Source organism: Channa argus, chromosome 1 (assembly GCF_033026475.1).
Source record: "Channa argus isolate prfri chromosome 1, Channa argus male v1.0, whole genome shotgun sequence".
Classification (NCBI taxonomy): domain Eukaryota; kingdom Metazoa; phylum Chordata; class Actinopteri; order Anabantiformes; family Channidae; genus Channa; species Channa argus.
The window spans coordinates 10,918,842-11,125,230 of record NC_090197.1 but is presented as its reverse complement, the minus strand read 5'-3'; the positions used below and the strand labels follow the sequence as shown (position 1 = coordinate 11,125,230).

General features: G+C 40.9%; 3 protein-coding genes across 4 annotated transcripts; all 3 read right to left on the bottom strand.

Moving 5' to 3' along the window:
- Positions 1-5,976: 5,976 nt before the first annotated feature.
- Positions 5,977-102,206, bottom strand: samd12 (sterile alpha motif domain containing 12). Of its 2 annotated transcripts, none has more exons than XM_067496545.1 (5): positions 92,204-92,255; positions 83,228-83,436; positions 75,944-76,073; positions 66,674-66,814; positions 5,977-6,957 (listed from the first exon to the last, which is right to left on the bottom strand). In XM_067496545.1, the coding sequence occupies exons 1-5, from the start codon at positions 92,241-92,243 to the stop codon at positions 6,776-6,778; spliced, it is 702 nt and encodes a 233-aa protein (XP_067352646.1). In that variant the 5' UTR covers positions 92,244-92,255; the 3' UTR covers positions 5,977-6,775. The 2 variants fall into 2 exon arrangements, with proteins under 2 accessions (XP_067352646.1, XP_067352645.1); XM_067496544.1 differs by lacking the exon at positions 92,204-92,255 and adding an exon at positions 101,757-102,206 and having other exon boundaries at positions 5,987-6,957.
- Positions 102,207-103,195: 989 nt separating this feature from the next.
- On the bottom strand, positions 103,196-111,426 carry abrab (actin binding Rho activating protein b). Its single transcript, XM_067496542.1, has 2 exons — positions 110,533-111,426; positions 103,196-105,970 (listed from the first exon to the last, which is right to left on the bottom strand). The coding sequence occupies exons 1-2, from the start codon at positions 111,276-111,278 to the stop codon at positions 105,487-105,489; spliced, it is 1,230 nt and encodes a 409-aa protein (XP_067352643.1). The 5' UTR covers positions 111,279-111,426; the 3' UTR covers positions 103,196-105,486.
- An 8,518-nt stretch (positions 111,427-119,944) lies between these two features.
- angpt1 (angiopoietin 1) lies at positions 119,945-169,123 on the bottom strand. Its single transcript, XM_067496541.1, has 9 exons — positions 168,223-169,123; positions 147,648-147,803; positions 146,849-146,970; positions 145,462-145,694; positions 139,933-140,060; positions 138,431-138,532; positions 135,188-135,354; positions 124,187-124,317; positions 119,945-120,804 (listed from the first exon to the last, which is right to left on the bottom strand). The coding sequence occupies exons 1-9, from the start codon at positions 168,619-168,621 to the stop codon at positions 120,641-120,643; spliced, it is 1,602 nt and encodes a 533-aa protein (XP_067352642.1). The 5' UTR covers positions 168,622-169,123; the 3' UTR covers positions 119,945-120,640.
- Between the last annotated feature and the right edge of the window lie 37,266 nt (positions 169,124-206,389).

Genomic DNA, 206,389 nt, shown 5'->3' with positions numbered 1-206,389 from the left:
CTGAAAAGACAACCCATGTTTTGCCTCCTGTCAAATCATGTGCGGCCTCCTGCTGTGTACATGTTTGTATGTGTGTCTCTCTGTGTGTGTGTGTTGACAAGCATGAGTTTGGTCTTGGTTGGCACCCAGGTCCCAGCTGTCACAGTACAGAGAACGTATGCACCCAAGGGCCACGCTGAGGCAGAGGCTGCCAGCTGGCCCAGCAATCTTACCACCTATTCCTGAATGACACACACACACACTCTTCCCCACATCAGAAAACTCATCTCTTGACCTCTCAAACTCCCCCTCCCCATCCTCATATACCAAGGGTGGGCACACGCCCAAGTCTTGGCATGTCAGAGCTGTAAAGGCGACAGGGGCGTCAACAACATCACACTGCTGCTACATAATCCTCTTCATCCCCCCTGTGCAGGCCAGCACAGACACACAGCTTCAATCAATAAATCAGTGCCCTCGCTCACCACGTCTTAAGATAAAAGAGGCAGGGTGGAGCATCGGAGTAATTGCTGCTAGGGCGGAAAGTGATGTCATCTATAATTTTGGTGGACTATTTGTTATAGTAATACAAGATTATAACGCCCGAAATTAAGAGGCTGATCTGGAGATAAATGTGAGAGTTTCATGTTGGAGAGAGAATGTAGGCCAATGTGAAAATCAAGACATTGAGCTGTGGCTGGGGGATAAAAGCTGAAAGTGACTTTTGTTCCTTGAATTGTTTATTCACTGTTGAAATTGATCCTAAACTGTCCATTCATATTGAAACGGTTATTGTTCAGCAGCGTTATTTCAGCCCATGCATTATGCAAATCTCACCCAAGCCAATCAGCTGCAAATGCTCCACACTGCTGGTTCTTGGAAACAGAAGAATACTTGTCAACATGGCTTACTGTGCTGGATGGTGCTGAGAAAACCCGATGTGTCTCACTATTTGTTTGGTGTGAGTTCTTCCTTGAAGGTGTGGACAGGATGTCATCTGCCTTTGTTGCCCTGACTGATGCCAGTTTCTGCCAATGTATGACTGGAAGTGGCCACAGTATTATGCTCACACACACACACACACACACACACACACAAATCGTGTACCAAATCTTCTTGCACAATCTCAAGTATGTGCCCACGATGGAAAGACAGATACTCGTACCTCACCCACACACATGAGTAAAAGAACACTAACAACATCAGTGGGAATGTCACAGTGTTTTTACTGGCTCCAACAAGTCGTTCACCTGAAACAAGAAAACAGGTAACATGTCACTGCCTTCAAAAAACATCTCATCTCAAGTTTTCTGCACCTCTAAACTAGCAAACAGCGAGGCTTAGTTCAAAGTGAACTAATCAACTACAACTTGGTCAAAGTTACAATGTGAAAGACATTTCACATATTTGTTAATATAAAATATCCTGAAGTCTCCTGTCATGTGGCCATCTTTTCATTCTACAAATAAAGGTAATTCTACAGTATTACAGGTACATACTGCAATACTGCATTGACAATTTTTCAATCAATTGGTAAAATGTGTTCAATCAAGCTGGGATCTACGTGATCTTCATCATCACTTTCTTAGCACAGCAGAAGTCTTCCCCTCCTCCTCCGTTTTCTGTGTTCGAACCATATGGAAAACAATGAAATCTTTTCTTCAAAGAAGGGATACAGTACAAATGCTGTGCTATACTGAGTGCCTGAATTGGTCTAATCTAGATGTTCACTGTAGCTCTTGCATGTCAAAGACAGATGCAGCCAGATTTGCACACGGGAATGAATCGACTAGAAATGGGGTTGTTTGAGTGATACATTTGCTGTGGTTACATGTTTTAATGTTTTTATTTTTTATTTTTTGAATTTTGCAAACATGTGTCATTGAATTAATTGTATCAAACAAAAGAATAACACAGATCCCCAGCTGACAGAAATTAGAAATCCCTAATGTCTGTGTGCAGCCCCCTATGCAGAATTCTTCAACCAACCAATTAGTCATTTTCCTTCTGTTACAGTTGCTTTTAGTGAAAACTTTATTGTCATCTTCTCAGCACAGCAGAACTTTTCTCTTGCAAATGTGTTAACACTTATCCGTTGGTTTCACACATTTTGTGCACAATCTCTCCAAATAGTTAAAGACACATGGCATCCAGTGACCCAAACTTTTATTGAATTAACTGTCAGACAAAAGGAAAACACACATTACCAGCTGATAGAAATGACAAAATGTAAAATGATGTACCTAATGGACACTGAATCAGAAAACTGGGTCTGACTAGGTGAATATTGTTGGAGGTTTTGCAAAAAAAAAGTGACTCACTGGATAAATCAATTTTGGCAGTTGACAGTTTTATTCTGAGAATGGAGTCATGGCACAGCTCCACTCCAGTGTGGTGCCAATATGACAATGTCGCTCTACTTCCCCCTTTGCTTCTTAGACAGAACAATTGTTATTCACATGACTACAAGTGGTCAAATGTACAGTCATGAAGTCTAGTGGTTATTCTAGTAGTCATGTGAAAATGAGCACATAAGATGTTTTTCGTAGAGAGAACAGTCATTGATCTTTGTAAAAAGACTGAGGTAAGAAAGGGTTAAAGAGGGTCCATCGGTGTTTACAAGGATGCAAGGACCCCCATAGTTACATTGATGCTTTTGCTGTACATGTTACCAGTCATAGAATGAAATTACATAGTTTGGTTCTGAGTTTAAAGGCACACAAATTTGAAAAACATGATGTCTGATGATGATGTATGTCCAGCATTAGACTGACAAGTGAAAACAAACCCCAAACAACTGGCCCATGGATATTCAGGTTTAATACTGTGAAAATGATTTGTCTAACAACTGAGAGCTCTGGTAAAGCTGAACTCACAGGCAATCTAGGAGGAGGGTTTCTATTTGTTGCAAACGGGCATTTTTACCTGAACCTGTCATGAATTGGCATAAATATATTGCGGACGGGTCCGGTTTTCTGAGAATAGAATGCAGTTATACAGCAGCAAACAGAGAAGAACAAAACACAATGGATGGATGAGACAGTGGATTAAAACCTTCCTCAAAGTTGGGTTGAGAGGTTGCTGACCACAGATGTCCTTTAGATATTGATCCTCAACACGCAAATCAAATATAACCTATGACAACATACAGCTTCTGTCAATAACATTTCCAGTAAGGGAACGATTTTGGAAACGGATGTGAATCATTAACCGGTAGAAATATCCTGGCATCAAGTATCTTCCAGCCAGGTGGGTAAAATGGAGAATGAAAAGCCTCTAAATGATTACTGACTCATACACACAGTGGATGAAAGTGAGGAGGCCATCAAACAGGCCTGTGCTTTAAACCCCCGAGGGTACGAGCAGCAGCACCACCACCATCACACGTTTCACTGTCCCAGTTTTGTGCAACATTGAAAACAAGAATAGCGATTTCTCACCAAAGGCTTCATGTTACATCATTTCTTCTGTTCTCTGTTTTTGTTCTTTTTTTTGTTTTCCTTTTTCTTTTTTTTTCTTTTTTGCAACATGGTATCATTCCGCAGTGAAGCCATCAAGCAACCCGACAGATCAAGGTCGAGCAGTGTGAAATGTGTCGGCCATTTTGGCTCTGTCAGAGCTGGTGGCACGCAGAGCAACTGCTCATTAGAAGGCAAGTGTGACAGAGCCTCTTTCCCTTCAACCAGACGGGTTCGACTTCCTCACCCAAACAGAGGGGGAGTGCGGAGAGGAAGTGGGGGTGGGGGTGGGAGAGAGAGGCAGATGGTGGTGGAGAAAGAGAGAGGGAGCGGGAGGCAGGCTGGAGGGAGAGAGAAAGTGAAAAACAGGGGAGAGGTGGAGGGGAAAGAGGGCATGGGAGTGAGGGCTGGACAGAGGACATGTGCTAGTGGCTGTCATTAGGGTCAGGTGTAGGGCTGTTTCACGAGCGAGCTCACAGCGCCCCTACATCCTCAGTGGCGCCTGCTGGCTGGAGGCCCCTAGGTTCCGGCTTCTCAGCAGGGGCTCCGACCTGTTCCTTTACAGGAGAACATAGGGGGGGCGAGATTTATTTTCTCTCACTACCTCTGGAGCACATTTGCACACGTGCACACACAGGCTTTTAAAAAAGCAGAAAAGCATTCACAGAGGATCTCATTCACATACACACACCAGCCTCCGGGTGAAAAGGTTTACAGCTCGCACTCTCTTTTTTCCTCTCCTCCGTCAGACGTATAATTGACTCTTCCTGACACATAAACATAGTGGTAATAACCCCGGCTTCCCCTTGATGTTGAGAAGCAGAGCACACAGCTGTGCGGGGTGCTGGGAAAAGTCACCGGGCAGCAGGCGTCTGCAGCCTTGTATCATCCCTGACGTCACCTTTTTTGACTCTGTGACTGTGCCACTGCCACGGGAGGCTTATTTGAATCTGATCAGTAGAAGGAAGGAAGAAGGCTGAGAAATACAAAAAGAAGGAATTATAGAAGAGAAAAGCTGTTAAGATGAATAAAAGCCCCTCCTGGCTTTGCTCTGGGGTGGGACCAAACATTTGATATGTGGATACCTTTGCGGTTTTTCCATTTGTGAGACATAATCAATAGGCTGCCACCAACTATCAAACTTTTCCTAAGCATACAACTGATTTAAAGTGAAAAAAAGGCCCGTTCAGCATTTTGGCTGACCAATATATGAAACACCCATTTAGAAATATTTCACAGAAACTGCTGCTGCAGCTTTGTACAGGGATGAGAGACAAAAAAAAAAAGGTGGTAGAATTGGCTGTGAAAGCTGCGACAGGTTGAATTTAGGGCCTTAACGTAACAGGACAATCGTGGCTTATCTGTTGATGAGAGAGGGAAAAAAACTGGTGCAGTGTATGAGAACACTTGTGCTCGTGTCAGTCATCAATCGTAACTTTTTTAATTTGGGAGCTATGTTTTAAAAGGCTGTATTTCATCTAAATATATTCAAGCTTAAGATGAGACTTGTGTATATCTACAGAAAAGAAGTCAAATGTACCATTAAAGATGTGCCCATGTCCTCTTATTTTAGTCAAACTGTCCTTTCTGGCAAAATAGTTTTTTCAGGTTTAGGCTGTCTGACCACCGTCTGAGCTTATCGTGCACTCACTTTTTTAAACAGTTGTACTGTTGAGTAGTGGGGCTACATGACCTACATGCACATTAACTGACCACTTTATGGTTTATGGTTGATTAATTTTTGCAATATATAACAGAATTGCTACTGTTATTAAATATTAAATATTGTGATCGTATCTTGAGCCGACCTACGACCTCCAGCTGACCCGTGCACCACAGAAATGTCCTAAATTGATAAAGCTTTACAACAAATTTCTAATAAGATGCTCTGTGCTATTATACGATATAAAATGTGATCCTAAAGAAAAAAATACCTTTAGCAGGCTGCTCTGTTGAAAGGCAATAGCAGAAGATGATGATGATGATGATGATGTTCCACCCAGCAGAGAAAACCCCACCACTGACTATTAAAAGTACTATATGGGAAGCAGTTACAGAGTGTAAATAATGGCATATATAAACATGTCATACATATTGGTTTCTGGCTATACTGTGGCAGTACAACAAGCTGTAAACAAACACAGACACACACACACACACACACACACACACACACACACACACACACACACACAGACACATACACACACACACATACACACACAGAGACACATACACACACACACACACAATAGAGAAATTAAATAAAGGTGGTGCAGCAAATGTGTTCATTGTCTACTTCCAAATCCAGCAAACATACTGTAGAGAAACATCAGCATTCATTAGATGTGTTGCTGGCCACCTGCTGAATATAAAATCAATATTCTCTCTACCTTTAGTTTTTAATCTGAGCAAGCAAAGCAAAATGGAGTGATGGGAGTTAACCAAACACATTAAAGCTGTTGGCTGTAAAACCAAAATAAAGACACAAAGGAAGCACTTTAATTGACACAATGGTGGTTAATCTGTTCACGTGACATGTCAGTTTAACAGCTTAGTTAGAACAATTGAACTGAATGCAAAATGGTTTTAGAGCAATTACATTTTTCCCCCCCAGTTTAACCACCTGGTTGTCCACTAGAAAAGATTTGACCTGAAAAGACCCTTTAAACTTTGAAATGATGAATCCACATTATCCTCTGCAGTGCTGACGCTGGCCGTGGCAAAGCTGGCAAGATAAAGCCTGATGGAAAGTGGCCGTTGGAGATGAGAGCACAGCCAGGCGCCAGGGAACGGGGACGGGGAGTTCACGACCGGGTGGATGTCAGCCTGATCTGCACTGAATCAACACACAGCAAAGGTGGATAAGACGGCTTAACCTCCTCGGCTGGTGAGGAGACTCTCTGGGTGCTCACTTTCATGCGTGCACACTTTGGAAAAGATATGTACATAATAGACACGCTCGTGTTGTTCTTTTGCAGACACTGACACACGTAAAGATAATGATACAAAAATAGACACTAGCACACATAGCCCAGTGAGATCAGGGATGATTCTCGTCAAAATAAGCAACATCAGTCGCCGTGAAGTGTTTTTATATCAGCCATATTGACAGCAGCAGTGAGAAGAGGGTAAAATGGGAGCAAGAGAGGAGATGTTGGGGGAAGAGATGGTAGAATATACATGAAAGACAACAGAAGGCAAAAAAAAAAAAAAAGCGAGAGATCAAAAACGAAAGAAGCAAAGCCCTGAATAAAAGTTGAAAAATGAAAGCGAAAAAATATAATAGGGGGAACAAAGGGCAGGGGCAAAGCAAAAAGTTGTTTTCACACAAACCACTATTTGAAAACAACATTTACTGAGAAATCAAATGCGATAAGAGAAGGGGAGAGATAAGACACAGGGAGAGACAAGGAAAGCATGAGAAAGAGAGTGAGAAAAGAGAACAGAGTGTGAAACTTTTCTCTGTCAAAGGGATGAAGCTTTACCACTAAAGACGACTTGTTGCTCCTCCTCTCGCCTGTGACAAGGAAACATGAAGCAAAACAGATGTGATATCGTTCAATGCTCAATACGATACAGAGTCAAATATTGAGTAGTCAGACACACACACACAGACACACACACACACACTCACGGTGTGTGGCCAGTGCCCCCTATCTGAGTACCAGTGCTCATCCTGACACTCCAAAGGGGCTCAGTGTGTGCACTGTGTAAGATGTTTAATTCATAGAGCCGCCAGCTTCTGCCTGACATGAATGTGTGACGGAGGAAGATGGGAATGCAAAGCATTATGTGCAACAGCCAGGCAGAGGATGATGCAGAGACACAAGAGAGGAAGGCTACATAAATAGAGCGAGAGAATATCAATGTATAAAGAAGACGACAGAAATAAAAAGGAAGTGATGTATGAGTATCCACAGTGAAACGGAAAACAAGGATATAGAAATAGACACAGCTGTAAAATGTGAGACCCAGTAAAATGATACCAGAGCGAGAAAACGGGAGAGAAAGTGCAAAGATGAGAGGGCACATGTCTGAGACACATTCTCAGAAGCTGACAAACACAATGAGTGATGGATGGAATTAGAGCATCAAAAACTAAAAGAGAGAGAAGAGGGAGAGGGCAAAGTGAGAAAACAGTGGAAATTTCACACACACACACACTGACAAAAGAAAACTGCAGAGATCTCATCCAGGCAGGTGGTGAGAGCCCAGAGTGCTGAGGTGGTGTGTTGCGGGTCTCAGGAGAGGCAGGCGGGGGACTGAGTGCTAGCGATTTTCTGTCATATCTCTCTTTGTCTTCATCCCTCATGCCTGTCATCCGACTCCTTCTCCCTCACTCCACACCCACCGCCGCGGCATGGCCCAGCTTGAAACGTACCACAGCATGTGTAACGTTCGTAGGGCATCGCTTTCAATTCATTCAAACACCGTAGGGATCGTTGGTTTAATTCCTTAAAACCGAGGACACAGTTTTTAAGCAACATGTTTTCGGCGGTGCACACGTGCACAACAGTGGCTCCCCAAATAACCTCTGCAAGTTTACAGTAAATGCATAAATACGCTCTAAAGTAAAAGGTTTATGTCTTAATCTTCTGATCCTCTTGTTCATGCCTTGATAATAATTCATAAAGTGCTGATATTGAATATTTTATTCACAACATTTCACTTGACTTTAAGACATTTTTGCCTTGCAGTCATTAAAAGGCATGATGGAAAACATACATGTATAAAATATATACCAGTAATGTTATCCTTCTTTAAACATTTATTCAAGAAAGGAATTCAATAATCATCAATAATCAACCCTCATAAGAAGGTAAATAATTAAAAATGTGCATTTCACTGCTGAATGTAAATACTTTACTGATCATCATGGGAAAATTCAAGACACACCAGCGATAGTGTAGCTGCCACGCGAGGCACTGAGCAACTTGCCCAAACACAGTTCACCGTGAGTCCAAGAGACGCTGGGGATCGAACCATCCACCCCGTGGTTACCAAGCGACCCGTTGTAGCGCCGTGTGTGCAAATTAGAAAAGACCTGCCCGACCTGCTACGTCACACCACCGCAGCCACAACCCTGCACGGTGTGACGATTTTAGAAAGGCCGGTTGATTACACAGAGAACACGACACACGTGAAGATTAAACAGTTTATTGTATATTTGTGCATATATTCATTATATCAACATCATCATTAATGTCCATCATTAGGCACCTTATATGTAGATAGACTCGGTCTGCATGCCTGTTGGTTACACTCAGAACAGAATCAAAACATGCTGCCAGCATGGCAGAAAAAAAGTGTGTCTCTTACATTTTGGCCTCTACATTTATGCACACCTACTGTAAAAAGAGTGAGCGCCTGTGTTTGCTGTTAACATGTTGAGAAGTGTCACCGTGTGTGTGTTTGTGTGTGCGCGTGTGTGTACGCGTGCTTATTTTTACTCACGGAGTCCAGATTTGTGTGCATTTCTTCGTGTGTGCCAGACTGTGAGAAAGTTCCTGTGCGATGACGTTGCGTGAGGTTTAGCCCGTGCACTGTGTGTGTCTGTGTCTGTGAGTGCGTGCCAAACAGGTACTGGGAGACTATGGGCTGAGCCAGTTCAGGCAAGTCCTTGGACCCCTTTTGCAGAGTTGCCAGATATGGAGCTGGTTATACCTGGATATGTGAGTCAGAAATTTTCCCTCATGCCTCTGGAGGGAGATCTATTCTCCCGCTCCTCTCCTTGCAAATAGAGAACACACACGCTGGAGAGGTACAATAAACAATTGTTCATTCTACTATGTTTCATATATTTTACAGCCAGTGCTGCACCGTATAGATCATGGACCCAAAGTTTAGACTGCTTGCACTAAATCTGAACAAAATATTCCAAAGATTGTTTGAGGGCAAAGGGATCCATTTAGATACAAAGTTTTACAACACTTTTTAAAGCCACATTGAAGAGCAGAACAGTAATTGACCTAAAATACGGAGTACGTTCTTTACAACATCAAGAATATGATGAAACTCAACGCAAGTGGATCGCAAGACGTCATCCTCGTGCTGTTTCCCCCACTGCATTTAGTGAATGTGTGGCACGTTCGAATGCTTCAATCCATCACTGAAAGAAGGGGTTTGGCACTTTGTAAAAAATACACTCTTTTTCTTGCTTGCTGAAAGTTGGATTAGAAGATTTACAGCAACCTCATGTCTGCTGACTAAACACGGGGCTACGCAAGCGGCTGGGCTTAGATGGAAGCACGAGGACTGAAAAGGGGGAAATAGCTAGTTTGGCTCTGAGGGGAAAAACAGCCACCCACAACCATTAAAGCTCACTGACGATACTACAGAACGCGTTTGCTTGTTATTGTTGGGCAGCGTACATTAAAAAGGCTTTAGCCGATTTTGCTGCAGTTGCTGCAGATTCGTCGTTTGAGACGATTTTAGCTTTGCAAACAAGGTGCGTTATCCTGCTGGAAGTTCGTAAAGGCCACGCACATGGTCTGGGCGTGGTATTTAAACGATGATCAGTTGGCACTAAAGGGCCCAGCGTGTGGTGAAAATGTACATCAACATGCTTTCATGTTGTTCATGCCAAATTCTGACCCTGCCATCTGAATGTTGAAACAGAAATTGGGGCTGATGGGAACAGGTAACATTTTTCCAATTTTCCACCGTCCCAATTTTGGTGCACTCCTGTGTGGCCTCGGTTTTCTGTTCGCTGCTGACAGGACTGGCATCCGGTGTGGTCTTCGGCTGCTGTAGCCCATCTGCTTCAAGGCTTAATGTGTTATGTGCTCAGAGATGTTCCTCTGCATACATCAGTCGTAACAAGTGGGTATTAGAGTTACTGTTGTTTTTTTTGTCAACTCAAACCAATCTGACCTCTTTCCTCATAACGCCGGAATCAACACAGCATTTTCTAACAGAGCATTGCTGCTCACTGGATATGTCCTGCTTTGCAGATGATTTGCTGCCCTGTGATTGGCAGATTAGATATTGAGCATTAACAAGCAATTAAACAGTTGTACCTAACAAAGTGGCCCGTGAGTGTAGAAAGCAGAGCTTGAGATTTGGTTACATTTGAAGCTGTTTCCTCATGTTAGCCTGAGCTAAATAGATGAGGCTCCATATTCATAGCACAGAAAGAGGTTTAGCAATCTTCTCATCCAACTATTGGCAACAAAGTGAATACAAGTATTTCCCAAAATGATTTTATTTATTGAACGTGCTTACTACAGCTTTGGGGACATTTCTAACAGTAGCCTACATTACTGAAACGATCTATGATGAAAATGATTCTATTTTAATGTGGACAGCTGTTTGAATACATTGAAATGGCTCTCAAACCATTGCTTCCTTATTGACATTTTCCAAACTGAAATGGAGGAGAAGAGAAATTCCAAACTTAGCGGAAGCTTCAGCCCTCCCCTTCCTCCTGTGGCCTTGACAGACATGGACACAGCATCTCCACCAGACCGTGAAATAGCCACTTGTGTTTTAGCCTGAACAACTTCATTCCTATGTGACTGTCAGCATACAGGCGCACACTCACACACATACACAAATGCACTCTACTTGAGGCTTTTGTAATCCTGGAGGACTCACTACATGTCCCGGAGAACTGATCAATACGATTCAATCTGCTCGTAGGGCTCTGCCGCATTAGGCCACGGCTGCTATCCAAACAAAGAATGACTGGACACACAGCGACCTGTATACAAAGGGAATCCCATTAAACTGCAATAGCTCTCAGGGGCCAACAATGACCCCCTTTCTCCCTCTCCTCCAACTACAGCATTTATTTTATACTCCTCTGACTGACAGCTCCCATCCAGGGAAGAAAAGATGTTGTTACCGTGACAACAGCTCATGCTACCCCAGTGTGGATATGAGCTTTTGATATATATATATATACACACACACACACACACACACACACACTCCAGTACAGTCAAATCAGCAGCTCATGTTAGGAGGTCATGATACTGGCTACAGGATTTTGTAATGTATTTACACTTTGTAACATAATGGAGATGATGACAATGATTCAGCTGCTTTGTTTCATGACAGACACATGTGCTTATAAGTGCAGATAAAATACCCATAATATCAACAGTGAGTGGCCATTATTCACATTGACTGAGATTTGAGGTTCTCATTGGAGATAAATAGGATAGTGTATCTTACTAATAGACTGACGTGCGACATTTCCATGTTGAGCTTTTCTGTCTCCCGTCTACGCTGTTTTCAATATATCTCCTCTAAAAATAGTTTCAAGCAGTGAGATGGAAAGAATACAAAGCAATAAAGAGTTGCGGAGGAAATGAAAAAGGCTCCTCTTCTCTTATCTCCGATGTCTTTTCTTCTTTTTCTCTCCTCATTAGCAGTGAAGAATTTCAAGTCAAAGCAACTCTTGGTTCACAGAGGCCTTTTGCTTTTGGCTGCTCCCTTTTTTCCTCCTTCAGAGACCCCCTTTTTTGGGGGGTTGCCAAATCAGTTTACCTGCTAGCACAGTGCTTTTGTGGAAACAAGGGAATTTCTTTCTCGCAGTTCATCCCTTTTTTTTCTCCCTTCCAGGTTCTGCTTCATCTCCTTCAGATTGCCTTTCACAATGACGCTATTCATTTTAAGGAGCCAGCTTAACTGTACCTAATGTGTTGCCAGGTTCAGTGCTTATTCCCCTACTAACTGTTTTCTCATACTCACTGTCTATGAGAGAGTGGTCCACAGTATGGATACCTTACCTGGCGATGTCAGACACTGTTTACAGGATTATTGCACAGAATGAGAGACAGAAAAAGCACAAACACACACATAGTTGTGTAAAATGTGTTACCCTAAGTGGAAGAGTAAGGAAAGGAGAGGTGTATAGTAACAGTCTCGTGGGCAGTCTTAGAAGCTGCCACTACTGAAAGTTGTCAGTGCGACAGGCTCGGACTCAGCAGTGCACCACAAGAGTGCTCAAGGAAGAAAATACACATTTAAGTGCTACAATGAAGGAGCTAACATGCCACAAACAGACCAAGCGATGGTGTTTGAGTGCCAGAATAAAGAGGTGGCTTTTTACTGTAGGTGTCAGGCTTCATTGTAATAGCATTGTTTTTCAGGGATAACTCCCCTAAAGGCAATGGAATCTTTGTGTTTAAATGCTTTAAGGAAACCAAGCCAAGCCATTGTTGAATGCTGGGAGAGGGAGAGAAGGGATGTCTGAGACAAGTGTAGGAGTTATAGCATGAGAGGACTGGTGGAGGAATGGCTGCGAAGGTCAAAAATGCTTAGAGTAATGGAAAATACTGGTCAGACTCCAGGAAGCTGTGAGAAATTGTTTGGACTACGGGGAAACGGCGAGTCACAACTTGTGGGAGCTTCTGAGGAGTGGCTGGAAAAGAAGGCATGGGTTTTTTTTTTTTTTTTCCAGATCTGTCTTCAGAGAAGTCGAGGACAGAGGCCAAAAGGTGTGAGACGGAAAGCCGCATTTGGTCCAGGGAAAAGTCTGGGGATCATATTCTGGGTGGATGTTTGCAAGGTGGTGGGCAACTTGAGTTCTTTTGTGATTGGGTAGTCCTGCTCCAGCGGGCTATGGTGAAGACGGAGTGCACTCCAGAGAGGCTAAAGAGAAAGAACAGACAGAAGAAAGGAGAGGTTAAAAAATGTTCACAGGAGATAACAACTTAAGAGATTTGGGGTGTGAAATGGATAGAAAAACACTCCTGCTTTAGAGAAAAAGAGGCTGAGAAAAATCAGAAGTGGGAAGAAGAAATAAAAAATAGGATGAAAACAGAAGAGCAAAATGAGAAACAATGACAACCGTCACAGGGAAAGTGGGGGGGGGGGAACCAAGCAGAGTGACGTAGATGAGAGAGGAAATTAAGAAGTTGAGATCAAACAGGGAAAAAAGAGAAAGGGCCGAGATAACAAGCATGGGCACAGTGAGGCATAAAAATGGATCAGGGGGATGGAATTAGAAAAACAGAAGAGAGAGGGGGGAGATAAGAGAGACAGGATAAAAGAGCAAAAGCGGAGGAGAGAGAGGACGAATAAAAAGAAAGGAGACATAATTATAAAATGGCACGAGAAAAAATCAATGCAGCGGGCATCATTGTGCTTGCAGGCGGCGTACAAAGGGAGGTGGGGAGCAGCGGTGCGTCCATCAAGCGCACCCACCCCAGCACATGTCAGTGTCACAAACACACACAGAAGCATTTCAAATGCAGAGTGAAGACAAGGAGGATGAGACAGACAGATGAAGCGGAGAGAGACAAATGACATTTAGAGCTCAGTCAGAGCATGTGATGACAAGGCACAAAGATACATGGCAGCCTCGAGTCTGACAACAGTGTGTGTGTGTGTGTGTGTGTGTGTGTGTGTGTGTGGATGCAGAGCTCAGTGCAAGGAACCAAATCTGTGCTTTTAATACAATATTCTTTTCAACTGGGGGAATTTCAGGCCACGACAGAGCTCAGATTTGAGGTTAACATCTTAAAACTGCAAGCTATAGCACAAATACTGAAGTAAGACAAAGTCTGTTGATACAGTTTGTTCATATCCTTCATTTATGTGAAAACAGTAAAATGATGTAAAAGTATTTCGTAAACAAATAAAGGGCCTGCTTTTTAAGTTCTACCAAAGTAAAAGTAAAACTAACAGTACTTGATCCTTAGTAACTACTATATAGTAATACATAATGATGCAATGTTTTTGGATACAACATTTTGAGCTGGTTGAGGTGTAGGCAGTTTAAACACTTCATTTACTTCTTCTTCTTCTTCTCCTTTCAGCTGTTCCCTTTCAGGAGTCGTCACAGCGAATCATCTGTCTCCATCTAACCCTGTCCTCTGCATCCTCTTCTCTCACACCAACTAACTTCATGTCCTCTCTCACTACATCCATAAATCTCCTCTTTGGTCTTCCTCTAAACCTCCTGCGTGGCAGCTCCAACATCAGCATCCTTCTACAGATATATTCACAGTTTCTCCTCTGAACATGTCCAAACCACCTCAATCTGTCCTCTCTGACTTTATCTCCGAAACATCTAACATGAGCTGTCCCTCTGATGTCCTCATTCCTGACCCTGTCCATCCTCGTCACTCCCAAAGAGAACCTCAACATCTTAAGCTCTGCTACCTCCAGCTCTGCCTCCTGTCTTTTCTTCAGTGCCACTGTCTCTAAGCCGAACAACATCGCTGGTCTCACCACCGTCTTGAACACCTTTCCTTTCATTCTCTCTGATACTCTTTTATCACACAACATAAACACTTCATTTACTATAAAATAGTTTAGTCCAGTGAGTCTTTTGGGTCCCTCCACAAGGTCATAAGAAACATTTGTCGATGATTAATGGGATAGGAAACAAAATCAACAAAGCTCTGCTAATGAAATAAATTCCTTTTGTATTTTGCTCTAACCCTATTTGCTTTTAATGTAATTTGAGCAGGCTTCGGTGTTATGAAGTGACAGCACGATGGTTAAAGCCTGGTTAGGTCTAGAGTGGTTTGCATTAAAGGGAAGTCATGGTTTGAGGTAAAACAAGTACTTTCTCAAAGTAATGGAAACAGCACACTTTCAGTAGAAATTAACTCCGGTAATGCTAGAGGAGCTCCGCTGCCATGGCTACAGAAACAAACACGGCTAAGCACGGTTGGGTCATGCTTAAAAACGTTAGTTGTAAATGTTAAAAATACAGCAGCTGCAAAAAAAAAAAAAAAAGTTGGTAAAGGTCACTTTTTGTCCTGTCTTTGCACATTTTTAGAAATGACAGATACAGGTTTTCTTCCATGATTTTTTTTTTTTTTTTTTATCCCTGCAATTTGTTTTGTTGAGGTTTTCTGATTCAAGGTTCTAAGGACAGATGGCGTGTAGATTGCAAAGCCCTTTAGGGCAAATCTGTGATTTGCAAAACTGAGTTATTTTAATGAATCATAGTTTGATTAGTACAATTTAGGAGCCACAGCTGTCTGATAAATGTACACTACTAAATCTAACCCTCTGAGATATAGAAGGTGAACTCAGCTAGAGCACATGAACATTGTACTAGAGTAGGCTGCCTTAATAAATCCATGTTTTTAAGTCATATTCCATATTGGATGGCCATTATTCCACACACACCTCATACATTAACAGCTATATAATATCCATCATCATTACTAACAAACGCTGCAATGCATCAAGATATTTTTTGCTCAAAAGCATGTAAACATCATGTCATTCAAACCAATACACACACACACTCTCCTTGTTAACCGTATTACTGCCAAGTCTTATCAGCACGGTGAGAACACACACCAGAAAAGGCTGAAATTCATTACAGTCGTAGGAGGGCCGTGACAAGCTGTCAGCGTGTTCGAAAGATTCTTCAAATCCATGCTGTCCTCTGTCTTCAGAGAATGGGGAGAATAATGTTCCTCACACACACACACACACACACACACACACACACACAAACGCGCGCGCGCACAGGAATGTCTCCTCGTCTATATCTCAATTTCAAAGATAGTCTGCATTTTGCAGATGCTAAAATTCTGCATTTACACCATCATCAAACAACAACAAATTCTACCCGGAATATTAATTTCATCTGTAGTTTACAACCCGAATTCCCAAAAAGTTGGGATGATGTGTAAAGCATTAAAAAAAAAACCACAATGCAAAGATTTGCAACCTCATCAAACCATATTGTATTTACAATAGGACACAAACAACATATCAGATGCTGAAACTGAGACATTTTACCATTTCATGGAAAATATTAACTCATTCTTTGGAATTGGGGTTGTATAAAGTCTCTCTCAATCACACACGCGCACACACACACACACTTGCAGTGATACATTTACGCACATTATTCTGAGGTAGCGGTGAATAGAGAGCAGGCCCAGAGGTGCAGTTCAGCGACATACTCTGTAATTCCAATTTACGCCAACGTCACTACGCTTCTCTTGGCTGCCAGTTTACACACACAAACCCTTTCTATCTCACACACACACACACACACACACACACATTTAAACACAAACACTTACTACGCTATGTCTGCGTCTTTATATAAAGCATAGTTTACTGTTATGGCTGTAGTCACATCGATAGGAAAATGTTTTCCTATCGAATTTAAGAGATTGTTGCCATAAAAACATGGGAAACAATATCACACTGGAGGCTTTTCACAGGCTTCATGTGAACATGTTTTCCAATCCAGTTGAACAGTTGAATAGCAGTTTGGAAAGAGTATGATCAACCTTCAGCAAACACTGGCACTTTTCAAGGACAGAAAAGGGCAAATTACTCTGGAAAGTCTTTTCTTTAACATAATTACTGTAATCTGCCAAACCTAAATTAAACAGAGCAGCATGTGAATACCTCCCTGACATGTGTGTGTGTGTGAATTACCATTTCTGCATCTCTCTATAGAGTGTAACTACGTGTGTGTGTGTGTGTGTTTGTGCGTAAGAAAACACTCTTGGTCTCCAGTTATTAAACTAACTAATGACAAAGCCACTCATCATGCTTATGTCCCAAACAATGGGAGAGTTCAGCTATTATCAGTACAAGTCAAACACGAATTCTGTCCCACACCCATGTGTTCACACATGGAGACACACACACACACAGTACTCTTGCGGTAGCTGCAGTAGCTGTGTCACTGGTATAAATGGTTGAATGTGATTCAAGGAGCTTTTCAGAGACCGACAGTCAGCTCTCTCTTTTTCTCTCTCTTTCTCTATGACTCTCACCCACTCATTGGTAATCAGACCTGTCTTGCTTGTTTAATCTGAGCACACCTCAGCCACATCTTCCATCTTTCTGTGCACCATGTGTTGTGAATAGTTATTCGGATTTCTTTGAAGTGGTTGAATTCAGGTTTCACCTGCTTCCCCCCTTTGACAAATCATATGAAAAGACCTAAACCAATGTGCTGCTCTAAAGAATTGTCTCTATAGCCAAAGCCTCATTATAGCTATTTCTTCTGTGCCATTGACCTACATCTTTGTCCAGAAATGATTAAAAGCACATTTCAGCCACACTATTGCACTGGGCGCTACATTTCAATGAACATGGTTACTGCATGGGTCATTTATACTCTCACATTTACTGTTTTACCGTCAAAATGTTTGACTATAGCACCAATATGTATTAAATCACAGTTAATAATAACCCAAGAAATTGACAAATGGGCCAGCAAATACCCTCTTTCTTCCAGTTTGGCTAGTTCTTGTAAAATGTGTGCCAGGACACTGAATGTAAAAACCTTTAGAAACATGGAAGATGAGACCTGATCTGATAATCATTATCTGTGTTATCTCAAGCCAATTAATGAATACGAGATCAGAAACATTTTTGAAAACAGAGGATCAGAACAAAAAGCAATTCGACCGACACTCCTACTTTAGAAAGCGGTGCCCACACTTTCCAGCTTGTACGTCCTGAAAATAAAGCCAGCGGCCGCTGATCACAGGTTACGGCCTCAGTGTGGAAATGAGTTGTGAGCAGTTCAAAGGAAGATTGATTTTTTTTCCCCTCAGAGATTGTTTCATTCGCTGGATATTCGGAAAGTAACACAGTGACAAGCAGTTCACAAGCAAAAACTCTTTGATGTCTCGTGATATGTTCGAGGATGTAACATTTCTAAGTATGGTGAAGGCTTGGTACACACTCTTCAGACATGGTTAGGGTTAGGTAACTTGATCATTGCAGTCATTCCTTTAGAATGTACGTACCTTTACCTACAAAATGGATGTAAGTACATACAGGTAAAGTCATCAATTAAAAAATGGAGTCACTGGTTGATGATCACCTTGGTTTCCGATGATTAATTTAACAATAACATAATTCGATAATTCATTTTCCCTGAGCTTTTTCCCCGAGCACAGTGAACATGGCTGTGGTCTGGCCGATGACGGCTTTACAAACAAGAGGCCACAAGATAAACTCATTGCACTTACAGGAGAAAGCTTGTTATTGATTTATATATAGATTTATGTTAAGTCCACTGTATGATTGTTGGAACGGATACGTCACCGAGTCCAGCCTCATCACTTCGCTGACAGACTCAGATAATAAATTTAAGTGAATGTTCACACAGGTTATGAAGAATATATATGTGTGTGTGTGTGTGTGTGTGTGTGTATATATATATATATATATATACATACATACACACACATGTATGGATGAAGAGCTCTGAGCCTCTGTGGTGCTTAGATTAGGTTTAGGGAGCCTTGTCTCACAACGTGTGTTCAAAATAGGTCAACTTACTCTGCGACTCTGAGCAAGCATGCCTGCTTCTTTTCCTGCCCTAATTTCAACAACATAAACAACTGACAGAAAGTCCCCCCCCCCCCCACCCCCCACCCCTCCATCTATCCCTTTAAAGCAGAGCTCCTCATCAGCGTAACCCACTGAGGTTAAGTAAATAAGTCTATTTTATGCAGCGAGAGACAGAGGACTGGTAGTTCTCAAAGTGCTTGTATTTTGGTATTCTAACTCGTGACAAGTCGGATTTGTTTGCTGCTGCGCCTCATCCAGTGCCACCTGCCAATGCATTTACTGACGTACACATTTCTCCCTCCTAAACACACGTACAATACACACTTTTCCTGCATGCTTCAGCTTGCTTTAGTTGCTCAGCAGGGGGCCATCAAACTGAGCCCCCTGCCATTTCCTTACTGTGCTGCTCTATCATGCAGGATATCTCTCTTGACACAGAGCTGTCATGGCCTTCAGGGTCTAAAGATGGCGACGGAAAGAAGCAAAAAGTAGAACAGCGAATACAAGGCGCTCGTTTGTTTCCGCACATGTATGCTGATGTCTGCATGTACGGATCTATATTTATATGCATGTCTATGTGGGTGAAAGCATAGTTGTATGTGTGCAAATCTATGAAGTTCCTTTAGATGATTCATGGAGAGCACGGCCCCCTAGTTTTGCTGTGATGACGTTAGTGGTGCGATTTTCCCTGAGGCTTAAGCATCATCTTGGGTGGTTATCCCCCCCCCTCCGCCCAAAAGAAACTAATATCATTAGAATTTAAGCATTTGATCACAATAAATCACTGAGAATAGCTATATTCGAAAACAGAATGTGAGAACAGAGCAAATCTGACGCTGAATTAAATCATTATTTTAAATAGGTAGATGATACATTTTTACCTCTTCAACTTTTGTGTTTATGACCATTTGAGTTTAGATCCTTTTAAAATCATTTTCCAAAACGTATGTGACTGTTTTCGATATTCTCACGATCTAAATCTCCACAAGAAAACAAACAAGGATATTTCCCAAAATGTGAGATAAGTTAATGCCAGTGCAGAAAGTAATGTAGAATTAATCTCTTTATTACTTTTAGTTGTAGCGAAGTTGTACCTGGCATCTTGCATTGTGCAACTCTATAACAATCTGTACTCTCTTATTAAAGTCCATACAAGTTTACAGAGTTACTTGGATTTGGTGGATATTTAATTTACTCAAGCATCTCAAAAGCATTTCCAGCTGGTTATTTTATTTGTACAAGCTTGGCTTGGCAGTCCTTTACTGACCTTGCAACAGTGCAGCGGTGGTTTGACAAAACAATCTCAGCACAGGCTCTGCTCACTGTATATGTCTGAAGCTTTCAGCCACATGTTGCAAGTTGAACAGCATAAACACTTTCTTGTTTTAAGTTTTATAATGTGACGATGAACCAGTTTTCTCTGTTTTGTGTAACTGCAAGGTAAAAGTCGTTTTGTCTGTAAAAATAAAGAAACATTAAAGAAACATTTGACACACCGAATGGAAGCGCTGACAGTATCATCGGCAGACATATTGTTAACATAAGTGAATGTACGCAGCAGCACTAAGATATCACAGCGTTACATGACTTATCAGATTGAAGATGTTTCCCATATTGTCAAGCCCTGGGCTACACTTCAGATCTGTATGCTTTTGTTTGGGAAAAGGAGTGGACTGTAATAAGACAGAGACAAACAGAAGAAAGGGTAAAGACGTGGACACTCGGACTGAAAGGACTACGAACTACCCTCAGCTCCTGAGTTTTTTTTTTTTTTTTGCTGAGACTGATAAATACCTGAGGAAGAGGACACAGATGAGAGCTCGGCTACGCCGTCATTAACCTTGTAACACCTCAGCCTGCGCTGGTGATTAATGACACCCCATTATGTTCTATTAAACAGCTGCAGGGTTTCCTCTACTATCCCAAAACAGCACAATATTACCAAGGAACTGCAGAGAAACTTTTCCTTGGTCTGACAGCATCCTTCCACAGAGAGGAGAGGATGAATTTACACCATTGTGCATCAACTAAGAAAGATCTGTTTGCAAGCAGCAGAATGACCCACTATGGCCTAATATCCTGTGACTGCTGCTTCCTTGCACGTCACTTACATGTTTCCCCTCCCTGCCTTGTTCAAAGGTCTGTTATTGTTTATTACAATAGGACACAGTGAAGTCCCCATAGGCCTCAGTGATAAGCAAAATACCCCAACACAGAATGGAGGCTTTTACCATATGAAAGAAAGAGGGAAAAAAATGAAGAGAGGAATGGGAAATGGATAAAGCGAGAACAGATAGAGGTGTGGTGGGGTGGAGGATGAATGTGTGTGTGAGAAAGAGAGAGAGGAAAGAGAGAGCTGGGCGGGTGGGAGGGGAAGATAAAGGCAGAGCTGAATTCCCTGATGTGTGTTGGCTCTTCGCAGCTCCTGCTCCAAGGATTACTGCATTTACACTTCAGCTTAAAAATAGCCCCCCGTGATAATTTATTTAGCTGGAGCACGCCATCCAGCATTGTGTTCCCAGAGAATAGTTCTTTAATGTGTCTCTATGAGACTCTCCCTCTCTCACTTTCTCCTTCTAAAGTTTAGATTTGATATTCCCTTCCTCTCCTGGTTTCTCTGTCTCTTAATCTCCAATTCCCTTAGAAACTCACTGCTTCTTTGAAAAAAAAAATAAAATACATATCTCAACTATACATAGTGGCTATCTTTATCTGTACAAACCTGGCTGCTGTTAAAATGTGTTACTTGTGCTGCTGAGATGGCTATACATGAACCAATTTCCATCCAGCCAATGTCTATACTGCCTATCCTGTTAGGATGCTGGAGCCCATCCCAGCTGTCACTGGGTTAGAGGCAGCGTACACCCTGAACAGCTCACCAGTCTGTCACAGGGTTACACACAGAGAAAGACAATAAGTTGCACTCACAAACACAATTTAAAGTCACCATCTAACCTAACTGCATGTCTTTAGCCTGTGGGTGGAAACACGTATGGAGAAAACCTACGCAAGCAGAACATGAGAGAACGTGCAAACCAGGAACCTTCTACCTGTGAGGTGGCCGCTCCGTGAGTTTAGGTCTGGCCAGACGGCAATGGCAGCAGTGCAAAGCGCGGGACACTGGCATGCAATATTAATCTGCTTAGGAGAGTAAACCAGTCATCGTAATCTGAACCCAGAATACATCTCTGTGTGTGGGTTTGTGATAGACAGAGACAGAAATGTGCATCTGCACACTTTTTGTCATTTTTTTATAATCCTGTTTGAAAGCACGGTTCTCTTACAAATATAAATATTTGTTCAATTGGAATCAACCATTAAATTATAATAAATTGTGCTAAACGGCGTTACTTTTAGCTGGAGATGAGGTGTACATGCATCATTGAAGGTTGTTATTCAAAAGGCTGATCAAGTATTGATCAGCCTTTATCTTCTTTATCTTCTGCTGATCCTGTCTGAACACGTATTTGCAATGGACATGGCCACTGTCTGTTTGCTTATCAATACCTATTTCTGCAAATCTTTAGCGTTGTCCATAACAAGAAAGGCACAAATGTTACAAAATTTTACAAATCTATCCTGTTTCAGCCAAGTCCTCAGAATAAACGCTACATAAATAAAAACAAAATAACATTATTATTATGAATGTACTGAATATATGTAAAGCACCGGGGGAGGTGAGAGTAGTCGCATATTTGTTTTTTTTATGCAATTCAGGATTTATAAATTTGCAAATTGGTTTCCCTGCTCATTTCAACCATGTTATGACATATAGATGTGAAGCTGCTTGGAATTTCTCCATGCAGTGTGTCACTGAATACACCAGATGTGAGTAAAATTAGCATCGCCACAACACTCCCGATTCTAGGACGAGCTCCAAAGCCCATGATATACCACTGAAGTGAGGAAAGCAAGTCTATTACCACAGTGCCATCCAATTTGCCCTTAGGATACGCCTGTTGAGTGTACTTTGAGCGTACTTGAAGGAAACGATCCCTCTCAAGTCGCTCAGCTGATACGCCAGCCTATCAAGACTCAAACAGGGCATGTTCAAAGTCAACTGCGCTTAAATATAAGATATGAGAGGCCTTCAAAGAGAAGAGACAAAAAGGGCTGGATGCTATTTTGAAACAGGAAAAGTGCTTCAGTAGCTGAGGTTAAAAGGGGATCATCAGTCTTCGTGGCACAGCAAATCTTATTTTCCGCAGAAATGTGATGACTCGACAACAGGGAGGACGGCCGTGATGTAACAGGGCTCACAATAAGTAAAGCCTCTCAGTGTATTCCATTCAACTTTTTTATTTCAGCGTCTCGCTCTCATTTTCGGGCTTTCTCATTAGAAAAACCCTGCAAGCTGCGGGTAAAAAATGATGACCTCACAAGGCACCGTGTGTCAGAAACACAGACGACTATTATTTCCCTTTGTGAGTTTAGTAATGGTATCGTATTTCTCTGTATAATGCTTCTGCTCTTCTTCCCACTGTGAGCAGTTCTCTGGTCTGGTCTGGTCTGTTCAACTCACGAAGGAGTTACTGCAAATTAAGAGGCAGAGAAACACAGGACATGCTTCCCAGAGCAGACAGGCCAAAAAAAAAAAAAAAAAAAATCAAATCTTCATATGTTAGAAATACACTCCAAATGACATTTCTATGCATATTTGTGCCATCGAGCTTTTCATTCCTGCATTGCACTTTGCAATGCTAAGATGGAAGATTACTGTATTCCCCTTTAAAGTCTTCCTACCTTTGAAACAATGGGTCCTTGATGTATGATTGGAGGGACAAAGTCCTCTTCTCATTTCTTGCTAAAATGACCCTTGTTTCTCTGAAGAGATGAAGTGAAACTAAACCATCCAAGATTTGTTCCACAGATAAGAAAACCTCATGCATTGTGACACTGTGAACCACACAATAGATTCTTTCTTAACAGCATGCCTTTTTGTTTGTTTTGTCACTTCAGACGAGGCAAAATCGTCTTATATTAATGCTACAACATTTAACTTTTAAAATATTGCAGAGGTAGAAATATGCTTAAAAACAAACACTTCGAGCGGAGGGGGTGCTGATCCAGACTCACAGAATAGCATTGACTGTAGTGCATACATGTTCACTTTACAGGGTGAGTTTCAGTGAGGCTCACCCTTCTGACCAATCAGAGGAGGCCAATTATTATTAACTTTCATTCCTGATTGAAGGGCTGGGTGGAGTGAATTGATTTATAGTGAGATGCTACTGCTCACTCGATCACCAAAAGCTGCATAATGTAGCTTTAATATTACTGTTTTCGTGACCTAAATGTCTGTGGACCGTATTCTAACTGTTGTTTTACTTTCTAGCAAATGCAGTAGTGCATATTGCTTTTAAGATTTAAGATTTTTTTTTTTACAGAAAAATGGATGAAAGAAATGCTAAGTGAGAGATTGCATTGCATTACATAAGCTAGTGGAACAGCTTGGACACGGCACCGTGACTCCGTCTCTCTCTTGTAGTTAATTAATCCTATGTTCCTTGGCCTTAGAAGTGTCAACTAATTACTACTGTTGGCGGACAGTTAGCTGGACATGCTAAGAATCGCAGCTTACGTAACATTTATGCCTCACACTTCGGTTCTTTATGTATGTGGTTTTGAGGCAGTAAAAAAAAAGCTGGCACATGGAGAAATGCAAAGCTTGACAAGCCATAATATGAAGTCATTTATTCATCCTAGTGCAGCACACCCTGTCATGAAGGCCAGTCAGACCAGATATAAGCTGTAGAGGCTGAAAACTTTTGGAGAAGTCAAAATTTGGAAACTGCAGGGGGTGAAAATGAGGGCGGGTGTTAGCACTTCCTCCTCACGAGGAGAAGCTCTAAAAATAGAGAAAGCAATTCCGAGGCCACTTCACTTCTGTTGGACATGTAAGTAAATAAATGGATAAATCTAAATAAATGAACTAAAAAAATCTTTATCGCTATCAGTCAGTGCAGTCGGAAGAGGTAGAGTACGTGGCGCAGGGTGGGTTCAATCCCGGTTCTGTCACAAAATGATAAAGTTCACACACCCGGATTCAAAGAGTTTTTCCATTCATCCATCCAGTATCTTTATAGCCTATCCTGTTTAGAGCCGCAGGGGGCTGGAGCCTATCCCAGCTGTCATAGGGTGAGAGGTGGGGTACACCCTGGACAGGCCGTAAGGCTATCTCAGGAAGACACACACACACACACAGTCAGACCACTATTCACAATCACATTCACCCTTACATACACCAATTAACCTATCATGCATGCTTTTGGACAGGGAGAACGTGCAAACTCCCCAAACAAGGTCTGGGCTACAGCTATTTACTTGGGTGGCCCACAGGGGGCAAGTGGATTTCTTAAAATGACCACAATAAATGACTGTGTGTACATTCACTTAAGTAACCAGGTTACTCAGAGTAACGAGCTTTGTCTGGGAATCAGGGAACAGGGGTCGCATCCACTTAAGAGAGCTGGTTACTGAGGATCCACCTATACACCAACCAGTAATCTGCAATTTGATTTCTGCGTAATCTGTGTAATCTGACAACTCAAACTTGTTTTAGAAGCATCGCTCACCGAACTGAACTGTATAGTATACACACTGTCTGAGTGGGAAACATGTATTAGAAAGTACAGATATCTTAATAATGACATTAGAAAAATTCTAAAACTTGGTGGAGCCAGATGACAGCAAACAGATTTGGCACTAGGGCAATAGAGGGAATGTATGTATTTATATTTTAATCATTTTTAATGGCATTGTAAACCTTTACAGTTGTAAGCATGGTTCCATTTGTATAAAATAATGAAATGATGTGCGGAACTATCATAAGCAAACTGCTAAAAACAACCCAAGACACTTTCTTTGTGTTTTTTTTTTTCTTTTTCCATTTAATCTGACTCATGCATCCGCGCTGTCCCTGAAGGCACCATTGCCACTGATGGCATCATTATCCTCTTTCACACAGTGACAACTTAAAGAAACAGCTTTCAGCATCTGGATGCTGTTACCAAAGGTGCACTACTGAAAACACATATTCCCTTCTCGGTCGAACCAGTGTAAGAGATGCATTAAAAAAGTGACAAAGCTCCCACAGTTCGCTTTGGGGAGATGCTATGTACGCGCAGTAGATAAATCTGGGTGGAAGTGCAATAAAGCCTTCCTCTCAGCAACATAACCAATCACCATGAAAAGAAAATTTCATTTTCCTCTCTGCTGAAAACTTTGGAAACACCATAATTCCCCCTGAGTGGCTCAGGGAATTCAAGTTTAAACTAATTTGCTTGTCTGGTAATTAAATAAGAAATCAATTCTACAAGCAATTAGTTCCGCTGGTGCATGCAAGCTAGTAGTACTCGTTTAAGTGTTTATGAGTGTGCTCCTGTGTATGCAGTATGTGCATGTGTTCAGGCACATTTCAGAGTATGTTTGTTATGTGGGTGTTGTGAGAAGGATTTGTTTCTGTTTTGTTGTCTTACTTCATTCTGGTCCATGTTAGAACCATTGCAATGCATGACTACGAGACATTTCTTACGTAAGCTTGATGATTATAAATATAATCTGAATACACATTACTCACACTGTCTGCTCACTGTTGAAATCCATTGGATGTGAAATTCTAAATATTTGGGGTCCGAGACTTTGATTAAATGCATGATTTGTGATATTCTCTGGTTTCCGTGAGTTATTATTGTGTAAAGGGCAGTTTGACATACCCACATTCCCTCAGAGCACCTTATCTACTGCCTGTTCTGCTTTTCCGTAGATTTCCCACAATGCATTTAATCAACCCACAGAGAACAGAAGAGAACTTGTTGCTTCCAGTTTGTGTGGGAGGAGAGCACAATACAGACCATGATAGCAACAGCATAGTAACTGCATTAGACCGTCTATCTCTAGCCAAAAGGGGAGCATTAATTCCCTTACTCAACAGACATCGTGTCTCATGGCTCCACTGCCACAAGTCATTTCTTGTCAGTGAGGGAATTAGTAACTATGCTTCCTTGTAGGGGTCTCGCAGTACAGCTGTTGAACGTCAGCACAAAATGCTGAGCTTACAAGTACGGCTTTGCCTTTAAAGCTGCTCTAATCAATAATTAGTAAGATTGATGTGAAAAGTGTTGTTTCAAAACTCTACTGCTTTGTTTCACTTCCACCGTCCTCCTGAGCATCATTTTCAGCAGCAGCAGCAGCAGCAGCAGTCGCAGCAGCAGCAGACAGTTGTTTTCTATAACCTTTAAAAACACAGTTAAATTCTACTTTCTGGCCCCACAGAGCAGATAGATACAGGTAAAAAACTGGCTGCTTCACACAGTGGAGCAGGTATCAGTTAATTAGCCACTAGAGAGCAAAACAGAGCTAAAAGGAAGGTTTACACAGCCATTAGCTCAAATCTAAGTAACTGTAATAGGCAACTGTTCACCAACACCAGCTAGTGATATGTTTTCAGCTTGTTGCACTGCTCCCATGTGAGCAAGACTGAATAACAGGTCAATAAAAACTAGGGTTTAAAAACATAAGATCAATAATTTATTATGACACCATGATAATGATATTGTGCTTTTTTAAAAAATTGTACAACATTCTGCTCCAAATAATCCACATTATTTTTTTTAAACCAATGTTTAATGAAAAAATGTTTCCATTTTTCAAAGTTTTGCCATACAAAAAAAAAAACTTATATACCTTATATACATTTAATCTACATTTAAACTCACAAAATGTACTTAACAAATTTGAAATAAACGTGGCAAGCAATGACAAATACATCATTCTGCAAATCTTCTATGTAATCTATATTTCTAATATCTGTCCAAAAAAAAAAGCCACAGCAAAACTGGGTCTTAACTCAACAGGTCATCAGTATCAGCTTTCATATTATTTGAGGCGGTGGAACGTCTCATTTGCTGACACTGAAACTCTGTCCACCCGTGTCACAGTAAATCACCTCAAGTTATTGAGTGTGCTATGTGCACCGCCTGGCCCTGCTGACTCGATAGCATTAAACGGGTTTTTAGCAGCTGGGGTGTGTGAATACATGAGGAGGCTCGTACTTTCCCAGTGGGACCGTACCTGCCACCCTTGAGCTAGACACCTTCACCTTAGCCCAGCACACGGGTCGAAGGTGCAGCGCGTCAATTCCGCTGTGTGTAAACCGATATAATGTTAATGTCAGGGTGTGTAGGTCCCAGAGGATACAGAGGGGGCATCTGCAGGCAATAGAGGAGCCGTATGATTAATATTAATCATCATATGGGCTGAGAACTCGGGGGGGGGGGGATCTACTATGGTATAAACTTACATTAACCGTCATTACGGCCACATCTAGTGCCGCAACAGGGCGCTGTGCTGCAGCAAGCCCCGCAGCCAGTAGTTAGAGCTGTGTGCGTGTGTGCATGTGTGTTCAAATTATATGCACATTACACTGTGTGTGGCAACAGCGTTCCCACTGTGCGACAGGATAGCGCAGCTCTCTGGTGTGCGGCACAGTTGTCTCTTGATAACCCTCCGCAGTGCCTACCTGTAGGTTTGTAATACGTCTGGGTCAACAGACATTGGGAACACTGTGGGAGGTTAATGTGAGGCAGATAGTGTATCTGTCTCACTGCTGGCAAGCATCAGCGCCGTTTGCCAAATGCATTAGACACACAGTCGGCGAACGGAGCTCGCTGAGGGAACGGCAGAAACGTATCCATTTGGAGATGGTTCTCAGACATTTGACACACTCGAGATATAATCTGTTTGGACTGCCTGATACCCGAACAACCTCAATGTTGAGAATGCCTCTTGTAATCAATCGCTTTTCTTTCTTTTCAAAAAAAAAATAACAAATCCGTGATGTCTGACGCTCATGCCTCTTTTCTCAGATGGAACAAGGTAGGTCAGAGAAAGCACTTGGATCAGTGAAACCTCAACAGAAACTTTTAGCCTGGTTCTGATTTTTTTTTTTTTTTAATTCATTCAAATGGGTGTGGTGTTAAAGGAACGAGTCCCAATTTTTCGAAGTGTCTCTTAAAAATAATTCCTTTTGACAACGAAGAGATGCCGTTCAGCAGAGGTTATGGAGCATAAAATCCACAGTCCTTGTTCTGTGAAAAGGAAACATCAGGCTTTACCTGTTTGAGTGGCCTCTGTGCTGAATTAAGCAGAATAGAAACAGAATGAGTAACTTTGAAACATAAACCAGCTTACACTTTTGATGTAACTAATTTAGAAAGTTGCAGCCTTATATTTTAATTTTTTAAACTAAGCACAACTTTGGCTCTGTGTACAAAGGCCTCCTGGCCGGAGACATAAAAAGTTCTGAGCTCATTCTTCAAACCTGATCAGCTGATCAGTTGCTGAAAAACAACTAACCGGTCAGAGCTTTGACGAAGGAGTTAAAGAAAATGGTGAATGGATGAGACAACACGTGAATACAGGCTGGTTTAAGGCAGCTAACAGAAGTGACAACTCACTTTTCGTCAATATAGATATGGACTGATAAGTTGCTCACTAATGATTCATTAGGGCCAGATACCAACCTCTACCAAAACAAGAAAAACTGAATGAAAAAATCCAAAACTGAACACAGACAAACGAAATGAAAAGAATTAAGTGAGTCAAAAAGGCGATTTATCCCGTGTAATGCTCTAATTTTAATTATATTATCATTTTAAGCCATTTTGTTAAGAGTTATTTGTTTATGCAATTGATTACATATTTGCCAATAATTACCGTGTCACTTCTTTTGTCTACACACTGCAAACAATGTGGAAAATTGCCACAATTACACAATATCTCACATCCCAAAGTGTAATTTTTAGATTTCAAAAAAACTTTTTTTTGTTAGACTGCAACTGTGTTACTGTCATGTACGTTATACAGACACAGTCTTGAGATGTTTATTACTGGGACAGAAATCAAAGTACAGTTCAGCTGCAATGCATTTAACCACATCCTCTTCCGAATTTTGCAGCTTTACGTTCCCATATTTTGCATCAACCAATGACCTAAAGCGGAAATTTGACCTATTAAATGCAGACAGATTCCATTTTAAATGGGATTAGTGGAATACTGCAGGAGTTGTCCTCTACACATGAAACCAGAGGAAAGTAGAACAAATTACTGTAGGTAGTAGAACAGTAAGTGCAGTAAGTTATTCTTACTACTGTGGCAGCGAAGGAGCAGCACAATTTAAATGACATACTGTTTGTCCATCTGTCCTCCATGGGACATGTAGGCTTTTATGAAAATGGACAACTGGAGTCACACAAAATGGTGCCATCCACCAATGTAGGAGTAAAGCGGACTGCTTATGGCAATGTAACGTGGCCACTGCTTTTATTTTAAACCAAGACCGGTCTCCTCGGGAAGCAAAAGTGAAGACAGGGAACATTTGCAGAAATGATGACTAATCGTCAAAAACCTTCTTTGCGCGCGCCCCGCAAATAAACGTGTCACCTGTTTTCACCGCCTACTTGACACTGAGTAATCACACAGTGAGAGACATTTGCCATGTTAACTGGATGGCAGTGTTGCCTCCTACATTCATCCAAGCCAACTGGGTGGGAGAAAATGAGAGGGAATACTGAGGGGATTAGGACTGACCCCTTTAACAGCACGGGAGCCATCTAGAAAGCTTAGGGTGAACAGTTGACACTGAGATGATACTGAGATATCAAATGATCCATCCTCCTCATGTCAGGTATAAACCTGTGCAGCCAGTCTGGAAAACACCTGCTCTATGAGTACAATTAATATATTATAATAATATAAGTAGAAACAGAAGAAAGGAATAAGAAGAAGAAGAAGAAGAAGAAGAAGAGAGGGGGCTTTGGAGAGAAAAACAACATCAGGAACAGTGCAAAACATTGCTACAGATGGAAGCGAGGGAAGAGCAAGGCACCTAGAGACACGCAGAGGGTAGGAATGTGAAACAAAGTATGGATGGAACAAAGTGTTAAAGGACTGAGGCAAAGTGGGAGGCCCACAAAGCATGAGAGAAAGACGGCAGACAATTAGTTTATTTACTGTGTGTGGCAGATGGTTGGGGTAAAATGAAACCACTTTAAAAGAAGTATTGTTCAAAAAGCGTTTCAGAGCTATGTTGCTCCAGTAAAACCACACCCATCCAACGCTCCATGTAGTTTCAAATAAACACTGAATCATTTACAAGTGCTGCTTGACCCAAGTTTGTGGGAGTGTTGCTTATATCAATCAGGTCGGATGGAATTTAGGTACGCAGGATTATCATGAAGGGCTAATGTATATATCCTTCTCTTAACGAACCCTTTTTGTGCGAGGGCGAGTCTGGGGAAAAGCCAACTGGATAACTGACAGAAATCAATTTCTTCCTCAAGCACCTGCTATATGATAATCACTTTCTCCAAAGGAAATGAGATGATTTGCGAAAACCTGGGGATTCCTAATTGCAAACCTGAGGAGAAAGACAACTGAATCACAGTGGCCAGGAGAGCGTAAGGAAATAGCGTTTCCTTACATAAAGTTGCTCCTCAGTTTATTGAACTAAAACAGTAAAGGTGCTGTAAGACTAAAACAATGAGCTAAAAGACATTAAAATATTCAGTAGACCCCCAGGGGGAAATTCTGGGAAATCATTGCTAGTCATTTGCCCGATTGTTAAAATATAAATATCAACATAGTGTTGCTTTAATTACTGTGTATTATGTTAAGATGAAAATATGTAATGCCTAGAGGCGAAGCTGTTTGAAATTCAAAACATCTTGGTGAACATATCTAAAATACAAAAGGGGGAGTGAGTCGCTAGAATGAATTAACCTGTGAATTTTAATTGTGGGTTGAGGAATTATGATTTTAACAGAGTAGATAAACAAGTAAAATTAATTAGAATGTTTTGAAAGGTGGTACAGAATTGCTGGACACCTTGTGATTCGCATTGGTAATTACAACAAAACAGATAAATATAAGTCATTTGCATTTAAGCAGTGGCTGTATGCACATTCATGCAGCTACACACACACACACATGCACCAAGCATGTGTGCGTCAGTTTGCGTGTTTTCATTAATAGGCCCTTGAAAACATCACAGCGAATCGAGGCACTGTATCAAAGGCAGCAAGCTAACAACATATGCTTGAATGCCTCTTTAAATGAATCATCTATCTTACTGAGAGAGCACGAGGCACTTTAGCAAAATCTACTTGACCCGCTCTAAGTGCAGACAGAAGTAAAGACAATTGTGCGCTAAACCCAGCGCGGTTAAACGAAAGGATTTCATTCTTCATTACCGGTGAGGGAGAAAATGAGTTTGTCTTCATGGATCAGTGGCCGTGAGACAAACAAGTAGCGCGCCAAGCGCCTCTACCTAACTCTGACAACGAAATAACCAGAAACTTCAGAAATCCAAACAAAACACACGGATCCTACACAAGCGCCGGGGCACTGTGGCAAGCTGAGTGTGATTCAGCCTGTTAGTCAGTTAGAGGGAGTTGATGGACTAATAAGCATTACAGCCCGCGTCTCTTTATCTCCTTGTTCTGTTTAAGACTGCACTGGTGTGATTGATGGCTGAATGCAGGGCCTTAATTTGTAGGAGGGGGAAAGATGGGAGTTACAATGCCTGACTAAACAGGAACAGAGGAAAGAGGAGATATAGATAAAAGACAGGAGGAACATGGTGATGCGAGGATCCATTGTGAGTCCTCTGTAGAGATAGGCTGACATTTTGTCGGTGCGGCAGAACACTGACGTCTGGCTGAATGCTCGACCGCATACACCGTGCGGCGTTTCCACCGCGAACTCAGTGGCATTCTTTCAACGCAAAGTTACTCGTTTTTTTTACCATTTCACATTTTGTCGGGAGCAGCTGATATGTAAAATGAATGCAGCTTAATTTAGGGATGACCCAAATGCCCGGATGCTTTGAGGCTTCCTGCGTTGCCATAGTAATTGCTGCTTAAATCTGCATTTAAATGCTTCCTTTTATCATCCAACCCTTGTGTCTGAGCTGCTGGACATCTTTGTCTTTGCGGCAAGAGTCTCACAGTCACGCGTTCAGATATGATGCAGGAGTTGAAATATTGATTGACGGATGTGAATGTTCATGTATGCGTAGTGTGCGGGAGCAGAATGAGAGAAGAATAATCTGTATTTGCAGGAGCCTCCGGTGAAGTTTTGTGCATTTTCTGTTTTTCTTTTGAGGTATTTTAAGGCTTTTCCCTACCGCGGATGAAACGAGTGTCACTGCTCAAAGAGATAAAGGTCCTGTAACTCGAACTAAAATGGAGAAATAAACTTGTTAGAAAAGATGGCCGGTTTGCAGCTTCCTGTTCAGTGTCATCAGGTGTCATTTTCCTGCACAGCCCTCTTGCCCTGTCCCCTCTGAAGTTCCCCCAAATTCTGTTCGCTTCGGTTTTTAAAATCACCTCACTCAAACTGCTATGTCATCAACTTACTTCCTTCCAAACTCTTTCCCTCAGGGTCTGGCAGATAATCACTGTCAAAGCCTGAAGCTCTTAATCAATGTGTAGATGTGATGGTCCCACGACTAGGTGACTGTTTAAGGATAATTTACAGCGCACTTCCCGCTATGCCACTGCAGAATCCACTGTGAACACTTGTAGGATTATGTACACAAATTTATGGGTTTTTTTATTTCCCCCTTTTTTTTGCAGAGACAAGCACAGTCTTCATGTGCACTTTGCTCCAACCCGCAATTACAGAAGCAGCCACTTCAGGCAATTTGGAAGCAGCCATGATAAACTAAAGGTGTTTACACCGTCAAAACGCTGCTGCACTTGCGAAAGAAAAGAAGAGAGGAAATTAGTGTCGTTCATCACATGTCAAGATTATGGAGCGCTGCCTTGGATAAACTGTCTTTTGATTTGATGCGGTCGGAGCCCTTCGTCAGGTTTGTTTAGGGCGAGTTATCATGTTGAAACAAGTAAAGCTGGGGGAATACTCAGCAAGAGGATGCTGAGGAAAAACTGTGCGGTTTGTTTTGTTTTACATGACAGCTAAGGGAAGACAGGATAACAGGAAATGCAAGTTTGCAACTTCTTCACTGTGCATGAGTGTGGAAAACTAGACCGGACAAACTGTGAGTTGTTGTATGTTCAGCTGTAGTTCACCCAAAATTGGCTAACAAACAACACTGTGGAAAACATCCCAGATGTGCTGTAAAATGTTTTCTGCTTAGCTGCAAAGTATGAGGCTACTAAACTGCACCTGACTGAACAAGGCTTTGAAAATTTCTCGCTTTTCACTTCTCGCGGCAGTGAAAACATGATCCACCAAACTGTTTTTTTTACAGCTTTGGTCCTAAAAGTAATTTTAAAGTTAAAGCTCAGTGTCGTATATACACATGAGTCTTCTTCTCCGTGGTCCGTAGCAGACGACGATGTCAGTGTCGCCTTGAGGTTCGCTCCGAGGCTTTTAATCATATCACCTCTGTAGCGGACTTGGAGATTTTTCTTCTAAATTAATTCATTGTACCTGCAACTAAGCCGACGAGGGGTCCAGAAAATCCTTAATGAAAGCAGCCAGCTTTTTAGTCAACTTTCGATCCTATTTTTCACTGTCGTCAGGTCAAATCAGACCCGTGCGTTTAAAAAGAATTGATATATGGGAACACGACCACATCGTTTCAAAATTGGTTTCAACGCATTTAACTCAACGGCAATAAGTGAGTGTTAATGCGAATATGCTGCTTTTGAACTGACAAGCATTTTGGAGATATAATCTAAAGTGAAGTAGTAAAGTAAAGTAAAGTAAAGTGTCCCACAGTCTAAATACAAAGTACATGCATGGTAGTTTAATTGGTGACTGACGACCTGTCCAGTGTGGACCCTGTCTCTCGAGGATAAGCGGTTACAGATAATGGACGGATGGACGTATAAACAGTTTTTTTTCTTTTTCATCTTTTAACTTCTTGCTACTGTTTGGCCCCTGTTGAAGGTAAGAACTGAATTTTTAGGCTTTGATTCCACATTACATTGCGTGAGTAAAAAAAAAAAAAAAAAAAAGCACAAGAGATCAAGTCTGAGTGCAGTCTCCCTGCTTCAAATTATCATGAGTTCAAGGGCAGCTAGCACAAATCTGATGACGGTTGAAGTGCTTCTTCATTTGACACGTGGGGCAGTGGAAACAAGCTTTTAAAACATAATAACTTGGATTTAGACTTCCAGTATTCAGACTCAAATTTCTACTCTATATTCACTTTCTGAAAACCACCGAGAGAAATATCTGACACTTTGGCTGCGGGAAGGCTCCACGGTGTTCACCAGCTTGTTGTTAACTTTGTCTGACTTGCATTGGGTGTTGAGCAAGTACTGCACTCTGGGTTATTAGAGCTTTTATTGATGAAAGCAGCTACATAATGCTACCTGGAAACCATGAGAAGGGTGAAAGTGCTGAAGACCGAAACAATAAGCTGAAAGTCACGGCACAGCTGTACTGCATATTACCTTGTGTAAAATGGTAATGTATATACATTAAACAATTACTTTCATAAATCCTAATAATAGCTGGCGTTTATGGTCCCTTCAAAGAAAACCCTCAAACCCTGGATGAAACCTGCAGCCTACTGAGACTTGCTTCCACTTGACTCTGTGCATGACTGTAAACATTTAGATTTAGTTTATGACTTCAGGTGAGGAATGGTCCCTGCTATCATGCCATGCAAGAGTCACGCACGCTCTCAGCTTAAGTAAATTTATTCCCCGGGAGGCGATGAGCTGATGTTGCACGACAGCAACATTCTGTACACTCTGAGGAATAAGCCGGTAAAAATGAAATGCCACTATGATTAATAACCATAAAAATATATGCGCACAATCGACTTGAGGTGGCAACAATATGGACGCCATGAAGCGCACAATGACAAAGTTTAGCCATTTCTGTTCCGAAGGTGCAGTCATTCACATCATGGGGTAACCATTTGCTAGAAAATGTAATTTTCAGCAGGAGCATATATAGGAATTCCTAGAATCCCAGCAATCACGCAGACCTTCTTCCAAAACAGAGCTGCAATCAGAGTGGAGTCAGAAATGTGTGCGAGTGAGACACTGTTCAAAGTGTGTGGGGAGGGGGTCTTTTTGCAGGCCTGTGAGTGTGTGTGTGCGTCTGTGTGTTTGTGTGATGCTTGCATGCCTCCTTCACTATTTTCCATCAGGCTGTGTGCTGTCAAGCAGTGCTGTATAGCGTGGAACCATTCGATCAGTCTCAGGGAACAGAGCGTGTGTCTGCACTACAGCGGATAGCCACCACTCCTCTCCCAGGAGCCAGTTCCCTTTAATTGAAGCTCCACTGAAACACAAGCCGGGGCCACTACAGTAGCTCGCACAACACTGCAATCTCCAGCATCTCCCTCTCTCCATAGAAATGGAATTAGACTGACAGCCACTGGGCCGCAGAGCTGCAGTGTGACAAACACACACAAAGAAATAAATGCACACTCACATACACTTAGAAAAATGTTCTTGGTCCCATCCAAACAAATAAATACACATAAGATGGTGAAAACACAGTAGCAGAGACAAGAGTGCCAGCACTACACACACACACACACGCACACATTCACACTTGTGATAGTGTGGCTGTGACTTCCCATCAGCCAAGACATGTCATACTAGTTTCCGTTATTCTGGACAGAAAGGGAGGAAGAGAAGGACATGATGGAAAATTTGAGGATCAACGGAAGCGGAATGAGTGATGAGAATAAGCCAGAAATTTGAAGAGAGGTGGAAAAAAAAAAATTGATTTTGCTTTAGACACAGAGACGCATGCTGAGGAAGGTTAAGATGAAGAGGACCGGAGCAGAGGCCGGATGTGTGGACAGAAAATTAATAGTTATCCTGTTTGCAGTTTTTTATTTCACGTCCTTGTTCAAACTGAGTTAGGGCTGAAGGTTAAGAGCTAATCATGGTTTAAGATCAACCATGAAAGCATGAAGATTCCTTAAACCTTATAAATAACCGAATAAATAAACCAGCCCACCGTCAGGAATGTGCTTAAACCTGTCCAATCATTTCCTGTATGCAGTAGGTCTGAGTTTTATTCCACACACTGGTAGCCCATTTGACCCTGGGAAATTGTGATGAGCATTTTTACCAACCATTCTTACCAAATTTTGAACAAACAAAAAAAAAGGAAATAAATGTTAGTTGCGACCCTGGATTACACTCAAATCTGCTGAGTTGATGAAGACAATATTGACAGATAAGGTATTTTCATGCAGCTGAGCCCGCTGCATTGCTATCCACTCTTTATCAACAATATCTGGAATCGTGTCAGAAGGTCTAACAATGCGGGAAGATTCTGGCTCATCGTACAGCAACTCAAGTTAATTTGTAATGCCTTTTGATTTCACGCTACCAAATGAATACAAAGAAGCACTGAATGATCAATTATTAATTAGACTGCAAACCCTCTAGCATTTCCCTTGTTCCATTGCATGATCTCAGCCAAGGTCAGATGGTGCCATCAGTAGTAACATTTCAATAGTGTCCTTCTACATAAGCCCCCCCCCCCCCACACACACACACACACACATCACCACCTCCAACTAATTTGAAATTTCACACTGTTTGCTAATTCCAACCATTATGGCCTGCATAATGAGCAGCAGGACCCTGTTTAGCATGCTGTAAACACCTGCCTGGACACAAATAATATTTCACTCTTCTTCGTTGTCAGCAACTCCTACAGCGGATGGCGTGGGAGTAGTGATGTAGAGGACAGGGGTGGGGGTGGTGGGGGGGTGAGGCAAGAAGGATTATTTGTATTCTACTAAAACCTCCGGTACAGTGCTGCAGAGGGTAATGGGGGTTAACAGGACTTTCACTTAAACATGCGCCGAGCTCCCTGCTCTCAGTGAGTTTCTTACAAGCCATAGAAAGGTGGGTCTCCACTGCTAACCTGACACCGCCTTGGTTCTGTGATGGGGGTGGATTGGGAGGGTGGAGATGGTGAGCGAAGAAAGAGTGGTGGGGAAAGGATCATGTTAGCCATACAGCAGCTATGTGTGCCATGTGCGTGGCACTTTTGTAAAAGAAACTACAGGTCATACATGTTTACAGATCTAAGCAGAGTCACATTCTATTGCATTGATGGGCGTATTTACTCAAACATATAATGCAATTATACATTATTCTATTACTAAATACAAATACTAGTCAGACTGTCTACTGGAAACAACAGCATCCGGAATTTCAGCAAATGCCACCAAAGTGAAAAGACATCCTTCACCACTGGAAAGTCCTGTGACAACGACACATAATAGGGTTGTGGGAGCTGATATACAGGCCAACCCCTGGTGCCCACCACATAAGAAATATTTACTATGTACACATGAGGTGCTTTAATATTAATTATGAAATATTGTACACCAGATTTTTGTAGGGATGGAGGTTTATGTCTCCCCATCTCTTTATTTCTCTTTGTTTCTAACAATAATGATGATGATGATATTTGATGTCAAACACTATAGTTATCATTTTAAGAGAGACACATTTCATTTGGCATTTCTCAACGAGGAGATCCGAAAGCTTTTACCTCACCACAGAGTCTGATGGGTCCAGGTGGTTTTCATGGAACCGTAAAAGTTGCTTTTCTCTCAGTTTAACCTGAATGTAACTTCAACAAAAACCATTTTGCCTTAATGTAAGCAAATAGTTTTTGTGCCCATTTGGACCAAACATGAACATTATTTTTTTTATAGAGGACTGCAAAGAATTCCATCTATTAGTTCGGGGGACTCGGTGGCTTGAGAAACATCATAAAGTATTTAAATTTTTCTGTGCGTCATACAAATAAGTCTTTGCAAGATTCACGGGTATATGTTGTACTTGCATCATGTTATGAGGTGATGAATATAATGCACATCATAGTGTTAAAATAATCATAAAGTTAAAAAAAAAGCTTCACCTCCACCAGCTATTGTATCAAATTTCTGCTTACATGGGTTAAAGATAATGATCCAGCAGTAATTATATTCATTAATATTACTGCTTCCTTTTGTTGCTGATAATTTTTTGTCTCACTTACTCCGAAGTAAAGCAAGTAAAAAAAAAACAAAAACCTAATGAAATCTTTATCCATCTGCATTTATTGTAGTAATTAGCACAGAGCAAACATGCATAAAGTATAAATATGCTAAATCAAAAATAACACCACACCATTTTTCTAATATAAATATACTAAATGTGGAAACAGTGTCTTGGCAGTGAGAAAAAACAAGATGTTTTCAAACTAAGCATATTCCAACTGCTTCAATTTGTAAATTATTGACTCTGAATGTGCAGAAAAATTACATATTAGTTTTACATTTGCACATTTCATTTACTAAATGTGCAGCTTTACATCATGAATTTAATTAATAGGAAACGATGTGACCTGAGGCTTGCAGTGCATACATAAGTACAGGAAATATTATCTCCAAGAGAATACGATATTCCAGTGGCGTCACTGAGGCCACTGCCCTAAAACCCGTTATTATTTTTTAAGATAGTGTGTTCACAGTTTTGTATTCTCACAGCCACTTAAAAATAGTTGGGAGGATTGTAAAACATCACTGTAATATGTTAGTAAAGTGGATCAGCTTAAATGTTACTGCCCTGTTTAACAGAAGGGAAGATAAAAGCAAATAAAATATTAAGTTAACAGTTTCTGTCACTCTTTGATGTTACACATTTTTATGCGTCCTGGCTGTTATTCAAACTATTTTTTTTACGGCTATTAGGTAACATATTCACGCTGTACCATAAATAGATTCACAGCAATTCAGAGATTTACATTCTAAACTGTGTGTGCTCTCATCCTTTTATAAAAAAAAATCCAGTTTTTTTAATACTTTCATTTACTGTAAGCTCTCAATGGAGTCAAGAAAGGCGGAGAAGAAGGGGGAGATGTCACAAATCACTTTGGCATCTGCTGTGTCCAAGGCACGTGGGAAGAACGTGGTGCACTGAACATGAATACTGCTCTTTTATTTGAGCACAAGGGTCCAAACTACATGTTTGCACATATCCAAGCTGCTAAAGTACCCTTGAGCAACACTGTGGGTTCTTACAGTTGCTTTTTTTCCGTGACCGTGCACCATCACCTCCTTGTGGACGTTAAAGAGAAATTGTCCCTTCTCCTTTGGAGCAAGCCCTCAACACCACAGACACTTCAGTCAGTGTGTTATTAAGCCATAGTTCACGCACTTTTTCATGTTCAGGCTTGCGAAGCCTTGGGTGTCTCGCGATGCACAATATGGCGTTTAAAAAGTGTGCCGTATGTTGCGATTTTAGCCTTTTAAAACCAAAAACACGAGAACCAAACTGCAGTCATGAAACAATGTATTTACTGGTCTTGTAGACTGTAATCAGGCCTCCAGCTAATTAGCTTACTACTGAACAATCCAGTGTTGCTTCCAAGGCCAACGAGTGCATCATTAACTAATCTAATTAGATCAGAAACAAAAAGCCCTGCTCACAACCAGCTACTGTTTCCTCACATAGTGGAAGCCAATCATTGAACCTATTGTCAGTGTTACCGAAAAGGGTTTTTACTTTCAATTCCAAAACATTCCTGGGTTAAAGTCACCTAGTGCTGGGTTACTATAGCACCTACACAATACTTGGGTTACATACCAGCGAGTTGTTATGACCCATGTTGGAGGTAATTATACATCATGACTCAAAGAAAACCCCCTTCCCATGGGTAATTTCTACCCATGGTAGTGGGAAACTACCAGGAAACACGAGGGAAGAGAAACACAGCAAAGGTGCTCATTCAAAATTTAACCCATTTTCATGCAGGTGCGACCTAACATTATTCTGTTACTATGGTTGTGGTCAAATTTTAAGCCAGTGAGTATTAAAGATGAAAGCTAAGACGTAACAAAATAACAAGCTCCTGGCAAAGTCATTTCACTTAAGTGCGAATTTGTTTAAACACTGAAGACCCCATAAAGTGCTCATTGTAAGAAATCAGTGAACCGTCGTTTAAAAAGTCCCAACATATTTTGGGCATGTCCCTTATGCTTTAGTATGTTGGGCACATTGCACTGTGAGAGGTCTGAGAGACTGTGAAAATGTCCTTTGACATGTCATGGTTCTCATTTGGAAACAGTAAGAAAGAAAATTGAACCTGAAAAATGAGAGATTCACTCTCTTGCCAATGTCCACTGGTGCTTGATTACATAGGCTGTGAAAAGCTAAAGTGATGACTAATAGTGGACTACACATATTCAAGGAGCCCTTAGGAGAATATGAGATAATAGTAAGACTCTTTAATTTAACATGGACTGTGGAGAGTCAAAATGAGAGCAATGCCAATAGAACGAGGTAATTGATACGACTCGCAGGCAGGAACGGTTGTTTTTAAAGCATCAGGTTGGATTCAAAATGGGATTTTTTTTTTTTTTTTTTGTCCTTTCAGCTTATCCTGTGAGTTCAGGGTCGCCACAGCGGATCATTGTCTGCATGCTGATTTGGCAGAGTTTTTACACCGGATGCCCTTCCTGACACAACCCTCCCTAATTTGTACCAGGCTTGGACCAGCACTGCACAGCTGGGGATGGGAATGGGCTGTTGGGGCTTCAGTGTCTTGACCAGAGACACTTTGACATATAGCCAGGGCAGGGGATTGAACCACTGACACTGTGGTCCACGGACGACTGCCTTTACCAACTGAGCTACAGCCGCCCCGTGGATTCAAAATCAGATATACGTCAATCAAATCTAACCGAAAATAAAGAAACTGAACAGCGAGTATGGAAAAGACTTGTCTACGAGTAACTGTACACACTGTGTGTTATGCTGATGCCAACATTCAATCCAAAAAATCTGCCTCTTTTTCCCATAAGCCTCTCTTTTACCCATGGGCTGTATACTGTACGATACGAGACAAAGAACAAGCTTCTCAGATCAATGGCATGATACTTCCCCGTATGAGACATTTTAGTCTTACTCTTCGCTGCCAAGAATGCTGACGCCACTTAAATTCTGCAGGTAATCTCCCCAGTGCTTCATGAGCCTGATTCATCTTCACTACCTCTTTCTCTATCTGTGCTCGGGTGAAACCTTAAAGATGCACCAGCCCGTCTTGCCATTTCCCAAAAGGGTTTAAGAACCTACCCACAGATACTTTATCTGCAGGAGTGAAATTCATGATCATGTAGCAGGTACGAGGATGTGCTAGTTTACATATTTCGATTTTTTTAGTTTTCATGAACGGGTACGGTGCATCCTCCTTACCTCCATCCCAACCACAAGACAACATGATGTTGGCTGCATAGCTGTGTTACGACTTTATAAATAAATACATTCTATAAAGTATATAAAGAGCAGTAAACTTATACTGTAGCTACATCTATTGGTTCCTTTAAAAATGAAAAACAATCAGATGAACCGATTTTCTTTTGTAATCATTTTTTTCCCACAAAAAAGTCAATGTCTGTTTTTGATGTGGTTAAACAGGGAATTCACAGCTGTATGAACATCACCTGAAAACTAAATGTGTGCCTGCATATTGTCACTAATAAGCCATTTAAAGAGGTGGATCGCTGGGAAACGTCGACCTTTACAAAACCACAAAAAGATCTAGATCCACTGTAGCGCCGCAATCAAAGAGGTAGAGCGGCCGTCCACCGATTCAGCAGTTGTTGGTTCAAACCCTGGCTCCTCCGGCCACATGTCAAAGTGTCTTTGAGCAAGACACCGAAGGCCAACTTAGTTGCACCCGGGTGTTGACCAGCTGGATAGCAGCTCCCCCATCAGTGTGTGTGTGTGTGTGTGTGTGTGTGTGTGTGTGTGATTGTGAGTGCAAATGGGTGAATGAGAAGCAAGTGTAAAGCTGTCTACCAATAGGTAGAAAAGCGAAATATAAGTGCAGACCATTTATCATTTATCTAAGCTTGACTCCGGAGAGTCAACATATTCTTACTGTGCTTAGCCGCTCAGCCTGGCTGCAGGCCCCTCTTTTCAATAAGTCAGTGTTAATGGCGTTTTTGGTACTTTTATATAAAATAAGGCTCTAGCTGGGTACATGCATCCACAGAAATAGCAAGGGATCTGCGCTCAATATCTTTGTCAGATAGTATTGTAATTGTGTGGGGCTAAGGTGGCAGGAGCGGAGCGCCTTGGTTTGGATATTGCCTGGTTAGATTTCCCTTGAGCCTGATGTGGTGTAAGGAGTCTCTCTAGTTCTCGCTCTGTCTCATTTGTCTGTCCCGTTCTCGCTCTTCATCTGTCTCTCAAATTCTGTTTTGCTGTGTCACCCACTGCACCGTGGACGGAAAAACAAGTCCGGCGTCGCTCTCTCTCCCATCAGATAGAACGTTTTCAATGCATGACAATTAACACAGACACTTTTAAACAGTATATTTCAAATTATGTAGTAAAGTTTTTTAATGCAAGCCTCAGGACAACACCGCCAATTTTGTCCGCCAGAATTATGATGTAAAATGCTTTATTTATTTATAATAAAAAATGTAAAGAATTGAACGCAAAGCTGGGGGAGCTGCAGATTTACGTGAACAGCTGTCTGTCCATTCTGGCTGGATGTTTCCAGTCTCTATGCTAAGGTAAACATCTTTTAATGCCTTTTAATGTTCTGCACAGACATGAGCGTCGAGAGTCTTTGCAGCTTTTGTGGTGCTTGGACAAAGTCAAACTGATGTTGCCTTTCCTTCTTAAAAAGGACACAAGCAATGGTTATTCACATTTCAATGACAGGCTGCTCGTCAGAGGCATGTAAACGTTTGAACAAATGACCGGCGCCCTCTTTTTTTAACCAGCACATTCTTGCATTAAACACATTAGACATATGTCCCTTTATTAGAGGCCTACAGTGATATGTTGGACTGAAGCGATGAATTACACCTCTTAGCAACATGAAATAGCAAGCGAGGAGAGACCGTAGTGCTTATGAAGCAGGCATTGGCAGTGGTAATGTGGTTCAGGGACGATAATGTCATCACCGCTGTAATCAATCTCTTCACCCACCTCCCAATCTCACCTTCCTTGTCTGTTTGCCAGTAGTTTATTCTCTATCTTTATTTGCCTCCTCTCTCACTGCTTGTCTGTTCATTTACAAACGGCTGGAAAGCAAAACGCAGAGACCTCAATTCTCCCGCTGCAGCTTGGATGAGCCAGCTGGAGACACAGGGCCATTTAAGGAAATAGGATTAAGGGAGAAAAAGTTCAAAAGTACAGGGAAGAAATAAGACAGCGAGTGACAGAACGCAAAGAGAAAAGGATTAATAAAAAGACGTGGAATGTGTGGGAAGGAGTCTGACACGTCATCTCATGTTGAGCAAAAATGGACCAGACAGATTGGATGTAAGTGCCTTTTATGTATACGGTCTGGGCTGTAAATATGGATGTGATGAATAAGTCAGCACTGTTGGCTGCTAGTCAGAATTAAACTATGCAGCTGCATACTTCAATTCTGACAGAGGCCGGATATTTGAAAAGGTCACCAGTTGATGGACTTGGGGTTTAAATTGACAGAGGGCTAATTTACAAAGAGTTGCCAGTAAGGAAAATCTATCGGGTGCATCTTTACGGCATCTATAAAAAGGTTGTGGATGGCGGTTGTAGTTCGAGGTCTCCGCACAGAGGGAGGAGTGTGAACATCCACATATAGTGTACAGATGATGAACTCCTGTCATAAAATGCTCCATGGCGATGAACTTTGAAGCATCTGTCCGACATTTTCTCAGTGTTCCCGTGTGACGCTAAACAAGGATGGATAGCATCCAGGGCTGAACATAATAACAGCTGATGACTATCATCTTTCTTGGTGTTCTGTGTAAGATGTGTCTTCCTGTTGTGTAATTTGTGCCGTCGCACTGTTGTGTTCCCTTTCTGGGAAAGAACGCAGTAAAGTCTAAGTCATCAATAATAAGAAAAAAATCCTCTAAATAAAAAAAGTCTTCCGCTGACACTGTATTAAAAATTGAAAATGAGACAATATCATTAGGCTGAGAGCTTCATTAAAAATATCCATTCAAGTAGAGAAATAATTAAAATGCCAACTACAAGTGCAATTGAAACAATTATTGTGTTTTCTTTGGTTAACAAAACAGTCATTCACTAACACTGATGAAAACTAAATGAGAAACAAGCATCTGTGTTTATTAAAAACGGGAAAATTAAGGCTTTGTCAGTTATCAATAAGTGTCTGCTGTCAGGAATCACAGTAATACTTGAAATGGATTTTTGCAATATTCATATTTTCTACATCCATTTTTCTCCTTCAAAGCTTAAAACAATCAATGGTGCTAAAATGGAATTGTCCTTCTCCATCTCCCACTGCCTTCCTTCACTCAGTTCCCTTTTTTCACATATACGTGACTGTTTGAAAAATTATAGCATTTTTGAACAGAAGCTTTGACTTACTGACTGGGACAATTTATAATTGAGGAACAAACTTGTTTTACTCGCAGTGGAAGAATCAATGTCATGGTGACACTATTTTTAAATAGCTCCTTTCTGTGCATGTGATGGTTTGACACATACTGTATCATTACCAATATATCTACATTAACTTAATACCACAATGTGCTGGTTTCTAGAAGGACTTAGGTCTACATATATACACCACTCATAAAAAGTAAGGGATATTTGACTTTCGGGGGGAAATTTTTAAGGAAAATGTAAAAGGTTCACCCTACAATGATATTATATCATGAAAGAAGGGCATTTAAGTGGAAGTGTCCAATGCTAATTTCTTCATCTCAAACAACTTACGGAAACAAAAGCTAACAACAGTGTCAATGTCAATGTCTCAATAACTTGCAGTCCAGACCTTTCATCAATAGAAAATATTTGGTGCATAACAAAACAAAATATCTGGCAACGAAGGCCCAGGACTGATGAGCAGCTAGAATCCTGCATAGGACAACAATGGGACAACATTCTTCTCCTAAACTCCAGCAACCGGTCTCCTCACTTCCCAGACGTTTACGGACAGTTGTTAAAGAAGAGGGGATGCTACACAATGGCAAACATCACCCTGTTCCAACTTTTTTGAGTTGTGTTGCTGCCATCAAATTCAAAATGAGCAAATATTTGCCATGAAATCTTAAAATTTCTCAATTTCAACATCTGATGCGTCGTTTATGTTCTATTGGGAATAAAATATGGGTAGATGAGATTTGCAAATCATTGCAATCCGTTCTTTTTTTTTTATGTTTTACACATCTTTGGAATTGGGGTTGTACATCTCAAAAAGATTATTATTATTTATTTTTTTTGTCCTTTTGGCTTATCCCGTGAGTTCATATGGTGCAGCCATATATTAGAAAAAGAAATTATCATCAGTGGCATCAAGGGCCATACTTAGCCCATACTTAGGCCTAGGGGAACAATATTAGATCAATAACAAACATTAGCCAATAACATAAGGAAGCAGTTTTTGTACTATACCATTTGTTAAACTAGAAAAATACAATAACATAAGATTTTAAAGGAAGGAAAGTTGTGCTGTTTGCTTAATATACACTGTTTTGCCAAATCTCTACAAAGGAGATGGACATAAAGTTAGTATCACACAACATAGCCAGAACTGTCCATGTTTTTGTTCACTTCATCATCTCATGATCATTGAGTGCAAATGTCTGCTGTATAATTCATGGTAATTCATGGTAATAATACCCAGGTTAACAAATACATACTTAAACATCAATATATCTTTTTAATATGAATCTTCATCAGCCACAATACTTTAATAGATGCAGCCACTTAGTCATTAGCTAAGCAATTGTACTGACACTGTACATATTAATTTGGAATTACAATAAACCTGCCTGTAAGTCTCACCTTTTAATAACCTGGAAAATTATGATTGAGAGAATCATAACTACTACCTCAGCCCAATACTTAATTTACACCAGCTTTGCTTTCCCATCATCCCAGAGGACACACACAAGACAAAATGAAGCTTGTGACTAGAATGGACTCTTATGGACTCTTGGTGTGTTTTAAGTGTCTAGGAATAGCTATAAAAGATGGTGGCTTGTAGGCGCCAGTTTTTCAGATGTGGATGTCATTAACTTTAAGTTTTCATATAGATACATTTACAGCCTACAAGCCAGGAATATTTTCTGAGGAATTCACAGAAGAAGAAGATGCACCATCAGAGATCCACAACAGCGTTGATTACAACTTAAATGCTGAAACTCTGTTACTCTCTCTCTGTTAAGCAACACATAAGAAAGCAGATCCATACATTATTTCTCTGAATCTTTCAGCAGACAAGTGGTCTAATTCTTGCAAAGTGACAAACTACTGTTGTTTTCTCCATGTTCCTTGACAGCACAGACAGAGCGTTTTCACAGGCCAAACAGCTACAGTCACCATGTGAGCAACAAACAGAAGCTCTGTGTTAAGTCACAGTTTGGCAAACATTTCCCAATCTGGAGCATTTTGAGCACATTGATGGGAAAAGGGTGATTCAAAAGGTTTTAACTTGGAGTTAAAGAAATCCCAGTGGCTGCTTTGAACCCAAGGTGACTACAACCATAAACCTGAGATGCTTTTAAAGCCTGACAGCAGTAGAATAAGTGTTTGATACCTGTTGTTTGGATGCAATCTGGTGCCCAAACTTAAAGTTCCTGTAATCAATAACATTGAGTCAAGTGACGACAAGTACTGAAAAACGTTGACTCATGCCTGCAACGATGACCCAGAAAGTGAAGTTCTGCTTTTAGTTCAGTCTCATTGTCCTCATCCCATGCTTAACCAGCCGTAGGCCACCTGCCAACCCGCAAACAACACAAAGACTAATTTAGTGACTAGTTGGTAAAAATAGTGCAAATACCCTTAGAAGCTCGTGGAGGTCTAAAGGGAGTGTGAATGCTGGATTTGTTGGGTAATATGACTCGGCAAATATTTGATAAGGCATTAACCATGTTAGCTCTGCGAGGTGATAATGAATGTTGTATAAGTTTATGAAAGTTTTAAAGGAGGCCCATGACATTTAAAGCTGGATCAGATGTTGATTTCACTTTTGCTTGACCGTTCTTTAATTGAATGGCTACAGTACCAACAAACAACATTTCATATTACAATATTTTCTACAGCGGCTTAATTTGGTGAGAAACACACATTTAACAAGTAAAAATGTTCAGAAAAAAATTTAGAGCATCATTGCAATGTATTAGTTAAAACACTTTAAGGGCTTTTGAACTACCTCTAAATTTAGACAAAATGCAAATTGTTACTAACCCACTGAGAGGTTTGGTATCACTGCATGAATTAGGTGCTAGAGAAAACCAGGCCAGCGATCAAGATTAACATTCTTATTCTGGGAAACCGAATGCATAGTCCTGCGAGTCCACAGTCCAAATGAGCATGCACACATCAACTATGTCTTCAACAGAGAAAACAGTGACTCACTCACACCTACATGTCAGTTACCTTCGTTCTAGCACGTTTATGTGGGTCATGTGTGACAGAGAAGCGAGGTACTGTTGCTGGAGAACCACCTTTAACACCAGAAGGGTTAGCAGGTGGGATGTGGGCGTGAAAACAGATGAGGTGCATCTGTGAAGTTTGTGTAGAACGGTTAGCAAACAGCGCATCTCATGTCCCAATCAATATGTAACTTTCACAGGTCGAACCGTTGTCAGGAGATATTTATACAGTCGCACTTATGCTGATCATTCCCAAAAAACATGGCTCTACTGTAGCATCTCTTGTGGGAACCAGAAGCCAGTGCATGATGTGGTAACAATTGGATAAAAGCCATAATATCCTTCTGGATGACTTTGATTACTGGTACTTTAATGATGTTGATGTTGTTTCCCTTACTATTGCCCTCTCGGGTATTATTGCAGTAGTCAAACATATGAACCAGAATGTCCCAGAAAAGATCACATAGCCGTTCTATCCTCAAAAGAGCAGTCTATTCTCCACTGGGAGCTGGCTAAGTAGCAATTTGTCCTGTGTCTGTCAAAGGGAAACAGACAGTGTTGGAGTTAAAGGCACTCAAAAGTGAACTACGTCTGAGTCACTGTGGTAATGGGCAAATAAAACTCTAAAGCAAAAACAGGAGTTCTTGCAAATGTCTTCAGGCTCCAGGGTGGAATCATATGCAGCAGATGAGAAAAAAAAAAAAAAAAGAAAAGAAAAGGAGCCAGCACTTGCCTAATATTTCAACTGATGATTTAATGTGTGCATAATGACAAATAATATATCCCTCATAAATATCTGCTGGCTAGGTTTGATGTCATGTGCCTCAAGTGTGCACTGTATCATGATATTGCTGTGCCTGGGTAGTAAATGGCAGGCATAGCAGAGCATGGCCTGCCTGCCTCGTTCTACTTCTTATGGTTTCTGTGCGCCCATTTTATAGTGGCAGCACTTAAAACAATGACATACCATAATTCTACACTTTCTGCGGCCAAAAGCGGTAACATTGATAGTGTCGAAAAAGATGGAGGTGGAGAAGGAGCTGAGAAAAGAGTAAATGTGTAAAGAATCAAGAAGGGGACAAAAACTGTGTGTGTGTTTGTGTGTGTGTGTGCGACGCTACATACAAGTGCGTCTTACATTTGTTTTACATCCAAATGTCTTTGTTATGAGTCACTGCCTGGGGCGGAACAAATGACTGTAAATGGAACTATTAGTGAAACATGGAGGGTGAAAGGAGGAATTCAAATTAAAGCGTTGCTCGCTGGCCACTTTCTCTCCATCTGCATAATTATGGTTAGGACACCAAGCACTCGTGTGTGCATGTGTGTTTATGAAACCCAAAGTGTGTGTGTGACCAAATATCAGAGGTCGCAGAGGTTTTCTCTGATTTGCCAAGGTTATAAACACCGACCGCGTTTCCCCCCCTATAATCAGCACACACCCTACGAGCAGTTTTAATTTCAGAGCGCTTGTGTACATGACAGATGAGCAAATAAGGGGCACACACGACAGTCCATACTGTTTAGTGCCTTGTTCACACACACAAATGTGGAGTCACAGAACTAAAAGCAGTGACCGCATTTAAGAAGGAAATTACAGCTGCGTTAAAACTGTCACAGGTGGTTGTATTATCAGATGGCAGCTTATTAAAATGTCACTGGATATGTAAATGTGGATGTGTTTCTATATTGTGTGCACAGGTTTACGACGTTTTGCGGCACGGGGTTAATGATTTTAATCAAAAAGGTAAATGAGTCACTTTCTTGTCTCAAGTAGACAAACTCACCTTTGACCCCTCCATAACCTCTCAGTTGCTTTCCGAAAAGCTTTGATGCTCACAATGGGGCTATCAGTAAGCCCTCTTCATACACGCAATAACACAGACAGATGAGCAGAAGACGGGTTTATGCATCTGTTTTCTGTGAAGAATATGAAGAGTGATGCTTGAAAAATGTGTGTGTTCAACTGTGCCATGGTGAAGAATGAAGAATGGGGGGGGGGGGGGGGGGGGGGGCTCTACCTTTTCTATGCACTCTGTCGTATGCTGTGATGCCTGTCGTCACATATGTAATGTAAGTAATATAGTCCAGTAGAAGCATGTTTCAGACAAAGCTGATAGTTACGTACAACAATATTAGACAGGAGGGAAAAGAGGAGTATACTGTATATCACTACTGCTCTACATTGGCAGGAGCACACATTTTTTCTTGCATGTGCTGCACTGCTCCACCGGTTTGACAACTCACCTCAATCATGCCAGCGAAACATTTTTTGATTGACAGCAGCGGTGCAACTGACTGACAGATGGGTGATGCTTTGAATTTGTCCATATTTAGCATTTTTAGCTGAGGAGCAACATTTTGTCTGATATATTTAGTTGACCAATCTACTAGATAAGAGCTTCTGACAGTATTTTTGATTAGAGAAGAAGTGCAGATGGTTCCTTGTTCCCACTTCTCAGACTTGAGAAGTTGCTGCATTTTATGTTTTATATCATTATACACCGAATATCTTTCAGGTTGTCGATGGGTGATTGGACCAAATAAGCAATTTGCAGATGTCGTTTCAGGCTCTGTGAAATTGTTAAAAAGAATTTTATAACATTCTGATAAAAACACTCAAGGTGACAGAAAAATAGCTCCAATTTCAGGTTTTTAGGCAAAAACAGAAGCCTGTATCAGATACAGGGTAGTATTACCAATATTGTGCTGATACTTTTTATTTGATTTACAGAAAAAAATGCAGATGATGAATAAAAAAAATTAATAAATCTGTGCATCTCATCTGTCTTGAGATGCACTGTGCTCTAACCAGGTTAGCATTTTTATTTTTCAGGATGTCAGGCTTTAATGTCATATCCAGAGTTATGTAGTGTGATGCCGCAATCGACGCTTTGGTAAAACCAATTTCCACATGAAGGATTATACGCCCACCACTACATCACTGCTGGATGCACGTCGCTGTTTAGCATCGGCGTGCTTGTCTGCAAAGGACTACAGGATAGGCACATCAGTTATAGAGTAAACTTCATTATTTACTGTTTCCTAATATACAGGTATGCAGCCGCAGGTATGAAGTGAGTGAAACAATAAATCAAGGAGTCAGCCAGCAGTGGGAAACACTAGGCATCCCTCATTAGCTGCAGTAGTAGCAGTGGCTGGCAGACTGGTGCTGCACCAAGGCCAGGCCATCCTGGAGTCAGTCTGGAAGATAATCAAAAGCTATAATTATATCAGGAATGTCCCTCAAGCACAGCGAGTGGCTGGGGCAGAGGATAGCAGACCAGCATCAGACACCGAACACGGAAGATAGCAGACAGATAAAGACAGGGAGAAAGAAAAGAGAGAAAGAGGAAGGGAAGAAAGTAAACATGAAAGAGAGACAAAGTTTTATGAAAGCACAGATCCTTGAGCTGCTGCTGGTGAAAAGCTCTTGTTATAATGAAAGAAAAATGTGGGAGGAATAGAAGCACAAAAGAGGTAAAACAATGACAGACGTGAAACGCTGACATGTAAATAGAAAAAAAAAAACACACAGAATATGACAAAGAAAATGAAGAGAGGGAAGGAGAGAGGAGACCAGTTTGTCACTCGTGGCTGCTGTATGAAAGAGCAGTGTGGGTGGGGGGGGGGGAAGAAGATCAATCATGTGGAATTGCAAAAAGACCTTTCAGCAAACTGTCTTTAATCTTCTGACAATGCAATAAACTAGTTCTGATGTGCAACTTCTTTCTGAGGAGCAGGGGCCCCTGCCTCTAATAGCTCCCCCCTTTGTGAACATGCTATGGGGGGGGGCCCAAAACTCCCCTCCTGTAGCATGCACCACACAAAAGAGGCTAAAAGCTAAAAGAAAATGCTACCTGTTTTGAAGTGAGCTTAGCAGAAAGATGGCGATTGTGTGTGTGTGTGTGTGTGTGTGTGTGTGTGTGTGTGTGTGTGTGTGTGTGTGTGTGTGTCGTTTTCAGATATTAGTCTGTGCTTACAGCACATATTTCACACCCACAGTGCCTATCTATACACAGCCAGACTCTCTTAGGTATAATCAACAAAGAGAAAAAAAAAATAGATGTGCGGAGAATTATATCACGAGCGCTCATTTATATTTCATCCCTCTGGCAACCCTCTCTTCAAAAATATTTATGAAGTAATTAAAATAAAAGTTGAAAACTCTCTGAAGCTGAAGGTCCTGTGGTGGTAGTGGGGTGGATGGAAAGCAAAGCTCAGTTACGGCAAATCCACGCTTAGACCAATGCAGCCTTCAATACATCTTTTGAGGAGAGGAGCTGCAGTATCATGGAGGTAATGCATGATGAAAAAGATAAAAAAATAAAAATTAGCCCACGTTGTTTGTTTACAGCAGTACTAGATGCTCTGTAAAACAGCTTTTAGACAATTAAGGTAAATGGAGAGATACTGATACTGAACGTATTTGTAAACAATCACCTGATAACGTTTCCTTTATATTTAATCTTGCAACAACAAAAGTAGTGGAATTACACCATTATTAAAGTTTTTTACAGCTGTGTTAAGCTGCTTAACTGCGATCTTTCACCAACTTTATCCAAAGTGCTGTTGTTTACTAAATGTACGCACGTGTCAAACACTGGTCTGTGGTGTAACGGACTTGTCCTGTGCGTTGGATGTAAACCAACCAACCAGAAAATACGCGGCTGCAAAAACCATCCAGTGACTCTCTTTTCTTTACAATAACTTATTTCAACTAAACTGCAAACATGATTTAGTGCCTCATTTTTAGGACACATGGTTGCCTGTGACTGGGGACACACTACATGATCCCGCTCGACCAAACATTGAGCAAAAACCCCGCGACAGCCAATGGGACTGAGCTGCACAGGCAGTGTCACCAACACGATGTGGTTTGCTTGTAGGAGTCGCTTCCACCAGCCTACATTGAGTTAAGAAAACTTTATCTCCAGCTTGTGCACTTTAGTCACAGTTTCTTTTCTCTGCTTTTGGTCGTGAAACCCCAGATACCTGATACCACCAGGGTTCTTAAACATTTCTCATGTGTGTTCTTCAGACCGAAAAAAATATTTAAAATGGCTGTGTTCTCCAATGGTTTAAACATTTTTTGATCGTTCACTTTGTTAATAATGACTTGGTGTGCATGTTGCTGTAGCCTGTTTTTGGTTTTAGACCACTCTGAATGATTTGATGACTGACTTTACAGCCAGATCGATAAACCGTTGAGCATGAGCCATGATGGAACCGTTGCTGTTTAATTGCTTTCATTTTTTAACCCAACACAGCAGCAGGTACAGTGATCTGAAACGTGCAGGTCTTTGGACCTTTACAGTAAAAAGCACTGCTTCCCAGAACTTTCAGCACTTATTCAAAACAAACGATTAAAAAAAAAAAAAAAAAAAAAAAGAAAGAAAGAAAAAAAAAGAAAAAAGAAATCAGTTTTAAGTTTCTATGTTTCAGACTCTCCCACTTGGCACCGAGACAAGTATACAATCACTTTTAATTACTGACAGTTCAAAAAAAAGAGGAAATAGATAGGCTGACATTTTGGCAGGCAATCAAGCATAAAAAGACTAATGGCACCAATTACAAGTGATGTGGGGTGGGTTGATCAGTGTTTCTTATGCAAGGCTTGATTTTCAATTTTTTTCTTTTTCCAAATTGTGTTTTACAGTGAGCCACTGCCATGCGTGCCTTTTCAGTGATTGTGATTGTGAAGGGCTATTAGAGTGTACAAGAGTACAATCACATTAATTAGAACAGAAGTACTCCATGGGCGCAAATGTAATGAGCAGTTTTGCTTATAATTTGCCTGTATAGAGAGATTAGAGCGCAGAGTACTTAAAAGCTTTTGTCCAAAAAAAGTACTCAATACTCTGTACAGTCTCAATGCCCATGATGAGGCACAGTTGGCATAATATTGTGCATCGGAGAAATGGAGAATGCAAGATGGTGTCGAACTTTGAAACCTTTGACAATTCCCACGAATCCCTGATCCATTTGAACAGTAATCGGCTGACAAATGACTGCGTTCTTTTCAGACAATGTCCATTAGCAGACGCTGCCTTTTTAAATACCACGTGTCACTTCTGCGGTAATACCAATTTCATCCCAAAGTCATTAACAGCTCGGCATCAATCATATCTGCCCCCAAAGTGAGAGGTGTTACAATAATAATGGATGATCAGGTGTGCTGCTGCGCTGTTGCAAAGTACGCCGCCATAAATCCTCGATACACAAACCGTGATCTCAGACTGGCATAATATACATCATTTCCTTTCATGTACCTACTCGATGCACCCCATTTCCCTCCAAATGTCCTTGGTATGCTTCTCCCTTTTTACCCAACACCTATCGTTTCCTTTATTCTCGTCTTTATGCATCCTTGGTTCTGTGCGTTCTGAGGTGATTAAGCCGATAAATATTTTGCTTTATGTCTGTCGCTCCTGGCTTAGCTCGCCATTTCTGCTTGATGCTCCGATAAACACACTGCAATTGCATAATACCAATGGAACAATTGTTAATCACGTGAATACTAAACGTTTAATTGAGTAGGTATTCATGGAGGTAATCGTGGTTTCAGGCTTTGATTGTTTAACACCTAGAACCTGGAACATACACTAAAACCTCAACATTTAAAATTTAAGAAGTGGAATATACAGAAAACAGGACTCAGAGTGGAAGAGGACGTGCATGAACTTTATAATATTTTTACAGTCAACAGATTAACACATTAGCCAATGAACTAAACCTCTGTGCTTCTGATTTTTCTACAAAGGTGCATAAAAAAAACAAGTCCTTATTTACCACTGATGAAAAGTCCCTAACTACATTTTAATTTCATCACATTTTTAGTCAAGAGACCATTTCAGAATAGTCATTTAATAAAGAAAAAACATAATTAAATTGAATACATATATATGAATGCTCAATTGTGTTTTACATACCTGGGGGAGGAAAGTTTTAGAGCATTTATTTTAAGTCTGATTCCATTTCACCATGTGGAAGCAGTTTGTTTAGTTTGTCATGTTTTCAAAGAAAAACTACAGTCACTTTATTTTAAACATGAACTTTTGTGTAACAAAAGCTGCAACTTAAGTGATTCAGTGACTTTAATAAAACATTTGTTAGTTTGAGGAACAATTTCAGGGAGTCAAACTTTGTGACATTCTGCAGTAGACGGGTAGTGTATTTTATTTTTGGTTAATTTACATTAACACTGGAAAGTAAAGAAATATATATATATATATAACAAATGATTGGTTTTCGCTTTTCATCTGTACCCTAATGCAAATACCATTTCAACGCTGTACAAGGTTTAAGTCATGTTCATGTTTAAACAGTGGTGCTGAGTTTTCACACATTTGTATATTCCATCAGTATTTGTCCATCTTTGCGAAGGTCTGTAGTTGTAAGCAGCAGATAATAACGCAGATTGAATACGAGGTTTTAGAGAATCTCTTTGGCTGTGAAGCTTAACAAATGTAGGTATTTTACCAACTTGAAACCAGATCCAAAGTGGAACCATCTCTTTCTACCACACATGGGACCCTGCTTGTGCAAATCCACCTTTTACAATTAGAGGGTTCGCACACTGACTAATAAATCATTAGCTCGTACGTTAGTAAATCGGGCAACAACAACTCAATAACACATTATGGTTTCTCCTCTCACCAACAGGCTTTACCACACTACCTCAAAACTTCATAATGGTTGCCCTGATAGCAAACAGCAGGCAAAACAACTTTGTGAGTGCAATCCTTCTCTTCTCTATTACACATAACGTACAGTGAGACTGGAGCCAGTGCTCAGGCATGTTTCTAGTGTAATGGCTGAAGTACAGTAAGTGTCCTATGGCTATTGATCCAGGTTGGTAAGATCATGAGTGAATGCTGGGAAGCTGAGGGCGTGTCCATTCTGTCTGGGCTCCTGGATGTCCGGAGGTGGTCAGGGAGGCTACAGACAGCAGCAGACTGAGTGGAACCAGCCGTTCTACCAAGCGACCGATACAATGGCTTCTCATTTCACCGTAAACTAATGAATGTGGCTCGGCACGGCGTAACCGTACCCGCTGCTTCTGGTTTAAAAAGGCATAAAGGAACAAACTATTGAGCGCTCGAGTTTCACTGACAACTGGGGTCTTTTTGGTTATTTAGAGTTCAGTTTGGGATTTCACACCGACGTACCATTTGCAGAGTTCACTTCTGAAAGATGCATGAACTCCATTAAGTTTACATGACTATTGGAGTCCAGGCTCTGCTGAGACTTGGCCTTTGTGGCCCAGGATCACATCTATACAAATAATATATTGATGGCTAAGCTTTCTGCAAATTTCCCTTTTGCAGCAGTCACAATATAGGGCACAAGCTACTGCAGTGGTTCAAAACTACTGGACATCTGGTGGCCAAGGACTCTCTGGAGACTCTGGTAAAAGAGCAAATCATCTCATGTGATGTCAGTGGACCTGTCAAAGCAATCTGTTTTCACTGCCATGGTTCAGAGGCGAGAACACAGAATGTACACACACACACACACACACACACACACACACACACACACACACACACAAACAGCAAGGCTCATATGACTAGACTGCCAGTGTTGTGCTTTAGGCTATTCCACCTGTGCACCTACTTTTTTTTCCCTCCAGCTCTCTGTTTATCTTACTTGATTATCTCCCTTTATTCCTTTCCTCCATTTTTCTCTCCATTTTCTCTTTCCTTCTATCATTTTGAATTCTATCAGTGCCCTCTTTCCCTCGGCTTCATTAAGAGATCTGCATGTGTTGTTCATACTCGGCTGCATCCTGCTCCAGTGTCCTTGGAATCCAGAGTTGGAGGTAAGAGCGGGTTTTGTTGTATTCATGCACCCCTCGCTTCTCCCTGGGTAAAACTAGATGAAATGAGCTTCGTCTAACCTTGACGCTGCTCAAATCCCTCACTGCTCTTTTTCCTGCAGAAAAAATAAAAATAAAAATGGCCGACTCTGGCAGTCCAGTGTAAAGCTTTTGGAGTGAAGTGAAAGTCAGTAATTGGAGGCCCGGAGCAGGGAGGCTTCACCACATGTCAAGGAGAGTTAGAACTTCAGGTTATAAAAAGTTTTTTTTCCTTTTAATGGGGAGGGGGGATTCTTTTCAACATGGTGCATTAGCTATCCTCATTCTCTTTTTCTTTTCCCCCTTCCTTCTTATTTTAAAATACAACCGGACTCCATTTACAGATTGAATGACTGCCATACCAGCAATGGGGTGTCTGCTCTACCTTCATTACCAAGGCCAGTTTCTATTCATGCCCTAATAACAGGAACTTTTGCTTTCACAACAGGGGATGCAATTACTCTCTGTATTTCTTAATATTATTACCATCTGAGATGCACGTGTAGCTGTATTGTGGATGTCTGCGTTGAGGCTTTGAGACCCCGAGAGACCCAGAGTGTTAATGAGCAAGTTTAGGGCACGCCATGGCGTCTGAGCAGCGAAGCCATTTGGTTCTAAATGACATTTCCTTTGTGAGTACGAGCCCATATTAGTTCCTAATGCGGAGTGTCATCTGAGGCATCTACACTGTGTTCACAATGAAAGAAGAGTAAAAATCCAACTGTGGGAGATTTTTTACGGGTGACATTACCATACACCTTATACATTTATATGGAGAAGAAAAAAAACATTATTCACTTTGTCAGACACAAGTATTCACTATGTCTTCACCTTAATCTCATCTTTCAGGCACCGAGCCATAGATGGAGTCTCTGAGGAAGGAATCTCACTGACAGGAAATTATGAAAAAGAATTAATTTGACCTTCGCTTGCGGCAAGAAAAAGAGCGAGGGAGGGGGTAGAAGGGAGGGTGGGTAGCTGGAGCCAAGGGGGGTTTAAGGAGGAAGTGCTTCCACAGAGGGCAGGCTCCTGAGGAGAGAACTCCGATAATGAGAGCCTTAGCTCCCCGCACACTGGAGCAAAAGATCTGATTCAATGAAAAGCCCAAAGGAAGGACAAGGGTCGGCCTGATTCCCTTAAGTCTTCAGAGTGAACAGATTCAATAAAGACTTTGAGGTAAAGATACACGATGGCCAACAGGGCACACTGAAAGCGCGTGTGCCTTCCTGTGCTGCATGGTCAAAGTGACTGGACCCTGATAAGTAATTGTTTGAATTATACAGATTTTCACTGTTTAACCGTACTGGGGCCACTGATTAGGTTTCGTCAAGAACCAATTTGTGTTTTACATCCAATCTATCAGTCAACACATCAACGGCTCTGTGAGCAAAACGGTTTGAGCGAAAACAGCTGTCACATTTTGCTGGAACGCCTCCTTACATCAGATTTGATCAGATTGTTCACATTTCAGACTTTGACATTTTAGAAATGGTATAACCTCAACACGTCACTGGGTACCTAATGTTCAGCTTCACCACAAATCTCAGAAACATCACTGATCAGTTGGGAACCAAGAGGAACGTCCCAAGCCTATCCAGGCATATTTTAAACAATCTATATCAACTATCCGGTTCTTTTTTTCATTGAACTCTAACAAGTTTCCTCCATCTCCACTTGCTCCTGTTACAGGGTTGCTCTCCTTCACAGCCCGGCCCTGCAGTGCTGCATTCTGCCGCAGAGGAGAGTGAATATTAGATTAAATTAATCTGTGAGTAACTTTGTTGATTAAAGTGCTCTCTGTGGCCAGTGTCTGTACATAGCCAAAGATCGTGTGTAAGGAAGATTCTCGACTCTGTAACAATGCTGAACAATATAATGTGAACTCCCGTCCAACTGTAATACCAGAAAATACAGCAGAGTAACACATCTTCACGCTAGAGGCTTAGCTTTAGAAATTGCTTTCTCCCAGTTATTAGTTTTACTCATATATCAATAATTTAAGCTCACACACTCACAAACTTCAGATTAAAAAGAATACAGCTGTTATTTCAACATGCTGTATACATATTTAAAAAGCATTTTCTCTAATACACATGTGTGACACGTTAAAGGAAAAAAAAAAACAACATAAAGTGTGGCATTGGTTGCATCGCATTGGTTCTCCAAGTCTCTGAAGCTCCACAGTACTGGAGGGGTGGAACATCATCCTTCTAAAAGATATTACTTAATTTAATGTTTCATGATGGTGGTGGAAAGCAGACTTTGTATCCATATACAATAGCAGGAATTAAAAGGCTTAGATTGGGAATGCGGCCAAAATCTTGACTGGGATGTTCCTCGTTATGAATTTTGACACCCTGCAATTCTAACAGAATTATTTCTCAAATGTTTCGTGTGTGAAGCTACATATACAGAACAACTGCAATTATCCCCAAAACAAAAATGCATCCATATTTGAAGAAAGCAAGAGACTTGTACCTTTTAAAGACAAATGACTTTTCTATCAATGTCCCCTTCAAAGGTGCAAGTAAACTGGGCGGATTAAAAGCAAACCTGGTGTCTGCCAGTGCTGCTTGACCTGCCAACCCTCTGGTTATAAACTTGATTTCCAAGCCTGAAACACTAAGGCTTGATTACGCTAAAGTTTAGGCAATGAAGTGTTGTGTGTAAACACATGAAGTAGATATACAGTGAATCATCCGCAAAGAAAAGCTGTAAATTTGAAGGGAAACTAACTGAAACATTTTGTTTTTGCTTGTTGCAAATGTAGTTTGGGGAGTTAAAGTACTGCGACATCACCTCGATTGTCAAATTCAAGTGATTAGAATTTTTTAACCCTTTCAGTTGAACTTGCTCTTAAAGCCACTGCGTTATTAGACATCTGTAAATTAAATTTTCCTTTTCATTAAGAACAAATAAATACAGTTTAGGTATAAACAGACTGACCAACACATCCAGAGTACTGCTGATGTTCTCTCTTTGGGCCTGTTATGATGAAAGACTTATTGATTTTATCCCACAATCATCAGACTGTAAAATGGAGTGATAATGTTCTATCTGAGGAAACTATGAAACCCATGAGTGGACAATTCGAACCATTATTCTGATGTGCTTAGCTCAGTAAAGTGTCTCTTTTTATGTCAATGGCAAATGTTGAACTAGTTAAGAAGCAGGGGGGGGGGGAAATAACAGAGGCAGACATCCTGTTCAGTAAAGATCTCTGACTAAAGAGATTCCTCCATGAAGTCAAGAAGCCATGAAGCGGAGACAGATAATTCATTAAGCTGCCTGGAGCAAAGGAACCCAACTCTACTAAAGCACAACAGGAAAGCTTCATTCATTCACTGCCCTGGGGCCAAAGTTCTCGACAAAAAGCTGCTACTGAACCTTTTCACCCTGGGATCAAGAATTTTAGACTATTGTGTTTGAGATTCAGCATCAGAATGTCACTGCAGTGGTTTTCAATCAACATATTTGAACCCAAATAAGATGTACATGATGATACAAAAAAAACAAAAAAACAAAGCTTTTGCCTAATTTTCCATCACAGAGTAGCGACAGGTTACACACATTTAAATTCCAAACTACTTCTTTACCACGAACAAAGGACCAGAAAAAAAAAAAGAGAGACAGAATAATGGATTGTACAGTAGCAACCCAGCTTCTCGCCCAAAAATATTGAATGTTATAACAGACACTAATGCACAAACTAAAGCAAAGTGAAACTGTGTAGCACTGAGGTCTACGTTTCAAAGTGGTCCCAGTCTTCCCTTTTATAAGAGAGCCTGTTACAGCAAATGAAGCATAAACAGAGAGCTTGTGTCTACATTCACAGATTAGCACTATGTACTCAGAAAACCACTTTCATAGAGCTCTGTCAGCTGTGTAATTCAAGAGTGATGATTTCACAAACCAGTAATAGCATATTTACTGGAATAGGACTGTTATTGAAAACTCTGAAATGGTTCTACTGTAAGCATGAAATTGAATACAGAAGAAGAGGAAAATTAGATTTTTATATATATATATATATATTTTTTTTTTTTTTTAATAGGGCAGAAGCACGGTGACTTAACGGCTTCCAATCGTTGGAGTTAATTCAGGGAGATTCAGAGGTTTTACACACAACTATTTAATGCCTAAATGCTAATATCTAGGAAACAATGCCATTAATCATAACACCCTCACTTCCTATTTCCCATTGTCTCAGAGTCTAACTTTTTAAGCTGCCTGTGAAGACAAGTAAACACGAAGGACGGATGCTTTAGTTTTCAACCCTGCCCTCCACAATTTGTCTCAGGTGCGGAAAGATCTTTATTTGTTTCTATGGATACAAATATTAAGGCTAAATATATCCCGTGCAGCGAGCATGGCTGTGCCACACAAAGATTTTACATGGACTCACTAGAAGTGCAGAGCCAATTAAACTTCTATCATGTTTTAAATCACCTCATAAAACCTTTAATAAACCTCCTTCTTATATTTTCTTCTCATACTTTACTTGTTGTGTTCATGTTTAATTAAAGCAGTTTTTCCCCTGCTGATTTTATCATTTGTTTTTCCTTCCTTTTTTCCCCCCCTACTGAAATCACAGTAGAACAGCTGTGCTTGAATCACCAGAAATCCAGGCCTCGTTTTTTTTTTTTTTTTTTTTTTTAACTCACATGGTGGTTGTTAGATTTTTCCATACTCTTTTCAAATGAGAACCACACAAGCCCAAAAGCAGTTGTTCCTTGAAATTTTAATCTCAGATGAAGGAGGAAACTTTCATGATCATTTACAAATGGTTACGAAGCAAATTACGAGTCTACTTTCCTCAGAAATTGGAAAGTGGGTGACGGGAGGCTACTTTTCACTATTTGTACCTAACAAATATCTCTTTGATTTATATTTTTTATTTCATGTCAGAAAAACATGGCAGCGGTGACTGTTATGTACAGCTTGTTGGAACAAAGTCACTGGATTGAATAAGTGTGTCTGTTAAGTCAAAATAAATACTTCACGTTTTTTACTTAACTTTACAGCATGCTCTGCCACCCACTTAGAACAATTTAATTTTAAGAAAATGTTATTCATACTGTGGAGGTTTGCAACATACCTAGTGTAATAGAAGGTTAATTTAAGTAAGCATCACAAGAACATGTTGAGCACTTTCACATCACACATAAATCAGTTGTTGTTGTTGTGCAAATGATGAAAAAAGCTAAACGTTCATCACATTGTTATTAGTGGTAAAACTGATTCAAAAAAGTTGTTTTCAAATGATGAAAACAGAGCTATTCGCTCCCATCTTTCCAACATTAGAAATAAGGTGCCGCAATGAAGGACGTTTTTATCTTTCTTGTTCAAGCAGCATGTGGAAGTGAGAACGTAGGCAGGATTTGAACGTCTTTCGTGTCATAATATGTCGCTGGCATTATTATTATCCACAATACTGTCACATTCAACTTGCATGAATAAGTGCACCTCCACGAATTCCTTTGAGAGAAGATCATCCAAGTGTATGCTCTATTACCCCCATTTGGATAATTTTCATGTTTTACAAAAGCTTTTTGTAATATTTGAAGAGGGACATTCACAACAGCTTTAAACACAAGGTTCACACATGATCAGGTGACACATTATTTAAACGTCCGTGCCCATCACAGCCTTTACTTTTGGAGCTTTTTGCCCAGACAATTCTTCCCTTGAGAAAAATCCTCGTCAGTTTGATCTTCTTGTTGAGCCTTTGCTGTTCTTTTCATCGCTGACAAACCTTGATAACTTGAGTTTGCGGTAATCTCGCTAGCTTCGAAGCACTCTTTTGTTTAGGATTACCGTAAACCACGCGTCATGTTCATTCAGCATCACGGCTGCTCTGCGTTTCCCTCCTGTCCACACAGCACACCGCTCATACCGCTGCTCCCAGGTGTGCCCTGCCACCTGTCTGGGGGAACCACTACATGAATCCAAAGTGCCTCTATCGGGCCGTACCCAGGGCAGGGCCGAGCCCATTCTTGTTTGGGTATCACTTTCGATTTGGAGGGCCTCGGCTCATCTCCTTTGACTGTAAGCAATAAGTGATGAGCCTCCACTTTCCTCCATCCCCAAGGCAAAGAGAGAGAGGAGGGAAATCTAATTATTTCCCTCCCATGGCCTCGCAAGCCTTAAAGGTTAATCACTGCCCGTCTAGCTAATTCTGTCTGGGTACACTGCAGTAATTACAACACCTCGCTCTGTCTCTCTGGCTGCTCCCTCCTTCTCTATTGTGTACCTTGCTCCAGCACTATCTCCTGCACCCTCTCTCTTATAGATGGTGGATCTCTCTCTCTCTCTCTCTCTCTCTCTCTCTCTTTCTCTCTGTATGCTCCTAATTCATTATAAAATAGTGGCCCTCTCTATTTAACATAGACATATAAACCACAATTATAAAATAGCTCCTGGACCTTTAATCTAACTGCAGACAGCAACAGGCTCCTATGTGAAACAGGCTTATACTGTATAACAAAATGTATATTTTTATATTTATATTTTCCAAACCCAATGGTCGAGCTACGTTTAAGGCTTCATTTGATTTATTTTGTCGGATTTTTTCAAGTCTTGTCGCAGTGTGCAGATACTTTAAATCTGTTTCATACATATTTAGAGTTGGATTGGGCTTTCGAGAGATCTCGGAGGAAGGAGGGTTTCCTTTTCTCACCTTCTCTCTTTCTCACACTCCTCTCTCCCTTTCCTCCATCCTCTCACCACCTCTCTCTCCTTTTCTTTCTCGTCTACCTTCCTGTCACCTCTCCCCACTCCTCTCACCATTCCTCCTCTTTCTTTCTATCTCTTCATCATCTCATCACCGCCGCCCTCTCACTTCATTTCTCTCTATCGCTCTCTTTTTCGCTGGCTCGGCTTCCGACCACTTACAGCTGTATTTCCCTCTAGCAACAGCTCAAGGAAGCGCGCCCCGGGCCTAGAAATACTCCCCTATTTCTTCTCTTTCCAGTTTCTCGCTGCTTGCCAAAATTTCTCTAGAAGCGACAGCTTAGGGGACTTAAAATAGTTATTTTTCCTTCCTTTTCTCATGCTTCCACTTTCTCCCTCTATCTCATGTGTTTATTCAGTGATACTGCAGCTAGTAAATAATAGAAAGGAAAACATTGCCTATTCTAAGACATACAATTACCAACATGAATTATTTTTTAAAGATCTTTTTAGAATGTGTTAAAAATAACAATTCCTGCTTGTTATGCCTTAGAAAAGCCCATCGTCACTCATGCTAATTTTGTTGTTACTGCCTTGATGATGTGATGATGTCAGACGAGCACAGTGTAAAACCCATTCTATTTGCTCAATATTTGTTATGATCCCTACTGGATGTTCTCGCCATCATAGCAATGTTCACATTCTTAACAAGATGAGCAGGGGAGGCTGAGAATAGTCACTCAGCCAAACTCTTTCCCTTGAACTCTCCATTTTCTTCTTGCTTGGGGATGGAGGAAGCCTTATTGGACTCCAAATATTTTATAAGAATTTCATGAAGTGACAAAGATCCTTTGAATTTCTTTCTCAGTCCCTGTAGCAAAGCCCTGAGAGTTTGTGGGCAGACGGGCGCTGACGGTGGTGGTGGTGGTGGTGGAAATGCGGAGTGCAGCTGGTAGCGGTGATGGAGGAAGGCAGCTGTTAGATTTGCTGAGGAAGAGACGAGGGAAGCTGAGAATCGCGGCGTGAGAAGGAGAATGTGAGGAGAGGATGGAAAACAACAGCGGCCGGCTGTTGTTATGAAACATGCCACAGTGGATGCACTGGGCAGTGAGAGGTGCAGTTTGTTGAAGCAGAGAAATGAAAAACTGCAGGGCGCCACAGTGTGCACTGAAAAAGTTATTAAAGGAAGGATGAGGCTTGATGGTGTCTCTTGTAACACATGTGTGTATGTGCTAAAAAATAAAGTCTATAAATTACATACAGTAATGTAAATAGTGGAAAAATGAATGTTGTAAACCATATTACTCTTCTGATTGGTAAACAGTCAAAATAGCGGCAAAAGTGTTACATAATGTTTCATTGTTCATGACTTAATTGTATCTTGTGTCAACATATTGTCATAATTTGGATTTACAATGTATGTACTATTAATAAGCAAATATTTCATATTTGCTTTGCTTATTAAAATATTTCATTATTTATTTTATTAAAAAGATTTTTTTTAATACAGTCATAATATTTGATACTTCCAACTTCCAATTGGTTTATAATTGTTATTATTTTATAGTTCTGTTGGGTTTCAAATAACAGCAGCACCCTCTGTCATTTCTGTATGTCCGAGCATTGACCAGAGTGAATTTGAATGATTGTTCATTTCACATTAAATCAGTATAATTTGTAACAGAATTTCTGCTGGCTATTACATTTCTTAATATTGTACATTGATGTCAGGGAACACTTAATTTTTTTCATTACAGACCTCTCTCCTTAGCTTGGTACTGTTAATCTCTGCTTACAATTAGACTTACTGCGTTCCCTGGTTTTACATGTTATTAGTCAAAACACTGTTTGCAAAATTATGAAGGCATTTGTTCTGTCAGCACACTAGCAGTGATCATCCTCCGGCTTGCGTCGGAGTGAAATATAGCCCACACACATTTTTTAAGATAAGTGCATTACATACAATACTACAAAATCAGTGCAGGTAAGTAAAGTTGTCAGTCTTAGGTTTTAGATATACTTGTTGTTTAATATGGTGTACACATTGACTATGACAGGGCCTGACTGACAATGGCCAACCACCAAGGGCAACCTGGACAAAAATGGGAGGGTTGCGGCAGGAAGTGCATCCGGCGTAAAAACACAAGCCAAATCAACGTGGCGACCCCTGAAGGGACGAGCTGAAAGGCGTTGAGCCGTTGACTTTGACTGCATTGTAAACGGAAGCCAATGAAAGACTTGGAAGAGGTTAACGTTGAGATCATGCCAGAGAAAACGGCAATGCTCAACACGCTTTACCCCTAAACCTTCCACCTATTATCACTGTGATTTGAAGCTGATCGTCTGATACTGCCCCACCAACCTACTCAATACCAGACTACATGAGGACACCTTTTTGTGAATGCGTAGTTAAAAAGCCAGTATAGCTGCGGCTTTTAAGGGAAGACTCGATAGATCACTGAGAAGTCACCGCATTTTCTAATCCGACCATGATCACATGACATCCAAAGAGGCCACAAGACACTGTAGATGCTTGACTGTCGTAGTTGCATAATCAGTTTCTCATTTCCTACATGCACTGATTGCCATGACCATAGATGCCATGTGCATGAATACTGCATAGTATAGAATATTTATCAAAATATGAAATGTCAGTCATTGGATTGTGTGATTCTAAGAATAATATTGACATGACAGAGACCAAAACCCTTCACACTGCCTGTATTGATATTCAGCTGGCGCTTATTCAAGGCGCCTGTGTCAATTTACACTGAGGTAAAAAAACCATTTTTACGCTGAAAACGACACCCCATTGTTAGTGGAGTGAGGTTTAACATGGCATATAACACGCACATCGGAAATACATCCCCCTTCAAAACAGTAACGGTGGTTTAACCCGGGATGTGCTTTTGGAAGCTTGGAATTTGCAGCGTGTAAGGGGCTCTACATACAGTATGTGCTGCATGTTTTCAAGCTTGAACAATGCATACACGGTAGGTGATTACAAGTAGAGTGAAATGTTGGGAGTATAGGCACAACGACATTTTGATGGTGAAAAAACAAATGTGCTGCAAAGTCTACCTTGTGTGAGAAGTTGAAGGGTCCTGACTTCTTCTCGGACACGAAGCTGCAGGACCTGCTGCAGGATGTGCTGCCTCTGGGCATCGTGCATGATGCCCATTCTTTCTAGCTTCCTGTCCGTCAATCTCATCAGAGCCCGCCCTACACAGGAAACAAAAAAGGGCTGAAGGTTAAGGGAGAGAATTTCAGGATGCTGGAGACAATCTAAAGAGAATATAAAGAAGGAGTTTATGTACATCAGCAGAACAACACAGTGAGGAGAGCACATGAAATATAATCAGAAGATTATAGCTGTGCAAGTTGTGTTCTGTAGGTTGATTAGCAGAGAGCTTTTTAAAGGTTGCAACATTGTTTTCTGACATTAACACAAAAACACACTATTTTAAGAGTTTTCCCTCATTATGTGACTGTCAATTAGTTCTGAATTTGCCATTATGCCCAGAAGATCCCTCGGCATAGCACATGTTTTACATAACTATCAGTGTTATATATCCCTTGAGCAAAAATCCCTCACAGCTCTTTCCCTAATTGCAAATACTTGTATAAAATCCATAATTTAATCACCCAATCAGTTTCTATGAAAGGGATTTGGGCTGCTGATAAAACACAAGTGGAGCATGGTCTAATTATTAATGCTTGTTATGAGTGCCTTTGTAACGCGGGATGGTAAGCAGATAGGATGATCATTCAGGGTAATTACTAGGCATTAGGTTGGAGCCCAGCAGCTTCCTTTGCTCCTTTGCCCTGATGCCTAGTTGGGCAAACTGGCTCTGATTGGTTGTGAGCTGAAGTAAAGACCATGGCGATTATCCCCTTATATGCGACTGTCAACAGTGAGATCATTAACGTCAAAAAATCGGAAGCTTGAGTCATGCCGGTAAGCCAAGCTTGCAACTGGATTTGCATTTTTAAATTGGTGCTATTGCAATTAGTCATTTTTAAAAAGAAGCACGATAGAGGCAGACTTGATAGTTTGTCTCCTGATTTGTTTGGGCGATCTACTGTAGACGGTTATGACACATCTAGTCCCATGGTACCACAGGGCGAAAGGGAGTTGTTGGAAAAGCTGTGCACCCTTATGCGTTAGTGGTATAACGCTGAGGACATGTTAGGCCAATTTTCTCCATAGTTAAGATGCTTCAATGTAAAATGGTGCTGAAAGCAGCCATCACATAAATACCGGGAGCTAAGTAGAGTCAAAAACACGCACAAGTGAGTGGAGCATATTTACCAGGAAGATGGAAAAACAAAGATTAGTGAGGTGGAAAGAGAGAGTCGACCAATAAATCAAGGGCGGGACGGAAGGGCGGAAACATTGGGACGCACAAACTGGCAGAAGAAAACTGTTATGAATCCATACTGAGCAGCCATAGTGTTGCCAGAGATAAAATATATCAGCACAGCAACTTTATCTCTGTTTGTCCCAAATAATGGATGAAACAAGAGATATTAATGCAATGTAACCAGAAGATATTTTTATATTAGGAAATAAAAAATTACATGTTGCTATGGAAACTGTGTGTTTCCTTTGACGCTTGTGTTTTGATACGGAATTACAGTAAAAACATATTTTTCAAAAAACCATTTCCTTTTTTTTTTTTGCTCTTTCTCACTTATTAAAATCCAATTTATAGGCAAACATCTTTCAACTGTGTCCCTTTAATGTCCAGCCACCAAAAACCAGATGGCAATGAAGTGCTGATGGTGGTAGGGCATCGTCATCTGTCATCAGCCAACCAGGACCCAAACACAGGACATTAGGCTTAATGGGATCAACCAGTTGTGATTTAAAATTAGTCATTAAAAACATTTAGCACCAATGTTACACATTTCAGTAAATCAGCACTGTTATTTTTTTAACAAGTCTATAAGTGTATTAATGTGGGTAGGTGGCGTATTGCAGATGCCACTGACTGTGAACCAAGTGCCAGTTCTCGGAGGTGGGTGCCAACGCGTCGCTCCTTCCGGTAGGCAAGGCAGCATCAGCAGGGTGGAACAACTTCTGTAAGGAGTCCAAGCTTTCACTCTATTGCCCTGCTGTTCTGAGTCATTGGCTTTGACAATCCCACCAAGCCTCAGCTGGGAATTTTTCAAACCACAATTAATACACTGAGCGGTGTAGCACAGCTACAGGAGGAGGGGCAGCAGCAGGAGGAGGAGGACAGGACAGAAGAGGAAATTGGTCAAGAGGAAATAAAGGAGGGAGGGATGCTTGTTGAATGTCTGGAAATGAGAAAAATATTGAATTGGGGTTGAAAGGCAAGTATAAAGCACGGCTGTACTGTGCAGTAAGTGGAACAAAACTCATATCAGCTTGTTGTATTGTTACTAATTCTTTGCAGGTACAACGTCTGTGCTATAACACAGCGTGGCATTGGTTCATTTGGCAGGTCAACACATAAAGATGACGGACTAACAAAGACAAGGCAGAAAATCATTACAGTTTGACCCAAAACTCTACACACTTGCACTTTTACACTGTTGTCTCCTCCTTGCGTATCAGAAAGACTTTAATGCAGGTGTCTGAACAGATCTACAGTAAAAATCACTGGCTCAGTGTTTATTTACTCTCTGCATTTTTACTTGTGTTACAGATTCTTTCACAGCAAAGTACTGGACAGTTTTAAAATGCCTCGATCTTTCTCATTTTTCAGCTCATCCCATGTCAAGTGTAAGCAAATGTCATGAAACATTTACAGAATCCTACATGTAAACAGCTGAAATAGGGCTAGTGAATCCAAACCTGCAGGAACATGAGCTGCAACTAAATATACTCACCATTTTTCATGATTCTTTCTCCATCTCCGATTGATTATGATTTGCATAAATCTATAATTTAGTAGACAAAAGCTATATTGTAATGGAACTAAAAAAACAAAAACAAAAAAAAAGGGATTAGCCCTACTATATTTTTACACACGTACCTAATATGGACACACATGTTATACACTCATACTTTGCAGAAACAGACTGCTGTGACACAAACACATTGTCCCTGGGAATTAGATTAATGAGTGGTGGGTGAGCAGCAGCAGTGTTGGGCTGAAGCACAATAATCTGGTGCTATAGCCTGGCACAGTCAACCATGGCTTTGATGAATGGGAGCTTAAAGTGCATCGGCACACACGCACAAAAAGGAAAAACACACTCACACACACACACACACACACACACACACACCGGAACACACATATCAGACATAAAACACACACGCCCTACAGGAGTCCACTTCATTTTGCAGGGAGAGCTGAAAGGCTGTCCTAATAATGGCCGTGTGGGGGGGCAGCTATGGGCAGGACACGAATACAAAGGCAGCAAATTAACCCTCCTCTACTTTCAACCTTTAACTCAAAACTAGCTATGCATTCTATAATGTTTTCTATGAGTCCTTCTCCTCAGGTAAATCTTCCAAGTCTCAAATCTCCCACGCAGCTGCATGTCCATATGTGTGTCCTCTGGGGACGAACGTCACTGTGCCGCATCTGGCGAACTACACTCCACATCCGCACTCCACTCTGTCAAGCAAAGAAGAACATGTGATGCGTGCACTGAGAACTGGAGTTTAAGTGTGATAGTGATAGCATCGCCCTCAGGAATAAAAATTCAACGACTGCAGCTGATGGCAACAACTGACTGGCAGCAGTGGGCATATCCTTCACTTCACTGGTATCCACTGTGATGTGGCACAGCTTGAAGTCCTTAAAGTAAATGGTGACTGATTGTCTCAGTCAGCGAGCTGCGTGCAGACCTGTAGCTAAAGGGCTACTGCAGCCACAGAACACCTGCGATCCAATGCTGATGTTATTCCTGGACGAGAGGAGGCCAGATATGATCCTAGAGGGAACAGACTTCAGTCTAAGCAAGCGAAGGAGAGAGACAAATGAACACACACACACACACACACAGATAATAAGCCACCTCAAACCTCCACTCGTCACAGCAGCAGTAGCCACATGCTGATTTCACCCCTACTGATGTTTTTTCAGTTTGCTGATCATTAAGCTGCACCTCTGGTGGTTAGCCACAGCTAACAACCCAGAGCAGCTCACTGGGACTCTACAGCTGCAGAAATCAGTACTGAAATCAATGTTAGGACAACTAGTTACCTCCACAATAAACCCAAGTTAAACTATTATTTCTATGGTCACTAAGGAAAGACAATTGAGTGTGATGCAAACATCCTGTCATGGATGGATGACTAGTCCACATATGGGTGATATGATTTTGTCATTGTTAATTCTGTGTGAATGATGGGTTTCTCTACTGCAGCACTGCTGTGTTCCACTGGAACTATACTCTACTTTTTCCACATTTTGTTTTGTTACAGCCTCATTCTAAAATGGATCACATTCATTTTTTTCCTCAAAATTCTACAAACATTACCCCATTATGACAGTGGGAAAGAAGTTTGTTTGAAATGTTTGCAAATTTATTATAATTAAAAAAATGAAGGAAAAAAAAAATCACATGTACATAAGTATTCATGTCCTTTGCCATGACGTACATACACCTGTCTATATAAGGTCCCACAGTTAAATGTGCATATCACAGCACAAACCAAGCCATGAAGTCCAAGGAATTCTCTGTAGACCTCAGAGACAGGATTGTCTCGAGGCACAGATCTGGGGAAGGGTACAGAAACATTTCTGCAGCATTAAAGGTCAATGAGCACAGTGGCCTCCATCATCCGCAAATGGAAGAAGTTTGGAACCACCGGGACCCTTCTTAGAGCCGGCCGGCCGGCAAAACTGAGCGATTGAGAGAGAAGGGACTTAGTCAGGGAGGTGGTCTGATGAAACAAAGATTGAACTCTTTGGCCTGAATGCCAAGTGCCATGTCTGGAGGAACCCAGGCACTGCTCACCACCTGGCCAATACCATCCCTACAGTAAAGCTTGGTGGTGGCAGCATCATACTGTGGAGATGTTTTTCAGCAGCAGGAACTGGGAGACAAGTTAGGAACAAAGGAAAGCTAAATGCAGCAATGTACAGAGACATCCAGGATGTTCATACTCATGGTCATACTCATACTTGAGGCTGTAATTGATGCTAAACGTGCTTCCACGAAGTATTAAGCAAAGGCTGTGAATACTTAAGTACATGTGAATTTTTTTTTTTTATACACTTGCAAAGAATCCAAACAAACTTATTTCACATTGTCATTTATATGTTATTGTTTGTAGATTGTAACATACCAACATGTGGAAAAAGTTAAGCGCTGGATGTACTGTACACTATAATTGTATTTTTCTGTCTATTTTCTGCATTATTCACTACCACCTATACCTAGTAGGCTGCAGCTGTGGCCTCAAAGCCATTTAAAAACCCTATAAAATGAATATTCACAAGCACAAGTAGCATGTTCTTCTTTGGCTGAGTTACAGAAAGAAACTATGTTTGACAGCCTCTGTTTCAAATCGACATCAAAAGCGTAGTAGTTGGGTTTTAAACCACGATTTCAACCTACTGCTTTGCTCATTGCAAACTGTGACAGCAGAAATTAAACACAATCAGCATAGTCTGGCAGATCGAAGCGTTTCTTCATTCTTTATGTGATTACGAAGGCAGGCACTAGTTGTATAATGGGGAATTGCAAAGATGATATAGATTATTTATTTGTTCATTATTACCATCACTATGGATGTAAAGTATAACATCTTTATGTAAGTGCTCTACTGCATTCACTCATAATCTCTGAGGATTAATTTCCAGACTCTCGATATGGAAAAACAAAGCTGACATCCATTCAAAACATGCAATTTGGTGGAACAGTAATTAATTTTATATTGCACGTTGCTATATAATCACCTTGCCAATGGCATCATTAAACATGATTCCTTCTGTCTGTGGATCAAATTGTCCCCAAAGCAGCTCGTCAGCACTGAGTTGTTAAAATTTCCCTTCTGGAAATTAGACAAAACAGTGGCCACCAGTGTAGCTGTTTTGTGGCTTGAGAGTTGATTTGCAGCCATGTTAGTCCCTTTGATTCGTTTACAGCATTGCCGTTCATCTATTACACAGCAGTAGCTTTGCATATCAGCCGTTTGTGGTGCCTGTGGAATTCATTGTTCCATCATTCGAGTGCTGCTCAGGCCTTTAAGATAGTCGCGTTTCATCCTTTTCTCCGGCTCATCAAATATACATTTTGTAGCCTGTGTGGGACCTTTCAGTGGATGTGAAGATCGCGGCTAGAGCTGCACCGGCTGCTGTTATTTTTAAAGGCAAACCGAGGGGGTCAAACACAGACCTGTAAAGGGCTGATGTGCTATAGTGTGAGCTGCTGGAGACAGGCCTCCCTTCATTAAAACACTAATATTACAGGCTATTAATTATTCAGAATAAGTTCTTATGACACCATACATCAATGGACATTATGAGACTGGTAATTCATTTAGAGGGAAAAAAAAAACTGTCTAACCGGTGGATGGTGGGAGTAGTCATTTGCAGTCCCAATTCACACTGCACTGTCTGTTTTAATTGAATCTTCAGCATTTTGAGATTAGCTCAGTGGTTGGCTGGTTATTCAGCCCACTATACAGCAGAAGTTTGGCCAGAGGTGGCACAGCCTCCCCATCGCCCACGTGTTGACCGTTACTTCTCATTTAACAGTCAAACCATAAAGTCGGTCAAAGAGGTGAAAGCTGCAACAAGTGTATGCACAACAACGAGACACACATCACCAAGTAGGAACAAAAAACCTAATACATAGAGATAATGACGAGAAAACGATGCAAAACAACTGAAGCGATCCCACAAAAAAAATGAGCACAAAGTGACTCAAAAGGTTTACAAAGAGGTGCAAAATAAGAACGTAATAAGAAGAAGAATCGCAGAAGTTTGATCAAGGAAACAAAGAGCCTGCAAAAAAAAAAAAAAAAAGGAGAAATGACTACAAAGAGATGCACAATGGCGCTAAAAAAAAAAAGAGAGGTGAAAATGACAACAAAGAGACATGGAATTACTGTAACGAGATGAAAATACAGGCTTTGTGCCTCCTCAATGCACCTATGTAGGAAATATAGGAATGTCTGTGTCCAGGGCCTATTGTTTTATTCCGTTACAAATAGCTACTCTATAACTGTCTTTGAATGCATTTAGATCAAATCTGAAAACTCACGACCGAATGTGCTGATTGCACCCAAGGCATTGGAAATGTGTGTTTAACTCATCTATTGTGCCAAACTATTCGCTCACCAAAAGAGCTTTGTCGTTGTATTTATAACAGATCGGGGACTAATATCTAATTATGCCTTAATATGCTTTAATGTATTTTTAATGACAACTGGGTGTTAAAGTCAAATCTGGTGCCGCCTCTGTTGAGGGCGAAAGGTGAAGATTGAGGGGAGCAAAGAGTTTCTTGGCAATGGAGGCTTGAGGGAGGATGGCAAACATTGATTTCTTGCGCTGACGTTAGAGGAGCCAGCCACTGCATACTGAACTCATTGGCTGTTTGAATGTTTCACCAGCCCCGATTTGCAGTAAAATGCGTTTCCCTCGCTGCTGTTTTAGGCCAAAAGGAGGGAGGACACGATTGTCTGTTTGAATCATGATCCGAAATAGAGACCGTTTATTGATTTGCTACTTAATGAAGGGATGACTACGGTGCCCAAACGAGTGCGATTGAGCGGCGGGTAAGAGGGCTGAGAATCCTGTCATGGATTGATTTGGACAGGAGACACAGGAAATACAGCGCTGTAATCTGGAGACTCCAGTGCTAAGCAGCGTTTATGCAGACATACATGAACAGAAACATATATCGCCAATTTTTCTTTTAGGTGTCACAGCATGGAAAATATATCCTCCACTGCAGGCCTGCATGCATTGTGGTATGTATTCATATTCACTGTTTGTTTGTCTATGCATGATTGTTTTCACAACAATATTCCATGCATCATTTGTTTACTCCTTGTTTATTGTAATAGCTTGTAGGGATAGAACAGTATCTGCATAATATTTCAAAGATTGATTGGGATGCAAATTGCCTTGTGAACCCAATCGGTGTGGCGTGGCCTGTTTTAATTGGGTTCCGTTAATTAATGTTCGATGTGAAGACAAACTGATTTACTTGCAGCTTTCGTGCCCGTCATTATTTCCAACTGAAAAACATGTGCGTGCGTGCGCACAAATATTTGCTTAACCATTTGTACGAGTCTATAAAAGTCATTAAATAAACAGAGGTCATCAAGTTAATATGCCGTTAACAATCGGAGTTCTAATGTTTTAATCACCTAAAGAATAATACGACTTCCCTGTACCTGAACACATTAAGCATTTCAGGAACATTCAGGTGCTTAATCTTAAAGTTTGATTAAATTTTCTTTAATTAGATATGGACCTCTTGAGAAATTTCCACCAAATTAATGTCTGGATAAATGCACCATGATTTCTCTTGTATGTGTATAAGTCTACAATGGTGGCCTCTGTAAGTCTGTATTTAATCTAAACTATTGCTGAAAATACTTGAGACATATTAATTGTAGCAAAATATGAACCTGCGAATATTTATAGTGTATCATAAATAAGGCAAAAAAACATGAAATGCTACTGACGAGACCCATTATACTGTATGTGCCACTTGAAAGACAAACCAGCAAGATTTATATCTCTCAGATCATTAAACCGACGAAGCAAAATCCCCAAACTATGAAAAAATATAACAGACAAAATGCATCAAAAGGTAAAAATGGGCGCGTGAGTCATTACTCCACTCATCATGAGCGCCATGCAATTTATCCTGCCAGCCAGTCGCTGAGTCGAGGAGGTCCTCGACAGCGACAAATAAACATATTAATGCGATCGGCCGTGCTCTGAGAGGTAGAGAGCACGGCAATTAACGGTTGTCTGTTGCTATGTGCACCAGCGTGTTATGGCTGGGGTGACCTTGAGAAGCCTCGTTAGGGAAATGATTGACGTAGCAACCGTTGTCAGTGGTAACACTGACAGTGGGAAAGGAGGGATGGACAGAAGGGTGGGCCGGGTGGCAGGGCTGCAGGTGGCAGAGCACCTGTGAATGAGATCTGGATCCATAACGAGAAGAAATGAGAAACGCAGTGTAAGAAATGATCATGTTCCTCCCAGACGTCGCTCTAAACTCGGTTGTAAAAGCCGAGCCCCACCTTAAACCAGGCCAAGGCTCCTTTTGTTTTCCCCCTTATCCACCAGCACCACCACCACCACCATGTGGATTTGATAACGTGTAATATCAGTGTAAGTGACTTCAGAGAGCAATTCCTGTGCTGGCTGGTTGCTTGAAAAACATTCAAAATAGTACCTGTGATGTCGTGTTGTTTGAAGGAATCGCTGTAGATTTGGTGCTGATTGGGACAGTGTTTCTTCAGCCACTTGCACACATCCTGTTGGGTCCACAGAGCCACTGGTTTGGACAGCTTCACATACCCTGGCTAGAAAAAATGAACATAGGAGAAACATTGTTTAATCAGATAGCTGCTTATGTCCTCATTGTAGAATCCATCCACTTTGACTTCAACTAAAGTGGTTGTATCAGTCCCATGTTACACGTTTTCTGCACTAAAGCTCCCGTCTTGTTCTTGTCTAGACACAGTATGCAAATCCATTAGCCTGCTGGCTGGACCAACAATTTAAAATTTTAGTTAGAGCCCATGATCTATAGTAGATACCACAGTAACTGCAGTACCTACTACTTTTACCTGGTATCATTTTCCATTGACTCATCATCAGTGATTCATTATCGCTCACCAAATTGCACCGTGTGCATCCTGAAGGCCTGACAAGGATGTCAAATTAATTTGCCTTCCTTGTAAAACATTGGCACATAGTTTGAAGGAATCAAAGCCTAAAATTGTTCAGGGCTGCGTCGTCTTCCTATGCTCCTCTATTATTGGCCGATCGCTTCTCCAACCACATTACCAGGCTGCAGCCTTTAAAAGTGCTTCCAAAAGTGCTTTTAGCTAAAGGCTAACATCCGCATCATAATGAGGTCAGAGCGACAATGCTGACACCCTGTTTATCAAAAAGTGCAGCATTTCCCATGTTCAGTCATTCAGTTATTTTACCGTATAAAGTCAACTCGCTACTTTATGTTACTTGCCTGAACACTAGCAATGTGTCCACCTCTCCCCTGCAGGTTAGTGACCAGCAGCTTATTAGGCAAGGGTGGTCGCCACATTCACGTATCTTTATGGCACTGTACTCTTGTTTCAAGATGCCATTTTGATTTTAAATACTTCAGCAGTAGGCAGTGCAGTAGCCTGCCAAAGCATCGCTCTTGAAAGTGCTGGCAGTGCTTTTGATTTTGATTGAGTGGCTACTAAAATTACAAACAGAGAGAGGTGATTAAAATTTCACATCCACTCCCTTCCACTTCAGCCTGCTCTCCGGCTGCCGTGTGGTGTGGCATAGTAATGGAAGCCCTTTCCCTTCTCCACCCAGAGAAGGCACAATAACAGGTACTGGCAGCATTTCCTCCACCTTGCCTTTTCGTTCCTTCCCCCACCTTTCATCTGTCCCCCATATTCAGTGTTGCTCAGCCCCTGTCAGATCTATCAAACTGTCTCTCACTTCCTTTCCCCATGTATTGTAGCTCTCATCTCCTTTCTCTCACCTGTTTATTATATGGTACTACTTTGTTCTCTCTTCCTGTGCCTCACCGCTGCTCCTTCCCACTCAGTCTATATCTAGCATCCTCGCGAGAAAGCAAAATTAGGGGAGATGTACATGCTGGTTTGGGCATGTGGTCCATCTCCCCTGCAGGTAGGCGAAGTGACAGACAGCCAAAGCGAGCAAGTGAGCAGGTAGGTGAGGCCACCGCTCTTAATGCGATTGCTTGGCAGCCTGTGAGGCTGGATGCTGAATCTGCAGGGAGGGGAGGGAGTGGCATCGCAGGAAGAAGCCACATTAACCATTAAACACAACTCAACTCAATGCTAATTAACCCAGACTAGGAGCCCGAGGCGACAAACGAGAGAGAGAGGGAGGCCAGGCTGAGGAAAGAGTGAGGGACACAGTGAAAAAGAGAGGGAGAGTAGTGTGTGTGTGTGTGTGTGTGTGTGTGTGTGTGTGTGTGTGTGTGTGTGTGTGTGTGTGTGTGTGTGTCTGTGTGTGTGTTGAGAGCTTGTGAGATAAGAGAGTTTGGCAGAGTAGAACTAGCAGGAGAGAAGTGTGGAGGATGGCTGAACTGGCACATGAGGGAGAATAAAGAGAGAATAGGAAAAAACACAGTGCTGCAGAGTGGACTCAGCAGTTTGACACAGGAGATTCATTTTCCATGAACCCATTTGTGAGTCAATGGCCATCTGTGTTTTACATTTTGCACTGATTTAGCCTATAGCTTTGTTCCTGGGGCTGGTACAAAAGGTGAGCCAGTGCCTTCTTGCCTGCCAGGAGGCAAGCAAGCCAGAGCCAAAGGGTGGAGAGGAAACAGCGCGGAGGAAAAGAAAGAAAGAAAAAAAAAAAAAACAGGAGTACAATCGTGCTCAGAGAGCTGTGTTCAAGAGACTCTGGACCAATTAGAGATTTGAGTGACAGGACGGGTGAGAGGAGAAACCTGCTTTACTTTTAAGTGGAATACATCTGAGACCAGACACACACACACACACTCTTAAACAATCCAAGAGCCATGCGTGCTAGTATGTGTTCAGTGTTGCTCTGTCTTTGGTATTTAATTGATATCCAAAAGCCCAGTACAGCTCCTAGTTGTACCTCCCGTTACCTTAGCAACAGAGCAAGGCGCAAACTCAAAAATAAAAAGATGAGGAATAAAACTCCCGGGGGGAAACGCACAACCCTAACATGAACAGGACCCTGGTACAAACATCCAGACATTAACCACCAGAGTAGAAAAATATTCCATACATAATGAAGCATGCAATCCCAGTAGCACTGATAAGCATTTAAAGATCGAAATCAAAGTATTCAGCTAAATTAATAAGGAGGCTATCACATGACCCCTTTGTCAAGACTGGAGCGGAATACATAAAGAGCAAGGAAACGAGAGCAGTGAAAATCCTTCCACATGCAAACATGGAGCCAACATCTCCCGTGTGCCATCGTTTGCATTTCAGCTCTTACACTATAAGGCTGACTGCAGGGTCAAATGGCTTTCTACTCAATTAAAATGTTAAATACTGCAGCAATTACCAGAAATAATGACATTGTTTTGTCAATAATTTACTGTGCTTAGAATTAAAAGTGACCACAAAGGCATCGTGATGTCAAACTGATTTCATAGTTTTTACAGAGTTTTGTTTACTTCCCAGGAATAACGTAATTTGAAACCTCGACCCCTGGATATTTCCCCAGACAAAAGAAGTGGGCAGAGTTCATTTATTGGGCAAATGCGTACAAGGGCAAAACAAATATTCAATAGCTCTTTGACAAGCACAAAGCTGTTGTTTTTGTTCAGAACCATTACAGCCGCGTAGCAGCCTTCATTAGGGGCAATATTGTTTGTTGGATGAAACATGGCCGTGTTCATAACAACTCAACCCAATTTCATTGTACAATCAGGTTAAGAAAACACTTTCGATTGTTCCTCCTATTGCTCGGTTGCTACATACGACAATGTCAGTGTAACCAGAGGCATTATGTATCATTATTATGATCATAACATCTCAATATGTATTCTGGAAAGAGATTCTTTTAGACGATATTAAAAGGGAAAATTGGTTAACACGACATCCAGCTCTTTTGAACATTTTTCCATAAATGCTGGCAAGTTTTCAACCGCCTCAGTCAAAAAGAGACTTTATTTTTCAGACAATTTTGAAATGCAAGCTGTCAGGGGTGAAGGTTTCCAAAAGAGTACATAAGTTGTTAAAGGCGGCATCAAAGCAGAGCAACACTTTGAAACGGAGAGCAACAGGAATTTCTAGCCGAAATAAATGGAGAAATAGATAAACACGCCCGCACTGATGTAATGCACTGCAAAATGATATTTGCCGTCAAAACCATAATAAAGTTCAGTAAATCTGTCCAATTATAGTAAAACACATGCACATAAGACATTTTTAGGCGTTTAAAAATTAGAACTTACTCCTACTCTCTTTTTTATTCCATTAATAATCTATCACAGCACAACAGGAGAAGTTTTCATGAACACTTCTGCTTATAAACTGTAATAAAGTGTTATTTATATAGTCATAAACCACCTAATAAATGTTTTCTTTCTTTTGCTTTCCACTTTTGAAGAGCGCCACGGCCGCATTAGACAGTGATGCTGCCTCTCTGTAGCAAAAGTGTGCGAGTATGATTCACAGTTATATACTTCCCTCTGGTGTCACGACTGAGCACTGCAACTACATCAGGGTGTGACTAGACGGAAAAGCAGTGAGAGGAGGGGCCACTGCCATTAGTGAGGTGTTGACTGAGTGAATGGCTGTTTGAGACACGGAGCCCTGTGTCGTCTGCCCTACCTGCACTGCACAGCTAATTAACAGCTCTGGCATTCTCTCTCTCTCTCTCTCTCTCTCTCTCTCTCTCTCTCTCTCTCTCTCTCTCTCTCTCTCTCTCTCTCTCTCTCTCTCTCTCTCTCTCTCTCTCTCTCTCTCTCTCTCTCTCTCTCTCTCTCTCTTCTCTGGACCAGAGCTGGCAGGAGATGAATATTCCCTGTATTCATTAATCTGTTACATACAGGAATGGGTATGAAAGCGAGACAGTGTGTGAGGGTGTGTTTGAGAGCGAGAGAGAGTGAGAGAGAGCGAGGAGTCCAGAAAACTGTGGATGGCTGACAGAATAGCACACTATGCTGGATAAATTAATAAGCCTTCATAAAGAGCCTCTGTTTGAAATTGGATTTACAGGTGCTGCCAACTTCACTCAGGCACATCAAAGAAAGTACACAAGACCTCTTCACTGTGCCTGACCTTGGGATTTGGCAGTGCCCATAAAGCATAGCAGGGTGTGTTAACACCGAGCAAAGTATATTCACCTTGGGCTTGATATTAATTACGACTGAGATGAGCTGATTTGTTATGGATGTTATAACCATACACTGAGTGCAAATGGCTGCTTTCTGACTCGTGTTTAATCTATGGCTAAGCCTCGGCTTGATTATAAATCCAGCCAGGCGCAGGATTCAGCTTTAATCCAATATTTAAAAATGAACACTGTTTTGTGATAAACTGAAAGGACCAACAGTATGCCTTCCCACGGGTAAGCGCAAAGGTTCCGATTTATTAGGTCTCCATTTATTCAGTGTTAATAGAGGGATCATTGAAATACGTGAAAACAAGATGAATGCTGCAAACAATAGGGTCGAGATTTACAGGCAGTATATTAGTCAACAGTCCTGATTAAATGTCAAGTTGCCCACCAACAAGCTGAGGAAACATTCTGAATTTATATATATATTGTCCGAAATATGCAGTACTGAATGAAGTACCAGAAAATTAGATTTAAGCTGTGCCAACATCATGTTTACTTGCTGCTTGATCAAACTGCTGCTGCTTTGAATTAACAGTAAATCTCTCCAATGTTTTGTAAAACATATACAAATTTTTCATATGGAAAATATTTCATATGTATATTTCTGAAACTAAGCTATCAAAGTGAGGCCAAAATTATATTGAGGCTTACAGCAAATATAATTACCTATTTTAAAAAAAGAATGCACAAGTTAAGAAGACACAATTAGATTTATTTTAATTCTGAACTTTGTGCGAGCTGCACCACAGTTTACACTATAATATATTGTCAGAATCAAAGGTTTTTAACATACAAGTTAAACAAATGTTTAAAGGTAGGTTAGTTGGTAGAACGGGAAATGATACGGTATGATCTGAGTTTTCAGTTTTCTGAATGATTTGATCAAACACAAGTGTGTAAAAACTTTCCCCTGCTCACAGTCAGCATCCTCCTTCACGCAGGAATAACTTCAAATTACTGAACCTACTGACACAGTGAACAGTGATGTTAATATATCCTCACTGCAAAGCTCGTTTTAACACTCAGCTCAGAACCTGAATACTATGACTGAACGACATACAGTAACCTATTCTGAGTAATTATAGTCTTCATATACTTCTTTATGCACTGTATTTCTCTCCAAGAACATATAATTCCTAACTGCAGCCTGAAACACAATACTGAGACCAAAAGCTCAGTCACTTAAATTACTTCCTCAAACTCTCTGATGCAGTTCAGATTTAGCCTTTAACGGAATAATGTAGGGATATAAAGTTACCTGATGATAACTACATAGCACAGATATTACAGAAACTCTATTTTTTTGAGTTACCACATATTAACTGACAGTTGTGTACTGTATGTGCAAATAATACCAGACCTGATCACCCAGAGTTTACACAGCGGACAGTGTGGCTCCACTTGTTTGACAGCTAATTGCAATAGATTTTACCCAGAACAAAAGAGAATTTCAGCGTGTGTGTGTGTGTGCGTCAAAAGGGATCACTCCTGTCTCGTTGCTGTCCAAAACAAGGTCTATTTCTAGAGACAGTTAAGAATTGATTCCGTGTATGACTACTCCTTTTGGATCATAATAACAAAAGAAAAGCCTGAAAAAACACAGGTTATCTTTTCTTTTCTTATCAACTGTTAGTCTGCTTGCGCTGAAGATGCAGATGTTTGGAACATGACGGATCACATTATTTAAGTCTTGTGGTTGGCTTGTTTCGCGTTGTGAAGCTATACAGAAAACCACGTGCTGAATAAGTGTCACAAAGTCAGAAAAAATGCAGATGAGCCATGTTTACCGTTAGTTTAGCATATAAGGATGCAAATGTTTGCTAGTTAGCACTTACTGCATATCAAAGTACAAGTAAATATAACTGCATGGTCACTGTAAGGAATGACCTGCTAATAGGATGACGTCCATCATGGTCTGGTTTTGTGCCTCATACTGTAAGTGAACTGGTTGGATTTAGTCCCATCACTCATCAGCCCTGTTTCCAGCATAGTCAAAGTAAGGAAGTTATGTCAGATTAGAGTTAAAACAAATCAGCTGTTTTTTCTGACTTGGTCAGAATTAACCTTTACTCTGGGGAGGCGTCGATAAATGGATCAGCAGGACATTTTTACCCATGTAAAAAAGACTGGATTTGATCATTTCTGTTACATCAGAATAAAAACATTCAATGGGCACACTTTGCCCCACGCGGCCATGATGTAACATGTTTCTTTTTAATCAAATGTTTTTTTGTTTTTTGTTTTTTGATGAGCTGTAAATGTCCCCTTGCCCTGTCCTCCTTTTTAAAAAATTGCAGGAGTGGCACTAAATGTGCTTGTGAGATTGCTGCTTAATTTGTAAGATCAGCAGAAATGCAAATACCGTTGAGCAACATGAAAATGCATTAAAGGGAGACTGTTTTACTTGTCTCATGGCTTGTCTCATTAAATTCAATAGATGGTCTTTGGCGCCCTCAAGTGGTAGTTTCACCTAAAACTGTGAAAGCGAGATAAACGGGCTGTTAACAACAAAACAAAACATTCTTAACATGAATTATCGAATTTAGAATATTTCAAAAGCTGACAACTAATAAAGTTGATATTTTAGACACCATGGTTCTAAACACCAGCATAACATTTTTATGCATTGTTGTGCTTTTGGTCCAACTCTTACCCGCGTCAGCTCAGATTCTGAGACAGAGCGATGTGGTGGGGAACGACGCTGGTACCCGGGGGGGCTGATGTCTTGGTAACCTGGACTGTTCTCATCCAGCAGCGCAGGCCTTAGGTCCACAGACTCTTCCTCTTCCTCCAGGTGTGACATCATGTCCTCCGGGCACATCTGGTGGTCAATGCCATTCTGGCTCAGGTTGCAGTGAACAGCTGTGTGAACAAGAGGACAAATAAACAAAAGGGTTCAAATATTCAATATATTATTCTAACAAGTAGAAATAGAGAAATACGTTGTTAGAAAACGACAAAGCGACATTTTTTTGCCCATTAATCTTATCAAAAAGAAGTTTTTTGTAGGCTCTCTGTAAAAAAATAAATCAGACCCCACCCCCACCCCCACCCCTGCAGTGAAGAATGTCTCTGCAGAGAGGGTGGACATAAGAAACCACGGCCCTGTCAAACTAAAGACTGCATGAACTCCACTAGATGGCGTCAGATATTGATCCACGCTGGTTTTGATCACTGAAGCCTCATCCCAACTGGACCCATATAGTGTGTAAAGTAACATGCTATTTTGCAGACAGGTTTAAAATTCCCTGATTATTTTTATCAGTTGACATTTTAAGTAGAAACATGACTATTTGATTATTTGAAAAGAAATAATGCAGAACATTCCTAATGTTTACAGTTGAGTTAGAAAGATGTAAAAACTAACAACATTTAATGAGCTTAATATTCTCAGATATTTTGCTGCTACAGCCTCACAGGATTGGGTCTGGCCAGTAGTTTATGGAGGTTAACACTGATATTTCTATTAAAACTGATTCTACGGTCAATTTGTCACTTTGCAATGAGACAGAAGCTTTTGCCAACATCACACAACAATGAAGTGTGTGTGTGAGTGAGTCTGACTATAATTAATTGTTAATCTTTAAGTATTTGTCATGTTATTCAGACCCAGAATTAGTACGCAATATAGAATGGGGACAAAGCTTGAGTTTATGTCAACGTGTATAAATATTAAATCATCATGTTTCAAAGTGTTTCTGACTGTTTAAGTTGCATAAAATGTAGATATTTAAACCAAAGCTACTTAAAAGGCACAATGACTTAGCTGCCTTTTAAATCACCCGAGTGATCACTGATCATCTTCAGAAAGAAAGCTTCTATTACTTACTCAGTACATGTACTGCATCATAGTACTTTCTCTGTGAGGTGCATATTTTTAACTCGGGTTTGCGTAGAAAGTGTCAGACTCACACACCATTCTAATCTGATCCAGCAGTGATGCAGGCCTTGAAGTGACAGATAGCAGTCAGTTGTGATGTGTCACTGAATTAAGCCATTTGTCATCATGCAACCTGCCCACTTGTTCTAAAACCGTCAGCTCATTTATGTGTGCAACTGGAGCCAAATGGCCCTTTTCATCACACCTGAAGGCTGCAACAGCTTCAGCTGCAGCTTTGGATTAAAAGGTCAAAGAGATGTTTTCAGAGAGCGCTTCGCTTAATGGTCTGAGCGAAAACGAACACACAATAGAGATTGGAAAGAAGTAGACATCGGCATTTGTGTGGATTAAAAAAAAACACCTTAATGGTCTATAACAAAACTTAAACATGTAATATACGTACTGCATTGTACAGTATGTGCTTGAGTCTCTCTGATTTCCCCGATGAACCAGTTGCCGTAAAAAAGACAGTCGTATATTTGCCTAACACAATATTCTGTCAGTTTCCTGGGAAAGGCGCGAGCCCAAGCCAATGGCTGATTAGGGACTCTGTTCATTCCACCGTCCCTGAACAGTTACCACAGCTGACACAGTTCCCAATGAAGTCGTGACAACAAGAAGAACATAAACATCTGTGCTGCCATTTGGGGGGGGGGGTAAAACCTACTGTAAGTGGTTCTGTCCTCCTCCTTCTGTACATCTGGGAAACAGATGGAACTGCATTGTAAATTTGCATTAGTTAAAGCAAACCTCTCCGAGAAGCGTCCTCCCTTTTTGCCCTTAAATCACGACATCCTCTCGAATAGCATCGCAACGGTGTTCATGACAGGCTGGTCTGAGTATTTTATCTAATGGGATTTTTTTACCCTTAAGCATCTCTAGGGTTTACAGAGACTGGTCTGAAAAACGAGAAAGTGTTGGTGCCAGAGTTCAAAGGCAAATAGCCAGAATGGTTCAAGCGGATATAAAAGTGACACAAGTAGCACTAATGAGCACTCGTTTAAACTAAGAGCATCTGAACACACAACACGGCGAACTTCAAAGCAGATGTGCTACAGCTGCTTTGAAAGCTGTCAGAAAGCTGACTTTCTAATTCACAAGGACTCAGAAGAAGACGTCTGCCCGATCTGATGGGCCGTAAATTCCACGGTGACATTTGGATGGTAGGGTCAACATCCGGTCTCATATCAATGCTTCAGGCGGGCATAAAAATAGGAATATCTGAAGCTAAACTGTTTTTTCTTCACCACCATTACAAAACCCCTCAATTACAGCTTAACTTTTACAACTTCCATTCACACGTTTTTGGATTGGATCAGAAAAAAAAGTCATTTTAGGCTTTGGGAAGTATATTGAGATGTTACTGACAACACGGTTAATTCCTAAAATAATCAGCAGGTTAACCAATAACAAAAAATAACCTATATTTGCATAATACGTTTTTCATTTTTTTCCTTTCTGGAAAAATTATGCACTACATCTCACTAACAAACAAGGTTTAATTGTACACTGACCACTGCTCTAATAAAATAGATAAGAGTGTTTTTTTTATTAAACCATAGAGGGAATGCACATGAATGGGCCATGTTTTAAACAACTTGAGATGCTTGGCACGAAGCATTGGTTCCTCTCACTGCCTCTTTATTCCTCTCCTTTCTCCTCCCACCTCCCTCTTTCCCCTCTCCTCCTCGCCCTGACTCAATTCATGACTGGTGTGCAACCACTCTGGGGGAGAAATGTATTATACACCCTCTGCTCAGAGCATCTGAACAATGGTACAAACAGACTGAAAGAGGGGGGGGGGGGGGGGGGGGATAGATGGGTGACAGGATGATGAGAGGGTTTTCAGGGGGTAGACAAACACAGCACAGAGAGGAAAGACAGTTGCATTGCTCTCAATCCTTTAAACAGAGGAAGAGTGGGTGGATAGGGGGGTTAAGAGATGGAGAAAAGCTTAAAAAAAAAAAACAGTTACTATAAATAGCACCATTACATTCTTCCCTCTCTCCTCCCTGACATGCGCAGTGTGAGCATTGCAAAAGAAGAGAGATGGATGAGGGAGGATGTTCGCTCCCTTTCACCCACTCCCTTTTTTCCTCTCAGTGAGATTCAATGAAAAGGGAAAAAGGGCGGAGAAAATGAATGGAGCACACACACACACAGAAAGAGAGAGAAATGTTAAAGAACAGCGTCATCGCTGCACAGCCAAACACATTTCTATTATTAAGAGCAAGATTAATGAAGAATTGGATTAATCTTACACCATTTTAATAGAATGCATTGCAGTTGCATTTTGGGACAATTAAGGGGGCTTATAATTCCCATAGTAGAGGCCCACTTGGTATCTCAGACCACAATGTTGTTTATCTTATTCCGTATTATAAACCGGTCCTGAAGAGGAATACGCCAGTACGATGGTTAGTTCCGTATTGGACTAGGTTGGCGTGCTGCTCAGCTGGCAGACATCGATTCTTTTATTTTTAAATTATCATTATAGCTGAACAAGGTCACTGAACCATTTCTGGCCTGTGGCACTTACTTCACTGGTTATGAGATCTTTTGAAAAATTGATTACGTCTGCACTCTTGGAGACTGTTCAGGAGAAGTTAGACACACTCCAGTTTGCGTATAGGACAGGTCGGGGTGTTGAGGACGCTATACTGATGCTTTTAAATTGTGTTCTGAAACATCTTGAGGGGCCCAAGTCCCTTGTGCGGCTACTTTTTAAATCGACTTCTCCTCGGCTTTTAACTGCATCCAGCTTCCTGTTTTACCAGACAGACTGTAGCGGCCTGTTGAACTAGTACAGCAGTATCTGGGCACTGTGGTTGACAGTAAACTGTCCTTTGAGTCCCAGGTGGATGCTGTGTGCAAAAAAAGCTTTGCTTTTTTAAATGTGGCCACAACTTTTATGAAGATGTTTTATAGTATCTCTTACATTTTGCATGGCATATTGTCTGTTATCCAGGGTGTTGTGAAAATGTGCAGCTAAATTGCTGATATACCCATCAATGATCTTAGCCTGTATAAGGTCAGGTCCCTGAAGAAAGCCCAATCAACCTTGGCTGATTTGACCCATCCCCTAAGGGAATAATTGACCATGTAGCCATGAGGGCGTAGATACACTTTTTTAGAACCGACAGGTTTAAAGCCTAATTTATTCCGGTTGCTTATTAGGTTGATTAATGACAAATAAAAACACATTTGTTGTATCTTTGTTGTTGCTGCTGTTGATGCGTTTATTGTTTGATGTCATTTGTTCTGCTCGCTGTAAAACAAATTGCCCCCTATGGGGATATTAAAGTTACCTTGAACCAAACTGTGAGGCCTCAGTAAGATAAACGACTGAATGGTCAAGTGTATTACTTCAGTGGAAAATGTAAGAGTTACTGTAATACAGGGGGAATTTTATACACATCCACAGTTTTTGGGGCAGACATGTCTCCCTAGCTCACCATAAAGATGAACCAATAGCAGACGTCAAGTGAAAGAAAGAGCATGTTTCAAACTGAGGCTATGGGAGAAGTTAAATGCTGTATCATTTTTCCTCCCTGTGTGTTTCCCACTGTGCACTAGTTCAAAGTGAAACCAGTAGTGGGTCCATAATCAAAAGGGAAGTTGGTTCTGTGTGGGCACTCAGGATCATAGTGGTCTCTTTGATGTTGGCTGGCTCTCAAAGTGGAGCCGAATGAATTGTTTGTGGACAGAATCCACTGTATGGCCCAGAAACAAAGCCTGGAGAAAGAAGCCAGGGTCCGGCAGGCCAGAAGACAAACTGTGCACTTCAGCTATGAGACCGTGGGATGTTTGCCTGCTTCAAGAGCATTGAAAAGTTGATTAAATGCAGCTAATGGTTCATGTATACATAACGGAAGGTCGTGGGTACATTCACTCCTGAACCAAACTAGCTGTGCCAACAGATGCTCTTGGGAGTCTGGCACCGACCTGACAGGATCTTAGCTAAATGACATTTCAACCGCGCAGCTGTTACTCTTTTACATGTAACAGTGGCAGGGAGCTGAATCAGTAAATCGGCAAGGCAGAAAATCTCGTGTCTGTTCCCCGACCAACTAAATCACATAAACCATAATAAATAAATAAGACGAGTTAATCGTGACAACCTAATAAAAGTTAAGACCACTCCTCTTACAGAACAAAACTATTAAATGTGGATTATTAAATCTCTTCTAAATCTCTGTTGGTAAATGACTTAATAAGTGATCATCAATTCGATTTATTTTGTCTCACTGTAACTTGGTTGCAGCAGGAAGAATGTGCCAGTGTAAATAAGTCAACCCCCCCAAGTCATATGAATTATCATGTTCCTAGAAACACAGGCTGAGGTGCAGGAGTAATAAACCCTAGACCTAAACATAGCTATAACTCATTTGAGAACCTTACTCTTAACCTTTCACACCCAAACTGAAAAACTTAAAAACCACTATTATTTGTTATCGTGTACCGTCCTCCAGCCCCTTATTCAGAGGTTTTGATTGAATTTTCTGATTTTTTTATCTGATTTAGTGCTTAGTACAGATAAAGTCATTATAGTGGGTGACTTTAATATTCATGTAGATGCTGACAGTAACTGTCTCAGCACTGTGTTTAATTCATTATTAGATTCATTTGTTTTTTCCCAAAATGTAAATAAACCCACTCTCTGTTTCAGTCATACCTTAGACCTTGTCCTTACGTGTGGAATTGAAGCGGATAATTTAACAATATTTCCTCACAACTCTCTTCTGTCTGACCATTTTCTAATAACATTTCAATTTACAATAATGGACTATATAGCAGTTAGGGAAAAATTCCACTATAGCAGATGCTTAAGTGAAAAAGCTGTCAACAAATTTTAAGATGATTCTTTCATCATTTGCTTCACCATATGTTAATATAATACTCCGGCACGAGTTGATGATCTTGTTGAAAATTCTGCAGCCTCACTACGTACAATACTTGATAGTGTTGCCCCTCTGAAAAAGAAGGCAGTAAACCAGAAGAGACGATCTCCATGGTATAGTTCACAAACACGCAACACGAAAGTGAAAAAGAAGTGGTGTTCCAGAAATTTAGAAGAATCTCATTTAGCCTGGAAAAACAGTTTAAAAATATACAAAAAAGCTCTCTGTGATTCCAGAACAGCATATTATTCATCATTAATAGAAGGAATAGATTAATAGAATAGAAGGAAACAAGAACAACCCCCGGTTTCTGTTCAGCACTGTAGCCAGGCTGACTAACAGCCATAGTTCTGTTGAGCCTAGTTTTCCCTTAACTCTAAGCAGCAATGACTTCATGACTTTCTTTATGAATAAGATTGTAGCTATTAGAGAAAGAATTATTCTACTATTCCAACTAGACTGCTCAATGAAGCTTTACCCTTAATAGATATGTTCGTATTAGATATCATTACTCTATCTTTAGAAACAGGCTATGTACCACAGGCCTATACGTTACCAATAATTGAACCACTACTTAAAAAACCCTGTCTTAACCCAGGTGTTTTAGCCAATTATAGACCAATATCCAATCTCCCTTTTATTTCTAAAATCCTTGAAAAAGTAGTCGCTAAACAATTCTGTGATCACTTTTATAAGAACAATTTGTATGAAGACTTTCAATCAGGATTTAGAGTTCATCATGGCCTCAGATAATGGGCTCGTCTCTAAACTTGCTGCATTTAACATCACTGATGGCAACATTTTATTACAGAGACAAATATGAAATATTTCTAAACTCAGACAAAACTGAAGTCATAGTATTTGGGCCCATAAATCTTAGTAATATGATGTCCAACCATAATGTTACTCTAGATGGCATAAGTCTGGCCTCCAGTACTACTGCAAGGAACCTTGGAGTTATTTTTGACCAGGATTTGTCCTTTACCTCACATATAAACCAAATTTTTAGAACAGGCTTCTTCCACCTACAGAAGATTGCAAAAAATTAAGAGGATCCTGTCTCAAAGTACGATTCTGTCTCATATTTCACCTTCACTAGCTTCTCTCCATTGGCTTCCCATTAAATTTAGAATAGAATTTAAAAACCCTGCTTCTTACATATAAAGCTCTGAATGGTCAGGCTCCATCATATATAGAAGAACTCATAGCACCATATCATCCCAGTAGACCACTTCGCTCTCAGAATGCAGGCCTACTTGTGGTTCCCAGAATTTCCAAAAGTAGAATGGGAGGTAGAGCCTTTAGCTATCAAGCTCCTCTCTTGTGGAACCAGCTCCCAGTTCAGATTCAGGAAACAGACACCCTCTCTACTTTTACGTGTAGACTTAAAACCTTCCTCTTTGATAAAGCTTATACTTAGTTATAGTTATAATGCTATAGGCTTAGACTGCTGGGGGACCACACCCCAATGCCCCTTTCCTCCTCTTGACCCTCTCTCCTCTCACCACACAATTGTCACTACTGTATGTCACTAACTCTGTGTGTTTTCTCCCGTAGTTGTCTTTCTCCTTCTCTGTCTCTCTCTCTGTCCCTCTCTGCAGGTGTCCCCCGGCTTTGAAGCTGTGTGTCTTCCAGCATGCAGCTACTGGTCCTACCATTCTACCCGATGATTTGTTGTTGCTTTTTGTTGCTCTGTTCTTTTCTCTCTCCCCTTTCCACTCACCCCAACCGGTCAAGGCAGATGGCCACCCACCCTGAGCCTGGTTCTGCTGGAGGTTTCTTTCCTTAAAGGGAGTTTTTCCTCTCCACTGTTGCCTAGGGGTTGCTCAAGGGGGAATTGTTGGGTTCTCTCTATACATCTTTATAGTCTTGACTTTATTCTGTAAAGTGCCTTGAGATGACTTTGTTGTGAATTGGCGCTATATAAATAATGTTGAATTGAATAGAATTGAATTAAATTGAATAATAACAAGGCACTTCAGGAATGTGCGGATTGCCACATATTCTTTTTTACACAACTAGCCAGCTTCCTCCATCTGTCAGCTCCACAATGACATGCAGTGCACAGACAGGTTGGATGCACAAACTGCAAAAAAACCCTCTCTAACGCTGCATGCATTGTTGATTCTCACCCCGTCTGCTTCTGGAAAAGCAGCAAACCTAACAAATCGACACAGGCTGACAACAACTGGGAGTTTGGGCACTGCTCTCCAAATTAGGAAAAATGTGAGAAGACTGCGAATGTTTGAGGTGAGACTGTGTGCTCAGCTTTCTACCCCGAGGACCCTGCAAAGACTATCTAAGTGGGTGACAGAAGACATGCTTAATAAAGTACTAATTAAAATATCTTTGAAGGGTAGAAAGAGACAAGGAGTCAAGCTCCTCATCAAGAATGCAAGCTGTTTTGGACTGGGGCCTGTAGGAAGAGCTTGCTGCTCAGTGACATTAAATTCAGGATGAATCTATTCTTTCTTATTTATTCCTGTTCAAAGCTCTTTAGATCTAAAGTCTTGAACGAGAGCTTAGTCTCAATGTAATGATTGATTTACTAAATAATCGACTCTTTGAAAGTGACCATTAAAAGTGACCAATCTCCACATAAACTACATTAGTAGAGATGTTATATGTAGTTTAACTAGGCGAGGATGTTCCTTAATGGCTGCTTGTGTTTCAAGAACAGTCAATATTTGACAGGTTTGCTTTTAGAATGTCTCATTCCTACATATTGTTTGGCACCAATTGTTCATTAGTATCACAAAATACAAGCATTAGACATTAAAGGACAACTTCACAAATTTTCAACTTGCCATCAATGGCTTTAGTGTAGGGTATAAATGTACATAAATACTTTTAATTTCTCTGCTTCTTGCTCTTCTAGATGACATCATCCAGAGGAGTTTTTCCATCAGGAGGAGTTCAGATGGTGCCATCTAGGGGGAACGCTGGAAAAGCAGGTTGACCATGATTACAAACTCCACAGTATGAGCAACAACACAACATAATCTGAACTGAAGCTTCCTCCAAGTGATGTCATCTGGAGGCAAGAAGCAGAGAGATGTTTTGACATAGGGAAGTCAAAGGGTACATGTACTACCCAAACTAGAACCAGAAGAAGCTAGTTCAAAATCAGTGAAGGTGTCCTTTAAGGATCCGCTGAATAGATTTGCATGTTTTCTGCAGAGTCAAATTTTTCATTACCGTCTTAAAGCTGTCACGTTTATTCACACATAAAGCTGCCATTTACAACCATCCAGTTGTGGCTAATGAGCAGCTCCACTGGAGCAATGAAGAGTTAATTAGGCTGCTCAAGGGTACCTCAACAATAGTCTGGAAGGGAGAGAAGTCCTTGAGTTTAAGTGGAGCTCAGCTGCAGACGGATGGTACAATTAAACAGAGTATCGTAATCGTACGGTAGAAATGTAAAATCTAAGTGCTTTCTGCCCTGTAACAAAACCAAATTGCCTTTCAGCAACATAGTGCAGCAATCCAAAGTTTACTTAGAGCTGCTTTTATAGTGGTAGAATAGGTGCTGCTGCTTTCAGACGAATGAGAATGCATGGTTATGTAGGCCTACTGGGTTTGCTGCTTCAAGCCACACATGGTTTAGGTGTTTCAGTTTCAAACAGTGGAATAAGTGGGGCATCACTCCGTTACCCCGACTGATCCATAAGTCATTAATAGTCCTGCCATTTATGGCTTTTCCTGCTACATTAAAATTCATGAGCCGCTCAGGTGATCTCAGGGTAACTTTCACTGAACAGATTATTCAGTGGGCCAACTCTTGTCACTGGATTTAAATGAATTTGTTGCTACTATACAACGACCTTTGACTTCAAGGGGTCGTCCACTATGGAACGTGTGCCGCACGTTGGTTTGGTATGAGTTCTTACGCCGGATGCGACTCCTGCCGCAACCCATTTAGTCCGGGTCTCGGGATCGGCGCCTAGGTGGCCCTTGATGGCTGGGCGGGGCCACACTTGGTGGGGTGGGATTTGACCCTTCTGCATCCCAAAGCCGATGCTCTACTCGTTGAGCCACCAGGCCCCCTAATTTGTTGCTACTATACACTGGTGGCTAAAGGTTTAAACTATTATGAGTGAGGTTTTATTTACTCTTTTTATGTGTTTTTATTCAACTTCACTATGTTATGTGTTCAGCCTTATATTCAACCATCTTGCATAAGGTTAATATAGTAATAGACATATGTAATCACCCATTACTAATAAGATACGATGCAAAGAATGTCTTGCCAAGCTTACATACAAAGCTTCAGAAGGATGGTAACCTGAACTCATATGAGTAAAATAAAAACATGTTTTTATTTTTTGTCAAATTCAATTCAACTTTATTTATCTAGCGTAAAGTCAAGACTACAGATTTGTAAAGAAAACCCCCCTGAGCAACCCTATGGGCAACAATGGAGAGGAAAAATTCCCCTTAATGAGAAAAACCTCCAGCAGAACCGGGCTCAGGGTGGGGGGCCATCTGCCTTGAACATTTGGGGTGATTTGAAAGTTGAGAGAGAAAAGAAAAGAGCAACAAGAAGCGACAACAAAACGTGTTTCCATATTTAATGTTTCCTCATACTGTATTTCAGCCGTGCTGGGGAGGATCAGCGACATTGGTCAGTATCAAAGTGAAGTAGTGTAACAAGTTAGCAAGCCAGCTAAACTCTGTGGGACTCCAGCCTATCAACAGTTCACTGCACTTAAACTTCACAGACTGCCCTCTGCAACCCTGGGGCTCGAGCAGCTATGATCGGCTGGTGCTGCTGATGAAGATGTGCTCAGCTCGGAACATTTCACGGCTGCAGAGAGGGAGCGAGGGTAAAAACTATGATGATGCAAGAGAAGATGATGAGAGAAAGTTGTAGGAAGAGGTACAACTGTGAGGATCTGAGAGACAAACCAAGTCAGTGAGGCAGAGCTGGAAAGAAAAAGACACCAAAATGACCCACTTTACAGCACAAACGCATACAAGCTAAATATAACTGCTGTTCACATTGGCTGGCTGTGAAGTATGAATCCCAGGCACAAAGCTGTTAACATACTCCACTTCAAAGGCCGACGGTAAAAGGACGACAAAAATAGACTGTCTTAATTTGGAGCCGAGCAGCCGCCATTAATATTTGATGAAAAGACACAAACTTCAAGGATTTGGCCAGAACAATGCGAACTATGGGAGATAAAGAGGAAAGTTGGTGATTCAACTTGGGATCAAATGTTTCCTGCAAACTGTTTGTAACAACTTTAACATCCAAACAGCAACAAAAGCAACTAAAATGTATTTCTATACAGAGTATGAATTTAGTTTTTTTCATGCTATTTTTAGTTCCACTGGAAAAGTAGTAGTATGTACTTCTACACCATTGTGACGTGAGATGCAGTAGGGCTGACTCTGCCTTAATAATCAGACAATGCGACTACCCTGAATAAAGCTTCTTTGTACTGAGATTCTTCAGAAAAATACTATTCTAATGATGTTAATGAATTGTGTCATACACAGATTAAATACGGGAGAATGGGAGACAGCACTGGTTATGGGTAAAGCAGACTGAGACTGAGTGGAGGAAGAAGAAATGTGGACTGAAGTTCAACAGGTTCTTTTTTCACAACTTTTCTCCTGACTTTACCCGCAATTTGTCCACATGTCTCACACTGGCCGCACATCTACTTTCATGCCCGTTTTAAATCTGCCCACTTCTATTACTACAGTATATACACACACCTGACCCTTTTGCTCGGCCTTCTCAAACCTCCTTTAAAGCGTCAACACGGTGAACTTTGCTGTTGCCTGTTTACTTCTGAGTCATGCAGTTGTTCTATTGAGCTACGAGAAAGTTAGAGTCAATCTCAGACAGTCGACAGACAATACAGCGATTTCTGCACCATCCTTATACTGGTTTTCATACATACCCTCAAAACTGTGGACATGGGTGTTTTCCTGATAAAGCACCGACAGAACAAAACACTGCCCCTTAGTGTGTGTCTGCTGAAGCTTGATGTTCTTTGAATGCCGGATTAAATTAGCAGTACTGTCATTAGTTCTGCTGCCACTAACCTTCTAAACATTCGCAACCTAACGATAACAATTAGCGGTTTGACTGCATTTGCTCTTCACTTTACAGTAATTCCAGACACTGAGGATGACATTTCTTTGTCTGCTATTGAACCACTCCCGCATAATAACTTTCTTCATCTGTGCCGGGGACACACAGACTGTCTCAGACCGGTCAGCAAAACGGACTGCGGAGAACTTCACGGTCATCAGGGGCTGGAGCTGACACGGCGCCAAGTTTCTGCACTCAACACAACAGGATGCCAAATATTCACAAAACAGCCCAAAAGTCACTGATTGTGGCAAATAAAAGGCCAACGAATGACTGGAACAGTCAGCTGTATTTTATCTCCCCCGAGTTTAGTTTGCCTGTTTCTACAAAGGTCGATGCAGCTTTTTTGCGACAGCTTGTACAGTAGATTTTGTTCTGTCCTGTTTGGTGACACAAACAAGGACTCACTGTTAATGTTGCAGCGCATTAAACAAAAGGCCTAAAGAGGTCAGATGCAGCAGTGACTTTATATTATTATTAGACAACACAAAGTTTCATTCTTCCTCGTTTTGCTTTGCCTCATCTGCTTATTCTTCAGATCTAAACGTGGAAAAATCGACTCTTTCACCACTGCCAATGTGCCCGAACACAGGCATGTGCAAATATCAGATGTCACGTGCAGGAGTGTTCTTTTAAGTTCCATTCAGTCTCATTGGACATGGGATGACACTAAAGCAGGTAGAGTGTGACTTCCTAGCGCAGGTACGACATGAATATGGATCCATCTACAATTTCCAATACATGCTTTTAGACTGAATTCATCTTCTCACATCCCCACGATAAAGTCCTGCTATGATACGGTGAATGCAACTTACTAATTTCATTTTTGATGAATCTTGATGAATTTTTGATGAAACAGTCCACGTTACATTTCCAGTTTTGACGTGTTTGGTGTTTTACTGTTGCAAGAACAATGATTCCCGCAAATAATCCAACTAAGTGAAAACACCCTGGAGTTATATGAAAGCAAAAGAGGTTTATCCACCAGAGCACCAGACCCTAAAGGCTCTACCTTCCCTAGGAAGCTTTTCTCCTAAGCTGACACTCAGGCACTGTGATGCAAGCTGAATCAGCTCGAGCACTCAGAGTGGTAATGAATTGTAATGAGTAAAGGTGCTTGCAGAGAATCAGTTCTGCAGGAGATGCAAGTCTCTGCACATCAGTTGATAAACCATGTTCTAATTTGTGAGTATCATGCAGCAGCACTTTGTATGTTTTATGGTACATCAAAGATAGCTGTAGCTCCACCCAGAGGAAGGTTACATAACACTGCTTCCTCAGGAGATTTGACGATAGCGCGTCTTCTGTCTCTGTGTCTTAATCCCATCCTTGCTGAATAAGGCCGGGAAGATCCTCCTTTACCGAAACTCCTGATTTACTTTGCTACCATGTAATCCCATTCCACTGACTCAAATGAGCATGTTTATTCTGCTAATTCTATTTCTGAGCTAGATCCCCGGGATGGATTTGAAATTACTTTTCTGAATGGGTGCACAGGCTGGCAGAGCAGAGCGGGACATATCGAAGGGGCTTGACAGAGGCAAGAGAGGAGGAATAAAACGAGCAACCACACCACGGGGCTAAACACTGCTATGGGCGGAGTCCAGCTTTTTCCGTGTTGTCTGTGTTTGTAGATGCATTAATTCGCTTCTGGCACATGTTTGTGCCTAAATGAATCCCAGGTCGTCATTGTTGCTTTTTATAATATGCATGACGTGACATTAAATTACATAAAACTGCTTTTATAACAAAAAACAGCACTTTGTCTCTCTCCTCTCTTTTACCTCTTGCTTCCTACTTGTCTCTTTGCTGTTACCCTCCCCACAAGGATTACGACGAATAAATGACACTGCATTACAAATTGGTCCCATGTTATCCTGGGGGTGTTGCTAAAGGTGTCATTTAAAAGTTTATTAGCTGCCAAGACACAGCACAAGAGTTTAAGCTCGACCGTGTCTTGCTGTGCAAAACTATAAGCCAGGACTCCCTTTCCTAATGAGCTTGAAGTAAATATGCATGTTGTACTAACGTGGTGGTCTCGGTGGAATTAAAGAGGAGGCTGCATTTTTGACACAATGTTATTGTAACTTTTATGTGGCAGCATACTTCCTCGCCACTACATTATATAAGAGAGTCTGTGACTTTGAGGCAAACAGAGAGTCACGGAATTTTAAACCATGAGTGACAAGTTGTGCCAAAATGACAAAGCAGCAAAAGGTTACATTTAAAGTTTGTGAATATTCTTTCTGCACGTGTATGACCTAAAGTATGTTCAAATTTTCATATTCTACAAGATAGAAAACAATAACTTAATTAAACAAGTGACAAAAAACAAACTTTTACCCATTTAAAGTAAAGTTTGAAGACGAGACTCTATTACCACTATATATATTAAATGGGACCCTATTTAATATGGATGGGACAAAATATATCATCACTCATTGAGTCATGACTTTGATTATATCAGCTGCTATGAGAAAACAGTACTTGATGTCTCTAATTAGACTGAGGACCCGAGGCAGAGTGATGGAGAGCTTCATCACCAGGAGCCTTTGTGAGTTCTCGAGTGCAACTGCTGTGCTGCTTAATTATCGCAATCAAAAGAGACACGACTCCGTCTCTGGGATTAGTTGTGTTTTGCAAGCAGTGTTCAACAGTGTGTAACTAAGGTACATGTGCGTGAATGGGAGAGGGTCTGAACCGCACACACATTCCCTAAGTGATTATGGGGCCATATCAGGACTTGGTATCATCATATTGTTTGCATGCTTTATTAAAAACCAGTCATTCCTGCCCATGAGAAAAATATTTACTGCATGATCATGTGTTTGCTATATGCCACGAACGGGGGCCTTTTACACAAGCCTATGAGATGTTGTACTGCAGCTAAAAGGAGTTCATTCTTTTTAAAAAAGTAAATAGTCTGCACTTATACAGCTCTTTCCTATCTATTGGCACTCAAAGTGCTTTACACTGCTTCTCATTCACACTCTAACACTGATGGCCAACACTCATCAGGAGCAACTAAATTAGCGTTTAGTGTCTTGCTCCAGGACACTTCAACATGTGACCGGAGGAGCCGGGATTGAACCAACAACTGCAAGATTGGCGGACGACCGCTCGACCTTCCTGCGCCACAGTCGTGCTGTGTAAAGAAATTGAATTGCTGTATAAAGTTATAATTGTCAACATTGATCAATATAAAAATAAAAATAAATTGTGATATAAACTCCGCCATGATTATAGTTTCATTTCATTTTCATTTTTCCAACCAAAAAACATGCATCCACACGGGAGCAATGCTCCTTAACCAGATAACAGTATCAACTCCTCAGCAGCTGAAACAAATTTTTAAGACCCCGAATAAACTTCACTCTAGTGTAAATCAAACATTTGTCAGCCTTAAGTATCATCAGATTAGGGCTTTTGCAGAAATGGGGGGTGTCCTTTGTCATCTGCCACAGACAGATTTGCCAAACACGGCCTCCCAAAGAGAAGCTCAAATGTGGCAGCCACTCTCTGCCGCTGCAAATTGCTAGTTCCTCAAACAGCTTATTGTCTTCTCATATGTCATAAATGTTTAAAGAGCTGACCTATATTTTCTGCCTTGGAAGTTTGGTGGAGCAGTAGAACAGAAAACTGTGACTCTGCAGAGTTGTTGTGATGTCTCACAAAAGTCATATCTTAAATTAAAAGTGCTGGTGCTGCAGTGAGCTGTGTGTCCCATGGGGACGGCTTCACTTGAGCCTCAGAGAAACACACAGAACTTGTTTTAATTAGATTCATTCTAAAAATAGAAGCCTTTTTTTTTTTTTTTAGCTATAACTAAGGCAAATTTAGAAATGGAGATCAGTGTGTGTCAACCTTCTGGTGCTTTTTTTAGCATAGATACGGATAAAATAATATGATGCACGACCTGACACGGTTGTTCATGCTTTACTCAATGTAAAGTCTGTCCATTTGTTCCCATGGTGACTTAACACCTTATTGGAATTTGGCAGAAAAAGATCACAACAATTCAAGCAAACTCAACCGATCCCTGTGATGTCAGCACAGCCTTCCAATTTATTCAAACACCAAAGATTTGACCTACACAAAAATTAAATACCAATCACAAGTTGACAGAGCGTGCTTGTCTGTTTGCATGAAAAACTGTGTGTGTGTGTGTGTGTGAGAGAGAGAGAGAGAGATACTTGGAACGCTCAGAACCATGAGTTTAAGTCTTACTGGAACACGTTGCCTTTACTATTTTATGAATTTGTTAACATTTATATAATTTCCCTCAAGTTTTAAATCCTTGGTCCATCGATTGTCAGTGGAAAAGCAGCTACTTTATGCCGCTGAGTACAACTGTGCACCACAGATTCAACTGTAGTTGAATGATCCCAGCTGAGAAAATTGAACTGACACAGTAAACATCTGAAACATGACAAAGAGCTCCAAACAGCTTTTAAAGAGGTCACAATCTTTTTTTTTAAAGTAGATTCTAAATGTGAAAGGTTACTACAGTTGTCTGATATAGTGAAGGTAATATATAAGAAATAAAGTCACAAAGTCTCTTTCAACTACTTAAACTACAACTTGGTGCTATCGTCAGATTAATCAGTCGCCTCTGCCCCGTCGTTTCCCGTCACTGATCTGTTCCCATCTTCATCTACATTGTTGTCATGAAACTACAGTAAGTCATAATGCTCCTCAGCTTACTAATCAAGCAGAAATACATTCTCTGGTTTGAAAGGCGAACTTCACTCAAACTTTCAGATGAACATATTTCTCCACTGCTGCGAATGCTGAGTCAATAAGTCCGTGCCACAGAAGACTTCATCACTCCTCTCCATTAAGTTTTAAAGGATATATTTGTGTAAAATACTTTCATACTGCATCTTTAGTTCTACTTTTCTCTCAGACTCAGCACTACAAGCTGTCCTCAAGGAGAAACTAAACTATTATGTTTCAGCCACCGAGCACATCTGTCTGTGATGTCTTGGCTGCTCTAGCAAAAATCTGATCTGACCTTGTGTGTGTTGAGAAGTGCAGTTTTTTTTCTCATTTTCTGGTAGACGCCTTAGTTATTGCAGCTTCAGTGGATAGGGACATGACTCAGAATTCATCCCTCTCTCTCTCTCTCTCTCTCTCAATGACACACGTCAGTGAATCGCAACTAAAAGCACTGTGTTGTCCTATAGCTGCGTGAACAGCTTGAGTCGCAAATCACATGCGCTGTATTTCACACTTTGTGACAAAAGAAATTAATTTTTTAAGTTTTAAAATGTATGTATTCTACTAGAATAGTGTGTGTGAATTAGTCGGCTGTAAAGAGGATACAATAAGTTTGTTACAATGGACAGAAGCACTGTCTGAAATACTGACTGACACACTCATTTTATTCATATGTTAACCTGGGTAAGAACAGATGAGAAGGAGATGAAGGAGAGGATGAAACCGGATAATGGATAAGCCATTCAGCTCTGGAACAAAGTATGCGTCTGCAGGTGCCTTGAGCACTCACCCTCTTTTTTTTTTAACAGCTTTAAGAGATGAATCTCAAGAGATGCATGGATGAACTTACACTGGAGGACATGCTAGAGGGCTGGCAGTGTTATAGCTGCTGCATTCACTGTACAGTTTATCATCTTGGGCATAATTTAAGGTTTAAATCAGGTGGCAATATCTTTGCACCTGTGGGTCGGCTGTCGCCACTATAAAGAAGCTACAAGATCAGAGCAAGAAAGCCATTTCCTAAAGGGGGAGGGTCAGACACAGTTTGCCATACTGTAAGGGGGTCTTACACTGGTGAGAGCCAAATGAGATAAAGATCTAAGAGCGCGTGGCTTCATGTTTGTGTCTTTTTAAAAAGGTCCTAGAGATGAAATCATAAGGCATGCAGCCGAACAACAAGATGCTTTGCATGCAGCTCTCCCCCGTCCTATAATATGTGCTGTGAATTGCACCGCATATGAATACCCGACTTGCAAACACAAGATCCAGACAAAGCCCACTTCAGTTAAAGGCATTTCGGTGGAGGAGCACGAAAGACAGGCTCACGTCAAACAACACAACATGTGGACATTGTGCATAAAATGAGCCGCAATGACTGCGAAGAGATGAAAAACCTGATCTTAGGTTGGAATGCAGGAGTGTCACAGTCTCATACCAGTCATACCTGCATGGGATAACACAGAGGACTGGACTGAAAAAAATAAAAATAAAAATAGGTAATAGAAAAAATCTATTGAGGGAAAAGCTTCCCTCTGCATACATGTGACACCCCCTCTTCTTCTCCCCCTCTTACCTCTCATTGGATTTTGGATCCACAAGATGCCTCCGATAAGGTGATGAGATAGGCCGAGCATCCCGGGTCACTGACTGTCCCTGACACTTTCCTCACCTCGAATGTCCGGAGCGAGCACCAAAACCAAGTGTTTACCGTCAATCACGAAGGGGGTGACTTCCCCTGGCCCACGTCACACCACCTGCTGCCAGATGAGCAGCTTCAGCCGGACTAGTCTTGTGGAGCAGGGGGAGCGCAGAAATACAGCAAATAGTGGCCAAAATCTAAATTAACGTTCAATTCTCTCAGATAGTCGCTCAGTGATCTCAGCAATACGCGGCTCTAGTTTCCTCCAGGCAACAGCCAAGCTCACTGGATTTGATATGCAAACGACCTGGACGCTCCACGGTCGCAGACCTGTTAACCAGTGGCGTCTCCAACCGCGCATCACGCACACAATATGAACACAGGAAGCGGCTGCGCGTAAACGCGACTCTTTATGCTTTGTGACCATGTAACAGCACTGACAACGGGAGATGAGCAGGGCAGTCTGCGTAATGCAGAGAGCAGGCAGCAGCCAGGGTTTCACAGTTGACCCGACTGTGTCTGGGTTGAGACATGAACGCCACACAGCACATATCATCTGATTAACTGCAAGTGATAACAAAAACAGACATGTCGCGGTGGACAACACCGTTTTTTTTTTCTCCCCCCCTTCTTTTTCTAGCGCCTTACCTTCAACAGCCATTGTGCTGCTCCACAGATGCAGGCGAAATGTAAAACTCAGCGCCCTCTCATTGTACCTTGTTTGGCGTGTTATCATCACTTTGCTGCGGGCAGGCTGGAGCGCACAGCTGCTGCCGCGCCTCAAAGGATCCTGGGAAATGTAGGCTCAGCGCCTTCGGGAGCGTGAAGGGAGCGCACGTTTCTTTAGTTCTGCAGCGAGCCAGCAGCTCATAAGAGTAAAGCAGCGAGCGTGGTTTGGTACGAATGCGACCAAAAACACTTGCTGGCGCTTAGTAACTTTTACGCATAAGCCTGTCCCCGTTGTAGTACTTCTTATAAAAACCTCAGTTTTCCTTCTTTCATTTTAAGTCTTTTTTTCTTCTTCTTCTTTTTTTTTTTTGGAACACAATAAACAAACCAAATCCACTTAAGGATTGTTGGATTTTGGATTGTTGTTCTTAACAAACACCACTATATTTTAAGCTATTTCAGTTATATGTCTGAAATAGCAAACATATGAACAAAGTGTGACAAGATCATCATACTGTAACTAACAGCCTAATTCATACAAATTTCTTATATGTTTTTGCCAAAATGTTGAACTCTTCCTTTATCTGAACTGCACTTTCTATCAAAACGCACACAGCAACTACAGCAGATTGTCATGGATTAATTACAAGTTAAAGCAAACCACACAGAGACACGTGGACACATTAAGTGTAAAGTCTGGGAAACTAGTTTTCTGTTTATTGAGACGGATCAGGTCATTGGGTTCAGGAGTACAGCTGCATAGAAGCTAAAATCCTCTTCACCTCATCAGGACCATATTTTGGATATTTAGAAAACTCCCATGAGGTGAACTGATCAGACTGTAGTCAGACAACAATTCTGTAAGTTATTGCCTGTACAGTATAGGCAGTAAGCCACCGTTTCTTCTTCTCTCCAGTTTTATCGAGACTATATAGCTGCCATGCTGTAAAAGTCATTTAATATTCAATCATTTTGGGGGCTTTTCAGGTTAAAAAGTACCTTCTACCATAAATTCAGCTTTGTAGAGGTTCATTCTTTCTGCACTCCCCCAGTGAAAGCAGTGAAACTGTAGCTTCTTTCTACAGTGATTGTCTCGAAATGTTTGCGTTTATGATTATCGGGCCTTTCAGCCGCCAGTTACAGGAAATGCTTCTAAAGTCTCTTTGGTTTGCAAATGTATTGAAATGGAAATATTTTAACGTCACATTTCTGAAGAAAGGAGAAAGGGTTTATTCACTGTAATATCCGAATATACAGCACATTGAGGTCTGAATGCTGTTTATTATGTGGAATTACTGCTCTGTCTGTGTGTACATACAGTATGAGCTCTACTTCAAACAAAATCCACCGATCCAAGTTTTGCAGTCAGGACATTACAGTGAACATGGATACAGTGCCCCGTCTGTAACTGCGGTCATGGTATTTGAGTGTGACATTTGTCATTACTCATATCCTGGAGTGATAAGAAGGTAATTTACGTGACACTACGGGGGAAGAATGTCTGTTTTCTGCATAGTTCTCATCCACACTGGAACCTGATTTAGCCCTTGTAGGTGCGGGTGCTGGTATGCATGTATGAGTGTTTCTCTGTCTTCTTCCTGGTTTCTCTTCGTTTGTTTTAAGTATTGTTCGGCCTGTCTGAGAGGTTTTTCTAGACCTTTTATAAGTTCCTGTGAGATGAACAGGATGTGTGTATGTGTGGTTGAGTTTCGTTTTCATGTCATATTGAATTTCAAAAGGAAACAGTAGTGGTAAAGTACTTTCTTTGAATAAGTGGCAATTGTCAAAAACGTGTAATAACACAGTGGGCCCTCCTGTGACTTATAAAGTTGATGAGCCATACACTCACCTTTCCGCCCTTACTGATATTTCTTGGCCATTTTAAGCCATTATAATCTCTATAAAACACGGCATGTATGTAATTAATGGATGCAATCCTTTGTGTGTTGTACCGTGAGGAATTGTTACTTTTCAGATGATATTATTGTGCGCAGTGAGTACTGCAACAGTTCTACAGTGTCACAGCTTATAAGGAAACATATGACAAATCCAACATTCGAGCAAATGTTCTTCACATCTTTTGCACACATGCTCTCTTTTACTCTGCAGGTCATTTTAGAGTCTCCAAGGATCACTATTGTAAATCTGCCATGTCATAATGACAATCTGAATCCAATTTAAATTTCAATTACTTTATCAAGAAGGGTGCAAACCTTTGCACTGGTATAATTCTCATTATTTAAGTATGACCTTTTTTTTTTAATGCATTTTTGTTTCTTCTGGTTGGTTCCAGGCTGACCATTAATCCCTTTTCTGGATACACCCTTAAGAAATCCTCATAAATTCTTGTAAAACATAATCTTCTTTGACATTAGCTTCAGCCTAACAGGGTATGAGATGTGAAAGTGCTGTAGTCTGTTCAGTTCCCCCTGCATTGTGCCTGGTACAGTATAATGCATGCTGAGCTGCAAGAATTCAAGCTATGAAACCATATCCGTATCTGAATTACGGTGCTACAGCCTGCTGTAAAGCTGCTGATTATTTAGTACATTAGCACGCTGTCAAGCATCTCATTAACACAGGCTGTAAAGAAAGTGCTATAAAGCAAGTGACATAGAAACATCTGCAAGCTACAGTGAAACATAAAAAGCCAAAAGCTAGAACGTTACCTCTCGAGAGCTCATGAATTAAAACTTCAAAGTCTTTATAGAGTTCTCAAAACATGTGCATGACAGCTTCAACCCACACATCCACACAACTGACACAAAGAGTCTTCAAGTAGCTACAAACATAGCAGAAAAACAATTCTTTGGATAATCAGCATGGACTCTTCTGCCAAGTTCTATAGTCTCTACATTCTGTAATATTGTTCTCCAAGTGTCAGGTGAAAAGATCCAGGTCAAATCCAGGTCAAAGATCCAGGTATTTTATAATTTAGATCGCACAAGTTCCATTGTGCCAGTCAAGTAGCTGTAACAGGACCCAGGTGTTATCATCACACCAGCAGAGTAATAATCACTCCATCATCCCGGCCTTGCCACAGCATCTCTCCTTCAAATGCCACTTTGCCGTGTTTCCTGGCTCGCATCAGAATCCCCACCACCTTATCAGAGATCCGAACGTATCTGTCAAACAGCTGCCCGAACGTGATGCGGGTCTTTCCATCCGGGTCTGGATCAGCCATAGTCCGGATTACGAAACACATGTCGTCGATTTCACGGTGGATGTGTTTCTCAGCACGTTTTGCTCTCTCTGCTGTTTTAGAACCTTCCTTGGGGTGTCCATAACCCTCTTGGCCCTTCTGAATGCGGGAGGACATGGAGTAATCATAGTCAAAGTATTCACTGAAGGGGTTTAGTTTTTGGTTAACAGTGTGCTCCGCGACCCAGTCCTGCCAGCGGCTCTTGAGGTTTCCCACAGCACTGTATTTCTTGGAGAGGGCATTGATCTTGTTGGCGTCCTCAGCTTCCTTTTTGTGCCTGTAAGAGATGTCAGATTGCATTATAAATAAATCAAATGTGCAACATACTCAGTATTTATGTTGAACCTGGAAAAGGGGGAAATGTTTTTAGAAGGCCTAAAGTTCTAAACGTGAAATAAAAATCAGAGGGGCAGAGTTTGTCTTTAATGGCAGATAAATAATTACTGAATTAAGTAAGACTTAATTCATTCATTTAAATAGGGTGGCCATAACATTAGAATCATTAAGCTAATTTAATGCACTCCAGTACAGCTCCACCACCCACTATTACTAATAATAAACAGATATGTAGTAGAATTATAACATTTATGACAGTTTCAACTTTCAACATTTATTTTTTTTTTTTTTGACAGGGTATCCCATTAAATCTATTTAGATAGTTCCTTCTGGATTCCAAATTAAAATAGTTGTTGCATGTGAATACTTTTTTATTTTTGTTGATTAACTGTTGATTTGATTGTATGTGTTAGGCATGTGTGGCTGCCATCCGCAAACTATTTTCAGTTCAGGGATGAAAGACATCAAGTAAGTTAACGCAAGTATGTTTTAGATTTTCAGCAGCTATTAGTAATGGCAGTTAGCAACTCTGGCCCCCTATCAACCCCAGAATGCAATGTGCTGTTTACTTCCTACCATCATTGTGAAATAGGACAATTTGCTACCAGGGTCGGATTAAATAAGGTAAAAATAAAAGTACGGTTACAAATGAATGGTTTGAAAATAAACTATATAATGTGTTATGCCCTGATGACATCATTCTGGAATCTTGCCTTTAATCTTTAGCATCATGACATCATTCTCAAATCTCGGCTGATCCTTAGCAACCACCTTAAAATGTTTGTGTTCTAAAAATTCACATTTTGCCAGGTCAGCAATGGATCCGTGTTCATTAGGTGAGACAAAGTCACATTGAACCTCAAAACATTTTATTTTTAATATGTAGACAAACATTAGAAGAATTTTCTTTTACTGCTGCTGCACAATAAACCCAAGAATCCAAGAATCCGTTACAAGCAATAAGGCTGTTCAAAAAGCAGCCAGACTGAGCCAGCCAGCCAGAGAGAGCTGTCAACCCGTGGAAAATTCTGACTTTTTCCAGCGCCAGAGTGAACCTATAACACAGACAAAGCAAGGACATAAGGACAGGACCACGTTAAATCTACCTGAAATGAAGGTAAGTGTTCAACCAAAGGATGGACCTACTGTTGGAAATGCAAAACAGCCAGCATCGACAGCAAAATCTCAAAGTACTGTCGATTCAGCTGGCCAGCCAGACCAAAAGAAGGTGGACAACAGTTTAAAGGTGACTCGGCATGCAAATAAGCAAACTTTGCTACTCAGATTTGGACTACCTGGTGCATACCCGAGACCGCCATCAGCCTTTGATACACCAATGGCTGATCAGTCTGCAGGAGAAACAGAATCACAGTGTGCTGTAACAGCAGAGTCTTCAGATCCACAGCCTGCAGTTAGAGTTAAGGAAGTTTTAGGTGTAAAGTTGTTTAAGGGAGCTGCTGGTACAAGGACCTCTGCTATGTTCGAACACACTAAACAAGGTCTCTCGACTATCTCGGAGACGGATGAAGAAATATTCTTGCTCGTTCAAGCAAAGGCTGCCCTGGTAGAAGAGCTTCAGCAGATGAAAGAACTGCTCAGACAACAAAAAGCCCAGTCAGATCAGCAGGTGCAATTCCTGCAGACTGAGCTGTCTATGAAGAAGCAGAAAGAAAGCCATGCTGCCCAGAAATTTAAACAGCTAGAAAAGGCTCTAAACAGTGAACGAAGGAGGACAAAGAAGTTACAACTACTTGTCGAACAGGAGAAGGAAAACTCTAAAAAGACCAAGAGAGAAAAAAACCTGGACACGGAAAAATCAAAGTGGAATGAAGAGAGTTTCTTAGATGCACACGAGGAGGAAATTTCCAGGTTGACCAAATTGTGGGTTGACACACTTGAGAACAGCCGGTCTCAGTGGAGAGAAGAGAAGTACCGTCTTGTAGCTGAGCACATGGCGGCCACTTCAAGCTTAAAGGAAATGTTTAAGGAGGACCTGGAGAAAAGCAGGTCTAAGTGGACGAAAGAGATGTCCTGTTTAGTAGCTGCACACGAGGAGGAAATTTGCAGGTTGACCAAATCGTGGGTTGACACACTTGAGAACAGCCGGTCTCAGTGGAGAGAAGAGAAGTCCCGTCTTGTGGCTTTGAAGGAACAGAGGGTGCAGGAAGAACTTGACAAAGACAGACAGCAGTGGGAGAAGGAGAACTCCTGCCTCCAAGAATCCGTCAGGGCCATTATGGTCAGCATCGAGCAGGACTCGGAAAACAAAAGGAAATTTGAGCATGGAATGACGGAAAAAATTGCTCAGTTGCATAATCAAATCCCGGAGAAAAAGAAGACAAGATTCTTTAAGCTATTCAAGAGAAAGAAAGTGAGCTCAGACATCTCAGCTCCTATGTCACAGTATTAGTCTCCATCCCAACGCCATCAATCTTTAAGAAAAATATATGTGACATAAGACATAGTAAGCAATTATTAAAAGTTATACATTTCTTATAATTATATTTAAAAATGTACAAAAAGGCAGCACAGTGGTGGAGTGGTTAGCACTGCTGCCTCACAGAAGGTCCACTGTTCAAATCGCCTTGTTAAGTGGGGACTTTTTCTCAACGTGCTCCTGTTTCCTCCCACAGTCCAAAGACAGGGTTGTTGGGTTAATTAGTGATTAAATTGTCCATAAGTGTGATTCATTTGTGTATGTTAAAACATGCAAATCTGAAAATAAAAATAAATAGTAATTAAAATCATTCTCTTCGCTGTGTTTCTTTGAAAAAGTTTTGTTTTACGGTGGTGAACATACATATACAAATACGACAAAGTCACAGTTTACAAAAATGGTTGTGAATTTTTTTTTATTGAAGTTTTTTTCTCTTTTCCTGCTCTTGAAGTTGAACATGTTATTTACAGGGGACATTTCTTTATTTGATCAACCCACACATTGGCGAGGTCCAACCAAAGCACCGCTAGGTCTCCATTTCCCTCTCGTGCCTCCCTGATCAGGCACCGTGAGACTCAGGGAATAACGCCCTTCTATTCTGATGTATCTATGTGCTTGTCCTTTAATAGGAAGTCTGTCATCATTCTAGCAAGAACGCTCCTCCTTTAGGGCTCCAGACTCTCCGTCTCGCTCCAATCTGAGAATCTTACAAAGGATTCAGAAAAGCCCTGGAAAATGCTAGCACACTTTAAAGGGTACACAACTGGGGCCTGGCTGCTGTTGCCACCTCCTGAACTTCCTTCCAGGTTGGTTCGGAGATGTTAACTTCAATAAAGGTGCTGGCACATCCAAGAGGGCTGTCTCTCCTAGAATTGGAGTGTTGGACACATGGAGGTTCCGGCCTCTCTGGGGCATCTCTAGGCCGGGCTCATGCTGCATCTCACCAGGCATCAGTCCTGTGCGCTGTGCTGGAATCTCCTGTACCAAGCATTTGATCCGAGTCTGAAGGATTTTTAGGCCCTTTTCGTTCTTACAGATCTTGCCACAGTTGCATCTGTTGCATCTGTTATCCCGGGTGTTTTGGGTCTCATAGCATCAGACACGTCGATGTTACGAAATCTGGAAACTTGAGCTGCCTGCCCAGGCCAACCCGCAGTTCCCAGTCTGCAGACTGGCTCATGATGTTGGCTGTGGTCATTGCTGCTCTCCAGCCCTTACAAACGCAACTTTACATACAGTTATCATTTATTTAATTTAACACCATAAAGCCATTAACCAAATTTTATTTAAGTAATTGATTTTTCATTTACACAAAAAAAAGTTGAAATACTGAGGTAGCACCGCAGGCTGTTGATGACTTAACAGAGTTTAAATGAAAGTAAGTGCTTCAGTTGTGCTTCAGTTTCCAGCTGGAGTCCCATCCGTCATGTTAGTTAGCTAAAGGCACCAAGTGTCTATCAAAGTCTGGCATAGGTTAAAAATAGGAATGTGTGGTTTAGTATTACTGGAGAGCACATATGATCTTGAACAGTAACAGCAGCTTTATTTATACGTAATGAGACTCTCCATATATAAACTATCATGACACCGTGGCTATGTGCTTTGTGTCCTGTTTAATTGGGAATAGGAATCCCACTGTAGTTTGCTTATTGATCCTATCTCCAGACTCATCATAGATGCTGCAATGAAAACACCCTCTGAATGTTAGAGTGCCTCTTTTAAAGTTGCTATGGAATAGGCATTTGATCTTGGTGGGAACTGCTACTTCCTGGATGACTTTCCACCCCAGTCTGTGAGCTCATGGTTCTGTGGGTGGACTGGCTGAATCATAAAGGTTTCAACAACCCCAGCTTTCTGCCCAAGGTGCCTTTCTCACCACAACTAACATCAGTTTACAATTAAGCTTCATCTGATTGCAAAACGCTTTGTCTTAATATGCTGCTCACATTAGGGAAGTAAACGTACTGTTTCATCTGACCTCTGAAAATGTATCACACTGGACACATTTTATGCAGAAACAACTTCTTCTTTACTGTAAATGCAAAATGAAGCAGACCGATACTCACCATGGGACTGAGGGCCTTTTAATCTTCACTCCTACCTCAATGTCTCCTTCAGAAACTTCAGAGTCTGTTTGTTCTTCATTGTCTACATCCAGTCTCTCCTTTTGTACACTGTCGTCATTATGAACACAACAGGTGCGACCTCCTCCATCTTTTCCAGGCTTCTGCTCTTTCTCCACCTGCTTCCAGCTCTTGGTCAGTGATGACACCATATTCGAGCACTTCCTGCGGCGTGTAGGGGAGCTTTTCTTCTTCAGCAGCCTGTCAATTTCATCGCCCGATGGCAGAGACTCCTTCTTGATCTTCTCAGTCAGTAGACTGATGCCAGCGCCTTTCTCCTGAACCCCACTGGTCACCGTCTTCACAACTTGTATTGTCTTAATGCGAGATGCAACTGGTGACTCAGGTGAGGTCTTAAAGTCCTCAGTCTTGGATGCTGGTTGGCTAACCTGGTGAGGAGTTGCTGCCTTTTCAGGACAGGTTGCATAATTATGAGAAACTCCTGTTGGCTGGCTTTGAGCGGGAGGAGGTTTCTTTGGGACCCATTGTTTGGGTGTTTCTGTTGGTCCTCCCAGTGAAGATGGAGCCCAGCCGCTGGGTTCACTGGCTTGCTTCTTCTCATTCTCCTCCGCCCACTTCTGCCAGCTGCCGGTCAGGCCACACACCATGCTAACTGTGCGGAGCTTCTTGATGCTTTTGCTGGTGGATGGTTTCCTCTGGGAGGCTTTGCTGCTCTGTTTGCCCGACATTCTTATTTGTATTATATTTCAAATTAAGCAAAGTGTATCCTCATTAGTGAACTGTCAAATTTGCAACAATAACTCCATCTCCTCTCTAGCTGAATCTCCGTCTTCTTTAACCTTTTCTTCTTCTGTAAATTTTAAGCTTCACCCTTGCTGCTACAGCTCTGAAATAAGGGAGAGCAAACCCTAACGTGACAGTGGAAAGTATTCAAGTTATCCTAAGCAACGAACCTGATCGTCTTTCTCTGACCCTGGTTACCCCAGGCTCTCATGTTTCATCACAGATTGTGCAGCTCATAGTTGGAGGTAAACAGGGTGGTACATTAAAGTATTTTATATTTCATATATTCCGCATAGTTAGCACAAAAATTATAGCAGAAAACTTACTTAAATATCAAAGGCAAGTAGTCATTACTGTGGAATGTAATTACTTCATATTGTAGCCTCTTTTGTAGTAGAGGTAACAATTTTATCTGGAAAGTACTTACATATAGAAAGTAACTAACTATGGATGTTTAAAATCTTGTGAAGTAGAAGCCTAGAGAAGCAGGAACATTTTAAATATGTATCAAAATATTCTCACTATTGTATTTAACTGGATAGAACGTTTAGCTTGGTGTGGATAGTAACTATAGCCCCAATATGACTGTAGATGAGTTACCAGTGGGTACGTCACTGGTTTGACAGGTATGCCAGCAATGTTTTTACAGGGATAAAGGAGGCATTTCAAAAGGTGACAGCCAACAACTTTTTAGGAAGAAAAGCAGATACACAGATGCCGAAATGAAACCTACTCCACACATATTACTGGACCTGGACCCAAAATCTACAGTCTTAGAATTCTAGCGTTTAGATCCAGAAATAGTCTCATCTAAAATTAGGAAAGTAACTTATTAGAGGTGAGATATTCACAGACCGTATCAGTATGTGTTGCTGTGTGTAATTTCACTGACATTTCCCATATGTAAATAATCTCAAAAATACATAAAACTGTTTCTGTCAGATTGAAGCATAGTTAAATAAAGGTTGAGACAGACGGTATCACAGATACGAGACGACACCTAATCTGACGTGAAAAGAGAAACAGGCAACTTCGGGTGAGGAAAGAATGTGTCACCTGGAGGAGACAAAGATCTGCTGCTCGCGCACGACATGGTTTAGTCTTGCAGAGCAGATAGTTGAGAGGTCACCGCTCCTTTAAACGAGCAGAGATACAGTAAGAAGCACTGGATGAGGTACAAAGTGTAATTTTATATAAGATGGTTTTGCATATCCATGTTGGCAGATGTGGTGGTTTATAAATAGACCTTGGCACAGACACACATGCACACGGACATGGAGCTGCAGCTGTTGATGGTCAGTCATAGGTAGTGGATGTGACTCATTGGGCATCAGCACAGATCGTCTTGTCAAACCAAGTCAGCCTGACAATGCAGGCATGTCGTAGCTCTGGGAGGAAGCTTAGGGCTCCTCCACCAGGACGGACAAGCTCATTACAGTTTCAGGTTCTGGGTGAACTAAAAAACACTGATGGATCTGCTCCTTGCACATGATGTGGTCAGAATTCTGTCAAAAGCATGATGGACTTTTCTTCACTTTGTCATTTTAGCTGGAGTGAAAACCATGTACACGCTCCTGCTAACATGTGATTTCACCTTGTGGTAAAGAAAATCCATGTACTGTAACCGTGCTACCGAACCGAATACACCCCCAATCACATTACTGTTAATGCAGTGTGTTTAAAGCATTTAACACACACTATGTTGTTTTACAGCTGAACTGTAAAATGTTTTCCCAACCAGTGGAGATTATTATAATTATATAATAGTAAAACTGTAACTTGTGTATCTGCACAAGTAAAGTCATTCAGTCAGATTTCATCTCAGTTACCCAACTTTATACAATAAAGTTTGCAATAGCTGAGGAGGTGGAGTTGTGATGCGATGTGACTCTTTTCTCAAAAATAACCAATCACATCATTACACACTCGCATACTCAATGGCCACTTTACTAGATACAGTCATATCATTCAATGCAATCCACTACAGCAGCTCTGCCGTGAAGTCTACATTTACAAAGTTATCTTCTCCCAGGTTTTAGGCTGAAACTGTCAGAGAGCTGATAATTCTACTCTCTGTTTATAATTGAGGTCACAGTGGGTGGTCCAGTCGTACGAGAGTCCATTATATTAGGAGGTGGTTCTAATGTTTGGCCAACTCATTCGTTTTAAATTTTACATAAGGTGGTTTGCCTCATACTATACAAGTGATCAGTAGGCGCACACCATATATTCTAATGCATATTGTTTCAGCTCATCACTCAAGCTGTTTACACTGATCCAGAGTCTGTGATAAAAAGAATCACAAATAAACCACATTTAAATAATTGAAAGACACAAACCAGAACCAAGCAAAATAGGCTGAGGAGGTTTGCTGCACAAACAACAACAGCGGAGATGAAGCTGCATTATATAATTTACTTGGGTTTGAGCTATTTCCTGATGTGACGTCCAACTCTGCCTCTGGCTCCTGAGCCATTGAAAAAAAAAAAAAAAAGCAGCCAAAGCAGAGACACAATGTTACAGTAAACCCAAAATATGTGTTTTATGGTTGCATGGGTGCATCATGTGGAAACGAAATGGGCATCATCCGCCAAACATATTTTCCTCAGAATTCAGCAGTTTAGTATTGACTGTATCTTTTTTTAGTCCTAGAACTAAAGGTTACAGGTGTGTGTGGTTAAATGAAACAGAACTGCACAGAGTGTCTCCGTATGGATTTTGGTATTTAAAATAAATTCTCTGGTGTCAGTCAATAAAACAAAAACATCAAGATGAAAAGAAGCTCATTCTTGTTCTTTTTTTAACCAAATATGGCGAGTTTTCCTTTCAATTCCTCCTCCCCTGTAATAATAACAGTCACATTCAGGACCCACAGGCCTGTCACATCCAAGACATCCCGCAGGCTGTGTTTTCTTTCTGAAGGGCCACCTGGAGTTTTTCCTAAATTAGCCTTTTTCAGTCAGAGCGCGGCTATTACCTCTTAGGCGGCTTGTGTTTTTATGTGACAGCATGTCTGCAGAGACCCGCAACAGTCTGCTGGAAAAGGTGGATCATTATATCATTTTATATAATTGCATAGTTTTTAAAAGTCTTTTCAATCGATTTAAATGTTTAAGTACAGTAGATGTAAATGTCAGACAGAACAGGGAAAGGCCGAAAGCTGATTTTTTATTTTTGGTTGTCAGAATGGAAACCTACCAACAGGGGTCACTGTAATTCCAGTGTTGCAACAAATATAGTTTCACAGATCCTGAAATGAACTTGGAGACTCTTTGTGTTTGATCCCAGTGATCCATATAGAATCGTGCATGTGTTAAAAGTGTTAAAGAAGAATCCACTTACAATGTACTGATGATACTTTGAGTGCAGTAAATGGCACTGTAACTAACATTTTACCGTGGTAGTGTGACTCATTTGATCTAATCGTGATGTTTTTTTTCAATGTCTGATGCTAAACTGCCAGTAACTTTGCAGAAACTAACAAAAACTACTGATTTCTATTACAAAGCTGCAGTGAAAGTGTCCTTTCAGTCTGAACATATGGAAGATACCAAAGCTGCAGGTGGAAAGCTGGTACATTCCCTAGATTAATGCTGCTCCTGATTCGGGTCACAGAAAACAAGCAGTCGACCCCACTCAATGCCGACGAGGAGGTCCAAGTTTGGAGAGACTGCACCTGTGTGTCTTTGGTGCATGTCAACATCTGCACTGTGACTGCTGCCTTGTTTACCTTTCACTGCTTGTTCCGAGCTTGTTTTATTTGGCCGCGCATATTATTGTGCATTAACTGTTCAGGAACCCATCTGTGCGGGTCTGTCAAGCTGTTACTCTGACCTCTGTATGTGATGCTGCTTCCTGTCGTGATCCTCGTGCGCATACTTGGAACACTGCTGCCATGATCAGATCAACATTGCGGCGTGTTATGCGACGTCCAGAACTATTATCTTGGTTGCACCAGTAACTTTCTTCACTTTATTTGCATGGACGGTAATGAAATGTTTGGTTAATGTCTCTTCTTTTCCAGACAAACACATTGCTTTGTCAAATAACTACAATAAACTGCAAGTTTTGATACGACTGCGGAGGGTTATTGCCTTTCCACAATACTGACCTCAACAAGGAAGCCAGCCGGACAAATCTGTCCTGGCCCAGGAAAAGTAAACCACTGTGTAATGCACTAATACTTCCTTCCGAAGAGGTCGAATGTTATTGTTTGGCTGTGCAACTTGGCCCCCGATAAATAAAGATGAAGAAGACAGTAAATTAAAGCTAGCTCAGTACACAGGTCAGTGAGGGCCGGCCAGGAAACTGGTCCTCTGGACCCCTGCAAAGGAAACGACAGGATGACAGAGCACTGCTGGAGCCAGACAAACTCAATAGAGGCTGAGGGAGAGAAAAAAGGTCCCTGGTTTGGATTTATGTGACAGGCTTCACGACAATGCTTTACATGATGAAGAGGATGAAAGCAGAAGAGGATGGAATAGGATAAAGGAGAGAGCAGGGTCTGTGTGGAGTGGCAAGTGTTAGATTAGATTTCAGTAAAAGCCTACAGCCATGCTACTGGCCGTCTAATTGGTTTTGAGCTAAAAGCTAAAGCTTTTTTTTGTGTGTGTGTGTGTGTGTGTGTGTGTTTTTTTTCAAGGACCAATGGTAATTTACATGTTGGACGTCTGTATTGAGAAGATATATGAATTAGTCGCATATGCTATTTGTTTTGAGACACGGCGTTGTAACCAGAGAACTTGGAACAACATTTTGCTTTTGGCTTGCACGGCGTCGCTCAGAGATCACACTTCATTACTTCTGACCGCAGCAGCCTCTGGAGCACTAATTGGCCACACACTTCTCACTTCTACTACATCAATTTTCATAAAGTTACACTGAAATCCAAAATCAAAGGCCCCCCAAAAGTAGGCGCTCTCCCACTTTTTCCTTGGCCAACATATCATTTGGAAGCATTTTCCAACATTAAGAATAAGGAAGAGACGCATGAAATAACACTGATATGAATGTGTGGATTAAAGAAACAAGCTTTTGCCTGAACTTCCCAGGATGTTGCTTAAACGATGATTTAATGTCTCTCTGGGATTCATCTCGCCCGATAGAGCCTTAACTAAAATCTCAAAGAGATACTCTTAAACTTTTTGTTCTTATACAGCTGAGGCTTGCACTCTTTCTTTGCTTCACGTCCTCTGTTTACACCATGTGTCATTCTCACTCCCACAGACCATCAATCATATCCAGCTCCTTTTGAGTTTTTCTAGATGAGGGAGTCCCTCACCTCAGCTCACATTCTACACCATTTAGCTTGCTAAACCACAGGACTTTCTACCCAAAACCAGGACCGTTTGAATCAAAATTGATTTATAATTACCAGTTAAATGATCTTTTATGTTTTTGTCTCCATAGCTGGACAGAATATATTTTTTAATAGGTGCCAACAGCAACTAGTCTGAAGATAAATCTGATAAAGCAGATAAATGTTGTGATTTGCTGGTGCTGAGAAACTGGAGAATTTGTTTCAGGATTGGAAATCCAAAACATATTAATTAATCCTGATATGGATACTCTCAGTTTAATAAAATTCTTAAATACATTTTCTAGGAAAAACAGTGACAGTTAGTGACAATAATTCTGCAATTACTGCTTGTTTACTGCAGTGAGAAGATGAACTTGGAGCTGCACACATTGATGCCAGCACATTATATAGAAGAGTTCAGGGTGACTTGCATCCTACTGAGCCCCTGTGCTCTGTGTGCTGGCAGCCTTTTAAAACATTTTGCTTGCACTCATCACCGGGCATTTTGCGGTTAAATGAGTAATTTCTTTCAACGTGCCTCATCTAGGACCAAGTCATTTATTTAAAGACAGGCAACGTGATGTCACTGTCATGAAAACCCACAACAAAGGGCTTTTTTTCTGGCCGTAATGCATGAAACTGTACAGCTACGCAGTGATATGAACAATGAACAAACCGTGAACATGGTACAGGATGAAACAACTAATTCGATGGCAGATGGTTGTAAATAATTTACCGAGGATACAGCAAACTTTAAAGGTTATGCAAAAATGAATCAGTACAGTAAGAGGACGGAGTTTAAACAATGAAGTCACACCAAAATTGTTACATACTTGAGCTGGAGTGTGCGTGTTTATAAAATCCAACTCGCAGTGATGGTGGCTTTTGCAGCAGTTGTTCCATAGTCTTTTTTTTTCCAATGAGAAGTTCTTGTCAAAGGAAAAAGCGGGTTTTTATATCAGACAATTTAATGATTTCACTATTGTGAACACAGAACTAGATGAGCTGGTTTAAGAAGTACTTTTTCCATCACTACAGTAGTATTTGCAAACTTCAGACATACTGGGGTTTGACTGACATCACTAACTGAGCCAGTTTCTCTGAACTCCCCAGGAAATCAGTTCACTGTCTCTGGCACTTCTCTGCAAAGTCCAGCGGCCTCAGCGAATAACTAATTGTGAGCCTACAGGCCACTTTCAGTATTTGAATTAAGAGCACGTTCTCAGGGCGTTTTGTGATTAAATCTGATATAAGTAAATGAGAGAGGGCTGAGGACTTTTTAAACTTTCACTTCCTCTCCCTTTGTCTCCTCCATAATTGTATTCGTTTTTATGTGCGCACATGGTCCCTTTAGGGGATTCAGTGGTTCCAAGTATTCATACTGCAGGTACTGTGTTCTGTCATATCTGATTTGGTTGGGATCCATTGCTGTCCATCTGCATTCATCTCGCCCCCTCCCGCCCTCCCCCAGACAGTCGCATGGCCTTACTACCACTCAGCTCTTCCTCAGCTAACAGGAAAGAATTAATTTTCAGAACAACCTTGGTGTGGATGGAAGGACTTGGTGGTGTGTGAACATATTGTGTGTGTGTGTGTGTGTGTGTGTGTGTGGAGATGACAGAGTCAAACAACACTTTGCTTGACATCCTCATTGTCCACTGGAGACAAAACTTCCCTTGGTTTAGAAGTGGTTCTCAGAACCTCCTGTCCTCACACCAGCAAAGGACAAAGCTTAAGGCCCACGTAGGTGTTTGCCAGCGTGTGCGGCCGCTCTTCACACTCTGCTGCTTCAGATTCTCTATAGAACACATTCCAGCGAGGGTGTCGGGTCAGTGCAGGCGCTGAAGGACACGTGCTGGTTTGCAGACTGCAGTAATTTGTTTAACCTCTGATTAAGCACAGGAATGTCAACTATGAAGAGACACTACAGGTCCCGACAGCATCGTTTTAGCACTTTGGCAATCTGTCATTGCCACAAGTAAGCAAGTGAACACTCCACACAATAGCCACTCGAGTGACTGGACCATCTGGTTTGGTCCTGAAAACAGCCGAAGAGAGCACGTCTCCCTATCTGTGTAATTTATCTCATGTCTTTCTGTGTCAAGAAGTTTGTTTTTTCATGATCTACAGTACTGTATAGCGTTTGTATAGGAGGATTTAAACTGATGCTGGAGATACTGTCAAAAGAGGAAGCTTTTTGAAGTGTGCTTAAAGAAAGAAAGGCCCACGTTTCAGAGCCAAATGTCTATCATCACATTAATTTAACTCAAAAGTTGAGCCCAAAGGCAGATTGAAAACATTAGTGCATCACAAGCTCCTTTATTTAATCTATAGCAACACATGATGGACCACGTTACAAAAAGATGTTTAAATAAATCTGCAAATGTGGAGTTTAACGAGGTAAAAGCAGAGCTATCAACGGCACATTTCTCCAGGGTTAATGTGTTAACTTCTATGTTTTATGCTCAACTTTGAAACACAAATGTACGTCTGGCAGAGTGAAATCCAAAGAAAGAGCAGCTTTCCTCAGGAAAGCTCCTTTACATGCTGTACCCAGGTCAACTCCTACAACTTCAGTATGCTAATAAAGATGCCAGTTGTAGTTTTACAAGCTCCGGAAAGTGTTTCTCACCATGTGTACCTGTAGGAAATACTGCACAGTAGATTCTGTTGTTATAAGCTCGAAGTTATGAAATATGTCTTCACACGGATCACTTGGTGGAATCATTAATTTCATGCTTCATATCCAACTCCAGCTCCCCTTTTTTCTAAGCTGCACTGATGAGAAACAGAAACTGGCTGGAGTACGATACTGTGAAATGTTGATGTCTATGAAAAATGCTTTGGAAGTAACTTGTCGTAATGATATTTGTCTTGAGGTCAGAGGTTGAGACTAACTGTTCTGTTATGAAAGGGGTTTGAAAACAGAAATCAGAGACAGTAAGATGAACTTGTGAAAAGGGACAACAGCTTAATATAAGCAATTATGTTAGTGATTATGGAAGGAGCGCAACATGGTACTTCAACATTGCACTAATGTGTACGTGCTTCCCCCGTACTGTATGTACTGCAATCAGTACATATTACTATTTAAAGTCATCTGAGTTAATGTCCTTGTTGTTCGTATTTAGCAGAGGTAATGTGATAACTCACATTCTGACCCTTGGCAGATATGATTCTCGGCCAATAGAAAAGGCAAATAGATGTGAGGCCAGAATCTAGACCAATAACAACCTCACATTGAACTAAAAATAATCACACTCAAGACAGTGTGTAATTGCCAGCAAATACTGCAACTGACCCTCACAACTATTATCAACTGCCCATCAACACTTTTAATTTCAAGGTCACGTAAAAACCGGGCGTGTGGTTTACACATGATGCAGATACAAATTCAATATACACTGTACAGTACAAAAAAACAAAAACAATTTCATCTCACTTTGAATATAGTATACAGTTGGTATAACAAAACTAGTACTAAAACACAATATAACAAAGGGTTATGGGCTTGAATCTGTGAGCAACGTTTTAACATAACAAGCCAGATCTCTCATTCCTCTCCTTAAAGTGACAGATAACTTCTTTCTTTTTTCTGCAGTTCAAAAAGAGTTCAGATCCTCCATATAATTACAGGTCCCCAAGAAAATGGAAACTTGAAAAGCTGAGTGTCCAAAATGTGCCAAATTCCAGGTGTGACATACCACACCTAAATACATTTGTCTTTAAAAAAATTTTTAAAAAAGTGTGTGGATCTGGTTTGAAATCAGTTCTGGTGGATCCTATTTTGCTCTGTAATCCTCCCCGTGGCTTTTCAGTTCAATTATGGAGAAGACAATGACGCAAGGGTGGCACAGCAATAGCGGCTGCTCTGGGGAAGAAACCAGCTTGAAGACAAGATTGACTGGTTGAGTCCCATGGCCAGCGAAATGAGATGAGACAAGAGGATAAAACAGGGAGCGTCCCTCTAATGTGCCACATACTGTAGCTGATCAGCAGTTCAAAAGACTAGGAGAAGTCCAGCGGGCGGATCATCATGGCTGTGGCTCGTAGCGAGTAGCTGGGGCCCTTGAAGTAATGCCACTTGATACCGTTTAGCTTCCCTATGTGTTGTCCTTGGGTGAAGTACATGCCATTAAGGTTGGACGGGCCGCAGGCATCGAACCACCAACCTTGAACAGAAAAGAAGGTCATTTAAGTCACAAAAGGAAATAAATACTTTGACAACCACTGACGCCTTTATCAAGATACAGCCATCTCAATCAGACATTAAGTTTCCCATGACCTCCCTCATAGGGTCATGGCAATGGTTCAGACACTGTTTCACTGCTACACGTGTTACTGTCACTGGGTTCACGGACGTGCCAGTACCTGTTGCTCAACACTTTTGGTACCTCATCCTATTTTAAACAGGAGTGTATGTGCATGCGCTCCAGTGGACATCTGAGTAGCAAATGGCATGGATACCTTTTATGCTACTCTCAAGGTGAAACATTTCTGGATTTCCCTTAAATATATCTTAGGGTCGATGTGTTTGCATTTAAAGGCTGATGACAAATTGTAGAATTAATCTTAAGGTTGTATTGCTAGTTAATAAGGGCTTGAGCCGCTTAGCATTTCCATCATTAGTTGTTTTTCCCTCTTCTACCTTCTGCCTTAGACATTCAAACATTCCAGCATTTCACACGAAAGGAGTTGAGAGGTAAGGAGTTAGCTTAGGGAGTAAAGTCATTGCAGTTGTAACGACTGAATTTTGCCAAAATTTGTTTGGTTTTGGATTAAATTAGTTTTATTTTTATTATTCTTATTATGAATATTATTAGATTTCAGATGACAGGTGCACTTACTGGATATGAAGTCTATTCAAGTCTTACATCTGCACTAGTAAACGCACCCTCTCCAATGCGGTCAGATATAGAACGCATGGGAGCCACGGCATGTGTCAGTCACTCAGTGACAAATTGCAGTGATTTTCCTCTCTCCTGACAGACCTAAATACCAATGTGGACTACAGTATGACATTTCACCTGTCAGTAATCAGGAGAAATGCCCTGCCCTTGTTTCTGACATGGATCACACGGATATAAATTTCATTTGATTGCTACTTCATCATAAGACACATACTCAGAACACATACTCCTTCCATTTCTACAACTGCATTTGTTTTAAGGATGCAGGGACTCGTGAGAACGGCATATGAAACAGCTACACTATCATTTCTTGCATGAAAGTCAATGAGGAATGGTCCCCAGGCTGAGGAGCTCTTTCACCTGGCATCTTTGTGGCTGGAGCAACGCTAGTGGAAGGTTAAAGCTGCTACATGTGTAGTGTTAAAAGGCAGCTCATAGTAATAAACCCACATGGAAATTATCTTCCAACTCTGCAGTTTCCCTTTAGTTCGACAGGGTGATTCAGTATCTTTTAGGTCAATGTTTTGGTTTAAGGGTCTGGAAGTTTACTGTTTCGGTTCAGCCTCACAGCTTCCAGCCACGGCAGGTGGCTGATTTCACCAAGTGTGCTAAAAACAGTCACTGTACGCAACAGGCAACGTTGGCGCACGTGATGGCAATTGCATGTCACAAAGTCCATATTGTGTGACCTGCAGTTTCGTTTTATGGAGATTCTTTCCTCTTTGGGCACATAGCCGTGAATGCTGCAAGCATCACTCTCACCATCCATAACTTGCTGATACACTGCAGACCACACAACTGCCATCACACATAAACATTCGGTGTGTCCAACAGCAACTCTTTGGGATTTATGATCAGTATCCTCTTTATTTCAAGGCCAGAGATGCTCACTGCCTTGTAAAAACAGTGTGGATGTCTTACTTAAAGAAAAAGAAGCAAAAAAGAAAAAAAAAAACAAGACACCCAGCTAAAGCAGTTTGTTCTTTTAATATATGGGATCCCCCTACCTCCTACAGTCAGCCCTTTATCCCATCTGTATCTTCTCCTTCTAGGTAAACATTCATTCAGTGTGTGTGTGCGTATCCTCCTCCATATTCTTAACACCGAAAATGTAACAGAGGAAGCATTTTCCTCCCGCACGTTCCAGACACTGACATCATTTCATGTCAGCCGCACTCCTAAAAGTCTGAGGAATAAATCAAATGATAGAATGTTCTGCATATCCTATACCTGGCGTAGTGCTAGGTCTTGATTCGGGCTACATGTTGCTATATCTCTGCTTTGTGGCCAGCCATGGACAGGCTATGAATCAAGCAGAGCGGGCGATCGGATGCCAGCTCCCTTCACCCTATTTAATTTATAATGACCTAAGAGGTAATGCTGATCTTAAATCTACACATAGAAATCCTTGATTAGTACCAGGTCACGACTCAACAGTAATAGAGCTGCCATGAGGTGACAGCATGGGTCACTGGACTCCACTTGCACAGCATTTTAAATGCGTCTGACATTTGGTGCTGTGCCAAGGGATTTTTTTTTTATGTGCTCCAACCACAGCTCAACCAGCTGGGAGGGGATGCAGAATAAAATCCAAAACGTTAGCCCAGCAAGACCAGGCTGCAAGAGGACAATGACCTGTTCTGATGACTGAGCTATGAACATTATGGCAGAAAGTTAATTGGAATAGTTATCCTCTTTATTCTATTAGATTTATTATTGTATTGCCTCTATGGTGCCATATGGTTGGAATGTAATTTCTCTTTGATTCAACTTTTTGCCATTTTTTTTTGGTCATGACAACTTTATACGTAGCAAGTAAAGTACTAAGAACTGGGAAAGTGGCAGCAGTGCTTTAAAAAATTGGGTGGGGCAAGAAATATGTAAACTTGGATGATTGTACAAAGTGTAAGGTTAAGTTTTGCCAAATGTACTTTTTAGCAAAAGAGATCAATTGTAAATAGTGAAATTGCTGCTTATATAGCGCTTTTATCCAAAACAACTTACAATGTTGCTTCTCATTTACACACACACACCGATGGTGGTGGGTGCCATGCGAGGCACTGAACCCCTAGGCAACTTGGAGTTTACTTGGACACGTTGTTGGGACCAGGGATTGAACCACTGACCCTGTGGTCTGAGGACGACTGCCTTACTATCTGAGCTGCAGCCCCGAACTTTACTGTTTCGGTCCAACTGCTCTTAATTCCAGTTGCCAAAGTCTCTTTTAAACAAATTCCAAACCCAAAGCAACAGGCAGACAAAGTTAGCAACTAGCTAATTTTCTTCCAGTTATTTGGGTATTTAACAGTTTCTTTTCCAATAAAATAAAAATGGTGACAGGAACATATGTTTTCTTGTTTGCATTGATCAAAGCTCGTTTGTCTTTTTAAAGGAAATAATATATGGGATAATAATACTGGCAGTAGAAAATAAGATTTTCGCCATCCTTGTTTTTGGTAAGATTTGGTCACAACCAACAAACTGAGTAAAATTTTGTTTTTCTTGAACCACACGGATTGAATTAGTTTTAAATCCGAAGAGCTATATAACTATATAACTAATTATCTGGGTTTGCCTACAAAAAAAAAAAAAGAGTTTTAGATAATTAACCAGGAGGTAAGGTCTCCTGTATGGTAGCACTTACCCCCTGTAAGCATGAGGGCACACTTGCACAGGCAGTTGTCATTGTCCATGTCCTTGGTGCTGAAGTCTGCTCCATGGATAACTAGACTGCTCTGTCGACCTGCAGTCCCACTGTGGCTTTTCAGAAACAGCCTGAAAGACATCACGAAACACATTAGAGGGAGAGGAAGTGGAGAGAAGTATGGCGGGTTGAGCAGTGCGAGAAATGAAGACGGCGAGAAGCTGGAGGAAATGTGTGCTGAGTTCGATTTATTTTTTTGTTGTGATTGAGTGCATGTCGAACACCTGGAACAACATTAGGGGGTAGAGAGAATATAAAACAAAGAGTGAAAGACAAAGGGAATGTTCAGACGGAAAGGGTCCGATGAGCAAAGAGCATGTGGTGTAACAAACGGCTACAGTGCATTGATTTACACCACAACGACAGACTGAATGATTAAATACGGACGTGTAAAAGTTACAAACAGTAAAAGAACAATACAGGTAGGACATACTCTCAGTGGGATCTGCCATCCAAGTATGATATATTTCTCCTTGTCTCATTTTTAAGTACACAGTCCCCACTGTGTCATGAAGAGAGGAAGTGTTCTTCCTCTGTTCGTGATATATTTCAAACAAACTGCTGAGAGAACAAATGATTTACATCGCTTCCATTTTGAAAGATTTTTTTATAAAAAGTGGGTCAGGAAGCTTCAGGTGTCGGGATTGTGTTACAAACTTCTTAAAGGCTGCTCCGGCCAAAGTGAACTCGACAAGAATGGAACATCTAAACCAGCATTTGTAAGTGACAGAAAAATAGTCCAGGTTGCTTAGTGGAAACTAAGGCTGAGGAAAGTGTCACTGTGGCTGGAAAGTAAAGAACACAGTTTATGGCTTGTTTAATAAAAGTTAACGATAACAAACTGTCCATAAAACTGTGTTGGCTGTTGCAAAAGAATCATCAGGAACTAATTTTAAAGCTACACAAAGGGTTGGTGTTTTGATCCACGCCTCCTCGTATCGACAAGATCACTTATCCTGAGGCAAGACTGAACCCCATAAGTTGCTCCTGGTGTGTCGACTGTAAATGTAACTTCGAAGTTGTTTTGATTAAAGCATCTGCCAAATAGTTGCCAATGTGTTATTGAACTACGCAGTTGAGACATCTACTGATACTAAAACTGACAACTGGGTGTCAGTCTGCATAGTGACTTTTCAATAAGTCACTCATTATTTATTCTGAATAAACTGCTAAATGGGACAAAATGAAGAATGAAATGCTTATGTCCTTAAAAGTAAAAAAAATAAAAAAAAATTGTATGTGATCCCCTTGAATAAAGCTGAGCTCCTCTTTATTATTGATCTTCTTAAAAGCACCATTGGCCTGAAGTAAAAGTTTGAGTTTCTGTAGGTGGTGCTATTGTCTTTGCCTCATGAGCCGTGGTGACTTAGCTGTTTATTCCACAAGTTCTTCTCTTTCTCCAAATAGCTACTGCTGTGCATCAGCCTTTGGACGACTAATAATGAACAAGCTTTTACACTATGTGAAAATGACTAAAGATAATTATACACACAGTTGAATCACATGCAGATCTTTTCATTCTATGCATTAATAAAGATGTGCACTCATCTGTCATAAAACATTTGCTTTCACACACTCAGCACAAAAAGATTAAAAACTAATATAAAGTTTGGAAGTGGATTTCTCCAGGGTTTCTCCAGCTGTGAACCTGACAATCCCTACATCTCTTTGACAGGACTAATATTACCAGCAGAACACGCCTTCCCATATTCTGCTGCATCACACTTTTGCTTTTTTCTCTCTTATTGTCTTTCTCTCACGCTCTCTAAATTTCACTCTCTCCCAAAAGAAGAGATTACACATTGAAATATCAGGACTGCAGCACCATGCCAACGAGGTGTCTTTTATTAAGTATGGTTCACTCTAAAACAAAGTCATTTCCTGAATTCATTTCTCAATAACAGGGGACCATGGGCGTGTAGTGAACCTTGCACCCAGCTCGTCCTTTCCGATGAGAAAGTAACAAATTCGAAAAACAACACTTCATTCTTTCAGGAGATGTTTTTTCTCAGGACACGCTGTCTGCGGCTTCCACCCTTTGTGAAGCTTCTAGTTCTGAAACATCAGGTTGAAGGTCTCAAAGAAAGAGGCTGCTAGAAAAGTCATTTAATGTGAAGGACCCCTGTATTTGGACAGCTGTGTAAACGGCGGATTTGAATGACATAGTAAAAAACTGGGACTGGAAGGAATCCAGTGGGGAGTTCACCAAGGCACTAAACCAATACACGCAAGGGTGAGTCGTGTCTAGTCAGGGACTCCAGACGACCACTGGACATGGTGAAGTTTGGATAAGAGTCGGTGACTATATTATAACTAGTTGTGTACGCATGAATGTGCAAGTTCCCATGAACAGCACGTCATCTATGACACATGCTAAATTATTATTTGGCATCTACTGGGCAACAGAAGCCCCCTGGGGTTTTCTGCCTTTGAGCACAAACACATCCCGGGACACTGCGCCGCTTATGGGTAGTTTATCGGCTAATTCTGGATTCTGAGAACTAAAACATGCACTGTCAAGGATGAGGTCTGCTACTGCTCTGATAAAGAACAGACTTTCTCTCACATTTACTCATTTTACAAAGCACATCATCAAGAGGGATTTTCAGCTTGACACTTTGACAGGCTGCTTTAAATAGTCTGTGGCTGTGTTTACCAGCTGTACTGCATATTTACCAGACCAACAATCCCCAGTCCAACTGACATCTGCAGTTCTTCCTGTCGGGGACTGTTACGCACCCGAATGATTAGTGCGGTAACCCAAAAATGGGCCAAGTGACAAACTCAAGACGAGATGCTTTTTCCTGAGGCCTGTTTCCAAGAATGAGAGAGAGTACAGTGCGGCCGAGAGAGTTTGACCGAGAGGTAGCTTCTCGTAATTCATGCTAATAAAATTTATCAGGGGACAAACATCTGCTCAGCCAGGCAGGACTTCAGCGGGAAGTGCATGCTAATCCGATTGTTCCATTTAAAGGAACTTAGTAATGCGATTGGTCAAGGCTCATTAGTAAGCAAAATATTGAGCTGTGAGGGGAATAATTTACTGTGATTTTATTCAATGGGAAGCAGCTTGGTGTCATGCCATCTCATCCATCATATTCAGTCACATTCAGTCTAAGCAGCCTGAATACATGTCTGCACTGCACCAAAGATGCACAAAACACATTTTCAAATTTAATCCATAACATTTTGGTTATAGTGTGTCAACCATGTTTTGAGCAGAGTATTTATGCTCATTACAAACACAAATACCACCCCACTCAACGCTGTAATTTACCATGCATGGGCTTGTAAACAGGTTAGATAGATGTATAATGTTGCACACAGCATTCTGACTGGAACACAAAAAGTAACTGCACAATGGGCCCTTCACGACACCGAATGTGAGGCTATACTTAAATCTTATTTAAAGTTGTGTTCACATTGAGAGTAAGTTTTCTTTAAAAAAACAAACAAAAAAATTTTTTTTTCTTACAAAATTTGCTTTGACTACAACATTGTTCCTAGACTGTAATTCTTACTTGTGTTAGGAACCACAAATAAAATTCCAGTCATCTTTTTCGTTCCAAATGTCTCCAAAGTAGATGCAACAAAATTTGGGCAAATAAAAGCAAAACTGTTTTCATGACTAAATACCACTAGGTGTAAACGAGAACATGTTTTTCTGTCATTTGGATGAACTGGCGCCTTAAAGCACTGATAAAGATTGAGTTTCAGTCATAATGAGTCAATGCTCTGGAGTATTAAGCTGGAAATTGTGTATGTGGGAAAAGACTTGTAGCAGGGTCAGGTGAGGAATCAGATGATGGACATGTTTATTTTAGACATTTTCAAGCAAAACTAGGTTACAATGATTGACATTTTGTCGCACTGAATCCTAAAAACATTCTTATCCAAGGTCATTAAAAATGACATTCTTAAACGACTATAGGGCAATGGAGGCCACGCCTTTTTTCTATTTTGTTCATTTGCATTTAACCATAACTTGCAAACAAAATATAATATACAGAATGAAGACGTATCTAACAAAACATACGTGGATCAACAACCTAGTCTGTATGTTGGAGCTCTTTTCCAAGTAAGCAAGCTTGAAATGACAGAACAAACACAAATCATGCAAATGCGCCTGAGTGCAACTGCATCTGAGTCAGTCCAGTTCCAGTGTACTACAGATATGTTATGGAGGACCCCTTAAAGTTCCCCCGCCCACCTCAAAATGCTTTACCTTCTGCTCACGCAAAGAGGAGAGTTGGATCATAGCAGAGCAGGCTGCGATTGGCAGGGGGCCCTCGGTCTGCTAACGTGTCGCCTGTTTGCAGTCTGTCTTTATCTGACATGTCCCATTTCACAACACACTTATTAAAGAGAGGATATTATTTCATATGGTAGCTTATTTGAAATGTATGAAATCCATCTGAGGAGGCATTCTGCATGATACCATCTACAAAGAGATTCAGGCACGAAATGAAAGTGAAATCATAATTACAATGCAAACAAAATCTCGTAGACGCTTCATATTGTCTTGAAATAGAAGTGGTTGCAACACTTTGAAAAGCTATATCCCTTTTTACCTTTTGACAGACATGCAAAGCTCAGCCTGCTAGTTTTCTTTGATCTCTGTACACGAAGGTGGCCACCCAGTCCACTGAGAGTCTAACGCATGCTGTTACACACCTGGCAGTCATTAGCCTCCTGAACTGCAGTCTGATTGGCCCATTGCAGAGGTTAATCGCCCTGACCAACGGCTCGCTTCCCACCGCGAGGCCACAGAGGTGTCCGTCTGGCTGAGACCGGCAGCCACCGAGTGTAGCACCACTGAGGCACATGTACCATGAACTGACGCCGACGGTTTGTACAGATACGTGCAGGCCTGGTTAAGTCAAGTAAATCCTCAGATGTCACCGTTGACCTTAGACATTATAGTTTGACAAAAAAAATTGGAACTGAAATGTCCCCTCACTAAATGGTACTCATATGTTCTCTGTGATATTCAAACATACAGACAGACTTCATCTGCAGATGGCGTTTATTCAGTTAGTTGTCATGGAGATGGGTCTACTGACGTAATAGAGACCTGCACATGGAGCCATGTGTTGCTGGGACGAAGCCAAATGAAATTTTCGATTACAGGTAAACTTTAAAATCGCAACAAATGGTTAAAAAACCTTTCTGCCGATGTATTTTTCCGACCTGACAGTTTGATGCTTTGATGCTTCATCTCTTCCCAAACGGAAACCGTGGAACCTTAAGCATATAATGATTGGGTTCAAGCAGACATAACTTATCTCAGTGTGAGTCTTGGAATCGAAAGAGGTCACCTTGTTTTGGAACCCAAATCTCTGCCAATTTCTTTCTTAAATCTCCACATGAAAAACAGCTAAACTAGATCTCTCTGATTCCAAGGGGAACTCGGGCCATTACCACATGCAGAAATCACAGGATTTAAGAGCTTGGCTGTCTGAACAAGAAAGGTTTTTGAATAAAGATGTAATGGCTCATTCGAAAATAAACATATAAGTCTTTACTTCCAGATGGAAAGATTTGACAATATATATGAAGCATTTTTCCCTGTAAACCTCAACTTGTGTCTGTGCATACAATCAACCGCTGTGAGCTTTCGATCTTAGATAATTTTGGAAATGACGGCTCTCTGGTTTGCCAGGGCACTTTACATGTTCATTGGTGTTTTAAGATGCGTCCAGCTCACATGCTGGAGCCATTCAGTGACCTGTGTTCCACGTCTCTGAAAACGTGTTGCTTTCAATTATTACTTTTCTAAAAATGTAACACAAGTTTTGTCATCTGTAGTTGAGAAAACATTTTTGAAAAATATTAGAAGAACTCTAAATATTGTACATCTGACAAAATGCACCAGCAGGGAATTTTATTATGTCTGACTGATGACTTCTATCTGGTATCAGCCACAACTTTTTTTGTCCTTTTGGCTTATTCCATGAGTTCAGGGTATTAGCTGTAATATTTTTATTAATTTTAGTACAATACAGTTCATCCGCGATAAATTCTTGCATGGAGACTCAGTCTGCATCTCTTTTGTATTAGAGTTTCCACTTTTCCTTTTTCTCTCTCATCAGACACAGAAACTCTGGGGGGTTTGTAGCAAATCCCACAGCAGCTGAAGCTTTAGTACAGGGCAAGCTTGACTCCTGAAACCACTTTGAGCACTATTTAAAAGCACAATTACACAAAATGCAACTTTAGTTTTCCAGTGCCTCGTTGTTCTACTATTAAACCATGAGTACACATGTTTATTCAATAGATGGCCCTTCAAGTGAGCGTCCAGTTCAGTTACAGTAAGTAATCCAGTGGAGGCCTGCCAACATTATCGTTCTGAACATTTGCACTCAGTGTAAACTATCGTCAGCTTCCTGTGCTATTTTACAATAATAATTAGGTCATGATTGTCAAATGCACACTGTTGTTAGCTGCAGAGACATTACACATCTCTTTTAATATTTTACAGGGAGCCGTTATCCTGTTACACAATGCCACTTTTAGCTTTGAGACACAGCAAAAGCTGGAGCATTTTATAAAGCGACCTAAGATTAAAAAAAACATTTCTGCGCACTCTTCCATAACTTTGGGCCCATTCTCAGCCGGCACTGTTTATGTGCCTGAAACTGTGCATCTTTGCTGGTACTGTGTGTGACATAATTTCATCGGTAATTTCATTTTTCTTTTTTATATTATACCATAATCTTGGTTATGTGTATTCACTACTTGTTTTTAGGTTTACTTGATTTGCCCTTTTCTATTCATTTTGATACTTAGCACTAACTTTGAAGCAAAGCAAGTTTGATGAATGAGGGTTATTAGCTGAATCTGTTAAACTGATGGTTACTGTTACAACAATATTTGAAGGTCATCAAGATATATTTGATTTTATTATTTTCTTTTCTCTAACCCATGCTGTATCACAGCAACCAAATTATCTTTGATGATAGGGGACTTTTTTGGCTGTTTATAAAGACAGTAACCCCTGCAATTATCGTGACCTCAGTCACAATGAGGGAGGGAAAAAAAAAAGAGTTCATTTCACAATATTATGAGTTTGTGGTTTAGTGGGAACTTAGTAGCCCTTAGTATTGCCAAAAGGATTTGTATGTTAAACCAACATTGCTCATGTGCGATTACACTTAATGCTGCTCTTTTAATCTGCCATTGCTCTAATGCTTAATCAGCTCCAGTGATGATAACGCCTTATATGGTATTGTACTATTAATGGTAAATTCAGAAATAAAATACAGAAGAAGCAAAAATATTTTTCAGATATGTTGGAGTACTTTGGAATAGCATTAGATTAGATGGCCGTGTTAACAAGCAGGAATTGGTTGTCACCTTATTAGTTATGATGTGTGGAAAGTCACTGAGGGCAGGACTACTTTTATTTAAAAAACAAAAACAAAAAAATAAAACATTCAAAATGTTCAAAAATCAAAATCAAAAAGTCCCATAGCATCAAGGAGAAATTTTGTTTTTTTCCCACTACTATTAAATTTAGGGGAAATTGATGTTTATAGATTCTAAAACGGGTTTCCTGGGACACTGAGAGGGCCATGTTATACTTTGCATGATCTGCTGGGTATTATTTTACACGCAGTCAAAGGCCAAACGCTTATACTCAATGTGTATTTAAATGCTCTCTGTAAATGAAACGCCCTAATTTCAGTCAGCCCTAACGGCATCTGCGTGCCCGACAGTGGGACATATAGCTGTCCTGGAAGTCCTTAAACAAACTTCCGTTTTAGTTTTCCCACGCCCACAAAGTGCACCAACGTGTAGGTGGGGCCTAAAAGACCCAACAGCCGAAACAAATTCTTTCACTCACTTGACCCAGTGAGCCATCATAAGATAAATGAACACTTAAAAATCATACAACCTTATTGCAATAGAGCTCCTGAATAAAATAAAAGCCCAAATGGATGCATAAAATGGCCCCTCTAAGTGCACAAATAAGACGCACACACACACACACACACACACACACACACACACACACACACACACACACACAGACTTTCGGCTTGTCCCTTCAGGGGTCGCCACAGTGGAATGTAGTCTGCACGTTAATAACATTTAAAATATCCTATTAAATTATACAGAATTTGAATCCATCCAATACTAAAGTGTTTACACAATATCCACCAATCAAAACATCAGCCAAATGGTGCTTATTTTCAAAATCTGAATTATTTCCTAATTTCCTGATTGTAGATGATGTATTGATATAACTTTTTTATTATGCTGGACAAAGCCATCCAAAGTAGAAGATGATGAGCGAATACAGATGAATATTAGGTCCAAACTTTTAGGGGTAACGGCTTGGGAGGATTAGGAGCCCCTATTACACAAAAGAATAATTTCACATCTCCCTCCCCCTTAGCAAGTTGGGCAATTTCAATTTCACAGTAGATGCAGATCAAACCAAGAAGCTGGCGTCAAGACAATCATTTTGTGGATGATAATGCGCAATATTCTTTATGACAAATGGTGTATTGTGTGCATTGTTTCATTTAGACCATACAGTTATTCTGCCTTGTTTCTAAGTCGTGCCTGTCTCTTCATGGCTTTGTTTGTACTTTTGCTCTTATTCTGTGTGTGTGTGTGTGTGTGTGTGTGTGTGTGGGAGAGAGAGAGAGACAGGGAGCAAAAGGCACATAGATTATACCATATGAGGTCTTTATAAATGTTTGTCTGACTTGCACTGACGCAGGCTCTCTTCCAGTAAACCAGTGCAGAAGGCAGAAAAGAATCCAAAACCAACTAACAGACAGGCCATATCACTTACAACTATCTCTTATGTTTAAGAGCAATAAATGAAATCTGAAGAGCTTGTCGCAGAGTGCTCGACATTGAAAAGCAGGGAGGTGCCAAAGCAGAAAAAAGCGGAGAACGTGGCAGTGTCGACTTGTTTTGGGCCAAGCCATCTGGTTTGTTTTGGCTCGTGTTTCAGAGGAGCACTGTGTGATTATCATACCACAACTATTTTTCAAGAACAAATCTATTTATAGAGATCAGTATGTCGACAGGACTCGTAAACTGTATTAGCCTGCATCCATAACAGGCTAAAATGGCCGGGGATGCCCTTTCCTTCCCTCAGCGGGGCAGAAACAACTATTGGTTCCCTAATTCAAAAGAACGAAAGGTTACGTGGGGAATATAAAGATGTACAGTCATATCAAGGCAGATATAAGTGATATAAGTGTGTGTGTGTGTGTGTTGTGAGAGGGAGAGTTAACAAATGATTGGATTTCAAAAAAACTAAATGCGTTTCTTATTTAAAATCAACAATTTCTACTTAGAACACTGCTATGATTTTCAGACATCCTACATACGTATGGAGCTGTTCCAGTTCTATGTGCTACATTGGGAAGTTAGTCCTGCGCTTTCAGACCAGAGCCAGAAATTAAGACTATAGGTGACTATAACTAGTCTGAGTCAACTTTGAGTGAAAAAACAAAAAAAATCTTATCCACGTGTTTGAAATCCATTTCTCTAGAACCCAGAGAAAACTACAGAGCCCACAGCTGGTACAAACTCCACAAGACGTCATAAAGCAAAACCTCTGTTAGTGAAAGACAGTTTCTAAAATGAGAAATGACAAGAATGGTAATGCCCCCCCACCCCCACCCCCGCTGCAGGGAAACACTTTAAACCTGTATTCTTCTCTGGAGCATTGATGCAACGAGTGGAGCGGTTGAGGTAGACGCTTTTAAGAAACAAAATCTATTTCATCATAATCTTTGTTTAACCACTCAAAACTGAACGAAAGAAATTTCGCAACCAAAGTGACCTCTTATCAGAAAGACCCAGCTAGCCAGTGACAACTGAAGAATTGAAGATGTCAGCCTGTCTCCGCTGAAACCAGGGATTGCATGGAATTCTGTGGAATTTGCATCAGTTTTCCACATCTGAGAGAGTCTGGCATTTGCCATAGTGAGGGGTTTGTTATCACTAACCCCCTCAAAAGAAAACAGAAACCTTCACCTCAGCAACACAAAAGGACAAAGCGTCAATCAAACAAAAGTTTGCAATGAAGAGATGATGACAAGGGATACATTCGGTTTGGGAGGAATTTGCAATGAGGAAAACCTCACCACAGACTTGCATAAAAGAAAAGACTGACTGAACTTTGTGGAATGCTCACAGTCACTATTTTTGTCCACTTCTGTCCATTTTGTCCTTCACTGGAGTAATATTTCCTCCCTTCTTCATTCCTTTGCTGTCATGTAGACTCAGTTTTATAATCGTCTGTTATGCAGTGATCAAGGAAAGCTCAACATACTGTAACACAACTGAAATCGTGCCGACACAGAAAACATTTCCATCTCTTTTCGGGACGAATTTTGCGTCTCTCTTAACCAATATAGCTGTCGGGCTGTGTATTGAACATTTCACTAAAAGCATGTTTTTATACTTTACATGCACTGTGGTTTCTTCACTGTATATCCCAGACAGAACGAAGAAAGTCCGTTTATGTGAACACATCCTGGGTGAACACTGTTGGAGTTCTGATGGTGACGTGATGCAAAGGCCTGCAGCTTTACTAGAGGCTCGTTGAGCAGGTATGGGCACAGCAATGTTTTGAGCAAAGCACTATCTAAAGAAATTCATAATGACATTGATGCCGATGTTATGTATTTGTAAGACTGAAAGCATGCTAACATCTGCTAATTAGCATTAAATGCAAAGCCGCTGAGGTCATTACCATGTATATGGAAATAAATTGAAATTATGGTCTAATGAAAACTGACGCCGGTGGATTAAAAGAGTTAATGAATCAGAAAGTCTGTGTCACTTCAACACGTGGAGCAAATCTGAGAAAATGGATTCAACATCACAAATGTTTTGATAACAGTTTTCCAGCTACGAAGAAAATAAGCAACAATTCCACTTTTGATCTTTTAGCATGAGCAGAATTACCTGTAGTTTTGTTTCTCACTGCCAATTTGGAAGCGGTCGTAAAGCGAGAAGGCCCGGTGTCCGTCCCAGTCCGTCACCTCCACGCGGAGGGCGTACTGCCTCTGGCTGGTCAACTGGTAGATGTACTCATTGCCCAACCAGTGCTCTGAGGACACACTACCGAAACCCTGCAGTGACAGAGGAGATACACAATGATGAGCATTCAAATACAACTGGAAATCATAGACTAGATTATTCATTGCTTCAGTATATATTGTTTCTTTTCCCAGAGTGATAAAATCTCATCACCAGGGGATAGTGGAAGGGATGGGATGGAATTTTCCAATTTATTTGTGGATTTATTTACGAATCGCAAATAAGATCAAAGCAAACATTTTCTGATAATAAGCACTGCGGCCGTTAATCCACCAGCACGAATGTTTCTGTACCGCATAAACACTTGCTCCGTTCATAGCATTGTGACTTTCTTTGTCATCTTGCCAGGCTGCAGTGATAAAGCCGAATACAATCGTCACATTTTAGATGAAATCATTTTAATCAGGCTTTTAAGCTCGCTTTTTATTTTTTACTATATGTGGACAGACTTTGCCGTTTTGCAAAAATGGGAGACAAGTGTGTAAATTGGTACCATCTGAAATACATACACCTTTTTCCATGTCTGTCTTCCACTTCAGTCACACATGTTTAACACATTATTATTTAAAGGACTCTTTACCAAAATATACACTGCATGCACGGATACTCCTTCAAACAACTGCAAAAGTTTGTATTTGATCAGAGTGGCTCCTGGTCACAGGCAAAGTGCTTCTGACAGCAGCAAGAGCAGCAGATTGCAGAGGGGAGCAGGATGACATTACAGCTCTGAAAGGAGGGCCGGGCTGCTCCATTAAAGACTGGGACAGAGGAGGGGGTGGGGAGGGCTGCAGAAGAAAAGTTAAGGAGAAGTCTGTTTGTGCTGAGCGTGTGTGGTGATGAGGAATGGGAAGGAGGGAAAGTAAATATGGGGCATTCCTCCAGCCTTAGGCATGTCCTGCCGAGTGGGTGGAAAAGAAAGTGACTGGGGCCCGTCTCTTTTCCCCTTTCTCTACAATCAATCTCACCGATGAGATGCTCTCTTCTGACTGGCTTTTAACTCAGACCAGTGTCTCCTAGTGTGACCATGGTTTATCTACAGAGAAGGCTCGGGGTCGATTTCTGTTCGCAGTTTCCCATTGTGATTCACAGTGTTTCCCACGCAAACCTGATCCATATCACTCAGCTTGGAGAAGATGATGGGATGCTTAGTCACATAGTTGGACCGAGCGCTTGGTTTGCGATTCAGTTACCCTCGCTAAGAGCCCTTTTTACTATGTGTAAATCTGATGAACTGATGGCAACACAAAGATAAAAATGGAATTGCAGTTCATTTCAATAACTCCCAACCTTTTTTTGTCACAGTATCCCCAAAGCCATCAGATCAGGTCAAGCACGTTCATCTGCACCAACCTTCACATTTTGTATTTCAGTATATCAGTTTCTTTGCTCACCTGCTAATGTGAACAAGAACTGGGAAAAAAAAGATGTACATTTACTAGACAATTACAATAGTTTACCTTTCTGCTTATGACCTGACGAGCACATAAGTACCCTCTGTGGTGCGTATATAAAAGCTTCGAGAGAAGTCATCCCCAACCATCATCTCCCAGTTTCACATTCTGATAGGATGGAAATTAATGGTGTGTGATAAGCCTGTGATGTGAAGTCTCCTTGTAATGTAATTATAAACATCAGATGGCCTTATGATCACATTTTAATATGTGAACTACATTCCTGTTGCCAGAGCTCTCTCTGTGGTCCCATAAAGAAAAAGCATCTCAGTTTTGAGTGAAAGATTTACAAATCCTTCAAGTACATTAAATCAGTGAGCACATGTCTGTGGAGACTAAGATGGAGAAAAATGCTAACACAGTGAAAAAACCTCTGATCAGCCCCGGCCTTTTGACGGAGAGGAGGAATAACGCTAAACTGTTAGATCAGCACTGGAAATGTCAGCCAAGGTCCACGAGCGTGCCCTCGTGTACTGCCATGCACTCCACGCTCATCTGTGCACCTGTTTATCGCTGGAGGGTTCTCACGTCTGTCTCACTCCTGCTCATTACTTAGGCCTAACATTATCTTTATTTCCTTCCTCTAACTGGTCTTTATTGCTATTTTTCTCTTTTATTAATCCCGCCTGTTCCTTTTTGCCCTCCTAACCTTTCAACTTCCTCTTTTTACTCCTAGACAGTGAGACCCATATCACTACAACCAATAGATCATTTCCTCCTTTACCGAAATTGTGATGTGTTGTTTGAGTTGATTTGAAAACCTGCTCAAATCATTTCTTAAAATAGCAGATGTGGAGTTTTTTTGTTCATGACACTGTGATTAATTATGTAAGTGCAATAAATGGTTATCGCAGTTATTGGTCCCAGTTAGTGTATGTACTTTTGATGGGTTCAATGTAAACCTGTGACCTGCAAACTGTAAATCAAAAGTGCAGAGATGAGCCATAATTAAACTGGAAACAGATATATAGTACAGAGGAAAAAGCACATTCCATTAATAATAAACTGTGGAAGTTGAAGGAAGGACATGCACAGGTGACTTGCACAGCAAAGCATCACCAGAGCATCTGCCAGCAATAATAAATCCAATGAACCATTTAAACACAGCTTAGGTTACGAATGTTACCACCCTTAATGCAAATATGCATTCAGCAGAACTTAATGACAAACACGTGAAAAAAACGCTAAAGACTAAAGAAGTGTCTTGTTTTCAGATTTAGGTAATATTTCCTGTCGGAAAAAAAAAAGAATAACAGCATGTCGCTGAAGCTTGGTCTGAAGAGTGGAACAAGTCTCAGACACACTAGGCAGAATTCCTAATACAAGAACGCGGAGGGAGCTATTGCTGTGGAGAAATGACATCTGCTCAAAGTTTCCAAATGGTCTTGGATCCGTGGATCCTGTGTCCTAGGTTTCAGCATGTTCAGCTGATGCCAAAAAGCTCACGTCATTTGTCATAATCCCCTTGCTGAAGTGTATTTTTGAAACAGGATGTTTGTTAATTGCACAATTTCGTAATATATGCTTAATGGTTATGGATGAGTCTATTTTTGTCAGTGCGTTGAGGACCACTGTTATCATTTTTGCTTTTAATTAATATGGATGACTGTCTACATTCTCGGCGAGTGTCTGCGTGGATGTATTTGTCATCTCTCACCATCTTGTACTCCTTCCACGTTCTCTGGAAGTCCACACTGCCGTTTTCTCTGCGCTGGATGACTGTCCATCCACCGCCCGCTGTTTCCATGTTGCAATATACCTACACAAGTGAAAACAGATAGCGAGGATGTGTGGGAAGCTCACGCATACAGTAATTGAACAGTGGTAGGTTTTGTTACAGCCACAAAACTGATGTATTCAAGATTCAATCTCAGGGGCATTAACAAACAATGAAGGGTCATTTGAACAATTATTTGCCAGACACTCCTTTTCCCAGCTGTCCTGATGAATCATCTTTGGGAATGTGACGTATGTGTCCTCCTCAAATTTAATCAGTGTCTCCTTATCCCTCACCAACTCCCCGGAGATGTTCCTCATTTAAGAGCCTTGTTTCTCCAGGATCAAAGTGCTGGTCCAGACTGGACACATACCAGCCGACACCTGGGTGTTATGTGGCCCTTAACCTTGGACCTCAGTATGTGTAAGCCGATAATGCAGGGCTAATGTTCTATCTGTTGCTTTTTGTTTTGAGGAGCAGTCCCCAGGGAGGCGTGGAGGAGGTCTCTCACCTCAGCCGGCCCACACAGCTGAACACACAGGAAGGAAGGCTGGGCATAATTAGGACAGAATAATTTCTCCCAAGACTAGTGCATCATTCATAGCATTAATGCACTCAAACACATGCAAGCTCTGCCAGCCTTTGCATCTAATTGTCCATCTCAGCCAATTACTTTCTGCATTTCCACTTAAATTTTGTGATTCAGCAGATGCTGAAATAACATTAAGATAATCTGGTTGGGTAAGCTAGCTAGGTTGCTTCTATTCAATTTTTCGATAAGCACAATAGATCCTCCTTAATACTAAATAGTGTAAAAAGGTCACGCTCAATGTAGGCTGCACAGTGCGGTTCAGTCCGCAATCCAACACAGAAATGCACAGTATCTTATCGAGACTTTCGATTTTTCGTTTGATTTCCATACACAAAAGGTTTTGGAAATTCAAATTTCAGGTGGACTTTCTTTGAAAAATTCTGAGAGACAGAAATGAGCACCCAGGAGCCAAACTATTAACTTATGAAATCATCATTCCCATCAATCACGAGTAGTGCAGGGGTAAAAACATTCACATGCACACACAGACACACTCTTGCCCCAGTTGGCAGCCTCCTCGTGAGCTCAGCGTTCTGTCTAACATCCCTGTTTCACAGCTAACCCCCACCCCTGGGGCCTCCCTCCCGTGCTAAACTCCTGCACTGTCAAAGCTGCCAAGTGTATTTTCAGCTTCAAATAATCCTCCAGCAGCTAGCACCCATCATTCACACTCATCAGCGGCTGATGTCCCGCGGTTGGCGGCAGGGTCTTCAGCTGACATGGAGAAAGTTGTATCAGCGTAAAGAAAACTCACTAAACCCACTGTGAAAGCACTTCTTAAAAGTGATGAAAAGGCAGCCATTTTCACATTACAGCCGACTGACGGCTGTAAGATATTGTGGCTTCTCACCTTTTTGGTCTCCTGTGAATTGATCTGAATGGTGTAGGCAGCGTTTTTGTGAAAGCCGGCCTGGAAGAGATCAGCGCAGTTGCGGAACTTCTTGTCTTCATCCATGACCTTGGTGCTGTTAGACACAACTGTGGGTACACAAGAAAGAATGGACAAACTTTCCTTGTGAAATTTCCTTGTGAAATACTGACTCAGGAAGACAGACTAAACACGGAATGCTTTACTTGTGGTAGATGTCAAAACAAGCACGATGTTCTTTTAAATCCTTTTTGTGTCTGGAGAATCTAGTGTTAATGATACTGAAAATTGTTCTAGACCGATTTTTCACTGACAGAATCCCAGAGCTCAAGGGTGAGTGCAATATTTTATGATAAAGGAAACTATAAAACTAATCGTCGCAGATACAAGAAAGTACAGTCAATACAGTTGCCATGCCGTTAAAACATTTCCCCCATTTATAAAGTATTTTATTACGTACTGTGTGAAAATTGCATTGTTTAATGACACAGGTAGATTTATTTACTAATTTTTTTATCTATTTTAGAGGAGAGACGTTAATATTCAGGTACCGTGGACACGAATGCCATGGCGACATTGAGCTTATAGTGAATTCTCTAAATTATTTTCTGGGGCAGATTGATCAACGTCTTTAATAGAAGAAAATCCTAAGAATTTGGTGCACATAAAGATTCAAAACTCAATGAAGCAGCAGTCCTAGGACAAATATGATAAGTGCTTTAAGCCTCGAGTGTTTGATCAATCAGTCCACACATGTGTCTCTCATTATTCCTATTCTTGCTATTCTGCTGAGAAAGCACCTAGTGCACTCTAAAGAAGATAAATAGGTTAATCATAACAATGTTGAAATTTTAGCATTTAGAGTTCATAGCAGTCCAGACACAAATAAAGAAAACCTCCAGCCCACGCCAATGCCTAATGTTGCCATGACAATGATATCCATCAGTGTATGTGAACTACTATACATAGAGAATGTGTACGTGTGCAAACACCACATGAAACATGAAGGAGTCGGGGGCAGCAGCTGACTGCGGAGGTTTCACTGTGAGTATAACCGTCAGATGCGGGAGAAAAGCTCAGATTTTGACAGAGCAGCTGCATCCATTTCCATCTGTAGATAATTATGGCAGCAGTATTTTGAAACCAAGCAAGGAGCTAAGGACAAAATACTACAAGCTATAAATTTCAAGTTCCTGTTGTAACAAGTGGTTTATATTTACCTTCCTAGCCCTTGTTATTTCCTTCTGATTTCGCATCGCTTTTGTCCCCACCTCGTCCTCCTATTCGAGGGCTTCATCTCAGGTTTCACACCATTGTTTTTATTGTTGCAATTGTTGAGCAAAAGAAGATGTCAGTGAAAAGTTAAATGTGTCAGCTATCCTTAGCCTTCACTTTGATCCCAACCTCTTCGGCACAGAACTTCCCAGCGGAAGCGGGCTGCTTATTTGGGTGTACTATCTGAGCATTTTGACAAAGTATTGAGTGTCAGCAACAAGAGTCTCCTGCTGTGACAGGTTGACAGAGTGGGCCCTTGCGCACCAGACTCTAACACAACAAAGGGTGGCCCTGTCAGGCGGTAATTTACCTCAAGCTGACAGACAGCAGGGCGCATTTTATGGGCAATGCCGATCTTTGTGAGAGAGGAACTTTATGGTATTGGATCTGGAATAGTGTGGACAATCATTTCACAACCGCCTTTGAGATCGCCCTCGGTGGAAGAAGACTGTCTGCTGAGGGACTGGATGATCCAGTTTGGGAGTGTCTCTCCTTAACAGCTTGCTGCCCAGCTCTACAAATATTATTTATGTCCCACTATTTATTTGCAGAAAAATATTTTGTGGTTCAGTGGGGACTCATATTCAGTAGGGGGTTCATGTGAAAAGACCAGCAGGGCTTGGGTGTTTGCATAAATCAGTACCCTTGCCAAATGAACCCAAATACTAAAACTAAAGTGAGTAAATAATGGAGCTTAATGGAGTGCCATAGACAACACTGCTCCCATGTGACTATAATCAATCTCTAAATGAGAGTCAAAGTGATTCATATAAGACCCAGTGCATTTCTCCGTCGTACGCATCACATAAAGAAGGCAAAGCATTAAGAAGAATAATAATATAATAAAAGTTGTTTTGAACTGTACATTTTATAACAATAGTATAATCTCGTCTGTACTTAACAAGGTGCTCAATATTACTAATGTTGCTTCATTTAACATGCTGCTTAAAAAAACAACAGTCGTTGCGGAAATGATCACTTTTTCAAATCAGTATAAATACACAGAGATCTAATGGCCGTAAAGCATGTTGCTCAATTTAACAGTTTAACAGGCAGGTGTGGAAACACTACATATAATATAAAAGTCTAATTCCCTCTGTGAGAAAGGGCAACGAGGTGACTTGCAATAACTGCAAACACTTTGCAATAATAGGTGTCTACTAGTTTGGCTGGTCAGTGAAGCACATTTAGATTTAGCTGGAGAAGTGATGTGTAATAAAGGGGTTTAGCGCACCGTCATTTTGGTGGCATTTAATTGTTTTCCACTGCAGGAACTAAAACAAAAAAAAAATTACTCTGAGTAAGCAGCTATAGGAATGATGAATACCATTTATTTTTAGTGGCACGATAGAAGACTACAAACTAAATCAGATTTATCAGCCAGATATCTTTAAATAGACCTTCCTATGCTGAGGTCAATTACTGTTAATAATAGTGTCTGGCTCATTGCGCCCTAATGGGGTTTACGTAATGATTACATCCTAAACAAGAGCTCCATTGCTGAATCTGGGCACATCGCAAATATCTACCCAACACTTAAAACACATTTAAAGCCACACATGTGAATTGGAAAACACTATGAAATTAAAAGGGGACTTAAAGTTACATTTTCAAGAATTTTTTTTCTCCCCCCAAAGTCAGAGACTATGAGTTTATGCTTTAAAGGAAATGCTCAAGCTCAGATTTCAAAACAGACCCTAACGCAAGTAGACACCAGTCCACTGGCATGAAATGCTAACCCCTTCCTCAAATGAGAACACAAACAAGCAAAAGCCCTAACTTTCTGTGTTTTAAATGCTGTTGAATAACAGGGGCAGGGCGTCTGATGATCAGTGAGATCGGCCTATTCCTTCACCTCCTTTGGACAAGGCTTCCCCCAGGACCTATTACAGTTTGACTTATTCTGGCTGAGGTGAAGAAAGGGGAGACCTCTGACCCACAATCCTGCCCCAACCTTCAACACCATTGTGGAAAAGGGAAGGACCAACCACAGAGCAGCAGTGGCCACGCTCCATTTCTATCGCCTATTGTAAATACTGCCACCAATCACGGGAAAAGGGGGGCGGTTGGGTTAGAGTTCCCTGCTCCCTGATCTTACTGACACTAAATGGTGCCAAAAAAAAAAAAAAAATGGATAGAAACGTATAATTTACAGTGAATTTAATCAACTTGATATATTGTTATGCCAGTAAAATAGAGGGCCAAAAGTGCTGCATCAGGACACACTTGCACACAGATTCACAAGGACCAGTCAGGCCAAGATAGTCCCCAAAGACCCCCGGTAATTAAATGTAACATACACAAAACCTTACTAAACAAATTGCAAGCTGAGACTGCCCATGACCTTCATTGCATGGACCATTAAATGAAGTTAAGGGGAGTAGCATATGTGTTAATCATGTGCAGCAGTTATCCACTCATGACTTCAACATCCTTTTATGCCCCAGTTGTTTCCTGTCTGAAGGGAAACCTCATGAAGCATATTATAAGCGTCACTGCGGGACATCCACAAATGAAAATTAGGTTGCAAACATTCCCCTGACGCAGGCATTCATGCCGACTCTCCTCTGACTAATGGGATTTAAGACCAATCTTAAGACAGAGCGGGTTTGGTGTTTGAATGGCTGAGATGGAGGTAAATGAGTTCGTTTTTTGACCGAAGAAGAAAGGTCGCAATGCTGTCAGGTCAAATGTAGGGTCAAACAGAAATCCCTAGTCTCATAACAGAAGGAAGAAAAAAATGAACAGAAAAAAAAATACTACTGCACAACCAAAGTCTGCTTTGACATTTTAGTGAAGCCTTTTGCACAGACTTTATAACATTAAAGCGTAGAAAGTGTAGAGCACCATTCTGGTTTATGAGAGGAACCAAATCTCTTCAACCTGAGCGCACCAAGTTACAAAATGAACCATGTTTCTTTCTTCATGCTGCTCTCAGTGATCACTAGCATGGGGTGAGGTTTATGTAACGGATGTTGCCATACTGTCATAAGGATCACAATATTTTTCACCATGTTGTAGTCATAATATCAGACCAGGCGAAATAAGCAATCCAAAAAAGTTCAGGGTTTGCATCATAGTTCAAGCGTTGTACAGCCAAGCCACAAACTTTGCACTGGCCATTGTGGTCTTGCATTTTTTTTTTGGGGGGGGGGGGGGGTAGGGGGTTTATCGCTAGTAGGGGTGGACAAAATCTGAATCAATATCAAAGTGATGACTGATCAGTGCTCTCATCCACTGAAATATAATTTTAAACCCTTTAAAACCTTCTCCTGTATGGACAAAGTCGGTGCAAGCTGGATGCCCATAATTAAATTGAGTTTCAAATTGAAACATGAGCCAGCAAATCTGCCAGGGGAATGTTGAATGCACCTCACTGAACGTGAAAAAAGCCTCTTGGAAATACACCTCTTTACACTTTCCGAGGAAGACGTGATGGCAACTGTGAGTAGCTGCTGTTTTGGCCCAGGTTGAGGTTGGATCACGTCCTCGCCGCAAACAAACCACTTCAGAGTTTGCTTGAGAGTGAACACAAACAGTGTCGGTGCAGTTTTTTTGGTCTGCACCTGAGTGTGATTGGTGAGTGCAGACCTGCCAAAACAAAAGCTCCAAGAAGGAAAACAAGCCATTTTTTAATTGTACTGGGCTAAACAAGGTACGGGTAACATTCCTTAATGTCATCCACATATATTTTGGGATTTTTACTCTGTTTTCTTATATATAAACCGAGGAAGAACCTAAAACAAATGGTGGATGGAAACCCACCATTAGAGGAGCAACCCATCATCTTGGAACCTTAATTCTAACATGACTCAAACCTTTTCCGCTTTTTTAAAAATGTCATTTCACACCTAAACTGTGCGATGTGATTAAAAACAAAAAAGACTCCTTGTTGTGTCTTTGCTCTCTGTGATTTTTCTGACGCTGAGCTCAACTTCAAAACACAGCCCTGCTTGTTGCTGTCTTTATCTAAACCAATCCTGGTATTTCACTGATTGGTGCAGTTTTGAGCTGTTGGGCTCAATCATCCGTCAGTGGCTTTTGCGAAGCTTTCAGAGCTCTCCGTTTGGTTCAACATTTGATTACACTTGTAATAGTTTGTGACTCACTTCATCTCTAACCATACAAATGCCAGAATGTGTTCTTATGTGATGACTATTGTGTAAGATTATATTTAACCTCTGCATTGCTGAAAAAGTTCCAAACCTCTTAAGACACCGGTTGCTGTAAGCTTACCTCCATCTTTGGAGCAGAGGTTGAGCAGGTTGTGGACAGTGTCCATCATCTCCTGCTGCTGTCTCTGCAGGGCTGTGCTGTTTCCTGTGGCCCTGCTCAGCTGGGTTTCAAGGTCCCTGATAACCCCAGTCTGCCTCCCGACTAGGGTCTGGAGACTTCCCTTCTCCTGCTTCAGTGTCTCCAGCTCCTCGTGGTGTCGCATCTCCATCTCTAACATCTTCTGCTCTAAAAGGCTGAGAAAAAATAAAACAGATCATGGAAAGTCTTTACAAGAGATGGAGAAGTTTAAAGTTACTATGATCTTGCAAGGCATAAAAAAATCAAATGATGTTTGTTCTCACGAAATTATCATTTGTTTGGTGTCAGATATGACTTAATGTAACTTCACATTTATCAGCGTCGTTTTTCTAACAGCATCATGAAGAGGAGTGATCTCCACGTTTAATATTTCTTTAATGCTTTCACTTTGAGATAGACTGTGATTAATTGCCGTCACAGTGTGGTGATATACTCGCCTTTGCTTCACAACAACTTTGCACTTTGCAATACCTTAAACCAAATACAAGAAGTTTCCATTCAGCAGAAATACAGAGACTAATATCCGTAGGTTTGGTTGCTATGTGTTCCCCACAAAATATAAACACTGGCTTCATCATGTGGTGTGCAGACTCATCTGAGGTAAATGAATAACCCCTTACGATATCCAAGTGTTATCATTACACAGTCCATTGGCTGAAAGATGATATAAGCGGACATCAAATTCATAACCTGATCTTATATTTCTCCTGGTTTCAGATAAAGGTAAAGGATTATGGTGAAGGAAAAATAAAAGACCTTATGTACAAAATGGAAAAATGCCATCATTGCTGAAGCTCAGGAAAATTGCCCTGGGAAATCTATCTTCATTAGCCTCAAAGTCAGAATCAACAGAGACAATGCTTTCAAATGGTGTGACTGCAAGTGATTGCAAGGAGTCTCTATGGATACTTCAGTCCACAATGAGCAATGCAGACCAAACCCCTTTAAACACTACATCATCCCTGACAATCCCACCAGACCAATCATTGCAAAGAACAAGATTTGGAAAGATGAAAAAGTATCCAAAGCCACATTTTAGCTCCTTGATTATGTAAGAAATGCATATTGGTCCAACTCTGAAAGCACAGTCTCCAACATTTGACACTGTTTTCTGAACTTCACAGAAAATGCAGGAATGTTTATACCACTGAAATCTGTTTCGGAAAAGTCAAGAGAGATGATAGTGGGCTTCTGATTTTGTTTACCTAGGCCCGAAACGGTCAGCAGTAGTTAGAGTGAACACCGTTTATCTCCTACTCACTCTATGTACAGAATGATCTCTATTCCCAATCTACTGAGGTCTGGTTACCTGTTCTTGTCATGGAGTTTGCTGATTTCATTGGTCTGGATCATTAACTGTTTCTCCAACTTGTTAGTAGAAAGAGAATTTTCCAGTAGCTGGATTTCGAGTCTGGATGTCTGATTTAGAACCTGCCATGAAAAAGAAATAAAAAGACGTACAGAGCACAAAAGTCATACCGATTATAATATGTGAAATACTTTGTCAGCTGTGGTAACATGACCCACAGTAATATCCTGCACACCAAACCAAAAGCACAGGCTTTATTTAAGGTTTTGTGGAGGGAAAAACACATTTGAAGCACATAAACCATCAACTTTGTTTTCATTTTGTCAAGTGTTTACCCAACACATGGAAGTACTTAGAAAATATTCATCTGTGTTATAATCATCTTTTTTTTTTAAAGTACTACAAGTTTGCAAACTTGTAGTACTTTAGCAGAAATTACCGACCACTAACTTCACAACTTTCCATCACCTCCTCCTCAAGCTCCTTATAAACACTAAAGGGAACTTGAGCCAAGTAACTCAGAGGAGGAAAAGCAATTTATATAGCATCACTATTGTCTTTGGCCAATTCTCTGTAACCTTTTCGGGGGCAGTTGTACGTGGAATTTTTGTTAATGAAGCATAAGATATATCCTTAGTGTTAGTGTGTGTTTGCTTGACCGAGAGAAAAACACAAAGGGACAAAAGTCTGGGACGTGTTTACTTTGTTTTATTGCAGCAAGAGTGTTTGAAAGCATTTGCTTGTGTGTGTGTGTGTGTTTGTGTGTGTGTGTGTGTGTGTGTGTGTTTTCAGGGGTTACCTGTGTCTCAACATCAGTTAGCTTGCGTGTTTGTTCAGCTGTTTGAGAGAGAAGGTTGGTGCCCATTTCCAGCATCGCTGCTGTGTGGTTGTGGACGGCACTTTGCTGCAATTGAGCCATTTCTGTCTTCATGCTTTCTTTGATGTAGTTCTCAATCTGCAACAACAGAAAGCTCCAATTACATCGGATGTCAGTTGGCTTTAAATCATAATATACATGGGCTGTAGAATGCTACAAAATTTGAACATATGAGGACAGAAGGTTAATAAAAATTAACTGGATAGAGATTCTGAAGTGCAACAGAAGGAATACACACAAAGGTTTTGTTTCATAATTTAAATGGCACAGGAATGGGTTTAGTCATTGTGTTCACAGCCAGGTGTTGGTGGCTCGCTGAGGATGGAAGAGGCAAAGATGGACAGATAGTCACCGAAGCTTGGCTGGAAAGGACTTTTTATCTCTAATTTTAAACAAGCCACAAGGTGGAGATAGATGTTGGAGTTGGATAAGATTCTTCATGTGGATTAACTGTCTGGCCCTTCTGCTTGGATTCTTTTTCACTTACCTCTAACTGAAATATGTAGTTGTTTTTCCTTTATTTCCTGATAGGCTGAGTTGGGAAACCATAACCTTCCCCAAATTTCTTACTTGTACTTTGCCGGATTGTGTTTTTCGCTGTACTTTAGCTCATACTTGATTATACGAACCCCCATATCAACACCTGAGTGGTACAGATGAAAACATATGTGATCAAGATACACTGGTTGGTTGGGGTGAACGAGGTCTTGTTTATGTTGTTGTGCAGTACAGCATGTACAAATGTTTTTATGTATTTATTTAGCAATTTTTGGTGATGAGGTATCTCTGTAAATAGTGTCCACATAATGGTTGAGGCAGTTGTGGAAATAATGAATGTTATTCCCTCTCACGGTGTAGCTGTCACAAACAGTAAAGGAAATGAACATGACAGTAACTGACAAACTTAACTACCAGTCAGGAATAAAACACTGACAAACTGCAATAGTTTATGTCTTTTAAACTGTAACAGTTGGAACAATAATAACCTGATTATAATTTATGTTGTGGACATCTCTCATAAAAGAAGCTGAGAAGAATAACAATGAATTGCAATCTATCAAAGACTGCTAATAAAACTGAACAGAAATTAATCTCTGTCCATTGCAGAACAGTTTCAGCCAGTTGCACAGGTCTGCCAAGTCCAATTAACTTTTCATATCATATCCTGTCTTGGAAACAATATTAAGATCAAGTATAACATTTTTTCAGGCTGGATTTCAGACATAACACTGTTTCCTTTAACTGTGAATTACAGTACATAAGGCTGATACTGTATAAGCACCACTTTCCAAATAACCCCCAATGGTCTGGGCCAAGCCATTGGAAAGAAAACAAGGAATCTGGAATCCACAAAGTGCATGTACTAGTGATGGATTACTCTCACTGAAAATGAACCGTAGAATATGACTGGAAATGGTAAAATATATGACCTCTGTGAATGGTGTTGGTTATTTATCCCTTTACGCAAACCTTATTTTCATAATTTCAAATTAAATGTCACTGAATAGGTGCATCTTACTAGCAGCTTCGCCCGGCAGTTTACTCATCTGCTGAGATTTGCGTGTCCGCTGTTTGACGATGGTGATAGCCTTTAAAAAGTGCAAGTCACCTTGACACAAAAGGTACTGACAGGACAGATGGCTAACAGAAACCTAAGCCCAGCGGTCACTAAATGGTTTGTCTCTTTGGGAATGTGGCTGACTCATGGCTGATCTGCTGGGGGTCATAAACACAAGGAGAAACAAGCTTACACAAGCATGCGTAATCATGCAAAATCACCACATGGGAATACGTAAAATAGGTCTATGTGGGTGTTGGGTTATTTAGATGGTTTGTAACCTCAACTCCAGTTAAATGCTGCGATTTTCCACTCACTAACTACAAATAGAAATTATTGTCAGCAATGAAAGCAAATACTCTCTTCCATTACAAGAGCTGAAATGCAAATTTGTGTCAGTTGGGAAGGAGTTTGGGATGGTGAAATAAATATCCGTGCATAATGAAAATGTTGAAGTTGTGATGCTTTATTTTCTACAAAAAGCGAAGTTTTCATGCCAGCAACTGATTCCCTCCAGAATATGCTGTAGCCCAGCCAGTTTTAGTTAACCTGAAACTGGAGCCAATTCATTTCAGTACATGCTGCTGTTTTCTATGCATTTTCATCAAGACGGGGCCAAAAAGCCAATGAAATAACGGGCCCAGCGGTAACTTTGTCTGATACTCATAAATTCTTTTCACGGATTGGAGTTTGAGAAGCATTTTTCCAACTAGTAAACTTGGCTTAAAAGCTTAATGGTTTGTGGTGCTTCTATGTAAACTCAGGGTTAAACCCCCAAAATAGGACCTTTGTACATTTGAACAGAAACACTGAGGTATGAAGAACAAATCGTATAAAAAAATGTCTGTTGTAAACTCAAAAAAGGGTTTCAGAAGGGGTGACACTTTTAAGGCTAAACTATTTATAGTGATACTAAGCTTCATAAGTTCCCAAAATGTTTTTCCTTTGCACTGAATGGCATTTTCCTTTGACCCCGTAGGCCCGTAGGCCAATTTCCACTTCAGGAAAGCTTAAAGATCTAATTTTAAAGATGTTTTTGCATTTTCCAAGTAACTGTAATCTAATCTAATGTAAAATAGTGTATAAATGGCTGCATGGAAATCTTTTTTAAAAGTTTCAAGTTTCACATTGTTTCTTGTGTTGTTTGATTGATTTATTTATTTTAGCATCCCATGCATGGATTTCTTACTCTGAAAACAGAAATGACTTTACTCCATGTTACTCTATGTTAATGAAAATACAGCGTATGGTTTGGTTTGGATTATTAGAGACATTCCAGGATCTACAGTCATTTCTCAAGAAGTTACCAAATTGAGCCTCTGGTTTCACAAAATCCCCGTTTGCTCAGTCAGAGTCACATAAAGACATTTACATTTCCCTAACTGCAACTTTACTCCCAGGTATAAAGGTTTTACAGTGGTGTTTTGCCACTGCCTGGCTTCATGTGAACTGCCTAACTGCATAATGATGCTGCCTGACTGGTACATTTATACAATTCATGAGAAACAGTTGGCTGTTTATCACTAAACAAGCAGCTTTGAGCTGAGTAAAACATGACAACATTAAGCATGTAGAAGGACAGATTTTAAGAGCAAAAGGACTGTTCATCATACAGAGGGACATGTGTTTAGGTTACTGAAGGAACCACACTGCATGTGCACATTTTTAATGGAAAGCCTAACAGGCTAAATGTTAGAAAGTCCATCAGTTGAGATAGCAGCATGCATATCCTGTAGACTGTGGCAGACATGCAAAATTGTGTTTGCGTGAGAGCCAAGTACAGGATAATGTCTCAAGATGATACTTCCTGCTGTCACTGTTACAGATTAGTCCAAATGTTTATGACTTTTTTGACACTGACCATTTAGTATAATTTCTATTCCAAAAAGGGTCTTGATCTTTGTGTAAGCGGCAGCAGTTATGGTGCTGAGAGACACTGTAAGAGCTGGAAAAGAGGTCTGGACTGTGTTAAACCCTGCTGGGGCTTTTCTTGTAGTGCACTGTCACATCTCTGCTTATCTATTGCTCTATGTGTGTGTGTGTGTGTGTGTGTGTGTGTGCATTACTGGAGCTGTCTGGTTTCTGGGATGCATCCCTTACGCTCAGGTCTGGATCCATTTCAAACCACTTAAATGGACAACGTGGGGGCTATTACCCACACCCCAAATCAGCGCCTCCTGGTGTATCACAAGCCACTTTAGGACCAATAGCAGCAGCCACACTGACACCTTCTTATCGCACACCAAAAAGGAAGGTGTATTCGACAGCCCTTTTTAAAACCTGGGCCTTCTACTGTATTTCACTAAGGTGTTACACAAGGGGACCAGAAGCAGACCGTTTACATAAGGTGCTACCCTGACTGACTGACAGCAGTCAGTAATACTCCATGATTGGGTTACTGACTTCTCTTGTAACAATGTATTCCATGTACAGTGATCTGGTATGTATCTGACATAAACAACCAAACAGAATATTAAATCTAATGACTATTGTCACATTGTCCAGGTTGACTCTTTGCTTAGGAAAAGCATCTTTAGCTTCAGCGTTTTAGTATGATATCATCAATGAAGGCATGAAATTATTGTTTTAAGATAAGCACTTTCAAAAAATGGTGACTGAACAGCATTGTCGACACCCCATGGAGTGAACCACTTTCCTTTTAATTCAAAAAAAAACGAAAAAAACCAAGATTGCCTGATAAAAATGAAAAGGCAGTTATTTGGACTATTTTTGTGTGGAATGAAGGGCCCACTGTTGCAAAAATGACAAAAATATAAATGACAAATCGGCAATTTCATCATTTGGGCCATGCAAGAGGAGAACTTGGCAAAGGGCAAGATCCACTTAGTGAAAGGTTGTTTTTTTTATAATGGTTGGTAAACCAGGGGTGTGCAGTGAAGTGGGTGGTCCAGGCCTAGCCTCATGTCTGTTGTTCGGGCTGAAATGTTAATTCCAGGACACTCCTGAGCCAAGAGGATTGACTGGACTGCCTTCTGAAAAACAAGCTCATTACCGCCAGCACGGGCAGTTCTGAGGCTCTTTTTCCCCTCTCTTTTACATCACCCTTTCTTCTTTTTTCCCTTTGTCTTTCTGTCAAGATGATATTGTGTTTCTGTCAATTGTGGTTCGGTTGTGCATTTCCAAGGACATAATGAGACTTGTGTACACAACCTGAAAACAAACTAAGTGTTCCTCTTTATAAATCACAGAGTATTGCTGTGTTTAGTTTGAGGTGTCCAAACTCATTTGGCAGGCTAAAGAGCAAGCCATTTTCCACCCTTCAAAGGTTTCCTGTCAAAAGGGTTTGTCAACAGGGCAAAAAATAAAAGAAAGTGAGAATACTTGGCTAATGGTAGAGTTTTCAAGATGGTGTGATTGCTTCGCGTGGACAACAAATCAGAACTTCTAACCCGAGGGCAAATCGATTTTCCAGTCATTTTCTTTTAAAACATATACAAACAGCGTAGCTTTCTAAATCATTAGTCAGGTTTAATAATTCAAATAAAGAAAACAAAATACGTAAAAGAGTCAAAAGCAAGAGTGACAACTTCAAAAATGTTCTATGTTTAATTTTTCAAATGACTAATGAGCTAAGTAAATGGCTGATTTAATTCACGTTGCAACAAGAGAAAACCACAAAAGATTAAATTCAAGAGAGTAAAACCCTATAAAATGTCATGTTATTTTTTGACGCACAAATGTGGCCCTAGTTGAGTCACATTTAAGATTTAAAGTTTATTCATGCGGTTGAATCTAAAAATATGAAAACCCTGAGAAATGAAATGAGTGTCACTGCTTTCAGAATCCTTTGGCCAAATAAATTACATGCTGTATTTCAAAACATTAATACTGCCAACGTGCTTTTATTTAATGTCACTTTTTCCACTAGACACAAATATCAGAAGTAGGATCTCCATTTATTGTACCATTAGTTTAAATCAAAAATGCTGACATTTGTTATGTCTACAACACATACCTTCCATGATTAAGTACCAGCCCTAGCGCAAGATAATTTTGAGAAAGTCTACTATGTCTGTAATATGGAAGATAAAAGCAGTCGTGAAAATCCAACGAAGTATATAAATTAAGTTGTGACATTATGCTATAAAAAGCAGGAAGTTTTTCTCAATATCAAAAACAAAGGATACTGAATCTGAGCACATGCAGTAAAGATGTTGCTCTCTCTCTCTCTCTTTTCCTTTCTTTTTCATTTTTCAATTTTTTCAATTTCTTGTTTTGTTTTGTTAGGATTTCAGTGGTGTGGACATTTCCTTGTTATAAATTATAAAAATTCATTCCAGAAATGAATTTTCAGAGGTGGTCTAGACACAGAGCATCTGGTTCTCCTTTACGGCTGTTCTAGTAGTAGCATATGTAATTCAAATCAACAGCTGCATGTGTGGAAAAGTATTCAAATTCTGTAGAAATAAAGCCTACAAAGCATGTGAACAAGCATGAAAATACTGTATGATAAAGTTGCTGGAGCTGGAGCAGGCAAATGCCAACCCTGTAATGCAAACGTCCATGTGGCAGTTGTCCACAACACAATCAAAGGCAGAATCAAAGCTGTTAGCAGGCTCCTTATTCTCAGATTTTATAAGCTATCAATATTCTGAGTTAGCCAAATTAAAAAATGAAAATGTTGGCTGATCTGGAATACATGTATTTTACTATTTTGGGAGCAATACACCATTCTACTATGTATTGTTGACATTTAAATAGGTATATTAAGATGTTTTGTTAGCACTGCTCACTGTTCATCTAGTATCATCTAGCCAGGGGATGTACAGTATTACGAGAGCATGATGCTCAGTAAAAGTTTTCTGGCAACCAGGCTTGTAAGGCATCTTAAAAGCAAACGAGCCGAGCCTCAGAGGGCCGAGTCTTTGAAGTGAACGAGAGGAGCCAACTTCCATAGGGGAGAGCCGAATTTTCAGCCATTCCTGGTCAGTTCTGCTGAGAAGCCACCAGAAAGGGGCGGGACTTTATTTTGATGGGAACAAAATGCAGCCAATCACATGCCAGGACAGACGAGGCTCATACCATTATGTGAAAGAAGGCAAAGGGGTTGACATGTCACAGGACTTTGGCCCCTATTTATTTGATTTGTTAGCTGTGATTCTGTGCTCAGTTGTTCATGTAAGAGACTTTCTTTCTTTCTTCGAAAAGAGCCGGACCTCCCGTTACTAGCATCACAACTAAACTACAACCTTGTGTTGTGGTTCAACTTTTCTATCAATGGTTTTATAGATGTCTTTTCCTTTTATGTTGTTTGCTTTGCAAGGGGATTTTTTTATGCAGTACTGCAAATGGCGTCGGAGATAAATGTGCTTAGGTGGCACCATTTATAGCTCTCTTCATACTGTACATCCATGTACCAATTCAGTTTGTTAAAGTTAAACATACTACTTAGTACAGTAAAAGGAAATAGTCAGATAGGCTTTATGCATTACATTACTATTTTTACCTTGGATCAGCAGAATTTTTGCCATGGACCCAAGAAAAGTGCTAGAGCCCATTTGACCCCATCTCAGACAATCCAGGCTCAAACACTTTACTAAGTTAGATATTTCTTTCATGTCTGATTCATACATCAAGTAACTGCAATGATCATTTTCAGAGACAGCACGTCAGTTCCTTCTATGTAGAATGAAAACAAATGCACTCATGTAGAGCTTACACATGAGTGTATATTTTCACAAAGTCTTCAGTTTCAATCCGGCTCTCTAATGTCAAAATGGGCCCAGAAATTACTTCAATTAATTATGCGTATCTGGCTGTATGGGAGAGGAAGTACTTGCATTCACCCAAGTCATGGGAATGCATAACAAAAACCAAACAACTAAACAAACTCAGACCTGATCATTCATCCAGGGGCCTTGAAATTAGAGAGGCGGTCTGTAGTTATTGTGATGCAGTTGTCCAACATGGGAATCTTTCCTTAAGGACATATCCAAGCAGGAATGTGACTGATAGTGGCTTTTTCTGTGGGCCGTGTAAGTCTGCCCTATCCCTGAAGCTCATAGGGATACCATCAAACCCACCATCCCACAGAGGAGATATTTCCATCCAAATGTTTCAGAATGCATTCTAGTGTGCCCTTAAAACATCACAGCAAGGGGTCCCCATGCCAAAAAGTTGTAGAAATAGATGCAACAGGACATGTTTTCTATAAGCTTCGCCACGATAGAAACATTTCCACACGCACCCTGTTATATGGTGAACGTCCTAGTTTGGCAACAATTCAATGGGGGGGGGGGGGGGGGGAATTGGTCCACTGTTCCAGATTGAGTGCCAGCATCACTTTCTATGAAGCCAGATGTCTCTTCTAATCAAAATGAATGGGTATCTAATGAAAGTGTTTTTTTTCCTTCCATGTCAAATTAAGTGAGGAAGCCATCATTTGTAATCGTGGATGATTATGATATGATTATAATCACAAAAATATACATCAGCCACAGCCTGGCAGTTTTTCTCACTTTCTCCTTGTCTCTCGCACCACATCTCTGTCTATTTTCACGTGTATTTCTAACCTCTTTTCTGCTTTGTTTTGCCTCTACCAAAGATGGACTGACGCTATCGCGTCAGGTCCAGATTATATTACTTACTGTATGACTCATTTTCTACTCTCCCACTGTTGATTTTGCTTGTGGCCAACACACACTGGGGTATATCATATCAGTGGCTGTATAAGGCTCTAAGTACTACTCAGGGCTTCAAATGGAACAAAAAAAAAAGTGCTGGTATAGGATATTTCTTTTTTGGGGGAGGGTTACTACAGTTCAGTGATCGGCCGGCTATCATAATGACACATTACCCACTTAACAGTAAGAGACATAAATAATTGGTTGAAGCTGCTCAGGCTATATGATCTGATACTCTTTTTAGATTTATATCTACAGTACACTACTAATGTAACATCCGATCGTGACAGTAATAGCCTACAGCCGTATTTGCACTGTAAGGCATGTCAAGAGTTGAACATGGACCACTGAAAAATATAAGGTCAGTGCAAGAGAAATCCCAAAACAAGAAGGAAACATATGGTATGTGGTAAAGGTATGTGGTTATCTTGTAGCATTAATTTGTCATTCGCACCTGATTTAAATGAGGTGAACACTGGATGGAAATCCCACTGCACACTGGCGCCCACACTAGCAGCTGGGCACAAAACCTCAATGTCAATCATTTTAATGTATAAATCAACAGGGACTGGTCTGCCAGAGGTCTCAGCCCATCAGCAACACCAGAAGCTTACTTCGCCCTCCTGTACATTATCACTGCACAGTGAATGCAGATCTTGGTGGGCAGGTTAAACTCGGGAAGGGCAGCCTGTGAGAAGTGCTGCTACGCAAGAAAAAACTCACAGTATGCCAAAGAGTAAAAGTTGCAACTGCCAGTACTGCGTACTGGTGTGTACTGGCCAGTCCAAGCACTACTGGGGATACTAGAAGACAGTATGGAGTGTGCATTTTTAAATAAATCCCTGATTTTCTCCTAAGTGACACTCAGTGACACATTGGGGTTTGGAAAGAAGGAAAACACATGTTGCTGTTAATGATGGTGTGAAGCTCATCCATATCCACTAGTGTATTACTGACATGCTGCAACATCAGACACATTTGTTGCGGTTTGACCTTCCACTTATGATGGATGAAAATACTGATAAGGTTCATGTTTCTCTATCTTTCTTGGTCCAGTGCTCTGTGCGATACAGTTCTTTCTAGAAAAACTGAGGGATAATGCATTAAGTGAATCACTCATCAAAAATGTGGTAAAACAAACATTGCAAGCCGACAGTACAATCTGTTAAATTGACTTTAAATTTGGACGATTCTCTTGGAAAACAATGCAATAAACTAAAACCAAGGAAAATAGAATGAAATTATTTCTGACCTTTTCTATTTATGTTTGCATTTCATGGGCTGAAGTGCACAAGATGTCTTAAGAAAAAGGCCAGACCACGGAATTGATCAAATGATAAACTCCGGAAATAAACTGGGATCATTGTGCAAAGATCTTGCAATATATTGGCGAAAAAACAAACAGCCTTATAGTGTAATTCTGAGCGCGATTCTGAAATCCGCTACCATGTTCCAGGTACTAAATGGACCTTGAGCTGAGATTTCCTTTTAATAAACTGCTGCTTCCAAGATCAATAGTGCACGTTGAAACTCAACCTTTGCGCCAAAATGACTTCGAGAAAGCATCAAAGCAAACTCCATCTGCTGGTGATGAAGATCATGTGATATGATAGAAAAATGTTATATTTACACTGTTAGTGTTTCACCAGTGAAAAAAATAAAAATAAAAAAGTTATCTAATCTTTTCCACATTTGGCATACATAAACCAATTGTTATAAATTTGTGTATATGCAGCCTGGGAGAGTAGTTGACCACAGGACACAATAACTGGGGCTCTTGCAGCTTAAATAATCAAAAAACAAAAGGAACAAAACACAATCACACAAAAATGACAGCGGGCTATGGACAAAAAGACAAAATAAAACCAAATAGGCACACACTGTATACACCGCAGAAAATAACACACAAATGTACTCTAGGAAAGATACTTTTCAAATCAGTCACTCGGCTCTACGTGGGACTCCCACAGCGGGCACAACTCAACACATAGTTAATTGCCCTTGGAAGACCTGTACACATTTTTAGTGGCAGAGCACAATAGTTGGGGTTGGTTCGGGTTTTGCGCACACATTACTTTGCAGGTCAACTAAGAACAAGGCATTAAATACCGTGTGGCCAAACATTTATTCCCATTTCATCCAAATCGCAGCCCTTTTGTGGAAATATTGCATAGTTTTCACAGATAAATGCTGAATAACGGATTAACATTTTCGGTCCAACCTTGGACCCACTCTTTTAGAGGACAATGTTGTTGAAGTCAGGGATCCCCTGTTCTAAATTCTCATTCAAACGGGAGGGGTGATGAGTGCGGTTTTGGAGATGTGCCAGGGGAGTGATGTCGGAGCATCAGCGGACGAGTTATGTCTCATACTAATTTGTTCAAAAAGCATTTCTCCGATTGGACGCATCTGTTATTGTTGTGCCTTCAGCTGCCCCCATTCCGCTATCATGAACGACTAAGCTGTTTACATGTTATTCGGGGGGCTGTTTGAAAGCCACTGACAAAATGTAACAGCCTCTTTTATATCAGTGCTTCACTTTATGGCTGTTCAAGCCCAGAGAAGGAACATCTTAACCAATCCTCTAGAGGCCACTAAAAGGCATTTCCTCCATCAGACTCACACCAAAACATATCATACGCAAATGGACATTTTTGTGACACAGGTTTGTCTGTAACCATACACACACCGGCCTCTAAAACGACTGATCTCTCCATCTCAAAACTGTCGCAACCATGTTGTGTTAAAAACAAAACTTCAAGAACCATTTGTAACCATTTGTTATTTGGTTTTGAACTCAGACCAAAAAGCACATTCGACTGCTTGATCAATGACAGATTTATGAGCAAGTTCCTGTTAGGTCATCGTTCTGCAGCACATTTTAGGGCTTGTTTTGCAATAAACTTACTTGCTTTTAAGAGGAAGCCAATATAAGAATGCAAAACTTTTTTTTGCAATACATATTTTTCCATCCTGTCACAAACGCAATAGTGAACAACATGAACACAACGTCTGGTCTGTAAAAGAACACAACAGCACCTTTAAAGCTACAATGTGTAACCTTCTCAAAAGTATTTCATCATGTTTTAAGAACATGCTGCTAAAGCTTCCTGTGAAGTCATATAATAGCCTGGTTGTGGAGGTTTTTCTCCCCCAGTCTAACCAGTTTTAATGATTTTCTGCAGCATTCATATTATACCTGAAGGGCTGTGCAGTATAGCACAGAGTAGCGCTTTATCATGTTTCTTCTCATTCACCTTCAGGGTTCAGTGTCTCTCCCAAGGATACTTTGACACATAGCCAGCAGGAACCGGGAATCGGACAACTGATTCCACCCCGGACGACTGCCCTACCAACTGAGCTACAGCCGCCCCAGTTCAGGGTCGCCACAGCAGATCATAAGTCCGCATGGTGATTTGGCACAATTTTTAGACAATGCCCTCCCTGACGCAACCCTCCCCAATTTCTACCAGGCTTGGGTAGAACTGCTGGGGATGTCAAGGCCCAGCCGTCAAAGTCTGTCTCCCTCTGTGCAGGGTGGCCGCTCTCCCTGTTTGCCATTGCCACACCCCGGACCGGCGCTGTGTAGGGATGCACAGCTTCCCACACTGGAGACTGATTAGTGTGAACTTTTTAAGCCTGCCTAATCGCACACTCAGCATTGGTGCGTCTTAGGAATTCCCCTGGCCGCTCCGGGCTTGAGATTGTCAGGCCTGCGGCCTGTCCGGCTCCCGGCCTGCCTGTCTGTCTGTTTGTTTTTTTCTCTGTTTCCAGTGAAAGTACTCAGGCCTAAACTGTTCACTGGTGTAGCCGCCTTGTTTTTATTCTGTTAGGTTACTTTTCATATAGTACTGGTCTCCTGTGTTCGTTAGCTTTACCCCTCGCCCTCTAAAGCGCATTTGTTGTTTGCCTATTTTGAATCAGTATCGCTCTCTGGGAGGCGCTTTTAGTTCAACGAGCCAGCCTTTGTAATTTTCCCAGTCTCACCTGCCCCCTGGTCATCCTATTAAACTTTATTCACTTCCCCATTTCTGCTTGTGTGCTGATTCTTTTGGGTCGAGGTCTGACTTCCCGTAACAGGGGATGGGGATTGGCTGTTGGGGGGTTCAGTGTCTTGCCCATGGACACTTTGACATGTGGTCGGGAAGAGAGGGGGTATGAACCTCTGACCCTATGGTCGGTAGGCGGCCACTCTACCAACAAAACAGTCAAATATTGAATGAAAATGAAAATGCTATGAATTAAAATCAAATCATGTCATTATTGTAAACAAGGTCATCAGGTTGTGTATATATGCACCCAAAAATACGAATGTGCACTCAATCTGCATCTAGTCAAATAAAGTAAACATAATTTGTTTTGAGCATGTTATTGTAACACACTGAACAATAATAAACCATTTAACACAAGTAAACACACTCTGTTCATATTACTCAAACATATTTCTGTTCTTTTTTGAGGGTATCTATTTTCTCCGGTCTCTAGGTAAACTTAGTGGTAAATTTGGAGACAACTTCATAAAAATTAAGGGTCTTAACAAATGTATATTAATTACACCTATTTAAACCCTATCGACAATTAAAATGGTAAAAACGTTATGAGAATGAGCCACTATCCTGAGTTTATGTATAAAATTTGGTTCGAGATGCGAAATGTAGATTGATGTATCATTTCTCTAAATATTATTCCAAACCGAGCACCTCAATTGCTGCACAGCAGGTGTTTTCCATTAACTAACCACCGACTCTGAAATGACCAGTTTCACCAAGTGCATTCCAGATTTGAAAAAAGAAAATCTGATTGAAGTTCAACATTGTCAGAGATTTTCTCAAGACTGATAATTTGCACTGTATGTTTTGAGGGTGATAGTTTTGCACAGCTGGAGATCAGAAATATGGGGGGGTAACCCGGTTTACTGTGTTGGCAGTCCTCGTGCCAATTCCGACCCTTGTATTGTGTGGAAAATCAGAAGCCTGGCTCGTGTCCCAGACGAGGCAAACAGAGCTCTGGACAGCATTAAGATTCTTTTTCTGTTTGTGAAACATATATGCAGATTTGTGAGTGTATTTGTGTCTGAATATGCATCCAAATCTTTTGTTTACAGGCTTAATGAGGTGTTGGGCCAATCACAGCACTTAACCAATAAACCAAGACCTAAGACTCTCAAAGTGTCCAAACCACCCACAGGCTATAATCAACCTACCAATCTACATAGCTCGTGTACCATGTGTGGGTCTGAGATTGTAAGTTTTGGAAATACCAAAAACTAAAAAAAAAAGCTTAATTACTGTAAACAAGTGAGATAATTCCTGGATGTGACACGAAGGCAGCAAGAACAAACGGCTCAAATCCCAGCACCACTAGAACTAAACAAAAACAATGGAGCCAGCCATTAGTCATTTGAAGATCTATCTAGACCACACTGTAAGAGACTAAAACTGTTTATCTTTCACCCAATATCTTGCACTCCGTTCCTTTTTTTCACCTTCACTTTCTTCCCGTCATCTCTGACAAATTTAGGGCCTCTTCTTCTCAGATTCCCGCATCTGATTGTGATTCTTTTGTTTCTCATATCGAAATCATAGCAACACAGGATCCACATGGATGAACTCCAAAAAAGGTGAACTGGTTCTGTCCTCATGAACCTTTGGAAGGCTCCCCAGCGTTGACATACAAAGACGTCCACTCAGAACGCAACATCTGCCGAGGAGAGTCAAAGAGAGCTGTGGGGAGAGTCGGCCTCAGAAGCAGCATGTGGGGAGCTTCAGGAATTTTTCTCCCCACTTCCCAGTATTCACACAATTAGGTTTTGGAATCATAATTTTCAGATTAAAGGAGATTCCTGTGGGAGCACTTACAGCAAACTGAAAGAACATAGAATGAGGCATGTAGCATCAAAACTCTGCATATTTATACTTTCATTTTGTTGTTCATTGCCAGAATCAGCATTACAAGACATGCGTGTTTTATCAGTGTTATCGTTTCCTGGAAGCAAAGCAGCTGTAAAAAAGTGACTGACACATTATTGTAAAATCACACTGTGTAGACGTCCTGTGGTATCCAGTGCAAGCTGCTCAAATTCTCAAATGTTTTTTTGTTTCGCTTCCTGTATACTTGACTTACTCCACAGTGCACAACCTAAATGCATCTGATGTCTGAGGCCTGAAGGAAAAGAACTAACAGCAGATATCGGTGAGTAATATTATCATCTGCCCTGTTTATCGGGAGTCATTATAAAACCAAAATACTACAAAGATAACATTCGGTTCAGCGACTGAAATAAATTCAAACTCAGCCGTGATGTGCTGCAGGCTGTGATAACACTACATTACTTGCCCACTAACTGTGGAGTCAGATTGACTATAATGTCTAATGTTTTGCTCTATCTGAGCTATTACTATGTCATATTTACCTCATAATCACTCAACCTTAGCAGAGGCAGGGATACAGCCATGAACCTTGTTCTTTTGGCAACTCTTCTGACCATAACTTACACGCTCAGTAGTAACGACTTCCATTTTCCTGCCCAAAATAATATTATTTAGACTCATTCTCTTGAAAAAGCGCTTGCTTTTATTTCAGCCATGTAAGAAAACATTTAAACACCACAGCAGAGGAAAACATTCAAATTATACTTCCGGACCTGATGCTAATACACCCTGCGTAACACGGCACCCTAAAGCTTGCTCTAATCAAAATTTTTACATTAGCAATGGATCACATGACTGTGTTTGACAGACGTTTCACAGATACAAACCCAATTAGCCAAGTGTGCGGTAACCCTGAGCGTAACCGAGCAATCTAGCACCTTTTGGCTCGTTGCTTTTTTGGTTTTACAGCCAGCAGGTTTAATGTTTGGGTGTAAGCTCATTATTCACATCAGCACTGCCTTAATCATTGCAGGCGGCTGTTCTTAGAAAAAAAATAAATAGGTAAAATAAACACACTGTAAGCTATGCGTCCAAAGCTGACAAACAAAGTTAGCAACTCGGTGGTGAAGACAGTGCCGCATTTTATTGGCACTTTATTGTGATAAAGTGCCAGTGCCAACTTCTGCAGTTGGCGGAGCTCAGACAAGACTCTATGAATTTGAATCTAGATTTTTGTCTGTTTTAGCATTAAGAGCAAAGCATCGGTTTTGTATTCATACCTTGTTGGCCTACCTCAAAGTGGCCAAAAAAAAAAAAATGAGTAAATGCAGATTTAAACAGACCAGAACAGAGTAATACACTGCAGAGCACCTACATTTATAATATCTTAACAACCAAATGAAGAAAAATTTGTGCCATTACTGGAATGAATGCGCTCAAGGGTGCATGGAAACACAAACGCATCAGAGGAAACTCTCAATGTATTCCACAGATGCATCAGTAGGTGCCAAGCTACAAGCTTGCAATGATGTTTTGAGAAGGGACGCCATAAATCCTGAATGCATTCAACTAATGCATAACCTTGTAATTAAAATGAAATAAATCCAATACAAAGTGCCCACCTGAGAGTGATTTACTAAAATAAATGATGGAAATGAAACTTTGTGCTTGCTTTATGGCTGCAGTAAGGTAAACTAGGACACATTCAAGGCACTCAGCAAATTGCCGTGAAATTCACTGCTTCGCTTATGGAGCATTAAACAGACATAGGTGTACAGTACCTGTCTGCCAAATATAAAAAGTGTGTGTGTGTGTGTGTGTTTGGGGCCACTGGTTACACTGAAAACTTGGTTCTGAAATGAAAGGCAGGGGTCTTTAAACTAAGTGTCTAGCCATATTGAGTGTGACAAAACTACTAAATGCCCCTTTTCCTGTCAATCAGGAACATTAACAGTGTTGGACTTTATTTCCAGGGCCATGTGGAAATACTGCAACACAGTGATAATGTTTTTCCCTATTCCCATGACATGCGAAACAGAAAGCTCTGTTTCCTATTTGCTTTCAGTCATAGCAAAGTGCAAGCAAGACAACTTTTTTTTTTTTCTGGAAGTCATTACAGAAGTGTCCTTAAGCAATTTCTATGGTTTCCTTTTTACAAGTTTTGGGGTCAGGAAAGGATGAACTTTTTATTCCTCTTATTTCCTTGTGTTTCTGCATCATCTGATTGTTGGTTTTGGACAAGATTTTTAGTGAAAACAAACTCTCCTAGAGGAAGTCACCCCTAAAATAGATAGGTTTGCAGGCATGCTGTGTGGCCCTGTGATAGCATTAAAGTAGAGAAACATATTCAATGTTTGTCACACGAACTCCCAGTACAGAAGCAAAATGTGCTGCTGCCCACATGTTGGTATACACCGCTGTCAATCCCGCAAAGTCATGTTCAATGAGAGGCAGAATGATGGGAATTTCACAGGGATAAAACACGGGCGATAGTTTCTCCTCCTCCCTTTGTTGAACAGCTTAGCTTGGCACAGGCCGTCCTTCTCCAGAAACGCTGCTCTCAACCACTTTCTACTGTCTCCACCAAGAGGGAAATGGGAAGATCTATTACTCTGACTCCCAGGAGCAGAAACAAATTTTGGCTCGCTGAACTTCTATCTGTGCCAATTTTTCATTGCCCTTATTCAAGAACGCGAAAAGGATATTCTCAGAACATGCTGTGAGAAGCATGTTTCATCAGCTTTAAAACTGGACTTTTGGGGGAGGGGGAGGGGGGGGGAATAGCAGAAAACTGCATGTAAATTCCAAATGGCTCAGGTTTGTACTGAATTTATTCCAATGTTTTATTGACTGAATGGCTTGAAAATTTTATCAACTGTTTTTCAAAAACGTTGCGTGGCATTTTTAGGAAATACAGCATTTGCTTGGTAGCTTGATAAGTCTGATGCCATTCGCTCATCACAGCTCAGTGAGGACAGTTATGCGCAAAAGGGAAGAAGGCAGCACAAGAAGCTGATTCTGCAAACGACCAATGTATCCTGCACGCGTTTCATGTTGTTTTCTGTTGAGTCTGTAAATGTCGATGGAAGTATCGCGTTGTGAATTTCGAAGCTCTTTGGTCACTGAAGTGCTCGCCACATTGTATTGATGTCCGCCCATGATGCTTACTGTTTATTAAATGCGAACTAGCTTGTTTCCTGCTGCACTTTCTCTCAGGTCAGTTTCGAGCCAAGCTTCGCCAAAGCTGCTCGTCTTGTAGGCAGCCCAGGGAGGTAATCCTTGCACAAACACGAACCACCTTTGACTGGTGAAGAATGTTATCAGGGTCCGTGTAGTCTACCCTGGGTTGAGAGAGGAAAGATCTCAGACGCGTAATGCTTCCTGACAAATTGTTTGCTGCATTACACTCTCTGTCCACCCGCCCACAATGGACTGAGCACCCATGGCAATGGGGGGGGGGGGGTGCTATCTAAAAAGGTCTCCTCTGTCCTACTCTTTCATCAGTACTACTCGGAGCAACATCAGGGTGAACATTCTCCTAGACAAGCAGTAAAAACTGTGGCATGATTAAGATAGATAGACTGGCAAGGATACTTAATCTTCTGTCCAATGAAAAATGTTAACTGCATCCTGATGTCAACCCCCCCCGCCCCACCCCCCACCCCATGCAGTGTAATTAAGCTGAATTACCACGGTGTGTTTAAGCGTCCCCTATGAGATGTCTGCACCAATAGCTGGACACTTTTCCAATTGAACGCATCTTTGCAAGAGGAATTAAATGTTATTGTGTTCAATGAAGATTTTAGAAATAAAAACTACATTATAGTAGAACTTTTCCCAGTTAAATTCTTCTAAATATATGTGTCAGAAAAGAAGCATGGTAAAATGTGTGGTGATGGCAGATGTTTTCATGTGCTCCCATTTTTACATCAGAAGAAAAAGTTATTCTAGTGGTCCCATTAGTCAAACCTTGGGTCTACTGACGCTGTCACTGTGTTTTTATAGTATCACTTGTACTATCACAGATGGATGAGGTCCATTGAGCAAAGATAAAGCCGGTGTTATTTCACCCTTGGCCTTTTTTGACTCACATATAACTTTGGGGAGTTGTACAGCAACACAGGTTTTCTGACGTGTGACTCAAATTGAAATCATGGTAAAAAAGGCATCAATAAAAAAGTGCAGATTGGTTTTTAGTTTCAGGCGTCTGAAAGGCCTGAAGTTTAAACCTCTTTTGCATAAGAAACATTTATGCTTCTTATCGTTGGACACTGTATAAAGGTGAATTAACACACAAGTCTTATGACAAATGTGAATGTCTTAAACACTGAAAAACACCATCTACAAAAATTCCTCCTCTAAACTGAGATAAGGTCAGTGACATACAGCATAGTGATAAGCTGATATTGCACAGATTCTGTGCTGTAATCTCAAAATCACTTGCAAACAGCTTTTCGTTTGTATTTTTATGTCATTAAATGTGCTCTGTGGTTCATTGGGAAATTGTGAATCTGCTGGAGGCCGGGGTGCCCTCCAACTGTGCTGCACCCTAATTACAAACTCAATCAACATCTCGCTGTAACACACCGTGACCATTGCCTGGTTAATTGATGAGAAATGGCTATTTCCTTCCAAGCGAGCAGTGAAAAGTTTACCTTTAGCGGGCAAATTAAAGTAACTTACTTTGGGGGAGAACATGCTGATTGCTAATAAATAGACTAAGGGTTTTGATGAAGTTAGGGTTAATTTCATTCCCCTGGTTCCTCTGTAATCCATCAAATCCATCAGGTGTTATCTGTGTGTGCATATGCTTCTTGCTACGCCAAACTGTGTTGCTGATGAAAATAAACCATTAGCTTTAAGCAATTAATCACACACGGAACCTGCTAATCTTATTTGAGAAGGACAATATTGTGGAGAGCAATTACAGCTGATTATGCAGAATTTGGAAGTTTGTTTATTTGATTCATGTATTCATTTTAGAGAGATAGTCTCAGCCTCTTTGGAGACACAAAGTCTCCAAAGGCTTAGAAAAGCAGGGTGGCTGCCAAGCCATATCAGCAATGGCCCCACTATTCACAAGTCATTAACATTACAGTAGAACCATATTTGAACATGGTAAACACAGAGGTGGGTCTATTAATAAATTGTAATTTTGTCATTCAGCTGTAATTAAACAGTATCAGGTCAAATATACGGAGGGCTGTGTTTGTTTTTATTCTAAATTTGGAAATTGAAGGGGTTATACTTAATTTTTTTCTGTGAGTCTGTATTTTGCAATTACACTCACGCATCCTTGTGTTGAATAAATAAAGGAGAGCATTCTCTTTCTCTGTCTTTTTCTATCATGAGCGTCTCTGGGGGCTCTCTCTGACTTCCTGCCATTAAAAAGACAGCCCACTGGAGAGCGTGGGGGGGGGGGGGGGGGGGGGGGGGGGTGACTGACATATAAATACCTCTGCTCTGTGACCAACGCTCTGTGCAACTCAACTGGACATCTGTGGAATTTACGTAAAGGCTGGTTTGCCCTGGAAAAATAGATGTGTGTGGATACAGAGCATGATGTGCAAAATGTCTGTGGGTGCTACAAAAAAAATCCGACAGCTGTGGCATCCATACATAAAAAAATCCATTATTATTAAAATCCATTTAGCTCATGTGCACAGTTACAAAATCATTTAGCTCAAGTAGAATAAATTGTGTTGGCAATTCTTCCTTGTAGATTATGCAATGCATATGTTGTCACTTTTATGGTATAATCTCCCCCAAATTCCCGGCTTATGATAAACATGGAAAACAGCTGTTGTCAACTGCTGCCCTAAGCGCCATTCATTTTTACATTTATTCTGTCATTTTAGAAATGCTGTCATGAGACCACAACTGGGAAACCGTTCACAATTACTAAATATATATATATGTTATTCTTGATAAATTTTTTCCCATCTTTTTTAATCTGTGAAGTTTCAAATTCCAACTCCTTATTATCTTATTTTGACATTAATTACCCAGTTAAAAAAAAATGCTCAGCTCCTAAAGCACATAAACTCTTCTAGTGACAAACAACGTGTCGACTACTAGAAAACAGCAAACACTGCTCAGTCTCGTCTGAGAGCCTCATCCCGAAACCAAAACAAGTTATTTAGTGAAGCCGCAAACGAACGCTCTGCAGAGACCACACACCCACAGGAACACTAATATCTCAACTATTTACTACAGCGCGACCACTTCAAAATGGATGCAGTCTATGCCGGGACGTTTTAGATGACATTCATTGGCCAACTTTGTCAACACGGATCTAATTACAAAGGGGACATTCAACTGCATTCCTGTTTCATTTTGACACTGAGAAAACATAGCGAGCCTACAGTTGAGTCCCCTTATTAAAGTCGCGTAGACAGGTGCCTACCACCTGAGCCCCTCCTTACCTTCTGTAGCCACTGTGTATAATTTTCCATAATGTGCTCAAGCTGCTGAATCCTCTGGCTGGGAAAGTCTGGCTCAGTTGGTGGAGCATCCCTCTGGAGAGAGTTGGCGTTGTACTGGGGGCTACCGGGTTTTGCGTCCCTGCAGGATCCACCTCCGACTCCGTCTCCCTCAGGTAGGATGAATGTATAGGTGCACTGGCCATGCTGAATCTTATGAAAACGTCTGTTGCTGTAATTACTACTGCCACTTCCTCCACTACTGCTGCTACTGCTGCTGCCACCTGTGCTGCTGGCGCTGCTATCCGTCCCTCTCTTTTGCTCCCCTCCTCCGCAACTCACAATCACCAGAAGTGTTACCAGGGAGAGCAAGTGGTAGCCAAAGTTGGACCACAGCATCATATCAGCCTGGGAAATACCTTACAGGGAAGTACGTTCTTGTGTCTTTAGCTGCTCTTGCGCCTTGTGGCTGGATGTTCACTTAAAAGCCGGATCAGAGAACGGTGAAGAACACCGTTGGGTTGGAACATGTGTCATCCATCCTTACACTGGACCTCCAGCACTGAAAGCCGCTACAGACTCTTTCATGGACAATTGCACATGCTATGCTTCCAAAGCTCCTTTAAGTTTTTATCCTGGCAGGAAACGTTGCAAACATCTCTTGCAGAGTGACAGCTTGGTTATAAATCTTGATGTTCCTCCAGTAAATCAAAGCCAGACACAGACTGTGTGCTTGCATTTATTAGTCTGTGCATTTAAAATAGGTGCCGGTGTAAGTTGGGATGGTGTCGTCAGACCTCCCCTGGTCTCTCTGCCTTCCCTTCCTCCTCTGACTGTCTGACTTAACAACTGGGGAGAGTGAGAGAGACACTCACTCTGAAGAACAGTTCCAAGCTTCCAGCACACTCTGCGCCTGCCCCTTGCAGAGCCTGCAGAGGAATGTGAGTATGTGCACAGACATGTGTGTGTGCGTGTGTGTGTGCGTGTGTGTGTTGTGTGTGTGTGTGTGTGTGTGTGTGTGTGTGTGTGTGTGTGTGTGTGTGTGTGTGTGTGTGTGTGTGATCCTGGCAGAAAAGGGACCCCAGCATAGAGGATGTGCTTAGACTAAAGTATCAGTTTACAGCCTCTCTCACTCCTGCCTTGTGTGGTGGACCTGCCTTCTTGCCTTTGTGTAGTGTGAAACAAAATACTTGTACAAACGCGTATTTAATTGATCTACTCCTCTGAGAGTACTTTACTCCCAACAATACTACATAATAACAGGTGCTCAATTACAAGTATGCATAAGGGAGGTGTATTAAGTTGTTTTTTAAATCTAATACTCAACTTATTTTGTCTCCTCTCTAGTATAGAAAACTATTATGGCAAGTGAGATCTTTACAAAGGTGGTTGGTCATCTTTATTTATACTTTCTTCATCTCATCTTCATGTTGTTTTATATTTTATATTATGTCGACCGGTCTCAGTGACAAGCCCACACTGGATTCAAATGGGATTTGATTGACGGGAAATGATGCACACATACAGTATAATGTTTAATTTCAAGCAACCCTGTGGAAATGCAGTAATTTAGGAGGCTTTGCCATTAAACTGCTACAACAATTTATAAATAAGAGAATTTTCCCATTATACCCATGCAACGGAGAAAGTTGTCTTTGTCGTCTGCATAACGTGGGTTTTTTTGCCCCATTGACTGATAAATGTAATCTTGAACGGAATTGTGAGATTTGTATTATGTAATACACCGGTGCAGGTGTGGCCAAATAACCTAGACTTTATTCTTTACGAGAGTCCTCAACCGATTAGCACTGCGTTCCCTGGACGGCTCACCGGGTTATTAAATCTTTTAATCGGCACATTCTACCTTGTTGTTAAATTAAAATGCAACGTGACACACACCGTGACTGTGGCTGTAAGTAACACATGACACAAGTTGATCAAAATGGCCAGTTTATTATGTTAACAACCAATTTGAGCTCAGTAAATGAACCTAATGATAGTCAATTATGTGTCCAAAGGTAGCCTACAATCATTTATGCCGTGGGGTTTGGGTTGCGGGGACATAGAGAAAAGTAAACATACCCTATCTACCCGCACGTCACTATAAATCTGGGCTGCAAACAATGTCATACTATTACACTTAAGGCTATTAATTAAATTTCATATCGCTCTTTAGAATTATACTTTTTCTTCCCAAAACATATAAATAGAATCTGACATGTAAAATTGGATCTTAAAGGTTAGTAATGCATAAAACTGCAGCCCAGAAGTAGCAGGACCAAGTTGAATATGAGATTCTGATTTTACCTGCAGCATTTCTCTTGCATTTCATCCACTCGCTATATCTGCTTTAAATGCGCTGTCCCCAATGGTATTAATGTCACATACAGCATTTACTCGGTCACACACTCCCTCTGCTGTTATGCTTTCAAGGAAACAAAAGTAAAATCCAAGAATGAGCAGAGGAAAAAGGAATGTGTCCTCATCATCGGGCCATAAGAAGGACCAGAGTGAGGACACACAGCACTGAAAGGCCCTGGTCAAAGGTCAAGTCCTTGTTATGGACACTTCATTAAAATTTCACATTCTGGGAGACACAGCTGTCTGAATTCTGGACGGACTTCAACATTTGTCTATAGCCAGAAACCAGTCCCAACCCCTGTCTCTTGGGTGTTTTCTTTTGTGTGTGTGTGTGGTGTACAAGCATGAGAACATTTTTGTGTGTATGTTTAAAATGTATAGACAACATATGTTTGTCTTACTCTCCTTGATGTGCATATGTTTTAATAGATGTTTACATGATGCTGTGTTAGTGAGTGTGTGTGTGTGTGAGTGATAGAATTGGTTATTTTCAGTGATGGCAGAGGGCTACAAAAAGCTGGTCACTCTGTGTGCGAGCAGAGGGACGGTGTGAACAAACGCATAAAGGAGACTCAAGATAACAAACCTCCTGAATAATCCAGACTGGCCGAGACACAAAGCATGTTCAAATAACTCTCGGGGTGCTTGTCTTTGACGTTGACATACTTTGCTGGTGTCCAAAAATCTGGGCGCCGGTTACTGTGTCCAAGGGAAACTAAGTAGGAGATAATCTCCATATCTGGGCATGTGTGTGTTCTCAAAATCTAATTCTACATACAGCTACATACACAACCCACTGATATGGAGAAGAAACTAGGAAGGCAGGTGGAACAAGACTAATTCAACTCTACTTAGCAATTCTTCTTATGTACACAAGTCTTTTCAGGCATTACAACATAACCATAAACTGTCAAAATGAATTAAAAGTTGTGACTATTTACTCTAAACTGCTAATGTTAATTTGTCCAGCTAACTCCAGTAGTGTTTTAACTCATTATCAGTTATTATAACATATACAATAAATGCTTCATAATGCACCAGCCACCCAGAAACAAGACTCAACAATGTTCTTTCCATCAACTAAATACTAAGAATAATGCAATGAGTTACATGTGGCTTATTGATGTACTGTGCAGAAAACCTTTTAACGAATTTTGTGAAGGCATTCGATTTAAAGTTAGTCTGTGATATGAAAATATGCACATGTGTTTTTTATTGGAATATTTTGAAAGCCCCATTTTGCAACATCAAAATAAACATTCTCATACTCTGCTGGCTGTTCTTACTTGAACAAGCAGTAGCACTTATTAGGAAACACAAGCTGTTTATATTTGTGAGTCTGTGACTGAATGGTGAAATCTAAGAACTGAATTCCTACTGAGAAAAAAAAAAAAAAAAAAAAGAGGTTAATTGTTTGCTGACCTGTTGCCAGTTTCACATATGTCCAGTGCACACCCAGTTTAATAAAATGCAATAATCATTTTGCTGGTGACAGTCGAGCACAGTGCGGGCCGTGTGAGTTGCGAGAGGCCTCCAGGCTGCTGGCCTTCATGGGAATCTGGCTTGGGTTTTATTTGTGAAATGTTTGGGAGGACATTTTGTATAACTCAGCATTAATCTGACAGATTGTGTTTTCCCCATGCAATCTAAAATTAAATGTATAATGTGGGAATATAGATCTTTTTTTTTTTTTTTTTTTTTTTTAAACCTTTTCGGCCCTTCCCAGCATGGCCATTGCACTGTTTTGTTAGACCAACATCGCCATGGAGTCAAGCCTGAAATGAACAAAAAAAGTGACTGAGAGACTGACAATGTTCAAAACACCTGCTGATTAGTTTCGGTTTTTTTTTACTGGTCAACAAGTCAGTTAATGAGTTTTCATTCAAGCTACAGTATTTAACTTTATGAGAGGTGTGTTGTTAGGCCGAACACACATTGCCACATACCATGGGCCTTGACACGCGTTCAGTACAGTGTAAAATGTCCCGTGTGGACTGATTTCAAGTCGCCTGCTACAGAATGAGACTGGAGTTCCAAAAGTTGCATATTGTTGTTTTCATAAAAAAGTGTTACTTTTTTGGATTGATATACGATAAGTAATAATAAATGTACAGAATGTTTTATTATCCATTAATGAATTTGGCTCTGTATCCTTTTCCCTGGACAGAACACAAAGAAACACACTGTGGGTTATAAATGCACTTGTCCCTTGATGTACAAGGCCAAAGCGTTCCATTTGACTTTACAGACCAACCGCAGCAACTCATTCAACTGTGCTTGAATAGGTCAGTCCCACGCAGTGTTTACCAGTTTCTTTCATCTAGACATTTGAATTTGATGAGACGGTAGCATAGCTGAGCCAAAACAGTGATGGCACAGTTTCTTTTGCCTTTAAATCACCATCACCATTTGTTATGGTAATGGAATTTGGCTCTGTATGATTAAAGTGCATGCGTACACTCAGACACTGTGTCATGGCAATGCTGAACCACTGCCAGCATCTTTAGCATTGAGTTATCAGCACAGAGATCTGTTTGCAAGTGCTAATGCAGGTCGCTCTCTTGTATTGTTCTCCTGTTTCACGTTCAACGCAGACCTGTCGTATTCTGAGCTCCTTCTGAAAGATCCTCAGTCTAATCTTCAGGGACCTTGAGGGGATGTTAATCTAACACACAATAGCCTCACTGGCATTTGGCCGTGCGATGACTTCATTTTTCACACTTGGCGGTTCAAAGGTGAGAGGAATTGTACATTTGTATGCGCTTTGAGTGGATTTGGCTTTTGTGAATGACTCTCCGCCTGAGAAGATGTGCTTAAGTGCAAATGTAGGGAGTTAGAGTCCATCGAGTAATAAGCCGAAGTTTTTAAGTCTGCTTACAAAAATCCTTTTGGAAAATAATACTAAGGCTCAACCTACAACAGTTTTCTCTGCAGAGACAAACAAAAGGATTAAGGGGAAAAGCAGACACTCGGCTGAGTATAGTGTTCAACAGACGCCTACACAAGAACACGTGTTTTGCTTTGCTGTGCACTCTAGAGAAAGGAATTAAAAGTTGAATGCTTAATTCATCAAAATCTTTCTTTAATTAAAGAAAATCCAATATCTTACTGCGGTTTAGTGTTTTCAGCCTCGCTACTGGCAATGCTGCACTTACATCATTGTCATTTTGCTGTCTTGCACAGCAACCATTCAGCAGTGCTCTCTTTAAAATGTATGGATGGCTTAAGTTACAGTAGATTTACTGTATGCTTCTACTTTCTATGCTGAGCCCATTGTCTATTGTGAGCATTTATTTGTGTGCGTCGGTGTGTCTGTGCCACTCTGTAATTACACCACCAAAGTAGGTGGTTTTCCACCCACTATGTTGAGAATTTTTGGTTTTCTACAAACAATGGTGACTAAAACTGATGATACATGAATGGCAGTTATATTTCTGAAATAACTGCATCGCAAGAAAGACAGGAGCCATCAGCGGAGATGGTAAATCTCTGGATCTGTAAAACCACTGCACCGAATGAGGCAGAAGGACCAACTAGAGTCGTTGTGGTCTAGGTCCAATCATCAGGCTACAGTTTGTGGTACACAGGTGTGCAGCACCTCTGCAACACCTAGGCTGTAGATTCAATGCACAAAGCATAAATGGAGCCGACCATTTTTCACCCAGAGGCCGAACCCTAAGGCCTTTGGTGAACTCTTTAAGCGCCACCTTGTGGTTCAACATTTACACTTGGACTGAGAATGTTAGCGGGCTGATGCTAGGATTTGAAGTATAGCATAACTGTAAGCTGTTCTTTTTGGCTTCACTGATAAAGATGCAAATCTGCAGTGCTCAGAGATATAAAGTATGTTTGATTGTTATTAGAACTGCCCCAGACCCTTTTCTGGTGCGGCAGCAGATGATGTGACGGACATTCTACACCAAATATTGTGACATGCGACTGCCTGTAGCAATGATGTCATCAGGGTGAGACACTGGAGGAGTGACACCGTGGGGCCATTAGCACAAGGTGGCTGTCATTTGTCGTTATCTCTCAGCCTCCCAAGTCTGTGATCACTGCAAGGCATTGCCTCTATCGCTTGTCAAAGCAGCCATGCCCCATCCCCACCTCACGTCAGCCCTTCCCATCCTCGAGTCATGAAGCAAAGTTCAGATGGAGGTGAGTGGAAAAGCAGTGAGGTTTCTGTCTGTCAGTATGACGTTAAATCTTTTATTTGACTTCTTAACTGAGGGGGTGTTTTCTCCTCATCACTTCTTTTTTTCAACAGATCGAGAACAATAACAAGGTAAGCACTCTCCTGTTGGTCCACCAACTGGGGTAAGGCACCATTAAAATATATAAATAGCAAACCATCAGCAAACAATAGAAACACACAGAGGGAAACAGAAATTTAAAAGAAAGACGAGGGCTTTGGTTTCCTTTGCAAGAGCATTTTTGGTTTAGACCCCAATTCTCTGTGCCAGCAGGCAAGGCAGGCAAATGCTTGGGGCCACAGGCCAGTAGGGGCCCCCTGAGGGCGGACAAAAGTTAAACTCTGTACAGCACTGTGACTGTGTGTGTGTCAGTCGCAGACCTCCCTAACAGGGCCCCGGGTGGCGGGTTGCAAGTAGCACATGATTGAGTCTAAACAAAGAGAAACAACGAAAAGCAGCTGATGAAAATGAAGAGGAGAAAAAAAAAAAGCAAGATAGTGATAAGTTGAGCAGAGTGTTAACTAAACGCTGCTAGTGTAGCTGTAATTGTGGTTAAAAAAAAAAAAAAAGATGGCTGAATAACGGCACTTCCACTGCCATCCCATTGTTTCTTTTTTGTTTACTTTGACCTTTCACATGAGTTAACTTCGCTAACTAATTTAGCAGAACAGCTGTAAGTTATTGTGCAGTGTGGTGTGCTGTTTATTTTCCAGATCTTAAGCATAGCTGTTTTATGGTGCATACATTTTTGCCTAGGGCCCCAACACACTCTAGGATCGCCACTGTTTACGGCCAAATCAAGTCCAGATTCAAAAATGAATCTGTACATGACATATGGCGTGTACATGTGTATTTGCGATTAGTTTGTGTCTCCATTGTGTACGTTGGAATAATTTTCCACACCGAGATCAAATTTGTCACAATCCAGTTTATATGATGTCACTTGACTATGTTTTCTCTTCGTAATCACAAGCCTGACCAAACCCATGGGGGGAAAAAAATTCACAAACTGTGACCTTTGCTGCTGCAAAACTTGTTGTTGCAAAAACACTTTCCCACCATTTCATTTTCTTTTTCACACAAATTTGAGCATATGTTAGCGAGGCAAACTGTTTTTCTAGACTCCTTGAACACTCAAGAATTTGTGTTCACAGCATTTTAGAGAGTCGACACGAAATTTGACTCTTCCAAGTCTTATCATGTGCCCTTTATATTTGCTCGTGCAATGGAGTAAAATTCTCGGAATTAAGTGTGTATTTCTGCAGATAAGTTGTTTTGTGTTGCTATTCCCAGTCTTTCTTTCCAATCTTAAGCTCTGTTTCAAGCATTAGTAAGTCTAATACTCTCACCCATCGCATTCCTCAGCCTTTAGCTAATGTTCTGTATGTACATTCTCCATTCATCAGGCAAAGTTTAACATCTTCGACAAAATGAAACGATACAAGCCGATGACTGCTGATATCACCATGTTTCCTTAACACAACGTATTGGATTGCACAATCAGAAATTGGCCATAAACAGAAACATGCTTCTCTGTGGGTCTGAGCAAAAACACTCAGACTGGTGTAGTGCGATTATCGCACGGCACGCCTTGGTGTTTGTCAGCGCGCCATAACGTTAGAAAACAATGGAACCCGATCTGCTTAGGGTATGAAGCAGAAATGCAGATTTAATCAGTGATAACTAATTTAGCTTGACCTCTTGGACGCTGCTGATCGAGATGCTTTTTGCTGACTTCAGACAGACCACAGTACATTGTCCAGTGTCATACATCAGACGAGACGCAGCCGAGCTGTGTCTACTTACTTACTCTGCTAGTTTCATTGTTGGCAGGCATCGTTTGCTCTGTTCATCTCAATGTGCTGCCAGCTTGCTGCAATTTGTTATGCTATATTTTCGTCTGTGGTAATTGGGGCCAGTCAATCGTCCTAACATGGGAAAAGAGCGTGACATCGGCGGACGGTTATTTCCGTGACTTAACCTGCTTGTGGAATCAACACCACAGAGTGAGTCAAAGTGCAGGTGTGTATTGTACGTGTGGGCCCAACAAATAAAAATGTCGCTGTCTGTGGTCTATTAAAATTGTGTGTTGCCTGTCACATCCAATGATTCACACACTAACGCTGAGAAACATCGCCCACAATTTGACAAAGTCACTTGTGTCTTCGTCTTTGTCTTTGTGATGACGCTTTGCAGTCTATTCGGTGGAGCCGACTCCCAACAGCTGACATCTGTGGTAGCGTATGAACTCTGGATGGCGAGCAAACTGATGAGGGGGTCTTATAAACAAAGGTTGTGCCGTGCGCTTTACTGTCCACTCCATCTACCCTTACTTACAGTTCTGTTTGGGTATATTATGAAGAATGATCCAGCCAACACCAGACCGAGCAGGGTTTTCTCGATTTTGCAGCAAAGGTAATCCTTTAATGGACCAAAGAATGTTGTGCAGCGTCGTGCGGTGTAATGTAGAGATTCTTTAGAGAAGATGGATTGTTACTGTTACAATACTGTTTTTAATCCAACATCGATGCTGTGTTTTCTGCAAGGTGGTGGAAAGTTAATGCAGCACACAGTGGATAATACTGATTTATTAAATTCCAACAAAATGAGTTATCGTTCCCTGAAACTGTGTGTTAAATCTGTGCACAGCAGGAAAATCCGTGGTAGAAAACATGCAACAGTAAGTCACAAAGTTGCAACCAGGCCTTCGACAGAACTGGTCTACAATAAAACAGATTGCAGTTTCATGAGTGTAAAATGTGTTTTTCCTGATTTTTTTTATGTTTCACGAGTGTGATAAATAAGGTTCTTTGAATCTAGGAATTACCTGCACATTGACCACCAAACCCTTGGGGAACCACAAAGTTAGTCTGGCTTTCACGTCCCCATACTCACTCAGATCAGTTCAACCCTCTAACAAGCTCAGTGCCCCCTGTCTCACTTCTGAGACCAGTCATATTTTCTTTACATATTCCTTTGCATGAAGGCCAATAACTAAACACTGTAAATAAACTCTAGTTTGAATGTCAATCATTCATTTCATTGCTTAAATTACTGGGCGTTTGCATCACAAGCCAAGCAAAAAACTATTAGCCAGCTTGTCAAGGCCTGATTCTATTTATTCACTACGCCTTCAATCCAATGTGCCTGGTGTCCTGCATCGGTCACTGGTCAGGTACAGTGTAAACCCATCTTCGACAATTTTCCCAATCTGTTTTATGTACAACAAGGTACTTTGTAACTTTAAAAATTAAGCAGTTTCTTTTAACCTTTATGTGCATTTTGCTGGATTACAGAAAACACAATTGTATCACTTTTTAATGGATTGTTCGGATGGATTTTTTTTTTTGAGGCCTACTCTCTTTCTTCCACCCTCTCCGTCTCTCTTTCACACACCCTGACATAATCTGTTTTCAATTTTATCCTCAACATGCGAATCACCTGATGACAACACAAAGCGACTCCCACACTTTCATTCTCTGACGTTATTCCGTTGCTTGTTCCATGTTCTTGGTAGACGCTGATACTTTTCTGCGCTTGCTTGCCAGCCTCCTCTTTTATCCAGGTGGTCCGTCATTTAATTTTCGTCTTTGTAGCCATCAAATACAAAAGGTTCGTTTATACTTTTGTTTAAGGCTAAAGTGATGTGTTTAAACATTTTTGTTCACTGTTTTCTCAATGTTTCATAACATTAGTTTATCACAATTAAATCTACCATCAATGTTGTCCCTGCAGAATGACTAAAATAATACATTTTCATCAAAAGTAAAGCATTTTTGTCATCGCCTGGCTGAGTCAACTGCTGCACAGTGTGCTGTCATCACCTCAGCATCACTGGCTTAGCTTGGGTTACACCAGGCTTGATGAATGTGATACAATGTAAAAATATTTTTATATTAAATATATATTTTCATATTTCATGTGTGGAAGTCTGCTCAAGTTTCTGGTTCACATAATGAAGAACACAAAAGGAGACTGTTGTTAGTGGAGTAATTGCTGGTTTTGACCTTTTTCCTCATTTTCACATGTAGCCATGCATTCCTCCAATAATTTGAAGGAATTAGGCTGTTTTGCTTGGTTTTTATTGCCTTTCAACACACTGATGACCCATAAATGTGACTCGAAAGCTTCACCTATTTGCTGTTTTTGTCTCCAGACTGTATTGTGACTATGACACAAGTTCACTGCGGCTAAACCGAATGAGGAATTAAAAGTGATGCACATCTTCTGGCATATATGTCATCACAATGCTCTTATTAACATGACAGCGTGTCAGAAGTCCCGTTTCACAAATGCAGCAGACTTTAAGAAACGTGAGTCACAACTTCTACCTCAAATTGACATTTACTGTAACTCCTCATTACATTGGCTGTAGCATGTTACATGCTTTTACAATTTAAGGTAGTTATCTCCTTTTTGCGCAATTATCAGTTGGTGACCACCCATTTATGCTGCGATAGTGCTGCTGTAATTTTCTGTTGGCTATGGCTAAAGCCTGCTACTGTGCCAAAATTTGATTTATAACACTCTGACAGGATATGTTTCGGGCTTATAAGATCATATTTTTATGACAACCATATGGAAAGCAGTACCCAACAGATATGACCACATCCCCGTGCACACTCATAAAGTTAAATATCACTGAGCCAAAGCAATTAATTCTCGTCTCTTTGCCGCAGAGTTGATGTTGTGCAGCACTTCTGCAGATTTAGAAAGTGCGTGAGATTGTGTGTGATGTCAAAGTATGAATAAATAAATAACCCATATCACTAATGTTGATAGCACCCCGTGCTTTGCCTGACAAGGCCTTCTGATAACTGGAGACATTTATAGACTTAAATAATAAAAGAGGAGTTTAAAAAAGAGAAAAGGAAAACATGAAACGTAAAATCTGAATTTCCACGAAAAGTGGAGGAGAAACATCTCTATTTTCTCTGAATGGCCTATGAGGCATCGTGGCATTGGCTTCGGGCAATGCTTGCTTTTAGCCTTCAGAAATACAGGAGAGCATGTGGACCCTGAACACCTCACAGAAAGCAGGACTATTAATTCCCAATGAAAGGCAAATAGCAGTTCTTCACCTTGTGATTTGGGTGGCTATGTTGAAGAAATCTGTCAAAACTACTGACTGTGCTAAAAACCAGGTCCTTCGTGTCCCCCTCCACGCTCCACTTGGAGAAACGCTCTTCGGAGGAGAATTCCTCGGCCCCTTGAACAGAAACAAACGTCTCATTTAACTGTCATGACTGATGAATTGATTCCTGTAAAGCAGAGTAATTTGTGTTCATGCGGCTGATAATTTGACCTTATCAATTTCCAGCGTGGAAATTAGGGGAAAGGTGGAGACGTGGTATAAACTTGGTCGTGCTATGTATATGTTTACCAGAGGTCTGTCACTTCAAATAAAGGCAAAAGCGCACCAATGGTTTACACCCCATCTCTTGTTCTATGGGTCAGAGGGCCGATACTAAACACAATCAATGACTGGCCCTCCTGCCTCGCCTCCAGGACACACCGGTGACGGCCCTTAGAGCACTTATTTAAGTTTGCGTCTCTGAACTTGTCACGCACTAAAGCTGCTATTACAAGTAAAATAAATGGAAACTAATTTAGGCAAACGGGGAGCAGAACAGAAACAGCACATGGAACATGACCTCGCTGACACCGTGGTTTTGACCAACTTGCCGATCTCCCTGGTTCTGTTTGTTGCTTCTAGTGTTCTAGCAGTTGACTGAACTGGGGGCCTGGAGGGGCACAGTGCTTCCCACTTTTTGCAGATAGGGAGACAGCTGTGACCCATTGCCCGTTATCCCTCTATCCATGTCCCACTGAGAGCCACCTCAGATTCTGCACTGAGAGAAGTACAAGTCGAGTCAACAGCTCACTAGTGGTGAACTATTTCATTTTAAAGTTTGTCTAAAGCTTGGATTTCGCTAATGTTCCCACACAACATACAGTTGTTTTAGGGATGGCTTGCTGTTTTGGGAACTACACATTCCTTTTATGCCAAAAAGTAGTGGAAAGAAAATTGGAGGAGCTAACAGTAGCAGCTGGTTACTGTATGTCAGCACTAAGACTGAGCAGGGGAAGAAATTGTTCCTCTGCCTTTGTCTGAAGGTAACAACATTCACTTACCAGCACCGTGTTTTAAAGAATCGTTTTCTAAATTTAATCGGATTTTTAACAATCCCCACACAGACACTAAAACCAACAGTCATTTGTCTCCACTCACATGTGTTATCTGTCAGTCTGCAACCTGAATTAGTTTATTCCTCTGCGCCGTAAACGTCGTTGTCCAAAAAATAATTAAAAACACACCAATCAAACACACCACACCACTGTTTTCATTTTAACCAGCAGGGTCTAGGGACTGTTAAAAGCCTTTTACAGTGGTCTGAAGTAAGCAGTAGTCAGCTGCTGTAAATGGGCTGCTGTAAAATAAAATCGTCCAAAAGAAACAATTGTTTTTTTTAACACTCTCTCAAACATGGATTATAGAATAATGAAATATGTCACCCAGTTTTCTAATGAATCAATAAAGTACTTTCCAAAAACGTCGAACCAAGTTCAAACGTTTTAATTCCAATAACATTCCAGACTTTAATATATATACTTCTGCTGATCATTTCACCTCAGTTCTGATTTGATATCCCTTTTATCTGGGATACATTTTCAGACCTCTGATGGGCTGTGACTGCTTGGAACCCGACACAATGAAGCATGGATTAAAGCGTGAGTGAGCATTAAGGATGAGCTCATTGCAATGTGCTTTTGAAGGCGTTTCATTTGAAGACCTTGACCTCCTGTACAGTACCACACCCTAGGTTGTTGGCTGAGGCAATGAAAAGTGTTTTTTTAATATTGCTTTAATCTTGCCTTTACGGCAGGAGTCAGTATGCATCATTGTGTTTCGTTACTGAATCAACTAACAAATTGTCTTGGGTCATGTTTGGGGAGAGTGAAATGACTGACATTGATCCACTTGTTCTACTGAATTCAAGTTTTCTCAAGTTTTCCCATCCATGTTATATAAAAAGCCAGTTTGTGTGTTTATCCCTTTCACGTCTCACTTACATTAAACTTGGCAGCACAAAATATAAATTGATGAAAAAAGCTTTTGAAAGTGCATTGTGTCATCTGAGTTAAAATGTCCGTCTTTAGTCGCTATCGGAGGGTTTGAGAGTCATTATTAAAACATATAAAAATATTTTTACACTTACAAAAATCCCATTATGTGGCCACACAACCTTTGTCATAAATTTTCTTAATGATGCCAGATCCCACAAATTCTGTGGTTTACACAGTTCACATATTTGTCCACGTGGACTTTCCGTAGAGATAATTAACAATGTGTGTGAGTGTGGCAGAGACTTTTATATCATCCATAGCTTGTCTATGACATGACACCACACAGGATACTGGACACCATCCAGCCTTTCAACACTACATCCAACCCCTGCTGCTCGTGACATGTTCCTATTTTTTATTTTTTTTGTCCTTATTTCTTCCCCAGCCATGGCGACTGAGGCGTTTTCGGCCAAACACCTTCATATGCTGAGCTCCAGTTGCCAGAAAAGCTTTCATGCATGGCCCGAAATGATGGCCTCCCTAGAGCTTATTAGAGAGCTGGCACTTTTCAGCTCTGACAAGCATGTCTTGATCTGTGGATCTCCAAAGAGAAGAGGATGAGGAAGATAGGTGTAAATCGCTGAGTTACTGCTTCTCTCCAGATGCCACAGCAGGGTGAGCCAATTTGAGAGGATGATGATCCAGCTCTCTGGCAACACTACACCAGGAACATCTCATAGGATCATAAATCATAAGTCCTTCCTACCTTTGTTTCTGAATATGCTTTTGATTTCAGCGACATAATGTTTTTCTGGGGGTTTTAACATGATATAACTGTGATTTATTTGCAGAGCAAACTGTCAGCAGTATCTAAAAATGTGATTTTAATGAATGACTCACCGTCCTGTCAGTGTGTACCTTTGGGGGGGGGGTTACCCAGCCCACAGGGGAGACGGGGCAAACATGCTGTTATGTTTGACCTCTTGATCTCTAAGGAGTTATGCAGTCATCATTGTGATTTAAAGGCATAAACCCATAAATAAGTGAAAAATGAAAATACATTAGACTGACAGATCCCAGCTTTCTCCATTTTGGCTCCTCAATCAGAGAATAGTGCTTTTCAGTTAGCGTTTTAAGTTATTTTGTGGGAAATTGGCTCATTTTCTTTAGCATTGTGCAAGTTACAAAACATCTAGAATGACTACAGGCTAAATGTTCGTTTCACAGGAAGAGGTGAAAAGCTAAGGACTGCAAGATCAGGCTTGGAATGTGTATTTCTGACTTCCAGCCATGGACGTGTCTTTTTTTAGTGCTGCTTGTTTTTATTCCTAGGTTGTTATGTTTTATAGTGTGGAGCCATGACCAACAACGAGTGCTCACCTTTCTCCATAAATACCGCTCCACCTTCCAACCTTGTCTGACCGTCTTGTCATTTCGTATGTGGAAATAGATGTTTTTGCACATTTTTCTTTTACTGGGTTTTATAGCCTTATACCCATTAGAAACAAGGAATTAGTTTGATGTTTTACAAAAAGGTTTTTATGTGATGGAAAGTAATTTCATAGCATGCACTAAAATGTTGGTTACTATTTTCCTCTTTCTCTTACCATTAGTAATTCAGTAATTCAATTATATTCGTATTTTCTTTTAAATTTTCAGTAACATGAAACGTCTCACTCTGACCGAGTGGCATCGAATGTGAAAGGTCACCTCATTCAGATCAGTCCCCTGGACAGATTTAAACAATACCACTGTTTGGTGGGCTAATGCAATAAACCCAAGACAGAGCACGAACATGTTGTGCAGTAGATATTCTATAACACTTTTTGAAAGGGGCATAGCTACTATTTACACTGCAATGTGATGTGTCATAATAAAACACTAAAGGAGAAACACCTCCATCGACTAAACAAGGGTTTAATATGAATCTTGAAGTTGTTTTTGAGTCACAATTGCTTACAGGAAATTAACCATATATGAAGAGTAGAAGATTTGAATCATTGACACGTTTGCAAATCTTGTGTTACTGAAGCTTTGGGTCATTTAGCAGATGCTTTCATCCAAAGCGACTTACAAGTGAGGAACAAGGCAGCAAAGATCTAAGTCAAGGAGAAAACATCAAAGCAAAGTCCTATGAGAAAAGTGTTCACATTTCACGAGATGCAAGTCCGAGAAAGAGCAATAAGGATTTTTTTTTTTTTTTAAGACATTTAAGTGCATAGGAAGATGCGTAAGATTTCTGTTTTCAGCAGTTTTTTGAATATTGGAAGTGAGTTTGCTGAGCGAGCAGAGTTTGGTAGCTCGTTCCACCATCGTGGGATCATTGCACTAAAAAGTTTTGCTTGGTGTCTTCTGTGCGGTGCTGGGACCACCGGACGCCGTTCGTTGGCAGACCGCAGCAAGCGGGAAGGATTGTAGACTTGAATGAGTGAGTTGATGTAAGCGGGAGCTGTCGAGTTAACCACCCTGTGAGCAAGAGACAGAGCCTTGAACCTGATGCGAGCAGCTACAGGAAGCCAGTGTAGAGATCTAAAAAGTGGTGTGACATGCGTCTTTTTTGGCTGATTAAAAATGAGGCGAGCTGCTGCGTTTTGGACAAACCACATGCAGAAAGTGATTCCAGATCAAAAAATAAAAAATAAATAACTAAACTGAACTTTAGAAAAATCCTGTCTAATTTCCATTTTGTTGCCCAGGTTTGTGCGTGTTTGCATGGAGTGCCCTAAAAGTGCAGGCAGCGTGTTCTACTGACATGGTGTGCAGGGACTAGCACCCTCTTTTGATATCACCACAGCCTTCCTGTCACCTTGGAGCTGATCAAACAGTCAGATGCAATCCAGCTTCTGCCTGGAAACTGAGAAATGTGATCCAACACTGGCACTGCTGCCAAGCTATTTGGTCTTTGCCGTGGTGATAATGTGTAGCCTCAGCGGCGCTTTGAGCTCTCCTGGTGATTATAGAGTGAAGAACCTTTTATCTCAGAGGCAAAATGTCTCACATAAGGGACTTATTCACTTGATTGTTCTCGTTCTAGTCTGATCTATTGTGGTTGGCTAAAGTATTATGATCCTCTGCCGCCCTGTAAAAAAAAACCCTCCACTATAAGTCCTATTTTCAAATGTATAAGTAGAGGAATATTATTTCCCAAATGTACTGTGGGTATCAAATGTTAGAGTTCAGAATAATTGCTTCTGTTGGAGTATTTTCATGTAATCAGTATTTTACCTTTGTAAATCATACAACAAATTTTAACTGTTGAATTCACTATTAAATACTAATTGATTATGTAGAGTATATCTATAAAAAGGACAATACCCTATGGTAACATAATGAAGTACAAATAAATCAAATTAGTCCTTAAACACAGTAATTGAGCAAAAGTACTTCCACCCTAAGTGTTGGCATTTTACTTGATTTTAACCAGGGACAGGGAGTGTAAATTAGTTTCCTGCTAGACACCCCATGTATCATACATCGGCTGTGGCAACATTCAGCTGTATAGTACTTGACAAACGACTATATAAATTCTTGACATGAAATGAAACGTAATCATGTCACACATTGAAAGTCAAATAAAAAATCACTTCACTGTTGTCACACAGCCCAGCTCCATCAAACATATATCGTATAGCTCTACACATGTATGTATGTAACTCATAGAGGATGGAAATCCAGTCCTTAACTTTCAGCACGACATCCTGTCCCAATGCTGTAATACGTTATTGCAACACATGCAAAGAAACGTGTTGTCGCTGAACATTGCTTTCAACTACTGTATTATAGTTTATTCCATTTTTTATTACATGCTCATCAGAATCATCATCTTTATTTGTGCTGTATAACACTAATAAAAAGCAGTTTAAAAGTGCCTCACAGTTAAAACATCTATAAAAATGTGAATAAAAAATTGATAAAAAGTTTTGGGGTTGAGGGAAAGATGACTCACCGTCTAATCGTAAAAAGATTAAATTAGATATTAAATATTAAATAGACATGTACATCAGACCGTCAGAAATAAAACATGGAAATGTAAACCTAACTAAGATCTGAAAAATACTATAAATCATGAAAACATTTTTTTATATAAATATGTTTAGTAACTTTTTTTTTTTTTAAATTTGATATTTATATTAAGTCTAATTATTTTAAGTGTGTAAAGCTCGGGTGTGTCTTGTTTCTAGGTGCATGTCTACATGCTCACTTAGCTGTTCGATAAGATATATTAAATCAAGTATGGAAAGGGGCCTTTTCCAAAGCTGAGCCCTCTCCATGAGGCGTGGTGTTACTGAGGTGCCAGGAGATTATATCCACACACTGTCTTTTCTCTTAAGTGTGTGGAAGAACTTCTAAATTAATTGTGCTTCATATCTGCTGAAAGGTGTCGCAAAAGAGCAGCGTGATAATCTTTTCATTCTCCAACACCCTCTATTTTTACCAGCGACTCCCGGCTGTACAGTGCAGCAGATCTGGGCAGCACATGGAACTTATTCCGACCGGATGCCAGATGTCTGTCCACCCCGATGGCACAGCTGAAGATTAACTGAATCTCAAATATTGATTTAGTCCCAGTTTTATGCCTCATGTAGAACTGACACCAATAGACCCTTTCCGCAACATCCTCATTCATTTAAATTGCACCTGTGGGACATGGGAACCAATTTCTCATCCATTACAATAAAAATAATGAACAGAGAAAACACACTCAGCCGTCATATGTTATTAAGTAAAGCTTCCCTTTTATTTCCCACATAATAGGCTTCAATGAGCAATTTATCCTAATTTAACCAGGAAGTTACGTTGTGTTAACAGACCACCCTTCTGTGTGTGTGTTGCTGAATGGGAGACGTCTCTATGTGTCTGCAATTACACGATCTCCTTCACAGCTGCTCAATATTACGGCCAATTTGTTGCAGAAGCCTTGATATGAGCCCACTGCACTGTGCCACACTCCACCTATGATATGATGTATTTGATTTGGCAACAAGATGCACACAACTGTCTACTTGACATCTCTAATGTGACAGGGATCGCTGAACGCGTGCCAGTAAGTGTCCGTGTCTGCGTCAGATGCGATCGATGAAAAGAGGTTTGCTAAAAGATTCCCGCTCTAATTGCAGGGCAGTCTTGTGACTCTGCCAATATGGTGTGTGTGTGTGTGTGTCTGCGCATGTAACCGTGAGATTAATCTGAAAACCACGCGATCCCCTGAGTGGCCCTTAATAAATCTGACCCCAATTTAGCGGTTGTGGCCCAGAGAGCTGCTTCATTTCACTGCAGTGTTGTGTTTTATTCCCGCTTCTCTTGACCACACATACCTGAGCCATGTCTGGCTGTGAGCTGCCAAAAAGTTTCCAAGCTTATTATTGCCATGTCTCTCTTGAGCGTCCTATATGTAGCTGGAAAGATGGCATCTGTGTTGAAAGGATATTTCTGCCCTGGTAGCTGAATGGGCCCTTTGTGTGCAGGCTCAAACCTGCAGAGTGTCACAAAAAGTACTGCTCTTGTCCTTATCTGAAAGCGGACAGAAAATGGGTTCCAGACTTGGGCAAAGCATTTAGAGGGAAAAGAGGAAAAAGTGTGCTATCTTAGATCACTTAGGTGATTTGTCATTCCTTTGAAGGCCATTTTTAAATTCTGGCACGGTGTTTTAAAATATTGTCATTGTGAGTCACATTCTTAGCACTGAGGAGAGTTGCAAATTGCCTACTCGTTAGGGTTGGATTTCTCTGGGGGTGTTGTTTTCTGAAATTCGAAGCTGGTGGGATGTGTCGCCTCACGGGCCTCCCGAGTACACAAAATAGTCAACATTATGTGTGCTAGTTTGCATTGGGACTTCAGCTTTTTATTACACTTAAAAATCCTGCTCTCATTCTGTCAACATTGGCAGCTGAAGCTCCAACAATTTCAACTCTAATTGCACCTCCGAAGCCGCGCTCGAGCCTCCACGCAATGAGCTCATAGCTGTTGTTGAAAAATACGCACTCGTCATACAGCTGTAAAAAAAAAAAAAAAAAAAAAAAGGGCGCAGGTACATCCTGAGCCAGGTCATGCAAAGGTTTCACTCAAGCAGCGTTATTTACACAACACATGTTGGCATTATTTAGAATTTTCTCTCGTGATAATTCAGTTCTGTTAGAAGTCTTTGGTTTAAATTATTTCATCCAGTGTTTTAGATTCTTCCCTTTCTAACTGCACAGACCACATTGCCTACGTGCATGCTGCACATGTGTAATAAATCCATCCACTACACTGAGTTCGTGCACAAATGTTTTATCTCCACGGGGAAAATTAAATGTAGTGCCCTCAAATCCTTTTAAGCACACACTCTCTGTATGGATCCCTGGTATTAACGCCAGAGGTTGAACACGAGAACACGAGAACATGTCAGCAATGTACTGGCCAGCACCCACAGCTATTCAGTTCTGAAAGTCCTGGCATTTGTCTTTATCACTGTCTGTAAGACCAGCGCACTAAGGACATACAGTACACTACAAGCACACGCACACAAAGGTACACAGCTACTGTATGCAGTGTGGTAAACACACTTTTAATAAAGACAAAAGTGAGTCTTTAAGCTTTTTACTGGAATCTTGTGAGAGCTGCCAATCTGAAAACAGAAGCAACTAAAACACAAACTCAGTGAAACATAAAATATAAAATAAAATACCATGGAAACAAAATTTTAAAATGCATGTATATGAAGAACTCTGACATTGTAAAGTAAATAATGAGACTGAAACAGAATAGGAGCTTGGGTCAGTGCCACAGTTTCTTTTCAGTTCACCGTGCACCCCTGTTTTCCAGGGTCCAACCATTTCTCCTCAGCAGATGTCCTCCCTCACCTTTCCATGCGCCGCCCACACACACCTGTCATCATGTATTACCCAACCACCGAGCTCTGACTCCCACAGTCACCTGACCTGTTCTCCACTGACCGTCAGTTCCCGCACTTTAAACTTTTTTTACTGGTGAATTTCCCTCAGTCGTTTCCTAGATTGTTTGCAGAGTTTCTTGCTTATTGGATCTTCACATGTTTCCCACTGACTCTGCTTTCTTGTCCACTCCATTGTTTGGCCATTTTCGTACCTGTGCTTTCGACTATCTTTGCTTGATCTTGGAATCATCTGTTTTTCCCCTGCCCGATTATGTCTGCTCTGATGGTCTAAACAGTTTCAGAACTCAGCCTGTTTTTGCCATTATTGGATTGGCGAATGGACCTATTGGGCACAGGCCCGGGAGGTCAGAGAGTTCATGAGCCAGGGCCTCTGGATTTACTGTTCATGTTTGTTGTTTAAAAAAAGCTCAAAAATACACAAAGTGACCACAAAGAGATGCACAAAACCCTGAAAAAATTTTAAAAAAAATGAAAAAGCCAACAAAGTTACGGGACACTTCCAAAAAAAATAGTGAAATTACAAGAAACAAACTCAGAACAGCCAAAATGAAAGGGTGGGGGACCCTTCTCCTGTATGTGCCCAGGGGCCTTTCATACATGTACTCAACTCAGAATTCTACTCCAACTTAAATCTACAAAGGCTTCATGTAGATACTGTACTGTCTCACTACCTGCAGAAAATGCCACCCAGGGTCCCGATGAAACCAGTAGGGATCAGACATTTTTTAAAGTTTTTTTTGGTTATAGATTGTTATCTGAGTAAGAAATGTCTGTTTACTTAACAGCACAAGTTACTAAGGTTCACATAAATCTATTTTAAAGCTTCTTGGAGCAGCATTCACAAATGTCCTTAACAGCTCATAATCAGCTGCAATGTGCACACAGCACATTTTATGCTCTTAGTAAATGGTGATTTTTAATGACTGGAGTGTTTGTCCACTCACAGAGTGGATTGCTGCAAACAGCTTGCAAATGTGTTAAACCAACTCTGGTGGGTGAAAAATGAACAGAAACACTGGCATGCTGCTGATTTTTAACACTCGTGTTTAAAACGGTCATCTGGCGATTCTCTTGTGTGTGTCCGCATGTGTTTGGAGACGGCAGTGAAAGTCAGGTTTTCAACCACTGACTCCATGTTTGTCATCGGTGATGGAAACGTTGCTGCTTTAATCTATGGCATCCAGTAAACCCTGGAGATTGAGTGTACATGTTGAATATAAAAAGCTGAAATTAAATTACAAATATTTAATTACAACATATATAGATACTTCTATTTGCTTACTGACAGTGCTGTAAAACACACTGAAAAATCAAATCCATCCAACATAGATTAGATGTGCTGCCATTTTGTATTTAACTTTTGAGCAAAGTCAAGCAGATTGTAGCTTAACAATAAATCCATATATGAGAGGTGGTACATTAGCATCATACACCCAAATCTCCGTAAGTGATGATGGTCAAGTTCCAGATGTTGATAATTTGAGTAATTGTAGGTTACCCTGCAAAGTTTTGTCACAGGAGACCCGGGATAAAAACACACTGTCTCCAGGTCTGCTGCTTGACTCTTGTGGTTTTAAAAGTTGTTTTGAATTGAAGTCATTGTTAGCAATAACAAAAGTTCTCGTCTCCAGCAGGATTTTGGTCAGTTTATTGAGCTGATTTGTTCACACCTTGTCACTTTCTCTCAGCCAGAGGTTTTCAATGGGAAACACGTTTCATAAAAGTCTCCGTGCGACAAGGACGACGACAATAACAGGGGGTCAGACCATGTTGCACTACCATGAACCTGAGTCTGATTAAAACTAGTGTCCCCGCCCTCTAGAGATTCCAGTTTGAAGGAACAGAGAAAGAGGCTAAAGAGGATTTTCAATGTCAAATGTTATCTCCGCAGTCCTGTGTGTGTTTGGGTGTGGTCTGTGGGTGTGCATTAGCAGCGATGGATTTGGGAACCAGAACCGGAATGAACGTCAGGGATAAGTCAAGCCAAGACTTTGACATTTATCACTTTCCAGGCACACGACTGAGAGGAGGTTAGTGGGGTGTTTGTGGTTGTGTGTGTGTCTCAGATGGGACGGTTTAGGATATGGGCCAAACAACTGATAGTGGTGCACAGGGCCACAGAGCAGACACAGGCTGCTCCAGGTCTGAGCCGCGGTTTACTTGAGAGATACTGAAGCCCAAAGCCACCTGGGCTGAGGCAGACTCCCTGAATGTTGTCTGTGTGATAAGCCAGGGTGAACAGAGAGCAAGGACTTTAGAACATCTGTGGTCCCCCAACAGTTAGTGATGTGATTTTAACTAAACGTAATAAAACACAGATGAGTTTTGACAATTTTGCTTTGTGTACAGGTGAAACTAAAAAGACCCAGCGTGTTAAATTGAGGTTTAGAGGTGCTAATATGTGAATGTTTGAATTGTGAAGATAGCCAGGATAGCTGGTCAGCTTCCATCCGAGGTGAAGAGAAGAGCCAGGCCAGCTGTCCATCCATTTCCAACCTGTATTACAACCAATCAGTCTGCGCATTTCCAGTCATTAAACAACTGCAGAATCATTTTAAAAAGCGTTTTGAGAATTAATCTCACTTAACACAAACACTGTTTTTTTTTTCTATTTGAGTAGAACACATCAGTTACAGGTGTGATAGCTGTGGGCAAAACTGCAAGTCTTTACAAGGAAATAAACGCTCTAAAGTTTAGGTAAAACATTTCAACAAAGTAGCTACACACACAGAAGGAAGGAGCCTCAATTCTAAATGATGCCAGGAATGTCTTTTATGGCTACTTTCCCCCTGAGTCACAGTCTGTGCTGCAAATGACTAAAGGAGGCATTATGCAAATGGGAGGGAATCTAATCAGACGTTAACGGAGTCTGAGTGCTCTGCAGCAGAGATCAAAGCAGAGTGTGTAACCCTCAGGGAGGATGGATCATAAAGGTCTCCGAAGGCCTCTGATAGCCACTGCCCTTTGGGGTGGAAAGGGGACAAGACGGAGGAGGTTGGAAAGCATTCGGTAGATCGGCATTATCTATCACACAAAGAGAGTGATGCTGATAGCTCAGGAATGACCCACGGAGGGCTTTTCACCGAAAGTCAGCAAAAAGAAAACAGATTTTCTGCAGGTTATTGCAGGAAGTGGGTCACAGCCGTCATTCTCCAGCAGGCCCACATGCACTACATGAGCCCTTCACAGTAGTCGAGTCACTAAATCATTCATCTGCATACCCTCTTTAATCTTTTTATACCATTTATTGTGGAATTCCTAAAAGCAACTGACGTAGTGAACAGAAAGCGATTGTCTAAGCTGTGTATTAGAACATTGTGCAGAGGAATATTTAGCCTTTATTTGTTGGGGATACAGCACAAGCTGTAGTTGGATAATTACTGATGTTTTGAACAGAAAAAAATAATTAAGGCTGAAGTGATCCTTAAATTATAAAGGAATAATTTTATTTAGTGTTTGTCCGTGTGAGTTTTTTGTGTTTTGGATAATTCACACAACAAATTGCTGTAATTGTAGGTCAAGTGTTTCTTCGGGAGATGTCAAAAAAAAAGGGAGATAGGGCACCGTGAAGTGTGACTGCCACCTGCTGGACCTGGTTGTAAAAGCTGAAATCCCTGTTTGCTTTTTCAACAAACACACCCCACTTTCACCCATTAATCCTGTCCAGCTGACAAGGAATCTGGGAACGTCATAAATTTGTCATCTTGCTTATTTCAGTAAAATCTCTTAGAATCACAACTTGTGTTTAAGGGCAGTGTGACGGTTGAGTGGGCTCGTTGTGTGGGAGTGATAAAGTGGGTTTATATTCACACACACACACACACACACAGCTGTGGACTATGTCATAGCTTAGGGAGTTAAGTCCCAGACACGGTGTCTAGAAGAGAGCTCATCACTCAGCAACCTGGAAGGGGGGGGGGGGGGGGGGGGGCTCTGATGCTGGGTGTGTGTTGGAAATGTGGGGCCACTAGGAGCATTATGTGTGTGTGGATGCGTAGAGAAATGCCTGCCTGTGGTTATCTCTGCCTGTGTGCTGGATGTTATGGGAAGCTCCATTGCTGAGGCATTTTTATTTCAATTCCACTATGTTTCAGCTCATGTTAGAGAAAATGGGAAATGTTCTGCACTTATATAGGACTTGGTTCTCAAAGCGCTTTACACTGCTTCTCATTCACCCATTCGCACTCACAATCACTCACACACACACACACACACACACTAAGTTGGGGTTCAGTGTCTTGCTCAAGGACACCCCCACATGTGACCAAAGGAGCTGGGGATCAAACCAACAACTGTGGGATTGGTGGACGACCGGTCTACCTCCTGCGCCACAGTCACCCCTGAAGTGCATGCGTGTGTGTGCATGTGTGTGTGTTTGAATGTGTTTGCAAATATCAGCATCTCTGCAAGGCAGGCAATCTCCACCTGCTGTACAGTCCATGTTGTTTATCAGAGGAAATTGCATCGTCATTGAGAGATTTATCACCGCTCCACACTGTAGTCCAGTTTGAGGACAAGGTGTTTTGGCTCTGAACCCCAGCAGGCTGGATTTGAAATGGAAAAATGACTGAGTTTGAAGGTGTTTATATGCACATCTAATAAACTTTCTGGAAATGACATACATTTTCCAAACCATATGAACACTTAACAGCATTTATTATTTTTACAGCCACTTGGGGGGCTGCTTGCAGGTTTTCTCTTCCTGTGATGTGGAGTTGTTGTTTTGCTTTTTTCCTTCTTTAAATAGAGCAGTGAAGGCTGCTCAGTAAGAAATCCGAACTGCGCTGCATTTGAAAGCAGCAGGATTAAACAAATCCTCACAAAATAAACCCGCACGTGTTTCCAGGGTTTCAGGTCCTTTGCGTTTTGAGCAGAGAGACAAAACGAATTAAAGGGCAGCAGTAAGAGACTATTACAGTTTATGTCTGTGTATCTAAAGAGAGTCTGCTGGACCAGGTTCAGGATTAGGTTGTCACTGTGAAGTCCAATAATGATTTGTCTTCCAGGCTTTAATGCACTCACTCACACATCCACACACAAACACGCAGCAGCGCCTGTTGTCCCAGCGGCCACTCGGCCCCCAGAGGAGAGGTTGGTTTGGTTTACGTTCCAAAGTCACGTGAGGCTACACCACAGATATATGGTGTTTAGGCTGCCTGTGTCCTGTCTAACCTTCTATACGAAGGGTGCAAAGGCCCAAAAGGTCCACAAACATGTCTTGGTGAGTTACTGGCCTAGAATGTGTGAGTGTTGGGCTATTTTTGTGTTTGTGTTTTGTGTGTTTGATTCAGTTTTTTTTTCCCTCTCATGTCGGTTGAGGGTGTATAAATATGTGTTTGTGTGTGTTGAAAAGAGATTTTATTCACATCGTCATATACCCATAACCACTAGATGGCAATAGAGTACTCCACATAAAATTGTGTCTCCTATGTCTCTGTCCACACAGGCCACTTTGTCCATGATAGCAGATTGTACACACACACAAAGACATGTGAAGCAGCGAGTCTGTTGTTCATTGGCCGTGTCACATATAAAATAGTGAGTTTCAGATGGTTTTTGAGTTTGTATTTAGTTTTGGAGGCTGCCTGTGTCAAACTGAAAAGCAGAATAATAGCAGCAGACATGTAAAAAAGCTATTACGTGTTTAATGTTCCCAATAGTGGGAGGTGAGTTGTTGGTGATGCTTGGAGGAAGTTGCATTTTATTTGCTTCTTTCTATAGCACAACAGGTTATAGAATAAATCCATACCAGGCCTCCGGTCACGTGACTGTGTTTTTTTTTTTTTTTTTTTTTAACTATTTTTGAGGAGAAGTAACACAGCACTCTAATGTTACACCCTTTATAACAGAGGTCCTGACTCCTTCTGTTATGGGCTTTAAAAATGCCAAATGTGAAACTTGATAACTGAATAGGTGAGTGCAAGTGGACGTGGACTTGTTTCACCACAAACACTCCCTCTGGGCCTAATATTTCAGTATGAGACATAAAGCCTTCGCTGCAGGCTCAGTAAGGTGGCATTAGTGAATTTGATATATGTCTTCAGTGTTGTTGCCACAGCTTGGAGAATAGAGTCCCTCTTTAAAACAGTTCATGTCTATAGCTAAAGGCATGTGTTTTACTGTATTTTTAGATATTTCGTCATTGACGAAAGCCAAATTGAAATGTATAACTGCAGACGAGAATCTGACTAGTTTAAGTTACTCTGCTACATAATGAAATTTACCATGCTGCACTACAAAGGTAGAGAGCAGCAATTAAATCACACAACAAAAAAAAAGGTGTTTAAAGTTTTCCCGATTTTAACGGGTTTGTTTAAATAAAGTTCTGTATTGTGAATTAAGCACATTGTTTGAAGAAGCTAATTTCACCAGAGCCAAACGATTGTGATGCACATTGAGGTGTTTTTCACAGTTCCTTTCACTAATTCCTGAAGGGACTGAATAATTAACTACAGCATTTGTTTAGCAACGAACTGTTGCTCTATTGTAAATGCTGGATCCATAACTAATTGTGTGGGACACATGATGGATTTCTGAAACGTGAGTTATAAATACTTTTGTCAGGGAAATGTAAGTTTTTGTTTATCTATTTTCACCAGCTTCTGCTTGTCAGTGCCTGGCTGTCCTTTTGACTTGTGCCTCTGTAGCAGAGACTACTGTCATATTTTTAAATATAAATTATACATTTGGCATAATAGTTATTTATATAGCTTATTAAAGTTTTGACCAGATGCTGGGTTAGTGTGTTTTGCATTTGCAGGGCCGTCTGGTTCAAACCGGCAGATGGTTTTAAAAATGATTGGAGCTGTTGAGTGGCTTCAGTAAAGAGCCTAGTCCTGGATACATCTGTCAAAAACTTCCATCTGAAGTTTGGAATACGGAGAAAGTTGACTGGAGAGACTTGTGTATTACGCATTATCCACATTCCCTCTCTCCACCCACTTCTCCACCCCCTGTGGACTGCCCCCAAAATTTTTGTTTTGGACATGGGATCCTGTGATGCTCTGCCAGTAGCGCTGAGCACTGCTCAAATATTTGAGCTCGGATGCGGCCAAGTTGACTTAGCTTAGAGCGCGGCGTTCCCAGAGCTTTGATGGGGAGTCGTCTGTACCGAGCGTCGGCTTCCAGGCAGGCTGCACTTGTGTCTGGTTGGTTTTAAAACAGACAGGCTGGGCCGAGGGGCAGACAGCCACATGTGAAGGGGACTGAGGTTTCCCCACCATCAGAGACAAACACTGGCACAGGACTTCTGCTATCCTGAGTTGTTGACTGGCTTAGATCAAAGTTCTGTGGTTCACACATTTGGTGGACAGCAGAGTAGGTGGGTTTCTTCAAGGTAACTGGGGACTAGTTTAGACTCTATTTTCTAAATTATATGGAGGTACAGCGGCCTAGTTCTTCCTGCCTTTGCCTTCGCTTTAAGCCTGTGCCTTGCCCTATGCGGGGTAATGTTGCTCAACACATTTTAAATCCTTTGGAAGAAATTTTCGGTTCGGTTACTAATCAGTTCAGTGTGATTCACCTCATGACAATTACTTGATGCGTTCAAACCAGATCAACAGACTGAAACACTTCTAAGTTGAACTCAGCATCTACTGCTTATGCAGGAGTTGCTTAATATGAAACGCTGTATCTAGTGAAAGCTTTGCCTCAGGCAAATTTACAGCTTTTAGTTCCTTGTTGTAGGCTTGTCAAAAACATTATGTGTCAGAATATTGTTTAGGCACATTTGCGAATATGTTATGGTCCCTAAAGTGGATTTTTTTTTTTTTTCTGTTAACTTGTTAACTGCCTCTTATGGAGTACATCGAAGGTTTCAGCTTCATTATGGCACGTTATGATGCATGCTGAGATAACAGAGCCTCACACTGCTCTAACACTTGGATGAATAATAACTAATTCAAGATAAGAGACAAATCAGGCTTTAGCAAAAGAAATGTTTGAATTGCAAATACGAAAAGGAATGAGAAGTCAGGCAGACACATCTGGGGGAGTGTAGTGACTGAATGTGAAAGTCTGAAATCAGATCACAAAGAAAAGCAGTGATAATAGACTGTATCCAAAGTGGCAGGATCTCCTGAAAAGAGAGGCTTAGTGAGCACAGCTGAAAGAATAAAATTCCATGAATACCTATGAAAGGGTTCGATTTCTCAGAAAACCAAATCCATCAGCCTCACAGTGTAGGTTAAATAGGAAATGTTTGCAGTCCACAGAAATTCCCATGGTAGACTGAAAACCCGTGGTTTCCATGAGAAAGAGGAAACCGGGCCTACGCAGCTACAGCAGACCGCTGCGGCCCACAGGCCTGTGCGAGCTGGAGGTCGTCCAACTGAGGCGAGCTCTGACACTGAGAGATCTGCCGGCTGATCAGCAAACATACATCTGCACACTGAGACAGGGGAACCATTCCATCTCTCATTTTCCTACCAGGGTAGTGACACACAGTCACTGACCACAGGCAAAAAAAAAAAAAGCCCCTTTCACCATTTACCATTTCCATCACTTTTTCTTGCTTCACCTATTTACCCACAAAGGGGCTTTAACCTGTCACGTCTGATTTAACGGAAAGGTGCTGAAGTTTGGCTGCGGGGTGAGTAGGAGGTTCCATTTGTCCATCGTTAAATCAATTTTAACCTCGGGAGGAACTCTTGTGTACTCCTTAAACCTTCCCCTCTGTTTTACGCAGAAAGCGTCGTTCTAATTCTCCTTGACCTTTCCTCCTCGTCGAGTCATACGTTTTTCTCTTTGATTCTTTCACTTTATTCTTAAACCTAATATTTAGTTAGAGTTAAATAATGCACTGACATCTCTCACTGTAACCGGCTGCTCTGGGGGTGATGAGCTTCAAAAGTCATGACTTCTTCTTGAATCAGTCTTATATCATTAGCTGCATAGAGACTGCATGTTTTAAATTGTAGTGCTCATTATATCACCATGTCAGTAGAAATGTATGTCTGGATCTTCTGTTTTGCCATATGCTGTATCTTCTCCACTGTAAAAGTTTTTTTTTCCCTTTTTGATATTAATAGTGTGTGGCCAGGGTGAAAATAATCCTACTATTATTGATCGTCCACAATGCTGGAGAAGTTGCTGGACGTTAGGGATGAGGTCCGATGGTTCCAATTTGAATCTGGTTCCAGGTTGGAAAACATACCCAGAACTACAAAACCCTGCACCGAAACAAATCCCTTATCAAACCTTTCAGAATTGGTTTTGTCTTTTTGCTGTCTCTGAAAGGACAGACAGAGGAAATTGTGGAGAAAATACAAGGCAAAATAAAATGAGTGAACATGGCAAAGCGGCTCAGGTACTTTAACTGTTTCATGCATAAAAAACATCAGTGGTCTGTTTAATTCATTATTATTATAATTAATATGATTTCTGACATGCAAAATATCAGTGCATATATTTTACACACACATACAGTATATTGTGGTTTATTTATATGAATAAATACACGACTTCTGTTGACAATGACAGAAAAACACACAATTTTTCACGAATTAAACTGTTGGCACAGTCACGGTTCTGTAAGGCTTTACTGCCTTACACTGATGCTCTTATTACCTTAGTAGACATTTATAAAACACAGAGTTTTAATAAATCACCTTCAATATGCATCATTCTGGTGAATGATGCACTTCAGGGCAGTTTGACTGACTTTTTAGATACGTTTAGGGCAATTTCCCTTAAGACATATTTCGGTGGAGTTTTTAGCACTTTATATGTCAATGCCAGCTGCTGACAGACTCAGTGTAGGGATTCATTTCACCCACACACTCACACAGACCCACACACACACACAAGTTTGACTGACATTAAAAAAGTTTCATTAATTGTTCTTCATTGCAATTTAATTTCCATAAAACCTCACAGCTCACCACTCAAAACTATTACTTCTATTACTCGAAGTCGTATAACACAGCCCACATGCACACCCGCACGCACACCCACACACACACACACAAACACACACAATGCTTTGTCCAGTTCCATGTCAGTTAATGTATAATTAGAAAAATCTTCATTTGCATTTTTAATTAAACAGTGCATAATGGGGATACAAGGTCCAGATATTGGTGTGATATTTAATGGTGTGGAGGCAATTAGATGTCTGGTAATTACAGATACGCAGTCTGATTGCTTTCTGCTATCTAATGAGATGTCTGCCAGGATAAATGGCTTTGATCCAATCGACAGGGTCCCACTGAATCCTGTGGACCACCAGCTTTGATGGCAACAAAAGTTTACTGTTCCCCATTAGGGAGCTCACTTGTAGGTTGGTTTAACATACGTACAGTATGTCTGCATGATTAAACGATAACTGTTTACACATTCTATTTTATGTTTAATACAAAATGACAAAGGAATTCTTCCATGTACACTTAAATTAATAATCCACAAAACAAATTAAATAGTTGAAAGAGTGGGCAAACACTTTGAGGCAGTTTGTCCAATGGGGTTCAGTGCATTGCTGTACACACAAAGCAAACAGTTTAATGGGAAAGAAAAAAAAAAAAAACAGATTTCAAGTATTTACACTTCCACCCACCTGTTCATTCTTCACTTGACGAGGCCATAATTGTTAAATACTTTGCTTTAGAAAGTTATTCTAATTATGTATGAGAAAAATGTCATAAGTGGCTTTTGGGCACACAATGCGACGAGAACTTTGCTTGAGGCCAACTGAAGCCTTAAGGTTTTTCATAGCTCAGAATAAAACAGGTGAAATCAGGGGTTGTAGAGTTGAATTGAATTTGTTACCTAATTGTTATACTCAAGGTTTTGTAATCGGTGTTAGAATGTGTAAGCTGTACACGACCTTAAGAGGCAGAACTTGTGCATCCACCAGACAGAGTATTAGTATGACAATTTAATACTATATTGTATATACATATATGATTATAAGCATCTAGACTAGTGGTGGATGTGTAAATAGCAGGGGCAAAAAAAGTTCATTTAAATAGGTTTAATACTAATTAGGGCACCTAATCAGTGAAAACCAGTGATTGACATTCGTGTAAAAGGCTACATGACTTTATATTATTCTACTGTGAGGACATTTTAGAGGGCGCTTCATTGCATTTGCTCCATGATGAGGGGCACCTTTGAGGGATGGTTCCCCTTCCCACGTCCCTCCTGAGCCCACCAATGGTCCAGACTTTAGTAATCATCTAAGTTACTATCTAACTTTGCATTTCCCGCTGTCACGCTACAATTTTCTTAACCCCTACGGGCATGTGGCAGTTCTTCAGATGCAGCTCAGCTCCCACAAGCTTTACTGGGTGAGAAGTGACATTCGAAGCTGATTTTTTTTATTTTTTTTGGTGGGACATATTCACTGGTCTGTTCTCTTTGAGATGGGACAAGATTTCCACACTAAAAGCTCATTCTATTTTTTCCATTTTGAGATCACAGTGATTTGCTTCACAACAATTCTGGAGATGAGAACATGAGGCAAGACGACCTCACAAAGACACACAATCGGCTACTTTTTATTCACACATCCACGTTTCCTCCCAGTGGTAAGGTCAGGATGATCTGACATGCAGGGTGTAGTGTGTGAATGTCATGAGAGGCGCAATCCACATTCACCATTGTGTGCAAACACACTGTCTTGTATACATAGTGAGCAGCAAGGTAACACCATCCAAAATAGTCTGGATTCAGCTGAGTCAATATGGTTCTTTGGCCCTTTTCATGAGTGTTTCTCCTTCACAAACAAGTATGAGCAGCACTCGCACATGGACACACACACGCGCGCAGGAGAACATCCAACAGACGTACCCCTGCACTCTTGTTAAAAATGCATGACTGCTGGAATCCCATTTGGATAGAGGAAAGAGAGAGTGGCAATGCAGCAGAAGATGGGATGGGGTAAAATGACATTGCTGAAAAAAATGTTAAATAGCTCTGAGGGGGACGGAATGAAATTAGCATCATGGCGAAAAGAGAGCTGTGGTGGTTTATTTAAAAGACGAGAAAAGAGATATATGCAATTATCATTAATGTGTGCGACGGGTGGAGAACACCCTTATCAGCCAGCGCCATGGCGAATGTCTGTCATTAGGGAGCGATAAAAGAAGAGGCAGCCTCTGAGGATGAAAAGGTGATTTCTGGGACAGAGAAGGATCAAGGAAAAATAAGTTCAAGCTGGTGGAGATTTCAAGCAGCGCAGCCTATCGGCTGCTATTAGCACAAAAATGAACCGGCAAAGAAAATGCTTGGCGGTGTGATTAAACGTTTCACTGACTTTGCAGCCCACTGGTTATGTTGTTCGCTGTGCGACTAATAAAACACAGCGGTGTCACTTCACCCCTGCGTGCTGAGGAATTTACCTCCCTAAAATAATAGAGGAAACTCAAGGCAAGCCATCTTGGAGGCCTTATTGCAGGAGAAGCACATGCCATAAAATGGCCCCCTGTTCTCATTAGGCAGAAAATTGATCAGTGAGTTTTCATGCTAGGATGCCGTGGCGGTAAACTGTGACGCTGTATATGTTTATCATCAACAACAAATATAAGGCCAAAACAATCTCTGTGCTTTAGACCTACAATTTAGTCCAACAGCATAGATGTTGGCCCTAATGCAAGAAAACACATTTATTATAGTCCTATAAATTTCAGTGATTACAAAATTGCATTATGAGACGCTTGTAGCCTTTTATGCTGGTGAGCTCCTTTAAGGTTATTTATAGCGTGAATCTATAGCCCTTCACATAACCTGCAACTCTCTCATTCATTTTGATGGAGTCAGCATGTGTTGTCAATGCAAAGGGCTACAGAAAAGACAGACTGGAGACCTGTCCAGGGTCTACGCTACCTCTCATCCAATGACAGCGGAGACAGATTCCGGCCCCCCTGTGACCCTGAACAGGATAAGCGGTTACTGATAATGGATACTGTAGATCACCTGGCAAAGAGCTGCAGTGGGCTATCACAGATTTAGGCACGTGGTCCTTGGTGGATTACTTTGTAACTTAAATGCGGCAGCTCTACTGCCTCCATCATGAGAAAAGTTAACATAGTTAATGCTCTGAGAACTTTGCAAAGCCATTGAATCCTCCCCGTGTACATATTACAAACCACTGTGCAGTGCTTTGGCATGTGAAAAGCCTTTAAACCCATTTCTCACAACTGCGCTGGATGAAATTCTTCATTATGAACATCAGCTTACCTGGCAGGGAGGATTTAGGTGTTCTGTAAGTGTGAACGGTGTTGGAGTTCAGTGCCAGAGACAAGGAAGGACAGTCAGAACCCGGTGAAGGATGAACGTAAGCACAACACGCTACACGAACTCATCAACCACAGCTGTGGTCCTAATATCACACAAGTTGTAGGCGTTGTTGTGATTTTTCTTCAAATGCTGTCTATCGTGGGAAAGTCGTAAAGGACATTTGCTTGACCTCTTTGCAGTCCCTCTCCACGGCTTTGAATAAAAGTCAAGTAACATCATCGTTGTTAAACCAGAGAACCACGGGGGCGAGGATTTGTCATAGTGCATAGCCAGCTGGGCCCTCCTGAGATTTGATGCTTCACATTAACTTTCTCTGTAGGTGCACCCACTGACAGGCTGTTTGAGGACCTGAACAGTGGCAGGCAGGTCTCTATTTGAAATCCCTCACAGGAAGGAAACCTTGGCCAGTGCCCATGTCTCCTGACATGTGGCTGACTGGCCGGCTGGCTCAGTGATGGACCCCGCAGCTTGAAAAAGACATGACTCGGCCCACGCCTCGGTTTGCACAAGCTCGGGGCATGTTTCTCGCTTCTGGGTTGCCAAGGTAACCCCAGGGCTGGAAGAAAAAACATCCCACTCACTGTCTACACAGCTGAGAGAAAAAAAACTGACAGTCAGAAACAAAGCAGGCCAGTCTAAGTATGCTATGATTTAAGTACAGTAAGTGTGTTTATCACAGTGGTATGTGGCACTGTTTATTCCCAGTCCAGCCCTGCAATGGTTTTTATTGTCCCCTTTCCAGTTCTATAAAACATGTTCTCATAAACTGACAAAGTTTATACTCTTGACAGCGCACCTGTAGGGCAGCGTGTGAATGAGCTCTTTCTTAGCATGAAAAGCCACACACGCTGAAGGAGGCTAACATGACATACCGCAGAACAAACTGCGCAACGGCAGGATTTGGGGGGAAATGTGTCACTGAAATAACATCCATCTTTGCCTGAGAGTCAGACGGGAACTTTTGTATATATTATATTTGAGTCAAGTGAAGACCGAATTCAAAATGCTATAAGCTTTATCCACGTTTAAATTTCTTCCATTGAATCATAATGGTTTGTTGGGTCACGCAGGAACTGTCATCAGTCCCACCAAATATTACGGCATGTTGTGTCATTTCTCTCTGCAATCTGTCGCTGATAAAGACCGATAATTGAATCCCAGAGCGATTTTTAAATTTTTTATTAATATTCTGAGGCTAATAAATTAATAAATACATTCCTGGAGGGATTGAGAGGACGCTGGCCACGGGAGTTAACATTTCCTGTGAATTCCAAACGAGAAAGGCTCATGTGATCATTCCTGCCTTCGTATTTTACCAGGTAGATTTCCTGAAATCCATATTACTACCAGCATGTCACAGAAGCATAAAACTTCTCCTCCCTGTTCAACCGCTAATGAATGAATCTCCTGACACACTTCAGGAATTCACAGGTTGTTGCCTTTTTTTGTCAGCTTCAACTAAAACGGAAACACATTTCTCACTTCCACAAAAACATATGGCATTGTGTCAAAAATAAAGCGTCGATAATTTCAGAGCTGTGACAAATTTAGTGATGCGGCTTTAGACAGAAATGTCTAAATTATACTTTGCGTATATTCATTATTTCCAAGCTGTGAAACAGGTTATTACTTGATAGCAGGACTTGATTGAAGGTTTTACAATGCACATAATGTATATTTGTTGTGACAAAAATTCACATTTGCCATTTTACTGTAGCATCCTGTAATGTAAATAAAGCTTCTTAATGAGACAGAGAAAAGTTGTGGGACCTGGTAAATTGTAATATATATTTTTTTAAACATCTTGAATTTTGTACATTCATTTAATGATAATGGTTTTCATTAAAGTGGATTAACAGTACAGATACTCATGTCACTGATGATGGATCTTGACTAAGAGTAGTGAACGCTCCAAGTATTATAGAGAAGAAGATTCAAGGATGAAAATTAATTCATTTTAGTGATGAGTGTTGATACCATGGAATGAATTTGATGTCCCTTTCACTTTTACAACATGACTTCTTATGTCTTGCCTAAAATATGAGTCAAGACAATATTGGAACATGGCATCAGACACACTTGACATTTCCAAGTTCCAATAGTCAGTAGCACATACTCGTCTGGTGAGACAGACGTGCCAGTTGGTGGGATTATTTCCTTCCAGGTTGGTCTCAGAAAAAAATGGAAATTTACATTATGGAAACTCAGATAACAGTCTGCATCTACAACAGATGCCTTTACAGTGCAGATTTGCCCAAAGACAGATAGAATCGGCTCTTGGTAACCTATGTGGAGTTTGGCCTTACACAGCCGACTAAATTTTGTAGTGCACAGTGGAAATATCTGATTTCTGTGATGAACAAATGTAATTGCTTTTGTACAGCAACAAACAGATTCAGTATAAAGGTTTGTTGTGTACAGCATTTTTGTTGGATAAACACTTTAAGCTAAAAGCAACTGGCCCCTTTAATCCTACAAAAAGTGCAGACAGACAGAGGACACGTGGTGTAAATTGCTGACTCGTGTGGCCAATGTGTCTTTTTGCTGTTCACAATATTAAGATATTTTTTAGACATTCAATGCAATTTTTCAGTTCATCAATGTTTTTCTACTGATTAACATGGATGAGAAATGTTGTAACAAATGCTATCACCTGCCTGAGGGGAGGATGTAGAGTATTGTAGTACAGTTGTAGGCCTACTGTCAAATGTATGCAATCCATAGGTTTCTGATCCAACATATGACTGCAACATCAGACCTCAGATGTGTCTATAAATTTAGAAGTGTGAGACATGAAGACCACAGACAGTAATGAGGCTGCTCAGACCGAAGATCAGTAAGAATTAAGAACACTGGTCAACTTGTAGAATGGTCTTCTTCCTGTTCAGTGACCACCTCTACATTCACATGTATCACGCCACCCGCTGCAGTAATTCAGGGCTATGAAACAAACTCCCCGAGACCCAGTGAGCTTGTACATACCAAACCACAGACCCCAGGAAAAATCACAATGTCATACTAGCTGCTCTGCTTAGGTTACAGTGACTGGTTGCAGTGTGTTCACCAGCCTTTAGGGTCAGAGGAGACTGAACCATATAACACGCTGTCAGCAGAGGAGGGAGTCAACATGTGGCTACGCACCTGTAATAACATGCTGCCTACCTTTTATACATGTACTTCACACACCTGTGAGCCACAGTCTGGTCGAGTCAGCTTTTATTTGCTTGCATAGCCTCAATTTTTGTAAATGGGCTCCTCGCCTGTATGTGTTTTACTCTGCAGCCAACAGACAGTGCATTTATTCCATAGAAACTGTAGCTTGGGGTGTTTGCATAGCATGATGTTTGAAGATTTTTAGGGCTGCTAACTTCCTGAACAATTATTTAACATCTATTTTTTTTTACAGACAGCCAGATGCTGGATAAGTGTAAATCCTGGCAAGTTTTATAATTATCATAAGACATGCTGGACAACTTTTTGTTAGTTTTAGACGTGTTAGTCTAAAATGTTTTTCTCTTGCAGTATAAATATAAACAGCACTATCAATTAAGATCATAATGAAACACTGTATCTTTGCTTTGGTCATAAACTATGAGAATATTCACCAAGAGCATTTTTACTGTAATCACCTTTTACAAGATTTTTGCCTCATGAAAAGTAAATTGTTCATTTCCAACTAACTTATGCAGCCAACATTAGGTTAATTAAAGTTCCGGTGACCACAGTTGATAAATCTGCCAGTGACTGTTTGCAATTTCAAACCAACAAAATCTATAGCTGGTGTGTTTACTGGTCTGAAATTAAGGACCTATGGTTTTTACACAATTACCAAGAATGATGGGTTGCAAACCACCCGCTGTTAATTTGTATAATGTGCCATGCTACAACAGAATGGAGAAACCTGTGGCAGGATCTAAGCTGGTCAGGTCTGACAACAGTCAGTCTGAAAACAAAGAATATCAAGAAAGAAAAAAGAACCAAGCTTGTGAAACAGATGCCTCTCTTTCTCTGTATCCCACCACTTTCTAAAAGTGCCCATGGAATCCATCTATACAGCAAACCATTTTGACAAGATGGATGACACTGCACCACCTCTTGGCACAGCTTAGGAAACTATATGTCTATTTAAACATTATATGCTGAAAAGTTAAAGTGCTTCATTTGTCATTATACATACAATGTGTACAACGAAATTGCGTCAGGCGGAGGGTTAGTCCTGACCTGCTGCGACCGAGCGTGACGCTACTATGGGCCAACCAGAGCACTCGGAGGACACCTACGCAAACACGGGGAACATGCAACCTCCACAAAGAAAGGCCCTGTCCAGTCCGGGGATGTAACCTGGGACCTTCTAAAATGTTTTCCCACTTTTTAGGGCAGAAGGAAGAATCTGGCTCATGCATTGGCCTCAACAATG

Coding starts and splice junctions, on each gene's coding strand:
- abrab (XM_067496542.1), bottom strand. CDS start 111,278: ATGTCGGGCAAACAGAGCAGCAAAGCCTCCCAGAGGAAACCATCCACC. Junction 105,971..110,532: donor AAAAGGCCCTCAGTCCCATG/GTGAGTATCGGT, acceptor CATCTCTTACAG/GCACAAAAAGGAAGCTGAGG.
- samd12 (XM_067496544.1), bottom strand. CDS start 101,817: ATGCTCGGCCTATCTCATCACCTTATCGGAGGCATCTTGTGGATCCAA. Junction 66,815..75,943: donor CAAACAACACGACATCACAG/GTACTATTTTGA, acceptor TTTCCTGTGTAG/GGCGGGCTCTGATGAGATTG. Junction 6,958..66,673: donor CCTTCAACTTCTCACACAAG/GTAGACTTTGCA, acceptor TCCTTGTCACAG/GCGAGAGGAGGAGCAACAAG.
- angpt1 (XM_067496541.1), bottom strand. CDS start 168,621: ATGATGCTGTGGTCCAACTTTGGCTACCACTTGCTCTCCCTGGTAACA. Junction 147,804..168,222: donor ATACACAGTGGCTACAGAAG/GTAAGGAGGGGC, acceptor CTGTTGTTGCAG/ATTGAGAACTACATCAAAGA. Junction 145,695..146,848: donor AAACTCCATGACAAGAACAG/GTAACCAGACCT, acceptor ATTTTTTCTCAG/CCTTTTAGAGCAGAAGATGT.